Source organism: Pseudophryne corroboree, chromosome 1, assembly GCF_028390025.1.
Source record: "Pseudophryne corroboree isolate aPseCor3 chromosome 1, aPseCor3.hap2, whole genome shotgun sequence".
Taxonomy (NCBI): domain Eukaryota; kingdom Metazoa; phylum Chordata; class Amphibia; order Anura; family Myobatrachidae; genus Pseudophryne; species Pseudophryne corroboree.
In genome coordinates, this window is record NC_086444.1 from 161,723,187 (window position 1) to 162,011,544 (window position 288,358).

Sequence of the window (288,358 nt, forward strand, 5' to 3'; positions counted from 1 at the left end):
TAGGAAGGCTCCCAGACTCTCCCCTGCACTGCACTACAGAAATAGGGTACAACAGAGAGGGGGGGCACTTATTTGGCTAAAAATATATATAAGCAGCTATAAGGGATAGACACTTATTATAAGGTTGTCCCTATACAGTTTATAGCGCTTTGGTGTGTGCTGGCAAACTCTCCCTCTGTCTCCCCAAAGGGCTAGTGGGGTCCTGTCCTCTATCAGAGCATTCCCTGTGTGTGTGCTGTGTGTCGGTACGTTTGTGTCGACATGTATGAGGAGAAAAATGATGTGGAGACGGAGCAGATTGTCTGTAATAGTGATGTCACCCCCTAGGGGGTCGACACCTGAGTGGATGTACTGTTGAAAATTACGTGACAGTGTCAGCTCTGTATAAAGACAGTGGTTGACATGAGACAGCCGGCTACTCAGCTTGTGCCTGTCCAAACGTCTCATAGGCCGTCAGGGGCTCTAAAGCGCCCGTTACCTCAGATGGCAGATACAGACGCCGACACGGATACTGACTCCTGTCGACGGTGAAGAGACAACCGTGATTTCCAATAGGGCCACATGTTACATGATTGAGGCAAGGGAAAATGTTTACACATTTCTGATAATATGAGTACCACCAAAAAAAGGGGTATTATGTTTGGTGAGGAAAAACTACCTGTAGTTTTCCTGAATCTGAGAAATAAAATGAGGTGTGTGATGATGCGTGGGTTTCCCCCCGATAACAATTGATAATTTCTAAAAAGTTATTGGCAGTATACCTTTTCCCGCCAGAGGTTAGGGTGCGTTGGGAAACACCCCCTAGGGGGGATAAGGCGCTCACACGCTTGTAAGAACAAGGGCTCTACCCTCTCCTGAGATGGCCGCCCTTAAGGATCCTGCTGATAGAAAGCAGGAGGGTATCCTAAAATGTATTTACACACATACTGGTGTTATACTGCGACCAGCAATCGCCTCAGCCTGGATGTGCAGTGCTGGGTTGGCGTGGTCGGATTCCCTGACTGGAAATATTGATATCCTAGATAAGGACAGTATATTATTGCCTATAGAGCATTTAAAATATATGCGAGATGCACAGCGGAATATTGCCGACTGGCATCAAGTATAAGTGCGTTGTCCAATTCTACCAGTAAAGTGGTCAGGTGAGGCGGATTCCAAACGGCATTTGGAAGTATTGCCTTAAAAAAGGCATTTGGGGTCGGTCTTTCAGACCTGGTGGCCACGGCAACAGCTGGGATATCCACGTTTGTACCCCAGGTCGCCTCTCAAAATAAGACGCAGTATTATCAGGCGCAGTCCTTTGTTGGCAAGCGGACAAAAGGTTCCTCTTTTCTGCTCGTGACAGAGGGAGAGGAAAAAGGCTATAGAGATGAGCCAGTTCCCAGGAACAGAAACCCTTTCCCGCCTCTGCCAAGCCCTCAGTATGATGCTAGGGCTTTACAAGCTCAGGCACGGTGGGGGCCCGTTCTCAATGAATTTCAGTGCGCAGTGGGCTCACTCGTAAGTAGACCCCTGGATCCTTCAGGTAATATTTCAGGGGTACAAATTGGAATTCGAGACGTCTCCCCCTCGCCGTTTCCAAAAGTCGGTTTTACCGACGTCTCCCTCTGACAGGGAGGCAGTTTTGGAAGCCATTCACAAGCTGTATTCCCAGCAGGTGATAATCAAGGTACCCCTCCTGCAAAAGGAAACGGGGTATTATTCCACACTATTGTGGTACCGAAGCCAGACGGCTCGGTGAGACCGATTCTAAAACTAAAATCTTTGAATACAGAGGTTCAAATTCAAGATTGAGTCACTCAGAGCAGTGATTGCGAACCTGGAAGAAGGGGACTACATGATGTCTCGGGACATCAAGGATGCTTACCTTCATGTCAAAAAATTTACCCTTCTCACCAAGGGTACCTCAGGTTATGGTACAGAACTGTCACTATCCGTTCAGACGCTGCCGTAGGGATGGTCCACGGCACCCCGGGTCTTTACTAAAGTAAGGACCGAAATGATGATATTCCTTCGAAGGAAGGGAATTTTAGTTATTCTTTACATGGACGATTCCCTGATAAGGGTAAGATCCAGGGAACAGTTGGAGGTCAGTGTAGCACTATCTCAGGTAGTGTTGCGGCAGCACGATTGGATTCTCAATATTCCAAAATCGCAGCTGGTTCCGACGACTTTTCTTCTGTTCCTAGGGATGATCCTGGACACAGTCCAGAAAGAAGGTGTTTCTCCCGGAGGAGAAAGCCAGGGAGTTATCCGAGCTAGTCAGGAACCTCCTAAAACCGAGCCAAGTCTCAGTGCATCAATGCACAAGGATTCTGTGTAAAAATGGTGGCTTCCTACGAAGCAATCCCATTTGGCAGATTCCACGCAAGGACTTTCCAGTGGGACCTACTGGAAAAATGGTCCGGGTCGCATCTTCAGATGCATCAGCGGATAACCCTGTCACCAAGGACAGGGGTATCCCTCCTGTGGTGGTTGCAGAGTGCTCATCTTCTAGAGGGCCGCAGATTCGGCATTCAGGACTGGGTCCTGGTGACCACGGATGCCAGCCTGCGAGGCTGGGGAGCAGTCACACAGGGAAGGAATATCCAGGGCTTATGGTCAAGCCTGGAGACATCACTTCACATAAATATCTGAAGCTAAGGGCCATTTACAATGCTCTAAGCTTAGCAAGACCTCTGCTTCAAGGTCAGCCGGTGTTGATCCAGTCGGACAACATTACGGCAGTCACCCACGTAAACTGACAGGGTGCCACAAGAAGCAGGAGGGCAATGGCAGAAGCTGCAAGGATTCTTCGCTGGGCGGAAAACCATGTGATAGCACTGTCAACAGTATTCATTCCGGGAGTGGACAACTGGGAAGCAGATTTCCTCAGCACGACCTCCACCCGGGAGAGTGGGAACTTCACCCAGAAGTCCTCCACATGATTATAAACCGTTGGGAAAAACTCGACAGGTATTGCGCCAGGTCAAGGGACCCTCAGTCAATAGCTGTAAAGGCTCTGGTAACACCGTGGGTGTACCAATCAGTGTATGGGTTCCCTCCTCTGCCTCTCATACCCAAGGTACTGAGATTGATAAGATGGAGAGGAGTAAGCACTATATTCGTGGCTCTGGATTGGCCAATAAGGACTTGGTAACCGGAACTTCAAGAGATGCTCACGGAGGATCCGTAGCCTCTACCTCTAAGAAGGGACCTGCTCCAGCAAGGACCCTGTCTGTTCCAAGACTTACCGCGGCTGCGTTTGACGGCATGGCGGTTGAACGCCGGATCCTGAAGGAAAAAGGCATTCCGGATGAAGTCATCCCTATCCTGATCAAAGCCAGGAAGGATGTAACCGCAAAACATTATCACCGCATTTGGCGAAAATATGTTGCGTGGTGCGAGGCCAGTAAGGCCCGACGGAGGAAATTCGACGATTCCTACATTTCCTGCAAACAGGAGTGTCTATGGGCCTGAAATTGGGGTCCATTAAGGTTCAAATTTCGGCTCTGTCAATTTTCTTCCAAAAAGAACTAGCTTCAGTCCCTGAAGTTCAGACGTTTGTAAAAGGGGTACTGCATATACAGTCTCCTTTGGTGCCTTCAGTGGCACCTTGGGATCTCAATGTAGTTTTTGGGTCCCAAAAGTCACATTGGTTTGACCCACTTAAATCTATGGAGTTAAAATATCTCACAGGAAAAGTGGTCATGCTGTTGGCTCTGGCCTGGGCCAGGCGCGTGTCAGAATTGGCGGCTTTATCCTGTAAAAGCCCTTATCTGATTTTCCATTCGGACAGGGCGGAATTGAGGACTCGTCCTCAGTTTCTCCCTAAGGTGGTTTCAGCGTCCACCTGAGCCAACCTATTGTGGTGCCTGCGGCTACTAGGGACTTGGAGGACTCCAAGTTGCTAGACGTTGTCAAGGCCGGAAAATATGTTTCCAGGACGGCTGGAGTCAGAAAATCTGACTTGCTGTTCATCCTGTATGCACCCAACAAGCTGGGTGCTCCTTCTTCTAAGCAGACGATTGCTCGTTGGATTTGTAGTACAATTCAGCTTGCACACTCTGTGGCAGGCCTGCCACAGCCAAAATCTGTTAAAGCCCATTCCACAAGGAAAGTGGGCTCATCTTGGGCGGCTGCCGAGGGGTCTCGGCTTTACAACTTTGCCGAGCAGCTACTTGGTCAGGGGCAAACACGTTTGCTAAATTCTACAAATTTGATACCCTGGCTGAGGAGGACCTGGAGTTCTCTCATTCGGTGCTGCAGAGTCATCCGCACTCTCCCGCCCGTTTGGGAGCTTTGGTATAATCCCCATGGTCCTTACGGAGTCCCAGCATCCACTTAGGACGTCAGAGAAAATAAGAATTTACTTACCGATAATTCTATTTCTCGTAGTCCGTAGTGGATGCTGGGCGCCCATCCCAAGTGCGGATTGTCTGCCATACTTGTATATAGTTATTGTTACAATAACATCGGGTTGTTTATTGTTGTGAGCCATCTTTCAGAGGCTCCTACGTTTTATCATACTGTTAACGGAGTTCAGATCACAAGTTGTATGGTGTGATTGGTGTGGCTGGTATGAGTCTTACCCGGGATTCAAAATCCTTCCTTATTATGTACGCTCGTCCGGGCACAGTATCCTAACTGAGGCTTATAGGGGGAGGAGCCAGTGCACACCACCTGATCCTAAAGCTTTACTTTTGTGCCCTGTCTCCTGCGGAGCCGCTATTCCCCATGGTCCTTACGGAGTCCCAGCATCCACTACGGACTACGAGAAATAGAATTATCGGTAAGTAAATTCTTATTTTATTTATATATATATATAAATAAAAAATTTCCTGTGTGAAAGGGGTATAATTAAGAAACAGTGTACATGTGCCTAATGGTGCAGAGAGAACTGGTCCAGACCTTCTGCACTGCCCTCTGCTGGGGATAGGAGGTAGTAATATATTGTGTTAACCTGAGACATGGTCAACAGTCTCTATGGGGACACTTAAATGCTGGCACCATTATTGCGCCATTTGTATCAAACTCTCCTCAAACATAATTGGAGTCGACAAAGGCGTCAGAAACCAAAATTACTTCCCAAATACCCTCCAAATTGCACCTTCAGAAGAGCACAAATACAGTTTTTGGTATGTCATTTTAGAAAGCCTAATCAGACCTAAGATGCCAACACTTACTGATTGGAGATCAAGGGTTATAAAACTGCAGTGACTGCAAAATATCCAACAAACATGGATGTTCGAGAAAGTATCCTAAGGGATATTGGGGGAAACTAGTATGATGGGGGGGGATAGACTGGGTCCAAAGGAGCCAGTGCACTTTAAATTTTCGTCACTGGGTGTGAAGACTCCTCCCCTTTATGCCCCCTCCCAAAGGCAGTTTAGAAAAAAAGTGTCCTCAGGAGACGATACACACTCTGGAGCTCCAGAGAGTATTCTTCCATTTCATTTCAATCTTTTATTTATTTCGGTCTGCTGTCTGGGGGGAAGGGGGGGCATCACCGGCCTTCCGAGGTGCAGAGCCGCTTCCCCGCTGCAGGATCACTGTCCAGAGGGGCAGTTTGTTCAGCGGGGCACTGCGCCTTGGCTGCCACAGCACGCCACACACCCGTAACGCTGCTTGAAGGCGACTTTGGTGGTGAGTACACACCGGGGTCCCCGGTTCAAAGTGCTGCTGATTACAGGCGCGATGTACAGGACCCTCCCCGGGGTCACGCTAGGATCCCCGTGACTACACTGGCACACACATGCCTAACCAAGCACTTGTGAGATTCTAAGCTTAGGGGAGTTTGCAGTATAAATAGTGTATAGCTCCAGCGCCATTGGAGGGGGTGGAGCTTCCTCAGAGCAGGACCAGCAGCGATTGGCGCCTTCCTCTGCTTACAGAAGCCATCAGCAGCACACACTCAGCGCTTCCTGCCTCACAGACACGTTGGAAACTTGTACAGAGGGGTAATTCTGAGTTGATCGCAGCAGGAACTTTGTTAGCAGTTGGGCAAAACCATGTGCACTGCAGGGGAGGCAGATATAACATGTGCAGAGAGAGTTAGATTTGGGTGTGGTGTGTTCAATCTGCAATCTAAATTGCAGTGTAAAAATAAAGCAGCCAGTATTTACCTGCACAGAAACAATATAACCCACCCAAATCGAACTCTCTCTGCACATGGTACATCTGCCCCACCTGCAGTGCACATGGTTTTTCCCAACTGTTAACAAAGTTCCTGCTGCGATCAACTCTGAATTACCCCCAGAGTGTAGCTAAAGGGGGAGAGCCGCCGTTGTACACTATTCTGAGCCTATTCAGGACTGCATTTATTTAGTGGGCTGGTATTTCTCCCTCACAGTAGGAAAAGCAAGCTTGCATTATAACTGTGTGTGTGTAAGTGTATGTGTTTGTTCTTACTGTGAATATGGGTAAACATAAGCTGTGCAGTATCTGTCAAACCAGATTCTCTCCATTACCTAATGACTGTTTCCTGTGAGCAATGTAGTCAATCTTCACAAATTCGTGAAGAGGTTGGGGGAGAGGGTACAGAGCCCCACTGGTTAGGGTCTCTTAAAACTATGATGTCAGATATGTCATCCCAGCTCACTGCTAATGTGCAGAAAACTCAGCTACTGCAACAAGCTGTTGCAGATTTAGCTGCTAGGGCTGATGCACGCCACCCCCCCCCCTCCCCCCTCCCTCCCATGCAGGTCCCCAGAAGCATGGTTTACCTGATCTGCTTTTTGATGATGATGATGTCCAGGATGATGGGGCTGACCCGGAACCGGTTATTTCTCTGACGTCCTAGTGGATGCTGGGGACTCCGTAAGGACCATGGGGAATAGCGAGCTCCACAGGAGACTGGGCACTCTAAAGAAAGATTTAGTACTATCTGGTGTGCACTGGCTCCTCCCTCTATGCCCCTCCTCCAGACCTCAGTTAGAATCTGTGCCCGGACAGAGCTGGGTGCTTTTAGTGAGCTCTCCTTAGCTTGCTAATAAGAAAGTATTTTGGTTAGGTTTTTTATTTTCAGAGAGCTTCTGCTGGCAACAGACTCTCTGCTACGAGGGACTGAGGGGAGAGAAGCAAACCTACTAACTGCGGCTAGGTTGCGCTTCTTAGGCTACTGGACACCATTAGCTCCAGAAGGATCGAACACAGGACCTGACCTTGTCGTCTGTTCCCAGAGCCGCGCCGCCGTCCCCCTCGCAGAGCCAGAAGACAGAAGCGGAGAAGACATCGAAATCGGCGGCAGAAGACTCCTGTCTTCACATGAGGTAGCGCACAGCACTGCAGCTGTGCGCCATTGCACCTACACACTCCGGTCACTGTAGGGTGCAGGGCGCAGGGGGGGGCACCCTGGCCAGCAATTAGATACATCCTGGCGAATGCTGCATATAAACAGTGGCACACTGTTATATGTATGAGCCCCCGCCATTTATTTTACTAAAAATCGCGGGACAGAAGCCCGCCGCTGAGGGGGCGGGGCCTTCTTCCTCAGCACTCACCAGCGCCATTTTCCTTCCACAGCTCCGCTGAGAGGAAGCTCCCCAGGCTCTCCCCTGCAGAATCACGGTAGAAGGGTAAAAAAAGAGAGGGGGGGCACATAAATTTAGGCGCATAAATCATAATACAGCAGCTACTGGGTAAACACTAAGTTACTGTGTAATCCCTGGGTTATATAGCGCTGGGGTGTGCGCTGGCAGACTCTCTCTAAAAGGCCTTGTGGGGGTCCTGTCCTCATTTAGAGCTTCCCCTGTGTGTTTTACGAAGAGGGCTATGTGGAGGCAGAGCAAGTGCAGTTGACTGACGTGTCGCCGCCGACGGTGCCAACACCTGATTGGATGGATATGTGGAAGGTGTTAAATGATAATGTAAACTCCTTACATAAAAGGTTGGATAAAGCCGATACCTCAGGCCAGTCAGGGTCTCAACCCATGCCTGATCCTACAGCGCAGAGGCCCTCAGGGTCTCAAAAGCGCCCACTATCCAAAATGGTTGACACAGATGTCGACACGGATTCTGACTCCAGTGTCGACGACGATGGTGCAAAATTGCAACCAAAAATGACAAAAGCTATACGTTACATGATTATAGCGATGAAGGATATTTTACACATATCAGAGGTAAACCCTGTCCCTGACAAGAGGGTTTATATGTATGGGGAGAAAAAGCAAGAGGTGACTTTTCCCCCTTCACATGAGTTAAATGAGTTATGTGAAAGAGCGTGGGATTCCCCAGATAAGAAAGTCCTGATTTCCAAAAGGTTACTTATGGCGTACCCTTTCCCGCCAGAGGACAGGGTGCGCTGGGAATCCTCCCCTAGGGTAGATAAAGCTCTGACACACTTATCTAAGAAGGTGGCCCTGCCGTCGCAGGATATGGCCACCCTAAAGGATCCTGCAGATAGAAAGCAGGAAAGTATCCTGAAATCTGTTTATACACATTCAGGGACTCTACCGAGGCCGGCAATTGCGTCGGCGTGGATGTGTAGTGCTGTAGCAGCGTGGACAGATAATCTGTCTGAGGAAATGGATACCTTAGACAGGGATACCATTATGCTGACCCTGGGGCATATAAAAAAGACACTGTCCTATATATGAGGGATGCCCAGAGGGACATTTGCCTACTGGGTTCTAGAATTAATGCAATGTCAATTTCTGCCAGGAGGGTCCTGTGGACTCGGCAGTGGACAGGTGATGCAGACTCTAAAAAAAACACATGGAGGTGTTACCTTACAAGGGTGAGGAATTGTTTGGGGACGGTCTCTCGGACCTAGTTTCCACAGCTACTGCTGGGAAGTCAAACTTTTTGCCATATATTCCCTCACAACCGAAGAAAGCACCGTATTACCAAATGCAGTCCTTTCGCGCACAAAGAAGCAAGAAGGTCAGAGATGCTTCCTTTCTTGCTAGAGGCAGAGGAAAAAAGCTGCACCTTACAGCTAGTTCCCAGGAACAGAAGTCCTCCCCGGCTTCCACTAAATCCACCGCATGACGCTGGGGCTCCACGGGTGGAGCCAGGAGCGGTGGTGGCACGTCTCCGACATTTCAGCCACCAGTGGGTTCGCTCACAGGTGGATCCCTGGGCTATACAGATTGTGTCTCAGGGATACAAGCTGGAATTAGGGATGATGCCCCCTCAACGTTACCTAAAATCGGCCCTGCCAGCTTCCCCCATAGAAAGAGAAGTAGTGGTAGCGGCAATTCACAAGCTATTTCTCCAGCAGGTGGTGGTAAAGGTTCCCCTTCCTCAACAGGGGAAGGGATACTATTCCACAATGTTTGTGGTACCGAAACCAGACGGTTCGGTCCGACCTATATTAAATTTAAAGTCCCTGAACATTTATCTGAAAAGATTCAAGTTCAAAATGGAATCGCTCAGAGCGGTCATTGCAAGCCTGGAAGAGGGGGATTTTATGGTGTCTCTGGACATCAAGGATGCTTACTTGCATGTCCCCATTTATCCACCTCATCAGGAGTACCTCAGATTTGTGGTACAGGACTGTCATTACCAATTCCAGACGTGGCCGTTTGGTCTGTCCACGGCACCGAGAATATTTACCAAGGTAATGGCAGAAATGATGGTGATCCTGAAAAAGCAAGGAGTCACAGTTATCCCATACTTGGACGATCTCCTCATAAAGGCGAGATCGAGGGAGCAGTTGCAGATCAGCGTAGCGCACTCACAGGAAGTGTTGCAACAGCATGGCTGGATTCTGAATATCCCAAAGTCGCAGCTGATTCCTACGACGCGTCTGCCCTTTCTGGGCATGATTCTGGACACAGACCAGAAGAAGGTGTTTCTCCCGACGGAGAAGGCTCAAGAGCTTGTGACTCTAGTCAGAGACCTCTTAAAACCGAAACAGGTGTCGGTGCATCACTGCACGCGAGTCCTGGGAAAGATGGTGGCATCGTACGAAGCCATTCCCTTCGGCAGGTTCCATGCGAGGATCTTTCAATGGGATCTGTTGGACAAATGGTCCGGATCGCATCTTCAGATGCATCGGCTGATCACCCTGTCCCCCAGGGCCAGGGTGACTCTTCTGTGGTGGCTACAGAGTGCTCACCTTCTCGAGGGCCGCAGATTCGGCATTCAGGACTGGGTCCTGGTAACCACGGATGCGAGCCTCCGAGGGTGGGGGGCAGTCACTCAGGGAAGAAACTTCCAAGGGTTGTGGTTAAGTCAGGAAACTTGTCTGCACATAAATATCCTGGAACTAAGGGCCATATTCAACGCCCTGAGTCAAGCGGAGCCCCTGCTTCGCAACCAACCGGTGCTGATTCAGTCAGACAACATCACCGCGGTGGCTCATGTAAACCGCCAGGGCGGCACAAGAAGCAGAGTCGCGATGGCGGAAGCCACCAGGATTCTTCGGTGGGCGGAGAATCACGTACAAGCACTGTCAGCAGTGTTCATTCCGGGAGTGGACAACTGGGAAGCAGACTTCCTCAGCAGACACGACCTCCACCCGGGAGAGAGGGGACTTCATCATCAAGAAGTCTTCATTCAGATTACAAATCGATGGGAACTGCCACAGGTAGACATGATGGCGTCCCATCTCAACAAAAAGCTGCAACAGTATTGCGCCAGGTCAAGAGACCCTCAGGCGATAGCTGTGGACGCCCTGGTAACACCGTGGGTGTTCCAGTCGGTCTATGTGTTCCCTCCTCTTCCTCTCATACCCAAGGTACTGAGAATCGTAAGAAGAAAAGGAGTGAGAACAATACTCATTGTTCCGGATTGGCCAAGAAGACCTTGGTACCCGGAATTGCAAGAAATGCTCACAGAGGACCCATGGCCTCTGCCTCTCAGACAGGACCTGTTGCAACAGGGGCCCTGCCTGTTCCAAGACTTACCGCGGCTGCGTTTGACGGCATGGCGGTTGAACACCGGATCCTAGCGGAAAAAGGCATTCCGGAGGAAGTTATTCCTACGCTGATAAAGGCTAGGAAGGACGTAACAGCAAAGCATTATCACCGCATATGGCGAAAATATGTTGCTTGGTGTGAGGCCAGGAAGGCCCCTTCAGAGGAATTCCAACTGGGCAGACTTTCTACAGTCTGGAGTGACTATGGGCTTGAAGTTGGGATCCATAAAGGTCCAGATTTCAGCCCTATCCATTTTCTTTCAAAAGGAACTGGCGTCTCTTCCTGAAGTTCAGACGTTTGTTAAGGGAGTGCTGCATATTTAGCCCCCTTTTGTGCCACCAGTGGCACCTTGGGATCTCAACGTGGTGTTGGGTTTCCTAAAATCCCACTGGTTTGAACCACTTAAGACCGTGGAGCTAAAGTATCTCACGTGGAAGGTGGTCATGCTCTTGGCATTAGCTTCGGCTAGGCGTGTGTCAGAATTGGCGGCTTTGTCATGTAAAAGCCCCTATCTGGTTTTTCATATGGACAGGGCAGAATTGCGGACTCGTCCCCAATTTCTGCCAAAGGTGGTGTCATCTTTTCATTTGAACCAACCTATTGTGGTGCCTGCGGCTACTCGTGACTTGGAGGATTCCAGGTTACTAGATGTAGTCAGGGCTTTGAAGATTTATGTAGCTTGAACGGCTGGAGTCCGGAAAACTGACTCGCTGTTTATCCTATATGCCCCCAACAAGTTGGGTGCTCCTGCTTCAAAGCAAACCGTTGCCCGCTGGATCTGTAACACGATTCAGCAGGCTCATTCTGCGGCTGGATTGCCGCATCCTAAATCGGTAAAAGCCCATTCCACTAGGAAGGTGGGTTCTTCTTGGGTGGCTGCCCGAGGGGTCTCGGCATTACAGCTTTGCCGAGCTGCTACTTGGTCGGGTTCAAACACATTTGCAAAATTCTACAAGTTTGATACCCTGGCTGAGGAGGACCTTGAGTTTGCCCATTCGGTGCTGCAGTCATCCGCACTCTCCCGCCCGTTTGGGAGCTTTGGTATAATCCCCATGGTCCTTACGGAGTCCCCAGCATCCACTAGGACGTCAGAGAAAATAAGATTTTACTTACCGGTAAATCTATTTCTCGTAGTCCGTAGTGGATGCTGGGCGCCCATCCCAAGTGCGGACTTTCTGCAATACGTGTACATAGTTATTGCTTAATAATGGGTTATGTTATGTTGGCATCCATTGTTGGTGCCCTGTTGTTGTTCATACTGTTGACTGGATAAGTGTATCACAGGTTATACGGTGTGATTGGTGTGGCTGGTATGAGTCTTACCCGAGATTCCAAAATCCTTTCCTTATAATGTCTGCTCTTCCGGGCACAGTTTCCTTAACTGAGGTCTGGAGGAGGGGCATAGAGGGAGGAGCCAGTGCAAACCAGATGGTACTAAATCTTTCTTTAGAGTGCCCAGTCTCCTGTGGAGCTCGCTATTCCCCATGGTCCTTACGGAGTCCCCAGCATCCACTACGGACTACGAGAAATAGATTTACCGGTAAGTAAAATCTTATTTTAAACAGGCCTGGAAGAATCCAGACAAAAAATTCCAAGTGTCCAAAATTTTTTTGCACACTTTCCCATTTGCTCCTCAAGGTACAAAATTTTGGGAGGAACCCCCTGGGGTGGATGTCTCAGTCTCTCGCCTGTCTAAGAAGGCGGTGCTGCCTGCCCTGGGCTCCTTTACTATGAAGGATCCTGGGGATAGAAAGATAGAGGACTACCCTAAAATCTATATACACTGCAGCCGGCCTTTCACAAAGACCGGTCATTGCGGGTTGCTAGATAACCCATGCCATTCATTCTTGGGCCATGCAAATTCAGGGGGGCCTCTTGGGGAATATGCCCTTAGTTACCATGGTTACCCTCCTGAAACACATTCAGGACACTACTCGTGTACTCTGCGATTCCCTCAAGGAGATGGGGAACATCAATGCTCGGACGTCGGCCATGGCGGTGTCGGCGCGCAGGGCCTTGTGGTTGCATCAGTGGATTGCGGACGCAGAATCAAAACGTAATGTGGAGTCCCACCCCTTTTCTGGGGAATGGCTTTTTGGGGTTGAGCTGGATGCCTGGGATTTCCAAGGTTACTGTCGGGAAATCCACATTTCTCCTCTCTGGGGCCCCGCCGGCGAGACGTTCCTATGCGGGACCGTCTGTCCAGTCCTTTCGCCTCGCACATTTTGATCAAAGGCCTGAAGTGCCTCCAAAAGCGGCTAGAAGTACCAGAGGTAAGTCCAGGAAAGCTGCAAGCACCAGTCCTCAGAAACAGTCCACCTGTTCTGCTTCCACTAAAGCCTCAGCATGACTGTACCAACCCACCCCGAGGGGAATCTCGAGGTGGGAGTTCGACTGTGTCACTTCAGCCACGTCTGGGAGTCTTCCTACCAGGATGCCGGGGTCAGGGAGCTACAAGCTGGAGTTCGACAGTACTCTCCTCCTCCTCCCCCCCCAATCGTACTAGTTTCCCTCAATATCCCTTATGGATGCTAGAGAGAATAGGATTTTAATACCTACTGGTAAATCCTTTTCTCGTAGTTCATAAGGGATATTGGGCGCCCACCTCAGTGCGTGGACTTTTCTGCAGGTTCTTGTTCTCTAGTTACCTGTTCAGCTGTTGCTGTTCTTGTTACCAGCCGTTGCTGGTTGTTATATGGTTGTGGTGTGCTGGTGTATAAATCTCACCACCCTTTGTTCTCATATTCCTTCTCTCGAATAAGTCCTCTCTCCTTCGGGCAGGTTTTTTTTTATTTTTTTTACCTATAACTGCCTGTGGGAGGGGGCATAGTGTGGAAGGAGCCAGCACACTCAGTTGAAGAAATGTAAAGTGCACTGGCTCCTTTGGACCCAATCTATACCCCCCCCCCCTCCCCCATCATACTAGTTTCCTCCCAATATCCCTTATGGACTACGAGAAAAGGATTTACCAGTAGGTATTAAAATCTAGTTTTCCCCCCATCAACACTTCTAATGTTGTTAGACCTTTATGTGCGATTATAAATCACACACATTTTTGGTACAGTTGTCTTTACATGTTGTATGGTAATGTGTGGCTGCATGGCATTGGTTTGGTTCCCAAGAGCTGTTTTCCCATCTCCCTGTTGCAGAGTACGGATGGGGAGTCCAAGCCTACAAACTCTCCTGCAGGTTCCCAGCTCTGCTCTGGGCCTGCATTTTACTCCCATTGAAGACTGAAAACACATTAATGTAAAGAATATTTTATAAAGAATTTATTTCATCAAATGGTCATCATGATATTTACACTTCAATCTGCTGCTTTTCAAACAGTAATAAATCCTGGATTTCAACTGTACAGAATACAGTCATAAGTCACGACGCTTAGTGCAATTTTTGGCATCTTTTTCCTTCTCAATTCACAAGACGATTGCCGACTGGACCTAGACATTAAGCTCATGGTCACAGTGTCCCACATACAGGGGCTCTGCTGCAATTCCGCGCCTAGGAGAAATACAGAGGTGGGCAAAATTAGATCATATAAAATGTCCATGTACGCCACAGAGGCAGCCGGTGCTACACAGTAACAGGATTTCCTCTCTTCCCTTATATCTATACACACTCTGTATACAGAGTCATGTTTTTAGACCAGAGTTTCCCAAACTCCACCATTACCGTCCAGCTTTTAAAAAGGAAATCCATGCTTGAGTCCAGGTGGTTAAATCAAATTGACTGCGGTACTAATTCAGCGACCTGTGCTCAAGCATGGATATTCTAAAAACCTGGACTGTAATGGCGGAGTTTAGGAAATGGTTTTAGACTAGTCTTGCAGGTGGAAACGGGAGTGGATATTAAGATGGTGAAAAAACATTAATACTTTCATATGTGTAGTCTAGGAGGGCAGCAAAGTTAGGCGTTAGCAGCGTGTTGCTGGTGCGCGAACTGTAAGTAGAAAGGGTCCAATACTCATCTCTAGCATACCCACACAGAGGGGCATCATGGCAGCACCTCCAGCACAGGGGGCTAAATACTATGGGTACTTCACTGGAACCTCACATCTTGAGGCTTGCTTGTCACTATATGAAAGCCAGAATTATTTTCATTTCTAGGCTTCCATGGAAGAGCTGTCTTACCTGACCATACGACAGCGATGCTTGATCAGCCGACTATAAGCATCTCCCACGGAGGTCACATCTTTGTCACTCCAAAGTCTTTCTGCAACTGCACATGCTCTGGGCCTGTGACACGAGAAAGGTTTCAGGATTATTAACCTATTAAAACCCATAATATGAAAATATTTATTGATTAACGTGATTAGACATTATAAATATGATTATGCCAATAATCTGTGTTGACAACCCAAAGCATTTCATACAGAGTCCTCTGTTACACTCCACACATATTGTGGTAGGTTTGCCCTATGGGCTATACGCACAAAAAAGTGGTTTGCCAGCTTGATTTTTGTTATGTGCCCAATGTTGTCAAACCACAGATCAGTCAGGCACTTTGTTTGTGGCCTAGGGGTAGCACATGTTATTTGCTTTGTGGCGTCTTCAACAATGTGACTGTTGCTGGAAATAAACAGTCAAACCAATATTTTTGTTTTGGGCGAGTTCATAAAAGATCAGAGATACATGTGGAATGATCATCGACATTTTATACAAAGACCACAAAATAAGACACTAAGTGGTGCGCAAATGTAGGTCATTAATAGGACAACGGCTCCTACTGTAATAGGTTAATGTGACGGTTGCTATAAGTCATAGTATAATCAGATTGCAGTTTATTGTAATCAGCCACTCTGTTTCTTGCTGGGTCTAACTCCAATCTTCACATAAACTCAGCAGTTAAACAGTTATCTGTAGTCTAAACGATAAACAGGATGTGTCCTCAGACTGTGGCTTCAGTCACATAAAGCAGCCCCCCTCTGCACGCCAGGCCCCAGGCGAGGCGGCTGTACTGAGAAAACTTCTCGCTCAAGATGTGCGTTTTATTCATATAACACAAACTGGAAGCAAAAAATATATGTATATATTTTCCTAGAGTGCACTGATTGATTTGATGTGTGATATTTGTACATCAGTATGTGCAGGACCAAACCCTTGGTGCACTAACACACTGGGGCATATTCAATTGCTGTCAGTACCTTTCTGACGGAAAGGACCCGACAGCTCTCTATTCAATGCCGGGCCAAACCCAACAGCTTTGGCCCAAGTCGGATTGACATTGTCGGAAACAGAGCTAAAACCTGTCGGGTTTGTCCCAGTTTCCAACAATACCCGCGGCTGAAGCCTCCGATCCGCGTGTATTCCAGAAGCACTCTGACAAGTCGGATTTCCTGATTTATCAGAAAAACTGAGCCCGGATTGAATAGGTCGGAACCCCTTCCGACCTATTCCAGTCGGACACTGCCGACTGTGATTGAATATACCCCACAGTGTACAATGCAAATAGCAGCTCTTCCAGTAGGATCCTCATCAGCACTGGCTCTGGAAAAACACCAATAAAACTAGGCAGGGAGGTGCTCATTGTAATAATCCAACAGTGACATGATAACTCTCATATTCGGAAGACACACTGTGCAAGTGGAAGTTGCTGCATGCAACACACTCACAGATATCGCAGCAAGCTGCCTTTGATTTTACAGTAGCTGTACTCTCATGCACACAGACAGTACAATAGTGCAACACAAGTCCTCACGACTCGGTAAAAAAAAAAAAAAAAAAATCTTGTGCTCTAATGAAATTCTTACTAACACCCCTGGCCCCTTCCAGTGGCCGTGTGTTGTAGGACCGAGTCGACACGAAATTCCTGCATGAACAGGAAGTTATTGTAAAATGGCGTCACCATGTGCTTTAAATATATATACAGTAGACTTATACACTAGGTCTAACACATACTGTATGTATACAGAAATACTGTTGGATATAGCCAAATCCTCCCCTTATAGTGAGGGGAATCAGGGACTGCCATTAAATGTCCCCCACTGCCCTCTGAATGTGAGCCGCTCTGGTGTCGTAAGCCTCCGGCTAGCTTTCCCCTCCACCGAGTCTTCGAGCACGGGCGGCAGCCAACGACAGCAGGGAAAGCTGACCGCAGCCGGAATCAGTGGAGCGGGACAGCGCTGCTGCCGCGGCCGTCTGCAGAGAAGCGGGCAGGCGCAGTGCAATAGAAAGCCAGGAAGCGGTGACTGCGGCGGTCAGCAGAGGAGATCGAGTGGGCGCATGTAATTGAGAGCTGGGGAGCGGTGACGGCACCCAGCGACTGCAGAGAGCTGTCCGCGGCTGGGGACCGCCCCACTACCCCCAGCAATCAAATGGCCCCAGCAGAGCGACGGCAGCAGGAGCTGTCCACCTTGACAGATATTGCAGAACTGGGGAGAGAGTGAGTAGGCGCAGCCTCTTTACCTCCATGCACATATACAGATCTGCCTGTAATTATGCAGGTCTGTCCCACACAGTGTTATAGTGACAACGGTACACACGGAGTGGCAGCAGCGTGCGCTGGCTGCCGCTCTTACCTTCTGCACCGCACTGCCGGGATCTGGAGGCCCCAACAGAGCATCTCTCCAAGCTCTGTCCTGCTTCCTGCAGCTAACGCCGATGAGAGTCTATGGCGGGGATTCTCTGCATAAGCGCGGACAACCTCTCTGCTGCTATAGCAGCATACACAGTTCCGGACCAAAGCTTCTTAGTAAGCTGGGAATGACTGTGATAAAAAAAAATTTAAAGTTGTAAAAACAAAATTCTGGAATAGATCCAGAGTGTGACCTTCCCTGGTAAAGGCACAAAAAAACATTGAGGCATCTTGGGAGTATGGAGGAGGTGGAGGGTTACTAATTTAAATATTTAAATATCCCTATCCATGCTAACGCCCCATCCACATCGAAGAGTACTCCAGTGACCCCTAGTGGATGAAAATTAGACTGGTCCACCAGGAGCCATGGGCACTTTAAGAATTTGATAGTGTGGGCTGGCTCCTCCCTCTATGCCCCTCCTACCAGACTCAGTCTAGGAAACTGTGCCCGAGGAGACTGACCTACTTTGAGAGAAGGATAGATAAGGAAAGTGGCAAGATTACGAACCAGTACACACAAACAAGAGGAAAGCCACGCTAACCAAACTTGAAACCAGGAACAGAAACAGCTGAACCAACCAGAATACTTAACTAAGTAACAGTGCAGGAAAAACAAAGCACTGGGCGGGCGCTCAGTATCCCCTACAGACTACGAGAATGATTTACTGGTAGATAATTAAAATCCTATTTTCTCTTAAATCCTAGGGGATACTGGGAATCCATTTAGTACCATGAGGATGTACCAAAGCTCCCAAACCGGGTGAGAGAGTGCAGAGGTTACAGCAGAACTGATTAACCAAACTAAAGGTCCTCAGAGGCCAAAGTATCGAACTTGTAGAACTTAGCAAACGTGTTCGAACCTGACCAAAGTAGTCGCTCGGCAGCTGCCGAGGAAGAACCCACCAACTTAGTAGAGTGGTCTGTACAGATTTTGGACACCGCAAACCTGCCGTGGAATAAGCATGCTGAATAGAAAGCCTGATCCAGCGTGCAATGGACTGCTTTGATAACATTTATTAGGATCATAAAGAACAAACAGCGAGTCAGATTTTCTGTGATGAGCTGTTCGCTTTACATACACCTTCAAAGACCTCACAACATCTAAAGACTGAAGTAGCAGAGGTGTCAGTGACAACCGGAACCACAATAGGTTGGTTGATGTGAAATGCAGACACCACTTTAGGAAGAAATTGCTGACAAGTTCTGAGTTCAGCTCTGTCCTCATGGAAAATTAAATAGGGACTTTTGTGAGACAAAGCCCCCAGCTTCAAACACACGTCTTGCTGAAGCCAACGCCAACAGTGTGACGGTCTTCCACATAAGATATTTTACGTCCACCTCCTGTAACGGCTCAAACCAGTCTGATTGGAGGAACTGCAGAACCACACAGATCCCAAGGTGCCATGGGAGGCACAAAGGGAGGTTGGATATGCAGAACGCCTTTCAAGAACGTCTGGACCTCAGGGAGAGAAGCTAATTGTTTCTGAAAGAAAATGGACAAGGCCGAAAGCTGGACTTTTATGGAGGCTAGACGCAGGCCCACATCCATGCCTGCCTGCAGAAAAAGCAGGCAATGTCCCAGATGAAATTCTATCGCAGAATAATTTCTGCTCTCACACCAAGAGACGCACTTCTTGTAAATACAATGGTAATGCTTAGACATTACCCCCTTCCTGGCTTGGATCATAGTCGGGATAACCTTGTGAGGGATCCCTCTCCTGGCTAGAATCAGCCGTTCAACTTCCATGCCGTCAAACGTAACCGCAGTAAGTCATGAAAGACAAACGGGCCCTGTTGCAGAAGATCGTCGCGAAGAGGTAGAGGCCACAGATCCTCGAGAAGCATCTCCAGAAAGTCCGCGTACAAGGCCCTTCCTGGCCAGTCCGGAGCAATGAATATTGCTTGAACCCTTTTCCCTTTTTATTCTCTTTAGAATTCTTGGGATCAGAGGAAGTTGAGGAAACGCGTACACCATCTGATAGACCCATGGAGTCGTCAAGGAGTCCACCGCCACTGCCTGTGGGTCTCTCGACCTGGAACAATACCGCAGTAGATGTGGAGATCCATTTGTCTAGTTCATCCCCAAACAAGGCCTCTGTGAATGGTAGGCCTTCCACACCTTACCTGGAGTCCGCATCAGCAGTCCACAGGCATAGTCACAAGCCCCTGCGTGCAGACACTGCCATAGCGGTGGTGCGTGCGTTAAGCAAGCCAGTCTCTTTTATGGCTTCCACCATAAAGTTCGCAGAGTCCCGTATATTCTGCTGGAGTAAAACATCCCCCCCTAGACAAGGAATCTAACCCCTCAATTAGGTTACCTGACCATTTTGCAATGGCTTTTGTGATCCACGACCATGCAAAAGTGGGTCTTTGGGCCACCCCAGCAGCTGTGTACAATGATTTGAGTGTAGTCTCAATTTTACGATCAGCCGTGTCTTTTAGGGAGGCTGCAACAGGTACAGGCAATACAATTTTTCGTGACAGCCTAGAGACTGATGTGTCCACTATCGGTGGATTTTCCCATTTTTTGCTATCCTTGCCGTGGTGGGGCTTGCGAATAGTTCCCTCAGGAGCTCAGTGTCCTGTCAGCAGGGAACGGGACCATTAACCCTTCAAGAGGTTGGGCCGTTCCCCCCCTAAGTACCATGAAGCAGGCAGGCTGGTGCCAACCAGCCCTGCCTGAAAATAAAACATAGAAAATAAATGCAGAAAACTCTTCAGGAGCTTCCTTCAGCGTGACCGGCTCCTCCGGGCACATTTTCTAAACTGAGTCTGGTAGGAGGGGCATAGAGGGAGGAGCCAGCCCACACTATTAAATTCTTAAAAGGCCCATGGCTCCTAGTGGACCCATCTGTAACCCATGGTACTAAATGGACCACCAGTATCCTCTAGGATGTAAGAGAAAAATACGATTTTACTCACCGGTAAATCTATTTCTCGTAGTCCGTAGTGGATGCTGGGAACTCCGTAAGGACCATGGGGAATAGACGGGCTCCGCAGGAGACTGGGCACACTATAAGAAAGATTTGGTACTACCTGGTGTGCACTGGCTCCTCCCTCTATGCCCCTCCTCCAGACCTCAGTTAGGATACTGTGCCCGGAAGAGCTGACACAATAAGGAAGGATTTTGAATCCCGGGTAAGACTCATACCAGCCACACCGTATAACTCGTGATATTAAACCCAGTTAACAGTATGAAATATAACTGAGCATCTCAACAGATGGCTCAACAATAACCCTTTAGTTAGGCAATAACTATATACAAGTATTGCAGACAATCCGCACTTGGGATGGGCGCCCAGTATCCACTACGGACTACGAGAAATAGATTTACCGGTGAGTAAAATCTTATTTTCTCTGACGTCCTAGTGGATGCTGGGAACTCCGTAAGGACCATGGGGATTATACCAAAGCTCCCAAACGGGCGGGAGAGTGCGGATGACTCTGCAGCACCGAATGAGAGAACTCAAGGTCCTCCTCAGCCAGGGTATCAAATTTGTATAATTTAGCAAACGTGTTTGCCCCTGACCAAGTTGCAGCTCGGCAAAGTTGTAAAGCCGAGACCCCTCGGGCAGCCGCCCAAGATGAGCCCACCTTCCTCGTGGAATGGGCTTTCACTGATTTAGGATGCGGCAATCCAGCCGCAGAATGCGCCAGCTGAATTGTGCTACAAATCCAGCGAGCAATAGTCTGCTTAGAAGCAGGAGCACCTATTTTGTTGGGTGCATACAGGATAAAAAGCGAGTCAGTTTTCCTGACTCCAGCCGTCCTGGAAACATAAATTTTCAAGGCCCTGACTACGTCCAGTAACTTGGAATCCTCCAAGTCCCTAGTAGCCGCAGGCACCACAATAGGTTGGTTCAAGTGAAAAGCTGATACCACCTTAGGGAGAAACTGGGGACGAGTCCTCAATTCTGCCCTATCCATATGGAAAATCAGATAAGGGCTTTTACATGATAAAGCCGCCAACTCTGACACACGCCTGGCCGAAGCCAAGGCCAATAACATGACCACTTTCCACGTGAGATATTTCAGATCCACGGTTTTAAGTGGTTCAAACCAATGTGATTTTAGGAAACTCAACACCACATTGAGATCCCAAGATGCCACAGGAGGCACAAAAGGGGGCTGAATATGAAGCACTCCCTTTACAAAAGTCTGAACTTCAGGCAGTGAAGCCAGTTCTTTCTGGAAGAAAATCGACAGAGCCGAAATCTGGACCTTAATGGAACCCAATTTTAGGCCCATAGTCACTCCTGACTGTAGGAAGTGCAGAAAACGACCCAGTTGAAATTCCTCTGTAGGGGCCTTCCTGGCCTCACACCACGCAACATATTTTCGCCAAATGCGGTGATAATGGTTTGCGGTTACTTCTTTCCTGGCTTTTATCAGCGTAGGAATGACTTCCTCCGGAATGCCCTTTTCCTTTAGGATCCGGAATTCAACCGCCATTCCGTCAAACGCAGCCGCGGTAAGTCTTGGAACAGACAGGGCCCCTGCTGTAGCAGATCCTGTCTGAGCGGTAGAGGCCATGGGTCCTCTGATAACATTTCTTGAAGTTCCGGGTACCAAGCTCTTCTTGGCCAATCCGGAACCACGAGCATCGTTCTTACTCCTCGCCTTCTTATTATTCTCAGTACCTTTGGTATGAGAGGCAGAGGAGGGAACACATAAACCGACTGGTACACCCACGGTGTCACTAGAGCGTCCACAGCTATCGCCTGAGGGTCCCTTGACCTGGCGCAATATCTCTTTAGCTTTTTGTTGTGGCCTTTCCAGACAGTAGGAAGACTTCTGGATGAAGTCCCCACTCTCCCGGGTGTAGGTCGTGTCTGCTGAGGAAGTCTGCTTCCCAGTTGTCCACTCCCGGAATGAACACTGCTGACAGTGCTAGTACGTGATTTTCCGCCCATCGGAGAATCCTTGTGGCTTCTGCCATCGCCACCCTGCTTCTTGTGCCGCCCTGACGGTTTACATGGGCGACTGCTGTGATGTTGTCTGATTGGATCAGAACCGGCTGGTTTTGAAGCAGGGGCCTTGCCTGACTTAGGGCATTGTAAATGGCCCTCAGTTCCAGAATGTTTATGTGTAGGGACGACTCCTGACTTGACCAAAGTCCCTGGAAATTTCTTCCCTGTGTGACAGCGCCCCAGCCCCGAAGGCTGGCATCCGTGGTCACCAGGACCCAGTCCTGTATGCCGAATCTGCGGCCCTCTAGAAGATGAGCACTCTGCAGCCACCACAGTAGAGACACCCTGGTCCTTGGAGACAGGGTTATCAGTTGATGCATCTGAAGATGCGATCCCGACCACTTGTCCAAGAGGTCCCACTGGAAGGTCCTTGCATGGAACCTGCCGAATGGAAGTGCTTCGTACGAAGCCACCATTTTTCCCAGGACTCGTGTGCAGTGATGCACCGATACCCGTTTTGGTTTTAGGAGGTCTCTGACTAGAGATGACAGCTCCTTTGCTTTCTCCTGCGGGAGAAACACTTTTTTCTGTTCTGTGTCCAGAATCATCCCCAGGAACAGTAAGCGTGTGGAAGGAACCAGTTGTGACTTTTGAATGTTTAGAATCCAGCCATGCTGTTGTAGCACTTCCCGAGATAGTGCTACTCCGACCAGTAACTGCTCCCTGGACCTCGCCTTTATTAGGAGATCGTCCAAGTACGGGATAATTAAAACTCCCTTTTTTCGAAGGAGTATCATCATTTCTGCCATTACCTTGGTAAACACCCTCGGTGCCGTGGACAGTCCAAACGGTAGTGTCTGGAATTGGTAATGGCAATCCTGTACCACAAATCTGAGGTACTCCTGGTGAGGAAGGTAAATTGGGACATGCAGGTAAGCATCCTTGATGTCCAGGGATACCATGTAATCCCCCTCGTCCAGGCTTGCAATAACCGCCCTGAGCGATTCCATCTTGAACTTGAATTTTTTTATGTACATGTTCAAGGATTTAAAATTTAAAATGGGTCTCACCGAACCGTCCGGTTTCGGTACCACAAACAGTGTGGAATAGTAACCCCGTCCTTGTTGAAGTAGGGGTACTTTGACTATCACCTGCTGGGAATACAGCTTGTGAATTGCCTCTAGTACAGCCTCCCTGCCCGAGGGAGTTGTCGGTAAGGCAGATTTGAGGAAACGGCGGGGGGGAGGCGCCTCGAATTCCAGCTTGTACCCCTGAGATACTACTTGAAGGATCCAGGGATCCACCCGTGAGCAAACCCACTGATCGCTGAAATTTTTGAGGCGGCCCCCCACCGTACCTGGCTCCGCCTGTGGAGCCCCACCGTCATGCGGCGGATTTGGAAGAAGCGGGGGAGGACTTTTGTTCCTGTGAACCTGCTGCGTGGTGCAGCTTTTTTCCCCTTCCTCTGCCTCTAGACAGAAAGGACCCACCTTTTCCCCGCCTGTTTTTCTGGGGTCGAAAGGACTGTACCTGATAATACGGCGCTTTCTTAGGCTGTGAGGGGACATGGGGCAAAAATGCTGACTTCCCAGCTGTTGCTGTGGAAACAAGGTCTGAGAGACCATCCCCGAATAACTCCTCACCCTTATAAGGCAAAACTTCCATGTGCCTTTTAGAATCTGCATCCCCTGTCCACTGCCGAGTCCATAAGCCTCTCCTAGCAGAAATGGACAATGCACTTATTCTAGATGCCAGCCGGCAGATCTCCCTCTGTGCATCTCTCATGTACAAGACTGAGTCTTTTATATGCTCTACGGTTAGCAATATAGTGTCCCTGTCCAGGGTGTCAATATTTTCTGACAGGGAATCTGACCAAGCAGCAGCAGCACTGCACATCCACGCTGAAGCAATAGCTGGTCTCAGTATAACACCAGTGTGTGTATATACATAGACTTTAGGATAGCCTCCTGCTTTCTATCAGCAGGTTCCTTTAGGGCGGCCGTATCCGGAGACGGTAGTGCCACCTTTTTAGACAAACGTGTGAGCGCTTTATCCACCCCTAGGGGTCCAAACGTGACCTATCCTCTGGCGAGAAAGGGAACGCCATTAGTAATTTTTTTGAAATCACCAATTTTTTATCAGGGAAAGCCCACGCTTCTTCACACATCTTAATTCTTAATTCTTCAGATGGGGGAAAAAATACTGGGAGTTTTTTCTCCCCAAACATAATACCCTTTTTTGAGGTACCTGGGTTTATATCAGAAATGTGTAAAACCTCTTTCATTGCCTCAATCATGCAACGAATGGCCCTAGTGGACATTAAATTTGACTCATCGTCGACACTGGTATCAGTATCCGTGTCGACATCTGTGTCTGCCATCTGAGGTAGTGGGCGTTTTAGAGCCCCTGATGGCCTTTGAATTGCCTCGACACTTGCACGTAATTCCTTCCATAAGTCCATCCACTCAGGTGTCTGCCCCGCAGGGGGTGACATCACATTTATCGGCATCTGCTCCGCCTCCACATAAGTCTCCTCATCAAACATGTCGACACAGCCGTACCGACACACCACACACACACACACACACACACACACACACACACACACACACACACACACACAGGGAATGCTCTTAAAGGAGACAGGACCCCACAAAAGCCCTTTGGGGAGACAGAGAGAGAGTATGCCAGCACACACCAGAGCGCTATATAATGCAGGGACTAACTGAATTATGTCCCCTATAGCTGCTATAATATTTACTGCGCCTCAAATTTGTGCCCCCCCTCTCTTTTTTACCCTTTTCTGTAGTGTAGACTGCAGGGGAGAGTCAGGGAGTTTCCTTCCAGCGGAACTGTGAGGGAGAAATGGCGCCAGTGTGCTGAGGGAGATGGCTCCGCCCCTTTTCGGCTGACTTTTCTCCCGCTTTTTTCTGTATTCTGGCAGGGGTAATTACCACATATATAACCTCTGGGGCTATATATTGTGGTTATCTTGCCAGCCAAGGTGATTTTATTGCTGCTCAGGGCGCCCCCCCCCCCCAGCGCCCTGCACCCTCAGTGACCGGAGTGTGAAGTGTGTATGAGGAGCAATGGCGCACAGCTGCAGTGCTGTGCGCTACCTTGGTGAAGACTGAAGTCTTCTGCCGCCGATTTTCCGGACCATCTTCTTGCTTCTGGCTCTGTAAGGGGGATGGCGGCGCAGCTCCGGGAACGAACACCAAGGACGGGTCCTGCGGTCGATCCCTCTGGAGCTAATGGTGTCCAGTAGCCTAAGAAGCCCAAGCTAGCAGCAAGCAGGTAGGTTCGCTTCTTCTCCCCTTAGTCCCTCGTTGCAGTGAGCCTGTTGCCAGCAGGTCTCACTGTAAAATAAAAAACCTAACATATACTTTCTTTCTAGGAGCTCAGGAGAGCCCCTAGTGTGCATCCAGCTCGGCCGGGCACAGAAATCTAACTGAGGTCTGGAGGAGGGGCATAGAGGGAGGAGCCAGTGCACACCAGGTAGTACCAAATCTTTCTTATAGTGTGTCCAGTCTCCTGCGGAGCCCGTCTATTCCCCATGGTCCTTACGGAGTTCCCAGCATCCACTAGGACGTCAGAGAAATAATGATATCACTGTTGGTGAGAATATCCTCTATAATATAAACAAACAGTTACATGAGCACCTTCATCACAAATTATTGGTTAGTAGAAATACAGTGTTGCCCGAGGTCTTTAATAGTAGCAAGGGAACCGCTGTCCAGCACCTGCTCCCTGGAGCCTATTTCACCTTGAAGCTGCCATTAATCCCTGGGAGCAGGGATCCTGAATTTAGCACAAGTGGGAGATTTAATTTTTAAAATCATCCAAACTTAAAATGGCCAGGTGCAGTCGTGGAGGACTCCTCTCTCTCCCTGACAGCAGTGTGTGGACATTTGGGAGTACTCCCCCTATCCAGTGCAACATGAATCCATCTGCCTAATCTATCAGAAGAATCAAATCTGTTGGGACTGATTAAAAGGACAAATTTAAGATGAGCCCCTGCCAGTGTTTCCGCATAAACTGTACATATAGCAGGGGTGAAAAGCTTCAAGTTGCAACTCCTAGTGTCATTTACTCAGAAAATAAGAATTTACTCACCGGTAATTCTATTTCTCGTAGTCCGTAATGGATGCTGGGACTCCGTAAGGACCATGGGGAATAGCGGCTCCGCAGGAGACTGGGCACAACTATAAAGAAAGCTTTAGACTACTGGTGTGCACTGGCTCCTCCCACTATGACCCTCCTCCAGACTTCAGTTAGGATACTGTGCCCAGAAGAGCTGACACAAGAAGGAAGGATTTTGAATCCCGGGTAAGACTCATACCAGCCACACCAATCACACCGTATAACTCGTGATACAATACCCAGTTAAAAGTATGATAACAACTGAGCCTCTCAACAGATGGCTCAACAATAACCCTTTAGTTAGGCAATAACTATATACAAGTATTGCAGACAATCCGCACTTGGGATGGGCGCCCAGCATCCACTACGGACTACGAGAAATAGAATTACCGGTGAGTAAATTCTTATTTTCTCTAACGTCCTAAGTGGATGCTGGGACTCCGTAAGAACCATGGGGATTATACCAAAGCTCCCAAACGGGCGGGAGAGTGCGGATGACTCTGCAGCACCGAATGGGCAAACTCTAGGTCCTCCTCAGCCAGGGTGTCAAACTTGTAGAATTTAGCAAACGTATTTGACCCCGACCAAGTAGCTGCTCGGCAAAGTTGTAGAGCCGAGACCCCTCGGGCAGCCGCCCAAGAAGAGCCCACCTTCCTCGTGGAATGGGCTTTTACTGATTTAGGATGCGGCAGTCCAGCCGCAGAATGTGCAAGCTGAATCGTACTACAGATCCAGCGAGCAATAGTCTGCTTTGAAGCAGGTGCACCCAACTTGTTGGGCGCACACAGGATAAACAGCGAGTCAGTCTTTCTGACTCCCGCCGTCCTGGAAACATAAATTTTCAGGGCCCTGACTACGTCCACCAACTTGGAAGCCTCCAAGTCATTAGTAGCCGCAGGCACCACGATAGGTTGGTTCAGATGAAAGGCTGATACCACCTTAGGGAGAAATTGGGGACGAGTCCTCAATTCTGCCCTATCCATATGGAAAATCAGATAAGGGCTTTTACAAGACAAAGCCGCCAATTCTGATACACGCCTGGCCGAAGCCAACAACATGACCACTTTCCACGTGAGATATTTCAATTCCACGGTTTTCAGTGGCTCAAACCAATGTGATTTTAGGAAATTCAACACCACGTTGAGATCCCAAGGTGCCACTGGAGGCACAAAAGGGGGCTGAATATGCAGCACTCCCTTAACAAAAGTTTGAACTTCAGGTAGAGAAGTCAGTTCTCTCTGGAAGAAAATCGATAGAGCCGAAATCTGGACCTTAATGGAACCCAATTTTAGGCCCATAGTCACCCCTGACTGTAGGAAGTGCAGGAAACGGCCCAGCTGAAATTCCTCCGTTGGGGCCTTCCTGGCCTCACACCACGCAACATATTTTCGCCATATGCGGTGATAATGGTTTGCGGTTACTTCTTTCCTAGCTTTAATCAGCGTAGGAATGACTTCCTCCGGAATGCCCTTTTCCTTCAGGATCCGGTGTTCAACCGACATGCCGTCAAACGCAGCCGCGGTAAGTCTTGGAACAGACAGGGCCCCTGCTGCAGCAGGTCCTGTCTGAGCGGCAGAGGCCATGGGTCCTCTGAGATCATTTCTTGAAGTTCCGGGTACCAAGCTCTTCTTGGCCAATCCGGAACAATGAGTATAGTCCTTACTCCTCTTCTCCTTATTATCCTCAGTACCTTTGGTATGAGAGGAAGAGGAGGGAACACATAAACCGACCGGTACACCCACGGTGTCACTAGAGCGTCCACAGCTATCGCCTGAGGGTCTCTCGACCTGGCGCAATATCTTTCTAGCTTTTTGTTTAGGCGGGACGCCATCATGTCCACCTGTGGCCTTTCCCAACGGTTTACAATCATTTGGAAGACTTCTGGATGAAGTCCCCACTCTCCCGGGTGTAGGTCGTGCCTGCTGAGGAAGTCTGCTTCCCAGTTGTCCACTACCGGAATGAACACTGCTGACAGTGCTAACACGTGATTTTCCGCCCATCGGAGAATCCTTGTGGCTTCTGCCATCGCCGTCCTGCTTCTCGTGCCGCCCTGCCGGTTTACATGGGCGACCGCCGTGATGTTGTCTGACTGGATCAGTACCGGCTGGTTTTGAAGCAGGGGTTTTGCCTGACTTAGGGCATTGTAAATGGCCCTCAGTTCCAGAATATTTATGTGCAGGGAAGTCTCCTGACTTGACCATAGTCCTTGGAAGTTTCTTCCCGGTGTGACTGCCCCCCAGCCTCGAAGGCTGGCATCCGTGGTCACCAGGACCCAGTCCTGTATGCCGAATCTGCGGCCCTCTTGAAGATGAGCACTCTGCAGCCACCACAGTAGAGACACCATGGTCCTTGGAGACAGGGTTATCAGCCGATGCATCTGAAGATGCGATCCGGACCACTTGTCCAATAGGTCCCACTGAAAGGTTCTTGCATGGAACCTGCCGAATGGAATTGCTTCGTAGGAAGCTACCATCTTTCCCAGGATCCGCGTGCAGTGATGCACCGACACCTGTTTTGGTTTTAGGAGGCCTCTGACTAGAGATGACAGCTCCTTGGCCTTCTCCTACGGGAGAAACACTTTTTTCTGTTCTGTGTCCAGAACCATCCCCAGGAACAGTAGACGTGTCGTAGGGATCAGCTGTGACTTTGGAATATTTAGAACCCAGCCGTGCTGTTGTAGCACCTCCCGAGATAGTGCTACCCCGACCAACAACTGCTCCCTGGCCCTCGCCTTTATCAGGAGATCGTCCAAGTACAGGATAATTAAAACTCCCTTCTTTCGAAGGAGTATCATCATTTCGGCCATTACCTTGGTAAAGACCCTCGGAGCCGTGGATAGACTGAACGGCAACGTCTGGAATTGGTAATGACAATCCTGTACAACAAATCTGAGGTACTCCTGGTGAGGATGGTAAATGGGGACATGCAGGTAAGCATCCTTGATGTCCAGTGATACCATGTAATCCCCCTCGCCCAGGCTTGCAATAATCGCCCTGAGCGATTCCATCTTGAACTTGAATTTTTTTATATATATGTGTTCAAGGATTTCAAATTTAAAATGGGTCTCACCGAATCGTCCGGTTTCGGTACCACAAACATTGTGGAATAGTAACCCCGTCCTTGTTGAAGTAGGGGCACCTTTACTATCACCTGTTGTGAATACAGCTTGTGAATTGCCTGTAACACTGCCTCCCTGCCTGAGGGAGTGGTTGGTAAGGCAGATTTGAGGAAACGGCGGGGGGGAGACGTCTCGAATTCCAGCTTGTACCCCTGAGCTACTATTTGAAAGATCCAGGGATCCACCCGTGAGCAAGCCCACTGATTGCTGAAATATTTGAGACGGGCCCCCACCGTACCTGGCTCCGCCTGTGGAGCCCCAGCGTCATGCTGTGGACTTAGAGGAAGCGGGGGAGGACTTTTGCTCCTGGGAACTGGCTGTATGCTGCAGCTTTTTCCCCCTACCTCTGCCTCTGGGCAGAAAGGACGCGCCCTTTACCCGCTTGCCCCTATTGGGCCGAAAGGACTGTACCTGATAATACGGTGCTTTCTTTGGCTGTGAGGGAACATGGGGTAAAAATGTAGACTTCCCAGCTGTTGCTGTGGAAACGAGGTCCGAGAGACCATCCCCGAACAACTCCTCACCCTTATAAGGCAGAACTTCCATGTGCCTTTTGGAATCTGCATCTCCTGTCCACTGCCGAGTCCATAACCCTCTCCTGGCAGAAATGGACATTGCACTAATTTTGGATGCCAGCCGGCAAATATCCCTCTGTGCATCCCTCATGTATAAAAGTGCGTCTTTAATATGCTCTACGGTTAGCAATATAGTGTCCCTGTCTAGGGTATAAATATTTTCCGACAGGGAATCTGACCATGCAGCTGCAGCACTGCACATCCATGCTGACGCAATAGCTGGTCTCAGTATAACACCTGTGTGTGTATATATAGACTTCAGGATAGCCTCCTGCTTTCTATCAGCAGATTCCTTCAGGGCGGCCGTAACCGGAGACGGTAGTGCCACCTTCTTTGACGAGCGTGTGAGCGCTTTATCCACCCTAGGGGATGTTTCCCAGCGTGACCTATCCTCTGGCGTGAAAGGGTACGCCATTAGTAACCTCTTAGAAATTACCAGTTTCTTATCAGGAGAAGCCCACGCTTCTTCACACACGTCATTTAACTCCTCAGATGGAGGAAAAGCTACTGGTAGTTTTTTCTCTCCAAACATAATACCCTTTTTTGTGGTACCGGGGGTAACATCAGAAATGTGCAACACATTTTTCATTGCCTCAATCATGTAACGTGTGGCCCTATTGGAAGTTACATTAGCCTCATCGTCGTCGACACTGGAGTCAGTATCCGTGTCGACATCTGTGTCTGCCATCTGAGGTAGCGGGCGTTTTAGAGCCCCTGATGGCTTTTGAGACGCCTGGGCAGGCACAGGCTGAGAAGCCGGCTGTCCCATAGTAGGTATGTCGTCAAACCTTTTATGCAAGGAGTCGACACTGTCGCGTAATTCCTTCCACAGAACCATCCACTCAGGTGTCGACCCCGCAGGGGGTGACATCAAATTTACAGGCATTTGCTCCGCCTCCACATAAGCCTCCTCATCAAACATGTCGACACAGCCGTACCGACACACCGCATACACACAGGGAATGCTCTGACAGAGGACAGGACCCCACAAAGCCCTTTGGGGAGACAGAGAGAGAGTATGCCAGCACACACCAGAGCGCTATATAATACAGGGACTAACTGAATTATATCCCCTTATAGCTGCTATATATAATATATATATATATATATATATATATATATATATATATATATATATATATATATATATATATATATATATTTATTTATTTATTATACTGCGCCTAAATTTAGTGGCCCCCCCCTCTCTTTTTTACCCTTCTGTAGTTGTAGACTGCAGGGGAGAGCCATAGAGCTTCCTTCCAGCGGAGCTGTGAGGGAAAAATGGCGCCAGTGTGCTGAGGGAGTTAGCCCCGCCCCTTTTTCGGCGGACTTCTCCCGCGTTTTTTAAACTCTGGCAGGGGTATTAATTTACACCTATATAGCCTCTGGGACTATATATGGTGTATATTTGCCAGCCAAGGTGTGTAATATTGCCCTCAGGGCGCCGCCGCCCCCCCCCCCCCCCCCCCCCAGCGCCCTGCACCCATCAGTGACCGGAGTGTGAGGTGTACATGAGGAGCAATGGCGCACAGCTGCAGTGCTGTGCGCTACCTTGGTGAAGACCGAAGTCTTATGCCGCCGATTTTCCGGACCTCTTAATGCTTCTGGCTCTGTAAGGGGGACGGTGGCGCGGCTCCGGGAACGAACATCAAGGTCGGGTCCTGCGGTCGATCCCTCTGGAGCTAATGGTGTCCAGTAGCCTAAGAAGCCCAAACTACCACCTGTTAGGTAGGTTCGCTTCTTCTCCCCTTAGTCCCTCGCTGCAGTGAGTCTGTTGCCAGCAGATCTCACTGTAAAATAAAAAACCTAAATATACTTTCTTTCTAGGAGCTCAGGAGAGCCCCTAGTGTGCATCCAGCTCAGCCGGGCACAAGAATCTAACTGAAGTCTGGAGGAGGGTCATAGTGGGAGGAGCCAGTGCACACCAGTAGTCTAAAGCTCTCTTTATAGTTGTGCCCAGTCTCCTGCGGAGCCGCTATTCCCAATGGTCCTTACGGAGTCCCAGCATCCACTTAGGACGTCAGAGAAATTGCTATTACTCTGGATTGTTTCACATACAAGATCCATGAATCAAGTAAGTGGCCCCGCAGCCCGTGGTTCTGGCAGGTGGCAATTATACCAATGCCATATTGTCTTTAACAATAGGCCACCCGTAATCACAGTAGCCAAGCCTAGAGCTGGTGATGAACATACATCTTACTGACCGTGCCACACTGAGGTATTTTTGGCTAGCATAATGTACTGGAAGCCACAGAAGTGTGCAAGACCTGCTCTGTCTGTAATGAGTCTGGACATCTGCGACATGTCTCCTCCAGTTAAATGGACCAGATCCTAGAATGCTTACTATTATGCCAAAGTTTCTGAAAGGAGGGGACCTGTGTCAGAGTTGTGTGACTTTGCATCACCTACGGAGCATGTGCAGCACAACTGCACACAAGTTACAGCCACAAAAACAGACTTGCGTCAGCCCCATGTCAAACTATGTGCCCTCCAGCCCACAGCCACTGCTGAGTACCATGTATATAGCGCAACCCACAGAGGGGCAGAAGTGATAAAGCAGTGATAAGTGCAAGGGGATAACGCACCAGCCAATCAGCTCCTGACTGTTAATTTACATATTGGAGCTGATTGGCTGGTGCATTATCACCTTGCACTTATCACTGCTTTATCACTTCTCCAAGCTTAATACATCTGCCCCAAAATTAGGTACCAACAATCACCTGCAAGCTATGATGGAAGGCAGACTGAAACCTTCATTATACTGACTACTACCACAAGCAGTATATTATTTACGCACCAGGATTATAATATGTGCTTCATACAGGTTATTTAGTCTACTGTACAAGCATCAATATGTACCCCCCCCCCCTTCCCCCCACCTTTTGTGCTGAATTGAACTGTACGTCCCTAAAACCCCCCAAAGACACATTTTGTCTCAGGCTGGTGCTTCATGTCCCAAACCTATAGATATGCCTATAATTACAGCTAAATAACATCAGTACAGAGAAACAGGTCTCACAATAAAATGGTGTGGGGCCTCTGGTGTAAACAATTAGAAACCGTCATTTCAACCAATGAAACGACTTGTTGCCCTGGGGGGTGGGGGGGAGGAGATGTACCAAGCCTTGGAGAGTGATACATTTCACGGTGATAAAGTAGCAGCCAATTGGCTCCTAACTGCCATGTTACAAGGCTGGGTTTCAAAAATGTCAGTTAGGAGCTGGTTGGCTGGTACTTTATCACCGTGAAATACATCACTTTTCAAGGCTTAGTACATCTGGCCCCTGTCTGTTATTTAGAAGTGCAATCGTTTAGCGTCAGTGTGATACTACAGTTATAGTGAAGGGATTTAGAATGTAAATGGAACTATCACCTATAACAATACTTTATATAATGTATACCTGCTTATACCCCAACACATTTTATATTAGTAAATCCGGATAAGCAATTTGTATATAGACCAGATGTAATGGGAGTAACTTCACTAGAGGGGGCACATCAATATTATCAAGTGTCAACCACAAACAATATAAAACCAATGAAATCACTTTTATTCACACATAATAAAAAAGTATTTCAGAATAAAACTACTGCAATTGCATATAATTAATCCCATATATGACCATTATAGACTCTAAAGACCGTCCTTATATAACTACACTTAGAGTATGTATAAAACACTCACCCTAAGATGCAGTCATGTGTGGAGTGTTAACAGTTGTCTGTAGGACACGTGAGGCCACACCAGGCAGAGTGTCCATTTGTGTGAAAGCTTTTTTTTGTATAAACGTAGAGCCATTATTAACACAAATCTTACCAGAGTCTTGGAGTGAGATTTGTAGCATCCACAAATTCGCCCCACAGACAAGCTTCACCGCCAATCACAAGCTGCTTCTGCTGCTCAGTCCCTGCAGCGACAAAGCAAACAGATTATTCTAAGGTTATATTCTGTTATTGCCAACAAACTCATTACAAAGTGTGTACAAACAGTGACAGGAGGCATACTGGTTGTTAGTAAATGAATACAGATCTAATAGAGGTAGAATAGGACACGGATTTGCAGTGGTAGGAAATTAGATTGGGTATTACTTATAGCTATCCTAAAAAAGAAGCTAAAATCAATGAGCAATGGTGAAAGCATGCATATCTTACTTCTAAGCGTGTTTCACTGCATAACGTCTGGTTATACAGAAAAGCCACCTTGCATTTGGGTCATACCCATAACACAAAGTAAAGGTCTCCGGTGTATTATTAAAAAAAGGCTTTTGCTAGGCAGCTGAACACCCAATTAAAAAGTATGGTGGAACAAAGCCTTCAGACATACCCCAATGACAAATTATTGTTTTACAAGTTTTCTGTCTCGTTTTTAACTTTCAAATTAATTTGGAAACCTCTTCAACCGGTTACCAATCAAAACAGGGTTTTTTTCCTACAGACTAAACTAGAACTGAAAAATATATAAAGGATAAAATCCTCATGTACAACCCAAAGATATTCAAAGACCTGGAGAAGTTCTGTGACCATATACAAAAGGCACACATATTTGTATAGGCGATCTCCAATACCCATTTTTTTTATTGTACCGCAGGATTTTCCCTTTGCTTACTATTCCTGTTTTCTCTCTAAAAAGAAATAACAGTTTCCATGTTAATTCCATAAATACACCCAAAATAATTATCTGGGACCATGTGTAGAAGGCATGATTACAAGAGTAGGAAGTTACTGTAAAAACTGAACTAGTTTGACATCTGACCTCAGATAAGTCAGTTTTTAGACCAACAAAGCCTATAGGAGAGAACAGAACTAAAACTAAAACAAAAACATTCTAACAGAATATAAAAACACCAAAAAAAATAGAGAGTAGCAGTCCCCGAACAAACTCGGGAAAATAGATTTAAAACAAAAAACAAATCCCCTCTCTCTTCATCCACTGCAACAGGGGGGCAAGCACTCAAAGTAAGTTCTCTCATTTTCCAAGAACAAATAGTTCAAACAATAAAGTACAGTACCCAAACCCGTCCATCAGATTTCTGCCAGGCAGCACACACAAATTCAGTCATCTGTGAAGTAGACAATGAACTGCTGAATCCAAGGTTCTACTGGAACCGTAAACTGGAGGAGCTGTAGAACCACTAACAGAACCTGGAAGCACAGTGCTGTCACTAAATAACACCACGTGACAGCCATACTGGTAGCCAGGAGAAGCAAGGGCAGAAACGTCTGAAATAAAGCAAACTAAAAAACATCTTGTATGTTGCTCCAGCAGAAGGTGGCGATTTCTCTTCTGAAGCACAAAACTAAAACCAAGCTATGGAGTGGATAAGGGGCGTAGAGGGGAAGAGGCAATGGCACCTCTTAAACCCTAAGGGAAGCAGTGCCCCGTAAAGTAAATGAGAGAAATATACATTTACAAGAAAAATGCCCAATTTTCTGTTTATTTAATTTATTTCTGACAGAACCCTGAACATGGATAACAGATTTATGGTTTAATAGTCCTCGGTCATTTAAAATAAACTTAAAAAATTATGCTAAACCCCCTTATATTAGCTATTATCCCTAAAGCTGGGCACACACGCTCTTTCATTGCTCAGTGTTTACCCAGGACTGCGTGATCCCACGGTTACATGCAACATGATTGGTTTGATGTGCTGCACATCAAACCAAGTGTCCGTCGCTAGCGTCCTGAGCTAGGTTAACGAAGGACGGAACATGGTCGTACCGTCCTTCATTAAAGTTGCCCCAGTGTATAGGGGCAATTTGAGCTGATGAGGATTCGTTCCTATGTCGGAATGAATCCCTGCCGCGCCTGCTGTACCCGGCTTTAGTTGGATAAGTGATTCTCTAGAACAGCGGTTACTGCTTGAGGGAACACTTGTCTTTAAGCTGCGCGCAGATAGTGTTAAAAAAGAACAGCAATGCTCATGCTGAGTATCCAACTGAAGAATCCATTTCCGACAGTAGTTGTGCGTTTGCTACGGAATTTGGCACAGACTTCATTTGAGTCCAGGTTAATTAATTCCGTCATATCTATACATAAAGGCAATAAAGTTACGGTTACAAATATACTGTACGAAGAGCCTCAAACTGCCTTCTACAGTTAGTATTGCTTCAAACTCATCTAGAAATAGCGGCTAGTGCCAACCATATAAATATGCTACTGGCCTCAAGAAAAATGCAGTTGAACGATTTAGGAAAGGATTAAAGCTGATTTTCACATTGAGAGCTAATTCTAATTAAATGCAGTTTAACAACTTACTAAAATGTTGTAGGAAAGAGTAAAGTGCAGCTAGTCTCTTGGCAAAGAGCAGCCCATCAGATAAGAAAGCGAGCAGCGGTAAAGAGTCATCAGAACACACCATTAAAATTTGTTGGCTCAATGCCGTAGATCTGGATCCAGTCCTGACCAGTGGTAATGCGGTTCAGGTACCACGGAGCAGAAAGAAGGGTCTGAAACCCAGCAGCTGTAACAGCCGCCATCTCCTGTTGATAATTTTTTTCCTTCCAAACTTCAACAACGGTGTCTGGCTTCAACTGGGGGATTTAAACAACTAATTTAATAATGTTATAACACCATCGTCTACAAAGAGAAATATCTAGTTTTATCATTAAGGCCCTGAAATGCTCTATTACAAAAAAAAATAAGAATTTACTTACCGATAATTCTATTTCTCATAGTCCGTAGTGGATGCTGGGGACTCCGTAAGGACCATGGGGAATAGCGGCTCCGCAGGAGACTGGGCACATCTAAAGAAAGATTTAGGACTAACTGGTGTGCACTGGCTCCTCCCCCTATGACCCTCCTCCAAGCCTCAGTTAGGATACTGTGCCCGGACGAGCGTACACACACAATAAGGAAGGATTCTGAATCCCAGGTAAGACTCATACCAGCCACACCAATCACACCGTATAACTTGTGATCTGAACCCAGTTAGCAGTATGATAACAGAGGAGCCTCTGAAAAGATGGCTCCCAACAATAATAACCTGATTTTTGTAACAATAACTATGTACATGTATTGCAGACAATCCGCACTTGGGATGGGCGCCCAGCATCCACTACGGACTATGAGAAATAGAATTATCGGTAAGTAAATTCTTATTTTCTCTAACGTCCTAAGTGGATGCTGGGGACTCCGTAAGGACCATGGGGATTATACCAAAGCTCCCAAACGGGCGGGAGAGTGCGGATGACTCTGCAGCACCGAATGAGAGAACTCCAGGTCCTCCTCAGCCAGGGTATCAAATTTGTAGAATTTAGCAAACGTGTTTGCCCCTGACCAAGTAGCTGCTCGGCAAAGTTGTAAAGCCGAGACCCCTCGGGCAGCCGCCCAAGATGAGCCCACTTTCCTTGTGGAACAGGCTTTTACAGATTTTAGCTGTGGCAGGCCAGCCACAGAATGTGCAAGCTGAATTGTACTACAAATCCAACGAGCAATAGTCTGCTTAAAAGCAGGAGCACCCAGCTTGTTGGGTGCATACAGGATAAACAGCAAGTCAGATTTCCTGACTCCAGCCGTCCTGGAAATATTTTCAGGGCCCTGACAACATCCAGCAACTTGGATTCCTCCAAGTCCCTAGTAGCCGCAGGCACCACAATAGGTTGGTTCAGGTGAAAACGCTGGAACCACCTTAGGGAGAAACTGAGGACGAGTCCTCAATTCCGCCCTGTCCGAATGGAAAATCAGATAAGGGCTTTTACAGGATAAAGCCGCCAATTCTGACACGCGCCTGGCCCAGGCCAGGGCCAACAGCATGACCACTTTCCATGTGAGATATTTTAACTCCACAGATTTAAGTGGTTCAAACCAATGTGACTTTTGGAACCCAAACTACATTGAGATCCCAAATTGCCACTGGAGGCACAAAAGGAGGCTGTATATGCAGTACCCCTTTTACAAACGTCTAAACTTCAGGGACTGAAGCTAGTTCTTTTTTGGAAGAAAATTGACAGGGCCGAAATCTGAACCTTAATGGACCCCAATTTCAGGCCCATAGACACTCCTGTTTGCAGGAAATGTAGGAATCGACCCAGTTGAATTTCCTCCGTCGGGCCTTACTGGCCTCGCACTACGCAACATATTTTCGCCAATTGCGGTGATAATGTTTTTGCGGTTACATCCTTCCTGGCTTTAGATCAGGATATGGATGACTTCATCCGGAATGCCTTTTTTCCTTCAGGATCCGGTGTTCAACCGGCATGCCGTCAAACGCAGCCGCGGTAAGTCTTGGAACAGACAGGGTCCTTGCTGGAGCAGGTCCCTTCTTAGAGGTAGAGGCCACGGATCCTCCGTGAGCATCTCTTGAAGTTCCGGTTACCAAGTCCTTCTTGGCCAATCCGGAGCCACGAATATAGTGCTTTCTCCTCTCCATCTTATCAATCTCAGTACCTTGGGTATGAGAGGCAGAGGAGGGAACACATACACTGACTGGTACACCCACGGTGTTACCAGAGCGTCTACAACTATTGCCTGAGGGTCTCTTGACCTGGCGCAATACCTGTCGAGTTTTTTTTTTTAATCATGTGGACGACTTCTGGGTGAAGTCCCCACTCTCCCGGGTGGAGGTCGTGCTGAGGAAGTCTGCTTCCCAGTTGTCCACTCCCGGAATGAATACTGTTGACAGTGCTATCACATGATTTTCCGCCCAGCGAAGAATCCCTGCAGCTTCTGCCATTGCCCTCCTGCTTCTTGTGCCACCCTGTCTGTTTACGTGGGTGACTGCCATGATGTTGTCCGACTGGATCAACACCGGCTGACCTCGAAGCAGAGGTCTTGCTAAGCTTAGAGCATTGTAAATGGCCCTTAGCTTCAGGATATTTATGTGAAGTGATGTATCCAGGCTTGACCCTAAGCCCTGGATATTCCTTCCCTGTGTGACTGCTCCCCAGCCTCGCAGGCTGGCATCCGTGGTCACCAGGACCCAGTCCTGAATGCCGAATCTGCGGCCCTCTAGAAGATGAGCACTCTGCAACCACCACAGGATGGATACCCTTGTCCTTGGTGACAGGGTTATCCGCTGATGCATCTGAAAATGCGACCCGGACCATTTGTCCAGTAGGTTCCACTGGAAAGTTCTTGCGTGGAATCTAACGAATGGGATTGCTTCGTAGGAAGCCACCATTTTTACCCAGAACCCTTGTGCTTTGATGCACTGAGACTTGGTTCGGTTTTAGGAGGTTCCTGACTAGCTCGGATAACTCCCTGGCTTTCTCTTCCGGGAGAAACACCTTTTTTTTTTTTTTTTTTTTTCTGGACTGTCCAGGAACATCCCTAGGAAACAGAAGACAAGTCGTCGGAACCAGCTGCGATTTTGGAATATTGAGAATCCAATCGTGCTGCCGCAACACTACCCGAGATAGTGCTACACCGACTTCCAACTGTTCCCTGGATCTTACCCTTATCAGGGAATCGTCCAAGTAAGGGATAACTAAAATTCCCTTCCTTCGAAGGGATATCATTTCGGCCATTACCTTGGTAAAGACCCGGGGTGCCGTGGACCATCCCTACGGCAGCGTCTGAACTGATAGTGACAGTTCTGTACCATAACCTGTGGTACCCTTGGTGAGAAGGGTAAATTTTGACATGAAGGTAAGCATCCTTGACGTCCCAAGACATCATGTAGTCCCCTTCTTCCAGGTTCGCAATCACTGCTCTGAGTGACTCAATCTTGAATTTGAACCTCTGTATGTAAGTGTTCAAAGATTTTAGATTTAGAATCGGTCTCACCGAGCCGTCTGGCTTCGGTACCACAATAGTGTGGAATAATACCCCGTTCCCTGTTGCAGGAGGGGTACCTTGATTATCACCTGCTGGGAATACAGCTTGTGAATGGCTTCCAAAACTGCCTCCCTGTCAGAGGGAGACGTCGGTAAAGCCGACTTTTGGAAACGGCGAGGGGGAGACGTCTCGAATTCCAATATGTACCCTTGAGATATTACCTGAAGGATCCAGGGGTCTACTTGCGAGTGAGCCCACTGCGCACTGAAATTCATTGAGAACGGGCCCCCACCGTGCCTGAGCTTGTAAGGCCCTAGCGTCATACTGAGGGCTTGGCAGAGGCGGGAAAGGGTTTCTGTTCCTGGGAACTGGCTAATCTCTTCAGCCTTTTTCCTCTCCCTCTGTCACGAGCAGAAAAGAAGAACCTTTTGTCCGCTTGCCAACAAAGGACTGCGCCTGATAATACGGCGTCTTATTTTGAGAGGCGACCTGGGGTACAAACGTGGATTTCCCAGTTGTTGCCGTGGCCACCAGGTCTAAAAGACCGACCCCAAATGTCCCTTTTCAAAGGCAATACTTCCAAATGCCGTTTGGAATCCGCATCACCTGACCATTTTACTGGTAGAATTGGACAACGCACTTATACTTGATGCCAGTCGGCAAATATTCCGCTGTGCATCATGCATATATAGAAATGCATCTTTTAAATGCTCTATAGGCAATAATATACTATCCTTATCTAGGATATCAATATTTCCAGTCAGGGAATCCGACCATGCCAACCCAGCACTGCACCTCCAGGCTGAGGCGATTGCTGGTCGCAGTATAACACCAGTATGTGTGTGAATACATTTTTGGATACCCTCCTGCTTTCTATCAGCAGGATCCTTAAGGGCGGCCATCTCATGAGAGGGTAGAGCCCTTGTTCTTACAAGCGTGTGAGCGCCTTATCCCCCCTAGGGGGTGTTTCCCAACGCACCCTAACCTCTGGCGGGAAAGGGTATACACCAATACTTTTTAAGAAATTATCAATTGTTATCGGGGGGAAACCCACGCATCATCACACACCTCATTTTATTTCTCAGATTCAGGAAAACTACAGGTAGTTTTTCCCTCACCGAACATAATACCCCTTTTTGGTGGTACTCGTATTATCAGAAATGTATAAAACATTTTCCATTGTCTCAATCATGTAACGTGTGGCCCTACTGGAAATCACGGTTGTCTCTTCACCGTCGACACAGGAGTCAGCATCCGTGTCGGCGTCTGTATCTGCCATCTGAGGTAACGGGCGCTTTAGAGCCCCTGACGGCCTATGAGACGTCTGGACAGGCACAAGCTGAGTAGCCGGCTGTCTCATGTCAACCACTGTCTTTTATACAGAGCTGACACTGTCACGTAATTTTCAACAGTACATCCACTCAGGTGTCGACCCCCTAGGTGGTGACATCACTGTTACAGACACACTGCTCCGTCTCCACATCATTTTTCTCCTCATACATGTCGACACAAACGTACCGACACACAGCACACACACAGGGAATGCTCTGATAGAGGACAGGACCCCACTAGCCCTTTGGGGAGACAGAGGGAGAGTATGCCAGCACACACCAGAGCGCTATATATATATATATATATATATATATATATATATATATATATATACATACATACATACATACACACACATATACACACATATACACACAGGGATAACCTTATATAAGTGTTTTTCCCCTTATGGCTGCTGTATGTTTTAATACTGCGCCTAATTAGTGCCCCCCTCTCTTTTTTTAACCCTTTCTGTAGTGTAGTGACTGCAGGGAAGAGCCAGGGAGCTTCCCTCCAACTGAGCTGTGAGGGAAAATGGCGCCAGTGTGCTGAGGAGATAGGCTCCGCCCCCTTTTCGGCGGCCTTATCTCCCGTTTTTCTGTATATTCTGGCAGGGGTTAAATGCATCCATATAGCCCAGGAGCTATATGTGATGTATTTTTTGCCATGTAAGGTATTTTTATCATGTTTTATTGCGTCTCAGGGCGCCCCCCCCAGCGCCCTGCACCCTCAGTGACCGGAGTATGAAGTGTGCTGAGAGCAATGGCGCACAGCTGCAGTGCTGTGCGCTACCTTATTGAAGACAGGAACGTCTTCTGCCGCCGATTTTTCCGGACCTCTTCGCTCTTCTGGCTCTGTAAGGGGGCCGGCGGCGCGGCTCCGGGACCCATCCAGGCTGGGCCTGTGATCGTCCCTCTGGAGCTAATGTCCAGTAGCCAAGAAGCCCAATCCACTCTGCACGCAGGTGAGTTCGCTTCTTCTCCCCTTAGTCCCTCGATGCAGTGAGCCTGTTGCCAGCAGGTCTCACTGAAAATAACAAACCTAAACTAAAACTTTCACTAAGAAGCTCAGGAGAGCCCCTAGTGTGCACCCTTCTCGTCGGGCACAGAAATCTAACTGAGGCTTGGAGGAGGGTCATAGGGGGAGGAGCCAGTGCACACCAGTTAGTCCTAAAGCTTTCTTTAGATGTGCCCAGTCTCCTGCGGAGCCGCTATTCCCCATGGTCCTTACGGAGTCCCCAGCATCCACTTAGGACGTTAGAGAAATAAAATTTTAGGTTTAGGTAAAAAGTGAAACAAATAGAACAAAGTAAGCAGAGATCATCAAGGGCGGTTTAGGAAAGACATCACAATTAAGAAAATTAAAATATGAAAGCACTCCAGAATTTGCCCTGCCTGTGGCTGCTGAGGACCGGGAACTACAATACAGGAACCACTGAAAAACATGGAAGAGTTCTAGATAGACTTATCAAACCTACAACAGATGTATGCTCCAGCAAGTGACGCAAGTACTTCAACAAAAGGGACCACAGGCTCACAGAATGGGCTACATTATTCAGGCAGCTGGACACTACCTGACAGGTAAGATAGTATTACAGTAGATAGGAAGAGATCATGTTGTCTAATTGATTAATTCATGTGGCATCCCCAGTCAGTCAGGCAAACATTCTGATATGGTCGCTTATGCAAGACCCTTGCTGTTATTATGGCATCTTTTGGGATTCCAGAAACACCCCAGAGGAAAGCATCCGTAAGGCCATCACGAATCAGAGATCCAGATGTTATAAAGCAAAAGGCACTAGAAACAGAGTGGCTCTTATGACAACTGGATTAGAGAAGATTCTTCATTTAATGTAAAGATGGCGAATTCTGCTGCTCAATCTGAGGGTTGAGCAGGATCATCTTAAAACTTGGCCTCGTAGATCGATTATCAGGATTACTCCACCAGTGGCAAGATAACCCTACATACATTCAAGCTGGAATAAGTTTCTGCCTAGCATTGCATGCAAAGCCTCATAGCAGGCCTCTGAATTTAAAGAGGCTCAAGAACAATGATCACAATAATTTTCAGCCCACACTGTTCCATATCAGGTAACTTGTTTAATGGCAGCTGCAATATCACAACATAAGTGGTATTGTATAGGGGAAAAAAAGACCCCGGACTGGATGGTCTCGGGACTGTAAGATAGGAATGTCAGCAAAAAAAATTCTATGGCTAAGTAGGTGGTCACCACAGTTTTGCAGAATGCAGGATTGTATGCACACAGATTAATCCCAAACCTGTAATCCAACATGAACTCTGAATCTAAGAAGAGGAGCTGTTGGCTATAGCAACCAATCAACCCTCCACCTGCTCCTTGGCCTAGGGCCCCGATTCAGACCTGGACACAGCCGCGCGGTCACACTCAGTGACCACATCTAGGTGGTCTGCACACACGCACTGGCCATTGTGCGCGACCTTACACATTGCGGCTGCTTCCCTGAAAGATGCGGCCGCAATGAGATTGACAGGTGCGGGCATTGCGGTAACAGTGTCAGGAAAACGAGGGTGGGTTAGGACCTCTATTTGGGGCGGCAGCATGACGTCACATGCAGCCGCTCCCTGCCAAAAAATAGCCGCTTCACACATCCTGGGCGGCCTTGACCTGTGGTGGGTGGCCCCCAGCATGGGCAGAGATGAACGCAGATCTGGCTGCGTATGCAGCGATCTGCGTTAATCTCTGAATAACCCCCCTAATCTCTTCCAGTCACTTTCGCTCTAATCACTTGTCCCATATTGTGCACATGCTCAACATCTCTGGCAAAGTTCTCCCCCTAATTATCATCTCGTCTCTCTCCTTTTCTACACTTACAAGCTCCTTGTTTGGGTGCTGACAGATTAGCTTCTCACTGTCAAATCCAAAGACCACTTCTCTACTTTACAGTAGCATTCATTATGGTTGACCACCCCCTTCACTCCTTCAGGCTCCATGACACAGCTCTCTCCTGGCTTCACCTCCTACTTTCCCTGCTGATTTTGTTTGGTCTCTACACCTTCTCCACCAATTCCCCCATTCCCTGTATGGGTCCCTCAAGGCTCAGTCCTTGCCCCTCTAAACCTTCTCCCAAGGTGAACTAATCCGCTCTTTCAGCCTTCATTGCCAGAGATACCCAAATTAACATTCTTCTCTGATCTTTCCCCTATGTTCCTCTCCTGTATCACCTCCAGGCTGTCGCCTCTCCGTCCCTAGATGTAACAATGCTTCCTAAAACCCAATATTCCAGAGCCTTTGTCTTTCCACCAGCCAATGTCCCCTCACAGTCCCCGATCTCGAGCTGGGCCCTCTCCCCTTTGTATTCTCCACATAATTATAGGGTTTTACCACCTTTATAGTCTGTAAGGCCTGATGTAAGGCATAATAAACATGTAATATTAGTTAATACAATTCAAAAGTGACCTTTAACCACAGAACGTGTGATGTTATATTGACTAGATTAATAAAGAGGACTGGTAAAACAGATTTATAAAACCCAGTATATGAATATTAAAAAAAGTTAACAAACCCTTGAAACATAGCGGCTCAACTTTGTAGTATTTCAGCCAGTCCTGGCCATAACTAATGTAATCTAGGTACCAGGGGGCTGAGAGGATAGCAGAGAACCCTGCAGCGGTCACATTGGACAATTCTTCCTGATAGTTTTGTGCCTTCCACACTTCCACTATAGTGTCTGGGTTAATCTGTAAAGATTACAATTGATTAGAATTTAATAGGAATGTTAGAGCCAGTCACTTCTACCTAGCTACAGGAAATGGATGGAGGAGAACTCAGACGTACCCTGTTGCGAGCAGGACTACCTCCACACAGGACTATTTCAGAAGGTCACTTTCTTTATATCTTGAAAACTCAATAAGGTTTTCAATACACAACACAAGCCACAAAGAAAGAGCAATCCAGGCCTATCAGCAGCCACAGACTAATGTATTAGCATTCTGGAGATAATGGTGGCACAAGAATAGTTTATATGATATGAAAATAAACTCCCTTATACCTGATAGATAATGGAGGATATGCCACCACCTAAAGAGCACCAAGACAAGCAGAGGAGCACACAGGAAGGCAGAGAAAGAGGTCATGTACAAAAACCATCCCACCGAATACAGGTCGCACTGTGCGCCAAGACAACAGACCCTATAGAAGCTGTGAGTAATAATTCTCTCTTAAATCAAGTATTCTTAGTCACTAATTTAAGGCGGTGGGAGCGGGGGGGGGAACCAAATATAAACAGAAGTGTTATACGGGGATTATTATTGCGGTTAGCTATGACTTCCTGCTAGTTTACGCAGCACAGATAGTGTACTCTTCCCACGCCTGCTAACCGCATTGAACGCCCCTCCATGCCTCTACTACACAGTGGGGCAGAAGCCCATAGCAGTCAACCAGCTTCTACTTCTCTTATTATAGAATGTACTTAATAAATGCTACATTAAAGCTGATTTGTTGTGATGGGCAACTTCTTCACTGTTTTCACTGCTTGATACAACTGCCCCAGTGTCTATTTGCTACATTGGGTGAGGGGGGGTCCATGTAAGATGACAGGAAAGCTACTCCCTTTATAAAAAGAAAATGTGAAGCAGTAAAAGATCCACACGAAATACAATTGAGGAGTGTAACATACCTGGTCATGGTTATCAAATACCTCCTGCCACACCATATATCCCTTATGGAACGACGACACTACGCCCAATATTCTGGAAGGAGAGAAGATCACATTAACATTTGTGCCGACGTGATGGCCCTACATAGCATGTACAGCTAGCTGTCCACCTCGGTCTCTGCCCCACATTTAGAAGTGCTTTCCAACTGTCAATTTTGACTATACTTTTATACTAGATAGTCAGGTTCTTGTTAGCTTGTTCTACCACCACAGAAACACTAAACCACAGGCCGCTTCCCTGCCCAGACTGCGCTTAGTGACTGCCATTATCATTCCGCTCTCCTTATTACTAGGCCATCTTTAAGCAAATCCTGCTACAGGGGACAATTAATTGTAAGCACACCACTTGTAGGCAGGTGTGCAGTAACGGTGCTTCAGGAATGATGGACCAGCCTAGTCTGCATGTACATTATTCTACTGCCATACGTCAGTCACTCATAATTGCCACTCCTAGTATATGGATTCTGACTTCATGGTCTCCGTTCTAGGAAGGAAGAGGCTGCATTTATGAGCAATTACATAACACGTACATCAGCAGCTGTTACAGGAGACATCAGAGCACTGCCCATAGACAACTCCCCTGTACTGAAAATGGAAGAGTCCGCTCATCTTACTAAAGGTGTGTACACACAGATTCGGGCTATGCGATAGGGACTGCGGTCGTATCGCAAGCACAGATGACTGCTTGCGATACTGGCTGTGTGAGATTGTGGCCAACTGTCAATTTTAACTATACTTTTATACTAGATAGACAAAATTTACTTGCCTGCACAGTCTATCTAGGCTTGCGATACCGATCTTGCGGGACCGCGCATCGGTATCGCAAGGTGACTTTCACCTTGCAATCTGCACTTTCTTTGCGATTTTGACTATATAGTCAAATCGCAAGAAAATCTCACCGTGTGTACAAACCTTAAGATCTGAAAATGTAAGACCAGAAGAGACAGAAATTTCTATAAATTATGCTCAGAAGCCATATCATAGCAATAGCATTGTTACAGTTGCTACTAATCAGGCTACCCTAGTCTTATGCAGTGGTATTTTCTGCACCCTAAGCTAACTAGCTGTTGCAATACATTTTTCTATAATAAAACTTCAGTGAGTCGTTCATATTCTCAGAGTGCCGCCATTCTTTATTTATTCCTACATCTGAAATTATCAGGGATACCCAACTACAAAGCCAGTTGCTGCCGCTACACAATACTGTAAACTTTTTGTCTCCTACGTAGTATTGGATAAACAACTTAAAATCAATAAAGATTGTATAGTATTTCTACAAGAAATACATTTTTTTTTTTTTTTTTTTTAGAAAACTTCAACGGTGAGAGAAAGAAAAATAAAATATATATATATATTTTTTTTTAAAACACTTACTCTTGAACGTAGTAAGATTCTAGCTTGCGGTAATCTGTACCAAAGCCGTGCTCATTCATGAACTTGGTAATATCCGGATTGGTTTTCCTTTAAGAAAGGAAAACATCTGTATTTTAGGATCTTTGCAGGACTACCTGGAGGGATGCAGGCAACCTAACTGCATCCTCTGGGAACAGGTCCATGAGGAGCACAGTGACTAAACAGATCTCACACACAATCTATTCATAGTATGCTGTTTAATTAATTTCCTAAGGGACCCGGCTACATCCACATAAAGGCGACATGTTCCCTGTGCAACAGATTTATACAATCTAGAACAGTCCGGTTACCCTCAGTTCCCACTCTGCTCTATGTGCCAGACCTATCTACTAAATGGAGGGACAACTGGAAGAGAAATAATAAGATTTTACTCACCGGTAAATCTATTTCTCGTAGCCCGTAGTGGATGCTGGGAACTCCGAAAGGACCATGGGGAATAGCGGGCTCCGAAGGAGGCTGGGCACTCTAGAAAGATTTATGACTACCTGGTGTGCACTGGCTCCTCCCACTATGACCCTCCTCCAAGCCTCAGTTAGGACACTGTGCCCGGACGAGCTGACACAATAAGGAAGGATTTTGAATCCCGGGTAAGACTCATACCACCTACACCAATCACACCGTACAACTCGTGATACTATATCCAGTTTGACAGTATGAAAACAACTGAGCCTCTCAACAGATGGCTCAACAATAACCCTTTAGTTAGCAATAACTATTTACAAGTATTGCAGACAATCCGCACTTGGGATGGGCGCCCAGCATCCACTACGGACTACGAGAAATAGATTTACCGGTGAGTAAAATCTTATTTTCTCTGACGTCCTAGTGGATGCTGGGAACTCCGAAAGGACCATGGGGATTATACCAAAGCTCCCAAACGGGCGGGAGAGTGCGGATGACTCTGCAGCACCGAATGAGAGAACTCAAGGTCCTCCTCAGCCAGGGTATCAAATTTGTAGAATTTTGCAAACGTGTTTGCCCCTGACCAAGTAACAGCTCGGCAAAGTTGTAAAGCCAAGACCCCTCGGGCAGCCGCCCAAGATGAGCCCACCTTCCCTGTGGAATGGGCTTTCACTGATTTAAGATGCGGCAGTCCAGCCGCAGAATGCGCCTGCTGAATCGTGTCACAGATCCAGCGAGCGATAGTCTGCTTAGAAGCAGGAGCACCCAGCCTGTTGGGTGCATACAGGATAAATAGCGAGTCAATTTTCTTGACTCTAGCCGTCATGGAAACATAATTTTTCAAGGCCCTGACTACGTCCAGTAACTTGGAATCCTCCAAGTCCCTAGTAGCCGCAGGCACCACAATAGGTTGGTTCAAGTGAAAAACTGATAACACCTTAGGGAGAAACTGGGGACGAGTCCTCAATTCTGCCCTATCCATATGGAAAATCAGATAAGGACTTTTATATAACAAAGCCGCCAATTCTAATACACGCCTGGCCGAAGCCAGGGTCAATAACATGACCACTTTCCGCGTGAGATATTTTAGATCCACGGTTTTTAGTGGTTCAAACCAATGTGATTTTAAGAAACTCAACACCAAGTTGAGATCCCAAGGCGCCACTGGAGGCACAACCGGGGGCTGAATATGCAGCACTCCTTTCACAATGTCTGAACTTCAGGTACTGAAGCTAATTCTTTCTGGAAGAAAATCGACAGAGCCGAGATCTGTATCTTAATGGAGCCTAATTTTAGGCCCATAGACACTCCTGCTTGTAGGAAATGCAGAAATCGACCTAGTTGAAATTCCTCTGTTGGGGCCTTTTGTGGCCTCACACCAATCAACATATTTCCGCCATATGCGGTGATAATGTTTTGCAGTTACATCTTTCCTGGCTTGAATCAGCGTAGGAATGACGCCTCCGGAATGCCCTTTTCCTTTAGGATCCGGCGTCCAACCGCCATGCCATCAAAACGTAGCCGCGGTAATTCTTGGAACAGACAGGGCCCCTGCTGCAGCAGGTCCTGTCTGAGCGGTAGAGGCCATGGGTCCTCTGATATAATTTCTTGAAGTTCTGGGTACCAGGCTCTTCTTGGCCAATCCGGAACCACGAGTATCGTTCTTACTCCTCGCCTTCTTATTATTCTCAGTACCTTTGGTATGAGAGGCAGAGGGGGGAACACATAAACCGACTGGTACACCCACGGTGTTACCAGAGCGTCCACAGCTATCGCCTGAAGGTCCCTTGACCTGGCACAATATCTTTTATAGCTTTTTGTTGAGGCGGGACGCCTTCATGTCCACCTGTGGCCTTTCCCAATGGTGTACAATCCTTTGGAAGACTTCTGGATGAAGTCCCCACTCTCTCGGGTGGAAGTCGTGTCTGCTGAGAAGATCTGCTTCCCAGTTGTCCACTCCGGGAATGAACACTGCTGACAGTGCTAATACATGATTTTCCACCCATCGGAGAATCCTTGTGGCTTCTGCCATCGCCATCCTGCTTCTTGTGCCGCCCTGTTGGTTTACATGGGCGACTGCCGTGATGTTGTCTGATTGGATCAGGACCGGCCGGTTTTGAAGCAGAGGCCTTGCCTGACTCAGGGCATTGTAAATGGCCCTCAGTTCCAGAATATTTATGTAGGGAAGTCACCTGACTTGACCAAAGTCCCTGGAAGCTTCTTCCCTGTGTGACTGCCCCCCAGCCTCAAAGGCTGGCATCCATGGTCACTAGGACCTAGTCCTGTATGTCGAACCTGCGGCCCTCTTGAAGATGGGCACTCTGCAGCCACTACAGTAGAGATACCCTGGTCCTTGGAGACAGGGTTATCAGCCGATGCATCTGAAGATGTGATCCGGACCACTTGTCTAACAGGTCCCCCTGAAAAGTTCTTGCATGGAACCTGCCGAATGGGATTGCTTCGTAGGAAGCTATCATTTTTCCCAGGACTCGCGTGCAATGATGCACCGATAACTGTTTTGGCTTCAGGAGGTCTCTGACTAGAGATGACAGCTCCTTGGCTTTCTCCTCCGGGAGAAACACTTATTTCTGGTCTGTGTCCAGAACCATCCCCAGGAACAGTAGACGTGTCGTAGGAAACAGCTGTGTCTTTGGACTGTTTAGAATCCAACCGTGCTGTTGCAGCACTTTCCAAAATAGTGCTACCCCGACTAGCAACTGCTCCTTGGACCTCGCCCTTATAAGGAGATTGTCCAAGTACGGGATCCTTAAAAACTCCCCTTTTTCGAAGGAGTATCATCATTCCGGCCATTACCTTGGTAACACCCTCGGTGCCATGTACAGTCCAAACGGCAGAGTCTGGACTTGGTAATGGTAATCCTGTACCACAAATCTGAGGTACTCCTGGCGAGGATAGTAAATGGGGACATGCAGGTAAGCATCCTTGATGTCCCGGGATACCATGTAATCCCCCTCGTCCAGGCTTGCAATAACCGCCCTGAGCGATTCCATCTTGAACTTGAATTTTTTTATGTATGTGTTCAAGGATTTTAAATATAAAAAAGGGTCACACCGAACCATGCGGTTTCGGTACCCCAAACCGTGTGGAATAGTAACCCCGTCCTTGTTGAAGTAGGGGCACCTTAAGTATTACCTGCTGGGAATACAGCTTATTAATTGCCTCTAACCCAGCCTCCCTGCCTGAGGGAGTTGTCGGCAAGGCATATTTGAGGAAACGGCAGGGGGAAGACATCTCGAATTCCAGCTTGTACCCCTGAAATACTACTTGAATGAAACAGGGATCCACCTGTGAGCGAGCCCACTGATCGCTGACATTTTTGAGACGGCCCCCCACCGTACCTGGCTACACCTGTGGAGCCCCCGCGTCATGCTGTGGACTCAGAGGAAGCGAGAGAAGAATTATGATTCTGGGAACAGGCTGACTGGTGCAGCTTTTTCCCTCTTCCCTTGTCTCTGTACAGAAAGGAAGCGCCTTTGACCCGCTTGCTTTTCTGAAGCCGAAAGGACTGTACCTGATAATACAGTGCTTTCTTAGTCTGTGAGGAAAACGGAGGTAAAAATATTTCTTCCCAGCTGTTGCTGCGGATACGAGGTCCCAGAGACCACCCCCAAATAATTCCTCACCCTTATAAGGCAGAATCTCTATGCGCCTTTTAAAGTCAGCATCACCTGTCCAGTGACAGGTCTCTAATACCCTCCTGACAGAATGGACATTACATTCATTTTGGATGCCAGCCGGCAAAATATCCCTCTGTGCATCCCTCATATATAAGACGACGTCTTTAATATGTTCTCATGTTAGCAAACTAGTATGTTTGACAGGGTCACCGACCACGCTGCAGCAGCACGTTCTGCAGGTTTCAGTCTAGTACCTGAGTGTGTAAATACAGACTTCAGGATAGCCTCCTGCTTTTTATCAACAGGTACCTTCAAAGTGGCCGTTCCTAAAACGGCAGTGCCACCTATTTTGACAACCGTGTGAGCGCCTTATCCACCCTAGGGGATATCTCCCAGCGTAACTTATCCTCTGGCGGGAAAAGGTACGCCATCAGTAACTTTTTAGAAATTACCAGTTTCTTATCAGGGGGAACCCACGCTTTTCACACACTTCATTCATTCATCTGATGGGGGAACAAAACACTGCCTGCTTTTTCTCCCCAAACATAAAAACCCATTTTTAGAGGTTGTCGTCAGAAATGTGTAACACATTTTTTATCGCCGGGATCAAGTCACGGTTGTTCCTAGTGGATTGTGTATATGTCTCAACCTTGTCGACACTGGAGTCAGACTCCGTGTCGACATCTGTGTCTGCCATCTGAATGAGCGGGCGTTTTTGAGCCCCTGATTGCCTTTGAGACGCCTGGGCAGTCGCGGGCTAAGAAGCCGGCTGTCCCACAGCTGTTACGTCATCCACCCTTTTATGTAAGGAGTTGACACTGTCGGTTAATACCTTTCACCTAACCATCCACTCTGGTGTCGGCCCCACAGGGGGCGACATCACATTTATCGGCATCTGCTCCGTCACTATATAAGCCTCCTCCTCAAACATGTCGACACAGCTGTACCGACACACCGCACACACACAGGGAATGCTCTGACTGAGGACAGGACCCCACAAAGCCCTTTGGGGAGACAGAGAGAGAGTATGCCAGCACACACCAGAGCGCTATATAAAGTGGGGATTAACACTATAACTGAGTGAATTTTCCCCCATAGCTGCTTGTATATACAATATTGCGCCTAAATTTAGTGGCCCCCCTCTCTTTTTAACCCTTTGAGCCTGAAAACTACAGGGGAGAGCCTGGGGAGCTTTCTTCCAGCTGCACTGTGAAGAGAAAATGGCGCCAGTGTGTCTGAGGGAGATAGCTCCGCCCCTTTTCCGCGGCCTATTCTCCCGCTTTTTTCTGGATTCTGGCAGGGGTATTTACCACATATATAGCCTCTGGGGCTATATATTGTGGTATTTTTGCCAGCCAAGGTGTTTTTATTGCTGCTCAGGGCGCCCCCCCCAAGCGCCCTGCACCCTCAGTGACCGGAGTGTGAAGTGTGTATGAGGAGCAATGGCGCACAGCTGCAGTGCTGTGCGCTACCTTGGTGAAGACTGATGTCTTCTGCCGCCGATTTTCCGGACCTCTTCTTGCTTCTGGCTCTGTAAGGGGGACGGCGGCGCGGCTCCGGGACCGAACACCAAGGACTGGGCCTGCGGTCGATCCCTCTGGAGCTAATGGTGTCCAGTAGCCTAAGAAGCCCAATCCGGCTGCAAGCAGGCGAGTTCGCTTCTTCTCCCCTTAGTCCCTCGCTGCAGTGAGCCTGTTGCCAGCAGGTCTCACTGAAAATAAAAAACCTAAATCTATACTTTCTTTCTAAGGGCTCAGGAGAGCCCCTAGTGTGCATCCAACCTCGGCCGGGCACAAGAGCTAACTGAGGCTTGGAGGAGGGTCATAGTGGGAGGAGCCAGTGCACACCAGGTAGTCATAAATCTTTCTAGAGTGCCCAGCCTCCTTCGGAGCCCGCTATTCCCCATGGTCCTTTCGGAGTTCCCAGCATCCACTAGGACGTCAGAGAAAATGGCGGTCTTGTGGACCTAAGTGTCTGTGGTGAAACACTAGTGGCTAGCTGTATGGGAGTTGAGGAGACATACTAAATTGTTCCCTGTCTAGACATTATCAGACAGCTCCCTTCTGTGTGCAATCAAAGTGTTGTCAAAAAGAAAAAATCCCACCAGGCAACTGCTTTGAAATGCAGATAAAGCAGGTGGTGTAAATAACATGGCGCTCCTTTTTGGCTACAAAAGCTAAATGATAGGGATTAATACAAAAGAAAATGTGTGACATATACAGCAGTACCAACCTAAAGTATACACATTTGAGTTTTACTTCATTTTGACATTACACATTGTTTTCGTTCCCACACGTTCTGTTATACATGGACTGCCTCTGGAAGAAACACCTAATCACCTGACCTCTTGTAATCATAAGAACGTATGGTTTTATTACATTATCCGCTGTATACATCACACAATTTCTTATTTGAAATCCCCACCATATAACTTGAACCAAAAGGGAGCGCCGTGTTATTTACACTACCTGCCCTTTCTGCATTTTATCCCAGCGGTCACAAGGGGGACAGACCCCAGAGTGTAATCAGGCAGAACCCTTCTTTGACGCACCCACCCAAGCAGTGTACAGAGTTAAGCAGTTTTTAGAACACAGCTAGACAAATTGACAGATCCTTTCTTAATTTGCGTTCCAAAGTTTCACAGCTCTTTCTGTAGCTGGAGATTAGAAAGTAATCTTACTACAGCCACAATGAGTGGCCATGCACTAGACCAACTGTCATCCACTTAGTTGGAGTAAAAACCTGGTAATGTATGGGAGCAAATGGCAGGAAACAGACACAAACAGTCATTCGATAGTTGGATGAAAGTTGGTCTAGTGTATGGCAAGCTTTAAACTGAATTTTAACAGAATTTAGTAAAAACAATTATCTTATTAACATTGCCAGGTTCTGCAATCTCCCCAAAAGCAATCCTTACACCTTCCATAAATGGGAGAAGCTACCAAACACTTCTTAGGGATAAAAATATAAATCATCAAGTCTTTGGTTTACTTACGTTAATGGGAAAATTCTAGAGGCTTAAATTGTGTTTGGTTTTTTTAACATGGAACTTACCAACAGGTGAAGTCCACCTCATCCCCTCCTAAATGGACATATTGGTCAGGAAACACTTTGCTAATTTCGGTAAAGAATTTGTACATGAAGTCGTAAGTATCATTCAGAATGGGATTGACGGGACCGTAAGAACCACTAGGCTCTCCATTTTTGTAGCAGGGTGTCAAGAGATTTTTTTGACCTGAAAAGGCAAATATAACATACAATAATTAAGACTTCTCCGTTAACATGTTTAAGTGGTTGTTGCTTCATTTTGGACAATCACTGCTACAGGAAGACCCAATCAGTATCATACATTCCTTGGATGGGGCTCAACCGATATCAGTATTGTGCTCATATCAAACTGTATGCAGTGGAGCCTTAATGGTGAAGGAAAACTCTCCTGAAAATGTATTAAATGGTGGTTAACTTATTTTAATAGCTTGGTGGGTTCAGTCCTGTGCTCTGTACTGAGACAACTAAGTAACTCGGTCCTCTACATCTAGGGTATGCAATATGCGATCATCCAGCTTCTGTGGAACTACACATCCCAGCATGCCCTGCCATATAGTTTTAGCTTGTAAAACTCTGGCAGGGCATGCTGGGATGTGTAGTTCCACAGCAGCTAGAGGCACATGTCGAGTACCCCTGCTCTACATGGGGTGTGGTTCATTAGCTCGGCTTGAGTTAGGTCGACATACATTGGGTCAACCACATTTGGTCGACATGCATTAGGTTGACATGAGTTTGTTTGTTTGTTTTTTTTTTTAACTTTTGGTGTTTTCTTCAGAAACGGGGAACCCCAATTAGTGCACCGTGGCCCCCTTGCATGGCTCGCTCCGCTCGCCATGCTTCGGGCAAGGTGCCTCGCTCCGCTCGCCATGCTTCGGGTGCTTGGCACAGGTTACCGTTCCCAATTGTAGTCCATGTGGATCGTTAAGTATGAAAAAAAAAAAAAAAGGAGGCTTTTGGTACTTACCGATAAATCCATTTCTCTGAATCCTCTAGGGGACACTGGAGCATACTTCTTCATTAGGGGTGTGAAGCTTGCAACCGGAGGTGTGGCACAATCTTAAATTAGCATTGTCTGCACAGCCGGCTCCTCCCCCTTCACATCCCTCCACCCTCAGTTTGGAAAGTTTGACTGAGAGAATAGGACATGATACTATAGCAAATGGCGAGGAACCGAACCGTACAACATATCAAACAGAATCCAAGAAACTTCTTAACCGAAAAACTAACGCTGTTTGTATGAACTGTTTGAACAAGAACCTTGAACACACTGGAGCATACTTATACATTCGGGGACGTCTCAAAGTTATCCCCCAGGGAGGGGAGTGCCGTCGGTGACCTGCAAAACTTAAACGTCCGAAATTAAAGTCTTCGGACGCGAAGGTGTCAAACTTATAAAATTTCGCGATCGTGTGGGCTGAAGACCACATCGCCGCTCTGCAAAGTTGAGTAGTGGAAGCACCTCTGGCAGCCGCCCATGAGGCACCCACTGATCGGGTGGTACGAACACCCATCTGAACCCAGAACCCGTTTTCTACAGGAAATATAAGCTTGCCGAATGGCAAGTCTAATCCATCTAGACAAAGACATCTTAGATGCTGGCCAACCTTTCTTTGGCCCATCATTAAGAACAAACAAATGGTCCGACATACTGAAGGACGACGTAACTTGTACGTATACCCGTAAAGCTCGGACCACATCCAAAGACACGTCCCCATCTGCGAGACCTCGGAAAGAAGGGACCACAATTGGCTGGTTTATGTGAACCCCGAAACAACCCTAGGAAGGGAATCTGCTCTTGTATGGAGTTCTGACCAACCCTCATGAAAAATGAAAAGGGACTCTTACACGATAAGGCTCCCAACTCAGAAACCCTCCTGGCTGAAGCCAAGGCAAGCAATAACGTGACCTTCCAAGAGAAATATTTCAGGTCTATTCTTGCCAACGGCTCAAAAGTTGGTTATTTCAAAAATTCCAACCCCAAATTTAAGCCCCACTGCGCAGTGGGAGGATGAAAAAGGGGGTTTGTATCCTCAAAACCTCCTGTAAAAAAGGTTTGAACCTCTTGCAAGGATGCCCACCGATGATTAAATAGGATGGAGAGAGCCGAAACCTGAACCTTCAGAGAGCCGAGCCTTAGTCTTACATCTAGACCGGCCTGAAGGAAATTCCCGACACCAGGCCCTGTACATCTTCCAACTCCTGTAGTAGGGCATGGCTGTGACCAGCTTTCTAGCGGCAATCCTCGTAGGAATGGCCGTTCTTGGTGTCCCTCTGTTACTTAAGATTCGGGTTTAAATATCCACGCCGTTAAACGCAACCTGTTCAGGCCTGGGTGTAGGAACGGACCCTGAGACAGCAGGTCCTCTCTCTGAGGTAACCGCTAAGGATCTTCTGCTAGAACCCCCGCAGGTCTGAGTACCAACTCCTGCGGGGCCACACTGGTGCGATCAGAATTGCTCACACTCATCCTCGGTTCACCCTTTTCAGAAGCTGGGTATGAGTGGGAAAGGCGGCAAAATGTAAACCTTCCTGCAACACCAAGGAAGTGTTACTGCGTCTACTCCTGCTGCTGGATCTCTTGTCCTGGACACACATCTGGGCAGCTGAAGATTTTGCAGAGACGCCATTAGGCCCACTTGAGGTAGACCCCCATCTCCTCACTACCATGTCGAAAATCCGTGGACATAGGCACCACTCTCCCGGATGTATGTCCTGGCGACTGATATAATCCGCTTTCCAGGTATCCACACTTCGAATGAACTCTGCCGAGAGGATGATGGTTCGCCTTTCTGCCCACAACAAGATCTTTGTGGCTACCTTTAACGCCATCCTGTTCTGCGTTCCTCCTTGACGGTCTATGTAAGCCGTCGTCATGACATTGTCCGACCGCATCTTCGCGTGGTGACCCATGACTAGGTCTTCAGTTGAGAGAAAGTATCTTGTAACTGCACTCTGCTCGAAACTGTTTATGGGTAGACTGTCGTCTCGTGCCGTCCTCCAGTTCTGAAACAGATGGTCCTTTAGAACCGCACTCCAACTTCTGAGACCAATATTCGTTGTGAGGAACCTCCAATCTCAAATGCCGAAGCTCTTGCCTACAGCGAGATCCCCATGTAACTACCCCCAAATTAGGGAAGTCTGGACCTGTGCAAAAGCCACATTCTGCGATACAGAAACCAGTGCAAACCTGCTCCCTGAGCAATGGGGTCCATCTACAATAGTCGAGAGTCTGTCGTACTGTAGAGCCTCCCACGAAGCCACCCTTTTCGTGAGAAATTGTACACAGAGGTGTATGGAAACCATCTGTGGTTGTAGTACCTGAGCCACCAGTCTCTGAATGTTCTGGATCTCGCTCTCTGGGAGAGCTAGAAATTGAATCCTATGAGCTGGCATTAGCTTGGATTTCAGGAAACCCACACTCCACCCATGACGAGTGAGAAATGGAGGAATCGTCTGAATATCCTTGATCAGCTGTACCGCTACGAAACGAAAGTATTCTTGCCGAGAAGTTCAAATCAGGATACAAAAGGTATGTATCCTTTATGTCCACAGATACCATGAACTTCCCCTGTTTTAGACCTGCAATGACCGATTGGATTGATTCCATCCTGAGACTGTAGGTCGTTAGAACTGGTTAAAAACCTTCAAATTGAGTAACAGTTTGACCATCTGGTATTGTGTAGCAATTTCTGAATTGCCGACAGTGATGCCCTCGCTCCTGAGCGGAATGACAACCTGGGCTTTGTAGAGATCTCTCTTTAATATAGGGAGACAAACCCCCATGGATCCAAATTTCTCTTTTCAAGTCTCGGACTCTGTCTCCGTAGACCTTTCCAACCCCTACCCCCCACAGGGGGTCCAAGGTGAGTTGTGAAGAGACCTGAATACTAGCTACTTGGAAATTTCTCTGTTGTCAGAGACTCTTCCATCCCGAGAGTGAGAACTAAATTAGCCGACTAATGAACCAGAGTCTCCTCTCTGAAGTTCCTTGGACCAAGGAAAAACGTTCCCCTCCCAGGGAATCTCCTGCCAAACCGGTAACTATAAACTCCTATTCAAAACACGAACCCCCTAGGTCCGTTTGAGATGGTCTTGCACTTAGATGTTGGGTTCCCATTGCAAATCCAACTAACCTAAGACCCTTGGTTTTCAGTGGGACAATGATAAGTAAGTATGTCCCGTCGAGAAACTAGGCAGAGGTGAGCCTACCATCGTTATGGGATCCTATCCCCGTGTTGAATTCAAAATTCTGTTAGGTCACAGAAACCCTTGAGCGAGCTGATCAGGATGCCAATCTCATTAGTGGCCTGATAAGTATATGTGGCTAACTCTCGTATACGCTCCTTCAGTCAACCTTGTATTTGGAAATTCTGGAAGCCTTTAGTGGCCGCCTATTGTTACCTCAATCTTTACGCCTGTAACGGTTCGCCTTCCATTACGAGAGCCACAACCTCTTCTCACTCTTACTCTAGGGTAGGAAGGGTCCCCATTTCTGTTTTCGGCCATCTCGTTACACCCGTGCGGATGGAGTAATCCCAACTATGAAGTCCTTCCTGGTTTCGGATGGGCTCGCAGCCCATACGCACTGTTGACATATATGCACGGTTATGTTTCGTAACTTTAACGGACCACGGCTCCATGGTTGTGTGCACATACTAAACTGTTGCACACCCCAGGGCTATTAACCGTAGTGCTCATCGCTTTGAGCAATCAAACTGAGTCTTGTGGTCCCATGTATCTTAGATAAAACATATACATACCACTCCGCTGGACCTTCACCTATGAGAATAGGAGAAAAGCCCTAGAATTATTAGGAGATCTGAAGAGTATTTTCAATTCTTCTTTCTAGTAAAATAATAATAATAATTAAGTAATATAAATACTCATTCAACCATCACCCCCAAACCCCCACTGTTGATACAGGTAGAGATGAATTGGGTGATAATATCGGATGCTCCCTTCTCCGTCGGAACTGTCAGCAGCGTCCGTTGGAGGCATTATGTATGTATAACTAAATAGCTGGATGTCAAAAAACGTAACTGGAGTTACCGTGTTGGTAATAGGTCTTAGCGATCTAGGTCTTTGATGTTGAAAACGCACCCACACAGAATACATTGCAGTGCCTTTCTATCATAGGCAACGGAATACCGTAGCGGATGATGGGAACCATTTTACACTGGATTGACTTGGCTGGATTCATTGAGAGATAAAGGAAAGAAAAATAAACAAATTATATAGCTTTTTTTTTTTTTTCTTCAAACAGCCTTGTTGCATCCCCCGTACACTCAACTGTGGTTCAGTTCTGAGGTCGGGGTTGATATCCAGTTGTTCCCTTCATTTTCACAGGATCTTTGCCTTAGAAATCCATTGAAAATTATTAAGTATAATAAGTCTGTTTGAAAACACATGGAAAATCCTCTGCAGCAGAGTCCTATCCTACAAGCCACCAGCAGAGGAAGCAATTACTCTATTGTGAAACCCTTTCCCCTCTGATCTTACTGGCCAGGAAACCTGGCTACATTGATGAGGGCGTATACTTTTCCTTTCAGCATCTTGGCGCCCTTTAGATATTAAAATATGGCCGCCACTGAAAAGTTATGTACACCTCGACCACGACCACCAGTACTCTAAAAACTCACTACACTTACCACTGCATACCGGACTCAGCTGCACTAATCATCGGTCCGGGTTCCGCCCCCCCAACGGACAAAGCTCAGCCCGTAGTCCTGTCGCGTCTCCCACTCTCCTCCCGCCCAACGCGCGCTGACTGCCTGAATCAGTGGAGGGGGGAGAGCGCGGGAGTTTACCTCAGCATCATCCAAATAGCGGTGCCGGGAGCGGGGATGCTGCCACTGCGAGCCATGTGCAATTCCGTCCCTTTTAGTCATTACAACGCCGGTGGAAGGAGCGCGCGGAAGAACTCTCGTCAGCGTCCTGGCGCCCTCAGTCTGTATGCTGCACGAGCGGCAGTGGGAGCTGGGATGATGCAGCGGACACCGGGGACACTGCAGGGACATTAACCCTAGGTAAAGCGACGGTGGAGGAAGGGTTTTAGCGCTCACAGTATCACTGTGTAAGAGCAGCTTAGGAGCATGGAGGGGGTGAATTTACTGGATCCCAAACAGCATGGATTCACTGGGGGGAGATCATGTCAAACAAATCTTATTGACTTTTTTGATTGTGTGACTAAAGTGATGGATAAAGGTGGAGCCATGGATATAGCTTATCTAGACTTTAGTAAGGCTTTTGACACAGTTCCACATCGCAGATTGCTAAATAAACTTGAAAGTTTGGGATTGGATATTAGGATTATTGAATGGATAAGATCTTGGTTGAAGGATAGAAAACAGAGAGTTGTGGTAAATGGAGTGCATTCGCAGGAGGGAAATGTTACCAGTGGAGTACCCCAGGGATCTGTACTTGGACCAGTGCTTTTTAATATCTTTATTGGTGACATTGCAAATGGCATTAAAGGGAAAGTATGCCTTTTTGCAGATGACACAAAGGTATGCAACAGGGTAGACACACCAGGTGGGGTAAAACAAATGATTGAGGATCTAGGTAGACTAGAGGAATGGTCAAGAGTCTGGCAATTACAGTTTAATGCCAAAAAATGCAAAATCATGCACTTGGGTCTCAAAAATCCTAAAGCTAAATACAGTATTAATGGCACTATACTGGAAACTACTGAGGAGGAAAGGGATCTAGGAGTCACTATTTCAGATGACTTAAAAGCAGGTAAGCAATGTAACAAGGCAATGAGGAAGGCTAGTCAGATGCTTGGCTGTATTGGGAGGGGAATCAGCAGCAGAAAGAAAGAAGTAATAATGCCACTGTATAGGTCATTGGTACGGCCTCATCTAGAATACTGGATTCAGTTCTGGAGGCCATATCTTCAAAAGGATATTAATACATTAGAAACTGTACAAAGGAGGGCAACTAAAATGGTGCATGGCCTACATCACAAAACATACCCAGAAAGACTAAGAAATCTCAATATGTATAGTTTGGAGCAGAGAAGGGAAAGGGGGGACATGATAGAAACTTTCAAATATATGAAGGGTTTTAACAAAGTCCAGGAGGGAAACATTCTCCAAATGAAGAGAAGCAATAGGACACGAGGACATGCACTGAGACTGGAGGGGGGGAGGTTCAGGGGAAATTTGCGGAAAAATTATTTCACAGAAAGGGTAGTGGACAAGTGGAATAGCCTCCCATCAGAGGTGGTAGAGGCTAAGACAGTAGAGCAATTTAAACATGCATGGGTTAGACATAAGGATATCCTTACAAAGAAATAAGGATCAAATAAGGTTAGTGTTAAAAAATAATATAAAAAAAAAAAATAAGGGGCAGACTAGATGGGCCAAGTGGTTCTTATCTGCCGACAAATTCTATGTTTCTATGTTTCTATGAATGCTGCGCTGGTAGATAAGTTTCTCAGAAGGCAGCAGCGTGCAGAGAGACTACATTATAAAGATCTCCTGCACTAAAATCATAAACTTATGTAAACTAGGGCCTTCTAATACCACCAGTACCCGGAGACATTCTGACTCTGTGCTGCGGATTATACTGTAGAGAGATGTAGGTCCCTTTAGCTGGGATCCTTGTCTCTCCATTCTGAAGACCTCTGTCCCCCTTCTATTAGGTTGACGCAGCCTTTCTTGTGGTCAAACCTGCACCCTCCTTTCATTTAGGAGGGATTGGGCAGTCTGTCTTTATTTAAAGCCTGCACCCTCCTTTTAATTAGGAGGGATTGGGCTCAGTACAAAAAAAAATAAGATTTTACTCACCGGTAAATCTATTTCTCGTAGTCCGTAGTGGATGCTGGGAACTCCGTAAGGACCATGGGGAATAGCGGGCTCCGAAGGAGGCTGGGCACTCTAGAAAGATTTATGACTACCTGGTGTGCACTGGCTCCTCCCACTATGACCCTCCTCCAAGCCTCAGTTAGGACACTGTGCCCGGACGAGCTGACATAATAAGGAAGGATTTTGAATCCCGGGTAAGACTCATACCAGCCACACCAATCACACCGTATAACTCGTGATACTATACCCAGTTAACAGTATGAATATAACTGAGCCTCTCAACAGATGGCTCAACAATAACCCTTTAGTTAGGCAATAACTATATACAAGTATTGCAGACAATCCGCACTTGGGATGGGCGCCCAGCATCCACTACGGACTACGAGAAATAGATTTACCGGTGAGTAAAATCTTATTTTCTCTGACGTCCTAGTGGATGCTGGGAACTCTGTAAGGACCATGGGGATTATACCAAAGCTCCCAAACGGGCGGGAGAGTGCGGGTGACTCTGCAGCACCGAATGAGAGAACTCCAGGTCCTCCTCAGCCAGGGTATCAATTTTGTAGAATTTTGCAAACGTGTTTGCCCCTGACCAAGTAACAGCTCGGCAAAGTTGTAAAGCCGAGACCCCTCGGGCAGCCGCCCAAGATGAGCCCATCTTCCCTGTGGAATGGGCTTTCACTGATTTAAGATGCGGCAGTCCAGCCGCAGAATGCGCCTGCTGAATCGTGTCACAGATCCAGCGAGCGATAGTCTGCTTAGAAGCAGGAGCACCCAGCCTGTTGGGTGCATACAGGATAAATAGCGAGTCAATTTTTCTGACTCTAGCCGTCCTGGAAACATAATTTTTCAAGGCCCTGACTACGTCCAGTAACTTGGAATCCTCCAAGTCCCTAGTAGCCGCAGGCACCACAATAGGTTGGTTCAAGTGAAAAGCTGATACCACCTTAGGGAGAAACTGGGGACGAGTCCTCAATTCTGCCCTATCCATATGGAAAATCATATAAGGACTTTTATATGACAAAGCCGCCAATTCTGATACACGCCTGGCCGAAACCAAGGCCAATAACATGACCACTTTCAACGTGAGATATTTTAGATCCACGGTTTTTAGTGGTTCAAACCAATGTGATTTTAAGAAACTCAACACCACGTTGAGATCCCAAGGTGCCACTGGAGGCACAACCGGGGGCTGAATATGCAGCACTCCTTTTACAATGTCTGAACTTCAGGTACTGAAGCTAATGCTTTCTGGAAGAAAAATCGACAGAGCCGAGATCTGTATCTTAATGGAGCCTAATTTTAGGCCCATAGACACTCCTGCTTGTAGGAAATGCAGAAATCGACCTAGTTGAAATTCCTCTGTTGGGGCCTTTTTTGGCCTCACACCAAGCAACATATTTCCGCCATATGCGGTGATAATGTTTTGCAGTTACATCTTTCCTGGCTTGAATCAGCGTAGGAATGACTTCCTCCGGAATGCCCTTTTCCTTTAGGATCCGGCGTTCAACCGCCATGCCATCAAAACGTAGCCGCGGTAAGTCTTGGAACAGACAGGGCCCCTGCTGCAGCAGGTCCTGTCTGAGCGGCAGAGGCCATGGGTCCTCTGATACATTTTCTTGAAGTTCTGGGTACCAGGCTCTTCTTGGCCAATCCGGAACCACGAGTATCGTTCTTACTCCTCGCCTTCTTATTATTCTCAGTACCTTTGGTATGAGAGGCAGAGGGGGGGGGGGGAACACATAAAACGACTGGTACACCCACGGTGTTACCAGAACGTCCACAGCTATCGCCTGAAGGTCCCTTGACCTGGCGCAATATCTTTTATAGCTTTTTGTTGAGGCGGGACGCCTTTATGTCCACCTGTGGCCTTTCCCAATGGTGTACAATTCTTTGGAAGACTTCTGGATGAAGTCCCCACACTCTCGGGTGGAAGTCGTGTCTGCTGAGAAGATCTGCTTCCCAGTTGTCCACTCCGGGAATGAACACTGCGGACAGTGCTAACACATGATTTTCCGCCCATCGGAGAATCCTTGTGGCTTCTTCCATCGCCATCCTGCTTCTTGTGCCGCCCTGTTGGTTTACATGGGCGACTGCCGTGGTGTTGTCTGATTGGATCAGGACCGGCTGGTTTTGAAGCAGAGGCCTTGCCTGACTCAGGGCATTGTAAATGGCCCTCTGTTCCAGAATATTTATGTAGGGAAGTCACCTGACTTGACCAAAGTCCCTGGAAGTTTCTTCCCGGTGTGACTGCCCCCCAGCCTCAAAGGCTGGCATCCATGGTCACTAGGACCTAGTCCTGTATGTCGAACCTGCAGCCCTCTTGAAGATGGGCACTCTGCAGCCACTACAGTAGAGATACCCTGGTCCTTGGAGACAGGGTTATCAGCCTAATGCATCTGAAGATGCGACCCGGACCACTTGTCTAACAGGTCCCCCTGAAAAGTTCTTGCATGGAACCTGCCGAATGGGATTGCTTCGTAGGAAGCTAACATTTTTCCCAGGACTCGCGTGCAATGATGCACCGATAACTGTTTTGGCTTCAGGAGGTCTCTGACTAGAGATGACAGCTCCTTGGCTTTCTCCACCGGGAGAAACACTTATTTCTGGTCTGTGTCCAGAACCATCCCCAGGAACAGTAGACGTGTCGTAGGAACCAGCTGTGACTCTGGACTGTTTAGAATCCAACCGTGCTGTTGTAGCACTTTCCAAAATAGTGCTACCCCGACTAGCAACTGCTCCTTGGACCTCGCCCTTATAAGGAGATTGTCCAAGTATGGGATAATTAAAACTCCCCTTTTTCGAAGGAGTATCATCATTCCGGCCATTACCTTGGTAACACCCTCGGTGCCATGTACAGTCCAAACGGCAGAGTCTGGACTTGGTAATGGTAATCCTGTACCACAAATCTGAGGTACTCTTGACGAGGATAGTAAATAGGGACATGCAGGTAAGCATCCTTGATGTCCCGGGATACCATGTAATCCCCCTCGTCCAGGCTTGCAATAACCGCTCTGAGCGATTCCATCTTGAACTTGAATTTTTTTATGCATGTGTTCAAGGATTTTAAATATAAAGAAGGGTCACACCGAACCATGCGGTTTCGGTACCCCAACCGTGTGGAATAGTAACCCCGTCCTTGTTGAAGTAGGGGCACCTTAAGTATTACCTGCTGGGAATACAGCTTATTAATTGCCTCTAGCACAGCCTCCCTGCCTGAGGGAGTTGTCGGCAAGGCATATTTGAGGAAACGGCGGGGGGGAAGACATCCCGAATTCCAGCTTGTACCCCTGAAATACTACTTGAATGAAACAGGGATCTACCTGTGAGCGAGCCTACTGATCGCTGAAACTTTTGAGACGGCCCCCCACTGTACCTGGCTACACCTGTGGAGCCCCCGCGTCATGCTGTGGACTCAGAGGAAGCGAGAGAAGAATTATGATTCTGGGAACAGGCTGACTGGTGCAGCTTTTTCCCTCTTCCCTTGTCTTTGTACAGAAAGGAAGCGCCTTTGACCCACTTGCTTTTCTGAAGCCGAAAGGACTGTACCTGATAATACAGTGCTTTCTTAGTCTGTGAGGAAAACGGAGGTAAAAATATTTCTTCCCAGCTGTTGCTGCGGATACGAGGTCCCAGAGACCATCCCCAAATAATTCCTCACCCTTATAAGGCAGAATCTCTATGCGCCTTTTAAGGTCAGCATCACCTGTCCAGGGACAGGTCTCTAATACCCTCCTGACAGAATGGACATTACATTCATTTTGGATGCCAGCCGGCAAAATATCCCTCTGTGCATCCCTCATATATAAGACGACGTCTTTAATATGTTCTCATGTTAGCAAACTAGTATGTTTGACAGGGTCACCGACCACGCTGCAGCAGCACGCTCTGCAGGTATCAGTCTAGTACCCGAGTGTGTAAATACAGACTTCAGGATAGCCTCCTGCTTTTTATCAACAGGTACCTTCAAAGTGGCCGTTCCTAAAATGGCAGTGCCACCTATTTTGACAACCGTGTGAGCGCCTTATCCACCCTAGGGGATATCTCCCAGCGTAACTCAACCTCTGGCGGGAAAAGGTACGCCATCAGTAACTTTTTAGAAATTACCAGTTTCTTAACAGGGGGAACCCACGCTTTTCACACACTTCATTCATTCATCTGATGGGGGAACAAAACACTGCCTGCTTTTTCTCCCCAAACATAAAAACCCCCTTTTTAGAGGTTAATGTCAGAAATGTGTAACACATTTTTATTGCCGGGATCAAGTCACGGATGTTCCTAGTGGATTGTGTATATGTCTCAACCTTGTCGACACTGGAGTCAGACTCCGTGTCGACATCTGTGTCTGCCATCTGAATGAGCGGGCGTTTTTGAGCCCCTGATGGCCCTTGAGACGCCTGGGCAGGCACGGGCTGAGAAGCCGGCTGTCCCACAGCTGTTACGTCATCCACCCTTTTATGTAAGGAGTTGACACTGTCGGTTAATACCTGTTACCTAACCATCCACTCTGGTGTCGGCCCCACAGGGGGCGACATCACATTTATCGGCATCTGCTCCGTCACTATATAAGCCTCCTCCTCAAACATGTCGACACAGCTGTACCGACACACCGCGCACACACACAGGGAATGCTCTGACTGAGGACAGGACCCACAAAGCCCTTTGGGGAGACAGAGAGAGAGTATGCCAGCACACACCAGAGCGCTATATAATGAGGGGATTAACACTATAACTGAGTGAATTTTCCCCCATAGTTGCTTGTATATACAATATTGCACCTAAATTTAGTGCCCCCCCTCTCTTTTTTACCCTTTGAGCCTGAAAACTACAGGGGAGAGCCTGGGGAGCTTTCTTCCAGTTGCACTGTGAAGAGAAAATGGCGCCAGTGTGTCTGAGGGAGATAGCTCCGCCCCTTTTCCGCGGCCTATTCTCCCGCTTTTTTCTGGATTCTGGCAGGGGTATTTACCACATATATAGTCTCTGGGGCTATATATTGTGGTATTTTTGCCAGCCAAGGTGTTTTTATTGCTGCTCAGGGCGCCCCCCCCAAGCGCCCTGCACCCTCAGTGACCGGAGTGTGAAGTGTGTATGAGGAGCAATGGCGCACAGCTGCAGTGCTGTGCGCTACCTTGGTGAAGACTGATGTCTTCTGCCGCCGTTTTTCCGGACCTCTTCTTGCTTCTGGCTCTGTAAGGGGGACGGCGGCGCGGCTCCGGGACCGAACACCAAGGACTGGGCCTGCGGTCGATCCCTCTGGAGCTAATGGTGTCCAGTAGCCTAAGAAGCCCAATCCGGCTGCAAGCAGGCGAGTTCGCTTCTTCTCCCCTTAGTCCCTCGCTGCAGTGAGCCTGTTGCCAGCAGGTCTCACTGAAAATAAAAAACCTAAATCTATACTTTCTTTCTAAGGGCTCAGGAGAGCCCCTAGTGTGCATCCAACCTCGGCCGGGCACAAGATCTAACTGAGGCTTGGAGGAGGGTCATAGTGGGAGGAGCCAGTGCACACCAGGTAGTCATAAATCTTTCTAGAGTGCCCAGCCTCCTTCGGAGCCCGCTATTCCCCATGGTCCTTACGGAGTTCCCAGCATCCACTAGGACGTCAGAGAAAATAAGATTTTACTCACCGGTAAATCTATTTCTCGTAGTCCGTAGTGTATGCTGGGGACTCCGTAAGGACCATGGGGAATAGCGGCTCCGCAGGAGACTGGGCACAACTAAGAAAGATTTAGGACTACCTGGTGTGCACTGGCTCCTCCCACTATGACCCTTCTCCAGACCTCAGTTAGGATACTGTGCCCGGAAGAGCTGACACAATAAGGAAGGATTTTGAATCCCGGGTAAGACTCATACCAGCCACACCAATCACACCGTATAACTCGTGATATTATACCCAGTTACCAGTATGAACATAAGAGCCTCTCAACAGATGGCCCAACAATAACCCTTTTAGGTAACAATAACTATATACAAGTATTGCAGACAGTCCGCACTTGGGACGGGCGCCCAGCATCCACTACGGACTACGAGAAATAGATTTACCGGTGAGTAAAATCTTATTTTCTGACGTCCTAGTGGATGCTGGGGACTCCGTAAGGACCATGGGGATTATACCAAAGCTCCCAAACGGGCGGGAGAGTGCGGATGACTCTGCAACACCGAATGAGAGAACTCCAGGTCCTCCTCAGCCAGGGTATCAAATTTGTAGAATTTTGCAAACGTGTTTGCCCCTGACCAAGTAGCAGCTCGGCAAAGTTGTAAAGCCGAGACCCCTCGGGCAGCCGCCCAAGAAGAGCCCCTTTCCTCGTGGAATGGGCTTTTACCGATTTAGGCTGCGGCAGGCCAGCCGCAGAATGCGCAAGCTGAATTGTGCTACAAATCCAGCGAGCAATAGTCTGCTTCGAAGCAGGAGCACCCAGCTTGTTGGGTGCATACAGGATAAATAGCGAGTCAGTCTTCCCGACTCCAGCCGTCCTGGAAACAAATTTTCAAGGCCTGGACTACGTCCAGTAACTTGGAATCCTCCAAGTCCCTAGTAGCCGCAGGCACCACGATAGGTTGGTTCAAGTGAAAAGCTGATGTCCCCAGTTTCTTCCTAAGGTGGTGAGTCCTCAATTCTGCCCTATCCATATGGAAAATCAAATAGGGGCTTTTACATGATAAAGCCGCCAATTCCGACACACGCCTAGCCGAAGCCAAGGCCAAAAGCATGACCACTTTCCACGTGAGATATTTTAAATCCACGGTTTTAAGTGGCTCAAACCAATGTGACTTTAGGAAACCCAACACCACGTTGAGGTCCCACTGGAGGCACAAAAGGAGGCTGAATATGGAGCACTCCCTTGACAAATGTCTGAACTTCAGGTAGTGAAGCCAGTTCTTTTTGGAAGAAAAATCGACAGAGCCGAAATCTGGACCTTAATGGAACCCAGTTTTAGGCCCATAGTCACCCCTGACTGTAGGAAGTGCAGAAATCGACCCAGCTGAAATTCCTCCGTTGGGGCCTTCCTGGCCTCACACCACGCAACATATTTTCGCCATATGCGGTGATAATGGTTTGCGGTTACTTCTTTCCTAGCCTTAATCAGCGTAGGAATGACTTCCTCCGGAATGCCCTTTTCCTTCAGGATCCGGTGTTCAACCGCCATGCCGTCAAACGCAGCCGCGGTAAGTCTTGGAACAGACAGGGCCCCTGCTGCAGCAGGTCTTGTCTGAGCGGTAGAGGCCATGGGTCCTCAGATCATTTCTTGAAGTTCCAGGTACCAAGCTCTTCTTGGCCAATCCGGAACAATGAGTATAGTTCTTACTCCTCTTCTCCGTATTATCCTCAGTACCTTGGGTATGAGAGGAAGAGGAGGGAACACATAAACCGACTGGTACACCCACGGTGTCACTAGAGCGTCCACAGGTATCGCCTGCGGGTCTCTTGACCTGGCGCAATACTTTTGTAGCTTTTTGTTTAGGCGGGACGCCGTCATGTCCACCTGTGGCATTTCCCAACGGTTTACAATCATTTGGAAGAGGGTGGAGGTCGTGCCTGCTGAGAAAGTCTGCTTCCCAGTTGTCCACTCCCGGAATGAACACTGCTGACAGTGCTATCACGTGATTTTCCGCCCATCGGAGAATCCTTGTGGCTTCTGCCATCGCCGTCCTGCTTCTTGTGCCACCCTGTCGGTTTACATGGGCGACTGCCGTGATGTTGTCTGACTGGATCAGAACCGGCTGGTTTTGAAGCAGGGGCTTTGCCTGACTTAGGGCATTGTAAATGGCCCTTAGTTCCAGAACATATATATGTGTAGGGAAGTCTCCTGACTTGACCAAAGTCCTTGGAAGTTTCTTCCCAGTGTGACTGCCCCCCAGCCTCGAAGGCTGGCATCCGTGGTCACCAGGACCCAGTCCTGTATGCCGAATCTGCGGCCCTCTTTGAGATGAGCACTCTGCAGCCACCACAGCAGAGACACCCTGGTCCTTGGAGACAGGGTTATCAACCGATGCATTTGAAGATGCGATCCGGACCACTGGTCCAACAGATCCCACTGAAAAGTTCTGGCATGGAACCTGCCGAATGGAATTGCTTCGTAGGAAGCTACCATTTTTCCCAGGACTCGCGTGCAGTGATGCACCGACCCCTGTTTCGGTTTCAGGAGGCCTCTGACTAGAGATGACAGCTCCTTGGCTTTCTCCTCTGGGAGAAACACTTTTTTCTGGACTGTGTCCAGAATCATCCCCAGGAACAGTAGACGTGTCGCAGGAACCAGCTGTGAATGCTTTGGAATATTCAGAATCCAACCGTGCTGGTGTAGCACCTCCTGAGATAGTGCTACGCCGACCACCAACTGCTCTCTGGACCTCGCCTTTATCAGGAGATCGTCCAAGTATGGGATAATTAAAACTCCCTTTTTTCGAAGGAGTATCATCATTTCGACCATTACCTTGTTAAATACCCTCGGTGCCGTGGACAGGCCGAACGGCAACGTCTGGAATTGGTAATGACAATCCTGTACCACAAATCTGAGGTACTCCTGGTGAGGATGGTAAATGGGGACATGCAGGTAAGCATCCTTGATGTCCAGAGATACCATGTAATCCCCCTCTTCCAGGCTTGCAATAACCGCCCTGAGCGATTCCATCTTGAACTTGAATTTTTTTTTTTATATATGTGTTCAAGGATTTTAAATTTAAAATGGGTCTCACCGAACCGTCCGGTTTCGGTACCACAAACATTGTGGAATAGTAACCCCGTCCTTGTTGAAGTAGGGGCACCTTGACTATCACCTGCTGGGAATACAGCTTGTGAATTGCCTCTATCACAGCCTCCCCGTCTGAGGGAGTCGTTGGCAAGGCAGATTTGAGGAAACGGCGGGGGGGAAATGTCTCGAATTCCAGTCTGTACCCCTGAGATACCACTTGAAGGATCCAGGGATTTACTTGTGAGCGAGCCCACTGATTGCTGAAGTTTTTGAGACGGGCCCCCACCATACCTGGCTCCGCCTGTTGAGCCCCAGCATCATGCGGCGGACTTAGCAGAAGAAGCGGGGGAGGACTTTTGTTCCTGGGAACTGGCTGTATGCTGCAGCTTTTTTCCCCTACCTCTGCCTCTGGGCAGAAAGGACGCGCCTCTACCCCGCTTGTTCTTTTGGGGACGAAAGGACTGTACCTGATAATACGGTGCTTTCTTTGGTTGTGAGGGGACATGTGGTAAAAATGCTGACTTCCCAGCTGTTGCTGTGGAAACTAGGTCCGAAAGACCATCCCCGAACAACTCCTCACCCTTATAAGGCAAAACTTCCATGTGCCTTTTAGAATCTGCATCACCTGTCCACTGCCAAGTCCATAAACCTCTCCTGGCAGAAATGGACAGTGCACTTATTTTAGATGCCAGCCGGCAAATATCCCTCTGTGCATCTCTCATGTATAAGACAGCGTCTTTAATATGCTCTATGTTTAGCAATATAGTGTCCCTGTCTAGGGTGTCAATGTTTTCTGACAGGGAATCCGACCACGCAGCTGCACATCCATGCTGAAGCAATAGCTGGTCTCAGTATAATACCAGTGTGCGAATAAATAGAAAGCAGGAGCATCTCCTGAAGGCTATCAGCAGGTTCCTTTAGGGCGGCCGTATCCGGAGACGGTAGTGCCACCTTTTTTGATAAGCGTGTAAGCGCTTTATCCACCCTAGGGGGTGTTTCCCAGCGTGACCTATCCTCTGGCGGGAAAGGGTACGCCATTAGTAACTTTTTAGAAATTACCAATTTTTTATCGGGGGAAGCCCACGCTACTTCACACACTTCATTTAATTCTTCAGAAGGGGGAAAAACTACTGGTAGTTTTTTCTCACCAAACATAATACCCTTTTTTGTGGTACCTGGGGTCACATCAGAAATGTGTAAAACATTTTTCATTTCCTCAATCATATAACGAGTGGCCCTATTGGACATTACATTAGTCTCTTCGTCGTCGACACTGGTATCAGTATCCGTGTCGACATCTGTGTCTGCCATCTGAGGTAGCGGGCGTTTTAGAGCCCTTGATGGCCTTTGAGACGTCTGGGCAGGCACGAGCTGAGAAGCCGGCTGTCCCGCATTTGGCATGTCGTCAAATTTTTTATGTAAGGAGTCGACACTTTCACGTAATTCCTTCCACAAGTCCATCCACTCAGGTGTCTGCCCCGCAGGGGGTGACAACACATTTATAGGCACCTGCTCCTCCTCCACATAAGCCTCCTCATCAAACATGTCGACACAGCCGTACCGACACCGCACACACAGGGAATGCTCTGACAGAAGACAGGACCCCACAAAGCCCTTTGGGGAGACAGAGAGAGAGTATGCCAGCACACACCAGAGCGCTATATAATACAGGGATTAACTAAATTATATCCCCTTATAGCTGCTATATGTATATTGCGCCTAAATTTAGTGCCCCCCCCCCCTCTTTTTTACCCTTTCTGTAGTGTAGACTGCAGGGGAGAGCCAGGGAGCTTCCTTCCAGCGGAGCTGTGAGGGAGAAATGGCGCCAGTGTGCTGAGGGAGATAGCTCCGCCCCTTTTTCGGCGGACTTTTCTCCTGCTTTTTAATGGATTCTGGCAGGGGTATTTATCACATATATAGCCTCTGGGGCTATATATTGTGATATATTTGCCAGCCAAGGTGTTTTTATTGCTGCTCAGGGCGCCCCCCCCCCCCAGCGCCCTGCACCCTCAGTGACCGGAGTGTGAAGTGTGTATGTGGAGCAATGGCGCACAGCTGCAGTGCTGTGCGCTACCTTGGTGAAGACTGATGTCTTCTGCCGCCGATTTTCCGGACTCTTCTTGCTTCTGGCTCTGTAAGGGGGCCGGCGGCGCGGCTCCGGGACCGAACATCAATGGCCGGTTCCATGCGGTCGATCCCTCTGGAGCTAATGGTGTCCAGTAGCCTAAGAAGCCCAAGCTACCACCAGTTAGGTAGGTTCGCTTCTTCTCCCCTTAGTCCCTCGCTGCAGTGAGTCTGTTGCCAGCAGATCTCACTGTAAAATAAAAAACCTAAATATACTTTCTTCTAGGAGCTCAGGAGAGCCCCTAGTGTGCATCCAGCTCGGCCGGGCACAGAATTCTAACTGAGGTCTGGAGGAGGGTCATAGTGGGAGGAGCCAGTGCACACCAGGTAGTCCTAAATCTTTCTTAGTTGTGCCCAGTCTCCTGCGGAGCCGCTATTCCCCATGGTCCTTACGGAGTCCCCAGCATCCACTAGGACGTCAGAGAAATAAATAAAGAAATAAATACAAATAAAAAAAATGCTATATGGAGCAGGAGCTCCCTTCAGTGCCTGTTACCTCCTAGGCACAATTTTTCAAACTGAGGGAGGAGGAATGTGAAGGGGGAGGAGCCGGCTGTGCAGACAATGCTAATTTAAGATTGTGCTACACCTCCAGTTGCAAGCTTCACACCCCTAATGTATAAGTATGCTCCAGTGTCCCCTAGTGGATGAAAGAGAAAAGGGGAAAAAAAAACAACTCATGTCGACCTAATGACCGCAATCCCTCTACATGGTATACAGAGGACAGCACAGTCTGCCCCAACACAGTTCTAATGCGGATTCAGCTGTTGGACAGCTACATGCAAAAGAGTCACAGCTCAGTGACTTTCACAGGTCATTACATCAACCTGATAGTGCATCTTGAAACCATTCTGAGTTACCATGCAGCAATCTAATCTGCCATATCATTTAGACAGTACAGGGAAGGGGGTCCAGTGGAATGTCTACAGAAGGTCACTCCATTTCACAATCATTTTAGAAAAAAGCAGATGTATCCTTTAAGCATCCACTAAGCAATATCTTAGCGATGCAAATTTCTTAATCCAACAACTGCTGCTAATAATCATAACAATAGTAACAACAATAGATTGCTTTCTAGCCAACTACTGTTGTCTATGTACCTAGCACTTACCTTTTCCCCAGGAATCTACATGTCCTGGTGTATCAAACTCCGGTATGACTCTTATACCTCTCAGTCGAGCATATTCAATCACCAAACGGACATCGACCGGACTGTACACATGTGTATATGGGTTGTAAGCTCCCTGAAACAGTTAGGCATATTTGTAAATAAGGGGTAACCACTAAAAAAAGATTACATTTTCCAGCTCTATATAAAAAGGGAGAATACATCCTTTTAAATCAGTAAGATTTCCTTGTTCCCTAGTGAATGGTCATGATGTACAGATGCGTAACACATCATTGCTGCAGTCATGCAAAAAGACCATCTCGGAACAACTGGTTCAGTCCAAAGCAAATGGCTGCGAGATGTGATCTTAAACCATAAAGAGAAATTAAGAAACTGTACGCTGTACTCAACTGTGTAAAAATTATGTAGGTCACGTATAAAACTCCATTACAGTGTTATGCTCACAAGCAGTGCACTATGGCCTAAGTGCTTACAGCATGATAACAAGCATCTGACCACACTGATGCAACACATGGGTTAGGCCAACTCAAAATTTCAGGGGTGTGGAAAAACACAATTATAGCCTTCAGCAAAACAAACCTGAAATATTCAACACTGGCAATCCTCACAAATCTATGCTCCGTGATCGAATGAAAAATTAACTATTTTGCAACCTATGCTAATAAACAACACCGTTTATCAGAGGTCCTCTATGTTTGTATTACTTAAATTATAAACGTTCCAGTAAAACAGAAACAGTAAATTAAACACATACACCAACAGTGATGCACGTGGAAACTACATGATGCAAAGTTTTCTCTACCAAGAGCATTAAATAGTGCACCAATGGAAGGGATTCCATTCCCCACCCAAGCCAAATTACTTCATGGACTAAATTTCATTAATGCTCCCTGTGCACGGTTTGTCTATTCATGAAGTTGCCCATGGCAACCAATGAGCATTGAAGTAACATTTATCATTTGCATACTGTACAATTGTACAGAACAGCTAATTGGTTGCCATGGGCAACTTCTCCACTCTTTTCACTGCTTCATGAATACACCCCTGAATCTGTTGGCAGTTAAAAAAAAATTGGGAATCCTCACATATAAATGCCACACTCCTCTAGCAGCAATGTCACCTGAAGCTTCATATACAGTGGTGCTTGAAAGCTTGTGAACCCTTCAGAATTTTCTATATTTCTGCTGAAATTAGGCCTAAAACTAGCTCAGACAAGTTCTAAAAGTAAAGAGCCAAATCAAACAAATGAGACAAAAATATTAGACGTGCTCATTCTTTTTTATTGAGGAAAATGATCCAATATCACATATCTGTGAGTGGCAAAAGTATGTGACCCTTTGCTTTCAGTATCTGCTATGACCCCCTTGTGCAGCAATAACCGCATGTAAACATTTCCGCTAATAGTTAATTTGTCCTGAACATCGGCTTAGAGGAAATTTACCCCATTCCCCCATACAAAACAGCTTCAACTCTGTTCTCTTAGTGGGTTTCCTCCCATGAACGACTAGCTTCAGGTCCTTCAACAACATTTCCATTGGATTAAGGTCATAACTGACTTGCTCATTCCAAAACCTTCTTTTGTCAAATGACTTGTGCGCTTTGGGTCGTTGTTCTGCTGTGTGACCTACATTCTCGAGATGCAGCTCATGGACAGATGTCCTGAAATTTTCCTTTAGAATATTCTGGCATAATTAGAATTCCTTGTCCAATCAATGATGGCAAGTCATCCTGGGCCAGATGCAGCAAAACAGGCCCAAATCATGATACCACCACCGTGTTTCACAGATGGTATGAGGGTTTTATGCTGGAATGCAGTGTTCTCCTTTCTCCAAACATAATGCTTATTATTTAAACCAGGCTTTCCCAACCACGGTCCTCAAGGCACACCAACAGTGCAGGTTTTAGTGATATCCAGGCTTCAGCACAGGTGACTTAATTAGTAGCTCAGTTATTTTGATTTAACCATCTGTGCTGCAGCCTGGATATCACTAAAACCTGTACTGTTGGTGTGCCTTGAGGACCGTGGTTGGGAATGCCTGATTTAAACCATAAAGCTCTATTTTGGATTAATGGGTCCACAAAACATTGTTCCAATCGTCTTCTCACTTGACCAGGTGATCTTTAGCAAACTCCAGACGGGCAGCAATACTCTTTTTGGAGAACAGCGGCTTTCTCCAAATCACTGTTGTTCAGTGTCCTCCTGATGGTGGACTGAAGAACATTAACATTAGCTAATGTGAGATACAGTAGGCCTTCAGTTGCTTAGAGGTTGCCTTGGATTCCTTTATGACCTTGCAAACTATTATATACCTTGCTCTTAGCGTGAGCTTTGCTGGTCGACACAATCTGTCCGACTGTTGATTGGTGGAGTCCAAACTCTTTACAGATGGTTTTGTAACCTTTTCCAGCCTGAGGAGCATCAAAAGGTCTTCTTCTGAGGTCCTCAGAAATCTCCTTTGTTTGTGGTATGATTACATTTCCACAAACGTGTTGTGAACATACGACTTTGATAGATCCCTGTTCTTTTAAAAAGACAGGGTTTTCCCACCCCCCACCCACAGCAGACTGTCATCACATAGACTTTCACACAAATCCTAAAAGGAGTCAGGTACTGTATTTTCAATCTGAGGTAGTTTATGCCAAATTTCATTGTGTAATAAATGCAAATTGAAGTGGGACTACCTCAGGCTAGAACACACGGCATATTGAACTGAATGTATGTGCAGGCCCAGTGTACTACATACGCTTCTAGGTATCCGTTCACATGGTCGACCACTATTTGTCGACCATGTTATGGTCGACCACTATTGGTCGACATTGACATGGTCGACACATGAAAAGGTCGACATGAGTTTAACTTTTTTTCTTTTGGGGAACTTTTCCATACTTTACGATCCACGTGGACTACGATTGGAACGGTAATCTGTGCCGAGCGAAGCGGTAGCGGAGCGAAGGCACCATGCCCGAAGCATGGCGAGCCATGCGAGGGGACGCGGTGCACTAATTCGGGTTCCCAGTCACTTTACGCAAAAAACGACAAAAAAAAAGTTTAAAAAACTCATGTCGACCTTTTCATGTGTCGACCATGTGTCCATGTCGACCATGTCAACCAATAGTGGTCGACCTAATGACTGTTGACCATAACATGGTCGACCATTCATACCGGAACCACGCTTCTAACAGGAGCTGTTCCGGCTCAGAGCAATATCTCTGGGGGACTACAACCAAGCAGGCTGAATCTACTATATTAGGCTGAACCTATGTACATAAAATATATTAACCTGAATGTCTATTATTGAATACACTAATGCATAATTAATGCTAATCAAAGTGGGACTACTTCAGGGTAAAACACATGATATATGGGAAGCTAATGCAAACAGTTTCTCTAAGTGCATGAAGACTAGATTATACTATTTTCATTAATTACTAACATCATATAGTTAATAGTAAGATAATCCTCACTTTAGGAGTCTTTATTCAACATTTATTCAACCTGGCAGATATATAATTGATACTTTTTAATGGTTACATTTGTGTCAACTAATCCTAATGTCTATCCAGCCTAGTGAGCATACAAATGATACATTTGAATGGCTACATTTGTGTCAGCTACTACCCCTTCCACACCCCCAATGCCAGATCCCACCCAGGAATTGGAAACGGGTCCTTCCCTGGTGGGATCCAGCATTGGACCCTATCTGCTAGCTTCCCGACCCAGCAATATGCCGGGGCGGTTGCCATAGCGAAGGGGGGGTGGGGGGGGGGGGGACTAGGCGGAGCCAGCACTGGGAGATGAGCTCATCTCCGCACGGCCTCTTCCCCATATAGTGAACAGGTGACCCGGGAACCCGTTCACGCTGCCACTGACCCAGGAACAACAACACTGCTTTAGTCCCAGAGTGAATTACTGGGTCAGACGACCCGGGAATTCGACCATGGCCCTTTCACACCGCAATATTGAAAGAGGTACAGGTTGAGTATCCCTTATCCAAAATGCTTGGGACCAGAGGTATTTTGGATATCGGATTTTTCCGTATTTTGGAATAATTGCATACCATAATGAGATATCATGGTGATGGGACCTAAATCTAAGCACAGAATGCATTTATGTTACATATAAACCTTATACACACAGCCTGAAGGTCATTTTAGCCAATATTTTTTATAACTTTGTGCATTAAACAAAGTGTGTCTACATTCACACAATTCATTTATGTTTCATATACACCTTATATACACAGCCTGAAGGTCATTTAATACAGTATTTTTAATAACTTTGTGTATTAAACAAAGTTTGTGTACATTGAGCCATCAAAAAACAAAGGTTTCACTATCTCACTCTCACTCAAAAAAGTCCGTATTTCGGAATATTTGGATATGGGATACTCAACCTGTATATTGAAAGAGGTATAAAGTTGCAATAATAACAGTTAAGGTGTGTACACACGGTGAGATTCGGGCTATGCCCGATTCTCACTATGCGATATGGACGGAGGTCGGTATCACAAGCATAGATATTTATGAACAAGACAATCCCCAGAATATTGTTATATTTCTTCTGTTCCACAATAGGACATTCGAACAACAATATGAATATAGACTAAAAACTAAGGTCCGCTACCTGTTTTCTATCACTTTATTAACATTTATTCACAATAAGTGTATGTACGTATAATGGTATTGTCTTTATTTCGTGTTGGACGCCTTTTAATCATATTAATAAAGGTAATATTTTAATTATTCCTATGAGCGCCAACAAAGAGACCTTCTTTTTTCTCTCTCTATGTACATTTCAACTTGTCTCTGGTAGCACCCCCATTTATCCGTAAAGGGATTACCTATTGATGGACATTAGTTGGGGCCTTTTCAATCAAATAGAATTAATTTTTAGCTTATGCAGAGCTTTACCCCATTCCCTTATACAGTATGACATCATCATTATGTCCATCATTGCTCAGGCTGCTCCCGGCAAACCGGGATCTCTGTCAGTAGCAGAGGCGGAGACAGAGTATCGGTGCTGGATTATTCTTGCGCAATTGTGCCCCCTATGATCACCCCCGCACCCCAAACGAATAGTAGCACCATCAGTCTCACCTGCCCGTAAACCCCCCGCAACCAATAGTGGGAGGTTTTGTAAAGGGACAGAGGTCACAAAGCACTGCATTACGTTTCTGTGCAGCGTGAACTGAGTAATATGAAACAAAACTGGATAGTCTACTCATATTAGATGGATGTTAGTTGTAAGTACACCTCACATAGGGTAGATGTATTAAACTGGAGAAGGCATAAGGAAGTGATAAATGCAAAGTGATAAACCCTCCAGCCAATCAGCTCCTAACTATTAATTTACATATTGGAAATGATTGGCTGGTGCGTTTATCACTTCCTTATGCCTTCTCCAGGTTAATACATCTGCCCCATAGACTGATAACAGGTGGATGCAACTAAAATAGGATTTTGGTACTTACCAAGTAAATCCTTTTCTTTGAATCCATAGGGGGCACTGGAGTACTCTTGGGATATGGACAGAGCGTAGCCGGGAATGGCACATTTAAATATTTAAATTAGTCACTGGTCACCCCCTCCATACTCCCATAGAGACTTCAATATTTTACTGAGCCGAACAGGAGCGATAGAGAGGATGAACCATAGAGAATTACATAGAACGGTCAACACGAAAGTTGACACATAACGTAACTGACAACTAAGCAGTTGACACCATAATATATATCACCGTAACATCGTATCCATTGGTGATAATGTGTTCCCATAAGATCCACTGAGCTTACCACAAGACAGGTAAAACTGCTCTGGGTGGGCGTCCAGTGTCCCCTATGGATTCAAAGAAAAGGATTTACCTGGTAAGTACCAAAATCCTATTTTCTTTTTCATCCACTAGGGGTCACTGGAGTACTCTTGGAACATACCAAAGTTTCCCCCTTGGGCGGGAGAGCTGTTTGGCACCTGCAACACTGGACGGCCAAAGCTAGATGCTGATGCCGTAAATGTAGCAAATTTGTAAAAGGGCACAAACGTGTGCACTGATGGTCAAGCACAGATGACCCTGTAGCAGCTTGTCTAAGTTGTTTCTTGGAAGGTCCACGACCTGCTGCCTATGACGTTCACAAGGAATGTGTGGAATAGTCTGACACTGATGTAGGCGGTTGTAGCCTGCCCATGACGTTCTCAAGAACGTGTGGAATGGCCTGACACTGATGGCGGTTGTAGCCTATGATGAAGCTAAGCCTGACGTATGACATAACGTCTGCTTGGAAGCTGGCCAAGCCATCTTAACTACATTATAGAGAACAAACAATGTGTCTGTTTTACTTACAATTAATGTTTGGGCTACATAACGCGTAGCGCGCGTACCACATCTAAAGTAACTGTAGTTCCTGAACCTACTGATAACACAGGAACTACGATTGATTAAGTGATGCGTTACATCTTTTGGTGAGAAAAAGGAATTCATGCGAAGTTCCGCTCTATGAGCACAAGATACGGTGGCTTGCATGACAAGGCACCCAAGTATGAACCACGCCTTGCTGAGGCTAAGGGAAACTGTTTTCCATGTGAGAAACTTAAGATCCACTTGATGTAAGGGTTCAAAATATAAGAGACTGTAAAAAAAAAAAAAAAAAAAAAAAAACTAAACCCAGATTCAAGTCCCATGGCGCTGTAGGTGGTTTAAATGGAGGTTGTACTCTGAGGACACCTTGCAGGAAGGTGTGTACAATCAGCAAAAGAGCCAAATGCCTTTGAAGGCAAATTGACAAGGCAAAAACCTGCACTTTGAGTGTAGAAACGTAGTCCTTCACCTAACCCAGTCTGTAAAAATATTAAAAGACGGAATAGATGATGTCGGAAACGTCCGAGCTTCCCACCAACCTATATAGCTAAGTCCTGTGATAATGAGCTGCCGTAACTGGCTTCCGAGCACGTAACATGGGCGGTAGAACAGATTCTGGAACGCACTCTCTTCGTAAGGGGCGGTTTCAACAGCCACCCCGTCAAACGCAGCCGCGCTAAAATCGGGGTAAAGGAACGGACCCTGTTGTAACAGGTCCGGACGTGGCGGCAGTGGTCAAGGATCGGCTGCGAGTAGTTTGCGGAAATCCGAGAACCATGCTCTCCGAGGCCAATAAGGCACCACTAGTATGACCGTTGTGGACTCTCGTTTGGTCCGCTTTAGCAACCGAGAAAGCAGCGGACACGGTGGAAACAGATGCACAAAGCTGTGCGGCCACGCGATTGTGAGAGCATCCACTGCCACTGCCTTTGGAGCTCTTGCTCTGGACACATACTGGAATGTTTGATGATTTTTGCGAGATGCCATTAGATCCCCCTGTGGGTAATTCCACTGCTGGACTAATATCTGGGACGCTTCTGAATTCAATGCCCAGTTTCCTGGATGAAAATCCTGACAGCTGGGATAATCTGCCTCCCAGTTGTCCACTCCAGAACAAACCGTGCCGACAATATCACCTGGTGACGCTCGGCCCAATTGAGGATTCGAGCAACTTCCCGCATGCCATGTGACCTCAAATTCCTCCTTGTTCTGTATGCGACCGCCGTGGCGTTGTCTGACTGCACCTGGACAGTCTGAGACCGGAGCATGTGCACTGCTTGTTGCAGCGCGTTGGAAATTGCCCCGACTTCCAGGTCATTTAATTGACAGCAATCTTCCGTGATCTGACAAGAGACTCTGAAGTTGACAATTTTGGACCACAGCTCCCCAACCTCTGAGAGTCACATTCGTCGTGAGAATTATCCAATTCCAGATGCCGAACTTTCTCCCTGCGGAGAGATTGTGTACTTGGAGCTCCCAGAGTAGTGATACTCTGTCCCTTGGAGACAACCGCACTATCTGATGAATTTGTAGATGCGTGCCATAACATTCAGGTGAAAAAGACATGAGTGAACTCCTGCGAACTGGAGTACGTTGAAAGACGCCACCCTCCTTCCTAGTAGTCGAATGCCCGAATGCACAGAGACAGTCCGTGGATTGCGTACTAACTGTATGCGATGACGAACACTTTGGTGTTGTGTTCAGGCAGGGAAAACCATTTATCCACGGAATCATTCCTAAGCATGAATCCTTTGTGACGGAATGAGGGACGATTTCATGAGGTTGACAATCAAACCGTGGTGAACGACGCCATTGTACGTTAGTAATGCACGTTGCAAGAATAAGCGCTGAGACGGAGTGTTGATGAGCAGATCTCCAAAGTATGGAACTGTTATCCTTCTTAGGAATTTGAGATGAGCTATCATGCCATCTTTTACTTGCGACTACCCGAGGCGCCGATAAGAAGCCAAACGGAAGCGTTTGAAAGTAAGATTGGTTTTTACAGCAAACCATAAGTAGGCCCGATTCGTCAAAATACGAGATCCATCGTAATCCGGTATTACTGCGGATCACACCTGCAGTCACCGACTGCCATTATTAGACGTTGAATCTATAGCAAGCGACGTACTGTCTGCAGGGTCAGTATCGGACTGACAGCGTCATCCAGTTTTGGAACTATCCCAAACCAAAATATAACCCTGACTCGGGTGTTGCCTGCGGTATCAAACTACTGAGACTATGAGAGCCAGTCTGCAGAACCGCCGTCTTGTCCTCTGACGGAGGCAGACCTGTCTTGCAAATGGCAATGATGGGAAACAGTCGACCGTATTTTCATAATCTGTGAATTCAAAGTTGCGGTTCCACCCAACTGTGGATGTCCACAACTGACGATCGGAGATGCTGGAATCCAATTATGGCCCTGGCCTGCTAGTGGGCTTAGGTGTAAAGGCCACAGAACTTGGTTATAGATATCTCAAAGTAGGTGGTAGTACCATAGCCGTAGTCTACCACATGTGTGTATGGCTGCTCCTGTAGCACGGCGCTTAATGGACTGAGGTGTAAAGACAATATCCCGAGTAGTTCCATTCAGGAATTTGCGTAGACAATGTTAGGAAATCAGATTTTCCCCCTCGTGGTCTGCGAAAGGCAGGTGTTCAAGACAGGACCAAACCTCTAGCCAGCGTAAGGTAATGCCTCTATTCTCGTTTGGAATCAGACTCAGCCTGTTAAGAACGTAGCCAAAGTAGACGTAGTGCCGCAACTAGCGAAGCTGAAATGCGAGAACCAACTGGCCAACGTCCACAGAAGCTGTAAGAAGCAAGAAGTGTAAGGTGGTCTTCGTGTAGGGCAAACCTGAACTGGAGTGCCATGTCACTACAGCCTTGTTAACCCAAAACCCCCACCAAAGCAGGGCGAAGCAACAGCCCTACTGCTGTGTAGGGTACACTCCGACGGGTAGTTAGACGTCGTAGACTGAAACTGACAAGGGATAACACCAATAATTGCAATTGTATCTCATTGGAAATTGTTCAGCCTTCGTTGAGAACCTGACGTACTGGCCTGGTGCTAAGAGGGCTGGCGGCGAATCGACCGCAAACAATCTAGCTGAAGCAGTCAATTTATAAGACAAAATAAGATTTTACTCACCGGTAAATCTATTTCTCGTAGTCCGTAGTGGATGCTGGGGACTCCGTAAGGACCATGGGGGATAGACGGGCTCCGCAGGAGACTGGGCACTCTAAAGAAAGATTTAGTACTACCTGGTGTGCACTGGCTCCTCCCTCTATGCCCCTCCTCCAGACCTCAGTTAAGGAAACTGTGCCCGGAAGAGCCGACATTACAAGGAAAGGATTTTAGAATCCAGGGTAAGACTCATACCAGCCACACCAATCACACCGTATAACTCGTGATAACATACCCAGTTAACAGTATGAACAAACAACATAGCATCAACCAAATGATGCCAATATAACATAACCCTTTATTAAGCAATAACTATATACACGTATTGCAGAAAAAGTCCGCACTTGGGACGGGCGCCCAGCATCCACTACGGACTACGAGAAATAGATTTACCGGTGAGTAAAATCTTATTTTCTCTAACGTCCTAGTGGATGCTGTGGACTCCGTAAGGACCATGGGGATTATACCAAAGCCTCCAAACGGGCGGGAGAGTGCGGATGACTCTGCAGTACCGAATGGGCAAACACAAGGTCCTCCTCAGCCAGGGTATCAAACTTGTAGAATTTTGCAAAAGTGTTTGAACCCGACCAAGTAGCAGCTCGGCAAAGCTGTAATGTAGAGACCCCTCGGGCAGCCGCCCAAGAAGAGCCCACCTTCCTTGTGGAATGGGCTTTCACCGATTTCGGATGCGGCAATCCCGACGCAGAATGAGCCAGCTGAATCGTGTTACAGATCCAGCGCGCAATAGTTTGCTTTGAAGCAGGCGCACCCAGCTTGTTGGATGCATACAGGATAAACAGCGAGTCAGTCTTCCTGACTCCAGCCGTTCTGTTAACATAAATCTTCAAAGCCCGGACCACGTCCAGCAACTTGGAATCCTCCAAGTCACAAGTAGCCGCAGGTACCACAATAGGTTGGTTCAAATGAAACGAAGACACAACCTTTGGTAGAAATTGCGGACGAGTCTGCAATTCTGCCCTGTCCATATGAAAGACCAGATAGGGGCTTTTACATGACAAGGCCGCCAATTCTGACACACGACTAGCCGACGCCAAGGCCAACAGCATGACCACTTTCCATGTGAGATACTTTAGCTCCACGGTCTTAAGTGGCTCAAACCAGTGGGATTTCAGGAAACCCAACACCACGTTAAGATCCCAAGGTGCCACAAAAGGGGGCTGAATATGCAGCACTCCCTTAACAAAGGTCTGAACCTCAGGCAGTGAAGCCAGTTCCTTTTGAAAGAAAATGGATAGGGCCGAAATCTGGACCTTTATGGATCCTAACTTTAGGCCCATAGTCCCTCCTGACTGTAGGAAGTGCAGGAATCGACCCAGCTGGAATTCCTCTGTAGGAGCCTTCCTGGCCTCACACCAAGCAACATATTTTCGCCATATACGGTGATAATGTTTTGCTGTCACGTCTTTCCTAAACTTTATCAGCGTAGGAATAACTTCATCCGGAATGCCCTTTTCCGCTAGGATCCGGCGTTCAACCGCCATGCCGTCAAACGCAGCCGCGGTAAGTCTTGGAACAGACAGGGCCCTTGTTGTAACAGATCCTGTCTGAGAGGCAGAGGCCATGGGTCCTCTGAGAGCATTTCTTGCAGTTCCGGGTACCAAGTCCTTCTTGGCCAATCCGGAGCAATGAATATTGTTCTCACTCCTCTTTTTCTTACAATTCTCAGCACCTTTGGTATGAGAGGAAGAGGAGGAAACACATAGACCGACTGGAACACCCATGGTGTTACTAGTGCGTCCACAGCTATCGCCTGAGGGTCCCTTGACCTGGCGCAATACCTGTTTAGCTTTATGTTGAGGCGTGACGCCATTATGACCACCTGTGGGAGTTCCCATCGATTTGCAAGCAGCGTGAAGACTTCTTGATGAAGTCCCCACTCTCCCGGGTGGAGGTCGTGTCTGCTGAGGAAGTCTGCTTCCCAGTTGTCGACCCCCGGAATGAACACTGCTGACAGTGCTTGCACGTGATTCTCCGCCCAACGAAGAATCCTGGTGGCTTCTGCCATCGCTACCCTGCTTCTTGTGCCGCCCTGTCGGTTGACATGGGCCACTGCAGTGATGTTGTCTGACTGAATCAGCACTGGTTGGTCTCGCAGCAGGGGCTCCGCTTGGCTTAGGGCGTTGTATATGGCCCTTAGTTCTAGGATATTTATGTGCAGACAAGTCTCCTGACTTGACCACAGCCCATGGAAGTTTCTTCCCTGAGTGACTGCCCCCCCATCCTCGGAGGCTTGCATCCGTGGTCACCAGGACCCAGTCCTGTATGCCGAACCTGCGGCCCTCGAGGAGGTGAGCACTCTGCAGCCACCACAGAAGAGACACCCTGGCCCTGGGGGACAGGGTGATCAGCCGATGCATCTGAAGATGCGATCCGGACCACTTGTCCAACAGATCCCACTGAAAGATCCTGGCATGGAACCTGCCGAAGGGAATGGCTTCGTATGACGCCACCATCTTTCCCAGGACTCGCGTGCAGTGATGCACCGACACCTGTTTTGGTTTCAGGAGGTCCCTGACCAAAGTCACGAGCTCCTGAGCCTTCTCCTCTGGGAGAAATACCTTCTTCTGGTCTGCATCCAGAATCATGCCCAGGAAGGGCAGACGCTTCGTAGGGATCAGCTGCGACTTTGGAATATTCAGAATCCAGCCGTGCTGCCGCAACACTTCCTGAGAGTGTGCTACGCTGATCAGTAACTGCTCCCTGGACCTCGCCTTTATGAGGAGATCGTCCAAGTATGGGATAATTGTAACTCCTTGCTTCCGAAGGAGCACCATCATCTCCGCCATCACCTTGGTAAATATTCTCGGTGCCGTGGACAGGCCAAACGGCAGCGTCTGGAATTGGTAATGACAGTCCTGTACCACAAACCTGAGGTACTCTTGATGAGGCGGATAAATGGGGTCATGCAAGTAAGCATCCTTGATGTCCAGAGACACCATGAAATCGCCCTCTTCCAGGCTTGCAATGACCGCTCTGAGCGATTCCATTTTGAACTTGAATTTCTTCAGATAAATGTTCAGGGATTTTAAATTCAAGATAGGTCTGACCGAACCGTCCGGTTTCGGTACCACAAACATAGTGGAATAGTAACCCCTTCCCTGTTGAAGGAGGGGAACTTTTACTACCACCTGCTGGAGGTATAGCTTGTGAATTGCCGCCAGCACCACCTCCCTTTCCATGGGGGAAGTTGGCAAGGCCGATTTTAGGTAACGGTGAGGGGGCGTCACCTCGAATTCCAGCTTGTACCCCTGAGACACAATTTGTATAGCCCAAGGATCCACCTGTGAGCGAACCCACTGGTGGCTGAAATTTCGGAGACGCGCCCCCCACCACTCCTGGCTCCGCCTGTGGAGCCCCAGCGTCATGCGGTGGACTTAGTGGAAGCCGGGGAGGACTTTTGTTCCTGGGAACTAGCTGCATGGTGCAGCTTTTTACCTCTACCCCTGCCTCTGGCAAGAAAGGATGCCCCTCTGACTTTCTTGCTCTTTTGCGAACGAAAGGACTGCATCTGGTAATACGGTGCTTTCTTCCGCTGTGGGGGAACATAAGGCAAGAAATTTGACTTCCCTGTCGTAGCAGTGGAAACTAGGTCCGAGAGACCGTCCCCAAATAATTCCTCACCCTTATAAGGCAAAATCTCCATGTGTTTTTTTTAGAGTCGGCATCCCCTGTCCATTGCAGAGTCCATAAGACCCTTCTGGCAGAAATGGACATTGCGTTAATTCTAGAGCCCAGCAGGCAAATGTCCCTCTGGGCATCTCGCATATATAGGACAGCGTCCTTGATATGTGCCAGGGTCAGTAGAACAGTCTCCCTGTCCAGGGTATCTATCTCCTCCGAGAGATTATCAGTCCATGCTGCTACAGCACTATACATCCAGGCCGAAGCAATTGCTGGCCTCAGTAGAGTACCAGAATGTGAATAAATTGACTTCATGATAGCTTCCTGCTTTCTATCCGCAGGATCCTTTAGGGCGGCCGTATCCTGAGACGGCAGGGCCACCCTCTTAGATAAGCGTGTCAACGCCTTGTCTACCCTAGGGGAGGATTCCCAGCGTAACCTGTCCGTTGGCGGGAATGGATACGCCATCACTAATCTCTTGGAAATTACTACCTTCCTATCAGGAGAATCCCACGCTTTTTCACATAATTCATTTAATTCATGTGAAGGGGGAAAAGTCACTTCTTGCTTTCTCCCCCCCATACATATAAACCCTCTTGTCAGGGACAGGGTTTTCCTCTGATATGTGCAATATACCCTTCATTGCTATAATCATGTAGCGGATGGCTTTAGTCATTTTAGGCTGTAATTTTGCATCATCGTCATCGACACTGGAGTCGGACTCCGTGTCGGCATCTGGGTCAACCATCTGGGATAGTGGGCGCTCGAGACCCCGACGGCCTCTGCATTGTAGGATCAGGCATGGGTTGAGACCCTGACTGTCCCAAGGCTACAGCTTTATCCAACCTGTTATGCAAGGAGCTTACATTATCATTTAACACCTTCCACATATCCATCCAATCAGGTGTCGGCACAGTCGTCGGCGACACCTCATTCATCTGCACTTGTTCTGCCTCCACAAATCCTTCCTCAAACATGTCGACACTAACGTACCGACACCGCACACACACAGGGAATGCTCTGACTGAGGACAGGACCCCACTAAGGCTTTTGGGGAGACAGAGAGAGAGTATGCCAGCACACACCCCAGCGCTATATTATATATATATCTATATATCACCCAGGGATTACACTGTAACTTAGTGATTACCCCGTAGCTGCTGATTGTTTTGCGCCTAAATTTATGTGCGCCCCCCTCTCTTTTACCCTTCTTGTACCTGGATACTGCAGGGGAGAATACAATTCTAGTGAAAAAAACTTTATGAGCCCCACTCCTGCGCAACAAGCGGCCTGTGTGATACAATTGATGGAGTGTCACCAAACACTCCTAAAGCAAAACACAATATACAACAATTTCACCAATCTTGTATCCCTCGGCGCTAGAGAACTCTGATGAATGAGATTTCTTATAGAAGTGTTCACTTTATCCTGTATATTTCCTTTAAGGAAGAGAAAAACACTTCATAGGGCAGGACCGTTTGTTCTCAAAGGACCAAATATTCAATATTAAGATGGACTCCTACCATATGTGCTGGTCTACAGTGAAAGTAGACAAATAAGCAGATTTATTGAGAGGGTATTCCCACCATGGATTAGTAGCCGCATATCCTCAAAAACAATACAACAGAAGGGGAGCCTAAGCAAGGAAATCCAGCTGAGCACTTATGGTGGGGAAAACCATCTAAATACAACTGCATATTTGTCTACTAGAATGGTAGACCAATATATAGGGTAAGAGTCCATCACAACATTGTTGATGCCCATATATTGGAAGTTGATTGCCCTATGATGTGTTTTTATTGTTTTTGAGGATATGCGGCTACTAATCCATGGTGGGAATACCCTCTCAATAAATCTGCTTATTTGTCTACTTTCACTGTAGACCAGCACATATGGTAGGAGTCCATCTTAATATTGAATATTTGGTCCTTTGAGAACAAACGGTCCTGCCCTATGAAGTTTTTCTCTTCCTTAAAGGAAATATACAGGATAAAGTGAACACTTCTATAAGAAATCTCATTCATCAGAGTTCTCTAGCGCCGAGGGATACAAGATTGGTGAAATTGTTGTATACTGCAGGGGAGAGCCTGGGGAGCATCTTTGCAGCGGAGCTGTGAAGAGAAAATGGCGCTGGTGTGCGGAGGAAGAAGGCCCCGCCCCCTCAGCGGCGGGCTTCTGTCCCGCTTGTATGTGTAAAAAATGGCGGGGGCTCGAACATATATCCAGTGCCTGACTGGATATATGCAATATTTTGCCAAAAGGTACCTTAATTGCTGCCCAGGGCACCCCCCCCTGCGCCCTACAGTGACCGGAGTGTGTGGGTGTGCTGCGGGAGCAATGGTGCACAGCTGCAGTGCTGTGCGCTACCTTAAGTGAAGACAGGAGTCTTCTGCCGCCGATTTCGATGTCTTCATGCTTCTGTACTTCTGGCTCTGCGAGGGGGATGGCGGCGCGGCTCCGGGAACGGACGATCAAGGTTAGGTACCTGTGTTCGATCCCTCTGGAGCTAATGGTGTCCAGTAGCCTAAGAAGCGCAACCTAGCCGCAGTTAGTAGGTTTGCTTCTCTCCCCTCAGTCCCACGTAGCAGAGAGTCTGTTGCCAGCAGAAGCTCTCTGAAAATAAAAAACCTAAACTAAAATACTTTCTTCTTAGCAAGCTCAGGAGAGCCTACTAAAAAGCACCCAGCTCTGGCCGGGCACAGATTCTAACTGAGGTCTGGAGGAGGGGCATAGAGGGAGGAGCCAGTGCACACCAGGTAGTACTAAATCTTTCTTTAGAGTGCCCAGTCTCCTGCGGAGCCCGTCTATCCCCCATGGTCCTTACGGAGTCCACAGCATCCACTAGGACGTTAGAGAAATAAACACAATTTGTCCCCTCAGGCAGTACCATGTGCCCGCATTCCCTCCAAAGAGGAATGGTCCGTCTGTGCAGTCGTATTTGTCCGACACACTGTGTGACTGACTCTGCAGCGAAGCTGCTTGTTTGACTTGGCATTAGACTTACTGATCATGTACACCGACCAGCAAGTACACCACGGAAGTGTATAAACATGCATTACAGTGTGTGTGTTTAACAGCAATAGTGAATCTTCCTGTAGAGCCATGCTGTACAAAAACAAACTAAAAATTCCTAACACACAGACTCCTCCAGAGGCTGAGTGTTGTAGGGCAGCAACTTCCTGGGAAGAACCAGGAAGTAATGTTAAAATGGTATCCCCATGTGCTTGCTTATTGCAAGAATAGACTGTTAATGTTAGCAGATATATACACATATCAGAGGTAACAGAGGCTCTAATATCGCCCAGCAGTCTGAAACTAACTGTGACCCCCTTCACAGGCTTAAAAGCCTGAGCTGTTTGCTGCCTAACCGCAGCTTAGTTACTGGGGCCTACCTGCGGGCATTCCTCCACCCCTCTCTTTTGCAGCGTCGGACCGCGGCAGCAATAAGAGCTGTCCGCGGTCATCTAAGCGGCAGACTCGCTTCCCCTTTGAGCTCCGTCGGAGCTGCGCTGCCAGGAGCCGGGGCGCTGATCGGCGGGAACAGGGACCGGGGAGCGGCAGGTGCACGGAGCGGCTCGGCGCTGTTCTTACAGTGGCCGGGCTGGGGAGCGTCCTCTCCCCTGCAAGCCGGAGACTGGGGGGCAGAGTAAAGAGCTTGCACGCTCTCCCCTCCAGAGCCGCTTGTTCAGTGAACCGTGGGAGGGAGGAGGACGGCATGCGGCCGCCGGAGAGGCGGGGAACGGCCCTGCCGGGGACTGCTCGCTGGCTCCACCTGCAAGCGCCCAGCGGCAATGAGCGGCTTAGGGAGCAGGCGATTCTCACCCCCTGGGGATGTGGCAGGCAGCATAAATATAGACATACATATTGGTAATAAAAAATAAATAAAAATAAATAAATAAATAAATGTTCACATAATGGGCGGCAGCGTGAGCTGACTGCCCAGAAAATAACAGTAAAGTAAGTGAGTGAGCAGCGGCAGCTGCCTAACCGCTCAGTACCTGCACCACCCGTGGAGGCCATGACGGGGCTTCTCTGCCAAGCTCCGTCCTGCTTCCTTGTGCAGCCTGAGGCTGCAATCAGCACGGCTGATTTTTGACAATGGCGGGGCTCCTCTTATGAGCACCGGCAGACCATCTGCTGCCTTCTGCAGCACCAACAAACCCGGACCCAAAGTTTCTTTATAAACCGGGAAGGGATTGTTTAAAAAAAAATAAAAAAAAATATAGAAATAATAAAAACCTTGAAGTTTCTGTGGAACTCTCATCCACTAGTACCTTCCGACTAGAGGCACAGAAAAATACTGAAGACTCTATGGGAGTATGGAGGGGGTGACCAGTTACTAATTTAAATATTTAAATGTGCCATTCCCGGCTACACCCCGTCCATATCCCAAGAGTACTCCAGTGACCCCTAGTGGATGAAAAAGAAATAACCAGACTAAAAATGCAACTCACCAATTTCTTCAAAAACAGGAAGCTCCCGCTATAATCAAGAGTCCATAGAGATGTAATGTTTTATGTGGGTGTGGCTGGCTTACTGAACATGAAAACATCTGGCATAAACAGACAGAACACACCTCCTAAAGTCAGTAAGATCACTTACCTTATTACTTAACTCAGGAAAGAGTATGCTCTGGTAGGGGAAAGACTGATCATCAACTATATGCCAGTGAAACACATTCATCTTGTTAAAAGCCATTGCATCCTGGAACAGAAAATAAGAGTCCGATCAGTCACACCTTCTTGTTTGTTCTAGGCTGCTGCAAAAATACATTCAAGCATCAATATCACTATTTATATCATTAGCAGCGTTTTTGCTCCTCATACAGTAAATGAGATGTAATAAAAAGGCAGCATTCTTTTTTACATTTCAAAAAAGTGACCCAAAAACAAATGTAAACACACAATAAAAATGTGTGGTTCTTGCTTAGGCATTAATCCACCTTTCCAACAAAGAGATAGCAAACAAAAAATGGGGGATTTTAACATGAAGTTTTTATAACAAAATTTGCACATGCAAATTATAATGCAATTTGCTTTGAAGTGAAGCTTCTTTGGTTTCAGTAACTAGAAACCAGAAGTATTATGAAAAGCCGTAATGGATGTGCAGTTATGCAGAAATGGCCAGTAGGGAGAGTTCTGGGTAATGCTGCAGGGGACTGCACTTTATTTTTATTATTTTTTTGGAATGCCTTGTGCATTAAATGAGGTGACCACTGTTGGCGTACACTGTTTTGGTCTCATCCTCATTGTCACTCGACAACTCTGTGTGGTTGTGGCTACATTAGAATAATTGCAATGGTGGTGTGGTTCAGGTGTTAGGAGTGGGCGTCCCGCCCACTCCTAACACCTAAACCACACCACCATTGCAATTATTCTAATGTAGCCACAACCACACAGAGTTGTCGAGTGACAATGAGACCAAAACAGTGTACGCCAACAGTGGTCCCCTCATTTAATGCACAAGGCATTCCTAAAAAATAATAAAAATAAAGTGGGCTAAACACAACTTTTTCACTCCCAAATATATTGTAGCATCATCCCCTTAGCTCATCACACTTCACAAATATATAGGGCTGTACATAAATTGCATAACAAATATTTTTTTTCTGAAGAGCACAATGACATTGTCTGGTGATCACAGCATTTCACACTGGAAGCTAGGTATCAATATGGCAGTTATGGAATGTCACCGACAAGACAAATGCAGAACTACACCTGCGATGCCCATAAGGGCTCTTCAGTATAAAAGTTTACTTGATGCTCTGCACAGACTGTTGAAAACTTTAGCGGAATATATTGCAGTGGTGGCACAGAGTTGCTACAAGCCAATATGAACTGCGCAATCAACATTAAGCTATGCACAAAAGGCCCCATCAGCTCACCAAGGTTAGGAAAATAGTCTTTAAAGGTAGATAATGCCTGGATGTGTCCAGCAGGACTCCTCTGTGTGCAAACCTCGGAGCGTCCAAAATCTGAGATTTGTTTATAGCGAACTAGTAAGAAAAAAAGAAAAAAAACCAGAGCGTTACAGTATGGCAATACATTTAGACAACGTAGGCCTCACAAGCCAGTGTCCAACTCAAAGTAAATATTAAATGTTCTCCATTGGAATTACACAGCAACCCAACTTAAATACTATACATAGACCTCAGGATGTTCATCTCACATAAAACAATGGCCAATACCATTAAAAGAGGCAATTAATGTATCTAAACATTTAGCTTTAAATTCTAACAGACTTTCCCCATAAAAAGTGAGTGCGAGTAAGAATTATAGTCAGATGCTTTTATGTAAAACTAATACTTACTTCCACAATGCTATCCTCATAGATCAGTTGGCTGAAAGTTTCAAGACCTTTACAACAGACAAAAAAAATAAGTAACAGAATATTAAATCAGCAAACTGCGTAAAGGAATGGTTACTCACATAATATATATTTGTATCAGAGTGGCATACAAAATGTATGGTTTTTTTTTTTTTTTTTCAATCCCCTTTCATATTACATATCACTTTATGGCGTATTTGTCATTCGCATGACTACCTGACCTTTTGGAGCTTACAATCTAAATTAATTGAACAACATGTCTTTAGTATAAGGGAGGAATCTGGAGAACAATAGGGAAACACACACAAACATGGGCGAACATACAAACGCCACACAGATAGAGCCAGGAATCAAACTCTTGACCAGAGTTTTGAGAGGCAGCAATGCTAACCACTGTGCCATCAATATTAAACAGATTCACCTTAACCGTAACCTTCAAAATGCGATGTGAAACTTATGACTTTATCGTGTTTCTCAAATTACCATACTGCACAAGGAACTGCTGCCTGGGTAGGCATAAAGGCGGCCACTAAAACACACAGTTCTGGGACAGGATAACGTTCAGTTTGGCTTCCGGTGGTATGTATTAAGCCTGGAGAAGTGATAAACTGGAAGGTGATAACTCACCAGCCCGTCAGCAACTGTCAGTTTTCAAACCAGGCCTGTAACTTGACAGTTAGGAGCTGATTGGCTGGTGCATTATCACCTTACACTTCTCCAGGCTTAATAATAATAATAATTTTAATTATATAGCGCTCTTTCTCCAATAGGACTCAAGGCGCTTAATACATCTGCCCCCTGTATGTGTAGAACTACACATCCAATAATGAACTATCGATTTCTATAGAATCATCTGGCACTATGTTCACCAGGCACCTGTAATGTAAGACTAAGGGTGGGTACTCTCTTACCTGATGTCAGGACTATTTGCCACATCGGAATGTGAAGAGGATTTTGGTACTTACCGATAAATCCATTTCTCTGAATCCTCTAGGGGACACTGGAGCATTCGGAGACAGTAGGGGTGTGAAGCTTGCAACCGGAGGTGTGGCACAATCTAAAATTAGCATTGTCTGCACAGCCGGCTCCTCCCCCTTCACATCCCTCCTCCCTCAGTTTGGAAAATGTGACTGAGAGAATAGGACATGATACTGGAGCACCAGGCGAGGAACCGAACCGTACAACATAGCAAACAGCATCCCAGAGACTCTTAAATCGAAAAACCAACGCTGTTTGTACGAACTGAACAAGAACTTTAAACACAGCAGGCCAACAGCACCGAGGCGGGCGTCCAGTGTCCCCTAGAGGATTCAGAGAAATGGATTTATCGGTAAGTACCAAAATCCTCTTTTCTCTTTCATCCACTAGGGGACACTGGAGCATTCTGAGACAGTAGGGGACGTCCCAAAGTTATCCCCCAGGGAGGGAGTGCTGTCGGTGGCCTGCAAAACGACACGTCCGAACTTAGAATCTTCGGACGCAAGGATATCAAACTTGTAAAATTTTGCAAACGTGTGGGCGGAGGACCACGTCGCCGCTCTGCAAAGTTGAGTAGTGGAAACACCTCTGGCAGCCGCCCATGAGGCACCCACTGATCGGGTGATATGAGCACCCGTCTGAATCGGAACTTGTTTTCTACAGGCAATATAGGCTTGCCGAATGGAAAGTCTAATCCATCTAGACAGAGACTGCGTAGATGCTGGCCAACCCTTCTGAGGCCCATCATAAATAAAAAAACAAATGGTCCGACTTTCTGAAGGACGACGTAACTTGTACGTATACCCTTAAAGCTCGGACAACATCCACGGACACGTCCCCATATGCGAGACCCTGGAAAGATGGGACCACAATGGGCTGGTTGACGTGAAACCCCAAAACAAACTCAGGCAGGGATTCAGCTCTTGTACGGAGTTCTGCCCTATTCTCATGAAAAGACAAAAAGAGGCTCTTACGCGATAAGGCACCCAACTCAGGATCTGTCTGGCCGAAGCCAAGGCAAGTAATAACGTGACCTTCCAAGAAAGATATTTCAGGTCTGATCTTGCTAGCGGTTCAAAAGTAGGCGATTTCAAAAATTCCAACACCAAATTGAAGTCCCATGGTGCAGTAGGATGACGAAAATGGGGCTGCATCCGCCAACCGCTGTTGAAATAGGATGGAGAGACGAAATCTGACCCTTCAGAGAGCCCAGCCTCAGTCTTACATCGAGACCGGCCTTAAGTAATAGTATAAGTCTGGATAAGTGGAAGCTCGTCGAATTCCACCCACGTTCTTGACACCAGTCTATGTACCACTTCCAAATCCTGTAGGAGAGCCTGGCCGTGACCGGCTTCCTAGCGGCAATCATCGTAGGAATGGCCATTCGCGGTATTCCTCTATCCCTTAAGATCCTGGTTTCACTGGCCACGCCGTCAAACGCAGCCTGTTCAGGTCTAGGTGGTGGAACGGTCCCTGACACAGCAGGTCTTCTCTCTGAGGTAACCACCAAGTATCTTTTCCAAACCCTGGGAATGAGGGGAAAGGGTGGAAAAATGTAAACTGTCTTGTAACACCAAGTAAGTGTTAATGCGTCACCTCCTTCTGCTGCCGGATCTCTTGTCCTGGACCCATATCTGAGCAGCTGATGGTTTTGTCGAGATGCCATTAGGTCCCCTTGAGGTAGACCTCATCTCCTCACCACCATGCCGAAAACCTGTGGATGTAGGTACCATTCTCCCGGATGCATGTCCTGGCGACTGAGATAATCAGCTTCCCAGTTCTCCACACCTGGAATGAACACTGCAGAGGATGATGTTTCGCCTTTCTGCCCACAACAAAATCTTTGTGGCTTCCTTTAACGCCATCCTGCTCTTTGTTCCTCCCTGACGGTTTATGTAAGCCGCCGTCGTGACATTGTCCGACTGTATCTTTAAGTGTTGACCCATGACTAGGTCTTCGGCTAAGAGAAGTGCATTGTAAACAGCCCTCAGTTCTAGAATGTTTCTGGGTAGCCTGCTCTCCTGTAGCGTCCATCTGCCCTGAAACTGATGTTCCTCTAGGACGGCACCCCAACCTCTGAGACTGGCGTCCGTCGTCAGGATTCTCCAATCCGAAATGCCGAATCACTTGCCTGCTGTGAGATTCTTGTGCAATGACCACCAAATCAAGGAGGTTCGTATGCGCGGCGGAAGTCGGATCATTCGATGTAGAAGCCAGTGCAAACCTGCTCCCTGAGCAATGAAGGTTCATCTGGAATGGTCGGGAATGAAGCCTGCCGTATTGGAGAGCTTCGAACGACGCCACCATCTTCCCGAGAAGTTGCACACAGAGGTGTAGAGAAACCGTCCGTGCCCTCAGAACCTGAGCCACTAACCTCTGTGGGTCTTAGATCTTGTTCTCTGGTAGAAAGACTTTCAATTGTACCGGGTCTAAAATGAGACCGAGGAATTTAACCCATTGAGTTGGCATGAGATTGGATTTCTGGAAGTTCACAATCCACCCATGTCGAATGAGAAATTGATGAGATATCCGAGCATCCTTTATCAGCTGTTCCTGAGAGGAGGCCTTGATCAGTAGATCGTCTAGATATGGTATTATCGTGACCCCCAACAGTCTCAATCCTGCTTACCATTACTGCCACGATCTTCTTAAAGATTCTCGGGGCTGACGATAGACCGAATGGTAGGGCTCTGAACTGGTAGTGATCCTTCACCAGTGCAAACCTTAAGCACGCTTGGTGCGGAGTCCAAATAGGGATATGCAGGTATGCATTCTTTATGTCCATGGATACCATGAACTCGTCTTGCTCCAAACCTGCAATGACCGACTGAATTGATCCAATCTTGAATTTGTAAACCCATAGAACCTGGTTTAAAGCTTTTAAATTGAGTATCGGTCTGACCGTCCCTTCTGGCCTTGGCGCAACAAAAAGATTGGAATAGAACCCCATTCCCCTTTGGGAGGCGGAAACTGGAATAATAACTTCCGACTGTAGCAACTTTTGGATCGCTATCAGTAGGGCTCTTGCTGTCTGTACCCCTAGGAGATTAATGTTCTTTATCCAAAGTTCTGGTGAGGTTTTGGCCCAGATGTCCCAAAACCCCTCCAGACGTGCGCCCCCCAAGGGGGACCTCATGTGAGCTGGGAAACAGTCATGCCACGGTCTTGTCAGCAGGTCTATCCTGCCTTCTGGCCGTTGTCTGTGCACGGCCTCTACCCCTAGCTCCACGTGCTTGTGTACTGAAACCTCTTCCTCGGGCACGAAAGGACTGCAATCTAAATTAATGAAACGCTGGTCCTGAATAACCTCTCCTAACCTGTGGAATGGCCCCCGTATAAGGAGAAGGTAGAAAGGTGAATTTCTCTGCTGTAGCCTGCAAATTCCGCTTGTCTAATTCTGAACCGAAGAACATCTCACCCCCAAAGGGTATGGATTCTACCACCTTCTTAGGGTCAGAATCTCCTTGCCATTCTCGGAGCCACAAAATCCGTCTAGTCGATATGGCTAATGCGGAGATGCGTGATGCTATTCTGCTAATATCCTTTGAGGCCTGACACAAGTACGAAACAGATTCTCGAATGTGTTCCGCCAGTTGGGTAAAATTCTTCCAAGCTATTTTCCTCCTCAATAGCCTGTACAATACGTCCAGACCATGCTCCCATGGCCTTGTTGACCCAAGCACAGACGATCGCAGTTCTCTATGCTGCACTGCTGCTACGAAAATAGACTTTAAAGCAGTGTCAACCCTACGATCTGACGCGTCCTTTAAAGTTGTTACATTAGGTATTGTTAAGATTGTCTTCTGCGACAATCTACCTAGGGAAGCATCCACTACTGGTGGATTCTCCCACTTATCCATTACACCCTTAGACAAGGGAGAAGTTACTTGAAAACTTTTTGGAAATTGAAAACGTTTGTCAGGTTGTTTCCAAGCCTCCTCCATTTGAGATTGGAGGGATTTAGGAATGGGAAACACTGCCGAACGCGGCCTTTGGGATTCGAACAAGTCCTCCTTTCAACTAAAGACTCAAACCCTGAGATTGCCGTGTCCTCTTCTGGAATCTCGGCGTCTAGGTTAGATTTAAGTAACTCGCGCCTTCTCTGCATCACTGAGAAGACCCTCTACCTCCTCTGATTTCTGTATAATAGGAAGAGGTCTTTTAACTGCCTTGCGCACATTCGTTTCTGTATGTGCGGGTGGCGTCAACTGAGAAATTACTCCATCATCTTGGAGATCCTGCAGCCCATTCCGAGAGCTGCTTGTGGAGATTGACCTAGACGGAGCACTGCTCCCAGGTGAGGCGTCCTTGTCTAAGCAGGAGTCGCACACCCCGGAGCTGCCGACCTGTGTGCTCTTCTTGTTACATTTCGTATAAACATAACAGGTCCTGGAAGTCTTGGTTGGCTTTAGACCTGTTGTTGGAACCTCCTACCAGGGTACTTCTCGGCGCTTTCACCCTTTAAAGTAGGAAGAGAAAGGCTGCGAGAGAAGACGGAACCAAGGGTATCGGATCCGGCTGGAATGACTGTTCCTTTCCTTATATAGAAAAAATAAAATAAAAAATTAAATAAATAAAAATAAATTATATATAAAATAAAACACCAGCCAACATTCTCAACTGTGGCTCGGCTACAATGGTAGAGTCGGTATCCGTCTGCTTTCTTGTATTTTCGTCAGGATCTTTATAATAGAATTCCCTTGAAAATATAAATAGTAAGGTAGAATTATTTTCAGGAGATCCTCACATTTCCAATTTTTTTATATAAGCGACTTGAGGACCCGCCGGGCAGGCCCATCATTTCTGCCCGGGGGTCTCTATTACAACCACTTGCAATGTATATCGATCAGTTTTTGCAACCTCTAGTAATGAAGACCACCAGTTATATTAGAGATACCACAGATTTTTTGGATAAAATTAAGAACTTTAGCTTCCCTCATGGTGAAGTTTGGCTTGTGACACTTGACATACAATCTTTGTATACGGTAATCCCTCATAAGGAAGGCATCGATGCTATCCGGCAACATCTGATTGAGGCTGGTCATACACAGCCTCCAGTTGAATTTTTGACTACCTTGGTTGAGTTGGTACTAAAACAGAATTACTTCATGTATGGCTCTGGGTATTTTGCCCAGATCAACGGTACTGCTATGGGCTCTAACCTGGCACCGGCATATGCCAATTTATATATGGCCATTTATGAACGTAATTTTATTTATCAACAGTTTGGTCATAAATGTTTATTATATGTTAGATTTATTGACGACATTTTTCTGTTATGGTCTGGCACTAGGGACGAAGTGACTAGTATGATAGATTTCCTTAATACATTAGATGAACCCATAAGGTTTACGTGCAATATGGATTTACAGACAGTCAACTTTCTTGATGTAACTGTTTGGAGAGATGGTTGTCAACTAAGTACAACACTGTTTCGTAAACAGACGGACCGGAATACTCTGCTGCAGGCCACTAGCCAACATCCTTCCACATTGAAAGAAAGTCTTCCAATTTCTCAATTTTTGAGAGTACCGAGGATAAATTCTTCGAGTGAACTTGCCCGTGATCAGATTAATGAAATGAAAACCAGGTTTTTACAACGAGGGTACTCACCCGATACACTGGACAGATGTATTAATAAAGCATATCATCGACATAAGTATCCGAGACATACTATGCCTAATAAGGCTTCTGAGAAGAGAATGATACAAGTGAGCACTTACGATCACACCTCTCAGACCACGAAGAGGATTCAGGAACGACATTGGCCACTGCTAGCTACAGACCCTGGCTTGAAATTACGTGGAATTAAACCCCGATGTGTGCATATAGGAGAGGTCCCAATCTGCGCCAACTACTGATGCGTCCCACCATGCAACCTATTGTAGGGTCTGCATGTTGGTTACGCTCAGGAAGGACTGGTTGCTTCAAATGCAAGGGGTGTACTACCTGTAACTCGATGCTCAGTGGTAAAGATTTTCGCCACCCACATAATGGTACAAGAATACCCATTAAGCACAATTTGACATGCACTAGTGCTTTTGTGGTGTATATAATCATCTGTCCGTGTGGTCTCTACTATACGGGAATGACCAAGAGATCATTTAGGGAGCGGATGGCCAACCACTGATATTCTATTCGACAAGCCATAGAAACTGGTGCTTCTGACAAACCTGTGGCAATACATTTTCTACATGCTAATCACCAAGTTGCTTCACTACGGTGTATGGTGATTGATCATATTCCTGAACCCCTGAGGGGCGGCGCCCGGGTACTTTCTTTAAAGAAATGTGAAGCTCGTTGGATCTACAGGCTTGACACCATTGCCCCACGTGGCCTTAATGAACACAATCCTTTAAATATTTTCATTCATTAGTTGGTGAACGAGAATCATAGTTTGATTCTCCTTTTTATGAGAGGCACAACAAGTGTTATGTGTTATGTGTATATCTTATATGTTTAGTGTTAAGTGTTGATAGTGTAGGCTATCTTTATATTGTTCTAGATTTTTTTCATTGGATAGTCCAGTTTCCTGCCGGGTCCTCTTCTATAGCAGTCTTAGAATATTTTTATAAATATATTTAATATACGTCTATGTAACATGTAGAGGGATCCACCTGCTGTATATACACTTGTCTGGTACCTTTTGTGTTGAGCGCTCCATATAGTCGCTGTATTGGAGTGGAGTGCCTTACATTCTCTCATCTATCTCCACCTATATGGTTAATATTGAGCTTTAAATAGATTCTATTTGTTTAAAATACTAGATAACTATGATATATAGGTGTTTTGTCTACATGCAGCAATGACACTGGCTAGGCTGAGATTTATGGCATTGATGGTTTATTATAACGATATAGTGGAACGCAGCCCGCTGTACGTGTGGAGCGCATGTGATGCACTTCCGGGTTTGCGTTCCACGAGGATGACAGGATGTGTCTCATTAGCTGGTGAAGTGTAATAGAAGCACTTCCGGGTGCATATACTGCGCTTTTGAGTCTTCAACATTAGGTGAAATATACTGCAGCATTATTTGTAGATGCACTGTATAGTGCATCTGGTGAGTTGGTGGGTATGTATTACAGGTTGAGTATCCCTTATCCAAAATGCTTGGGACCAGAGGTATTTTGGATATCGGATTTTTCCGTATTTTGGAATAATTGCATACCATAATGAGATATCATGGCAATGGGACCTAAATCTAAGCACAGAATGCATGTATGTTTTATATGCACCTTATACACACAGCCTGAAGGTAATTTTAGCCAATGTTTTATAACTTTGTGCATTAAACAAAGTGTGTCTACATTCACACAATTCATTTATGTTTCATATGCACCTTATATACACAGTCTGAAGGTCATTTAATACAATATTTTTAATAACTGTGTGTATTAAACAAAGCTTGTGTACATTGAGCCATTAGAAAACAAAAGTTTCACTATCTCACTCTCGCTCAAAAAAGTCCGTATTTCGGAATATTCCGTATTTCGGATATTTGGATATGGGATACTCAACCTGTATATGCATCTGTGAACGTTTAGATTTTATGTCCTACGTTGTTGTTATTTGTAGTGAGCCGGTGGAACGCATATGATGCACTCCCGGTATTTCCGGGTGTGCACTGTGCGTCCCCGGCTGATGGTGGTTAGGAACAGGTGTGTATAATTGAACCTGCTGATATGTATGGTGTAACAGACCTTTGTGTTAGTGTTATCTTGCGATATACTTTATGCAGTGTTGGGGCGCCAGCATTGTCAGGTGTGGTCATTGATTACTGATGATTGTCCAATTTATGTTTGCTGTGTTGCTATATAAGGGGACCCGGTAGGCATAGTCAGTATGCTGTTAGCTGGCATGCTGACTGGATGTCTGCGGTGACTGTCTTGAAAAAGACCTTATAGGTCGAAACATCGACTATTTATTGATGACTGCGATGAACTAATAAAAGCCTTTTAATTTATTGGACTGGTGAGTGCCCTCTGTTGAGATCTCTTTGGTCTTGGATAGAGAGTGAGTGTGTGTGTGTGTGTGTGTGTGTGTGTGTGTGTGTGTGTGTGTGTGTGTGTGTGTGTGTGTGTGTGTGTGTGTGTGTGTGTGTGTGTGTGTGTGTGTGTGTGTGTGTATATATATATATATATATATATATATATATATATATATATATATTTTTTTTTTTTTTAGTTTTTATTTTACCAGCAGAGGGAGCTATTGTAACACTAAACCTCTCTCTCTGTCATCTATACGAGGGGGAGGCTATCCCTTCCCCTTAGAATGGCGCCAATTAGTGAAAGGGAAAATGGCCGACACTGAAATTTTTCTGTCACTTCATTTATCTACTAGCCAGCGCTTTTGTCTCTTAAAGACTTTGCTCCTGAAGGAGATTTCTTATTGATGAGCAGAGCGGCTTCTTTCTGCTTGAGGTATATTTATTGTGGGGAGGTGCGCTGATTACACCCGTATAGTGGCTTCAGCTGTGCGGAAACTACTGCAGCAACTGTCCCGCGCGCTCCGGGTCCTCCAGCCGAGTCTCCTTCTCACCTGCCACCCGGTGTGCGCGCTACGGGACCTTATCACTAAGTCCCGTAGCCGCGCCCAGCAGAGACCCCGTCATGCGGCTCCCCTTCACTTGGCGTGCGCGCTACGGGACCGCTCTCCCGCATCGGCGCCAAGCAGCATATCTCTGCGTCTCTGATCTGGTGGAGGGAGGGGGAAAGCAGGGGATGATTACGCCATGCTGCTGCCGCTGCCCTGTGTCCTAACAGTGCCGCGTCTCTGCATAAGCTAGGAGCCCTATCTCCGTAGCGCAGCTCTCTGGGACTCTCCCTGCTCCGCACTGATCTCCCCACTGCTGTCAACAGGGGAGATCAGTGTGGAGCGGTCAAAACTGTTATAACTCAGCTTTCTCACTGAAGAGGTTATTAACTGACTAGTACTGTTTATATCTATCTGGGTCCTTAAGTACAACCAGTACTTACTGCAGACTTGCTGTGAGGATCTCCTGTAGAGAGATGCAGGTCCCCTTTAGAAGGGATCTTTGTCTCTCATATATCTTACAGCTTTGTCCCCCTTTTGTTAGGTTGACGCAGCCATGAAAAGATTCCATGTTCTATTTTGTCTAGGAGCAGTAGCTCCCACGTACTGTACCTCCAGCACAATTTTTCAAACTGAGGGAGGAGGGATGTGAAGGGGGAGGAGCCGGCTGTGCAGACAATGCTAATTTTAGATTGTGCCACACCTCCGGTTGCAAGCTTCACACCCCTACTGTCTCAGAATGCTCCAGTGTCCCCTAGTGGATGAAAGAGAAATGGTCTACATCGTACAGTGTGTACGCAAGATTGTGCGCTCCCGTGGGTCGCATGCGTCATCTTCTGGTTTGCCCAGCTGCACGGCCATCTGGAGGATATTGCATGGGACCCGGTGCAGTTTAATGAAGGACGGGATGAGAGATCCCGGCAGTGGCCACGTGCGCAATGCCTACCAGGACATGTTAGTGATGGAGTTACTGTATATAAATACTAGCTGTTGCCTTACCCATGATGAAATCGCTCCTGCCAACATTTTATTTTTTTACTGAGGTGTTCTAGTTGTATTTACTGCATAGTGGTCCTACTGCGGGAGTGGTCCACATGACCAGCAGCAGTATACTGACCGCAGCGCTTTCACCTCCTACCACTCGCACCAATGAAACAAAGTGCAGGTTATATCTAGGAGTTTCCATTACAAAATGATGCAGCTTCCGTGAAAATCAGTTCAGAAGAGTTTGTGCCAATTTAGAACAAACAGACACATAGTTCTTATAATATTAGCATAGGTCCTGCAGTCACAGGAACCCGGATAAGTGACGGCCAGAGCTGCCTGACTGCACCCGACTGAGAAACTGGGTGTGGAAAACACAAAAGAATGAAGTACAGCTATCTGTACTCCCTGGGCTCATGTGACCAGGGAAGGAAAGAGGAAGTTTGTGAGTACTTGCTGGCTGGGATCCAGTTCTGAGAGAACAAGTCATTCCGCTCAAAGCAATGGCAAAGCCTCATTATGTTTATAGTACATGGAGGGTAATTCCAAGTTGATCGCAGTAGGAATTTTGTTAGCAGTTGGGCAAAACCATGTGCACTGCAGGGGAGGCAGATTTAACATGTGCAGAGAGAGTTAGATTTGGGTGGGGTGTGTTCAATCTGCAATCTAATTTGCAGTGTAAAAATAAAGCAGCCAGTATTTACCCTGCACAGAAACAAAATAACCCACCCAAATCTAACTCTTTCTGCACATGTTATATCTGCCTCCCCTGCAGTGCACATGGTTTTGCCCAACTGCTAACAAAGTTCCTGCTGCAATCAACTTAAAATTACCCCCATTACGAGCAAAAATAATCATGGTCGGAAATCAACAAAATGACTCTGGAAAGCACAGGATTCTGGGTGGCTGGTATGACCAATTGTTTTCTGCATTACAAGCTTTTTCTAATTGCAGGTTGTTAAGCATTTTTTATTATTATTATTATTATTATTTTTTTAATTATTATTATCGTTAACAGTTTCTTATATAGCACAGTACATAAAGTTTACATTCATCCAGTTTTGGTGCTGACGTTTGAAAAGATACAATTTTATTTGCATATCAACTTATGTTAATGATTTATCTTTAGTGTTCGTACTTGTTAGGACTTTACACAGGGCTGACTCAAACTCAACTCAACAGTCATAAACCCAATTAACATATCACCTGAAAAGACCCTCCCTTACACCCCCACCAAAAATAAAATAAAAAAAAATTGATAAATAAGCCCCCTTATCTGGATTTTAAGATGGTACTTTCACAGCCCAATTTTGGACTTTGGGGGGGGGGGGGGTGGGGGGGGGGGTGTATGGGGTCATTAGGTCGACCACTACTGGTCGGCATGCAGTAGGTCGACATGAGTTATTGTCTTGTTTTTGGTGTCGTTTTCTTTGTAAAGTGACAGGGAACCCCATTTAGTGCACCGTGTCCCCTCGCTTCGCTCGCCGTTTCCAGTTGTAGTCCACGTGGATCGTAAAAGTATGAAAAAGTTCAAAAAAAGTGAAAGGAAAAAAAATAAAAAACCTTTTTCCGTGTCGACCTAATGACCGTGAACCCTTTTGGGGGGGTGGGTCAATACAGTTGTTGAGCAGTGATAATCAGACTGAAGGAATAAGTAGTACAGTATTACACTGCCAACACTTCCTTCTCAACACCAGCGACTCCCAAGTGCAAAGCATGCAAGTAGAAATCAGTCACATGCTACTTATACAAATAAGTAGCTTACCTCTCAAAGCGCCCCACACTTGACTGGCTTGTAGAACAGCTACATCTTCATCAACTGTCAGTTTGTCTAGAACAGACAAAAGAAAAACACATTTTCGCCAACCCGGTTTAGACACAAAGGGGGAAATGTAATAGACTGACTTGAAGGCACAGGCGAGATCCTGGCCAGTCTGGCCAGTGTTTTAAACTGGCAATCATTTTAAATGGTTGCCACTTTAAAACAATGGCCAGACTTGGCAGAATCTCACTGCTGCCTGCATCGTGCACACCATTTCATTTCCCCTGGATGTGCTGTTACAATAACACATTCTTACACTGAATAGTGTAACATTTTTATTAGGAAATGATAATACTTAATTGTTTGTGAAAATATTGAGCAATGTTTATCAAAGAATTAGTTTCTTTCCCAAAAATATTTTCAAAAGATAGATTTCTACATAATGTAAGTTATGTCACAAAAAAAAAAAAAAGAAGTTTCTTTACGCATTTAAACATGCACTACCACCTAAAACACACTGAGCCCGATTCAGGTGTACGGGGAAAGCGATATTCATGCAAACCTCCAATCTCCAATTTTTTTTGTGGCTCTGTGCGTGCGCAGGAGCCACACTGAACGTGTGCAGATCTTTGCCTGCAATGCCAGCTGAAGACGGCAGGTGAGTGATGGTCTGCAGCCATTTGGAGGCGTAGAGGTGGACCGCTCGAGAACATGGGGGGGGGGGGGGGGGGGAGAAAGCCTCTTTCTGGGTGTGTGCATCTACAGTCTACTACTAACACGGCAGTGTGGTTTTGCCAGACATGAGTAAAGCTGCCCATGCACCTAAAGATTTATTGTCCGATCTGGCTGGTTGAAATTAAAACCTGGTAATGGATGAGGGCAAATGACAATTGACCATTTGCTCAGAAATGCCAGAAAACTGACAAAAATGGTCTTTCAGACAAATTGGTTAAATCAAATGGATTAAACCAATTTGTCTGATTGACCATTTTTGTCTGTTTTTCAGTGTTTGGGAGTAAATGGTCAATTGTCTCATCCATTACCAGATTTTTGTTCCAACCACCCAGATCTGACAATAAATCTGTAGGTGTATGGCCAGCTTAAGCTGAATACACACTGGAGCAATATCAGGCTGATTAGGGCGTATGGCCAATCTCTGCGCTCCCATGCAATATCGTCCGGTTAGCCATGCTGCATGGGATTGTTCAGTCCTTCATTACATTGTTCTGATGTGTACAGCGGTAATGATATGTCAGTTACCATATCGCCCGGGTAAACATCGCTCCAGTGTGTACCCACCTTGAGCGCTACTCAGAATGTCCAATGTCCACGCAGGGGATCAGATGCTGCCATCGGCTCACAGAAGCCTGCAGTGGGCATATTAACACAAGAAGCCTCCTGCGGCTTCCCATAGCCGCTGCGCACACGGACACAGCGGAGGAGGATATAGTGCCCATCTCTAACTAAGGACCGTTATTCCTAAAGAAGCCCCCACTAAGGGATATATTCAATTAAAGTCGAAAGCTGCAGTCTGTCGAAAAGACGGCAGTTTTCTACTTTTTAAGGTCGAATCGTGATTCGACCTATTCAATATAACCCAAAATTTTTCGACAAGTCGATGAATTCGACTTCTCGAAAAGCACCAGGATCGGCGGAATAGCTGCCGATCCACGTGCTTGTGTCGAAAACGGGGCTCCCTTTTCAGCCATCTCAGTCTGACATTAAAAAAAATGTCAGACAGATTTGGGACCCAGAGGAGGAGAGGGGGGAGAGCCACAGGGAGACGGGGGATATCCGCAGGCATATAGGGGAGATTAGCGCTACAGCACAGCGCTGCAGCAGGATGTCACACAGCCGCGCCGCTCACGGCAGCTTCCACCCGGCTCCAGCAAGTGAGGTCACGCTTGCTGGAGTCGGGTGGACACAGCCATGAGGTCGGGCAGCTGTGCGACATCCTCCTGCAGCGCTACAGTAGCGCTGATCTACTCCGTCTGCCGGCGGCTGTCCCCGCTGGTCTCCCCGCGCCCCCCTCCTCCTCTGGGTCCCTCATCTCAATTAGACTTGAAAAAGTTGAATTGAGATAAGATTGAATAGGGGTTGTCGGATCCATTCAGACAAATGCATGTCGAATGGATCCGACGCTAATTGACTATACCCCTAAAACTTCCTATATCCTGGTTTTCAGCTCACGCTGTAAGATGATCGGATGAGCCTGGGGTCTTTGCGTAATGGGGCGGGGGGGGGGGACCAGTCACCCGGACAAAAACGTTTCTTAGGTGGTAGAGCAACATTTGGTAGAGCACTGGTAGAGTCTTAAGCAAAAATGATAATGACATACTAAATGAGTTCTTTTCAACAGTATTTACTAGAGAGAGGACCCAATTCAGGGACTACCATATCTCAATAATGAGAATATCCCACTGATAAGTACTTATTTAAGCGAGGAAGTAGTCTGTGACCGATTAAAACATTTAAAGATTAATAAGTCACCAGGTCCCGATGGTATTCACCCAAGGGTTCTAATGGAGCTTCATTCTGAACTTGCAAAACCGCTATTTTTGATCTTTAAGGATTCAGTAATATCAGGTATGGTTCCCAAAGACTGGCGTATAGCGGAAGTAGTGCCTATATATATATTCAAAAAGGGAAGTAAAGCTGAACCAGGTAATTATAGACCAGTTAGTCTTACATCTATAGTGGGGAAAGTATTGGAAGGTATTCTAAGAGATAGTATTCAGAAGTTCCTTGAAGTCAATAAGGTCATTAAAAGGAATCAACATGGGTTTATGAAGGACAGATCCTGTCAAACCAACTTACTTGGCTTTTATGAAACAGTAAGCGCAAACCTAGATCAGGGTAAAGAGGTGGATGTAATCTTTTTAGATTTTGCCAAAGCGTTCGATACTGTACCACACATGAGACTTATCTACAGGCTACAAGAATCAGGGCTAGGAAGCACAATATGCACTTGGGTCAAAAACTGGTTAGATAATAGGGAGCAGCGCGTTGTGGTTAATAGATCTTTTTCAACTTGGACTGAAGTGCTAAGTGGTGTGCCGCAAGGCTCAGTATTAGGACCGCTATTGTTCAATATTTTCATTAACGACCTAACAGAAGGACTAGAGAGCATGGTGTCAATTTTTGCAGATGATACCAAATTGTGTAAAGTTATAAATGCGGAGGGGGATGCTGAGTCGCTTCAGAATGACTTAGTTAAATTAGAAGCTTGGGCAGCGAAATGGATAATGCGCTTCAATACAGACAAGTGTAAGGTAATGCACTGTGGTAAGAAGAACAAAAATAACACCTACCTACTAAATGGGGTAAAATTAGGGGATTCTGTACTGGAAAAGGACTTAGGTGTCCTCATAGATAGCAAACTAAGCAGTAGTACCCAAAGTAGGACTGCAGCAAAGAAGGCTAATAAGATATTAGCATGCATAAAACGGGGAATTGATGCTAGGGACGAGAGTATTATACTCCCGTTATATAAATCACTTGTGAGGCCACACCTTGAACCTTACTACAAAAAGGATATCCTGGAGTTAGAAAAGGTTCAAAGGCGGGCGACTAAACTAATTAAGGGTATGGAGACGCTGGAATACGAGGAAAGGCTTGCAAGACTAGGCATGTTTACACTGGAAAAGAGGAGATTAAGAGGGGGCATGATCAACATTTACAAGTATATAAGGGGACAATATACAGATCTTGCGCAGGACCTGTTTTTGGTTAGATCAACACAGAGAACTCGTGGACACTCGCTCAGGTTAGAGGAGAGGAGATTCCACACAATACGGCGTAAAGGCTTTTTTACGGTAAGGACGATACGTGTTTGGAATTCCCTGCCTGAGGGAGTTGTAATGGCCAACTCAGTCAACACCTTTAAGAATGGGTTTGATAAATTCCTAATGGATAAGGATATCCAGGGTTACAGGGCATAGTCACGCACTATGGTTATTATAAAAAAAAAAAAAAAAAAAAAAAGGAGGGGTTAATCGGAACGGCAGTCAGCAACTTCAGTCAAAATTTTATACAAAACAATCGTGCATAGGAGACCACAAATAGGTTGAACCCGATGGACAATTGTATTTTTTCAACCTTAGATACTATGTTACTATGTTTATTTATCACCTCCTTTACTGAAAATCGGTTTCATTTTATAAGTACTCCAAGCCAAGAGACCTCAGGCACAGAATAGACTGTGCGTCTGCAGAATTACAGAGAGTTATGAATACGTTACCACCATTAAGGCAAATAGCGCACTAGCCTTTCACTAACATATTCTGTGCTACCTGCATTAAATGCCATGGAAATCCGGAATACAAATGCACACACACAGTTGTTTGTTCATCTGTATTAACCAAAGGAGGAAATCCATAAATTCACAGAACTGTCCCAAATACATAAACACTTACACGACTCGTCTGATTTGATGCTGGGAAACACGCCGCATTCATTGTCTTCAGAAGTGAGGATAACCTGCAGCTGGACCAGACGCCCTCCAGAAAACGTTTCACTATTGGGAGCCTTTTTCTTTGGAGAGTATCCAAATATATAGTCGTAGTATCTGTAAAGAAAAACTAAACATTTACTGGGTCTCTGGGGAGATTTATCAGGGAAAGAGATAAAAAGTACTGTACCAACCAACATTTTACAGGCTGTGGGGCTCATTTGTCAACGAGTGATAAAACTCTTCATTGATAAATGGTGCTCTAGCCAATCAGCTCCCAACTGTCATATGTTAGAAAAAGGACAGTTGGGAGCTGATTGGCTGGGCGACCATTTATCATTACGCAACAAGTTTTATCACTCGTTGATAAACGGGCCCGTGTTAGAAAAATGACAGAAGCTGGTTGGCTGGTAATTTTTCTCTCTCCAAGGTTTGATACATTTCTCCCACTTTCTTTACAACGTTTCATAGAATATAATAAATATGTTGTATAATATGTATTGAATCCATCAATAACCTTGGAGCAGTGTGGCATGTGGTAGAACTGCTGAAATGGAAAGCAATAAATGCAAGACAATACAGGTACAATAACATAAAGTTGCAGAACTATTCTAAGTGGGATCCGGTCTGAAGATCGACACGGTCTAGGTAGACAATGCTTAGGTCGACCACTATAGGTCGATAGTCACTAGGTAGACAGGGTTGGAAGGTCGACGTGAGTTTTTCAAATTTTTTCTTTTTTTTTTTTAACCTTTTTCATACTTAACGATCCACGTGGACTACAATTGAAATGGTAATCTGTGCCGAGCGAAGCGGTAGCAGAGTGAGGCACCTTGCCCGAAGCATGGCGAGCCATGAGAGGGGACACAGTGCACTAATTGGGGTTCCCGATCACTCTACGAATAAAACGACACATAAAAAAAAAACAACAACACATGTCGACCTAGAAACCTTGTCAACCGAGTGACTGTCGACCTATAGTGGTTGACCTAAACATTGTCGATCTAATGATCCACACCAAAGTATCCTTTGATCCTGCACTATATAAACGCTATTAAAAGGAAGCTCCTGTGATCAAGGTTATAACGCACTCTCCTTACGTACACACTTGAAATCTAGTCAAACTTTAGTCCAAGCAAATAAAATGACAATGGTAATATTTTGATACATGAACCCTGGCCAGGGAGTGTTCCAGTGAGGTTCCATACAAGGGTTGTTTGCGCTAAACAGTATGAAAAAAAATTCTGCTTTCATAAGTTAATTTTGTTGCAAGGTTTATAACAGACACATATTAACAATAATCATAAAGAGATAATGACGCAGCCTTTTCTTATCAAACCCGAATTTGGCAAACATGGAATATGCACAAAGAACAGGTTGCTGAGGACTTTTAATTTATAAGGGCAGCAGATAACTGGACTCAGCGCACATTACAAACTTATATACGGGCAGCAGAGCTGGAATGAGAGTGGTAGGGTGATATCTCAAGGGCCATCTGGCATACAGTGTACCAGGGCACAATGCAGGCAATGTAAAGTGGACATAAATGACAGAGTGATTGATACATAGGGCAACTTAGGCTCAGGGCAGGTGATGGGGGCAAGATACCTGGGGCATGACTGGGATAGAACTGTGTGAGATGAAGGGCACAGTAATGACAGAATTGCTGGTATACAGTGCAGGTGCAATATATTGGGCACAGTAATGACAGAATTGCTGGTATACAGTGCAGGAGATATATGGGGCACAGTAATGACAGAATTGCTGGCATACAGGGCAGGTGATATATATTGGGCGCAGTAGTGACAATATAGGAGGTACACAGGGGATGCAGTAAATTTACCTAGAATCAAAATTCCGACTGTCAAAATACCGACAACAATTGACCGATGGTCAAAATACCGACATAATTTTTTCATTGAAACCAACTTGTTCATACTTTACCATCCCAGTGGACCTGGAGGGGGAAAATGGAGGGGGGAATAGAATAGTGTGCCCCGAGCGCAGTGAGGCACCATGCCTGAAGCCGCGAGCCATGCGGTACACCTATACGGTGTCCTTTTTGACCTATGTCAACATACACACCCAAAAAATAAGAATTTACTTACCGATAATTCTATTTCTCGGAGTCCGTAGTGGATGCTGGGGTTCCTGAAAGGACCATGGGGAATAGCGGCTCCGCAGGAGACAGGGCACAAAAAAGTAAAGCTTTTACCAGATCAGGTGGTGTGCACTGGCTCCTCCCCCCATGACCCTCCTCCAGACTCCAGTTAGGTACTGTGCCCGGACGAGCGTACACAATAAGGGAGGCAATTTGAATCCCGGGTAAGACTCATACCAGCCACACCAATCACACCGTACAACTTGTGATCTAAACCCAGTTAACAGTATGATAACAGAAAGAGCCTCTTAAAGATGGCTCCTTAACAATATAACCCGAATTTGTTAACAATAACTATGTACAGTATTGCAGATAATCCGCACTTGGGATGGGCGCCCAGCATCCACTACGGACTCCGAGAAATAGAATTATCGGTAAGTAAATTCTTATTTTCTCTATCGTCCTAAGTGGATGCTGGGGTTCCTGAAAGGACCATGGGGATTATACCAAAGCTCCCAAACGGGCGGGAGAGTGCGGATGACTCTGCAGCACCGAATGAGAGAATTCCAAGTCCTCTTTTGCCAGGGTATCAAATTTGTAGAATTTTACAAACGTGTTTTCCCCCGACCACGTAGCTGCTCGACAGAATTGTAATGCCGAGACCCCTCGGGCAGCCGCCCAAGATGAGCCCACCTTCCTTGTGGAATGGGCCTTAACAGATTTAGGCTGTGGCAGGCCTGCCACAGAATGAGCAAGTTGAATTGTGTTACAAATCCAACGAGCAATCGTCTGCTTAGAAGCAAGGGCACCCAACTTGTTGGGTGCATATAGTATCAACAGCGAGTCAGATTTTCTGACTTCAGCCGTCCTTGAAATGTATATTTTTAAGGCTCTGACAACGTCCAACAACTTGGAGTCCTCCAAGTCGCCAGTGGCCGCAGGCACCACAATAGGTTGGTTCAGGTGAAACGCTGATACCACCTTAGGGAGAAAATGCGGACGAGTCCTCAGTTCTGCCCTATCCGAATGGAAGATTAGATAAGGGCTTTTATAAGATAAAGCCGCCAATTTAGATACTCTCCTGGCGGAAGCCAGGGCCAGTAACATAGTCACTTTCCATGTGAGATATTTAAAATCCACCTTTTTCAATGGTTCAAACCAATGGGATTTGAGGAAATCTAAAACTACATTTAGATCCCACGGTGCCACCGGAGGCACCACAGGAGGCTGTATATGCAGTACTCCTTTAACAAAAGTCTGTACCTCAGGAACTGAGGCCAATTCTTTTTTGGAAGAATATTGACAGGGCCGAAATTTGAACCTTAATAGATCTCAATTTGAGACCCATAGACAATCCTGATTGTAGGAAATGTAGGAAACGACCCAGTTGAAATTCCTCCGTCGGAACACTCCGATCCTCGCACCACGCGACATATTTTCGCCAAATGCGGTGATAATGTTTCGCGGTGACTTCCTTCCTTGCCTTAATCAAGGTAGGAATGACTTCTTCTGGAATGCCTTTTTAGGATCAGGCGTTCAACCGCCATGCCGTCAAACGCAGCCGCGGTAAGTCTTGAAAGAGACAGGGACCCTGTTGTAGCAGGTCCCTTCTCAGAAGTAGAGGGCACGGGTCGTCCGTGACCAACTCTTGAAGTTCCGGGTACCAAGTCCTTCTTGGCCAATCCGGAGCCACTAGTATTGTTCTTACTCCTCCTCACCGTATAATCTTCAATACCTTTGGTATGAGAGGCAGAGGAGGAAACACATATACTGATTTGTACACCCAAGGTGTTACCAGTGCGTCCACAGCTATTGCCTGTGGATCTCTTGACCTGGCGCAATACTTGTCCAGTTTCTTGTTGAGGCGAGACGCCATCATGTCTACCATTGGTCTTTCCCAACAGTTTATTAGCATGTGGAAGACTTCTGGATGAAGACCCCCCTCTCTCCCGGGTGAATATCGTGTCTGCTGAGGAAGTCTGCTTCCCAGTTGTCCACGCCCGGGAAGAACACTGCTGACAGTGCTATTACGTGATTCTCCGCCCAGCGAAGAATCTTGGCAGCTTCTGCCATTGCACTCCTGCTTCTTGTGCCGCCCTGTCTGTTTACATGGGCGACCGCCGTGATGTTGTCCGACTGAATCAACACCGGTTTTCCTTGCAGGAGTGGTTCCGCCTGGCTTAGAGCATTTTAGATTGCTCTTAGTACCAGAATGTTTATGTGAAGAGACTTTTCCAGGTTCGTCCATACCCCCTGGAAGTTTCTTCCTTGTGTGACTGCTCCCCAACCTCTCAGGCTGGCGTCCGTGGTCACCAGGATCAAATCCTGTATGCCGAATCTGCGGCCCTCCAATAGATGAGCCTTTTGCAACCACCACAGAAGATATACCCTTGTCCTTGGCGACAGGGTTATTCGCAGGTGCATCTGAGGATGCGACCCTGACCATTTGTCCAACAGATCCCTTTGGAAAATTCTTGCATGGAATCTGCCGAATGGAATTGCTTCGTAAAAAGCCACCATTTTTCCCAGGACTCTTGTGCATTGATGTACAGACACCTTTCCTGGTTTTAGGAGGTTCCTGACAGGTCGGATAACTCCTTGGCTTTTTCCTCGGGAAGAAAAACCTTTTTCTGAACCGTGTCCAGAATCATCCCTAGGAACAGCAGACGTATCGTCGGAAAACAGCTGCGATTCTTGGAATATTTAGAATCCAGTCGTGCCGTCGAAGAACTACTTTAGATAGTGCTCTTCCGACCTCCAACTGTTCTCTGGAACTTGCCCTTTTTAGGTCGTGCAAGTAAGGGATAATTTAGATGCCTTTTTTCTTTGAAGAAACATCTTTTCGGCCATTACCTTGGTAAAAAGGCCCGGGGTGCCGTGGATAATTCAAACGGCATCGTCTGAAACTGATATTGACAGTTCTGTACCACGAACCAGAGGTACCCTTGATGAGAAGGACAAAATTTGGACATGGAGGTAATCCTTGATGTCCAGGGACACCATATAGTCCCCTTTTTTCCGGTTCGCTATCACTGCTCTGAGTGACTTTATCTCGATTTGAACCTTTTATGTAAGTGTTCAAAACATTTTAGATTTAGACTATGTGTCACCAAGCCGTCTGGCTTCAGTACCACAATATAGTGTGGAAAAATAATACCCTTTTCCTTGTCGTAGGAGGGGTACTTTGATTATCACCTGCTGGATATACCGCTTGTGAATTGTTTCCAATGCTGCCTCCCTGTCGGAGGGAGCCGTTGGTAAAGCAGACTTCAGGAACCTGCGAGGAGAAGATGTCTCGACTCTCCAATCTTTACCCCTGGGATAATACTCGTACGATCTAGGGGTCAACTTGCGAGTGATCCCACTGCGCCCTGAGACTCTTGAGACTACCCCCCCACCTTGAGTCCGCTTGCACGGCCCCAGCGTCATGCTGAGGACTTGGCAGACGCGGTGGAGGGCTTCTTTTCCTGGGAAAGGGCTGCCTGCTGCAGTCTACTTCCCTTACCTCTATGTCTGGGCAGATATGACTGGCCTTTTGCCTGCATGCCCTCATGGGAAAGGAAAGATTGAGGCTGAAAAGACGGTGTCTTTTTTAGCTGAGATGTAACTTGGGGTAAAAAAGGTTGGATTTCCCAGCTGTTGCTGTGGTCCCCAGGTCCGATGGACCGACCCCCAAATAACTCCTTCCCTTTATACAGCAATACTTCCATCTGCCGTATGGGATCTGTATCACCTGACCACTGTCGTGTCCCTGACATCTTCTGGGAGATATGGACAACGCACTTATCTTGATGCCAGAGAGCAAATATCCCTCTGTGCATCTCACATACATATATATAGAATGCATCCTATTAAATGCTCTACATGAATAAAATATTTTCAGTCAGGGAATCCGACCAAGCCAACCCAGCACTGCATCTCCAGGCTGATGGCGATCGCTGGTCGCAGTATAACCACCGTATGTGTGTATATACTTTTTAGGATATTTTTCCAGCTTCCTATCAGCTGGCTCCTTGAGGGCGGCCGTATCTGGAGACGGTAACGCCACTTGATAAGCGTGTGAGCGCCTTATCACCCTAAGGGGTGTTTCCCAACGTACCCTAATTTCTGGCGGGAAAGGGTATAACGCCAATATTTGCTATCGGGGTAACCCTACGCATCATCACACACTTCATTTTATTTTATCTGATTCAGGAAAAACTACAGGTAGTTTTTTCCACTCCCACATAATACCCTTTCTTGTGGTACTTGTAGTATCAGAAACACGTAACACCTCCTTCATTGCCCTTAACGTGTGGCCCTAATGAGAAATACGTTTGTTTATTCACCGTCGACACTGTATTCAGTGTCCGTGTCTGTGTCTGTGTCGACCGACTGAGGTAAATGGGCGTTTTTAAAACCCCTGACGGTGTTTCTGAGCCGCCTGGACCGGTCCTAATAGATTGTCGGCCGTCTCATGTCGTCAACCGACCTTGCAGCGTGTTGACATTCTCACGTAATTCTCTAAATAAGCCATCCATTCCGGTGTCGACTCCCTAGAGAGTGACATCACCATTACAGGCAATTTCTCCGCCTCCTCACCAACATCGTCCTCATACATGTCGACACACACGTGCCGACACACAGCACACACACCGGGAATGCTCTGACAGAGGACAGGACCCACTAGCCCTTTGGGGAGACAGAGGGAGAGTCTGCCAGCACACACCAAAAACGCTATAATTATATAGGGACAACCTTATATAAGTGTTTCTCCCTTATAGCATCTTTTATATATATACAATATCGCCAAAATCAGTGCCCCCCCTCTCTGTTTTAACCCTGTTTCTGTAGTGCAGTGCAGGGGAGAGCCTGGGAGCCTTCTCTCCAGCTTTTCTGTGAGAGAAAATGGCGCTGTGTGCTGAGGAGATAGGCCCCGCCCCTTTTACGGCGGGCTCGTCTCCCGCTATTTTTGAAGTTAGGCAGGGGTTAAATATCTCCATATAGCCTCTGTGGGCTATATGTGAGGTATTTTTTGCCTCTAATAAGGTTTTTATTTGCCTCTCAGAGCGCCCCCCCCAGCGCTCTGCACCCTCAGTGACTGTTGTGTGAAGTGTGCTGAGAGGAAAATGGCGCACAGCTGCAGTGCTGTGCGCTACCTTTATGAAGACTCAGGAGTCTTCAGCCGCCGATTTTGGACCTCTTCTCTCTTCAGCGTCTGCAAGGGGGCCGGCGGCGCGGCTCCGGTGACCATCCAGGCTGTACCTGTGATCGTCCCTCTGGAGCTAGTGTCCAGTAGCCAAGCAGCAAATCCACTCTGCACGCAGGTGAGTTCACTACTTCTCCCCTAAGTCCCTCGTTGCAGTGATCCTGTTGCCAGCAGGACTCACTGTAAAGTAAAAAACCTAAGCTAAACTTTCTCTAAGCAGCTCTTTAGGAGAGCCACCTAGATTGCACCCTTCTCGTTCGGGCACAAAATCTAACTGGAGTCTGGAGGAGGGTCATGGGGGGAGGAGCCAGTGCACACCACCTGATCTGGTAAAAGCTTTACTTTTTTGTGCCCTGTCTCCTGCGGAGCCGCTATTCCCCATGGTCCTTTCAGGAACCCCAGCATCCACTTAGGACGATAGAGAAAAGAAAATTTTTAAAACCCTGTCGACTTTTTGACTTGTCAACATTTTAAATTACGTTACTTTGACCATATCAGTATTTTCACCATAGGTCAATTGTTGTTGGCATTTTAACCGTCATGATTTTGATTGTAGGTAAATCATACTGATCCCGTACACAGGGCACGGTGCAGGTAATGACAGTGTGCCTGGTACACAGGGTGGAGGATATAAGGGGCACACTAAGGACAGAGGGCGGGTAATACAGTATAAGGGGAAGAGTAAGGACAAAGGGCTGGTACACAGGGTGGAGGATATAAGGGGCGCAGTAATGACAGTATAGCATTACAGAGGGCACGGTGCAGGTAATGACAGCGTGGCTGGTACACAGGGTGGAGGATATAAGGGGCACAGTAATGACAGTATAGCATTACAGAGGGCACGGTGCAGGTAATGACAGCGTGGCTGGTACACAGGGTGGAGGATATAAGGGGCGCAGTAATGACAGTATAGCATTACAGAGGGCACGGTGCAGGTAATGACAGCGTGGCTGGTACACAGGGTGGAGGATATAAGGGGCGCAGTAATGACAGTATAGCATTACAGAGGGCACGGTGCAGGTAATGACAGCGTGGCTGGTACACAGGGTGGAGGATATAAGGGGCGCAGTAATGACAGTATAGCATTACAGAGGGCACGGTGCAGGTAATGACAGCGTGGCTGGTACACAGGGTGGAGGATATAAGGGGCGCAGTAATGACAGTATAGCATTACAGAGGGCACGGTGCAGGTAATGACAGCGTGGCTGGTACACAGGGTGGAGGATATAAGGGGCGCAGTAATGACAGTATAGCATTACAGAGGGCACGGTGCAGGTAATGACAGCGTGGCTGGTACACAGGGTGGAGGATATAAGGGGCGCAGTAATGACAGTATAGCATTACAGAGGGCACGGTGCAGGTAATGACAGCGTGGCTGGTACACAGGGTGGAGGATATAAGGGGCGCAGTAATAACAGTATAGCATTACAGAGGGCACGGTGCAGGTAATGACAGCGTGGCTGGTACACAAGGCGGGTGATATAATAGGCACAGGAAGAGTTTCGGTTATACAGGGCACGGTTCGGGTGACGGGGTGAGATACCCGGCACATGCTGCGGGTGATAAAGGGTACCAGCGGCGAAGTCACCTCACAAAGCGCTTACCTCTGGAAGGCGTGCTGCAGGACCACGCACGACGGCCCCGCTGTGGAGCCCGGACCGTGGACGATGCTGAACTCTCCAGGCGGGATGTACAGGACATCGGGGTACAGCTGCAGATGCTGGGGCAGCGGCCACAGGGAACCATAGGGAGACTGCTCAGTATCGGACAGAGATAGCAGCACATCTTCCTCCGCTTCCTGGAACAGCCGGTACCCCCGGCACAGAGCGGGCGAGAGGAGACAGAGAGTGGGCAGGAGCAGCAGCAGAGCGGACACGGAGCGCGGCATCATAGCATGCAGCTGCCTGTCCTCCTATCACTGCGTTATACTGTCTGCCTGCACGTCTCCGGCCTGATACCGGTCACATCACGGGACAGAGCGGTCATGTGACTCTCCGCTTCAGGCTGCGCCCCTCACGTGACTGGCTCCTCCTTCCCGCTGCTTACAAAGCCGCAGTTGTCAGCCTGAGCATTGCTTCTGGGGCGGAAAATGGGCGTGGTGTTTCTTGTGCGGGCGTGGTATGCCCCATGTGTGCGTGATAAGCTGTATGTGGGCGCGGATTTATACTGTTTTTCAATCACAACTTGTTTATCCCAAAGGCCGAGAAGCGATGAAGAAACGGTGGTTGTTATAGATTTCCTGCTTTTTTTTTTTATTACTTGAAGCCCGAGGTGCGTGTCTGTGACCAAAGGTGCTGGGGGCATAGGTTCTTGGACCCTCTCCAAAAGGAGAAGGCATACCTCCCAACATGACCCTCTCCAGGAGGGACACAATGCTCTGCTTCTGGACTTTCTCTTTCTCTATGATTGCCGGCACCTGTGTTGAACAGGTAAATGGATAAGAAACGTGTTTCACCACAGGTGCTGGAAATCATTCTGTCCCTCCTGGAGAGGGTCATGTTGGGAGGTATGGAGAAGGGCTCGTTACTCCCCTACCCCTCAGAGCCAAAAGGCCTACTGAGGGGAAAAAGGGACTGTGGGTCCCCCTCAGAGCCGGCCTTGGCTATAGGCAGGCTAGGCATTTGCCTAGGGCATCCAAGCATGTCTAGGGGCATCCAAGCATGTCCCTGCAGTATCTCATGCTGGGAGGGACAGTCCGCAAACTAACTGTTACTTTCCAAATGTATTCAATCAGTACTTGTATACACTGCTGTTTACATTTGTAAAAAAAAATGCACACTGTGCCTTAAACTTCCTCTGACATGCTTGAATGCCCCTGACTTGTGAGACCTCAGACAGACAGCAGAAGCCAAGTAAATGCAATTCCTGGACCTGTGACATTTTCACTGACTATATAAGGTTATTACTGGATGGCTTCTATAACACATGTGTATTTTGGAAGACTGCTTCACAGAAACCTGACATCACCTATACTGCTTGTGCACATAGGGGAGGGGGACCCTGTTATCCTGTGTCCCTTATCCCTGTGCAATTCCCAGGTGTCTGCAGGGACATAACATGGGCAATGTTTTCCCCACACTTTATTTCCTAGTCAGTCCATGCCGTAAAATTCCCCTGCCACCCAGCACTGTAACGTGGTCAGTAAGTTGCGTTGTGCTTTTCTATATGAAACATCAGTGCAGCATGACTTTCGGACACATCAGACTGGAGGGCATATCACTCCCACAGTATAAAGTAAAGGGCATGCAGTAACAGACACCAGCAAACACACTGAATAGTGAAGAGAATGGACAGTTTCTACATGTTTGATACTGGTCTTTTTGTATAACCAGCAAGTGTGGCAGTATCTGTGGCAGTATATGTGTATTATGGGCATTACTAATGTGGGGCATATGTGTAAGGTGCATTACTGTGTGGCATTATGTGTATTATGGGCATTACTAATGTGGGGCATATGTGTAAGGTTCCTTTACTGTGTGGAATTATATGTATTATGGTCATTACTGTGTGGCACTGTGCAGAGTTGAACTGGCCCACAGGGTAACCCCCCGGTGGGCCCCACTACCTGAGCGTTGCAGGTACAGATGCAGAACTAGCGGCGGAGCTAGGGGGCACCAGACAAAATTTTGCCTAGGGCATCAAATTGGCTAGGGCCGGCTCTGGTCCCCCTTTGCCGAAGCGCAGAGGGACCCTCGTGTATCCCCAAGGTTGGCCGAAGCTTCCCCCTGGGGATAGAAAACAGCCTGTGGCACTCCCCAAAAGGAGAGGGCCTCGGCAACTAGGGGAGAGGGTTGCCGCTGCGGAGCCATGCTGTGCGCAGTACTCACTGGGGATTGGGAACCAGCAGGGCCTTATTAACAGACCCTCCAACATGACCCGCCCCCACTAGGTACAAAATACTCTGTTCCTGGACTTCCCTTTTAATTTATGATTTCCATCACCTTTGTTGAACTAGTTAAATGATAAGAAAGCTGTTTCTTCACAGGTGATGGCAATAATAAATTAAGAGGGAAGTCCAGAAACAGAGCATTTTGTACCTAGTGGGGCAGGTCATGTGTGGAGGGTATGGATTAAGGCATACTTACCGACATACTGGCTGCTCTCTGCGGGAGAGAGCAGCCAGGTCGGCTCAACAGGCGGGCCGGGAGCACTTTGACGAAAGGAGGGGGTGGGCCGGAGGCAGTACGGTGGTGGAGCAAGGGCGGGACGGGGGCGTGGTTACAGTGATGCTGTCTCTAAGCCACCCCCCCCCCCCCCCGCTCTGTAATGCCGCGATCACCGGCATTACAATGCAGGGGGCGTGGCTACGATGACGCGATTCAGCAAGAATCGCGTCATCGTTTTCCTCGAACCGCCCACTTTACACACAAAGTGGGCGGACGGGCAGGGGGAACCCCGTCAAATCGGGAGACTTGCCTGCTCTTCCGTGGGGCCGGGAGGGTCACCCGATTTTCGGGAGCCTCCCGGCCATTCCGGGAGAGTAGGCAAGTATGGATTAAGGGTTCCAGCCGCCCTAGGCTAATACAGAAGTGCCCGCCCTAATCACCAATGTTTTCGCTCATGTTCAGACGAGGCTGAAGTTAGCTTCTTATTCGGCCAGCTTCTTATTCACTTCTTATTCGGCTCCAGCTTCTTATTCACTTCTTATTCGGCTCCAGCTTCTTATTCAGAAATTATTATATTAAAATAAATTAAATAAGGATAGATCACTAAGTTAACATTGCATAAACTTCAAATAGTGTCCCTTACACCAATTTACATGACATTTTGCATTAAACAATAATGATTTAAGCATGAAAATGGTGGTAAAGCGGGCACAGACACCAGATTTCATCATTTTGAATAAGAAGCTGTAGTTCTGCAAGGGTTAAACAGCGTTGGTCAACAGATTTGATACTTGAAACTCACACAGGGTGGTCACTTACATATCACCCACTTGCAATTTGCCTTGACCAACAAGCATTTGGGCATGAAAATGGTGGTAAAGCGGGCACAGACACCAGAAATCATCATTTTGAATAAGAAGCTGTAGCTGTGCAAGGGTTAAACAGCGTTGGTCAACAGATTTGACACTTGAAACCCACACAGGGTGGTCACTTGCATATCACCCACATGCAATTTGTCTTGACCAACAGGCATTTGGGCATGAAAATGGTGGTAAAGCGGGCACAGACACCAGATTTCATAATTTTGAATAAGAAGCTGTAGCTGTGCAAGGGTTAAACAGCGTTGGTCAACAGATTTGACACTTGAAACTTACACAGGGTGGTCACTTACATATCACCCACTTGCAAGTTGCCTTGACCAACAAGCATTTGGGCATGAAAATGGTGGTAAAGCGGGCACAGACACCAGATTTCATCATTTTGAATAAGAAGCTGTAGTTGTGCAAGGGTTAAACAGCGTTGGTCAACAGATTTGACACTTGAAACTTACACAGGGTGGTCACTTACATATCACCCACTTGCAATTTGCCTTGACCAACAGACATTTGGGCATGAAAATGGTGGTAAAGCGGGCACAGACACCAGATTTCATCATTTTGAATAAGAAGCTGTAGTTCTGCAAGGGTTAAACAGCATTGGTCAAAAGATTTGATACTTGAAACTCACACAGGGTGGTCACTTACATATCACCCACTTGCAATTTGCCTTGACCAACAAGCATTTGGGCATGAAAATGGTGGCAAGGCGGGCACAGACACCAGATTTCATCATTTTGAATAAGAAGCTGTAGCTGTGCAAGGGTTAAACAGCGTTGGTCAACAGATTTGACACTTGAAACTCACACAGGGTGGTCACTTACATATCACCCACTTGCAGTTTGCCTTGACCAACAAGCATTTGGGCATGAAAATGGTGGTAAAGCGGGCACAGACACCAGAAATCATCATTTTGAATAAGAAGCTGTAGCTGTGCAAGGGTTAAACAGCGTTGGTCAACAGATTTGACACTTGAAACTTACACAGGGTGGTCACTTACATATCACCCACTTGCAATTTGCCTTGACCAACAGGCATTTGGGCATGAAAATGGTGGTAAAGCGGGCACAGACACAAGATTTCATCACTTTGAATAAGAAGCTATAGTTGTGCAAGGGTTAAACAGCGTTGGTCAACAGATTTGACACTTGAAACTTACACAGGGTGGTCACTTACATATCACCCACTTGCAATTTGCCTTGACCAACAAGCATTTTGGCGTGAAAATGGTGGTAAAGCGGGCACAGACACCAGATTTCATCATTTTGAATAAGAAGCTGTAGTTCTGCATAGTGATGAGCGGGTTCGGTTCCTCGGAATCCGAAGCCCCCCGAACTTCACCCATTTTACACGGTTCTGAGGCAAACTCGGATCCTCCCGCCTTGCTCGGTTAACCCGAGCGTGCCCGTACGTCATCATCATTCTCGCGAGATTCGTATTCTATATAAGGAGCCGCCCGTCGCCGCCATTTTCACTCATGCATTGGAGATGATAGGAGAGGACGTGTCTGGCGTTCTCTCAGTTTGTTCAGTGTGCTGCAAATATCTGTACTCAGTGAGCTGCAAATATCTGTGCTTAGTGAGCTGCAAATATCTGTGCTCAGTGTGCTGCAAATATCTACGTTCTCTGCCTGAAAAACGCTCCATATCTGTGCTGCATTGTAGTATATAGGAGTACAGTGAATAATTTTGCTGACCACCAGTATATAATAGCAGTACGGTACAGTAGGCCACTGCTCTACCTACCTCTGTGCCGTCAAGTATACTATCCATTCATACCTGTGGTGCATTTAAGTTTTTGTGCGCAGTATATATATATATATAGTAGTAGGACAGTGCATAATTTTGCTGACCACCAGTATATAATATATAGCAGTACAGTACAGTAGGCCACTGCTCTACCTACCTCTGTGTCGTCAAGTATACTAGCCATCCATACCTGTGGTGCATTTAAGTTTTTGTGCGCAGTATATATATAGCAGTAGGACAGTGCATAATTTTGCTGACCACCAGTATATAATATAAAGCAGTACGGTACAGTAGGCCACTGCTCTACCTACCTCTGTGTCGTCAAGTATACTATATATATATATATATATATATATATATATAGTAGTAGGCCATTGCTATTGATATATTACTGGCATATAATTCCACAAATTAAAAAATGGAGAACAAAAATGTGGAGGGTAAAATAGGGAAAGATCAAGATCCACTTCCACCTCGTGCTGAAGCTGCTGCCACTAGTCATAGCCGAGACGATGAAATGCCATCAACGTCGTCTGCCAAGGACGATGACCAATGTCATAGTAGAGAGCATGTAAAATCCAAAAAAATAAAGTTCAGTAAAATGACCCAAAAATATAAATCAAAATCGTCTGAGGAGAAGCGTAAACTTGCCAATATGCCATTTACGACACGGAGAGGCAAGGAACGGCTGAGAGCCTGGCCTATGTTTATGGCCAGTGGTTCAGCTTCACATGAGGATGGAAGCACTCATCCTCTCGCTAGAAAACTGCAGTGCCACTCCTAGATGGGCCAGGTGTTTGTGTCGGCCACTTGGGTCGCTTAGCTTAGCCATCCAGCGACCTTGGTGCACCTCTTTTTTTCTTTGCATCATGTGCTGTTTGGGGACAATTTTTTTAAGTGCCATCCTGTCTGACACTGCAGTGCCACTCCTAGATGGGCCAGGTGTTTGTGTCAGCCACTCGGGTCGCTTAGCTTAGTCACACAGCTACCTCATTGCGCCTCTTTTTTTCTTTGCATCATGTGCTGTTTGGGGACAATTGTTTTAATCTGCCATCCTGTCTGACACTGCAGTGCCACTCCTTGATGGGCCAGGTGTTTGTGTCGGCCACATGGGTCGCTTAGCTTAGTCATCAGCGACCTCGGTGCAAATTTTAGGACTAAAAATAATATTGTGAGGTGTTCAGAATAGACTGGAAATGAGTGGAAATTATGGTTATTGAGGTTAATAATACTATGGGATCAAAATTACCCCCAAATTCTATGATTTAAGCTGTTTTTGAGGGTTTTTTTGTAAAAAAAACACCCGAATCCAAAACACACCCGAATCCGACAAAAAATATTCAGGGAGGTTTTGCCAAAACGCGTCCTAATCCAAAACACGGCCGTGGAACCGAATCCAAAACCAAAACACAAAACCCGAAAAATGTCTGGTGCACATCACTATGCACAACTACAGCTTCTTATTCAAAATGATGAAATCTGGTGTCTGTGCCCGCTTTACCACCATTTTCATGCCCAAATGCTTGTTGGTCAAGGCAAATAGCAAGTGTGTGATATGTAAGTGACCACTCTGTGTGAGTTTCAAGTGTGAAATCTGTTGACCAACGCTGTTTAACCCTTGCACAGCTACAGCTTCTTAGTCAAAATTATGATTTCTGGTGTCTGTGCCCGCTTTACCACCATTTTCATGCCCAAATGCTTGTTGGTCAAGGCAAATTGCAAGTGGGTGATATGTAAGTGACCAGACTGTGTAAGTTTCAAGTGTCAAATCTGTTGACCAACGCTGTTTAACCCTTGCACAACTACAGCTTCTTATTCAAAGTGATGAAATCTGGTGTCTGTGCCCGCTTTACCACCATTTTCATGCCCAAATGCTTGTTGGTCAAGGCAACTTGCAAGTGGGTGATATGTAAGTGACCACCCTGTGTGAGTTTCAAGTGTCAAATCTGTTGACCAACGCTGTTTAACCCTTGCACAGCTACAGCTTCTTATTCAAAATGATGAAATCTGGTGTCTGTGCCCGCCTTGCCACCATTTTCATGCCCAAATGCTTGTTGGTCAAGGCAAATTGCAAGTGGGTGATATGTAAGTGACCACCCTGTGTGAGTTTCAAGTATCAAATCTGTTGACCAACGCTGATTAACCCTTGCAGAACTACAGCTTCTTATTCAAAATGATGAAATCTGGTGTCTGTGCCCGCTTTACCACCATTTTCATGCCCAAATATCTGTTGGTCAAGGCAAATTGCAAGTGGGTGATATGTAAGTGACCACCCTGTGTGAGGTTCAAGTGTCAAATCTTTTGACCAACGCTGTTTAACCTTTGCACAGCTACAGCTTCTTATTCAAAATGATGATTTCTGGTGTCTGTGCCCGCTTTACCACCATTTTCATGCCCAAATGCTTGTTCGTCAAGACAACCTGCAAGTGGGTGATATGTAAGTGACCACCCTGTGTGAGTTTCAAGTATCAAATCTGTTGACCAACGCTGATTAACCCTTGCAGAACTACAGCTTCTTATTCAAAATTATTAAATCTGGTGTCTGTGCCCGCTTTACCACCATTTTTATGCCCAAATGCTTGTTGGTCAAGGCAAGTTGCAAGTGGGTGATATGTAAGTGACCACCCTGTGTGAGTTTCAAGTGTCAAATGTTTTGACCAACGCTGTTTAACCCTTGCACAACTACAGCTTCTTATTCAAAATGATGAAATCTGGTGTCTGTGCCCGCTTTACCACCATTTTCATGCCCAAATGCTTGTTGGTCAAGGCAACTTGCAAGTGGGTGATATGTAAGTGACCACCCTGTGTGAGTTTCAAGTGTCAAATGTTTTGACCAACGCTGTTTAACCCTTGCACAGCTACAGCTTCTTATTCAAAATGATGAAATCTGGTGTCTGTGCCCGCTTTACCACCATTTTCATGCCCAAATGCTTGTTGGTCAAGGCAAACTGCATGTGGGTGATATGTAAGTGACCACCCTGTGTGAGTTTCAAGTGTCAAATCTTTTGACCAACGCTGTTTAACCCTTGCACAGCTACAGCTTCTTATTCAAAATTATGATTTCTGGTGTCTGTGCCCGCTTTACCACCATTTTCATGCCCAAATGCTTGTTGGTCAAGGCAAACTGCAAGTGGGTGATATGTAAGTGACCACCCTGTGTGAGTTTCAAGTATCAAATCTTTTGACCAACGCTGTTTAACCCTTGCAGAACTACAGCTTCTTATTCAAAATGATGAAATCTGGTGTCTGTGCCCGCTTTACCACCATTTTCATGCCCAAATGTCTGTTGGTCAAGGCAAATTGCAAGTGGGTGATATGTAAGTGACCACCCTGTGTAAGTTTCAAGTGTCAAATCTGTTGACCAACGCTGTTTAACCCTTGCACAACTACAGCTTCTTATTCAAAATGATGAAATCTGGTGTCTGTGCCCGCTTTACCACCATTTTCATGCCCAAATGCCTGTTGGTCAAGGCAAATTGCAAGTGGGTGATATGTAAGTGACCACCCTGTGTGAGTTTCAAGTGTCAAATCTGTTGACCAACGCTGTTTAATCCTTGCACAGCTACAGCTTCTTATTCAAAATTATGATTTCTGGTGTCTGTGCCCGCTTTACCACCAGTTTCATGCCCAAATGCTTGTTGGTCAAGACAAACTGCAAGTGGGTGATATGTAAGTGACCACCCTGTGTGAGTTTCAAGTGTCAAATCTTTTGACCAATGCTGTTTAACCCTTGCACAGCTACAGCTTCTTATTCAAAATGATGAAATCTGGTGTCTGTGCCCGCCTTGCCACCATTTTCATGCCCAAATGCTTGTTGGTCAAGGCAAATTGCAAGTGGGTGATATGTAAGTGACCACCCTGTGTGAGTTTCAAGTATCAAATCTTTTGACCAACGCTGTTTAACCTTTGCAGAACTACAGCTTCTTATTCAAAATGATGAAATCTGGTGTCTGTGCCCGCTTTACCACCATTTTCATGCCTAAATCATTATTGTTTAATGCAAAATGTCATGTAAATTGGTGTAAGGGACACTATTTGAAGTTTATGCAATGTTAACTTAGTGATCTATCCTTATTTAATTTATTTTAATATAATAATTTCTGAATAAGAAGCTGGAGCCGAATAAGAAGTGAATAAGAAGCTGGAGCCGAATAAGAAGTGAATAAGAAGCTGGCCGAATAAGAAGCTAACTTCAGCCTCGTCATGTTCAGCTAAAATCTGTAATTGCATACCTCCCAATATGACCCTCTCCAGGAGAGACAGAATGCTCTGCTCCTGGACTTCCCCCTTAATGTATGATTAACATCACCTGTGCTGACACACCTTTCTTATCCATTAACCTGTTCAAAACAGGTGCCAGCAATAATATATTAAGAGAAAAGTCAGGGAAGCAGAGCATTGTGTCCCTCCTGGAGAAGGTCATGTTGAGAGTTATGTAATTGTGTTTCAAAATTTACCACAGATTCAATTTTCTTTTTCATCCACTAGGGGTCACTGGAGTACTCTTGGGATATGGACGGTGTTAGCAGGACAGGCACTGAATATTTAAATTTAGTAACTCTCCTTCCCTCCATACTCCCATAATACCTCAGTGTTTTTTCGGTGCTCACAGGAGTGACAGCACGAGTGGTTCTTCCACATATACTTCGATTTTTATTTTATTTTTATAATTCATATATTTGTTACACATCCCTTCCCAGCTTAACAAGAAGCGTGGGTCCGGGATAGTGCACGCTGCACGAAGCAGCTACTGGCGTGTCTGTCCTCACTCAAGGAGCACCCTCACAGCCAACAGCAGCTCAGGCTGACCTGCAGGAAAGGCTGGATGAAGCTTACAGAAGAAGCCCCGTCATAGCCCCTCACTACAGGAGATCAGGTATGCTGGGGGGACAGGGTGGTCAGCTCATGCTGCCGCCCCGCTGTGTGGGGTACGTGCTGCCTTATATTCGCCACCCGCACCCGCCGCTGCTTACAGTAAGGTACTCAGCCGGCCGCCAGAGCCGCTCCGTGCCGCCGCACGCCACTCGGAGCCACCAGCCGCACTTCCGGACCGCCGCTCCCCGGCTCTGTACAACGCGCTCCCCGGCTCTCTACAACCGCTCCCTGCACCCGCTCCCCGGCTCCCTACACCCACTCCCGTCCGTTGAAGAGACAGCGGTACATGGAGCTCAAGGGGGGGAAGAAGTCTGTCCTCACAGGCAGCGCAGCTGCAGGGGGGGGGGGGGGGGGGAGTGTATTGCCCTTAGCAGCAGCAGCAATATAGACAAGGCTGCATGGGGTTACAAGAAATATTGCATAGGCTATTACGTCTATATTAACAGGGTTAGTTACAGGTTATAAATGTCTTTAGGCACGTATTTTGTAACCTGAACTGTGATTATGACTGTAAGCATGGCATGGGGGCCATTTTAACCATGCTTCCTGTTTCTTCCTGTTTATGATTCCAGAACGTTCCTGTCCTACAACACTACTCCATCGGATGGCGCAGGGGTGTTAGTGGGAATATTGGATCCGGTTTCATATAGTCTGGCCATGTGCACTGCACTTCGGCCGTAGACACACCTTAGTAATTCGTGCAAGCTCTCGGTCTTTGTCTATTTGTGTTGTCTGTCTGCATAATGAGTAAGGCACCAGCAAAAACAAAAAAGCAGTTTAACTGCAATGTCTGTAAGAGTGTGTTACCGGATGGTTCTACCACATGCACAGTATGTTTTGTAAATTCAGCTACAAATACGATTTCTACTCCGGTTTCATCCCCGGATCCTCATTGGGCAATATTAGCGGATGTAATGGCTGGGTTGCAATCAGAATTGGCCGCCGCTCGCCATGAGTGGGAGGCGGCAAGATCAGAGTCTCGAGTGAGACCGCCAGAGATACCAGAAGGGTCTCAGCCTTTGCCAAGGTCCAAGTCCACTTCGGGTAGAAAGGATAATTTTCATTTGTCTTATAATTTACCAGTTTCTGCTATGTTGTTTTCTGACGATTCTATGCCAGACCTCACTGCACAAAATGAACATGAGGAAGGCGAATTGGACCAGCAGTCAGATATTGAGGATATTGACAGCCCGGGTATTGATAATCTCATCAGGGCGGTGCGTCAGTCTCTGAAGTATAGAGACTGAAGAACCTCTAACAAATGATGAGGTGGTATTTACTAAATGACACAGATCTCCAGTGTGTTTTCCTTTTACGGAATCTCTTAATAAGATGTTAATAGAGGCTCGGAAGAATCTGGATAAACGGTTTTCTATACCTCGCCGATTTAAGTCTAGTTACCCGTTTCCGGAGTCGGTGACATCTACATGGGAGAATCCGCCAATGGTGGATTCGTCTGTGTCAAAACTTACAAAAAAATTAACCATTCCAGTACCAACTGCTACTACACTTCAAGACCCGCCAGAGCGTAAACTAGAAGCTATGCTAAAGTCGATGTATACAGCAGCAGGAGTGTTGCTTCGACCTAGTTTGGTTGGAATTTGGGTAACTAAGGCGCTAATTGTATGGATAACAGAACTCAGGTCCGCCCTACAAGATGACCACCTTATACTTCTCGCTGATCAAATCTGTGAAGCTGCTGATTATCTATGTACAGCTTCTACGGACGTCTGTCAGGTCAGTTCTCGCCTTTCAGCGTCACTAGTTACAGCACGACGAGCACGCTGGCTGCGTTCTTGGCAGGTGGAGGCAGAGGTCAAGAGAGGAATAGAAGCATTACCTTACGGTGGCGTGAAGTTGTTTGGTCCTGAATTGGACAAATGGATTTCTGAGGCCACGGGGGGCAAGTCTGTTTTCCTACCATTGCCTCCAACGGTACCTAGACGGAAATACTCTGGACCAGCGTTCAAATTCTTTAGACCCCTTTTGAGGCCGTGGTAGAGGAACAACCAGAACTGGTAGACGAGGTAGAGGATGTGGTTTTCAACAAACCACCACCCGTCGTCAGGACGCTAAGGTCACTGACAAGCCAGTGGCATGACGGGCTCGCAGCCCATCTCGGATCTCCAGTTGTGGGGGCACGCCTTTAGACGTTCCATTTGGTGTGGTTCCAGACATCCACAGATGGGTGGATCCGCAATTTAGTGTTAAAAGGTTACAAAATAGAATTCGACTGTCTCCCACCAGTGCGGTTTTTCAAGACAGGACTGCCTGTGTCAGAAGACAAGAAGCCGGTTCTGCAAATTGCCATTCAGTCTCTGCTAGATTCAGCAGTTTTGATTCCGGTCCTTGTTCACCAACAAGGTCAGGGTTATTATTCCAGTCTTTTTGTAGTACCAAAGCCGGATGGCTCGGTCAGACCAATATTGAACCTAAAGGGTCTCAATCAGTACGTCACTTACTACAGATTCAAGATGTAATCCCTGCGGTCAGTAATTTCAGGTTTATAGCCACAGGAATTCATGATAGCGCTGGATCTCAAGGATGCGTACTTACACATTCCAATTCGGCCACCGCATCAGAGGTACTTAAGGTTTGCGGTACGGCAAAACCATTACCAGTTTCAGGCTCTACCATTTGGCCTCTCGTCAGCGCCTCAGGTATTCACCAAAGTGATGTCTGGATAGCTCATCTCTGATCCCTGGGAGTGATGATAGTTCCGTACTTGGACGATCTACTCATCAAAGCTCTGTCTCAACAGATGCTCCTCCAACATGCTTTGCTAACATACAATGTGCTAGTTCAGCACGGTTGGATTGTCAACTTCAAGAAATCAAATCTGATTCCGTCTCAACGACGTCAATTCCTGGGAATGATTCTCGATACGGTGAATCAAAGAATTTACCTGCCAGAACAGAAGGTGCAGAGTATTCGTCATCTGGTACAGTTAGTGCTCAAGCCACGCACAGTCTCTGTGCATTTGTGCATTCGACTGTTAGCCGCCCCATTTCCCTATCGAAGCACTCCAGTTCGGAAGATTTCACTCACGTCCTTTTCAACTGGATGTGCTCGCACAGTGGTCAGGCTCGCATCTGCAGATTCACCAGATGGTGCTGTTGTCTCCACGGGCCAGAGTATCTCTACTCTGGTGGCTCAAAGTACACAATCTAACCGTAGGGAAACGGTTCGGCATCTGGAATTGGACAATTCTAATGACGGACGCGAGTCTCAGAGGTTGGGGAGCTGTGATCCAAAATTGTCAGATCCAGGGTCTCTGGGCGGATCACGAAAGATTGTTGTCTATAAATGTCCTGGAACTCCGGGCAATTTACAACGCGCTGCGACAAGCAGTGCACATTCTCCTGTCTCAGACTGTCCAGGTGCAGTCAGACAACGCGACGGCAGTCGCGTTCATCAACAAACAAGGAGGAACGAGAAGCTGCAGGGCCATGCGGGAAGTAGCTTGAATCCTCAATTGGGCCGTGATATTGTCGGCAGTGTTCATTCCGGGAGTGGACAACTGGGAGGCGGATTATCTCAGCCGTCGGGATTTTCATCCAGGAGAATGGGCATTAAATCCAGAAGTGTTTCACATGTTGGTCCAGAGGTGGGGTTACCTACAAGTGGATCTGATGGCATCTCGCCACAATCACCAAACACCCCAGTATGTGTCCAGAACGCAAGATCCAAAGGCAGTGTCAGTGGATGCTCTCACAATCGCGTGGCCGTACAGCCTCGTGTATCTGTTTCCACTGCTCCCTCTGTTGCTAAAACGGATCAAACGAGAGTCCGCCACAGTCATACTAGTGGCGCCTCATTGGCCTCGAAGAGCATGGTTCTCGGATCTCCGCGGACTACTCGCAGACGATCCTTGGCCGCTGCCGCTACGTCCGGACCTGTTACAACAGGGTCCGTTCCTTTATCCCGATTTAGCGCAGCTGCGTTTGACGGGGTGGCTGTTGAGACCGCCCTCTTAAGAAGAGAGGGCATTCCGGAATCTTATACCAACCATGTTACGTACTAGGAAGCCAGTTACGGCAGCTCATTATCACAGAATTTGGCGTGCCTATATAGGTTGGTGTGAAGCTCGGAAATTTCCGACATCATCTTTCAAGTTATCCCGTCTTTTGTTATTTCTACAGACGGGGTTGGATGGAGGACTACGTTTGTCTACACTAAAGGTGCAGGTCTCTGCCTTGTCAATTTACTTTCAAAGGCGTTTGGCTCTTTTGCCGATTGTACACACATTCCTGCAAGGTGTCCTCAGAGTCATGCCTCCATTTATACCACCTACAGCGTCATGGGACTTGAATCTGGTTTTATATTTTTTACAGTCTTCATATTTTGAACCCTTACAACAAGTGGATGTTAAGTTTCTCACTTGGAAAACAATTTTTCTCCTAGCCTTAGTTTCGGCAAGGCGTGTTTCAGATTTGGGTGCCTTGTCATGCAAGCCACCGTATTTGGTGTTTCATGATGACAGAGCAAAACTTCGGACGAATCCCACTTTCCTGCCAAACTCACCATACGTCAGGCTTACCTTCATGCTAGGCTACAGCCGCCTACATCAGTAACAGCTCATTCCGCACGTTTTGTTGGAACTTCATGGTCAGCAGGTCATGGGGCTTCTACGACGCAGCTTTGCCGTGCGGCTACCTGGTCATCAATGCACACGTTTGTGCGCTTTTACAAGTTTGATACGTTTGCGGCATCAGCATCTAGCTTTGGCCGCCTAGTGTTACAAGTGCCAAACAGCTCTCCCGCCCACGGGGGAAACTTTGGTACGTCCAAAGAGTACTCCAGTGACCCCTAGTGGATGAAAAAGAAAATAGGATTTTGGTAGTTACCAGATAAATCCTTTTCTTTGAATCCATAGGGTGCACTGGATGCCCACCCAGAGCAGTTTTACCTGTCTTGTGGTAAGTTCAGGGGATCTTATGGTAACACATTCTCACCGACTTGTTCAAAGGTTCAAGTTATATCGGTTATGGTGTCAACTGTTTAGTTGTCAGTTACGTTATGTGTCAACTTTATTGTTGTCCGTTATGTTATAATGTTATATGTAATTCTCCATTGTCATCCTCTCTATCGCTCCTGTTCGGCTCAGGAAAAACCACAGGTATTATGGGAGTATGGAGGGGAGGAGAGTTATTAAATTTAAATATTCAGTGCCTGTCCTGCTAACACCGTCCATATCCCAAGAGTACTCCAGTGCCCCCTATGGATTCAAAGAAAAGGATTTATCTGGTAAGTACCAAAATCCTATTATTGTTTGCTGATACAATTTTTTTTTTATTCTATAGAAACATAGATTAATGACAATAATACGAAATCATACATTGAATATAGTTGTCATACTCACCGTTTATATCAAGCTCATTTTTCTTGCTTTAGAAGCTGCAAGTTTTTTGATTATATCATCAAACTTCAAGTTCTGCACCAGACAGCCTCCACTTCCCCAATAATAATATTTTCCAGCCCCCGTTCCCCTCCCCCAATAATATTCACCAGACCAGAGGGGTGTAGTATGGTATGCCGGTGGCCGGGCTCCCAGCGGCCAGTATACCGGCGCTGGAATCCCGACTGCTGGCATACTGACAGCTGGGCGAGCACAAATCAGCCCCTAGCAGGCTCGCTGCGCCCACCATGCTACGGGCACAGTGGCGCGCTCCCTCCAGGGGGGGCGTGGACCCCCAAGAGGGAGAAAAGGTGTCAGTATGCCGGGTGTCAGGATTCCGGCGCCGGTATACTGTGCGCCGGGATCCCAACAGCCGGCAAACTGAAGACCACCTGACCACAGTGCTACCTAAAGGACTGGAGTCAGGACTGTGACACAGTCGCCGTCAGGTAGTCTCGGGATATACACACCAGGTCCGACAGGCAATCTTGACCAGTCCCTGTGAGGCACCGCACTCTGCTGCAGAAAATGGCACCCTGATGGCCCTCTCAGCATCCTGGAATGCCTACTGCGCATGTCAGATTCTCTGTCATCGCGCAGCAGCATAAGCAGGACGGAGTGAGAATGGGGAAGATGCTACAGCTCAGGCTGTGCTCAGCTGAGTCGTAGCTGTACTGCAGACTGTTTGTAGCAGTGAGTGGATGAATGGAACAGACAACTCCGGTGTCGGCGTTAGGCACAGCCGCACTGCCGCAAGATTGCACAGTAAAAAAACAAAACAAAAACCCAGAAACATAATTAAGCTATTGTGCCGGCGCAACTAAGAAGAGAGCATCCTAGTGAGCTATAGACAAGACAGAGCAGACATCCCAGTGGGACCAGTCCTGGGAACAGTCTAGTGACAATATACAATACAGGGCTGTTTCTAGAAAATTTGGCTCCCAGTGTGAGCATTAAAAAAATGCCCACCCCATAGACATTCAAAAATAGCCCCCCATAGAGAGAAAAAAAAAGTGAGAGGGCGTGACCTTGCTAAAATGGGAGTGGCATCAATAAAATAGGCATGGCCTCGCAGGAAAAGACTACCATACACCCCAGTTTTTGACCCTGCAAAAACAGACTTCGGCCACCACTGGAAAAAATAAACATTCCACCATATTAAGCCCCACACAGTAATGCCGCTTGCACCATATTATTCCCTCTGCACCATATTATGCCATACACCGCAACCCCTTGATACATTAAGCCCTACAGTAAAGCTTCTAATTGCTTTTAAATTACCTGCTTGTTGCCAGGGGTTTCATGCGCTGGTTGTCATGCTCGTTACCAGGTGTTTCATGTGCTGGGTGTCATGCTTGTTGCCAGGGGTTTCATGTGCTGGGTGTTATGCTCGTTGCCAGGGGTTACATGCGCTGGGTGTCATGCTTGTTTCCAGGGGTTTTATACTCTGGGATCCATGCTCATTGCCAAGAGGAATGCTCATTGCCAAGGGGGTGTAAGTACACTCGCCCAAAGCACAGATTTCCCGCTCCCACTCCGCCCTCTTCCCTGGTATTCTGCTGGGGGGTGGGTGGAGTTTTGTGGAATGACGCTGTTGCATCGTGGTATCATGACCCAACCGCATCTTTCTGCGAAACTCCCCCCCCCCCTGAGCAGAGTACTAGGGAGGAGGGGGAGCACAAAGTACTGCGAGCCACAAAGTACTGCGGCGGGCGTCCGTGCGATCGCACAGCTCGCCCGCCACAAGAAATGGCACTGATACAATGCAAAGTATTCTAGCGATTGATATACAATAGAGACCGTACTAGTTGCCTACTGTATATGTACAGTGCTTTGCTAAAGTATTCACTCCCCCCTTTGCATTTTTCATGTTTTGTTTCCTCACAACCTGGAATTAAAATGGATTGTTTGAAGGTTTGCATCATTTAATTCACAGAATATGACTACAACTTTGAAGATTTTTTTATTTATTGTGAAGCAAACAACAAATAGGACAAAATAGAAAACTTCAGTGTGCATAACTATTCCCCTAAAGTCAGTACTTTGTAAAGACACTTTTTGTGGCAATTACAGCTGCAAGTCACTTTGGATAAGTCTCTATGAGCTTGCCACATCTTGCCACTGGGATTTTTGCCCATTCCTCAAGGTGAAACTGCTCCAGCTCCTTCATGTTGGATGGTTTACGCTTGTGAACAGCAGTCTTCAAGTCTGACCGCAGATTCTCCATAGGATTGAGATCTGGGCTTTGACTAGGCCATTCCAACACATTTAAATGTTTCCCCTTAAACCACTCGAGTGTTGCTTTAGCAGTATGCTTCGGGTCACTGTCCTGCTGGAAGGTGAACCTCCGTCCCAGTCTCAACTCACAGGCAGACTGAAACAGGTTTTCCTCAAGAATATCCCTGTATTTAGCACCATCCATTTTTCCCTCGACTCGAAACAGTTTCACAGTCCCTGCTGCTGAAAAACATCCCCAGAGCATGGTGCTGCCACCACCATGTTTCACAGTGGGGGTGGTGTTCTTGGGGTGATAGGATGTGTTGGGTTTGCGCCAGACATAGCATTTTCCTTGGTGTCCGAAAAGTTAAATTTTAGTCTCATCTGACCAGAGCACCTTCCTCCATACATTTGGGGAGTCATTCACATGCCTTTTGGCAAACTCATACCAGTTCCAGGCCCTGCCATTTGGTCTCTCCATGGCACCGAGGGTGTTCACAAAAGTGATGACAGAGATGATGTTTCTACTCCGCAAACGGGGAGTGAACATAATTCCGCACCTGAACGATCTTCTGATAAAGGTACCGTCCAGGGAGTGGTTGTCGCACAGCATTAGCCTCTCAACCAGACTACTCCTGGATCACGGGTGGATTTTGAACTTACCAAAATCTTACCTGGAACTGACGCAGAGTCTTCCTTTTCTGGGAAACTTTTCGACACAGAGTCTCAGAGAGTGTCATTCCGTTGGAAAAGGCTATGGTAATCCAGTCGATGGTTCGGGCTGTCCTGAAGCCAACCCGTATCTCGGTGCATCTGTGCATTCGCCTTCTGGGGAAAATAGTGGCCTCTTATGAGGCGCTTCAGTGCGGTAGGTTCCATGCGAGGCCCTTCCAGCTGGATCTCTTGGACAAATGGTCCGGATCGCATCTTCACATGCACCAGAGGATCCGTCTGTCGCCAAGAGCCAGGATCTCCCTTCTATGGTGGTTACAGACTTCTCACCTCATTGAGGGTCGGAGGTTCGGGATTCAGAATTGGATTCTGCTAACCACAGACGCAAGCCTCAGAGGTTGGGGCGCAGTCTCCCAGGGGGTGCGGATTCAGGGAAGATGGTCAAGCCGGGAAGTTGTCCTTCCAATAAACATCCTGGAACTCAGGGCAATCTAAAACGCCCTTCGTTAGGCCTCACCTCTACTTCGGAATCAGGCCATTCAAGTCCAGTTGGACAATGTGACGGCGGTAACGTACATAAACCGACAGAGCGGAATGAAAAGCAGAGCAGCAATGTCAGAGGTGTCAAGAATTCTCCTCTGGGCGGAAAAACACGCCATGTTGTTTTCAGCCGTCTTCATTCCGGTAGTAGACAACTGGGAAGCAGACTTCCTCAGTAGATACGACCTGCACCCGGGAGATTGGGGCCTCTATCCGGAGGTGTTCCGGTGGTTGACTTGTCGGTGGGGATATCCACAGATCGATATGATGGCCTCTTGACACAACAAGAAGCTCAAGCAGTATTGTTTCATGTCGAGTGACCCACAAGCAGTGGCAGTAGACGCTCTGACAACACCGTGGGTCTACCAGCTGGTGTACATGCTTCCTCCACTTCCTCTGATCCCAAGAATTCTAAAAAGAATAAAAAGGGAAAAGGTTCAAGCAATACTCATTGCTCCGGACTGGCCGCAAAGGGCCTGGTACGCGGATCTTCTCGAGATGCTGATCAACGATCCGTGGCTTCTACCTCTTCACGAGGATCTTCTGCAACAGGGCCCGTTCGTCTATCAAGACTTACCGTGGCTATGTTTACCGGCATGGAAGTTGAGCGGCTGATTCTAGCCAGGAGAGGGATTCCTGACAAGGTCATCCCGACTATGATCCAAGCAAGGAAGGGGGTAACATCTAAACTAGAGATGTGCACCGGACATTTTACGGGTTTTGTGTTTTGGATTCGTTCCGCGGCCGTGTTTTGGATTCGGGCGCGTTTTGGCAAAACCTCCCTGAAAATATTTTGTCGGATTCGGGTGTGTTTTGGATTTGGGTGTTTTGTTTTTTTCAAAAAACCCTCAAAAACAGCTTAAATCATAGAATTTGGGGGTAATTTTGATTCCATAGTATTATTAACCTCAATAACCATAATTTCCACTCATTTCTGAACACCTCACACCTCACAATATTATTTTTAGTCCTAACATTTGCACCGAGGTCGCTGGATGACTAAGCTAAGCGACCCGAGTGGCCGGCACAAACACCTGGCTCATCTAGGAGTGGCACTGCAGTTTCAGACAGGATGGCACTTGATAAAATTGGCCCCAAACATCACATGATGCATAGATAAATTAAAGAAAAAAGAGGTGCAAGATGGAATTGTCCTTGGGCCCTCCCACCCACCCTTATGTTGTATAAACAGGACATGCACACTTTAACAAACCCATCATTTCAGTTACAGGGTCTGCCACATGACTGTGGCTGAAATGACTGGTTGGTTTGGGCCCCCACCAAAAAAGAAGCAATCAATCTTTCCTTGCACAAACTGGCTCTACAGAGGCAAGATGTCCACCTACTCCTCATTGTCCGATTCCTCACCCCTTTCACTGTGTACATCCCCCTCCTCACAGATTATTAATTCGTCCCCACTGGAATCCACCATCTCAGGTCCCTGTGTACTTTCTGGAGGCAATTGCTGGAGAATGTCACCACGGAGGAATTGATTATAATTAATTTTGATTAAGTCTCCATATTTTCTGGAAGTAACCTCGTACGCCGATTGCTGACAAGGTGACCGGCTGCACTAAACACTCTTTCGGAGTACACACTGGAGGGGGGGCAACTTAGTTAAAATAAAGCCAGTTTGTGCAAGGGCCTCCAAATTGCCTCTTTTTCCTGCCAGTATACGTACGGACTGTCTGACGTGCCTACTTGAATGCGGTCACTCATATAATCCTCCACCATTCTTTCAATGGTGACAGAATCATATGCAGTGACAGTAGACGACATGTCCGTAATCGTTGGCAGGTCCTTCAGTCCGGACCAGATGTCAGCACTCGCTCCAGACTGCCCTGTATCACCGCCAGCGGGTGGGCTCGGAATTCTTAGCCTTTTCCTCGCTCCCCCAGTTGCGGGAGAATGTGAAGGAGGAGCTGTTGACGGGTCACGTTCCGCTTGACTTGACAAGTGTCTCACCAGCAGGTTTTTGAACATCTGCAGACTTGTGACTGCCAGAAAGAGAGATACAACGTAGGCTTTAAACCTAGGATCGAGCACGGTGGCCAAAATGTAGTGCTCTGATTTCAACAGATTGACCACCCGTGAATCCTGGTTAAGCGAATTAAGGGCTCCATCCACAAGTCCCACATGCCTAGCGGAATCGCTCCGTTTTAGCTCCTCCTTCAATCTCTCCAGCTTCTTCTGCAAAAGCCTGATGAGGGGAATGACCTGACTCAGGCTGACAGTGTCTGAACTGACTTCACGTGTGGCAAGTTCAAAGGGTTGCAGAACCTTGCACAACGTTGAAATCATTCTCCACTGCGCTTGAGTCAGGTGCATTCCCCCTCCTTTGCCTATATCATAGGTAGATGTATAGGCTTGAATGGCCTTTTGCTGCTCCTCCATCCTCTGAAGCACATAGAGGGTTGAATTCCACCTCGTTACCACCTCTTGCTTCAGCTGATGGCGGGGCAGGTTCAGGAGTGTTTGCTGGTGCTCCAGTCTTCGGCACGCGGTGGCTAAATGCCGAAAGTGGCCCGCAATTCTTCGGGCCACCGACAGCATCTCTTGCACGCCCCTGTCATTTTAAAAAAAATTCTGCACCACCAAATTCAATGTATGTGCAAAACATGGGACGTGCTGGAATTTGCCCACATGTAATGCACGCACAATATTGGTGGCATTGTCCGATGTCACAAATCCCCAGGAGAGTCCAATTGGGTAAGCCATTCTGCGATGATGTTCCTCAGTTTCCGTAAGAGGTTGTCAGCTGTGTGCCTCTTATGAAAAGCGGTGATACAAAGCGTAGCCTGCCTAGGAACGATTTGGCGTTTGCGAGATGCTGCTACTGGTGCCGCCGCTGCTGTTCTTGCTGCGGGAGGCAATACATCTACCCAGTGGGCTGTCACAGTCATATAGTCCTGAGTCTGCCAAGATCTGAGTAATCCGGTTTGCAGCAGGATGACTGCTGTGATATTTCATCTTCCTCGCAAAGGACTGTTGGACAGTCAATTGCTTACTGGAAGTAGTACAAGTGGTCTTCCGACTTCCCCTCTGGGATGACAATCGACTCCCAGCAGCAACAACAGCAGCGCCAGCAGCAGTAGGCGTTACACTCAAGGATTCATCGGAGGAATCCCAGCTAGGAGAGGACTCGTCAGACTTGCCAGTGACATGGCCTGCAGGACTATTGGCGTTCCTGTCTAAGGAGGAAATTGACACTGAGGGAGTTGGTGGTGTGGTTTGCAGGAGCTTGGGTACAAGAGGAAGGAATTTAGTTGTCAGTGGACTGCTTCCGCTGTCACCCAAAGTATTTGAACTTGTCAATGACTTCTGATGAATGCGCTCCAGGTGACGTATAAGGGAGGATGTTCCTAGGTGGTTAACGTCCTTACCCCTACTTATTACAGATTGACAGAGGCAACACATGGCTTGACACCTGTTGTCCGGATTTGTGGAGAAATAATTCCACACCGAAGAGGTGGCTTTTTTGGTATTTTGCCCAGGCATCACAATGGGCTTATTCTTCCCATGGACAACAGGTGTCTCCCCCGGTGCCTGATTTAAACAAACCACATCACCATCAGAATCCTCATCTTCAACTTCCTCCTCAGCGCCAGCAGCACCCATATCCTCATCCTGGTGTACTTCAACAGTGACATCTTCAATTTGACTATCAGGAACTGGACTGCGGGTGCTCCTTCCAGCACTTGCAGGGGGCGTGCAAATGGTGGAAGGCGCCACCTCTTCCCATCCAGTGTTGGGAAGGTCAGGCATCGCAACCGACACAATTGGACTCTCCTTGGGGATTTGTGATTTCGAAGAACGCACAGTTCTTTTCTGTGCTTTTGCCAGCTTAAGTCTTTTCATTTTTCTAGTGGGAGGATGAGTGCTTCCATCCTCATGTGAAGCTGAACCACTAGCAATGAACATAGGCCAGGGCCTCAGCCGTTCCTTGCCACTCCGTGTCGTAAATGGCATATTGGCAAGTTTACGCTTCTCCTCAGACGCTTTTCATTTAGATTTTTGGGTCATTTTACTGAACTTTTGTTTTTTGGATTTTACATGCTCTCTACTATGACATTGGGCATCAGCCTTGGCAGACGACGTTGATGGCATTTCATTGCCTCGGCCATGACTAGTGGCAGCAGCTTCAGCACGAGGTGGAAGTGGATCTTGATCTTTCCCTATTTTACCCTCCACATTTTTGTTCTCCATTTGTTAATGTGTGGGATTATATGCCAGTAATATATCAATAGCAATGGCCTACTGTACTGTCCTATATATGTTTACTGTTGGTCACCAAAATGCTGCACTGTAATACTATATATACTGCTCACAAAAATGCCGCACAGATATGGAATGGATACGTGCAGTGACACAGAGCTGCAAGATACAGCAATGGCCTACTGTACAACTACCGTATATACTCGAGTATAAGCCGACTTTTTCAGCACATTTTTCTATGCTGAAAAAGACCCCCTCGGCTTATACTCGAGTGAGGGAGTTTGAGTGACAAGTTTGGCCTGGCAGCCTGGATGACAGATAGATTTGCCAGCCAATCTTACGGAGGTGAGGGTGGAGCCTCTGGTGAGTGGCGAGCGGCTTTATGTATATGTGTGTGACTGAGGGAGGGTGGGTACGCCCCTGGACAGCGTCCTCCTGCAACTCCCTCCATCAGGAAGGAAGACATTGCCGCCATGCCCAATGCCGCTGTCTTGGTAAGTGTGAGCTGCTCCGCAAGCTGTCAGTCAGTGCAGGGTGAGCTGAAACGCGTGTCGCAGGCCGCAGCCCGTCCCGCGGGTCCCGCCGCCTGGGAAGACATCGCCTCCGCTGCCGCCTGCTGCTCTTGGTCTTTCACTCACCAAGCAGGCTGTCAGGGCAGGGTGAGCTGAGCTGTGGTGGAGCTGTCCGCAACTCCCGCCGCCCGGCCCGGGAATACATTACCGCCGGTCCCGGGCCCGTCGCTGCCCGCAGTCGGTGTGTTAGAGATGGTGCAGAGTCTGTCAGGGGGGGCACTGGCTGCTAAACACAGACTGACTCTCACTCTTAGTCAGTCTGTGTGTAATATGCAGTCGCCGTCCGCGCGGAGCAGGAGCTCCATACTGTTTGTGTGTGCACTGCAGCACTGTGTTACATCATGTGAGACTGTCAGTCACAGCCCCTAATGCAGTAGAATTAAATGTACTGTTCATGTTTTTTAATATCTATGTGGCCTTTATCTTGATTAAATGACACTGGGGGCATATGTGTTTCTGGCACTATGGGGGCATGTTTTTATCTGGCACTCTGGGGGTATAGCTGTCACTGGGGGTATATGTGGCACTGGGGGCACAGCCCTAGCAACAAGCATTACCCCCTGGCAACAAGCATAACACCTACCGCATGAAAACCCTGGCAATGAGCATGACACCCTGAGCATGAAAACCCCTGGCACCGTGCATTTCCCACCCTAGGCTTATACTCGAGTCAATCATTTTTCCCATTTTTTTGTGGTAAAATTAGGTGCCTCGGCTTATATTCGGGTCGACTTATACTCGAGTATATACGGTATATACTGTTGGTCACCAAAATGCTGCACTGTAATACTATATATACTGCTCACAAAAATGCCGCACAGATATGGAATGGATACGTGCAGTGACACAGAGCTGCAAGATACAGCAATGGTCTACTGTACACAACTATATATTATTGGGTCACCAAAATGCTGCACTGTAATACTATATATACTGCTCACAAAAATGCAGCACAGATATGGAATGGATACTTGCAGTGACACAGAGCTGCAAGATACAGCAATGGCCTACTGTACTGTACTACTATAATTATTATATACTGGTGGTCCCCAGTCCCCACAATGCAGCACACTGATCAGACATTTGAAGCACACTGAGCACAGATATGGAGAGTTATCAGGCAGAGAACGTAGATATTTTCAGCACACTGAGCACAGATTATTTGCAGCACACTGAGCACAGATTACGGAGCTTTTCAGGGAGAGAACACAGCCACGTCCTCTCCGTTCAATCTCCAAAGCACGAGTGAAAATGGCGACGACGCGTGGCACCTTATATAGAATACGAATCTCGCGAGAATCCGACAGCGGGATGATGACGTTCGGGCGCGTTCTGGTTAACCGAGCAAGGCGGGAGGATCCGAGGCTGCCTCGGACCCGTGTAAAATAGGTGAAGTTCGGGGGGGGGGGGGTCGGATCCCGAGGAACCGAACCCGCTCATCTCTAATCTAAACATTACCACCGTATATAGAAGTGTTCTTGGTGTGAAAGCAGACAATATTCTGCGGTGGCGTTTCATCTGGGACGTCTCCTGTTCTTTCTGCAGTCGGGAGTGGATGTGGGCCTACATCTAGACTCCATTAAAGTCCAAATTTCGGACTTGTCAATTTTCTTTCAGAAACAATTGGCTTCTCTCCCTGAGGTACAGACATTCTTGAAGGGTGTTTTGCACATCCAACCTCCCTTTGTGCCTCCCACGGCACCTTGGGATCTCAATTTGGTTCTGCACTTCTTACAATCAGACTGGTTTGAACTGTTACAGGAGGTGGATGTAAAGTACCTTACGTGGAAGACCGTCACACTGCTGGCCTCGGCTTCAGCAAGACGTGTGTCGGAGCTAGGGGCATTGTCTTACAAGAGCCCCTACTTAATTTTCCATGAGGACAGAGCTGAACTCAGGACTCGTTAGCAATTTCTTCCTAAGGTGGTGTCTGCATTTCACATCAACCAACCTATTGTAGTTCCGGTTGTTATGGACACCTCTGCTACTTCAAAGTGTTTGGATGTTGTGAGGGCTTTGAAGGTGTACGTAAATAGGACAGCTCGGCATAGGAAATTGGACTTGCTGATCGTTCTTTATGATCCCAATAAAATTGGGTGTCCTGCGTCAAAGCAGTCCATTGCACGCTGGATCAGGCTCACTATCCAGCATGCTTATTCCGCGGCAGGCTTGCTGGTTCCAAAATCTGTACAAGCCCACTCTACTAGGTCGGTGGGTTCTTCTTGGGCGGCTGCCCAGGGTGTCTCGGCAGTACAGCTCTGCCGAGCAGCTACTTGGTCAGGTTCGAACAGGTTTGCTAAGTTTTACAAGTTCGATACTTTGGCCTCTGAGGACCTTTAGTTTGGTCAATCAGCACTCTCCCACCCGGTTTGAGAGCTTTGGTACTTCCCCATGGTACTAAATGGATTCCCAGTATCCTCTAGGACGTAAGAGAAAATAGGATTTTAATTATCTACCGGTAAATTCTGTTCTTGTAGTCCGTAGAGGATGTTGGGTGCCCGCCTGGTGCTTCGTTCTTCCTGCACTGTTACTTAGTTAAGTATTCTGGTTGGTTCAGCTGTTGCTGTTCCTGGTTTCAAGTTTGGTTAGCATGGCTTTCCTCTTGTTTGTGTGTGCTGGTTCGTAATCTCACCATTTTCCTTATCTATCCTTCTCTCAAAGTATGTCCGTCTCCTCAGGCACAGTTTCCTAGACTGAGTCTGGTAGGAGGGACATAGAGGGAGGAGCAGCCCACACTACTACAGTGGATCCGTCTATACTCCATGGTACTAAATGGATTCCCAGTATCCCCTATGGACTACGAGAAAAGGTTTTACTGGTAGGTAATTAAAATCCTATTATTTCAGTTAAATAAGATATTAAGGGGGAGGTTTAACAAAGCTTGGAGATAAATAAAGTATAAAGAGATAAAGCACCTAGAAATCAGCTCATTTTACAGGCTGTGTTTATGAGCTAACTGCTAACACATTGGATATGGGACTTATGGATTTGTTTCTATAATATTTTGTCAATAACAAAACAGCAATCAACAACAGGAAGCAATATTAGGCATAAAGAGACTACTGTTTCCTATGAAAAGTAATACTTAAAGGTCAAGGAGGAATAATGGTTTTGACATGACTCAATGTAATACGATCTCATCATATTCAGTATTATTATAATCTGTTTAGAACAATATAATACCTTGACATTGACTTGTGGATTTACTTTCCAATAAGAGAACATTTAACTAATACTTTCCGGTGATGTGGAATGAACTGATGTTATCTCACAGAGTATTTTGTTTTATAATCTAACCATAGCAAGTTTCACAGACAATGTGACCTGACTTTGCAGATAACATCACATTGCAACCAGTGGTGAGAGAATGCTTCTGTCTCTGTAATGAGGAAGTGCAGCTTAGAGAAATACTGTATTATAAACTTTGCACCTTTGTCTGGAATTAACAGCATGGGAAAAACAGTTACTAGTCACTCAGGTTTATTATGTAACAACACTGGGGGTGATTAAGCGATACAGTGCACATTGCTGCTACGTCTTTGGACTTTGGACGCAGCAGCCATGTGAAAATATGCTAATGCAGCAGGAGGCGTCTAAGGGAAAAAGACACCTCCATCTCAAATCTTAGCGCTGCGTCCTAAGACATGGCATTGAATTATCTGCAAGACCATTGGCCATATGAGTAAATCTGAGGTTACCTGGATTGTCCCTCGCAGCTTCGTAGCCAATGCTAGGAAATCTACGTTGGAAGACACCAAACCTGGGCCCTCATTCCGAGTTGTTCGCTCGCAAGCTGGTTTGCACACGCTAAGCCGCCGCCTACTGGTAGTGAATCTTAGCTTATCAAAATTGCGAACGAATGATTAGCAAAATTGCGAATAGACACTTCTTAGCAGTTTCTGAGTAGCTCCACACTTACTCGGCATCTGCGATCAGTTCAGTGCTTGTCGTTCCTGGTTTGACGTCACAAACACACCTAGCGTTCGCCCAGACACTCCTCCGTTTCTTCAGCCACTCCCGCGTTTTTCCCAGAAACGGTAGCGTTTTTTCGCACACACCCATAAAACGGCCAGTTTCCGCCCAGAAACACCCACTTCCTGTCAATCACATTACGATCACCAGAACGAAGAAAAAAACTCGTAATGCCGTGAGTAAAATACCTAACTGCATCGCAAATTTACTTGGCGCAGTCGCACCGCGGACATTGCGCATGCGCATTAGCGACTAATCGCTCTGTTGCGAGAAAAAAATACAGAGCGAACAACTCGGAATGACCACCCTGGCCTTGGCACTCCCAAAATATGTGAGCAATGCACCACTGTTTTTGGGATAGTTACCCAGCTACACCCACCCCCAAGCAGCCACAGCCTGTCAATCAGACCGCGGCTTAAGGGGCACTGCATGTGACAAGGCAGGTTTGGTTCTGTGCATGTGCAGACACCCCACCATTGGAAATATCGTAAACCTTTTTTAATTCAAGTTCCACTACTTTGTATTATTACTCATAAATCTGCACAATGTATTTCCACCAATCCACGTTATTGTTTTTATATTTCACTTTTATGTTTTCCTTATTAATTTTGAAACAAAGACCTGGTCGTAGCAGCAAAGTTGTTAGCAGTTGGGCATAACCATGGCCCTCATTCCGACCCGATCGCACGCAGCACTTCTTTGCAGCGGTGCGATCAGGTCTGGAATGCGCTTGCGCAGCGGGCAACTACGCTGACAGTGAAGAAAGCGGTCGCAGCTGTGAATACTGGGATGCGATTCCCTCATCCCAGCCTTCTCAGCGCCGGGCAGCCAATGCGGAAGGAGAGGGGATTTCTGCAGCGGCGCCGCTACCAATGACATAGCGCTGCTGCGGCTCAAGTCCCCCTCCCTCCTCCTCCTTCTCCCCTGCGGCTGCCCGGGATCTCTACCAGCACGAGGAGCCTGACTGCCAGTGGTGGAGATGGTAAGTATATCTCTCTCTTTCTGTCTCTCTCTCTCTCTTGTGTCTGTCTGCCGTAATGTGTAATAAGGGGCACTGTCTGCCGTAATGTGTAAAACGGGGGTCAAAGTTTGCTGTAATGTGTAATAAGGGGGACGCTGTCTGCCGTAATGTGTAATAAGGGGAACGCTGTCTGCCGTAATGTGTAAAAATGGGGACTGTCTGCCGTAATGTGTACAAAAAGGGGACGCTGTCTACCGTAATGTGTACAAAAAGGGGACGCTGTCTGCCGTAATGTGTAATAAGGGGGATGCTGTCTGCTGTAATGTGTAATAAGGGGATGCTGTCTGCCATAATGTGTAATAAGGTGGACTGTCTGCCGTAATGTGTAAAACGGGGGTCAAAGTTTGCTGTAATGTGTAATAAGGGGGACGCTGTCTGCCGTAATGTGTAATAAGGGGGACGCTGTCTGCCGTAATGTGTAAAAATGGGGACTGTCTGCTGTAATGTGTAAAAAAAGGGGACGCTGTCTACCGTAATGTGTACAAAAAGGGGACGCTGTCTGCCGTAATGTGTAATAAGGGGGATGCTGTCTGCTGTAATGTGTAATAAGGGGGATGCTGTCTGTCGTAATGTGTAATAAGGTGGACTGTCTGCCGTAATGTGTAAAACGGGGGACGCTGTCTGCTATAATGTGTAATAAGGAGGAAGCTGTCTACTGTAATGTGTAAAAAGGGGACGCTGTCTGCCGTAGTGTGTAAAAAGGGGGACGCTGTCTGCCATAATGTGTAAAAAAAGACACGCCGTCTGCCGTAATGTGTAAGAAGGGTCTCTACCTGGTGTAGTGGCGCTACTGTGCAGTGTAATTTGAATAATAGAGACTACTATGCACCGTAGTATGAATTGGCATTATTTTGTGGCCACACCCCTTCCCCATGAAGCCACGCCCCTATATATTTTCCGAGTGCCTGTGGCGCGCACTGCTCCTGTCTTTCGTTGGGGGGGCGCCAATGCCGTTTCTTGCACACAGCGCTAAAATACCTAGTTACGGCACTGACCCCCAATTACACTTTCCTATTTATTCTTGTCAATAATATAACAAAGTTCAACTCGTCGTTTAAGGCGGCATTATAGGTTTCCCTTTTTAATATGTTTTCAGTAACAATGAGTAGGAAGTTAGCTTTCCGTGTGAGTTATTTAGTAAGAAAACACTTGGTTAAGAGAAGATACAGAGCTCTTCAATGTATGCTTTAAGATTATGCAGTGCTTTTTTCTATGAAAACAGACACCAATACTCAGTACAAGTGATACAAGAGTTATAGTAGATTTGGATTACATACAGTATGTTTTGTCGACATTGATGCGGTCAACAGTCAAGATGTTGACAGCATATTTTGCGATGGGGTAATACCAACGTGGTAGTAATGTTATTTAAAGCATTTTAACTATGTCAGTATTATAGCTTTAAACATGATAGTAAAGCATTGTTTAAAGTTAGAATGCCGACACGATTAACATGCTTAACATAACATTACCACCCTGTATGCATTATCCCGTCGGCATTAAGCTATCGACATTTTGACTGTCAAACAGCATCAATGATGACAATATTACTACATCCTGCAGTTTCTGCACTGTGTGCAGGTGGGTGATTCTCCAGAAAGTGAACATAAAGTCCTGTGCATCACACGCTTTTAATTGTTTTTCCTTTTAAACTGGTCTTTTAAGAAATATTGTTATATAAAAACTTAATTGCTTAGTAGCAATGCCTTACCCTATAACTTAAGACCCACTACAATCTTGGTATTTTGGAGAAGTATGTTGTTTGAATTTGTGTAGCTGTCCCGTGCATCACGGAGAATCGCCCAGATGCTTATTTTATTTAATTCTGAAACTGATTTCTTCCTGTTTCTGGAACTAGCCATAAGAATTAAAAATCAGATTTGAAATGAGCTACTGGTACTGCTTACTGCTGAGTACTCTACCACACCAAGAAGCTGCTGGTACTGCTTACTGCTTAGTACTGTACCACACCAATAAGCTGCTGTATTGCTTACTGCTGAGTACTGTACCACACCAAAAGCTGCTGTATTGCTTACTGCTGAGTACTGTACCACACAAAGATGCCGCTGTATTGCTTACTGCTGAGTACTGTACCACATCAAAAACTGCTAATACTGCTTACTGCTGAGTACTGTACCACACCAAACAGCTGCTGGTACTGCTTACTGCTGAGTATTGTACCACACCAAGAAGCTGCTGTATTGCTTACTGCTGAGTACTGCACCACACTAATAAGCTGCGGTATTGCTTACTGCTGAGTACTGTACCACACCAAGAAGCTGCTGTATTGCTTACTGCTGAGTACTGCACCACACTAATAAGCTGCTGTATTGCTTACTGCTGAGTACTGTACCACACCAAAAGCTGCTGTATTGCTTACTGCTGAGTACTGTACCACACCAAGATGCCGCTGTATTGCTTACTGCTGAGTACTGTACCACATCAAAAACTGCTAATACTGCTTACTGCTGAGTACTGTACCACACCAAACAGCTGCTGGTACTGCTTACTGCTGAGTATTGTACCACACCAAAAACTGCTAATACAGCTTACTGCTGAGTACTGTACCACACTAAATACTGCTAATAACGCTTACTGCTGAATACTGCACCACACCAAAAGCTGCTGGTACTGCTTACTACTGAATACTGTACCACACCAAGAAGCTGCTAGTTAGTGATGAGCGCCTGAAATTTTTCGGGTTTTGTGTTTTGGTTTTGGGTTCGGTTCCGCGGCCGTGTTTTGGGTTCGACCGCGTTTTGGCAAAACCTCACCGAATTTTTTTTGTCGGATTCGGGTGTGTTTTGGATTCGGGTGTTTTTTTCAAAAAAACCTAAAAAACAGCTTAAATCATAGAATTTGGGGGTCATTTTGATCCCATATTATTATTAACCTCAAAAACCATAATTTCCACTCATTTTCAGTCTATTCTGAATACCTCACACCTCACAATATTATTTTTAGTCCTAAAATTTGCACCGAGGTCGCTGGATGACTAAGCTAAGCGACCCTAGTGGCCGACACAAACACCTGGCCCATCTAGGAGTGGCACTGCAGTGTCACGCAGGATGTCCCTTCCAAAAAACCCTCCCCAAACAGCACATGACGCAAAGAAAAAAAGAGGCGCAATGAGGTAGCTGTGTGAGTAAGATTAGCGACCCTAGTGGCCGACACAAACACCGGGCCCATTTAGGAGTGGCACTGCAGTGTCACGCAGGATGTCCCTTCCAAAAAACCCTCCCCAAACAGCACATGACGCAAAGAAAAAAAGAGGCGCAATGAGGTAGCTGTGTGAGTAAGATAAGCGACCCTAGTGGCCGACACAAACACCGGGCCCATCTAGGAGTGGCACTGCAGTGTCACGTAGGATGTCCCTTCCAAAAAACCCTCCCCAAACAGCACATGACGCAAAGAAAAAAAGAGGCGCAATGAGGTAGCTGTGTGAGTAAGATTAGCGACCGTAGTGGCCGACACAAACACCGGGCCCATTTAGGAGTGGCACTGCAGTGTCACGCAGGATGTCCCTTCCAAAAAACCCTCCCCAAACAGCACATGACGCAAAGAAAAAAAGAGGCGCAATGAGGTAGCTGTGTGAGTAAGATTAGCGACCCTAGTGGCCGACACAAACACCGGGCCCATTTAGGAGTGGCACTGCAGTGTCACGCAGGATGTCCCTTCCAAAAAACCCTCCCCAAACAGCACATGACGCAAAGAAAAATAAAAGAAAAAAGAGGTGCAAGATGGAATTGTCCTTGGGCCCTCCCACCCACCCTTATGTTGTATAAACAAAACAGGACATGCACACTTTAACCAACCCATCATTTCAGTGACAGGGTCTGCCACACGACTGTGACTGATATGACGGGTTGGTTTGGACCCCCCCAAAAAAGAAGCAATTAATCTCTCCTTGCACAAACTGGCTCTACAGAGGCAAGATGTCCACCTCATCATCATCCTCCGATATATCACCGTGTACATCCCCCTCCTCACAGATTATCAATTCGTCCCCACTGGTATCCACCATCTCAGCTCCCTGTGTACTTTGTGGAGGCAATTGCTGCTGGTCAATGTCTCCGCGGAGGAATTGATTATAATTCATTTTAATGAACATCATCTTCTCCACATTTTCTGGATGTAACCTCGTACGCCGATTGCTGACAAGGTGAGCGGCGGCACTAAACACTCTTTCGGAGTACACACTTGTGGGAGGGCAACTTAGGTAGAATAAAGCCAGTTTGTGCAAGGGCCTCCAAATTGCCTCTTTTTCCTGCCAGTATAAGTATGGACTGTGTGACGTGCCTACTTGGATGCGGTCACTCATATAATCCTCCACCATTCTTTCAATGGGGAGAGAATCATATGCAGTGACAGTAGACGACATGTCCGTAATCGTTGTCAGGTCCTTCAGTCCGGACCAGATGTCAGCATCAGCAGTCGCTCCAGACTGCCCTGCATCACCGCCAGCGGGTGGGCTCGGAATTCTGAGCCTTTTCCTCGCACCCCCAGTTGCGGGAGAATGTGAAGGAGGAGATGTTGACAGGTCGCGTTCCGCTTGACTTGACAATTTTCTCACCAGCAGGTCTTTCAACCCCAGCAGACTTGTGTCTGCCGGAAAGAGAGATCCAAGGTAGGCTTTAAATCTAGGATCGAGCATGGTGGCCAAAATGTAGTGCTCTGATTTCAACAGATTGACCACCCGTGAATCCTTGTTAAGCGAATTAAGGGCTCCATCCACAAGTCCCACATGCCTAGCGGAATCGCTCCGTGTTAGCTCCTCCTTCAATGTCTCCAGCTTCTTCTGCAAAAGCCTGATGAGGGGAATGACCTGACTCAGGCTGGCAGTGTCTGAACTGACTTCACGTGTGGCAAGTTCAAAGGGCAGCAGAACCTTGCACAACGTTGAAATCATTCTCCACTGCGCTTGAGACAGGTGCATTCCACCTCCTATATCGTGCTCAATTGTATAGGCTTGAATGGCCTTTTGCTGCTCCTCCAACCTCTGAAGCATATAGAGGGTTGAATTCCACCTCGTTACCACTTCTTGCTTCAGATGATGGCAGGGCAGGTTCAGTAGTTTTTGGTGGTGCTCCAGTCTTCTGTACGTGGTGCCTGTACGCCGAAAGTGTCCCGCAATTCTTCTGGCCACCGACAGCATCTCTTGCACGCCCCTGTCGTTTTTTAAATAATTCTGCAGCACCAAATTCAAGGTATGTGCAAAACATGGGACGTGCTGGAATTTGCCCATATTTAATGCACACACAATATTGCTGGCGTTGTCCGATGCCACAAATCCACAGGAGAGTCCAATTGGGGTAAGCCATTCCGCGATGATCTTCCTCAGTTGCCGTAAGAGGTTTTCAGCTGTGTGCGTATTCTGGAAAGCGGTGATACAAAGCGTAGCCTGCCTAGGAAAGAGTTGGCGTTTGCGAGATGCTGCTACTGGTGCCGCCGCTGCTGTTCTTGCGGCGGGAGTCCATACATCTACCCAGTGGGCTGTCACAGTCATATAGTCCTGACCCTGCCCTGCTCCACTTGTCCACATGTCCGTGGTTAAGTGGACATTGGGTACAGCTGCATTTTTTAGGACACTGGTGACTCTTTTTCTGAGGTCTGTGTACATTTTCGGTATCGCCTGCCTAGAGAAATGGAACCTAGATGGTATTTGGTACCGGGGACACAGTACCTCCAACAAGTCTCTAGTTGGCTCTGCAGTAATGATGGATACCGGAACCACGTTTCTCACCACCCAGGATGCCAAGGCCTCAGTTATCCGCTTTGCAGTAGGATGACTGCTGTGATATTTCATCTTCCTCGCAAAGGACTGTTGGACAGTCAATTGCTTGGTGGAAGTAGTAAAAGTGGTCTTACGACTTCCCCTCTGGGATGACCATCGACTCCCAGCAGCAACAACAGCAGCGCCAGCAGCAGTAGGCGTTACACGCAAGGATGCATCGGAGGAATCCCAGGCAGGAGAGGAATCATCAGAATTGCCAGTGACATGGCCTGCAGGACTATTGGCATTCCTGGGGAAGGAGGAAATTGACACTGAGGGAGTTGGTGGGGTGGTTTGCGTGAGCTTGGTTACAAGAGGAAGGGATTTACTGGTCAGTGGACTGCTTCCGCTGTCACCCAAAGTTTTTGAACTTGTCACTGACTTATTATGAATGCGCTGCAGGTGACGTATAAGGGAGGATGTTCCGAGGTGGTTAACGTCCTTACCCCTACTTATTACAGCTTGACAAAGGGAACACACGGCTTGACACCTGTTGTCCGCATTTCTGTTGAAATACCTCCACACCGAAGAGCTGATTTTTTTGGTATTTTCACCAGGCATGTCAATGGCCATATTCCTCCCACGGACAACAGGTGTCTCCCCGGGTGCCTGACTTAAACAAACCACCTCACCATCAGAATCCTCCTGGTCAATTTCCTCCCCAGCGCCAGCAACATCCATATCCTCCTCATCCTGGTGTACTTCAACACTGACATCTTCAATCTGACTATCAGGAACTGGACTGCGGGTGCTCCTTCCAGCACTTGCAGGGGGCGTGCAAATGGTGGAAGGCGCATGCTCTTCACGTCCAGTGTTGGGAAGGTCAGGCATCGCAACCGACACAATTGGACTCTCCTTGTGGATTTGGGATTTCGAAGAACGCACAGTTCTTTGCGGTGCTACTGCTTTTGCCAGCTTGAGTCTTTTCATTTTTCTAGCGAGAGGCTGAGTGCCTCCATCCTCATGTGAAGCTGAACCACTAGCCATGAACATAGGCCAGGGCCTCAGCCGTTCCTTGCCACTCCGTGTGGTAAATGGCATATTGGCAAGTTTACGCTTCTCCTCCGACAATTTTATTTTAGGTTTTGGAGTCCTTTTTTTTCTGATATTTGGTGTTTTGGATTTGACATGCTCTGTACTATGACATTGGGCATCGGCCTTGGCAGACGACGTTGCTGGCATTTCATCGTCTCGGCCATGACTAGTGGCAGCAGCTTCAGCACGAGGTGGAAGTGGATCTTGATCTTTCCCTAATTTTGGAACCTCAACATTTTTGTTCTCCATATTTTAATAGGCACAACTAAAAGGCACCTCAGGTAAACAATGGAGATGGATGGATACTAGTATACAATTATGGACGGACTGCCGAGTGCCGACACAGAGGTAGCTACAGCCGTGGACTACCGTACTGTACTGTGTCTGCTGCTAATATAGACTGGTTGATAAAGAGATGTAGTAGTATGTATGTATAAAGAAGAAAGAAAAAAAAAACACGGGTAGGTGGTATACAATTATGGACGGACTGCCGAGTGCCGACACAGAGGTAGCTACAGCCGTGAACTACCGTACTGTACTGTGTCTGCTGCTAATATAGACTGGTTGATAAAGAGATGTAGTAGTATGTATGTATAAAGAAGAAAGAAAAAAAAACCACGGGTAGGTGGTATACAATTATGGACGGACTGCCGAGTGCCGACACAGAGGTAGCTACAGCCAAGAACTACCGTACTGTACTGTGTCTGCTGCTAATATAGACTGGTTGATAAAGAGATGTAGTAGTATGTATGTATAAAGAAGAAAGAAAAAAAAAACCACGGGTAGGTGGTATACAATTATGGACGGACTGCCGAGTGCCGACACAGAGGTAGCTACAGCCGTGAACTACCGTACTGTACTGTGTCTGCTGCTAATATAGACTGGTTGATAAAGAGATGTAGTAGTATGTATGTATAAAGAAGAAAGAAAAAAAAAACACGGGTAGGTGGTATACAATTATGGACGGACTGCCGAGTGCAGACACAGAGGTAGCTACAGCCGTGGACTACCGTACTGTACTGTATCTGCTGCTAATATAGACTGGTTGATAAAGAGATGTAGTAGTATGTATGTATAAAGAAGAAAGAAAAAAAAGCACGGGTAGGTGGTATACAATTATGGATGGACTGCCAAGTGCCGACACAGAGGTAGCTACAGCCGTGAACTACCGTACTGTGTCTGCTGCGACTGGATGATAAATAATGATATAAAAAATATATATATATCACTACTGCAGCCGGACAGGTATATATTATATAATGACGGACCTGCTGGACACTGTCTGTCAGCAGAATGAGTTTTTTATAGAATAAAAAAAAAACACCACACAAGTGAAGTCACACGACGAGTGTTTAACTTTTTCAGGCAATCACAATATAGTATACTACTAACTATACTGGTGGTCAGTGTGGTCAGGTCACTGGTCAGTCACACTGGCAGTGGCACTCCTGCAGCAAAAGTGTGCACTGTTTAATTTTAATATAATATGTACTCCTGGCTCCTGCTATAACCTATAACTGGCACTGCAGTGCTCCCCAGTCTCCCCCACAATTATAAGCTGTGTGAGCTGAGCACAGTCAGATATATATACATAGATGATGCAGCACACGGGGCTGAGCAGTGCACACAGATATGGTATGTGACTGAGTCACTGTGTGTATCGTTTTTTTCAGGCAGAGAACGGATATATTAAATAAAACAAAACTGCACTGTCTGGTGGTCACTGTGGTCAGTCACTAGTAAACTCTGCACTCTCTACACTTCTACAGTACTCCTAAGCTCCAGTAAATCAGGTCAATCTCTCTCTCTCTCTTCTAATCTAAATGGAGAGGACGCCAGCCACGTCCTCTCCCTATCAATCTCAATGCACGTGTGAAAATGGCGGCGACGCGCGGCTCCTTATATAGAATCCGAGTCTCGCGAGAATCCGACAGCGTCATGATGACGTTCGGGCGCGCTCGGGTTAACCGAGCAAGGCGGGAGGATCCGAGTCTGCTCGGACCCGTGAAAAAAACCATGAAGTTCGGGCGGGTTCGGATTCAGAGAAACCGAACCCGCTCATCTCTACTGCTAGTACTGCTTACTGCTGAGTACTGTACCATATCAAAAGCTGCTAGTACTGCTTACTGCTGAGTACTATACCACACCAAGAAGCTGCTGTATTGCTTACTGCTGAGTACTCTACCACATAAAAAACTGCTAATACTGCTTACTGCTGAGTACTGTACCACACCAAACAGCTGCTGGTACTGCTTACTGCTGAGTATTGTACCACACCAAAAACTGCTAATAAAGCTTACTGCTGAGTATCACTGACCTGGTCGAAGGGTGTTGTGGACTCGGGGCTTCTTCCGGTGACCGGGAAGAGGAACCGCTACTGGGTCGCAATAGAGATGGCCGGATGTAGGTCTTCTTCATACAGGATGAAAACAGTAAGCAGGAATCACGGAGGAATGCTTGAAGGTCTCCTGAAAAACAAGACTGGCAAAAGTGCTGAGTGCTGAAGTACAGAGGTGCTGGTGATATTGAGGTGCTGAAGGCACAGAGACGCTGAGGTACTGAGGTGCTGAGGCACTGAGGTGCTGAGGCACCGAGGTACTAAGGTGCTGAGGTGCTGAGGCACTGAGGTGCTGAAGGCACAGAGGTGCTGAGGTGCTGAGGTGCTGAGGCACTGAGGCGCTGAGGTGCTGAGGTACTGAGGCACTGAGGTGCGTGATGGCGCTCGGGCGCTTGGAGGCACGGAGGTGCTTGATGGCGCTCGGGCGCTTTGATGGCACGGAGGTGCGTGATGGCGCTCGGGCGCTTGGAGGCACGGAGGTGCGTGATGGCGCTCGGGCGCTTGGAGGCACGGAGGTGCTTGATGGCGCTCGGGCGCTTTGATGGTACGGAGGTGCGTGATGACGCTCGGGCGCTTGGAGGCACGGAGGTGCGTGATGGCGCTCGGGCGCTTGGATGGCATGGAGATGCGTGATGGCGCTCGGGCGCTTGGAGGCACGGAGGTGCGTGATGGCGCTCGGGCGCTTGGAGGCACGGAGGTGCTTGGAAACGCTGAGATGCTGGAATCACATATTTGCTTGGAAGCACAGTGGAAACAGGAACAAAGGAGCTCTGGAGATCACGGTTTCTGACAGGCAGAATGATGATACACAGGCGCCGGCTCCCTGCTCGGCGTCTGACTTTAAACCTCCTGCCTTTGCCTGATTGGCGGAGTGGGCAGATGACGTCAGCCCCGCTCCGCCTACCTAATCCCAATCAGCATGGCGGCGCCCTCGCTCCGGGAGCCGCCGGAGAGACCCGCCGACCCGACGCCGGACCCCCGAGACCGCCGGAGGAGAGAGACGCCAGGCCATCCAGGACACCCGCAGATGCAAGCGCGGCCGCCGCTGCCCGCGAGGTGTGACAGTACCCCCTCCTCCAGGAGTGGCCCCTGGACACTTTCCGGGCTTAGTTGGATGTCTGGAATGGAAGATCCGAACCAGTCGGGGAGCCATTACCTCAGTAGCATTGATCCAACTTCTCTCTTCAGGACCATAACCTTTCCACTCTACCAAGTACTGTAGTTTTTTATGAAGATAACGAGAGTCAAGAATAGCTTTGATTTCAAATTCTGTCCCAGCTTCAGACACTGTAGTAGTTGGCCTAGGAGATGCTGAGTGGAACCGATTTAGAATGAGGGGGCGGAGGAGAGAGACGTGGAAGGAGTTTGGAATTCGAAGGTGGGAAGGCAACTCCAATTTGCAAACGACCGGGTTCAAGACTTGCAGCACTGAGAAAGGACCAATGAACCTTGGGGCAAATTTCATAGTGGGTACTTTCAAATGAAGATTGCGGGTAGAGAACCATACCTTGTCACCAACCTTATATTGAGGAGCTGCTCGTCATTTCCTATCCGCAAAGAATTTATAGCGACCGGAAACTCTCTTAAGATTGGCATGAACTCTGCTCCAGATTTGGGTGAAATGTCGGAGAGTTGAAGCTGCAGCAGGAACTTCTTCTGGAGGACAAATGGGCAACTCCGGAACTTGGGGATGAAATCCATAATTAATAAAGAAGGGAGACTCACCAGTTGAAGAATGATATAGATGGTTGTGGGCAAACTTAGCCCACGGCAACAACTCCACCCAGTTATCTTGAGAAGGGGAAAGGTAAACACGGAGAAAAGTCTCTAGATCCTGATTGACGCATTCAGTTTGCCCATTAGTCTGTGGATGGTAAGCAGAAGAGAATTTGAGTTTAATTTGTAGAGTTGAACAGAGGGCTCTCCAGAATCTTGCTGTAAACTGTACTCCCCGATCTGAGACTATTTCCAGAGGTAACCCGTGCAGGCGGAAATGCTCCTGAATAAATAACAGGGCCAACTTGGAAGCGGATGGTAATCCGGTCAACGGAACAAAATGTGCCATCTTAGAGAATCGGTCAATGATCACCCAAATGGTGTTATGACCCTTAGAGAGAGGTAATTCAGTAACAAAGTCCATCGAGATATGAGTCCAAGGCCTTTTAGGAATGGACAAAGGATGCAACAAACCCGCAGGCGGCAGACGTGGAGTTTTGTGCTGAGCACATGGAGGACACGAATTGACATACTCTTGAACATCTTTTTTCATAGTGTCCCACCAGTATGATCTTCGCAGAAACTCCCACATTTTCTGAACTCCCGGATGACCAGAAAACTTAGAAGTGTGAGCCCACTGCAACAGTTTCGGTCGAAATTTAACTGGTACCGACATTCTTCCAGGAGGAGGGCCCAACCTAGTGGGAGCTGCAGAAATAGAGATGGGACTAAGGATTAATGCCTTCTCCATTGTATTCTCCTCATCCGAAGCCATCACTGAACGGGATAGGGCATCCGCCTTGGTATTTAGAGTTCCAGCCCGATACTTGATGATAAAGGAAAATCTGGTAAAGAAGAGCGCCCATCTTGCCTGACGGGGATTCAAACATTGGGCCGTCTTTAGATACAGTAAATTCTTGTGATCCGTAAAAATTGTAATTAAGTGTTTAGCACCCTCCAGAAGATACCTCCATTCTTCTAACACAGATTTAATTGCCAGTAGCTCTTTGTCTCCAATGGTGTAATTTAGTTCAGCAGGGGAGAACTTGCGAGAATGAAACCCACACGGATGCAACTTCCCATCTGAGGCGTACTGCGAGAGTACAGCACCTATGCCTACCGTGGAAGCATCAACCTCCAGAAAGAATGGTTTTAGGAAATCTGGCTGCTGAATTTATTATTTATTTATTTATTAGCAGTTTCTTATATAGCGCAGCATATTCCGTTGCGCTTTACAATTAGAACAACAATTATAGAACAAAACTGGGCAAAGACAGACAGACAGACAGAGGTAGGAAGGCCCTGCTCGCAAGCTTACAATCTATAGGGAAATAGGCATTGATACACAAGGATAGATGCTACTTGTCACATAATGGTTACCCAGGTTGCTAGGTTCTTAATGGGTTGTATATGATATGATCACCCAGCAATATTGGAAGACAAAATGTGAGTTTATGTGGACTGTACAGAGGGGATGTAACTTGATAGGGAAGCCTTGAAGGTTATGTGTGAGGGTCTGAAATTTGGTAGGCTTGTCTGAAGAGATGAGTTTTCAGAGAACGTTTAAAGGTTTGGAGACTAGAGGAGAGTCTTATTGTGCGTGGGAGTGCATTCCACAGAGTGGGTGAAGCCCGGGTAAAGTCCTGTAATTTTGAGTGGGAACAGGTAATACATGTGGATGAGAGACGCAGATCTTGTGCAGAGCAGAGAGGTCTGGTAGGGAGATATTTTGAGATGAGTGAGGAGATGTATGATGGTGCAGTTTGGTTTATAGCCTTGTATGTAAGTAAAAGTATTTTATATTTGACACGGTAGAATACCGGTAACCAATGGAGGGACTGACAGAGCGGATCAGCAGATGAAGAACGTCTGGCGAGGAAGATTAGCCTCGCAGCTGCATTTAAAATGGATTGAAGTGGTGATAGCCTATGTTTGGGAAGACCAGTAAGGAGACTATTACAATAATCAATGCGGGAGATGATGAGTGCATGGATTAGAGTTTTTGCAGTGTCTTGTGTAAGATAAGGGCGTATTTTGGATATGTTTTTAAGGTGCATGTAACATGATTTAGAGACAGATTGAATGTGTGGAACAAAGGACAGTTCAGAGTCAAGGGTGACACCTAGGCAACGAGCTTGTGGGGTGGGGTGGATAGTTGCATTGTCAACAGTTATAGAGATATCAGGTTGGTAACTACTCTTAGCTGGTGGGAAAATAATTAATTCGGTTTTGGAAATGTTGAGTTTGAGGTGGCGAGATGACATCCAAGATGAAATGGCAGACAGGCATCCAGTGACACGAGCCAATACTGGTGGTGACAAATCTGGGGAGGATAGGTAGATTTGAGTATCATCAGCATACAAATGATACTGAAATCCAAAGGAGCTGATTAGTTTACCAAGAGAGGAGGTATAGATTGAGAAAAGCAGAGGACCTAAGACTGAGCCTTGCGGTACTCCAACTGATAGAGGTAGAGAAGAGGAGGTAGAATCAGAGAAGTGAACACTGAAAGAGCGATTAGATAGGTAGGATGAGAACCAAGAAAGGGCTGTATCCTGAAGACCTAGGGATTGTAGTGTTTGTATGAGAAGAGAGTGGTCAACAGTGTCAAAAGCAGCAGAGAGATCTAGAGTTGCTGAAGTACGGGAGCGGATATAAAGGCGGTCTTCAGCTATTTGAACGCTGCTACTGCTTCAGAAGGCCAATTGCTTGGGTCAGCCCCTTTCTTAGTCAGAGCCGTAATAGGTGCCACGATAGTAGAGAAACCTCTTATAAATTTCCGATAATAATTTGCGAATCCTAGAAATCGTTGCACTGCTTTCAAGGAAAGAGGTTGAGTCCAATCCCGGATGGCCGAGAGTTTCTCCGGATCCATATGCAATTCAGTTCCAGAAATAATGTAGCCCAAAAAGGAAATAGAAGGAACCTCAAAGGTGCACTTGGAGATTTTGCCATAAAGATGATTCTCGCGCAACCGAAGGAGTACTTCCTTAACCTGTAGTCGGTGCTCAGAAAGATTCTTTGAAAAAATCAAAATGTCATCCAAATAGACTACTACATTCAGATACAACATATCCCGAAAGACTTCATTAATGAATCCTTGAAAGACGGCGGGGGCGTTGCTGAGGCCAAATGGCATTACCAGGTACTCATAATGCCCATCTCTAGTATTGAAAGCCATCTTCCACTCATCTCCTTGTCGAATACGTATCAAGTTGTATGCTCCCCTTAGGTCAAACTTAGTAAATACTCGAGCTCCACGCACTCTATCGAAAAGCTCTGTGATGAGCGGCAGAGGATACTTGTTTTTAATGGTGACTTCATTTAAACCACGATAGTCAATGCATGGTCTCAGCCCTCCATATTTTTTCTTTACAAAGAAGAAGCCAGCTCCCGCTGGGGAAGTGGAGGGACGGATGAACCCCTTCTGCAAACTCGACTTAATGTACTCTGACATAGCTTGTGTCTCTGGAACCGACAAAGGATAAGTGCGACCTCGGGGTGGCATTTTCCCAGGAATGAGCTCAATAGTACAGTCCCAGGCCCTATGCGGAGGTAATTTATCAGCCGCCTGTTCCGAGAAGACATCTAAAAATTCTCGACAAGCCTCAGGAACTAACTCCACGTCCAACTTGGCCGATGCACGGAGTGGAACGACAGGAGTAAGACAATTCAATCGGCAGAAAGGACTCCAAGAAATTATTTGTGTCGACCCCCAGTCGACATGAGGGTTGTGAACTCTGAGCCAGGGAAGACCCAAAACGAGATCATGAGACATATCCTGAATAACTAGAAACTTCAGTTGTTCACGATGCAAAGCTCCCACTTGTAGCTGAATTGACTCAGACTGACTCGTAATCAAGGCGTTAGGAATTTGAACACCGTTAATAGCTGTTATCGTAATAGGTCGCTCGACCAACTGTAATTTCAAGCCCAAACTCTGGGCGCAGGGGAGAGAAATAAAATTCCCCGCAGCTCCTGAATCCAAAAGAGCCATAACAGTTTTGACTTCTGTTTTAGTAGACAAAGACACTGAGAGTAAACAGTCCACTTCTGGAGAAGATTGAGAAACCACACCCAGCTTGACTTCCCCGGAACAGGCTAGGATTGCCCGTTTCCCGGGCGAGCTTTGCAAGACTTGAGAAAGTGACCCGCGGCTCCACATTAGAGGCAAAGTCTATTCTCACGCCAACACTGTCGCTCCTCTGGAGACAGTCAAGACCGATTAATCTGCATGGGTTCATCTGGAGCTGTCGTAACCGATTGTTTAGACGGAGGAGCCCGGAATCTGCATCGATCAGACCGAGAACGTTCGCCAACTCGTTCCTGCATGCGGAGATCCACTTTCACACAGAGCGAGATCAACTGTTCCAAAGAATCTGGCAAATCTCTTGTAATCAATTCGTCTTTAAGACGGTCGGACAGCCCGTTCCAGAAAGCGGCCCGTAAGGCATCATTATCCCAGCGCAATTCAGAGGCTATGGTCTGAAAATGAATCACACTGAACGAGAGCCTTGTCGAACTCGGAGAAGATCTGAAGAGGCAGCGGCCGTTCTGCCAGGCTCATCAAAGATCCTGCGGAAAGATGAGATGAAATTGGTGTAGCTGGAAACCAAAGGATCAGATCGCTCCCATAAAGGAGACACCCATTCCAGCGCTGAGCCCTCAAGCAAGGAAATAATGTATGCTACTTTGGATCGATCCGTGGGAAAGTTGTGTGTGAGGAGTTCAAACTGTACCTCGCACTGGTTAAGAAAACCACGGCAATTCTTCGGGTTGCCGTTGTAGCGAGAGGGAAGCTGAAGGCGTGACCTGGTACCGGACCCTGCGTGAGCATTATCGGTGACGACTACTGGAGTGGGCACCGGAGCTGGAACCGGGACTACTGAAGCCAGGGAAACCTGAATTTGATCCAGCCTGCCGGATAGTTCTTGGAGATACCGCATCACCTGGTTTTGCGCTGCTACCTGACTCTGAACACGGGAAACCAGATCTTGGATGGCACTCGCTTCTGGGTTCCGATTCCCCGAGTCCATGTGGCCTGTGTATACTATCACTGACCTGGTCGAAGGGTGTTGTGGACTCGGGGCTTCTTCCGGTGACCGGGAAGAGGAACCGCTACTGGGTCGCAATAGAGATGGCCGGATGTAGGTCTTCTTCATACTGGATGAAAACCGTAAGCAGGAATCACGGAGGAATGCTTGAAGGTCTCCTGAAAAACAAGACTGGCAAAAGTGCTGAGTGCTGAAGTACAGAGGTGCTGGTGATATTGAGGTGCTGAAGGCACAGAGACGCTGAGGTGCTGAGGTGCTGAAGGCACAGAGACGCTGAGGTGCTGAGGCACTGAAGGCACAGAGGTGCTGAGGCACCGAGGTGCTGAGGTGCTGAGGCACCGAGGTGCTGAGGTACTGAGGCACTGAGGTGCTGAGGTACTGAGACGCTGAGGTACTGAGGTACTGAGGTGCTGAGGTACTGAGGCACTGAGGTGCATGATGGCGCTCGGGCGCTTGGAGGCACGGAGGTGCTTGATGGCGCTCGGGCGCTTTGATGGCACGGAGGTGCGTGATGGCGCTCGGGCGCTTGGAGGCACGGAGGTGCGTGATGGCGCTCGGGCGCTTGGAGGCACGGAGGTGCTTGATGGCGCTCGGGTGCTTTGATGGCACGGAGGTGCGTGATGGCGCTCGGGCGCTTGGAGGCACGGAGGTGCGTTATGGCGCTCGGGCGCTTGGAGGCACGGAGGTGCTTGGAAACGCTGAGATGCTGGAAACACAGATTTGCTTGGAAGCACAGCGGAAACAGGAACAAGGGAGCTCTGGAGATCACGGTTTCTGACAGGCAGAAAGATGATACACAGGCACCGGCTCCCTGCTCGGCGTCTGATTTTAAACCTCCCGCCTTTGCCTGATTGGCGGAGCAGGCAGATGACGTCAGTCCCGCTCCGCCTACCTAATCCCAATCAACATGGCGGCGCCCTCGCTCCGGGAGCCGCCGGAGAGACCCGCCGACCCGACGCCGGACCCCCGAGACCGCCGGAGGAGAGAGACGCCAGGCCATCCAGGACACCCGCAGAGGCAAGCGCGGCCGCCGCTGCCCGCGAGGTGTGACACTGAGTACTGTACCACACCAAACAGCTCCTGGTACTGCTTACTGCTGAGTATTGTACCACACCAAAAACTGCTAATACAGCTTACTGCTGAGTACTGTACCACACTAAAAACTGCTAAGTACGCTTACTGCTGAGTACTGCACCACACCAAACAGCTGCTGGTACTGCTTACTACTGAGTACTGTACCACACCAAGAAGCTGCTAGTACTGCTTACTGCTGAGGACTGTACCACATCAAAACACTGCTAGTACTGCTTACTGCAGAGTACTATACCACACCAAGAAGCTGCTGTATTGCTTACTGCTGAGTACAGTACCACACCAAACAGCTGCTTGTACTGCTTTCTGCTGAGTATTGTACCACACCAAAAACTGGTAATACGGCTTACTGCTGAGTACTGTACCACACCAAATGCTGCTGGTACTGCTTACTGCTGAGTATTGTACCACACCAAAAACTGCTAATACTGCTTACTGCTGAGTACTGCACCACACCAAACAGCTGCTGGTACTGCTTACTGCTGAGTACTGCACCACACCAAACAGCTGCTGGTACTGCTTACTGCTGAGTACTGTACTACACTAAAAAGCTACAGGTACCGTTTACTGCTGAGTACTGTACCACACCAAAAGTTGCTGGTACTGTTTACTGCTGAGTACTGTACCACACCAAAAGTTGCTGGTACTGTTTACTGCTGAGTACTGTACCACACCAAATGCTGCTGGTACTGCTTACTGCTGAGTACTGTACCACACCAGCAAAGCAATCGTTTCTCATCCTACATTTAACTACAAATACAATAACAATGTCAAAGAGTTTGCACTTTCTTTCCCCCCCAGGATAATTGTCTTTTTTATTTTATTCCCCCATAAGGTGTTTGGTTATTGTAATCATTCTCTAATTGTTGCCTTCTTTGCGCTCTATTTCTTCTAATTCTGTATTCACTTACCCTATAGTTTACTTTGCTGTGCTCCAGTGTCCATTTCTCTTTACTTGGTCTTCTCCAGCATCACTCTTCCATAATCTTCCATCTTTTTCTCCTAACCTCTCATTTCTTTCAGAAGTTTACAAGCACTATTTGTCTCTCACCTATATGGCTTCTACTTGCAATTCTGTTACCCATGTCCCAGACAGAATGTGCAGATTAGGATATATAGACTGTAAAACCCACTGGAGTAAGCACTGATTTGATTGACTGAAATATTGTTTGTAAAGTGCTGCACAATATGTGTGCATTATATAAATAACCACTAGTATATAATATTGTTACGAAAGACTGGATACTTGGACTTGCAAGGTTCCGTAGAGAGCTTCTAAACTAATTGAGAATGTAGCTGCTTTGGACTAGTCGAGGTAAACTCCATTTTTGTTAGGGTATGACTGCCAGAGCCCTCAAGAGGCATTTCACCATTAGCAACACTCCGCTGTTCTCTTAGTCCTTGTTGCGCACACCGATACTTAGGGGGCCCCTGGACTTAATTCCTCCAGCAGTAGAAGCTCACCCAGTAGACCAGAGATTCCAGATTAGACAGGCTAAAAGACTGAGGAGAGAAGATATGGCAGTGTCTTGATGACTAGAACACAATCCTGATGGGACTCCGGTAACAATGAGTCCAATGTAATTTTCCCATACCAGAGGTTGCCGAGAGGTGGAGAAGGATGTTGGCAAATGCTGACAGATAGTAGTCAGGAACGGCCATGGCTCAGTTGCACAGGACAACAGTAGTCTGCCAGATATATCAGAGCAGAATTTGCTTCCCATCATTACTCCCTTTCAGTAAACCAGTCCCCTGGATTTATAGCCCAAACCATGGGGATTACCCCTAACAACAACCAAAGGATAAGCATCTTCATTCTTCTGGTTGGAGAGTCACTGTCAACTTCTTCGAGTGGGAGGCGTGTACCCAAGTATTGTGACCTTTCACCTTAATCGAGGTAGGCGTGGTTTGCAGCACTTGACATGGACCATCATATCTTGGTTCAAAGGTCTTTCTCACATGTCTTTTTAAATAGACCCAATCTCCTGGATTTAGCTTATGCGTAGCTTATCCTTCTGGGTCTGGAATGGAAGAAAACACTTGGCAATGGAGGTTAGTCAACATTTTACAGACCTCCTGTACATAACCTGTTAAATCACCATGATTATGTTGTAACTGTTGTGGATAATAACAACCTGTTCTTGGAGCTCATAGGTGTGGTCCTAATATTGATCAAGACTATAGGTAGGCATTCTGGCCAAGTTCTTTTGGTTTCTGTCATCATTTTCTGTAGTTTTAGCGTAAGGTCAAAGTTCAGATGTTCCACCCTCCCACTGGCCTGAGGCCTGTAAGGCACGTGGAAGGCCTGCTGTACCCCCAAATCTTTCATTATATGCTGCATGACTTCTCCTGTGAAATGTGTACCTCTATCTGATTCTATAACCTCAGGTACCCCAAACCTACATACTACTCCTGCTATCAGTTTCTTTGCAGTAGTTTTTGCTGTGGCTTTGCTCACTGGCCAGGCTTTGGCCCAGTGACTAAACATGTCCGTTGCTACTAGTACAAATTCATACGGACCGCTTTGTGGCAACTGTATATAGTCAATTTGTAGTCTCTGAAATGGGTAAGGGGCTTTGGGTATAGTTCCTAGAGGTGTCTTGGTTCTTTGTCCTGGATTGCTGATTCCACAGATCCAGCATCCTGCTACAAAGTTTGTTGCAGCATTATTGAAGCTTGGGGCTATCCAATGCTCTTGTACTCTATTCACCATGGCTTCCTTTGAATTATGTACTTGTCCATGAGCTACTTGTAACATAGGTGGAAATAGAGCTGCTGGTAGACAGTACTTCAATTCTCTTGACTTCCAAAGTCCATGTTCATTTTCTTCTGCTCCCAATCGTGTCCATTTCTTCTTTTCTCCTTGTGATGCTTGTTGTTGAATTTTGATCAACTCCTCTTCACTGGGCATTTGCTTCACATCTTGAGCTACTAAGACTTGCTCAGGTTCTTTTGATTGTAAGGCAATTCTCTTGGCTTCTGCATCTGCAAATGCATTTCCTTTAGCTTCCATAGTTTGGCTCTTAGTATGTGCTTGTACCTTGATTATTCCAATCCTTTTAGGTAGTTCCAGTGCTCTAAAGAGTTCCATAATCAAACTGGCATGTTTGATGGGTTTTCCATTTGCACCTTTGAAGACCCTACTTTTCCAAATAGCGCTGTAATCCTGGGACACTCCCCAAGCATAGCATGAATCCATGTAGATGTTAGCGGTCATGTTTTCAGAATGTATGCAGGCTTTAGTCATTGCTATGAGTTCTGCTTCTTGTGCTGACATGCTTGGTGGCAATGGTCCAGAATCTATGACTTCAGTTTCAGTTGTTACTGTATATCCTGTCCTTAGGGATCCATTATCATAATATCTTGATCCATCGACGAACAGGTTCTTGTCTGGATTGTCCAGTGGTGTATCTTGGACATTAGGAAGAGGTAAAGTCTCTAATTCCATGAGGGCTAGGCAATCATGTGGGAATTTTTGTGGATTATTTTCTGCGTCTGTAGCAGCATTTTTCTCATCTGACGATTCACCATCATCACCATTTCCCCCTCTCCTCCCCTCTTTTGAATCATTGATGGGAAGGAGTGTGGCTGGGTTTAGTACAGTGCATATTGTGATGGTGACATGGGAGGCGCTTAATAGTGCTACTTCATATTTGGTAAGTCAGGCTGCAGAAAGATGCTTGGTTCTTGCTTGACTTAGTATTTCTGTTACAGCGTGAGGTACTTGTATACACAGTGGATGATCAAGCACAATGTCTGCTACCTTCTCCTTGAGTATTGCTGCTGCTGCCACTGCTCAGACACAAGATGGTGCTCCTCTGATAATGGGATCCAGCTGGGCTAAATAGTATGCATCTGGTCTTTGTTTTGTTCCGTGTCTTTGGGTGAGCACACCTTAAGAATGCCCTTTGTCTTCATTGCAGAATAGGTTAAAAGGCTTTTTGTAATCAGGCAATCCCAATGCTGGGGCTGTTATTATGGCTTGCTTTAGTTTTCTTACTGCTTCTTCAATGGTGTCCCTGTTTTCTGCTGACGCCTCCTTATTTGTTAACTCATATAGAGGTTGCATCAGTAATGAGGCTGAGGGTATCCATTCTCTGCAGTATTCAATAAGGCCCAGGAAAGCTCTGATTTCTTTTAATGTTCTTGGAGTCTTTGCCTGAGTTATTGCTCTTGTCCTTTCATCAGTAAGGTGCCTAAAAAGACAACTTTTTTCTGTACTAGCTGTAGTTTGTCTTTTGACACTGCAATCTTCTTCTGCCAAAAAGATGAGCAGTGATACTGTTTCCTTTTTGCACTTCTCTTCTGTCTGTGCAGCAATAAGCAGATCATCAACATATTGAACCAGCTGGGTGTCTGTAAAGTGCGGTCTCCATTTCTGCTGGATTAATGCCATTGTTTCTAAGAAGTCTGATGGACTTGTTGCTCCCCCCTGGGGTAATTGTGTCCAACAGTATTGTTTACCTTCATGAGTGAATGTTAGGAACTTCTGGCTTTCTTCTGTAAATGGGACAGAAAAAAATGCGTTTGCTAGATCGATTACTGAGAACCATGCGGCTTCAGTTGGAATCTGATTGAGTAAAGTGTGAGGATTAGGTACTATTGGAGTATTGATAATCAGTCTTTTATTGATTTCTCTTAAATCATGCACAAGCCTGTATTGAACTTCATTTGTACTGGTTCGGTTTTTTTCACGGGAAACAGAGGAAAGTTAAAAGGGGTTCTGCATTCTTTGCATTCTTTAATGACCCCCACCTTCTTGTATTGTTCCACTTGCTGGGTTATGGCCTTTGATTGTGCTTCTGTGAGAGGATATTGTCTGATTGATACTGGTTGCGTTCCTGGTTTCAGCTGTAACTGTACTGGCTGAACCCGCATGTGTCCAACATCAGTCTTTCCTTTGGACCAGAGTTTTTCTGGTACTGCCTTTAACCAGTCAGGTACATCAGCCAGATTTTGTTTTGGTGCTGGGTTGGAATCTTGTCTCATGTAATATATCTGTATGGCTGCTTCCATCTGTTGATGAACCTTCTCTGGTAACTTACTGGAAAATGTAATTCCTTTTGGTGTGTACTATATGCAGGCTTGAATCAACTTCAGAACATCTGCTCCTAATAAGTTTACTGGGCAAGTACTAGACGTAAGGAATTGGACCGGAATGGGAGTTTCAATGTTTTTAATGGTTAATACCATAGGTTTACTTTCCTTTAATTCCACTGTAGTTCCTTCTAAACCAGTTGCTAGAAGTGTCTCAGTGGTCATTAATTCAGTTGGTACCTCCTGTTGCTGTAAAATTATTCGGCTTGCTCCAGAGTCTATAATGCATTGATATTGGTGACCTGTTGGCAGTACAAGGGTCACTTGATCATTTTCTTGTTCAGATGGTGTTTTGACAGGGAGGTTTTCACACCATTCCTTGTATTTCCTGCAATTCTTTTTGAAATGTCCTTCTTGCTTGCAGAAATAACATTTTCTGTCATCTTGCTTGGTTTCTTCTTTTGAGTTTCTTCCAGTGGCCCCTTGTGTTGGGCTTCTGATTTTCCACTTGTTTTGTTCCTATAAAATGTGTACTGTTACCTTCGGTATTGCATTCTTTTCTTTGGCTTTTCTTATTTTTTCATTCTCCCTTTCCTCCATTCCTTCTAGCACCTGAACTATTGCATCAAGTTCCATATAAGAGGTTTCTAGCCTGACCTGGAACAACTGAGTTCTGTAGGCTTCTGACAACCCATTTAGGAATTTAGTCTTTAACAGTCTTTATGTTGAGGGTTATCCGTTGCATAACCTTCATCAGTGTGTCGTATAGTGACTTTATCATAGTAAGTTCTGATGGACTCAGTCTTTTCCTGTTTCAAATCTGGGGCTGCTGGTGCTCTGAGCTTCTGTTCATAACACCATCTCTTAAGTCTTGTCATATACATCTGTCCACTCTCAAACGTTGTTCTATTTTCCTCTGTCAGGGCGTCCACTATGGCTGGGCAATCATCTGCTGCATCTGCTTTTAACATGGTGCTCACTGTTTGAGCAGTTCCTGGTCCTAGTATAGCCTCACACAACTGGTGGTAGTAAACCCATGCTGGTGTCCATATGGCTTGAATTCTTTCCATATAGTCATAAAATGCTGCTGGATTTTTCCTAGGATCTGGGGACTTGGCAACTATACTTGCAATATCGTTGCCATACCATGGTTTGTGGTGTTGGCTTTGAATGATATATGACTCGTTCACCCTGGTTGCATCATTTGGGTTGCGTATTCTCTGCACTTGTACTGGATACAGAGAAATAGGCAGTGATGACCGTCTTTCAGCATTTTTAGTTGCATAGATATCTTGGCATGTTGGTTCATGGGGTGATATCCAGTTTCCACAATTTGGGCAGTGTTCATATCCTTCTGGAACACAAAACTGACATACCGGACACAATCTTTCCGGAAAATGTGTCATTTTATTCTGTACATTATGTACCTGGGCATGAAAAGCTGTAGAGGCTGTGTCTTGACTCCTTGTTTCTCCTCTCCGCCTGAATTGCACCCTTTCACTTATAGTTCCTGATTGTGGACTATTGTTTCCTGGACTCATAGCTTGATTCCAGGTGTCCACCACTCGGTTAAACATAAGGGGAGCTTTAGGTGGCCAGTTTCTTTGGTTTGATCTTGTTGGGGTTTCCTGTGATAAAGTATCAGGACACTGAGGCATGCTCTGTACACATAGCTCAGGTAAACCATTCGGGTTTTCAACCACAGATCCTTTCAAGATAGGGCTGACTATTCACCACTCCTTTCCTGGCTCATCTCTTCTTAATTTCACTGTTAGTGAGCCTGTAGACGATTCCATTCTGTTCATACTAGGGGTACCTGGGTGTGCATGCATGTCTGAGTATAGGGGTGGGGCATAGAGTGGAGGTGCTGTTGCTGATGTTACAGGCAGTGAGTTTAACACTGGTTGTGGTGCTATTGGGTACTCTGGTACATTGGGGAAATCATTTTCCTCATCTCTTCTTCTATTTTCTGCTTCTAATTCTTTTGCTACAGTGATCCAGATGGATACTTGATCTCTACAATTATGTTTAATTATTCAACTCTTGTTACAGAAGGCAAATTTTTCCCATTTCTCTAGGTCTAGTGTCCCCTCTGACGGAAAGCCTGCTCTTTTGAAAATTTTACTTATTCCTTTCAGAGCTTTCCTCCCCTCCCTGTTACTAACAACATCCACGGGTTTGTCGGGCCCTGACATTTTTACAAGCCGCGCTCCCATGCCTGGGTGTGCGTGCGCGGAACCCCTCCTGATGTAGTATTTTAGTAACCCTGTATAAGGGACTCAAAATCTCCTTGTGAGATGCTGACTCTGAAGAATTTCTTCTATCCTTGCACCTAAAGAGCTCCTTAAATCCATCTGTGGACAAATGACTGGGGTTGTAGTGTTGCCCCTTCCTCCCTGTAATGGTGGAAAATCTATTAGTACTGCTACCCTAGTGAGACCTGCATAATAGATTATTTCTTCTGGATCACTGAGGTGCGTCCCTAAAATTATAGTTAAGTTACTCCAAGGGTCTATCCCCCTGCCTATAAAGACTCCTGCTTGTCCCTTGTGTTCTTGGTAAACTCCCCACTATTCTTGGAATACGTTCCCCTTGTGTTTGGAAAATTATGCATCCTGTGCACCTTGGGCAATCATACCTGAGTCTCCTTGCTATTGGGTCTACCATTAATTTTATCCCTTGTTTCCTTTCAGACAGCAACTGTTCTTTGTCACTGACCCAATTCTACCCCTCAACTGTCTTGCATAGGGACATACAATAGGAGAATGCGAATTACCTTGCCTCCCTTGTCCAACTGGGGTACCAACATGTGTTCCCACTATAAGTGTAAGGTTTTCCCAAGGGTGGGTTTTTTATTTAAAATATGCACCGGGAACTGATTGGATTGGTAGAATTCCTACCACCTTAGGTGCTATTGATCTTACAGTCTGAATTACAATATATGCAGTACAATGTGTGCAGGAGAATCTAGTTACTGGCACTGGTTCCATTGTCTAGCAGACACCCGACTCCCCCCACCTTTTCAAAAGCATATCGACCGAGTACATACAACAGTGCAAGGATCCCAAGACAAAGAATGACAATAAGTACTATATCTGACAGACTCTCGACCATCTCTTATATCTGGTTTTCCTGTCTTCTGGATACCCCCTCACTGCTATGTCTGTTATCTGTGTACACGGCAGTACGGGCTGTATGGGCAAATGGGTCTTAAACCTTGGATTATGTGGTTCCTAGGCCAATAGGTTATTATGTTAGACCAATCATTCTCAATGTAATGTTCCAACAATTCCCTTTTTAAATGGCAACCTATTGTACAGTAAAATTCATCATCATTTTCCACATAACCAAATGTGACTTCAGTGCTTGTAACTGCCACCAATCTCGGTGCTACGGACCCTTTGTATTTTCCTAACACAACAACCCAGGTACAAGATTTGCATACACCTCTTTGGTTATTTATCAATTCAAACTGTTTATCAGCATTAGAGTATACCTTGGCCATACGCCACCTTGTTTTTTTTAAACAGTTTTGTTTTCTTAATAAACCTGTATTACTATTATCAAAATTTAAAAGTTTCCTGGATATTTGATTAATTCCCCCTGTGCACTTGTGACAAATTAGCTGAAGATATTTACCCACAATTCAACAATATGACGTACATGTATGGTACCTTAAAAAAAATTACTTCTGACTGACACTGGGTTCTTTAAGATATTCTCTGATCTTCCCAACTGGACTTCCACAGATACATACAAGAAACACTGAGTCAAGTTAGCAGGTAGAAATCTACACATTAAATCTCACTTACCATTTTTTTTATATCAGCGGTTCCTGAGAGATCAGAGGATTTGTTGCCAGTGGAGGAGATACTGGAAGATCCCCGAATGATGCCCCCAGAAATGTTAGGGTACTTTGACCACCCTAGGTCTGGTCTATCAACTCTCTTCAATCATCAGTCAGAACTCTGTTCTTTTAGCAACCGGTTGGAGGTCAGTAAATGAAAAGATCACACACAGGATTATGTGTAACCTGGAGAGATCATGGCTGACCCGCCCAGGGCCTATTACGGGTTTATTTTTATAGTCTGAGAACAAAGGAATAATGCGTGCCAATAAATTTAGCCAATCAGTCTTTGAACAATTCATGCTTTGAATATAATATTCTGAGTATACAGTTTTCTGAATATCTGTGCAGTATTTAAGGATATATCAACACATCTGTGATTAACAGTAAATATCTCAATCAATGCGAAAAAGCTTGAATCAATATATATTTGCTATACTGCGGAAGCTCTTACACCATCAGAAGGGCTATCATTTTAATCTGTTCTATTCATAGACAGAAAATCCCCTCACTCATCTAGCACTGGATGCAGAGAAAACTTTTGACCATATTTTGTGGCCCCTTGCATTCGGGGTATCTTGGTACTGTACCACTCCCAAACAGAAAGGGTCTCTGATACTGTTTCTCAACTTATTTGGGCCCATAAACGCCCTTGGTTCAAATTTAAGCTTTTGTAGCATCCCTCTTGGGATGGAGGTTTGGGTATCCCAAACTTCAAGAGATATTACTATGCGTCACAGCTTTCCCACTGTGTACAATTGTGTACTAATGGTGCACGGAGAGTCTGGGTTGATATTGAGGCTGACAAGTTTGGACTGTCGACTGTCTCTTCCCTCCTGTAGCTTCTGAGGATTCACAAGACCATGAATGTTATATCCCACCCAGTAGTCTTTCGTTCGGGCCCTATTCAGCTTGCATCACAGATGCAATGCGATCTCATTGGGCTAATCATGTGCATGCCCAGGTCCCGTTCTGCACGTGCATGGGCAGGCCAATGTGGTCACATTGCATTGTTACGAACGCCTCTGCCTGGCCTCTGTGCTGCAACGTGGCATAGTGGGGGTGATGTGGCGAAAACAGGGGTGGGACATTTCTGGGGCAGCCGTGTGACTTCACACACACCGGCTGCAATGGGAAAAAGGGCAGCTTCTTGATTGCCTTCACAGCCAGGCTGCACGGGCAGTGGGCTACCCTAAATCAGCGATGTGATAGCAATTGTATTCCCAGCATGCAACTGATAGCAGCAAAACTCCAACTGAAGCTGAATAAGGCAAACAGGAAGTTTAAGCTGATTTCATACAGGGTATGAGTAGGTCATCCTTCATCTTATGAAAAGAGAAAAACATATCAGTGATATCAGTGATATCACCAGTGACTCTTATTTCCCCCACTTTTCCCAGATACAAGAGCAAACGGCACTCCTATCTAAGGATTTTTCAGTTTCCAACAGATTAGGTATTTCAACTCCAAAATCAAATCTACCCTTGTCAGTAGGCCTCTCACAACTTTTGAGACCAGATGTTGGAGACGCTCCTCAGACAAAGGTTTCATTTCTGATTTATATACGCTACTAGCCTGGGAAACAGATCTGGTAATTAATCTGGATAATAAAAAATGGACAGAAATCTGGGACAACAATGCTTCTAGCTCCATACAGTATATGTTATAATGAAATAAATACACCGTACTGTGCAAAAGTTTTAGGCATCAATAAAGTGCTGCAAAGTAAGAACGTTTTCAAAAATAGAAGTGTAAATTGTTTTTTTTTATCAATTAACAAAATGCAAAGTGAATGAACAGAAGAGAAATCTAAATCAAATCAATATTTTGTGTGGCCACCCTTTTTCTTCAAAACAGCATTATTTCTTCTAGGTACACTTGCACACCGTTTTTTTATTTTTTATTTTAAACGTATACCATTTTTATTATAACATTGCTTCATTGTTACAAATTCGGTTGCATTGACAATGAATAAGTACATTTGAATAGCGTCACAACACGATGATAAGAGAACATTGAGCGTTCATTAGTGGATCTTCTATATTTTACACAATCTCACAAACATCATGTAAAAAAAAAATTGCAAATCAAGAGTTTGTACTAAAGACCTGGCAGTCGAATCATAGCAGAGATATGAGGAGGCCGAGGCCCCGCGACACCCCCCACCCCTAATCCATCAGCAGTATGGGAGGATCTCCAATCGCCATTCTTGTTTCGAAAGATTCAGTGTGTTTTAGTGAATTTTGGATTCTAGTTTGGAAATCTACCGGAAGAGTAGCCACATAGCTTTCCCAGGACTCAAAAAATTGCTCTACTAGCTTGTCTTTTTGCAAAGATGTTTCTATCCAATGCATCTGAAATATATGATGCAGCTTCCCTTTGAATAATGACATAGTAGGAGGATTCTTGTCTATCCAAGATTGTAGGATCGCTTTACGTCCTGCTGCACTAATTGCCAGCAGCAATCGTCTACCCCCTTTCGTTACTCTCTGCCCAGTTGGAATTATTCCAAACAATGCCCACTCTGCTGTAAAAGGGATAAAATTTACCAAATGCTCCATAGCATATTGGCGTATCAGAAGCCAAAAGCGACGGAGCAGTGGGCACGACCAGAAACAATGCAACAGGTCCGCTTTGGGAGCGTGACATTTCAGACAATTGTCCGAATCCGTCATACCCGCCTTATGTTGTTTATATGGGCAGAAATAAGCTCTGTGAGTTATATTGTAAAACATCTCCTGGTATTGTGCTGAAGGCAAGAGTTTGCAGGATTTTAGTAAATTTTGTAGAAGTATATCACATGTTAGGTTAGGGAAGTCTGACATCCATTTGTGCATTCCCGAGTCCGAATGAGAGTGATCTAACTGAGTGCTTAAACGTTTATAGTGCAGTGAAAGGGCCCTTTTCGTTGCCGGAGGCGTGCGTAGTAGGGCGTCTAGTGTGTTATTCAAGTCCTCTTTTGACAATGTACTAAGAACCGAGCAGGTATAATGTTGCAACTGGAGAAAGGCCAACGGATAATCTCGTATGAATGGGAACTTTTCCTGCGCTTGAGTAAATGTGAGAGGCTTCCCTGTGTCTGTGTTGACTAATTGTCCTATGTCTTGTAGACCCTCATCATGGAACATCTTAAAGGGGGACCTCGCCTCCCCATGCTGGAAGTCAGGATTACCCAGAAACCGTAGAAACAAGGATTTATGTCTCCCTAAGTTTCCGGATCGTCTCAAGGAGTGCCAAAGGCTATACACCGACCACAGAAGGGGATTATCCTGTAAATCTCGATCGCAGTCTGCCTCCATACAGTGGAGGAAGTTTGTCAAGTTTTTAGATTTTATGAATTGTTCCTCAAGATGTGTGTTTGCATAAGTGTCTGTGTCGTTTAACCAGTCCCTTAAGAACCTCAACAAAGATGCATGGTTATAAAGCAAAATGTTAGGGAAGTTAATTCCGCCATTAGATTTTGGTTGTTGTAATTTATGCATGGCAATACGAGCTCTCTTGCCTTTCCAGATAAACTGTCGGAATAGTTTGGTTATGTGGGACAGATCTGATCTACTAAGCAATATCGGGAGGGATTGGGGAGGGATTGTAAAGTGTATAGTAACCTTGGAAATGTACACATTTTTATTAAGGCTGCTCTCCCTAAATATGAAAGCTTTAAATGATTCCATCCTTCAAGATCCTTCGTAATGTGAGTTATTGTCGTCTTAACATTCAGCCTATATAGTTCCGAGGGATATTTCGGAAGGTTAATGCCTAGATATGTTATGTAAGTGTTAGCCCAGTTTATAGGTATCTGTTTCCCCCATCCCGGGCACCTTACCCCATGTTTCAAATTTAGCCCTATGGATTTTGAAAGGTTAACTTGGAAACCCGAAATTTGTCCAAAGTTATCCAATAGATCTAAGATATCCCGTAAGGAATCCCTAGGGTTCCCAATATAAACCAGCACATCATCCGCGAATGCTGACAGTTTTATTTCTTTATCCCCAATTGGAATACCTTGATAGGTCATTGAGTTCTGAAGTACCCGGAAGAGGGGGTCTATGGATAAGTTAAATAGAAGGGGTGACAGGGGACATCCCTGTCTTGTACCTCTTTGCATCGAGATCCGTGGACCCCGTTTGCCATTGACCAATAAAGAGGTTGTCGGAGCGGTATAAAGATATTTAATAACATTTATAAAAGTCTCTGTAAACCCTCTGTAATGTAACACAGTAAATAGATGCTGCCATGATACAGTGTCAAAGGCCTTGTGTGTGTCTAGGCTTAAGAGCATGTAGTTCGAAGTAGGGGCATTTCTAGACGCCACCGTCGCCGCAATGGCCGTACGAATTGCCTTGACTGATTGGCGTCCTAGAACAAAACCATATTGATGCTCCGTCAGTAAATCAGGGAGAATAAGTTGTAGTCTATTTGCTATGATCTTTGTGAAAATTTTAAAATCGGAGTTCAAAAGAGAAATGGGTCTATAAGAATCCGCTAATAGTGGATCTTTGTCTGGTTTAAGAATAAGAGTAGTGTATGCCTGAGAGAATGTCGTATATATGGGGTGATCCCTATAGATTTTATTATAAAGTTCCAATAACGTCGGCATGAGTTCTTGCTGTAGTAGTTTATAATAAGACCCAGTAAACCCATCAGGTCCCGGTGATTTGTTTGGCTGTAATGACTTTATAACCGTTTCAATTTCGTCCTCCCGAATGTCCCCCTCTAATGCTTCTTTCTGTTCTGAGCTAAGTGTCGGTAAATTTGCCTGAGTCAGAAAAGCCCTCTGTAATTCTTCCTGTGGGGCGATAGGATTATATAATTCAGTGTAAAAGTCACTGAGATGTGTCAAGATATCAGAAGTCTTAGTGTGGGTTACATTCTGAGTGTCATCTTTTAGAGCCGTAATAAAGGAACGCTTCCTTCTAGCTTTGGACATAGTGGCAAGCAACTTCCCAGTTTTATTTCCCCATTTGTAATAGTGAAATTTAGTAAAGTCTTGACGCTGTTGTGCCTGGGCCGTTAAGAAGGCATCCAGTAATTTTTTATCACGTAGATATATTTCTAAGAGAGTCTCAGAAGGGTTAGTTTTGTAGGCGGTAAAGCTATGGGACATGGCTGCATATAACTCATGATATTGTTTGGAACTTTCTTTTCTCTTTTTCGCCACGTAGCCAATTATATGACCTCGTAGTACCGCCTTTGACGTTTCCCAGAACAGCACAGAGTTATCCCAATGCTCTATATTATCATCCACGAAATTATTCCATGAGTGCAATAGAAATTTCCTGAATTCATCTGAAGTGGACAAATAGTCAGGGAAACGCCAAAGGCAGTCCACATCCGCACAGGAGCCAGCATATACCTCTAACCTCACCGGCGCATGGTCTAAGATGAGTATGTCATCCAAAGCAGCTCCTTTGATCTGATTTAGAAAATGGTCAGCCAGGAGAATATAATCTATCCTTGACAACGAACCGTACACTCTAGATAAATGGCTATAGGATCTGTCTGTCTGATGTAATAGGCGCCACGGATCACTCAAATGTAGAACCTCTCTCATTTCCCGTATATATTGCCAGCATGGGGAGGATGGCCTCGAGATGTGAGATGATTTATCCAATGTAGGGTCATCTACTGTATTGAAATCCCCACCCACCACTAGGGTGAAGTTAACCCTGCTAGCCAAAATCTGCGTAAGATGACGTAAAAATTCTCCAGTTGCAACATTGGGTGCGTACAGGTTTACTAGTGTAAATTTGTTGCCCTCAATCAGTGTGTCAAGTATTAAGTAGCGACCCTCAGGGTCCGCAATGGATTGTAGGATTTCATATCTCAAATGTTTGTGAAATACAATCGCCACCCCTCTGGATTTAGAAGAGTAAGAGGCCTGTACACACTCCGCTATCCAGGGGGCACGTAGTGTAGACTCATCCCCCAGTCTCCAATGTGTCTCCTGTAAGAAGGCTATAGAGGGGCGTTTTCTACGGAGGTGTGTAAGGATCTTTTTTCTTTTAATTGGGGTATTAAGTCCTCCCACGTTCCAGGACATTATGGAACAATGGGAGCTATCCCTAACATTAGGGATGTCTGATGAATCATCCGCCATCAGTATCTAACGATGGAGAGAAATAGCCACAATCCAACCATCCTCTCGCAGTTACAAGAAGTGCCAGGGGGCACTGGCCCCAGCCCCCTCCCTCCACCTCATATCCTCGAGTCTCTAGCGTAGAAAAAAGGCAGGTCAGTACAATTCGGCAATGAAATTGAATCAATGTATCAACTTTTTTTGTATAAACATTTGTATCTGGGTCAACCAACAGACCCAGATTAAAGTAATAATGAAAAATGAAATCGAATCGTATAACAGAAACATTCAGGGTCATATATTATGATTTAGATGTATAATAAGATTCAAGAATAGGGGTCTGAGGATTCACACGGAAATCCTTCAGGGGCCTCTTTGGAGGGTCTGATAGATCAGAGCTAGTCATAGTAACAAGGGTATTTTCCCCCCCGAGTAGTAGGCCTTATTACCCCCAGCCCCTCGTCCATTATTAACATTCCCATATATTTAGAGAAAACCCATGTAATCAGTCATCAGCACTAACGTCAGAATGAGCCGGTGAAGGCGGGCCGTCCCTTAAGAAGTGCGATTTCGCTTGCTGGGGGTCAGTGAACAACTGAGTACGGCCATTCTCAACAACCCTTAGTTTGGCTGGGTATAGCAGTGCGAATTTAATCTTTTTATTCACCAAGAACTTGCACACCTCCGAGAAGGCCTTGCGTTTTTGAGAAACCAGAACTGAAAAGTCTTGGAACACTAAGATTTTTTTGCCGTCCACCCTAAGTTCAGAGGTCGCGCGATATGCCTGCAATAATCGCTCTTTATCCCTATAGTCAAGGAATTTGGCAATAGTTGGTCTGGGTTGTGCGCCTCTGTCCCTGCGTTGCGCTCCCAATCTATGTGCTCTCTCCACTGGCACCGGAGGGTCCGTATCTGGAAACCCCAGCGCCACCGGGACAAGAGTGCCTATGTAAGCCTGCAACTGTGTATCTGACACCGACTCAGGGATGCCTATAAAACGTAAATTACATCTTCTATTTCTATTTTCTAAATCATCAAGCTTTTCCGTCAGAACGTGAATAGCCTGAGACCTAGTGGCAAGTTCCTGCTGTAGAGCATGCATCGTATCCTCCGTGTCACTGGTTCTCTGTTCCAGAGTGTCAAGTCTAGCTGTGTTTGCTTCTATTTTAGCCAAAGAAGTGTCCAATCTAGCATGCAAGTCCTCAAATTTTTTATCTATAAGGGGCATTAGCATGTTAATAACCTCCTTAGCATTCTCCGCCGGCGATGGGAAGGAAATGTTGTGAGGATATGACTGAGAAGTACAGTCCTCCCCTCCGGATACCGGAGAGGGAGGGGTAGGCAAATGAGGTGCATTTCCCTTTTGGGCGGTTTGGCGCTTATAAGTTGATTTCGCATTAGACGCAGGCATGTCTGCTGAATTTTGATGTTTTTCTAGACATGGACTCAAACAAAGAAAAATCGTAGGGCAGGCCCACACGTTCAATTATGTGGAAAAGCCCTAGGGAATGTGTTATAGTCTTATCACAATGTGCAGAATAGACCCTGTTGTTTCACTCTAAAATCTACATTTCACATAGAGAGATAAATTAACAGTGAGCGGTATCCCTCAGCGTAGCATAACAGAAGAGAAACCACTCACTGCCCTCCAGAATCTCAGAAAAAATCCCGGACAGTTCAACCCGATATCAATTGTAACTCAGTAATGCAAGAATCATGTAAATACTGGATTAAAATATAGGCAGGTAAAAGAATAAATGAGAGGCAATATAGAAAATGTACAACTTAACCACCAGGTGGCAACGTAATCCTCAATATAGAAAGCTTTTGATTCTAAACATAGAGTGCATATATCCAGAGACAGGGGAAAAGAAATCACTGGTTTCTTAACAAAAAAAAAAAATACCCCCTGGACCTACAGATTTAAAATCAAATAAAGTTACCCTGGGTAAGGTGTGAGTTGCTGTGTGCAGTCGAGAGAGCAAGGTACTCCTATAAACTGTTAGTAAATAATCCACGGACAGCCACAGCACAGTTCACTAAAAGCAAAGTGGAGATAGTTCAGGGGCAAGTCCTGTATCCTGGTTGGAATCAGCCACCTCACCACCTCACCTCTTTCAGTGTGACACACAGGGGAATATGTGTCGACTTCCCATATTATTGAAGCACAATTTCCCAGAGAAGTGTCAGGAGAGAAGCAATAGTAGGACAGAGAGGATTAAAATAGGATGGGTATAGGGGAAAGGCAGTGAGGGAATAGGAGACACACTAGGAGGGGGTGGATATGAGAAAAATGAGTGAATGGGTATCAGAGATTGTTAGTAAAGGTAGAAAAAAGAGAGGGGTGACATTTAGTGTTAGTACCTGGGGGAGAAAATGCACTCTGTCCTGTGCAGGCAGGTAAACAGCAGCCTTGTTGATGTTATAGCAGAGGCTGCAGGACTTCTTAAACAAGGTCACCGGATGGTCTCTGTCTCAACCGCACAGCTGAAGGTATGGGGGGCAGCATATATTTCGTGATCCTCTGGGCGCACCTATGGGCTTTGTAAAACCGGGTTTGGCAGTCCCAGGGGTGATGTTCCCTTCGGGGTCCCCCACTCCACAACCCGGCAGACTGATGTCTAGGCAGTGCAGTGGCAGTGTAGTGGCCGGAAAGATGTATCTTCGTCTCGTACGGGTCACGGCAATTACTCACAGCCCGGGATAGAGTGTCTTCCTTTGCTGCAGCCGCAGCGTGTAGAATAGAGCGAGCTCCGAGGCTAGGGACAGCTCGTACCCCGTCACAGCAACGAGGGTCGCAGGTAAGGGCCGGCTAGGTTCTGTCCTCATGGGTCTCGGCTGTCATACATCGCCCAGGATAGAGTGTCCTCCTGTGTAGTAGCCGCGCGCGGCAGGGCGGTAGCAGGTCCCCGCCGCTGTGTGTAGAGCAGAGCGGGCACCAGACTGAGAAGCAGCCGATCACCGGTGGCTGGGGGCAGCTCATGTCTCGTCGCCGCAATCCACAATCAGGGTCGTAGGTGGGGGCTGGCGTGGTCTCGTCCCGAACGGGTCTTGTCCGTCCCTCACCGCCCGGGATAGAGCGATCTCCTCCGCTGTAGCCGCGTGTGTCGGGGCGCCAGCAAATCCTCACCGCAGCCTGTATAGTAGAGCGGGCACCCAACTGAGGAGCGGTAGACCGCAGGAGATTGGAGGCAACTTGCGCCTCGTCGCAGCAACCCGCACCGAGGGTCGCGGACAAGTGCGTGTATGTTCCAGCAGTCATACGTCCCGCAATCCCCCTCACAACAGGCACAGAGTCCGGGAGCGGCAGACTGTAGATGAAAGATAGCAGCCTCCCTCCATCGTCAGCGACTCATAGCGGGGTTTCGCGCCAACGCCATGCTGGCGGTCATGCTGGCCATCCAAACCGATGGCCTGGCTCCGGGGTAAATCACCACTCTCCTCTACAATATAGGTATCCCTGCAGTCAGGGAAGTCCCAGCAGCAAGGGGATGCTGTTTTTGTGGATGTTAGATCCACCAAAAAGGGAGATTCAGAGGGATGCTTACTGAAGTGTAGAGGAGCTATGTTAAAAAGCGGCCATATTAGCTGGCCACGCCCCCGGAATCGTCTGCACACCGTTTTTTAAGGAACTCGGCAGGGAGGTTTTTTCAAACATCTTGGAGAACTAAACACAGATCTTCTGTGGATGTAGACTTGCTTAAATCCTTCAGTAATCCCAGACAGACTCGATGATCTTGAGATCAGGGCTCTGTGGGGGCCATAACATCACGTCCAGGACTCCTCTTTACGCTTAATATAGTTCTTAATGACATTGGCTGTATGTTTGGTGTTGTTGTCCTGCTGTCATTAAGATCCGTATTGAAATTAAGAAATGCTAGCAGCACACGTCAAACAGATGTTGTACCACAAGATCATATTAATAAAAACCTGCCTGGAAAAGGATCTAGCACAGTTGCCTTAAAAAAAGACCCCAGCAAAGGTCAAAATGCATTGGCATGACACAGGAGGTACGCACTCTGCCACTGAGGCTGAAGTACCGTTTGCCTAGAAGGAGGTCCAGGACGCTTTTCCAGGAGGCTATCTCGCACCCCCTCATTAACATATTTTTTAGAACTGTCCATTGCCAGTTCTCAAGCGAGCTGGTAGCCACCAACTTTGGGTTCTTGTGGGACAACACCTGTTTGATGTGTGCTGCTAGCATATCTTAACTACAATACGGATCTTAATGCCAAAGATCCTTTGCTTTTTTCCCCCTTTGGGATATATATTTTTTTTAATGTGAATTTTTGTATGTGATTTTTAATGTGAATGTTATATGTCATTTTTATATGATGTCATGCAACTGCACCATTGCAGAGCATTATGTGTCATTTTAATAAATGTATTGCACTATATATTTTCTATTTATATTTTACATATATGCCTTGGGAGAACAATCTACACCGGAGGGGATTTAAGAGGAGGTGTACAGTTGACATCTAGATGTGGATCACATTCAGTGGACATCATTCAATACAGGGACGTATGATACCCTTTTATTGGCGCTCTTGAGTTTTTTTATAAATAGCCGTCCAGCAGAGGTGGGCGCCATTTGCACTTAAGGCCCGTATTCACGGGCCGATTTGGGGAGAGATGTGTGCTGAGCGGTTTGCTCAGCACACATCTCTCCCACCGCTCAGCACAGCGCGAAGTGTGCTGAGCGTGCGGGGGGAAATGGGGGGCCGCTCATTTCACCCAGTGGGTGAAGTGAGCGACCTGCTAGATTGGCCTGCATGCAGGCCAATCTAACACCAGCGATAGCGATGCACGGGGCTGCGCATCATTATCGCTGTGAGGGGTACACACGGAGTGATCGCTGTTTAAAATCTAAGCAATCTGGTCAGATTGCTTAGATTTTAAGCAGCGATCACTCCGTGAGTACCCCCCTTTAGTGACGAATTTTTTAAATATTAGTAATCCAGTTTCAACAGTCTATGTCTTTCAACCACATTTTCTAAGTATCCGGTTTTTCACAGACTGAGTCTTTCAGCCACATTTCCCAAGTATCCAGTTTACACATACCGACTCTTTCAGCCTCGGATTCCAAGTATCTAGATTTCACAGTCTGAATCTTCAAGCTACAGTTGTCAAGGTCCCAGTCTTCACAGTTTGATTTAAAATATGCACCGGGAACTGCTTGGATTGGTAGAATTCCTACCACCTTAGGTGCTATTGATCTTACAGTCTGAATTACAATATATGCAGTACAATGTGTGCAGGAGAATCTAGTTACTGGCACTGGTTCCATTGTCTAGCAGACACTCGACTCCCCCCACCTTTTCAAAAGCATATCGACCGAGTACATACAACAGTGCAAGGATCCCAAGACAAAGAGTGACAATAAGTACTATATCTGACAGACTCTCGACCATCTCTTATATCTGGTTTTCCTGTCTTCTGGATACCCCCTCACTGCTATGTCTGTTATCTGTGTACACGGCAGTACGAGCTGTATGGGCAAATGGGTCTTAAACCTGGGATTATGTGGTTCCTAGGCCAATAGGTTATTATGTTAGACCAATCATTTTCAATGTAATGTTCCAATAATTCCCTTTTTAAATGGTAACCTATTGTACAGTAAAATTCATCATCATTTTCCACATAACCAAATGTGACTTCAGTGCTTGTAACTGCCACCAATCTCGGTGCTACGGACCTTTTGTATTTTCTTAACACAACAACACAGGTACAAGATTTGCATACACCTCTTTGGTTATTTATCAATTCAAACTGTTTATCAGCATTAGAATATACCTTGGCCATACGCCACCTTGTTTTTTTTAAACAGTTTTGTTTTCTTAATAAACCTGTATTACTATTATCAAAATTTAAAAGTTTCCTGGATATTTGATTAATTCCCCCTGTGCACTTGTGACAAATTAGCTGAAGATATTTACCCACAATTCAACAATATGACATACATGTATGGTACCTTAAAAAAAATTACTTCTGACTGACACTAGGTTCTTTAAGATATTCTCTGATCTTCCCAACTGGACTTCCACAGATACATACAAGAAACGCGGAGTCAAGTGAGCAGGTAGAAATCTATACATTAAATCTCACATACCGTTTTTTTTATCAGCGGTTCCTGAGAGATCAGAGGATTTGTTGCCAGTGGAGGAGATACTGGAAGATCCCCGGACGATGCCCCCAGAAATGTTAGGGTACTTTGACCACTCTAGGTCTGGTCTATCAACTCTCTTCAATCATCAGTCAGAACTCTGTTCTTTTAGCAACCAGTTGGAGGTCAGTAAATGAAAAGATCACACACAGGATTATGTGTAACCTGGACAGATCATGGCTGACCCGCCCAGGGCCTATTACGGGTTTATTTTTATAGTCTGAGAACAAAGGAATAATGCGTGCCAATAAATTTAGCAAATCAGTCTTTGAACAATTCATGCTTTGAATATAATATTCTGAGTATACAGTTTTCTGAATATCTGTGCAGTATTTAAGGATATATCAACACATTTGTGATTAACAGTAAATATCTCAATCAATGCGAAAAAGCTTGAATCAATATATATTTGCTATACTGCGGAAGCTCTTACACCATCAGAAGGGCTATCATTTTAATCTGTTCTATTCATAGACAGAAAATCCCCTCACTCATCTAGCACTGGATGCAGAGAAAACTTTTGACCATATTTTGTGGCCCCTTGCATTCGGGGTATCTTGGCACTGTACCACTCCCAAACAGAAAGGGTCTCTGATACTGTTTCTCAACTTATTTGGGCCCATAAACGCCCTTGGTTCAAATTTAAGCTTTTGTAGCATCCCTCTCAGGATGGAGGTTTGGGTATCCCAAACTTCAAGAGATATTACTATGCGTCACAGCTTTCCCACTGTGTACAATTGTGTAGTAATGGTGCACGGAGAGTCTGGGTTGATATTGAGGCTGACAAGTTTGGACTGTCGACTGTCTCTTCCCTCCTGTGGCTTCTGAGAATTCACAAGACCATGAATGTTATATCCCACCCAGTAGTCTTTCGTTCGCTATTTATATGGGACTCTGGGCCCTATTCAGCTTGCATCACAGATGCAATGCGATCTCATTGGGCTAATCATGTGCATGCCCAGGTCCCGTTCTGCACGTGCATGGGCAGGCCAATGTGGTCACATTGCATTGTTACGAATGCCTCTGCCTGGCCTCTGTGCTGCAACGTGGCATAGTGGGGGTGATGTGGCGAAAACAGGGGTGGGACATTTCTGGGGCAGCCGTGTGACTTCACACACACCGGCTGCAATGGGAAAAAGGGCAGCTTCTTGATTGCCTTCACAGCCAGGCTGCACGGGCAGTGGGCTACCCTAAATCAACGATGTGATAGCAATTGTATTCCCAGCATGCAACTGATAGCAGCAAAACTCCAACTGAAGCTGAATAAGGCAAACAGGAAGTTTAAGCTGATTTCCCACAGGGTATGAGTAGGTCATCCTTCATCTTATGAAAAGAGAAAAACATACCATACCTCAGTGATATCACCAGTGACTCTTATTTCCCCCACTTTTCCCAGATTCAAGAGCAAACGGCACTCCTATCTAAGGATTTTTCAGTTTCCTACAGATTAGGTATTTCAACTCCAAAATCAAATCTACCCTTGTCAGTAGGCCTCTCACAACTTTTGAGACCAGATGTTGGAGACGCTCCTCAGACAAAGGTTTCATTTCTGATTTAAATACAACAACAATAAGGCTGCGCTAAGAGAGATGAATTGTCTGGATGACAGAATAAAATTTATTCACCATAAAATCTGTCCATTGGACAATTAAAATACGTATACACTGTGATAAATGGCCTCTAATCACCTTTTAAACAACACATAAGCTTGTTCCAAATAAACCATAGGACCCTATATGCTTCGAACCAATTAAATCCTGGGCTATAGCATAGTCCCTGGGCTGGAGAAATATGTCCCAACGCTGGAGGATTAGCAGTTCCAATATTGAATCATGAATTAAGGAAAGTCCTCACCAGTTGTGCGTTTTAGTGAACAAAAGTCCAGTCCTTATTAGTGGATGTGGATCAAGTCGAGCAATTTGTGGGGTCCAGGCTGGTCCAAGCTTGAGATGATAGGTTGTGATGGGATGATAAAGAGGCTCACACCTGACGCGTTTCACAGCTTCTGCTGCTTTATCACCTTTGATAAAGCAGCAGAAGCTGTGAAACGCATCAGGCGTGAGCCTCTTTATATTCCCATCACAACCTATCATCTCAAGCTTGGACCAGCCTGGACCCCACAAATTGCTCGACTTGAACCACATCCACTACTAAGGACTGGACTTTTGTTCACTAAAATGCACAACTGGTGAGGACTTTCCTTAATTCATGATTCAATATTGGAACTGCTAATCCTCCAGCGTTGGGACATATTTCTCCAGCCCAGGGACTATGCTATAGCCCCAGGATTTAATTGGTTCGAAGCATATAGGGACCTATGGTTTATTTGGAACAAGCTTATATGTTGTTTAAAAGGTGATTAGAGGCCATTTATCACAGTGTATACATATTTTAATTGTCCAATGGACAGATTTTATGCTGAATAAATTTTATTCTGTCATCCAGACAATTCATCTCTCTTAGTGCAGCCTTATTGTTGCTGTATTTCAGTTTGTTTTTTTCACATAGGTGTAACTAACCTATACAGGCAGCTGCTGCACTTTCAAATTGGAATCACACTCACAGCGCCCTTTCCAACCTAGGTTGGCTTGTTCTACCATTTTTGCACTTAATTTCTGATTTATATACGCTACTAGCCTGGGAAACAGATCTGGTAATTAATCTGGATAATAAAAAATGGACAGAAATCTGGGACAACAATGCTTCTAGCTCCATACAGTATATGTTATAATTAAATAAATACACCGTACTGTGCAAAAGTTTTAGGCAGGCAATAAAGTGCTGTAAAGTAAGAACGTTTTCAAAAATAGAAGTGTAAATTGTTTTTTTTTATCAATTAACAAAATGCAAAGTGAATGAACAGAAGAGAAATTTAAATCAAATCAATATTTTGTGTGGCCACCCTTTTTCTTCAAAACAGCATCATTTCTTCTAGGTACACTTGCACACCGTTTTTTAAGGAACTCGGCAGGGAGGTTTTTTCAAACATCTTGGAGAACTAAACACAGATCTTCTGTGGATGTAGACTTGCTTAAATCCTTCAGTAATCCCAGACAGACTCGATGATCTTGAGATCAGGGCTCTGTGGGGGCCATAACATCACGTCCAGGACTCCTCTTTACGCTTAATATAGTTCTTAATGACATTGGCTGTATGTTTGGTGTTGTTGTCCTGCTGGCATTAAGATCCGTATTGAAATTAAGAAATGCTAGCAGCACACGTCAAACAGATGTTGTACCACAAGATCATATTAATAAAAACCTGCCTGGAAAAGGATCTAGCACAGTTGCCTTAAAAAAAGACCCCAGCAAAGGTCAAAATGCATTGGCATGACACAGGAGGTACGCACTCTGCCACTGAGGCTGAAGTACCGTTTGCCTACAAGGAGGTCCAGGACGCTTTTCCAGGAGGCTATCTCGCACCCCCTCATTAACATATTTTTTAGAACTGTCCATTGCCAGTTCTCAAGCGAGCTGGTAGCCACCAACTTTGGGTACTTGTGGGACAACACCTGTTTGATGTGTGCTGCTAGCATATCTTAACTACAATACGGATCTTAATGCCAAAGATCCTTTGCTTTTTTCCCCCTTTGGGATATATATTTTTTTTAATGTGAATTTTTGTATGTGATTTTTAATGTGAATGTTATATGTCATTTTTATATGATGTCATGCAACTGCACCATTGCAGAGCATTATGTGTCATTTTAATAAATGTATTGCACTATATATTTTCTATTTATATTTTACATATATGCCTTGGGAGAACAATCTACACCGGAGGGGATTTAAGAGGAGGTGTACACAGTTGACATCTAGATGTGGATCACATACAGTGGACATCATTCAATACAGGGACGTATGATACCCTTTTATTGGCGCTCTTGAGTTTTTTTATAAATAGCCATCCAGCAGAGGTGGGCGCCATTTGCACTTAAGGCCCGTATTCACGGGCCGATTTGGGGAGAGATGTGTGCTGAGCGGTTTGCTCAGCACACATCTCTCCCACCGCTCAGCACAGCGCGAAGTGTGCTGAGTGTGCGGGGGGAAATGGGGGGCCGCTCATTTCACCCAGTGGGTGAAGTGAGCGACCTGCTAGATTGGCCTGCATGCAGGCCAATCTAACACCAGCGATAGCGATGCGCGGGGCTGCGCATCATTATCGCTGTGAGGGGTACACACGGAGTGATCGCTGTTTAAATTCTAAGCAATCTGGTCAGATTACTAAGATTTTAAGCAGCGATCACTCCGTGAGTACCCCCCTTTAGTGACGAATTTTTTAAATATTAGTAATCCAGTTTCAACAGTCTATGTCTTTCAATCACATTTTCTAAGTATCCGTTTTTTCACAGACTGAGTCTTTCAGCCACATTTCCCAAGCATCCAGTTTACACATTCCGAGTCTTTCAGCCTCAGATTCCAAGTATCTAGATTTCACAGTCTGAATCTTCAAGCTACAGTTGTCAAGGTCCCAGTCTTCACAGTTATTGTATTCAGTTGACAGTTACTAAGTTCCAAGTCTTCGCAGCCAGTATCTAGTTGTCACAGTTCGTTATTCTTTCTGCTCTGGGAGTCCATGAGAAGAAACTAAGGGGGTCATTCCGACCTGTTCGCACGCAGCGGTTTGTTGCTGCTGTGTGAACGGGTTCGGAATGCGCATGCGTGGTGGCCGCACTGCGCATGCGCGATGTTGCCTGGCTACAGGGGTCGCCAGGTTACGTCCAGGACAGCGAAGAAAGCGATTGCAGGGCCGACCGCAAGAAGATTGACAGAAAGAAGGCGTGCCTGGGAGTCTGTTGACAGATGTTTTCGGGGAGTGGAGATGAAAACGCAGGCGTGTCCAGGCGAATGGAGGGCGGATGTTTGACGTCAAAGCCGGCTCCACCATCGCAGAGATTGTCGCACAGGGTAAGTATGTCCAGGGCTAGTCTTGTTTTACTTGAATTTTTTTAGCTTAGCAGGGCTGCACAAGCGATCGCAGCCCTGCTAAGCTAAAATACACTCCCCCATAGGCGTGTACTAGTTGATCGCAGCAGCAGCAAAAAGTTGCTAGCTGCGATCAACTCGGAATGACCACCCATATCTGCCTCCACGTCTTCTCCCTTCAGTGGTCTCTGCCACTTTTGCTCAAGTCCACTCATCAGATACCTAAATACAGCCTGACCTGATAACCTGAAAATATGCAAAGGGGTAGGGAGCCAGAAACTCACTGTCCACAGCCTGATTGAATGTGATGGGCTATTAATTACGGGATCAGTATGTCATACCGACTGTCAGGATGCCGGCCATCAGTATACAGACAGTGGCATCTCAGCCGCTACGCTTACCATAGGTTCTATTCCCACTCTATGGGTGTCATGGACACCCACTAGTGGGAATAGCCCCTGTTAGCCGGGATTCCGGCTGGTGGCATTGTCAGCAGTCGGGATTCCGGCGTCGGTATCCTGACCACTGGGATCCCGACTGCCGGCAATGTAACTGCATCCCATTTATTAGGTTTATCAATCAGACAACCAATAGAGATAATTCCCTTCTGTGACCACAATAAGAAGGGATTAGAGGCCAAGCCTCACTGGAAGTCCAGATTGCCTAAGAGATGGAGATAAAGCCTTTTCTAAACATTGACACCAGTTTTGTTTTTCACAATATTTGCCACACGCTATGCCAGTGGTCGAAGTGGAAATTTTGAAGTGGGGGCATGGAAAACTGAATAGGCCCTCTTCTCTTCTCCCTGTCTCACTCCCTCCTTCCACTTCTCACTCCTGTACCTCTCACTCTCTCCTTCCCTCCCCCTCTCTCTCACCCTATGTACCTCTCATTCCCTCCTTCCATCTCTCACCCCTGTACCTCTCACTACCCCTTCCGTCTATCAGCCATATACCTATCCATCCTTCCCTCACACTACATCCTTCCATCTCTCACCCCTGTACCTCTCACTACCCCTTCCGTCTATCAGCCATATACCTATCCATCCTTCCCTCACACTACATCCTTCCATCTCTCACCCCTGTACCTCTCACTACCCCTTCCGTCTATCAGCCATATACCTATCCATCCTTCCCTCACACTACATCCTTCCATCTCTCACCCCTGTACCTCTCACTACCCCTTCCGTCTATCAGCCATATACCTATCCATCCTTCCCTCACACTACATCCTTCCATCTCTCAACCCTGCACCTTTAACTACCTATAGTCTGTACCAGACTCCCTGGAGCATACTGTACCTGGAAGAAGTGGGGTCTCCTGGGCTGTACAGAGGCCATCATCACATGCAGAGTCAGTCAGCAGTGTTATATTGCATAACACAGGCCGGGCCAACAGTGCCACTGTGACGGTACTTATATGGGTCACACGACAGCTTAAACTTCCAATAGTAATAAAGGGGTTCATTCCGAGTTGATCGCTCGCTAGCTATTTTCTGCAGTGCTGCGATCAGATAGTCGCCGCCTATGGGGGAGTGTAGTTTTGCTTTGCAAGTGTGCAATCGCATGTGCAGCCGAGCGCTACAAAAAAGTTTTGTGCAGTTTCTAAGTAGGTTTGAACTTACTCAGCCGCTGCGATCACTTCAGCCTGTTCGTGGCCGGAATTGACGTCATACACCCGCCCTGCAAACGCTTGTACACGTCTGCGATTTTCCAACCACTCCCTGAAAATGGTCAGTTGCCACCCATAAATGCCCTCTTCCTGTCAATCTCCTTGCGATCGGCTGTGCGAATGGATTCTTCGTAAAACCCATCACTCAGCAACAATCCACTTTAAACCCATATGACGTGCCTGTGCATTGCGGTGCATCAGTTGGGAGGCACAGCATCTATTCACAGGGTCATTAGGGGACCCACCAGCAAATCAGGGACAGCCACGTTGTTACGCTCTCCTGCTTGGCTATGCGCTCCTGGCCTGTCATTATAGCATATGCTATAATGGAGGATTGCAATCCCCAGTATAGTCTATGGTGGGAACTCTGTGGTAGGCCACAGGGTTAATTGAGGTCACCCACAAGAGTTGTCATGTGCAAGTTTTTAGTGAGGTCAGAAATGTGTGAGTTTACTCACATTCACAACTCATTACATTGGTTGAGTTTGCAAAACATGAGAGTTTAGCGCTAAACTCGCACATTTGTGCAAAATCTCACTTCATTACATTTGGCTCTGGGAGTGAGTTTGAGCGTCAAGCATGGTTTGAAGTGAATGGATGGTATTTTCAGCATCACTCACTGTTCTAGGCCAGAAATACGGGAAGCATTAGAGTCAACTTTACTCATGGCCGCATCAAGCGGAGCCTGCATGGCCTCAAACATTTTGGCAATCTGAGGCATGAAGGATCTGGACACCGCTTCCACGATCCACCATATCTGCAATAGATACATATATTTATTGCAATATTTTGTGGTAAAAATTTATGAAACTGTATAGCTTAATGATGCTTATAAGGCTGTAAAGGGTAACAAATTAAAGACTAAAAATGTCTCCAGTCAATGGTTCTTTACACTTGTTACTCTTCCTTGTATTAATAGTGTAGTTAAATCACTGAAGCCCTCCTGCCCCTCTTTCACTAGCAATCCCGCAGGAATGGATGTCCCAGCACCCACACACAATACAAGCCCCCCACTGTAATAGTATACCTGTAGGCAAGGCCGGCGCTACTATTAGGCAGCTGCCTAGGGACTGTCTCTTGGTGGGGGCGGGGGTCACTGAGGCTGCTAGGACAGTAATAAGGATGTCTCTGAAAGAGACATCCTTGTTTAACTTTACACTTTTCAGCTGCTGCATGACAGGGCAACCGGGCGGATTGCCCCAGGGCTTCTCACGTATTGCTACATCACCAATGTAGGAGCACTGTGGCATTTGTGAACTGGGGTTTCTGTGTGGCATAATGTGAACTCGGACAGTACATTTTACTTTTTAATCACATCATCAGCATATCTTGATATTTAGTGGGGTCACCCACCAGTTTGTTACCCTAGTGCCCCTAGAAACCTTAAGCTCAGTGACAGTTTGATGAAAAGCTAAGTGGGAAATAATGATCTAGACGAGACTCTAGACAAATGTTTGAGGACAGAGGAGGAACATACTGCCAGTCATGTTGTTTAGGGGGTAATTCAGACCTGAGCGTTAGCAGGCGGTTTTTGCACTGCTGCGATCAGATAGTCGCCGCCTACAGGGGGAGTGTGTTTAGCTGTGCAAGTGTGCGATCACGTGTAGCAGAGCTGTACAAACAGATTTTGTGCAGTCTCTGCACAGCTCCGGACTTACTCAGCCACTGTGATCACATCCAGAGGCGTATCTAGGGTAGGGCGAGTGGGGCACGTGCCCTGGGTGCCTTAGCAGGCCCAGGAGAGGGGGGCGCCGCCGGTGTCCAGGGCATCATGCCCCACTCGCCCCCGTCAACCCTAAATGTGAGGGGAGGAGAGCGCAGCGTCTCTCCCTCCCCTCACCGCCGCTGCCAGCACTAGCAGCGCTGCCAGCAGCGCTGCTGTGTCCGGTCTCCGGCGTTCGCCAATCAGAGCTTGCGGACCGGCTCCTGATTGGCTGCCGGTCCACGAGCTCTGATTGGCTAGCGAACCGGCGCCAGACAGCTGCCGGAGACCTGGAGCGGCGAGGGGAAGGAGAGGCGCTGCGCTCTCCTCCCCTCACATAGCAACAAGAAGCCACCGGCCGGTAAGTGATGGGGGTGGGGGGAAGCCACCGGCCAGTAAGTGATGGGGGTGGGGCCAGCATGTGAATTAATGCAAATGAGATACATATCTATTAGGCAACTGGGCACATCACAGCCATTTCTGTGAATTATTACACTAGTATATATGGCTGACTGCACACATATCCCAGATTAGACGCAGGTCTAGCGGTCTGTGTGTCTCCTGTAACATATGGTATTTAGTACCCCGCCATTATTGTAATTGGGGATTCAGGGTAGATACCATTATATTGGTCAAATTGCCCCATAAAATATATTTGAAAATAGTGAGCAGTTTGTATCATGCATTACAATTTAAGCCTCCAAAATATCCTACATCTGTAGACAACGGTCACAGGTGGTAGTAGTAGAATTCACGGAGGTTATTATTATTATTTTTTGCCTCATATAATACAGTGAATCCAAATCCATAGTGGGTTATCAAATGATGGGTACTTTGAAATTCAATTTGTTTTGTTTTTTTCTCTATTAGGGGCGTATAATACTTATTAAGTATATCAAATTTATATTTAAACATACCCCATTAGAGAGTCAGTGCAATCAAAGGAGCAGACACATCTTTTAATTCTCATCACTTTTCTATCTTAGAGCACATTTTTGGATCTCTTATCCAATTTTAACCCTATCTTTCGCACACTGTCCGAAATATCGGTCTCTTAATACAATGTATTAATAAAAGTAACATTTTATTTTAGTTTTGTGCACCTAGCAGTACAACCCCGTTTTCTTCTTGTTTATTAACTGTAAGGCATGTAACTGGCACTGTGGGGCAATGTATCTGGCACTGTGGGGAATGTAACTGGCACTGTGGGGCATGTATCCGGCACTGTGGGGCAATGTATCCGGCACTGTGGGGCAATGTACCTGGCACTGTGGGGCAATGTAACTGGCACTGTGGGGCATATATCTGGCACTGTGGGGCAATGTATCTGGCACTGTGGGGCATGTATCCGGCACTGTGGGGCAATGTATACGGCACTGTGGGGCAATGTAAATGGCACTGTGGGGCATGTATCTGGCACTGTGGGGCATGTATCTGGCAATGTAACTGGCACTGTGGGGCATGTATCTGGCACTGTGGGGCAATGTATCTGGCACTGTGGGGCAATGTATCTGGCACTGTGGGGCAATGTATCCCGACACTGTGGGGCAATGTATCTGGCACTGTGGAGCAATGTAACTGGCACTGTGGGGCAATGTAACTGGCACTGTGGGCCATTTTCAGTGGCCACACCCCTTCTGGAGCGTGGCCACGCCCGTTTTTTTTGCGCGCACGCCTTCTTTACGCCTCTGATCACATCAGCCTGTCCGGGATAGGAATTGACGTCAGGAACCCTCCCTGCAAACGCATGGACATGCCTGAGTTTTTCCAAACACTCCCTTAAAACGGTCAGTTGACACCCTTAAACGCCTTCTTCCTGTCTATCTCATTGCAATCGCCCGTGCGAACGGATCCCTCGCACAAACCCATTGCTAAGCGGCGATTCGCTTTGTACCGTGTGCGCACCTGCACATTGCGGTGCATACGCATGTGCAGTTTGGACCTGATCGCCCGCTGTGCAAAAACGCACAGCAGCGATCAGGTCGGAATTGCCCCCTTTATTTAGTGTTGTGTTGTGTGCTCACTGCATGGCAATCATTTGTGTTTTAGTGTGCTCCACCCAAAAGGTGTGTCTAGCTCCACATATGGGTGTATCTATACTTAAATGCTTGTCGCGAGATATTTCTATATAACATTAGTACAATACATTAGTATTGATACTAACATTGCTGCCTGCAATAATATATTCCATATTATTACAGACACCAAGGGGTAAATTTAATAAGATGGGAGTTCTATTTAAGATGGGATATTACCCATAGCAACCCATCAGATTCTACTTCTCATTTATCTAGCACCTTCTAGAAGATAATACCTGGACAGTGATTGGTTGCTATGGGCAAAATCCCATCTTAAATAGAACTCCCATCTTAGTAAATTTACCCCCAAATGTATTTAACTAAAGATTACTAATAAAAATTATTTCCCTTAGTCACAGCACACTAACATTCTATGGCTAACTGCACAAACACAGTTGAGACATTAAGTGGTCATGTGCACCCATGCTCTGCTGCTGTCTCCCCTGCCAGGGGACCAACAAGAGGCTAATGAGAGCCATCAGCAGGGACTCCTGAGCAACTATAGCAGTCACTTTGACTGCAGCAAAACACTGTCCTTGCCCAGAAACTGCTTGGTGCTCTGAGTTGAGCTGTAGTGAAGAATTCAAAGAATCTGGGGTGTTTGATTTACAATTCAGGGCAGCAGGATTGTAACACTGAATTGAAATTCTTTCCCAGGATACAGAAATTACCCTATAGAAACTTTACTGAAGAAGGAGAGTGAAGACATTTTTTGTTATTTCTGAGGCTTGATCTATCTTGTTTGTGCACTTAGTGATCCCTCCTTATTGTATATTGGATTAGTTTCAAGCACAGTAAAGGAGGTAATGTTAATAGCATAAAAATACAAGCCTCCAGGACAGATTGTTATGCTTAATGCATTTAGTTTTAAGAATTTTAACCTCACAAGAAGGGCAGTTTTGGGATAGTGAAGAAATCCAAAGTAGATTGAAGTGGGTGAATGAGTGAGTGGGTGGTGAGGAAGGAGATGAGTTAGGGGTTTATACAACTTATTCCATGGATTCATTACAAATGTGACCATTGTAGAAAGCTCTTAGGAACATGGGCCCTCATTCCGAGTTGATCGCTTGCTGCCGTTTTTCGCAGCATAGCGATCAAGCTAAAAACTGGCTGTTCTGCGCATGCGCATGGGCCGCAGGGCGCACGCGCCAAGTACTTTCACACAAAACTAAGCAATTTTACACAGGGGCGAGCAACGCTTTTCAGTCACTCTGCTGATCGGTGTGTGATTGACAGGAAGTGGGTGTTTCTGGACGGAAACAGACAGTTTTCCGGGAGTGTGCTAAAAAATGCAGGCGTGTCAAGCTAAAACGAAAGGAGTGGCTGGGGAAACAGGGGAGTGGCTAGCCGAACGCAGGGCGTGTTTGTGACGTCAAACCAAGAACCAAACAGTCTGCAGTGATCGCAATCTAGGAGTAGGTCTGGAGCTACTCAGAAACTGCAGGAAAAGCTTTTCGAGCAATTCTGCTAATCTTTCATTCGCACTTCTGCTAAGCTAACATACACTCCCAGAGGGCGGCGGCCTAGCGTTTGCACTGCTGCTAAAAGCAGCTAGCGAGCGATCAACTCTGAATGAAGGCCATGGTTATTTGGGATTATACTTGTGTATTTCTGAGGGTGGCTTATCGTGGTGACAATTTTTTTCTCAGCAAGGGTTGGTAAATATTTTTAGTCACTTATCCATTTTCTATAAAGTGCCAGGATCTGCTTTGACTACACTATAATATATTAGATAACAAACATCCCCACACAGTGAAACGTATTATGTTTATACATAAGAAAACAGGTTTATGTGCCAAACTTTGTACAATATAACAATGGCAAAAAGATAAACATATTGACATTAGTGAATGCTAATTCTCCTTCATATTATGTTTGCATGTTTGTATGTATGCAGGAGACTTGGTGACTGTAAAATGGCATTGTTCCCCTCCTCCCGGATACCTATTGTTTGGAAAACAAAAGAGAAATTAGTTGAAGCAGGAAAATGTAGGAAAGTTATTGGGAAATTTGGAGGTTGGCAAGAAAAATTGGGCAGTTACAATGGGGGTCATTCCGAGTTGTTCGCTCGCAAGGCGATTTTAGCAGCATTGCACACGCTAAGCCGCCGCCTACTGGGAGTGAATCTTAGCTTATCAAAATTGCGAACGAAAGATTCGCAACATTGCGATAAGACATCTCTGTGCAGTTTCTGAGTAGCTCGAGACTTACTCTGCCAGAGCGATCAGTTCAGTGCTTGTCGTTCCTGGTTTGACGTCACAAACACACCCAGCGTTCGCCCAGACACTACCCCGTTTCTCCAGCCACTCCCGCGTTTTTCCCAGAAACGGTAGCGTTTTTCCCCACACGCCCATAAAACGGCCTGTTTCCGCCCAGTAACACCCACTTCCTGTCAATCTCACTCCGATCGCCTGAGCGATGAAAAAGCCGTGAGTAAAATACCTAACTTCATAGCAAATTTACTTGGCGCAGTCGCAGTGCGAACATTGCGCATGCGCACTAAGTGGGAAATCGCTGCGATGCGAAGAAATTTTCAGAGCGAACAACTCGGAATGACCCCCAATATCTTAAATATAGGGAGGTGTTGGGATGTACAAAATTTTTTTAGAGGGAAGGTGACTCAAATTACCTGTGTCCTATCGCTGCATGTCATGAATCTGCATCCCCCTCTCCGGCAATAGTGGATGTTCCTGGCTGGGCCGCCAGCAAAAAGGCCCTTGTACTGTAGAGCCCAACAGATACATGAATGGCTTGAGACAAGAAAATTGTTTAAAATGAAGGTGTCTACCGTACTAAGCCTTGGAGAGATATTGGCCCTCATTCCGAGTTGTTCGCTCGGTATTTTTCATCGCATCGCAGTGAAAATCCGCTTAGTACGCATGCGCAATGTTCGCACTGCGACTGCGCCAAGTATCTTTACTATGAAGAAAGTATTTTTACTCACGGCTTTTTCTTCGCTCCGGCGATCGTAATGTGATTGACAGGAAATGGGTGTTACTGGGCGGAAACACGGCGTTTCAGGGGCGTGTGGCTGAAAACGCTACCGTTTCCGGAAAAGACGCAGGAGTGGCCGGAGAAACGGTGGGAGTGCCTGGGCGAACGCTGGGTGTGTTTGTGACGTCAACCAGGAACGACAAGCACTGAACTGATCGCACAGGCAGAGTAAGTCTGGAGCTACTCTGAAACTGCTAAGTAGTTAGTAATCGCAATATTGCGAATACATCGGTCGCAATTTTAAGAAGCTAAGATTCACTCCCAGTAGGCGGCGGCTTAGCGTGTGTAACTCTGCTAAATTCGCCTTGCGACCGATCAACTCGGAATGAGGGCCATAAAGTGCACGAAGATAAAGTGCCAGCCAATCAGCTCCTAACTGCCATGTTACATGCTGTGTTTCAAAAATGTCAGGAGCTGATTAGCTGGTACTTTATCTCCACCCAAGGCTTAGTAAACAGACCCCTTAGCCCCTTCATTTCACTACAGTTGCATACCAAGGGGTAAATTTACTAAGGTGGGAGATTTTTAGAACTGGTGATGTTGCCCATGGCAACCAATCAGATTCTACTTACCATTTATCTAGCTGCTTCTAGCAGATAATAGATATAATCTGATTGGTTGCTATGGGCAACATCACCAGTTCTAAAAATCTCCCACCTTAGTAAATTTACCCCCAAGTCTCAGAAAAAATATGCCAGAAAACAGTGTATTTAAGTGCATATGTTATACAGTCAGACTTCAAGATAAATCAAGCTCTTAGGGGTCTTATTCATAATCCCTTAATTTCTACAAAAGTAGGTGAAAAGCAGGTGAAATTAACATTGGTGGTCATTCCGAGTTGTTCGCTCGCTAGCTGTTTTTAGCAGCCGTGCAAACGCTATGCCGCCTCCCACTGGGAGTGTATTTTAGCTTAGCAGAAGTGCGAACTAAAGGATCACAGAGGGGTGGCAAAGTTTTTTTGTGCAGTTTTAGAGTAGCTCAATACCTGCTCAGCGCTTGCGATCACTTCAAACTGTTCAGTTCCTGTTTTGACATCACAAACACGCCCTGCGTTCGCCCAGCCACACCTGCGCTTTTCCAGCCACGCCTGCATTTTTTCGAACACTCCCTGAAAACGGTCAGTTGACACCCAGAAACGCCCACTTCATGTCAATCACTCTGCGGCCAGCAGTGCGACTGAAAAGCTTCGCTAGAACCTGTGTGAAACTACATTGGCAGCTGTAAAAGTACGTTGCGCGTGCGCATTGCGCCGCATTCGCATGCGCAGAAGTGCCTTTTTTTGCCTCATCGCTGCATAGCAAACGAATGCAGCTAGCGATCAACTCGGAATGACCACCTTTGTCATGTACTGTGGTAGAAATTAAGTCATGGGGTCATTCTTTATAAAGGTAACGCAGGAGATATTACAGATATGGTAAAGAGGTCCTGGGTTCTGAAGAGGTATCAAAAGGATTCCTCCGCCCCTACTTGGCTTATACTACTGACACCGGGTTCTTTGTGTGAATGCATGAACCCAAGTTCATGCATGTGCACTAACTCTGGAGAGTCAGGTTCGCAGTGCTAAATTTCACCGCTACTTTAGGAATACGGGGACAGCTGATCCGAAGATCAGCTGTGTCAGCATCAAAGAAACGTTGAATTGCCCTGCTGATTTGGTATCCACTGCTGCTACTTGCAGCAAGTTGGATACTTAGTTATCGGGGTCCACCCAATAGTTAACATGATGTACAGGCCTCTAAATGTGTGCATACATATGTCCCATGATAGCATGGTAATTGCGTATATATTTGGTTTTATACTGTTAGTAGCAAATGCTAAGTAGTAGCCCCTTTGTGCCTGACTTCTTCTTCCTGTTCATGTAGCTTTCTCTGCATGCTGCTGCTCATGGCTAAAGCTCAATTGTTGGATGTTGGAATGTTGGGGTCCTGTTGGAAAATAGGATAGTCAGATAAAATATGAGGAAAGCTTAGTAATTAGTGAACTCTAGCCCGTCATCCACCCTGACATTAAATTAATAACAATCATATTTAGTAAATTGACCTCTTATTCCCAACTAGCTGCGGGGAAGAGAATGGTGGTAACACACAGAAGATATATGAAGCCTGGAGAAGTGATAAAGCAGTGATAAGTGCAAGGTGATAATGCACCAGCCAATCGGCTCCTGTCATTTTTCAAACTTGTAATGATTGGCTGGTGCATTATCACCTTCCACTTATCACTTCTCCAGACTTCTGCCCCAAAGGAGAGGAGGAAAAAATATATACAACTGAGTCAGGAAGCTGGTCCCAGGAGAGGAACCAGCCTTTCAATCAATCAATCAATCAATCAATCAATCAATCAAGCATTTTGTCTGACAGCCTAAGACCCTACTTCCCCTGGGGAAGAGGCATTTTCTCATTCCTTCCATGTGAAGTAACAGGGAAAATGTCTGAGAACACGGCATACAGTGCCCTATGCAGCCAACTTTCAACTGAGAAAATATTATATCAGATGGACATGCTAGAGAAACCAGCATGACCGACCAATCAATAATTGTAGCGTGTGTTCCTAGCAGGGGTGCTTTAAGAGAGGAGGAGGCCCAGGTGCAGCCTCCTCCGTTCAGGCCCCCTCCTCTCTGCCGGCAGCGCTGAGAGTCTGAGCACTAGTGCGCTCAGACTCTACTACGCATGCGGCCATTTTCCCAGTGATTTTTGTACTGTGCATTTACAGAACTCCGTGAAAATGGGCGCTGCTACTTTTTTACTGAGTTTTAACACCGTCGCAGATATCGTCGTGGGACTCCAGAGGGGTGAGTATTTAGAAAATGGGTGCAGCGTGTGCAGTGGGGGCCCCCTCTGGGCTCAGGGGCCCATGTGCGCCACACATACTGCTCCCATTATAGATACGCAAGTGGTTCCTAGCTTTAGAAGGTGCCTTTGAATTAATTTTGATGGTTTAAAATGCACAATATAAGCGTTAAACTGCAGGTTTATACTGTCATTATTTAAGCTCAGTGTGACAGGAGTTATTTACAGTACTTATCTCTGGACACATCTCAATAACTGTCATTTACTTTCTGCGGAGTTGCTGGAACCAGGGTCGGTTTGAGCCCTCACTGCGGCCCGGTCAGGGAATGGGGGTGTGGCTTAATACAGGGGGTGTGGTCAGTTACGCCCCCTATACAGTAGTAGCGCCGCTTAAATGCTGAGCGGTGCGCGGCACAGCAAAAGGTCCTCTCCACGAAGGGAAACTAGACGCGTAGAGGACCTTTGCTGTGCGGTGCGCGATGACGTCATCGCGCACCGCACAGCAAAGGTCCTCTCCATGAAGGGAAACTAGACGCGTAGCGTCTAGTTCCCAATACAGAGGACACAGCTGGGGGACACAGCGGGCAACGGAGGACACAGCAGTGGCAGATCTTGCCATGGTGCGGCACCCTCCGGATGGCGCCAGCGCCCTCCGGAAGGCGGCGCCCCGGGCAAAAGTCTTGCTTGCCCGTGGCAAGATCCGCTACTGGCTGGAACTAGCTGTAAACATGCGGAAATGCTGACATCAAAAGCTGCACAATCCAGAAATCGCTGCACACCACGTGAATGTTAGATCATCCTCGTAATTAGTGATGGTCAAAATTGTTTCTCTCATTCTACATTTTGCTGTGAAATGGCTGCTCTTGTTCGGCTTTAGGTATTCTTAAGGTGGGTACACAATTACTGATCAGCCTCTCGACATGTCGGTCAGGACGCCCAGCTGGGCCAGCATTTGAAATTGCCCACCCAGCGGTGATGTCAGCCAACAGCAACAAATGTACGGATGGTCAGCGGACCACTGGTGTACACAGCCAGATGTGCCGTTATATGTTTAGATATACAGCTGCATAGCCAACACAATATGTTTGTGAATAACATCAGTCACAGACATACCAGGAGGGAAACAAACACAGTCAGGCTCGCAATATATATTGGACATTTGCTTGAACGGGTGATATATCGTCTAGTACAGGGGTTCTCAAACTGGGTCCTCAGGACCCCACACAGTTCTGTTTTGCAGGTAACCCAGCAGGTGCACAGGTGTATTAATTGCTCACTGACTTTTTAAAAGGTCCACAGGTGGAGCTAATTACTTCACTTGTGATTTTGTGAGATGACCTGCAAAACATGCACTGTGTGGGGTCCTGAGGACCGAGTTTGAGAACCTGTGGTCTAGTAAGTCTTGTTCCAACTATGCAGCAGGATGCAATGACTATTGCCGGCCCAGCTCTACGCATAACTAATAGAGATGTGCACCGGAAATTTTTCGGGTTTTGTGTTTTGGTTTTGGGTTCGGTTCCGTGGCCGTGTTTTGGGTTCGAACGCGTTTTGGCAAAACCTCACCAAATTTTTTTTGTCGGATTCGGGTGTGTTTTGGATACGGGTGTTTTTTTCAAAAAACCCTAAAAAACAGCTTAAATCATAGAATTTGGGGGTCATTTTGATCCCAAAGTATTATTAACCTCAATAACCATAATTTCCACTCATTTTCAGTCTATTCTGAACACCTCACACCTCACAATATTATTTTTAGTCCTAAAATTTGCACCGAGGTCGCTGGATGACTAAGCTCAGCGACCCAAGTGGCCGACACAAACACCTGGCCCATCTAGGAGTGGCACTGCAGTGTCACGCAGGATGGCCCTTCCAAAAAACACTCCCCAAACAGCACATGACGCAAAGAAAAAAAGGCGCAATGAGGTAGCTGTGTGAGTAAGCTAAGCGACCCTAGTGGCCGACACAAACACCTGGCCCATCTAGGAGTGGCACTGCAGTGTCACGCAGAATGGCCCTTCCAAAAAACACTCCCCAAACAGCACATGACGCAAAGAAAAATGAAAGAAAAAAGAGGTGCAAGATGGAATTGTCCTTGGGCCCTCCCACCCACCCTTATGTTGTATAAACAGGACATGCACACTTTAACCAACACATCATTTCAGTGACAGGGTCTGCCACATGACTGTGACTGAAATGACGGGTTGGTTTGGACCCCCACCAAAAAAGAAGCAATTAATCTCTCCTTGCACAAACTGGCTCTACAGAGGCAAGATGTACACCTCATCGTCATCCTCCGATTCATCACCGTGTACATCCCCCTCCTCACAGATTATCAATTCGTCCCCACTGGAATCCACCATCACAGCTCCCTGTGTACTTTGTGGAGGCAATTGCTGCTGGTGAATGTCTCCATGGAGGAATTGATTATAATTAATTTTAATGAACATCATCTTCTCCACATTTTCTGGAAGTAACCTCGTACGCCGATTGCTGACAAGGTGAGCGGCGGCACTAAACACTCTTTCGGAGTACACACTTGTGGGAGGGCAACTTAGGTAGAATAAAGCCAGTTTGTGCAAGGGCCTCCAAATTGCCTCTTTTTCCTGCCAGTATACGTACGGACTGTCTGACGTGCCTACTTGGATGCGGTCACTCATATAATCCTCCACCATTCTTTCAATGGGGAGAGAATCATATGCAGTGACAGTAGACGACATGTCCGTAATCGTTGGCAGGTCCTTCAGTCCGGACCAGATGTCAGCATCAGCAGTCGCTCCAGACTGCCCTGCATCACCGCCAGCGGGTGGGCTCGGAATTCGTAGCCTTTTCCTCGCACCCCCAGTTGCGGGAGAATGTGAAGGAGGAGATGTTGACAGGTCGCGTTCCGCTTGACTTGACAATTTTCTCACCAGCAGTTCTTTGAACCCCTGCAGACTTGTGTCTGCCGGAAAGAGAGATCCAGGGTAGGTTTTAAATCTAGGATCGAGCACGGTGGCCAAAATGTAGTGCTCTGATTTCAACAGATTGACCACCCGTGAATCCTTGTTAAGCGAATTAAGGGCTCCATCCACAAGTCCCACATGCCTAGCGGAATCGCTCTGTGTTAGCTCCTCCTTCAATGTCTCCAGCTTCTTCTGCAAAAGCCTGATGAGGGGAATGACCTGACTCAGGCTGGCAGTGTCTGAACTGACTTCACGTGTGGCAAGTTCAAAAGGTTGCAGAACCTTGCACAACGTTGAAATCATTCTCCACTGCGCTTGAGACAGGTGCATTCCACCTCCTATATCGTGCTCAGTTGTATAGGCTTGAATGGCCTTTTGCTGCTCCTCCAACCTCTGAAGCATATAGAGGGTTGAATTCCACCTCGTTACCACTTCTTGCTTCAGATGATGGCAGGGCAGGTTCAGGCGTTTTTGGTGTTGCTCCAGTCTTCTGTACGTGGTGCCTGTACGCCGAAAGTGTCCCGCAATTCTTCTGGCCACCGACAGCATCTCTTGCACGCCCCTCTCATTTTTTAAATAATTCTGCACCACCAAATTCAAGGTATGTGCAAAACATGGGACGTGCTGGAATTTGCCCATATTTAATGCACACACAATATTGCTGGCGTTGTCCGATGCCACAAATCCACAGGAGAGTCCAATTGGGGTAAGCCATTCTTTGATGATCTTCCTCAGTTGCCGTAAGAGGTTTTTAGCTGTGTGTGTATTCTGGAAAGCGGTGATACAAAGCGTAGCCTGCCTAGAAAAGAGTTGGCATTTGCGAGATGCTGCTACTGGTGCCGCCGCTGCTGTTCTTGCGGCGGGAGTCAATACATCTACCCAGTGGGCTGTCACAGTCATATAGTCCTGAGTCTGCCCTGCTCCACTTGTCCACATGTCCGTGGTTAAGTGGACATTGGGTACAACTGCATTTTTTAGGACACTGGTGAGTCTTTTTCTGAGGTCTGTGTACATTTTCGGTATCGCCTGCCTAGAGAAATGGAACCTAGATGGTATTTGGTACCGGGGACACAGTACCTCAATCAAGTCTATAGTTGGCTCTGCAGTAATGATGGATACCGGAACCACGTTTCTCACCGCCCAGGATGCCAAGGCCTCAGTTATCCGCTTTGCAGCAGGATGACTGCTGTGATATTTCATCTTCCTCGCAAAGGACTGTTGGACAGTCAATTGCTTGGTGGAAGTAGTAAAAGTCGTCTTACGACTTCCCCTCTGGGATGACCATCGACTCCCAGCAGCTACAACAGCAGCGCCAGCAGCAGTAGGCGTTACACGCAAGGATGCATCGGAGGAATCCCAGGCAGGAGAGGACTCGTCAGAATTGCCAGTGACATGGCCTGCAGGACTATTGGCATTCCTGGGGAAGGAGGAAATTGACACTGAGGGAGTTGGTGGGGTGGTTTGCGTGAGCTTGGTTACAAGAGGAAGGGATTTACTGGTCAGTGGACTGCTTCCGCTGTCGCCCAAAGTTTTTGAACTTGTCACTGACTTATGATGAATGCGCTGCAGGTGACGTATAAGGGAGGATGTTCCGAGGTGGTTAACGTCCTTACCCCTACTTATTACAGCTTGACAAAGGCAACACACGGCTTGACAAATGTTGTCCGCATTTCTGTTGAAATACCTCCACACCGAAGAGCTGATTTTTTTGGTATTTTCACCAGGCATGTCAATGGCCATATTCCTCCCACGGACAACAGGTGTCTCCCCGGGTGCCTGACTTAAATAAACCACCTCACCATCAGAATCCTCCTTGTCAATTTCCTCCCCAGCGCCAGCAACACCCATATCCTCCTCATCCTGGTGTACTTCAACACTGACATCTTCAATCTGACTATCAGGAACTGGACTGCGGGTGCTCCTTCCAGCACTTGCAGGGGGCGTGCAAATGGTGGAAGGCGCATGCTCTTCACGTCCAGTGTTGGGAAGGTCAGGCATCGCAACCGACACAATTGGACTCTCCTTGTGGATTTGTGATTTCGAAGAACGCACAGTTCTTTGCTGTGCTTTTGCCAGCTTAAGTCTTTTCATTTTTCTAGCGAGAGGCTGAGTGCTTCCATCCTCATGTGAAGCTGAACCACTAGCCATGAACATAGGCCAGGGCCTCAGCCGTTCCTTGCCACTCCGTGTGGTAAATGGCATATTGGCAAGTTTACGCTTCTCCGACGACGATTTTATTTTAGATTTTTGAGTCCTTTTTTTACTGATATTTTGTGTTTTGGATTTTACATGCTCTGTACTATGACATTGGGCATCGGCCTTGGCCGACGACGTTGATGGAATTTCATCGTCTCGGCCATGACTAGTGGCAGCAGCTTCAGCACGAGGTGGAAGTGGATCTTGATCTTTCCCTATTTTTGGAACCTCAACATTTTTGTTCTCCATATTTTAATAGGCACAACTAAAAGGCACCTCAGGTAAACAATGGAGATGGATGGATACTAGTATACTTATGGATGACGAGTGACTGACGACACAGAGGTAGCTACAGCCGTGGACTACCGTACTGCGTCTGCTAGTATAGAGATGATAATGATATAAAAAATATATATATATCACTACTGCAGGTATATATAATATAATGACGGACCTGCTGGACACTGTCAGCAGACTCCTAAACTACTAGTATGAAGAAGATAGAAAAAAAAACCCCACCACAGGTAGGTATACAATTATGGACGAGCACTGACGACACAGAGGTAGCTACAGCCGTGGACTACTGTACTGCATCTGCTAGTATAGAGATGATAATGATATAAAAAATATATATATATCACTACTGCAGGTATATATAATATAATGACGGACCTGCTGGACACTGTCAGCAGACTCCTAAACTACTAGTATGAAGAAGATAGAAAAAAAAACCTCACCACAGGTAGGTATACAATTATGGACGAGCACTGACGACACAGAGGTAGCTACAGCCGTGGACTACCGTACTGCGTCTGCTAGTATAGAGATGATAATGATATAAAAAATATATATATATCACTACTGCAGGTATATATAATATAATGACGGACCTGCTGGACACTGTCAGCAGACTCCTAAACTACTAGTATGAAGAAGATAGAAAAAAAAACCCCACCACAGGTAGGTATACAATTATGGACGAGCACTGACGACACAGAGGTAGCTACAGCCGTGGACTACCGTACTGCGTCTGCTAGTATAGAGATGATAAAGATGATAGAGATGAACAAAAAAAATATAACACTACTGCAGGTAAATATTTATATAATATAATGAATGACGGACCTGCTGGACACTGTCAGCAGAATGCGTTTATAGAATTAAAAAAAAAACACCACAGGAGTGTTTAACTTTTTCAGGCAGACAATATACTGGTGGTCACTGGTCAGTCACACTGGCAGCAAAAGTGTGCACTGTACTCCTGCTATAACTGCACCCCAGTCTCCCCCACAATTCAGCTGTGTGAGCAGTGAGCACTCAGCACAGTCAGATATACATAGATTAGATATATCATGCAGCACACTGAGGCTGAGCACAGATATGGTATGGAGCGTTTTTTTCAGGCAGAGAACGGATTAAAAAAAACTAGCAAAACTCTGCACTGACTGTACTCCTCCTAACAGCTCTCCCCAATCCTCCCCACAATAAGCTAAGCAGCAATCAGATCAACTAACTAACTACTAACAGTAACTATAAACGGAGAGGACGCCAGCCACGTCCTCTCCCTATCAATCTCAATGCACGTGTGAAAATGGCGGCGACGCCCGGCTCCTTATATAGAATCCGAGTCTCGCGATAGAATACGAGCCTCGCGAGAATCCGACAGCGGGATGATGACGTTCGGGCGCGCTCGGGTTAGCCGAGCAAGGCGGGAAGATCTGAGTCTGCCTCGGACCCGTGTAAAAAGGCTGAAGTTCGGGGGGGTTCGGATTCCGAGGAACCGAACCCGCTCATCTCTAATAACTAATAGATTCTGCAAAATGTGAATTTACAAATATAAACGCAAAAATGCCACAGAATAGCAATTAGCAATGCAAGAGAATATTTAATTGCTGGAAATTTCCACTTCTACAAAACGGCCTGTTACCAAGTGAAGCTTGGCATGCGTGAACATTTGCAGCAAATGTTACTCATCTGCACGTGTAACGTAGAAGTTTCCCATACTGAAGAAAGTCTCAGGCATGATGCACCCTCTAATGCTGCATAAATGAGTAATATTTTCAAATGTACTGTATCTAAATCAGGGGTTCTCAAACTCGGTCCTCAAGGGCACCCACAGTGCATGTTTTGCAGGTAACCCAGCAGGTGCACAGGTGTATTAATTACTCACTGACACATTGTAAAGGTCCACAGGTGGAGCTAATTATTTCACTTGTGATTCTGTGAGGAGACCTGCAAAACATGCACTGTGTGTTGCCTTGAGGACCGAGTTTGAGAACCCCTGATCTAAATGATAGCTTTCAGTGAGGAACACAGGTAGAGTAACACTGTCCAGCAGAGGGCAGCCTTAGCTAACACTGCAAGGAGTGACTGTGGTGGATATTGAGGTAAGAGAGCACTGTTCACCAGTTTACAATCTATAGGGAAATAGGCATTGATACACAAGGACAGGTGCTGCCTATTGTACAATGGTCAGCCATATTGCAGATGTTCTTAGTGTGCTGTATGATATGGTCACACAGGTATGTTGGCCAAAGGTCAAGAGGATGTGAAAGCAAAGAAAGAGAAAACATGTGATTATGTGTGGACTGTACAGAAGAGATGTGATTGGTTAGGATAGCTTATGGAGGTTATGTGGTACTGGAAACATGAACTGTGGGTAAAATGAACTGGAAAGCACTGTAATGATGCATAATATTAATTGGATGCCCTGTAATGTTGCACAATATGACCTGTGGGCACTACGGTGGCACTCCAATGTGGTATAATATGAACTGGGGACATTACAATGTAACATAATATTAACTGGGGGCACATCAGTGTGGCATAATATGTACTTGGAACACTGAGTAGCATCATGTGAAATGAGGGCACTGTGTGGTATTGTGTGTACTGTAATGTGAACTAGGGCACTACTATCTACTATATAAAAGTGGAAATTTGTCATTCTGTCTGTCTTTCTATGCAAATCCACAGTTTACAAGCAAAGATCGTGAAATTTGGCATACGAGCGTATTAAAACACGCCGGAGGCAACTAAAAAATTTAGAAATCCCTAGCACCCCTAGGGGGCGGGACAGCAGCACAGAGTATATCAGGAGACAGCATAACTCCGGAATTTACAAAATATTAAATATGCAAGTGCGCAGCCAACAGCAGCAGGTAAGAGGAAGGTCAGTTCCTCAGAAAAAAACCAAACAGGATAAAGAAGAGTGTATACCAGCGCTGGCTGAACAAAATAATAAAAAGATGGTTTGCTTTATGTATAAAAAATAACAATTTATTGACAAATCTCATATAAAAACAATTTAAAAGGAAAGGAATTCCTGTTGCCACTAGGTGGCGATGTAGATTGAAAAAGTCTTATCTGGATAAGTTGATTGAATGAGTTTATCACTCTCCTATATTGTCAATGGCCCTCATTCCGAGTTGCTCGCTCGCAAGCTGCTTTTAGCAGCTTTGCACACGCTAAGCCGCCGCCTACTGGGAGTGAATCTTAGCTTATCAAAATTACAAACGAAAGATTAGCAAAATTGCGAATAGACACTTAGCAGATTCTGAGTAGCTCCAGACTTACTCGGCATCTGCAATCAGTTCAGTGCTTATCGTTCCTGGTTTGACGTCACAAACACACCCAGCGTTCGCCCAGACAATCCTCCGTTTCTCCAGCCACTCCCGCGTTTTTCCCAGAAACTGTAGCGTTTTTTCGCACACACCCATAAAACGGCCAGTTTCCGCCCAGAAACACCCACTTCCTGTCAATCACATTACGATCACCAGAACGAAGAAAAAACCTTGTAATGCCGTGAGTAAAATACCTAACTGCATAGCAAATTTACTTGGCGCAGTCGCACTGCGGACATTGCGCATGCGCATTAGCGACTAATCGCTCCGTTGCGAGAAAAAAATACAGAGCGAACAACTCGGAATGACCACCAATGTCCATTCCTAAAGGCTAGGACAACCTCCCCATGTGCATTCACTGTATTAGGTAAATAATTACCAGATCCACAAGGTGATAGGCATCAGCATTAGGATGAGTCCATTTAAAGCTGTAGAAGTGGATCAGACCGGTTTGATGAATATGTCCAGTGATGGGAGAGAAGTCCAAAATGTGCCGAAGGATGTCAGGAACCTTGCAGGCCGGTTTGGAGAGTGAGGTCCAGATAAATGGAATAAACTCAACGCGTTTCACTGGTATAATCCAGCTTCCTCAGGAGCATAACAGCATAACTCTGGAATTCCTGGAGCAATTTACACCAAACTTGCTACACATATGACTTATGCTGGGTACACACTGGCAGATATATTGGCCAATCAGTTGGTTGTCCAATATATCTTTTGCTGATCTGCAGGTGTGTACAAGCAATATGTCTGTGAAAGACGTCTTTCACAGATATATTGCATCTGCTGTGCAACACAGCAGATGACCAATATATCTGCAGATATATTAGTGCATCTTTCAGTGTGTATGAACAATCTCCATCTGCATATATAGCTGCAGATAGATTGAACAGCAGATATATCTTTAAGATATATTGGTGCATCTTTCTGTGTGTATGAACAACCACCATCTGCAGATATATCTGCAGATCGATTGAACTGTAGATATATCTGCCAGTGTGTACCCAGCTTTACACTTTTACTGTGGGGGTAAAGGCCCGTACACACTGGTCGATGTATCGGCCGTTCTTCTGAACGGCCGATACATCGCGGGACCGTCGGCCAGTGTGTACGGGCGATACGTCTGTGAACTCCGTCGTTCACAGACGTATCGCGTCGGCTGCGCAGCACAGCCGACGGCCAATATATCTAACGATATATAGGCGCGTCGCTGTGTGTGTACGGGGCGGTCGTCCGACTGCCCGTACACATGCTGCGGCGGCCGGCGGTGATTGACAGGTGAACCGGCGCCCGCCCAGTTCATGACGTCAGTCCCCCGACGGATCGGGCAGTGTGTATGCACAGCACACTGCCCGATCCGTACATAGATATATCGGCAGATCAATTGATCTGCAGATATATCTACTAGTGTGTACCCACCTTAAGACACCCCTAGCACCCCTAGGGGTGGGCCAGCAGCACAGACTTTAGCAGGCCATGCATGATATGTCAGTGATGACAGGGCTGCATGTGACAGGGCCAGTGACATGATGTGAGCAGGGGAATGCAGGTAGCACAAACCCACACACAGTTATATAGTGGAGGTAGCACGGTCCCCTAGCAGCACAGAGTATATCAGGAGATACATAATGTGCTGCGCTATTTAAAAAACTGTAAAAAGATCGATAGGGGCACTGGCATGATGTGAGGAGGGGAATGGACGCAGCAGGAAGCCACAGACAGAGTTGTATAGTGGGAAAAGCAGGGTCCCTTGGGGGACCAAAAAGGGGTACGGCCACTACACAAAGTGCGTTAGGGAAGCAATATATGCCTATATACTAGATCTCCAACCAATGTAAATTAACGGACAACTATCATTTTAATTTACCATCCTCATCCCGTAGCAAAGCACGGGTATTCAGCTATCTACAATGTTTTTTATACTGTGTTTTTAATATTTATTTTTGTAAAAAGACATTCTTAAAATACAGGGCAATGCCGGGTACTCCAGCTAGTGGGGCATAAAATGAACTAGGGCACTACTTATAGCAATATTCCTACATTGAAATATATTTTAAGCATACATCATATTTCCTACCTGCCCTCCTACAAATCATTAAAAATAATGCCTACCAGAGGGGCGTGGCCTGACGAGTAATGGAGTAGGACGTGTTATCCTAGCTCCCCAGCCGACAACATCCTAAAAATATCCTGACACCCCCTGTGTGACTGCATAAGCGGCCCTGTGTGGCTTCCTGAAAATCTGCTGCCCGATCTGGGCCCCATTCCAAGTGGATCCTGTGTTCAATGTACCTGCTGGAAACGTTAGAGGGGCTGAGCTGATCCTGTCCTGCACGAGGCCGGCGCCATCTTGGATCGTGCTGCAGGGGAGCTGTGTCACTCATCTCCCGCCCGGCTTTCCTAGCGTGTCCTGCGGCCGGCGAGTGGATACCGCGGGGGCCCCGCCACCCGCACAACACACCGCTCTGCTCCACTTCTCCGCCGGACGACCAGGGCGCTTGTCGCGGCCCTGCAGAGTACGGGTGACCGCCGGGCGCCATCTTGCGGTTGGCGGGCCGCGCACACGGAGCCCCGCCACCCGCCCCTGACAGCCCTGTACTAAAACCGGAGCGGCCTATGAGCCGAGCAGAAGATACCCCCTCTGCCTGCTACAGAAGCCTTTGTCCCCTGAGGGCTATAACACAAGTTGGGCTGACTGTGGGCTTTTCCGGGCGCCATCTTGTGGTTGGCAACAGGCTCAGCTCTACTCCAGCCCACACATCTCCTGCTGGAAGTGTTTATTATATGCAGCCTGGGCAGCCAGACCTGACTGGAGGCTGGTGAAAAATACTAAAGTAGACCTGCATTGCTCTGCCTCGGGAGGGTGCCGTTTATGCAGGTGGGAAGTTGCTTGATCCCCTGATCCTGACCATAGCTTCCAAATCTATAGTGCCACACTGTCAGGAACACTGGTCCTTTTATATATATATATTCGTCCTGCGTCTCTTGGCCCTCACATAGTGAGTTGCTGCCTGCGCCCCCTCTCTTTGCCTGCACTGCTTTGATTTATAATCGGTCGAATACGGTGGCATTGTATTATCCAAAATGGTGAAAGGCCGTCAACAAAACGCGGCGGCAGGCGCAATGGAAAAGTTTGTCCGCAACCCCGGTCCCCAACAACAGCGGAGGGAAACTACACAAGATGGGTCTTCGCCCCCTTCTCCTGCATACAGCTCTGCCTCATCAGAACCACCCGATGCTGCGTTACAAAGAGTGTTGGATGCCGTGACAGCAAGCGAGGCCCGCTTGGCTGACAAAATTGGGCAAGTGCAGTCTGATCTCTCCATTATACATCAGGACCTACAACGGGTGAGAGAGAGGGTGGGTGAGGCCGAAACCCGTATCTCCAATGTCGAGGATACTGTCACCCCGCTGGGGCGGCGTACTGACACTTTGGAGTCTCAAATGACTGATGTGCGCAAAAAACTAACGGATATGGAGGGACGCCTACGTCGCAACAATGTCCGTTTCATCGGTCTGCCCGAGAAGGAGGAGGGCTCATCTCCTGAGGAATTTCTAGAGGCGTGGCTTCGGAAGGCATTTGGACCCGATGAATTCTCGCCTCATTTCACCATAGAACGAGCTCATAGAGTTCCGATGCGCCCGTTGCCTCCGGGGGCCCCGCCTCGTACCTTCATCGCCAAGTTCCTTCACTTCCGCGACCGGGACACTGTTCTGAAACTTGCTCGCACGAAAGGCCCCCTAAAATGGAACGGGTCGCCAATATCGGTCTTCCCAGACTTTGCGGTGGAGGTGCAGAAAGATAGAGCTCAGTTTCTGCCTGTTAAGCGGAGACTCCGGGAACTTGAATTGCCATACGCCATGCTCTTTCCATCACGATTACGAGTGGTAGCTGATGGTGAGACCAAGTTTTTTGAGGCTCCTCGAGAGGCGATGATGTGGCTGGATAGACGCTTCCCGGCGAGACGGGCCCTTGCTGATTAGTGATTAATTCCTGTGACTGTGTGGCAAAAGATTTTATGTACAGGATAAGATTATCTGCATATCTACTGGAGTGATGCAGGATGTGGGGAAAATGTTTAATTACCTATGCTGTTCCCTGAGGATGTGAGGGTGGTAGGGGGGATAATTACTTACCTGATTTTCTGTCTTGTTATCCTTCTCATACAGGCAATTACTATATTAATAATGCTGGGATATATCGGGTGGGGGGCCGGGGGAGAGGAGGGATATATCTGTGGCCCGAATATACCTGATTATATTTTGCTTTTAAGTCCCGGGGGGTGACTTTGTATATCTCGCCCCTTTTTCTATCCTATGGGGGCGAATTAGTCTACAGGCTGGGGAAGTTTTGTTTCGTTTGTGTTTTGTTTTCTCTTTCTTAGGGCCATTATATTTCTGGCTCCACCCAGGGTATAACAAGTTGTGTGCTCTGGGCTTGAGCCGGTGTTAGGTTCAGGGATCCAAGTATGCTGCAGGTTGGGAGTAGTGTACAGGGTGGGGGGAGGGGGGAAGTTGCAGGCTACGGTTGTTTCTGGTATGGATGGTCGAAATTTGAGTGTGTGTGGCTTACGAATCTACTCATTGAGCGGTGGTGCCTTGTTCTTGTATGCAGAGAAGATGGATCTGGCTGGCTGCGGGCTGTAGCCTCTCTTATTATCAAAACGACCCCTCATGGTTGGACTTAGGTTGGTGTCATGGAATGTAAGGGGACTCAATGACAAGATCAAGAGATCCCTTGTGCTTAGACAAATTAAGCAGTATGCCGCTGATGTGATATGTCTTATGGAGACCCACCTGGTGGGCAGCAAGACCCTAGCCCTTAAGAGACCTTGGGTAGGGTGGGCATTCCATTCCACACACACTTCTGCCTCTCGGGGGGTCTCTATCCTTGTAAAGAAGACAGTTCCCTTTGTGCTGGAGTCAGTACAAACGGACCCATGGGGAAGATATGTGTTTTTAAAGTGTAAAATCCACTGTACCCCTCTGCTTTTGCTATCCGTATATGTGCCTCCCCCGTACTCCTCCGATGTCCTAAAAAGAGTTGCAGGGTTTATGGCCTTGTCACCGGGTATACCCGTGGTTTGTGTGGGGGATTTCAACAATGTTTTGGATAAAGCGATGGATAGATTCTCCACCAATCCCTCTGGTCCACACTCTGGTAGAAATGATTTTGCTGAGGTTGTGTCGGGACTGGGCCTGGTTGATCCCTGGAGACTGAGACATCCATCTGTTAAACAATATTCATGCTTCTCACACTCTCACTCCTCGTTCTCTAGGATTGACCTGGCCCTTCTCTCGAACAATCTGATTCCTAGGGTCCGGGATAGCAAATATGAGACTAGGGGTATATCGGACCACTCCCCTTTAACATTGACCCTGGACTTTGGTTGCTCTAGAGGCCAGGCAGTGTGGAAGTTTAACCCGTTTTGGCTAGTACATATGGGAGATGGCTCCGATTTGGTGACTGCGTGGCGAGAATTTTTCGAGATAAACAAGGCTGGGCAACCTATCTCTAATTTATGGGATGCGTTCAAGGCCTTTTTGCGGGGAACCCTAATTAAACGAGTGGCTAATTTAAAAACCTTTTTCAGGCACCGGGAGTCCGAGTTAGAGACCCTAAGTGTCGCTGCAGAGGCACACTATTTACAGGATTGCTTGGATAGTTCCAAATCTGCATGGTTGACAGCTCAGGGGGAATGGAAGGAATGTCTAATGGAAAAGACTCAGCATAGACTCCTCTTCTCCTCTCACACCTTCTACGCCTCCGGGGATAGGCCGGGATCATATTTAGCCTCCCTGGCACGAGGTGAGAGATCCGCTAATACCGTGGTTGAAATAGAGGCCTCAGACGGTACCACTGTAGTGCAGACCCCACAGATTGCGTCGGAATTCGTGTCGTACTATAGGCATTTATATAGCTCTAAACTGGACTGTACCCCGATGCAATTAGACGAATATTTACAGACTATACAGCTTCCCTTGCTGACTGGTGAGGCGCATGACTTCCTCGAGGCACCTATTTCACCGGAGGAGATTGTGGATGCGATCAGTGCTGCCCCCAATGGGAAGGCTTCAGGGCCCGATGGCATACCGCCTGAGCTATATAAACGTCATTTAGATTTTTTTGTCCCCCAATTGCTTGAGCTATATAATCAAATATTCACACAGGAATCCCTCCCATTATCTATGGCGGAGGCATTGATTATTGTCCTTCCGAAGCCCGATAAGGACCATAGGAAGGTTGATTCTTATAGACCTATCTCCCTTCTACCGACCGATGTCAAAATTCTGGCCAAAATCCTGGCATGTAGATTAAATAAGGTAATTACGCAGATCATACACCCAGATCAGACGGGATTTATGCCCAATAAATCAACATCCATTAATCTCAGACGATTATTTACCCATCTCCAGGTCCCCCGTGAGGCACCCTCATCCATAGTAGTATCATTGGACGCCGCTAAGGCTTTTGACTCCGTGGAGTGGGAGTACTTGTGGAGGGTCATGCGCAAGTTTGGTATAGGCCCTAGCTTTATCAAATTTGTCCGCCTGATGTATTCCTCTCCCCTGGCTAGAGTGGCGGTGAATGGCTTTGTGTCACATTCCTTTCCGTTGTCCAGAGGCACTCGTCAGGGATGCCCACTGTCCCCTACCCTATTTGCTATAGCCATTGAACCCCTTGCATGTCTTCTGCGAGCGAACCCTGAGATTATTGGATACACCGTGGGCACCAGGGAGGAGAAAATAGCTCTTTATGCCGATGACATCCTGCTATTTGTGGATCGCTATGCTGAGTCTATGCCTAAGATTTTAGATATTATTAATAAGTTCGGATGTTACTCCGGGCTCCTGATCAATTGGGAGAAATCCTCCATTATCCCGCTTCAGGGTGAGGTCCCTGCCTCCCCATTGATTGTTCTCCCGCTAAGGTGGGTGAATTCCTTTAAGTATCTGGGCATTTGGGTATCCAACGACCCTCATAAATTTACTTCCCTTAATATTACACCGCAAATATCTTATCTTCGCAATAAAGTGAAGGTCTGGGGGAAATTGCCCCTGACAGTTACAGGGAGGGTTAACCTGGTGAAAATGGTTTTTCAACCCAAACTCCTGTACATACTTCAACAATCCCCAATATACATCCCCCAGAAAACTTTCAAACAGATAGATGGCTTGATGTCCTCTCTGGTTTGGGCTAGTAAACGGGCACGGTTGAAACTTAATACTCTGACTAGGCCCAAAACCTCAGGGGGGTTGGCTCTTCCCAACTTTCGTCTTTATTATTTTGCAGCACAATTAGCACATCTATGGGAATGGGTTAATGAATCTGACACTTCAAGTTTGCATTCACAGCTGGTATTGCAGGAATATCCAGGTGGTTCACCACTGAGACTGCTTCTCTGTGGAAGCGTCAAAATGTCAGCACTACCACTCATTAAACAATATATTACTGTTTGGAGACTGGCGCATCGGATATTGCAAGGACAGGGCATTGACCCTGACACTCCGCTGGACAATAAATATGGATTGCCAGAGTTGTGTCAGCTTCAAGTCAGGGAGGTGTGGGAACCATGGGGAGTAATTTCACTGGGACACTTATACATTGATGGGTTTTTTAGATCCTTCCAGCAGATTCAACAGGAATTTAACGTCCCCTCTGCGTATTTTTATCGCTTCCTTCAATTGAGACATGCGGCGTCTGCCCAATTCCCCGATGGCCCGCCGGCGTTTACTGATTCCCCGGTCAAATTGCTGTTGCAGACGGTGGGATCCGGTCACTTAGTATCCAAAATATATGGCCGGTTACTTCAAATGCACCATATAGACCCCCTTAGCTCCCTCAAGACCAAGTGGGAATCTGACCTGGGTCCAGTGTCGGATGAGATATGGGAGGGTGCCCTGGGATCGTGCCGGCTTTCAACATCATCTGTCCGATATCAACAAATTCAGTTGTTCGTACAGCACAGGGTATATATGTCACCTCTGCGATTGTCACATATAGGGGGATCCCACAGCTCAAAATGTCCCAAATGCGGCACTATGGGAGCAGACTTTTGGCATATGATATGGACATGCCCTCTGGTGTCGAATTTTTGGGAGGAGGTTATACGTGCCATAGTTGTTACGGGTATCCCCTCTACCGTACTTACACCTATCTCTTGCATATTGGCAACTATAGATGAGGAAACTCTAGACCCGCCCAGTCGACGTTATGTTATAAACCTCAGTGCTCTGGCCAAGGTTTGCATAGCCAGATTATGGATGGCTAATGAAGCCCCAGCGCCACAATCCTGGATTGCTCTGGTTAATACTACTGTTGCACATGAAAAATTCGTATATCTGGCCAGGAATGCGGAAAAAAAGTTTATTGCTATATGGGGAAGGTGGATGAGCTCTCGCTATTTCACTTCAAGGATGAATACTGCTGAACCCTAGATTTATTTAACTGCCCGATATGAGTGGTCTCTGTGTGGGTTCTCTGGGGTGAATGGCCCGTGGCCGGCCGGATCCAAAGGCACGATAATATCGTGACAAAGGATAATACAATGTGGGTTTAATATATAGGAAATCTGGGTCACCACTGCTTTATTGCTATTTATGACTCTGTATGGGATATTTAATACCACATCACACTATGCTCTCTATGCAATACCGTGAGCATGTTGTTGTTACTTGTCTAAGTGTTATAGTCTAGTTGATGTAAGTATGTCATGTTTGTCCTAGGCAATGTTTAAATGTTAAAACATTGTAAAAACCAATAAAAAACTATTGAATTTAAAAAATAATGCCTACCAGACTCATAGCTTTCACCATGTCATGTGATGGCAGTGACAGGGAGGATGTCACAGTGTGAACAGAGCACAGAGGGACATATCAAAATGTCTGTGCTCACTAAGTGCCTAATTCATGTTTGTTCGCCATTGCCAAATGTTCATCATGTATGCAGAGAAACATGGAGCCAGCGTCACTACTGTCGTGTCCAGTCTGTATCGCCATAGCTCAACCCTAAAGGGGGGTACTCATGGAGCGATATTCTAAGCAATCTGACTAGATTGCTTAGAATTTAAGCATTATCGCTCCGTGTGTACCCCTCACAGCGATAGCAATGCGCAGCCCATCGCATTGCTGTCGCTGGTGCTAGATTGGCCTGGTCAGGTCGCTCACTTCACCCGCTGGGTGAAACGAGCCCCCCCCCCCCCCCCCCGGTCTCCCCCCACATGCTCAGCACACATCGCGCTGTGCTGAGCGGGGGGGAGAGATGTGTGCTGAGCGGTTCACTCAGCACACATCTCTCCCACATCGGCCCATCTATATGGGCCTTAATAGTCGATGTTATTGTGTATAGGCTGTGAATGTGTACACAAATGCAAATGAGTTTGTGATGGCTTTTCATTGGATTGCTGCTTTAAGGCATGTTGGGAAAATGTTGTAATCATTGGCTGGAACCTAGGCACATATCAGCTGTTTTGAGCTTAGTAAACAAGGAACTGTGCAAAGATCGATAGAATGTAATGTGAATGATCGATAGAGTTGATTGAATCCACAGTATAAATACAAGCTTCTGTTTACAGATCTGTGATAAGTCACTGGTGTTGCCTGATGGTACATATCTGCTGAATGAGGGGCTGCATACGAAAACTAAGAAACTCTTACTGATTTCCCATCACTCGAAACTGGGTACAGGAATGCGGCATCTCATTTTTTATTTTTTAATGATTTTGAACAGCAAAACAACTTAAGGTCCATACACATTGGGCGTTTTTGCCCAGCGTGTATGAACAGCGATGATCGCTGACATCGCTGGGCTGAAAAGGGCTCAGTGCATACACACTGAGCGCTTTTCCCCGCTGCCCATCAATATCAGCGGGGGTGAGATGCTATTGAAAGCCGCTCACCCCGCCGTTCATCTACTGGTAATACCAGTAGATGAACGGCGGCTGCCAGTGATGAAGCGGGAGCGCGCATCAGCGGTCACCGCTCATCGTTTGGGCATACACACTGGGCGGCTTTGAGCTGAAAGCAGCTCAACACACCAAAAGTGACCTGCTTTCAGCTCAAAATCGCCCAGTGTGTATGGGCCTTTAGTCCATACAATGCAAGTTACCAGAGGCGTCACTTACTTTTAAAAGACCCAGTGCGGTCGCGGGTGAAAATGGGGCATGGCTTCACGGAAGGGGCGTGGCTTCGCGTCCCGACCCTGTTTTCGGCACTTTGTGGGTCCGGGGAATGCGGGCTTCACCTGGAGACTGCTGAATCTGCAGTGCTGGCTTCTGCACTGTGACAGGAGCCGGGTTGCAGCATCTAGCTCCTGCCACTGAGCAGGAGCCGGCACTTTGGTGTCACCCCTCAGAGGGGAACACCCGGGTGTGGCCCGCACCCTCCGCACCCACTTTGTGACGCCACTGCAAGTTACTGTATACAAAACCTAGTGGTATTCCCAAATGTATAAAAATGTTTCAAGAGCTAATCATAAATAAAAGAAGGATGTGGTCTTATAGGCCCTACACACTGGCCGATTTTCTGAAAGATATGAACGATCTCGTTCATAAATGAACGAGAACTCGTTCATATCTTTCAGTGTGGAGACTCCAGCGATGAACGATGCGCGGCCCGGCGCTCGTTCATCGCTGGTCTCCCGTCAGCTGTGCATGCAGGCCAATATGGACGATCTCGTCCATATTTGCCTGCACTTCAATGCAGCCGCGTGACGGGGGGAGTGAAGAAACTTCACTCCCCCCGTCACTGCCCCCCCCCCCCCCCCCGCCGCCGGGTCGCTCGTCGGCCGTATCGGCCGCCGGGCACCTCGGCGGCGCATCGTAAAATGTGTAGGGCCCCTTAGGGTCAATTAGAAACCAGTGATGCAAACCTTGTGTCACATGATGTCAGGTAGTGAATGCTGGTTGTGCCACTAGCACTGCTGGGTTACTACATGCCATTTCTCTCACTGCTGTACATGGGATGCAGTCAATCTACCTCCAATCAAAATCCCGACAGCAATTGACCGACAGTCAAAATTCCGTCAAGGTCAAAATCCCGACATGTAAAAAATGCAGACAGGTCAAAATGCCGACATGAGTTTTTCATGATTTTTTCATTGAAACTGACTTGTCAATACATTACCATCCCAGTGGACCCAGAGGGGGAATATAATAGTGTGCCGAGCGCAGCGAGGCACCGTGCCCAAAGCATGGTGAGCGCAGCGAGCCATGCGAGGGGACGCGGTACACTTATGTGGTGTCCATCTTGACATATGTCGACATACACACACAAAACAATGAAAAATGCATGTCGGTATTTTGACCTTGTCGGTATTTTAAATGTCGGTATTTTGTCCATGGCAGGATTTTGACCTTGTAGGGATTTTGACCGTCGATCAATTGCTGTCGGGATTTTGATTGGAGGTATTTCATACCGATCCCCTGTACATATTAAAGGCCATTACTACAAAGGATGTACTATTGGGGATTGCTGCTGCTATAATATTCCATAATACTAGCCAATACTATTATTGGTGGCATATTACTGGGCACTGGGGGGTTTATTTACTAATATTCGTGTTTGTGCCGTTTTGCAGGGAGCGGTAATTTACTAAACTGCTGAGTTTTCGAGTTTCGTATTTTCCGATGTCGATGTAATTCGTATTGTCGGGCAGTGTTTTACGGGAGTGATTAGTAAAACACTGCCTGACATAACACTATGGGGTAAATTTACTAAGGTGGGAGATTTTTAGAACTGGTGATGTTGCCCATAGCAACCAATCAGATTATATCTATTATCTGCTAGAAGCAGCTAGATAAATGGTACGTAGAATCTGATTGGTTGCCATGGGCAACATCACCAGTTCTAAAAATCTCCCACCTTAGTAAATTTACCCCTATGAATCCCAGCCGGATCTGTGAGATCTGTGTAGGGCTTCATTGTGTGCATTATGAGAAGTGATGAAAGGGTTTAAAAAAATTGCTTGGGGTCCCTCCTCCTATGCGTAACCAGCCTCGGGCTCTTTGAGCCGGTCCTGGTTGTAAAAATACAGGGGAAAAACTGTGTAGGGTTCCCCTATATTTAAACAACCAGCACCGGGGCTCTGCGTCCGGCCCTGGTTGGGGTCACTCTTGTGGGTGACCCCAGTTAACTTTGCGGTTAACCACAGACCACAAAGTTCCCATCATTGGTTATAATGGAGTGCCGCTACGCTACATTGTAAGCAGTGCGCTCCTCCTGATTGACAGTGCAGGAGCGCACAGCCAATCAGGAGAGTGCCATGATGTGGCGCTCCCTGATTAGCTGTCGGGACCTTCACTGACAGGAGTCATGGGGGGTCCCGCCAGTCGGGGAAAGGGGTTCCATGTGTAAACATGGGACCCCTTTCAGTTCGTGGTTCGGGTTGTTCGTTTTATTATTTTAACAAGTCCCTGGATTACAAATTTAAAGAAGAGGACCGATCTACACAGGATTGTTTGTAAGTATATTTTTTATTTACAGGTACCCCGTGGATTCTACTGGATAAGAGGACTGAGGGGCTCAGTGTCAACATAGGTAAGTATGTATGTGTGTAAAGGTGGGTACACACTAACAGATATATCTGCAGATCAATTGATCTGCAGATATATCTATGGACGGATCGAGCAGTGTGTTCAGCATACACACTGCTCGATCCGTCGGGGACTGACGTCATGAACTGGGCGGGCGTGTACACCCGCCCGCCCAGTTCAGCTGTCAATCACCGCCAGCTGCCGCTGCATGTGTATGGGTGGTCGGCCGACCGCCCCATACACACACAGCGACGCGCCAATATATCGGTAGATATATTGGCCGCCGGCTGTGCTGCACGGCCAACGCGATACGTCTGTGACCGACGGAGTTCACAGACGTATCGGCCGTACACACTGGCCGACGGTCCCGCAATATATCGTCCATTCACGAGAACGACCGATATATCCACGAGTGTGTACGGGCCTTAAGTGTGCATGTATGTAAATAAAGTTGTACTATCACGTGGGTGTCTTGTGTTTTTTGGGGGGTATTTTTTTGTAATAGAACTCCAGGTACCAGTGGGCCTGTTATTTTCCCGCATGCTGGTACTTGTGGTTCTCCAAGTACCAGCTTGCGGGGCAGGCTTGCTGGGACTTGTAGTTCTTCTACAAAAAACAATATTCTTTAATTTTATACGATGGCTATCAGCCTCCCATCCACCACCCACGGATGGGGGGACAGCCTCGGGCTTCACCCCTGGCCCTTGGGTGGTTGGAGGGGGGGACCCCTTGATTTAAGGGGTCCCCACTCCTCCAGGGTACCCCGGCCAGGGCTGACTAGTTGGGGGGGGTAATGCCACGGCCGCAGGTACCTATATAAAAGTGTCCCCGGCTGTGCCATTATCTCTCTGGCTAGTGGAGCCCGGTGCTGGTTGTTTAAATATGGGGGAATCCTGCACATTTTTCCCCCTGTATTTTTACAACCAGGACTGGCTCAAAGAGCCCGAGGCTGGTTATGCTTAGGAGGGGGGACCCCACGCAATTTTTTAAAAACATTTTTCACCTAAATAGAACCTTTCCCACAGATAACCATGCACGGATCTCACTGATCCGTGCATGACTATCCAAACACGAATGAATAGTAAATTTCCATGTTGTATGAACAAACAGACGTCTTTGACCGATGGTCTATTCATTCGTATTTCTGATCTGTGCCATGAAAACCATTACGAATCGCCCCAACACTGCCGAGATTTGTGCTTAGTAAATTCTCGTGTTGCCACTTAGAAAAAAAAAAATCGGACAAAATTGGTACTTTAGTAAATAAACCCCTAGGTCTGTAGCTAGGGTGGTGTGGACAGTGCTCAGAACACAACGTATATGCCCTGTAGGTGGAGAACCGTCCACATCCACCCATGATGTACTATGTGCTGCCACAACCAGCACAGTGCTGCCAGCTGTAATGTATGGAACGGTGCGCCCCAGCTCCTACTCTACATTACAGCGGGCTTCTCCCCGTCCTAGCTTCACTGGCCCCGCGATGTGTCTTGGGACCCGCGCACAGCGTGTTGCCCCTCTCTCCCAACATCCTCTGTTCTTGTTCTCCCGTCATTGCCCTGGAACAAGATATACACACCAAAAGATGCAAGGCATGTGCTTCAGTTACACAACTTAGGGGGTCATTCCGAGTTGTTCGCTCGTTGCCGATCTTCGCAACGGAGCATTTAAGGTGAAAATGCGCATGCGCATGGTACGCAGTGCGCATCCGCTAAGTATTTTTGCTCAAAACGTAGAAGATTTACTCGCGTCCGAACGAAGAATTCTCATCGTTCAAGTGATCGGAGTGTGATTGACAGGAAGTGGGTGTTTCTGGGCGGAAACTGACCATTTTCAAGGAGTGTGCGGAAAAAATAAGATTTTACTTACCGATAAATCTATTTCTCATAGTCCGTAGTGGATGCTGGGGACTCCGTCAGGACCATGGGGGAATAGCGGCTCCGCAGGAGACAGGGCACAAAAGCAAGCTTTTAGGATCACATGGTGTGTACTGGCTCCTCCCCCTATGACCCTCCTCCAAGCCTCAGTTAGGTACTGTGCCCGGACGAGCGTACACAATAAGGAAGGATCTTGAATCCCGGGTAAGACTCATACCAGCCACACCAATCACACCGTACAACTTGTGATTTGAACCCAGTTAACAGTATGATAACAATGAAGTAGCCTCTAAAAAAGATGGCTCACAACAATAATAACCCGATTTTTTTGTAACAATAACTATGTACAAGTAATGCAGACAATCCGCACTTGGGATGGGCGCCCAGCATCCACTACGGACTATGAGAAATAGATTTATCGGTAAGTAAAATCTTATTTTCTCTAACGTCCTAGTGGATGCTGGGGACTCCGTCAGGACCATGGGGATTATACCAAAGCTCCCAAACGGGCGGGAGAGTGCGGATGACTCTGCAGCACCGAATGAGAGAACTCCAGGTCCTCCTCAGCCAGGGTATCAAATTTGTAGAATTTAGCAAACGTGTTTGCCCCTGACCAAGTAGCTGCTCGGCAAAGTTGTAAAGCCGAGACCCCTCGGGCAGCCGCCCAAGATGAGCCCACCTTCCTTGTGGAATGGGCATTTACAGATTTTGGCTGTGGCAGGCCTGCCACAGAATGTGCAAGCTGAATTGTACTACAAATCCAACGAGCAATAGTCTGCTTAGAAGCAGGAGCACCCAGCTTTTTGGGTGCCTACAATATAAACAGCAAGTCAGACTTTCTGACTCCAGCCGTCCTGGAATTATATATATATATATTTTCAGGGCCCTGACAACGTCTAGCAACTTGGAGTCTTCCAAGTCCCTAGTAGCCGCAGGCACCACAATAGGTTGTTTCAGGTGAAACGCTGACACCACCTTAGGAAGAAACTGGGGACGAGTCCGCAGTTCTGCCCTGTCAGAATGGAAAATCAAATATGGGCTTTTGTAAGACAAAGCCGCCAATTTTGACAATCGCCTGGCCGAGGCCAGGGCCAACAGCATGGTCACTTTCCATGTGAGATATTTCAAATCCACAGATTTGAGTGGTTCAAACCAATATGATTTGAGGAATCCCAACACTACGTTGAGATCCCACGGTGCCACTGGAGGCACACAAGGGCTGTATATGCAATACTCCCTTGACAAACGTCTGGACTTCAGGAACTGAAGCCAATTCTTTCTGGAAGAAAATCTATAGGGCCGAAACTTGAACCTTAATGGACCCCAATTTGAGGCTCCTAGACACTCCTGTTTGCAGGAAGTGCAGAAATCGACCTAGTTGAAATTTTTTCGTGGGGCCTTCCTGGCCTCACCCACGCAACATATTTTTACCACATGTGGTGATAACGTTGTGCGGTCACTTCCTTCCTGGCTTTGACCAGGGTAGGTATGACCTCTTCCGGAATGCCTTTTTCCTTAGGATCCGGCGTTCAACCGCCATGCCGTCAAACGCAGTCGCGGTAAGTCTTGTAACAGACAAGGTCCCTGCTGGAGCAGGTCCTTTCTTAAAGGCCGATGCCACGGTTCCTCTTGGAACAGACATGGTACTTGCTGAAAGCAAATCCCTTCTTAGCTCCCGAGGCCATTAGTCCTCTGTGAGCATCTCTTGAAGTTCCGGTTACCAAGTCCCTCTTGGCCAATCCGGAGCCACGAGTATAGTTCTTACTCCTCTATGTCTTATAATTCTCAATACCTTGGTTATGAGAAGCAGAGGAGGGAATACATACACCGACTGTTACACCCACGGTGTTACCAGGACGTCCACAGCTATCGCCTGAAGGTCTCGTGACCTGGCGCAATACCTGTCCCATTTTTTGTTCGGGCGGGACGCCATCATGTCCACCTTTGGTCTTTCCCAACGGTTCACAATCATGCGGAAAACTTCCCGATGAAGTTCCCACTCTCCCGGGTGGAGGTCGTGCCTGCTGCGGAAGTCTGCTTCCCAGTCGTCCACTCCCGGAATGAACACTGCTGACAGTGCTATCACATGATTTTCCGCCTAGCGAAAAATCCTTGCAGTTTTGCCACTGCCCTCCTGCTTCTTGTGCCGCCCTTTCTGTTTACGTGGGCGACTGCCGTGATGTTATCCCACTGGATCAATACCGGCTGACCTTGAAGCAGAGGTCTTGCTAAGCTTAGAGCATTATAAATTTGCTCTTAGCTCCAGTATATTTATGTGGAGAGAATTCTCCAGACTTGATCACACTCCTTGTGTGACTGCTCCCCAGCCTCTCAGGCTGGCCTCCGTGGTCACGAGCATCCAATCCTGAATGCCGAATCTGCGGCCCTCTAGAAGATGAGCACTCTGTAATCACCACAGGAGAGACACCCTTGTCCTTGGATATAGGGTTATCCGCTGATGCATCTGAAGATGCGATCCGGACCATTTGTCCAGCAGATCCCACTGAAGAGTTCTTGCGTGAAATCTGACGAATGGAAGCGCTTCGTAATAAGCCACCATTTTTACCAGGACTCTTGTGCAATGATGCACTGACACTTTTCCTGGTTTTAGGAGGATCCCGATTAGCTCGGATAACTCCCTGGCTTTCTCCTCTGGGAGAAACACCTTTTCCTGGACTGTGTCCAGAATCATCCCTAGGACCAGCAGACGTGTCGTCGGAACAACTGCGGTTTTGGAATATTTAGAATCCACCCGTGCTGTCGTAGAACTACTTGAGATAGTGCTACTCCGACCTCCAACTGTTCTCTGGACCTTGTTCTTATCAGGAGGTCGTCCATTTTCTTTGAAGACGAATCCTCCTTTCGGTCATTACCTTGGTAAGGACCCGGGTTGCCTTGGACAATCCAACGGCATCGTCTTGAAACTGATAGTGACAGTTCTGTACCACGAACCTGAGGTACCCTTGGTGAGAAAAGGCAAATTTTGGGACATGGAGGTAAGCATTCCTGATGTCCCGGGACACCATATAGTCCCCTTGTTCTTTGCTATCACTGCTCTGAGTGACTCCATCTGGATTTGAACCCTTGTAAGTGTTCAAATTTTTCAGATTTAGAATAGGTCTCACCTAGCCTTCAGTACCACCATATAGTGTGGAGTAATACCCCTTTCCTTGTTGTCGGAGGGGTAATTTTATTATCACCTGCTGGGAATACAGCTTGTGAATTGTTTTCAATACTGCCTCCCTGTCGGAGGGAGACATTGGTACAGCAGACTACAGGAACCTGCGAGGGGGGAAACCTCTCGACATTCCAATCTGTACCCCTTGGATACTACTTGTAGGATCCAGGGGTCCTGTACGGTCCCAGCGTCATGCTGAGAACTTGGTAGAAGCGGTGGAGGGCTTCTGTTCCTGGGAATGGGCTGCCTGCTGCAGTCTTCTTCCCTTTCCTCTATCCCTGGGCAGATATGACTCTTATAGGGACGAAAGGACTGAGGCTGAAAAGACGGTGTCTTTTTCTGCAGAGATGTGACTTAGGGTAAAAAACGGTGGATTTTCCAGCAGTTGCCCTGGCCACCAGGTCCCATGGACCGACCCCAAATAACTCCTCCCCTTTATACGGCAATACATCTTTGTGCCGTTTGGAATCTGCATCACCTGACCACTGTCGTGTCCATAAACATCTTCTTGCAGATATGGACATCGCATTTACTCTTGATGCCAGAGTGCAAATATCCCTCTGCGCATCTCGCATATATAGAAATGCATCCTTTAAATGCTCTATAGTCAATAAAATACTGTCCCTGTCAAAGGTATCAATATTTTTAGTCAGGGAATCCGACCAAGCCACCTCAGCTCTGCACATCCAGGCTGAGGCGATCGCTGGTCGCAGTATAACACCAGCATGTGTGTGTATACTTTTTAGGATATTTTTCAGCCTCCTATCAGCTGGCTTCTTAAGTACGGCCCTATCCGTAGATGGTACCGCCACTTGTTCTGATAAGCGTGTGAGCGCCTTATCCACCCTGAGGGGTGTTTCCCACCGCGCCTTAACTTCTGGCGGGAAAGGGTATACCGCCAATAATTTTCTATCGGGGGAAACCCACGCATCATCACACACTTCATTTAACTTATCTGATTCAGGAAAAACTACAGGTAGTTTTTTCACCTCACACATAATACCCTTTTTTGTGGTACTTGGAGTATCAGAAATATGTAACACCTCCTTCATTGCCCTTAACGTGTGGCCCTAAAAGAAAATACGTTTGTTTCTTCACCGTCGACACTGAAATCAGTGTCCGTGTCTGGGTCTGTGTCGACCGACTGAGGTAAATGGGCATTTTACAGCCCCTGACGGTGTTTGAGACGCCTGGACAGATACTAATTTGTTCGCCGGCCCGCTCATGTCGTCAACCGGCTTGCAGCGTGTTGACATTGTCACGTAATTTCCATAAATAAGCCATCCATTCCGGTGTCGACTCCCTAGAGAGTGACATCACCATTACAGGCAATTTGCTCCGCCTCCTCACCAATATTTTCCTCATACATGTCGACACACACGTACCGACATACAGCACACACATAGGGAATGCTCTGATAGAGGACAGGACCCACTAGCCCTTTGGAGAGACAGAGGGAGAGTTTGCCAGCACACACCAAAACGCTATAATTATCCAGGGACAACCTTTATATAAGTGTTCCTCCCTTATAGCATTTCAATATATATACACATATCGCCAAATCAGTGCCCCCCCCTCTCTGTTTTAACCCTGTTTCTGTAGTGCAGTGCAGGGGAGAGCATGGGAGCCTTCCCACCAGCCTTTCTGTGAGGGAAAATGGCGCTGTGTGCTGAGGAGAATAGGCCCCGCCCCCTTTTCGGCGGGCTTCTTCTCCGGAGTTTTAGATATCTGGCAGGGGTTAAATACATCCATATAGCCTCAAGGGCTATATGTGATGTATTTTTCGCCATACAGGTATTATACATTGCTGCCCAGGGCGCCCCCCCCCAGCGCCCTGCACCCTCCGTGACCGCTGTGTGAAGTGTGCTGACAACAATGGCGCACAGCTGCAGTGCTGTGCGCTACCTGATGAAGACTGAGAGTCTTCTGCCGCCTGGTTCCGGACCTCTTCATCTTCAGCGTCTGCAAGGGGGGTCGGCGGCGCGGCTCCGGGACGAACCCCAGGGCGAGCCCTGTGTTCCGACTCCCTCTGGAGCTATGTCCAGTAGCCTAAGAATCCAATCCATCCTGCACGCAGGTGAGTTGAAAATCTCTCCCCTAAGTCCCTCGATGCAGTGAGCCTGTTGCCAGCAGGACTCACTGAAAATAAAGAACCTAAAAACTTTTTCTAAGTAACTCTTTAAGAGAGCCACCTAGATTGCACCCTTCTCGGCCGGGCACAAAAACCTAACTGAGGCTTGGAGGAGGGTCATAGGGGGAGGAGCCAGTACACACCATGTGATCCTAAAAGCTTGCTTTTGTGCCCTGTCTCCTGCGGAGCCGCTATTCCCCCATGGTCCTGACGGAGTCCCCAGCATCCACTAGGACGTTAGAGAAATGCAGGCGTGCCAGGATAAAACGCGGGAGTGTCTAGAGAAACGGGGGAGTGGCTGACCGAACGCAGGGCGTGTTTGTGACGTCAAACCAGGAACGAAATGGGCTGAGCTGATCGCAGTGTAGGAGTAAGTCTCGAGCTACTCAGAAACTGCTAAGAATTTTCTATTCGCAATTCTGCTAATCTTTTGTTCGTAATTCTGCTATGCTAAAATACACTCCCAGAGGGCGGCGGCCTAGCGTGTGCAATGCTGCTAAAATCTGCTAGTGAGCGAACAACTCGGAATGACCCCCTTAGTGAGGTAGGGACATAGAGCACACATAGAACAATTTTACAGCTGCATAAAGTGGACAAAAGTACAATAGATGCTGACAAGAGACATAGGGGCAGACAAAGTGAGCCGCAGAGGCATGAACTAGAAATGAGGCAAGGGATCGTGAAGGTGTTATGTGTGTTTTATAACCATTTTGTGCACCTTTAGTGGTGATGGTTGCAGGCAACACTGGATGGTGGCAAATTAGTTATGCTTCTGACCTAATTACTGCTTTGCGATGCAATCGCAATACAACTGCATTCACATTGCAGAATCAGTAATTAGAGGTAGACCCCCTGCATACACAGAATGGCTGCATATGCAGGCACACTGGTGCCATATTTACCTCACAGCGGCCGCATGTGACGTCACATGGCCGCACCTAAAACAGTCCAGACCACTCCCCCTAACGCTGCGTCCCTGCTGCCCGCCGCTGTCAATCAAATTGTGATCGCATCCTACTAGGATGAGATTGCAAAGTGAAAGTCCGTACATGTGCTGTGCAGCCGCAGCTCATGCACAGAGTCCAAAAATCGCCCAGTTGCGATTTTCAGACGTCTGCGATTGATACTGAAGCAGGGCCTTAGGCTGGCCACACACGGAGTGATGTGTGCGGCCGATGCGATGGACTGTCCGAGGGCCGACATATCTGGCAGTCCCCACACACAAATGATCTGGTGCACGACCACCCACTATGCTGTCCCTCCCCCGCATAGAGCTGCATGGGATTGTCCGCCCACATCACTGATCATTTGAACATGCAGAAAGATCAGCGATGCGGGTGGACGACCCTATTATTGCTAAATTTCCTTGGAAAAAGCACAACATGAGGATTGTTTTCAAGATACAGATGTCTATAAGGTTTTTGCTAATTACTGTAGTCACAACAATTGGTGGTATAATGAAGGGCAACATAATCACCCATTTACCAGGTGTATCACGTCCACCTCCCTCACATTCAGATAATAGACGTATGTGATGCAAAACGTCATCCCGTCTCAAGGATACCTCATGTAAGCCACATAAACATACCAAGACAAATACATACTGTGTATAAGGGGTGTACTACTGTGTAGCATGCTGTGTATAAGGGACGTACTGCTGTGTGGCATGCAGTGTATAAGGGGTGTACTATTGTGTGGCATGCTGTGTAAAAGATATGTACTGCTGTGTGGCATGCGGTGTATAAGGGGTGTACTATTGTATGGTATGCTGTGTATAAGGGGTGTACTATTGTGTGGCATGCTGTGTATAAGGGGTGTACTATTGTGTGGCATGCTGTGTATAAGGTGTGTACTATTGTGGGGCATGCTGTGTATAAGGGGTGTACTACTGAATGACATTCTGTGTAAAAGGGGTGTACTACCATGTGGCATGCTGTGTATAAGGGGTGTACTACCGTATGGTATGCTGTGTATAAGGGGTGTACTACTGTGTGGCATGCTGTGTATAAGGGGTATTCTACCATATGACATGCTGTGTATAAGGGGTGTACTACTATATGGCATGCTGTGTATAAGGGGTGTACTACTGTGTGGCATGCTGTGTATAATGGGTGTACTACTGTGTGGCAGGCTGTGTATAAGGGGTATTCTACCATATGACATGCTGTGTATAAGGGGTGTACTACTATATGGCATGCTGTGTATAAGGGGTGTACTACTGTGTGGCATGCTGTGTATAAGGGGTGTACTACTGAATGACATTCTGTGTAAAAGGGGTGTACTACCATGTGGCATGCTGTGTATAAGGGGTGTACTACCGTATGGTATGCTGTGTATAAGGGGTGTACTACTGTGTGGCATGCTGTGTATAAGGGGTATTCTACCATATGACATGCTGTGTATAAGGGGTGTACTACTATATGGCATGCTGTGTATAAGGGGTGTACTACTGTGTGGCATGCTGTGTATAAGGGGTATTCTACCATATGACATGCTGTGTATAAGGGGTGTACTACTATATGGCATGCTATACGGGGTGTACTACTGTGTGGCATGCTGTGTATAAGGTGTACTACTGTGTGGCGTACCCTTTTCCTATGAGACCATGCCCCTCTTTTTTTTGGGGTGGGGGGGGGGGCAGTGTACCAAAATGTCTAGTTAAGGCCCTGCTGTGTGCTACTGCGACAGGTATTATTATTGTGCACTACTACTTATGGTATAATACTGGGAACTATTATTACTAGAGGCATATTACTGTCCACTACTACTATAGCTAATATTACTGTGCGCTCTACTGCTTATGGTATGTTACTAGACACTATTACTATTGCTGACATATTTGGGAATAAATGGTGATAATAAGGACATTATGGTTACTACTCACATATTACTGGGTATTACTATTACTATAATGGGAATTTCCAGCAATTTTCACTTGCATTAATCTTTTCTCTTACGTCCTAGAGGATTCAGCTGGGGTCCCTTTTAGTACCATGGGGTATAGACGGTTCCGCAGGAGCCTCCGGCACTTTAAGACTTATCAACAGTGTGAACTGGCTTCTCCCTCTATGCCCCTTCTCCAGACCTCAGTTTAGAAAATGTGCCCAGGAGACTGGATGCACACTAGTGGAGCTCTACAGAGCTTTGCTGGAAAAGACTTTGGGGGTAATTCCGAGTTGATCGCAGCATCAAGTGTGTTAGCAGTTGGGCAAAACCATTTGCACTGCAGGTGTGGCAGATACAACATTTGCAGAGAGAGTTAGATTTGGGTGGGGTGTGTTCAAACTGAAATCTAAATTGCAGTGTAAAAATAAAGCAGCCAGTATTACCCTGTACAGAAACAAAAGAACCCACCCAAATCTAACTCTCTCTGCAAATGTTATATCTGCCTCCCCCTGCAGTTCACATGGTTTTACCCAACTGCTAACAAATTTGATGCTGCGATCCACTCAGAATTACCCCATTTGTTAGGTTTTTTTATTTTACAGGGATGCTGCTGGCAACAGCTTCCATGCTTCATGGGACTTAAGGGGGGAAGTAGGAACCAACTTCTCAATTAGTTAATGGTTCTGCTTCCGCTGACAGGACACCATTAGCATACCTCCCAACTGTCCCGATTTTCGCGGGACAGTCCCGTTTTTTGGGGACTGTCCCGCTGTCCCATCCGCAGGCCACAGTGTCCCGCGGTGGGGGGGTCAGTTGGGAGGCTCTGTCAATCGCTGCTCTGCTTAGCATGCGCACAGCGTCTATTCAGTGGAGTCAGAGGGAGAGGGAGCATGCCAGTGGCTCACAGAGCGCTGGGCATGCCCCCTCAGTGACGAAAATGGGGCGTGGCTCGTGAGCGCGGGTCCCCCGCGAAGCCACGCCCCCTTGATAGGTTACACCCCTTTTCGGGAGAGGGCGCGGCTTCGCTGCGCGAGTGTCCCACTTCACTAAAGAACAATGTTGGGAGGTATGCATTAGCAAGAAAAAAAGCCATTTGTTTCCCCCAGCACCCTGAATCATAACCGTAACCAGATATAAATTCCACATGATAACAGAATTCAGAGATCTTCGTTACACATATTTGCGCAAATGTGTGAATAAGCCCCAAAGCCGATTTGGGGCTTATTCACACATTTGCGCAAATATGTGTATTGAAGATCTCTGAATTCTGTTATCATGTGGAATTTATATCTGGTTTCGGTTATGATTCAGGGTGCTGGGGGAAACAAATGGCTTTTTTTCTTGCTTAGAAATACCCCTCCCTTTCGAGCACCTGAATGATATCACTAAGCTAATTGAGCATTTACCAATATATATGTAAGGTTTGCATTAGCTCCTGAAGGGTACTGAACACAGCCCAAGCCTGGCCAGCGTTCACTCCCACAGCACTGCCGCCACCCCCTAACAGAGCCAGAAGTCAGAAGGCTGGTGAGTATATTACCGGAGTCCTGCAGAGAGGGGATCCTCCGATCATCGTTGGCGACATACAGGTACACGTGCGAGAGCGCGCGCGCACGCTGGGGGGGGGGGCGCTCTGAGAGCATGTTTTAAAACCTTACTCTCACTGGCAAAAAGGGTACATACATGTACAGCCGCTAATGTGCCATCCCCAGCCAGTATGAATATTACATTGCTGAGGCTGAAGGGCGAGGCTTCTCCTCAGACTTGCCAGAACACTCACTGGGTGCCATTTTCTCCTGCAGAAACCCCAGTGTGAAGTTCCTGAACGCTGTTTCTCCTCATGACAATGCTGATACAAGTACAGGGTGTTATAGAAGGGGCAGAGAGAGTTCATTATAATTAGGTCTGTGGGCCTATTATTGGTATATGCGCTGTAAGTGGGTAATATTTCCACAATTCACAATCAGGCGCAGTGTTTGGACTGGCAAATCCCTATGTGTCTCTCTGACACGCTTTAGTGTGGGTCTGTCCCCAATAGCTCCTCTGTGTGATAGGAGTGTGTGTGTGTGTGTGTGTGTGTGTGTGTGTGTGTGTGTGTAACATGTCAGACATTGGGGAGGGTTCTTCTCAGGAAGAATCCACTTTAGATGCACAAGAGGGTACAAAAGATGCACAAGAGGGTAATGTGGTGGCCCTTCCCTCTCAGAAGGAGCGGGTGAGAATGTTGCAAAAGAATATGTCGATGCTTGCAAAGAAATTCTCTGAGTCTGAACAACAGACTAAATATTGGAGGCAGTCTGTGGAGTATGTACTGTTTACTGACCCCTCCATATCATCCACTTGGGTCCCATCCAGTTCCCAGAAAAGGTCTCTGGTCCAGATAATGCAATGGGACACAGACACAGAGTGCGACTCTGACATTGACACTGGGGATTTGAGAGGGGTAGACCCAAATTAGCCAAAAGCATACAATGTATGATAGTTGCTATAAAGGAAGTGTTCGAGTTTCCTGAAACAACACTGGTCCCAGAGGAAAAGGATTATTTTAAATTAAATAAAAAGCAGGTTGTGACTTTTCCTCCTTCAAAGGATTTGAATGCGTTCTTTGAAGAATCCCATTGGAAAAATGGTCTGACAAATTGCTTGTTAACATAGACACAGTTGACAGGGATGAAATAGTCCTAACTCTCGGCCATATCAAAGATGCTGCAGGTTACTTAGTGGAAGCTATGAAGGATATTGGGTTGCTGAGTTCAAGATCCTCCACTATGGCGATTTAAGCCTGCAGGGCGCTGTGGATCCGCAAATGGAATGCTGATGCGGAATCAAAAAAGAATATTGAGGCGCTTCCTTACAATGGAGAAGCCCTCTTTGGAGACAAGCTGGATGCCATGATTTCAACAACTACATCAGGCAAGTCAGTATTTCTGCCTTCCGCAGCTGCTCCACCTAGGAAAGGATTTAATTCTCATACGATGCAATCCTTTCGGCCCAACAAGTCCAAAAAGGCAAAGGGTACCCCCTTCTTCGCAGGAAAAGGGCGAGGAAAAGGTAAAACAATCTACAACACCATCAGGCTCGCAGGAGCAGAAGTCAACAGCTACTTCTGCTAAAACCTCAGCATGACGCTGGGGCTCCCCTGCGGGAGTACGATCGGGTGGGGGCATGTCTACTGTCTTTCAGCCAAGTCTGGGTTCACTCAGATCTGGATTCTTGGGTATTGCAGATAGTATCCCAAGGGTACAAATTGGAATTTCAGGACCTTCCCCCATGCAGATTTTTCAAATCAGCCTTATCAGCTTCTGTTCAGGACAGAGCAAAAGTGATGAACGCAATACAGAAATGATGTCAAGACAACGTAACTTCCTGTGTCACAACAGGAAAAAGGGTTTTATTCAAGCCTGTTTGTAGTGCCGAAACCGGATGGCTCGGTCAGAACGATTTTAAACGTAAAGACTCTGAACCTTTATTTGAAAAGGTTCAAATTCAAGATGGAATCCCTGAGAGCGGTGATCTCCAGCTTGGAGGAAAAGGAATTTCTGCTATCGATGGACATCAAAGATGCTTATTTACATGTTCCCATCTACCCGCCGCATCAGGCATACCTGAGGTTTGCGGTGCTGGACTGCCACTACCAGTTCCAAACATTGCCTTTCGGACTCTCCACGGCTCCGAGAATATTCACCAAGGAGATGGCGGAGATGATGGTTCTTCTTCGCAAGAAAGGAGTCAAAGTCATCCCATACTTGGACGATCTCCTCATAAAAGTTAGATCCAGGGAGAAACTAGTGCAGAACATTGCACTTTCCCTGACGGTGCTTCAACAGCACGGTTGGATCATAAACCTTCCAAAATCACAATTGGAACCCACAATGAGGTCATCATTTCTGTGAATGATATTGGACACAGAAGCACAGAAAGTATTCCTACCGGTGGAAAAGGGTCTGGAGATCCAGAGGCTGGTCAAACAAGTTTTAAAATCAGCATGCGTATTGATTCATCAGTGCATCCACCTGCTGGGGAAGATGGTAGCGGCCTACGAGGCTCTACAATTTGGCCGATTCCACACCAGGGTGTTCCAATGGAACATACTGGACAAGTGGTCCGGATCACACATACACATGCACCGGAGGATAATCCTGTCAACAAAAGCCAGTATTTCACTCTTGTGGTGGCTTCAAAATTCTCACCTCCTGGAGGGACACAGGTTCGGGATTCAGACTTGGATCCTGGTGACCACAGATACAAGCCTCCGAGGTTGGGGAGCAGTCACGCAAGGGGAAAGCTTCCAAGGATGATGGTGAAGTAAAGAAGTACTCCTTCACATAAACATTCTGGAATTGAGAGCTGTGTACAACAGCCTTCATCAAGCGGCACACGTTCTTCAAGGTCATCCCATACAGATCTAGTCACTGTAACGGCAGTAGCTTACATAAACCGCCAGGGCGGAACAAAAAGCGGAGCGGCAATGGAAGAGGTGACAAAGATACTCCTCTGGGCAGAAAGACATGCAAAAGCTTTGTTGGCAATTTTCATTCCGGGAGTGGACAACTGGGAAGCAGACTTCCTCAGCAGACACGATCTCCATCCAGGAGAATGGGGCCTCCACCCAGAAGTCTTTGCAGAGGTAGCAGATCGTTGGGGCGTTTCTCAAGTATATATGATGGCATCACGTCTCAACAAGAAGCTTCAGAAATATTGTTCCAGGTCGAGAGACCCACAAGCAATAGCAGTGGATGCACTGGTGACCCAGTGGGTGTTTCAGTCGGTGTATCTGTTCCCTCCACTTCCACTAATACCAAAAGTTCTCAAGATCATCAGAAGAACAAGGGTTCAAGCAATTCTACAACACCATCAGGCTCGCAGACTGGCCAAGGAAGGCTTGGTATCCAGATATTCAGGCGTTATCACTGGAAGATCCTCAGCCTCTTTCTCTTCCCGAGGACCTGCTTCAGCAGGGGCCGTTTGTTTATCAAGACTTACCAGGTCGCTCACTTCACCCGCTGGGTGAAACGAGCCCCCCCCCCCCCCCCCGGTCTCCCCCCACATGCTCAGCACACATCGCGCTGTGCTGAGCGGGGGGGAGAGATGTGTGCTGAGCGGTTCACTCAGCACACATCTCTCCCACATCGGCCCATCTATATGGGCCTTAATAGTCGATGTTATTGTGTATAGGCTGTGAATGTGTACACAAATGCAAATGAGTTTGTGATGGCTTTTCATTGGATTGCTGCTTTAAGGCATGTTGGGAAAATGTTGTAATCATTGGCTGGAACCTAGGCACATATCAGCTGTTTTGAGCTTAGTAAACAAGGAACTGTGCAAAGATCGATAGAATGTAATGTGAATGATCGATAGAGTTGATTGAATCCACAGTATAAATACAAGCTTCTGTTTACAGATCTGTGATAAGTCACTGGTGTTGCCTGATGGTACATATCTGCTGAATGAGGGGCTGCATACGAAAACTAAGAAACTCTTACTGATTTCCCATCACTCGAAACTGGGTACAGGAATGCGGCATCTCATTTTTAATTTTTTAATGATTTTGAACAGCAAAACAACTTAAGGTCCATACACATTGGGCGTTTTTGCCCAGCGTGTATGAACAGCGATGATCGCTGACATCGCTGGGCTGAAAAGGGCTCAGTGCATACACACTGAGCGCTTTTCCCCGCTGCCCATCAATATCAGCGGGGGTGAGATGCTATTGAAAGCCGCTCACCCCGCCGTTCATCTACTGGTAATACCAGTAGATGAACGGCGGCTGCCAGTGATGAAGCGGGAGCGCGCATCAGCGATCACCGCTCATCGTTTGGGCATACACACTGGGCGGCTTTGAGCTGAAAGCAGCTCAATACACCAAAAGTGACCTGCTTTCAACTCAAAATCGCCCAGTGTGTATGGGCCTTTAGTCCATACAATGCAAGTTACCAGAGGCGTCACTTACTTTTAAAAGACCCAGTGCGGTCGCGGGTGAAAATGGGGCATGGCTTCACGGAAGGGGCGTGGCTTCGCGTCCCGACCCTGTTTTCGGCACTTTGTGGGTCCGGGGAATGCGGGCTTCACCTGGAGACTGCTGAATCTGCAGTGCTGGCTTCTGCACTGTGACAGGAGCCGGGTTGCAGCATCTAGCTCCTGCCACTGAGCAGGAGCCGGCACTTTGGTGTCACCCCTCAGAGGGGAACACCCGGGTGTGGCCCGCACCCTCCGCACCCACTTTGTGACGCCACTGCAAGTTACTGTATACAAAACCTAGTGGTATTCCCAAATGTATAAAAATGTTTCAAGAGCTAATCATAAATAAAAGAAGGATGTGGTCTTATAGGCCCTACACACTGGCCGGCCGATTTTCTGAAAGATATGAACGATCTCGTTCATAAATGAACGAGAACTCGTTCATATCTTTCAGTGTGGAGACTCCAGCGATGAACGATGCGCGGCCCGGCGCTCGTTCATCGCTGGTCTCCCGTCAGCTGTGCATGCAGGCCAATATGGACGATCTCGTCCATATTTGCCTGCACTTCAATGCAGCCGCGTGACGGGGGGAGTGAAGAAACTTCACTCCCCCCGTCACTGCCCCCCCCCCCCCCCCCCCGCCGCCGGGTCGCTCGTCGGCCGTATCGGCCGCCGGGCACCTCGGCGGCGCATCGTAAAATGTGTAGGGCCCCTTAGGGTCAATTAGAAACCAGTGATGCAAACCTTGTGTCACATGATGTCAGGTAGTGAATGCTGGTTGTGCCACTAGCACTGCTGGGTTACTAGTACTACATGCCATTTCTCTCACTGCTGTACATGGGATGCAGTCAATCTACCTCCAATCAAAATCCCGACAGCAATTGACCGACAGTCAAAATTCCGTCAAGGTCAAAATCCCGACATGTAAAAATTGCAGACAGGTCAAAATGCCGACATGAGTTTTTCATGATTTTTTCATTGAAACTGACTTGTCAATACATTACCATCCCAGTGGACCCAGAGGGGGAATATAATAGTGTGCCGAGCGCAGCGAGGCACCGTGCCCAAAGCATGGTGAGCGCAGCGAGCCATGCGAGGGGACGCGGTACACTTATGTGGTGTCCATCTTGACATATGTCGACATACACACACAAAACAATGAAAAATGCATGTCGGTATTTTGACCTTGTCGGTATTTTAAATGTCGGTATTTTGTCCATGGCAGGATTTTGACCTTGTAGGGATTTTGACCGTCGATCAATTGCTGTCGGGATTTTGATTGGAGGTATTTCATACCGATCCCCTGTACATATTAAAGGCCATTACTACAAAGGATGTACTATTGGGGATTGCTGCTGCTATAATATTCCATAATACTAGCCAATACTATTATTGGTGGCATATTACTGGGCACTGGGGGGTTTATTTACTAATATTCGTGTTTGTGCCGTTTTGCAGGGAGCGGTAATTTACTAAGCTGCTGAGTTTTCTAGTTTCGTATTTTCCGATGTCGATGTAATTCGTATTGTCGGGCAGTGTTTTACGGGAGTGATTAGTAAAACACTGCCTGACATAACACTATGGGGTAAATTTACTAAGGTGGGAGATTTTTAGAACTGGTGATGTTGCCCATAGCAACCAATCAGATTATATCTATTATCTGCTAGAAGCAGCTAGATAAATGGTACGTAGAATCTGATTGGTTGCCATGGGCAACATCACCAGTTCTAAAAATCTCCCACCTTAGTAAATTTACCCCTATGAATCCCAGCCGGATCTGTGAGATCTGTGTAGGGCTTCATTGTGTGCATTATGAGAAGTGATGAAAGGGTTTAAAAAAATTGCTTGGGGTCCCTCCTCCTATGCGTAACCAGCCTCGGGCTCTTTGAGCCGGTCCTGGTTGTAAAAATACAGGGGAAAAACTGTGTAGGGTTCCCCTATATTTAAACAACCAGCACCGGGGCTCTGCGTCCGGCCCTGGTTGGGGTCACTCTTGTGGGTGACCCCAGTTAACTTTGCGGTTAACCACAGACCACAAAGTTCCCATCATTGGTTATAATGGAGTGCCGCTACGCTACATTGTAAGCAGTGCGCTCCTCCTGATTGACAGTGCAGGAGCGCACAGCCAATCAGGAGAGTGCCATGATGTGGCGCTCCCTGATTAGCTGTCGGGACCTTCACTGACAGGAGTCATGGGGGGTCCCGCCAGTCGGGGAAAGGGGTTCCATGTGTAAACATGGGACCCCTTTCAGTTCGTGGTTCGGGTTGTTCGTTTTATTATTTTAACAAGTCCCTGGATTACAAATTTAAAGAAGAGGACCGATCTACACAGGATTGTTTGTAAGTATATTTTTTATTTACAGGTACCCCGTGGATTCTACTGGATAAGAGGACTGAGGGGCTCAGTGTCAACATAGGTAAGTATGTATGTGTGTAAAGGTGGGTACACACTAACAGATATATCTGCAGATCAATTGATCTGCAGATATATCTATGGACGGATCGAGCAGTGTGTTCAGCATACACACTGCTCGATCCGTCGGGGACTGACGTCATGAACTGGGCGGGCGTGTACACCCGCCCGCCCAGTTCAGCTGTCAATCACCGCCAGCTGCCGCAGCATGTGTATGGGTGGTCGGCCGACCGCCCCATACACACACAGCGACGCGCCAATATATCGGTAGATATATTGGCCGCCGGCTGTGCTGCACGGCCAACGCGATACGTCTGTGACCGACGGAGTTCACAGACGTATCGGCCGTACACACTGGCCAACGGTCCCGCAATATATCGTCCATTCACGAGAACGACCGATATATCCACGAGTGTGTACGGGCCTTAAGTGTGCATGTATGTAAATAAAGTTGTACTATCACGTGGGTGTCTTGTGTTTTTTGGGGGGTATTTTTTTGTAATAGAACTCCAGGTACCAGTGGGCCTGTTATTTTCCCGCATGCTGGTACTTGTGGTTCTCCAAGTACCAGCTTGCGGGGCAGGCTTGCTGGGACTTGTAGTTCTTCTACAAAAACCAATATTCTTTAATTTTATACGATGGCTATTAGCCTCCCATCCACCACCCACGGATGGGGGGACAGCCTCGGGCTTCACCCCTGGCCCTTGGGTGGTTGGAGGGGGGGACCCCTTGATTTAAGGGGTCCCCACTCCTCCAGGGTACCCCGGCCAGGGCTGACTAGTTGGGTGGGGTGGGGTAATGCCACGGCCGCAGGTACCTATATAAAAGTGTCCCCGGCTGTGCCATTATCTCTCTGGCTAGTGGAGCCCGGTGCTGGTTGTTTAAATATGGGGGAATCCTGCACATTTTTCCCCCTGTATTTTTACAACCAGGACTGGCTCAAAGAGCCCGAGGCTGGTTATGCTTAGGAGGGGGGACCCCACGCAATTTTTTAAAAACATTTTTCACCTAAATAGAACCTTTCCCACAGATAACCATGCACGGATCTCACTGATCCGTGCATGACTATCCAAACACGAATGAATAGTAAATTCCCATGTTGTATGAACAAACAGACGTCTTTGACCGATGGTCTATTCATTCGTATTTCTGATCTGTGCCATGAAAACCATTACGAATCGCCCCAACACTGCCGAGATTTGTGCTTAGTAAATTCTCGTGTTGCCACTTAGAAAAAAAAAAAATCGGACAAAATTGGGACTTTAGTAAATAAACCCCTAGGTCTGTAGCTAGGGTGGTGTGGACAGTGCTCAGAACACAACGTATATGCCCTGTAGGTGGAGAACCGTCCACATCCACCCATGATGTACTATGTGCTGCCACAACCAGCACAGTGCTGCCAGCTGTAATGTATGGAACGGTGCGCCCCAGCTCCTACTCTACATTACAGCGGGCTTCTCCCCGTCCAAGCTTCACTGGCCCCGCGATGTGTCTTGGGACCCGCGCACAGCGTGTTGCCCCTCTCTCCCAACATCCTCTGTTCTTGTTCTCCCGTCATTGCCCTGGAACAAGATATACACACCAAAAGATGCAAGGCATGTGCTTCAGTTACACAACTTAGGGGGTCATTCCGAGTTGTTCGCTCGTTGCCGATCTTCGCAACGGAGCATTTAAGGTGAAAATGCGCATGCGCATGGTACGCAGTGCGCATCCGCTAAGTATTTTTGCTCAAAACGTAGAAGATTTACTCGCGTCCGAACGAAGAATTCTCATCGTTCAAGTGATCGGAGTGTGATTGACAGGAAGTGGGTGTTTCTGGGCGGAAACTGACCATTTTCAAGGAGTGTGCGGAAAAATGCAGGCGTGCCAGGATAAAACGCGGGAGTGTCTAGAGAAACGGGGGAGTGGCTGACCGAACGCAGGGCGTGTTTGTGACGTCAAACCAGGAACGAAATGGGGTGAGCTGATCGCAGTGTAGGAGTAAGTCTCGAGCTACTCAGAAACTGCTAAGAATTTTCTATTCGCAATTCTGCTAATCTTTTGTTCGTAATTCTGCTATGCTAAAATACACTCCCAGAGGGCGGCGGCCTAGCGTGTGCAATGCTGCTAAAATCTGCTAGTGAGCGAACAACTCGGAATGACCCCCTTAGTGAGGTAGGGACATAGAGCACACATAGAACAATTTTACAGCTGCATAAAGTGGACAAAAGTACAATAGATGCTGACAAGAGACATAGGGGCAGACAAAGTGAGCCGCAGAGGCATGAACTAGAAATGAGGCAAGGTATACACACCAAAAGATGCAAGGCATGTGCTTCAGTTACACAACTTAGGGGGTCATTCCGAGTTGTTCGCTCGTTGCCGATCTTCGCAACGGAGCATTTAAGGTGAAAATGCGCATGCGCATGGTACGCAGTGCGCATCCGCTAAGTATTTTTGCTCAAAACTTAGAAGATTTACTCGCGTCCGAACGAAGAATTCTCATCGTTCAAGTGATCGGAGTGTGATTGACAGGAAGTGGGTGTTTCTGGGCGGAAACTGACCATTTTCAAGGAGTGTGCGGAAAAATGCAGGCGTGCCAGGATAAAACGCGGTAGTGTCTAGAGAAACGGGGGAGTGGCTGACCGAACGCAGGGCGTGTTTGTGACGTCAAACCAGGAACGAAATGGGGTGAGCTGATCGCAGTGTAGGAGTAAGTCTCGAGCTACTCAGAAACTGCTAAGAATTTTCTATTCGCAATTCTGCTAATCTTTTGTTCGTAATTCTGCTATGCTAAAATACACTCCCAGAGGGCGGCGGCCTAGCGTGTGCAATGCTGCTAAAATCTGCTAGTGAGCGAACAACTCGGAATGACCCCCTTAGTGAGGTAGGGACATAGAGCACACATAGAACAATTTTACAGCTGCATAAAGTGGACAAAAGTACAATAGATGCTGACAAGAGACATAGGGGCAGACAAAGTGAGCCGCAGAGGCATGAACTAGAAATGAGGCAAGGGATCGTGAAGGTGTTATGTGTGTTTTATAACCATTTTGTGCACCTTTAGTGGTGATGGTTGCAGGCAACACTGGATGGTGGCAAATTAGTTATGCTTCTGACCTAATTACTGCTTTGCGATGCAATCGCAATACAACTGCATTCACATTGCAGAATCAGTAATTAGAGGTAGACCCCCTGCATACACAGAATGGCTGCATATGCAGGCACACTGGTGCCATATTTACCTCACAGCGGCCGCATGTGACGTCACATGGCCGCACCTAAAACAGTCCAGACCACTCCCCCTAACGCTGCGTCCCTGCTGCCCGCCGCTGTCAATCAAATTGTGATCGCATCCTACTAGGATGAGATTGCAAAGTGAAAGTCCGTACATGTGCTGTGCAGCCGCAGCTCATGCACAGAGTCCAAAAATCGCCCAGTTGCGATTTTCAGACGTCTGCGATTGATACTGAAGCAGGGCCTTAGGCTGGCCACACACGGAGTGATGTGTGCGGCCGATGCGATGGACTGTCCGAGGGCCGACATATCTGGCAGTCCCCACACACAAATGATCTGGTGCACGACCACCCACTATGCTGTCCCTCCCCCGCATAGAGCTGCATGGGATTGTCCGCCCACATCACTGATCATTTGAACATGCAGAAAGATCAGCGATGCGGGTGGACGACCCTATTATTGCTAAATTTCCTTGGAAAAAGCACAACATGAGGATTGTTTTCAAGATACAGATGTCTATAAGGTTTTTGCTAATTACTGTAGTCACAACAATTGGTGGTATAATGAAGGGCAACATAATCACCCATTTACCAGGTGTATCACGTCCACCTCCCTCACATTCAGATAATAGACGTATGTGATGCAAAACGTCATCCCGTCTCAAGGATACCTCATGTAAGCCACAAACATACCAAGACAAATACATACTGTGTATAAGGGGTGTACTACTGTGTAGCATGCTGTGTATAAGGGACGTACTGCTGTGTGGCATGCAGTGTATAAGGGGTGTACTATTGTGTGGCATGCTGTGTAAAAGATATGTACTGCTGTGTGGCATGCGGTGTATAAGGGGTGTACTATTGTATGGTATGCTGTGTATAAGGGGTGTACTATTGTGTGGCATGCTGTGTATAAGGGGTGTACTATTGTGTGGCATGCTGTGTATAAGGTGTGTACTATTGTGGGGCATGCTGTGTATAAGGGGTGTACTACTGAATGACATTCTGTGTAAAAGGGGTGTACTACCATGTGGCATGCTGTGTATAAGGGGTGTACTACCGTATGGTATGCTGTGTATAAGGGGTGTACTACTGTGTGGCATGCTGTGTATAAGGGGTATTCTACCATATGACATGCTGTGTATAAGGGGTGTACTACTATATGGCATGCTGTGTATAAGGGGTGTACTACTGTGTGGCATGCTGTGTATAATGGGTGTACTACTGTGTGGCAGGCTGTGTATAAGGGGTATTCTACCATATGACATGCTGTGTATAAGGGGTGTACTACTATATGGCATGCTGTGTATAAGGGGTGCACTACTGTGTGGCATGCTGTGTATAAGGGGTGTACTACTGAATGACATTCTGTGTAAAAGGGGTGTACTACCATGTGGCATGCTGTGTATAAGGGGTGTACTACCGTATGGTATGCTGTGTATAAGGGGTGTACTACTGTGTGGCATGCTGTGTATAAGGGGTATTCTACCATATGACATGCTGTGTATAAGGGGTGTACTACTATATGGCATGCTGTGTATAAGGGGTGTACTACTGTGTGGCATGCTGTGTATAAGGGGTATTCTACCATATGACATGCTGTGTATAAGGGGTGTACTACTATATGGCATGCTATACGGGGTGTACTACTGTGTGGCATGCTGTGTATAAGGTGTACTACTGTGTGGCGTACCCTTTTCCTATGAGACCATGCCCCTCTTTTTTTTGGGGTGGGGTGGGGGGGCAGTGTACCAAAATGTCTAGTTAAGGCCCTGCTGTGTGCTACTGCGACAGGTATTATTATTGTGCACTACTACTTATGGTATAATACTGGGAACTATTATTACTAGAGGCATATTACTGTCCACTACTACTATAGCTAATATTACTGTGCGCTCTACTGCTTATGGTATGTTACTAGACACTATTACTATTGCTGACATATTTGGGAATAAATGGTGATAATAAGGACATTATGGTTACTACTCACATATTACTGGGTATTACTATTACTATAATGGGAATTTCCAGCAATTTTCACTTGCATTAATCTTTTCTCTTACGTCCTAGAGGATGCAGCTGGGGTCCCTTTTAGTACCATGGGGTATAGACGGTTCCGCAGGAGCCTCCGGCACTTTAAGACTTATCAACAGTGTGAACTGGCTTCTCCCTCTATGCCCCTTCTCCAGACCTCAGTTTAGAAAATGTGCCCAGGAGACTGGATGCACACTAGTGGAGCTCTACAGAGCTTTGCTGGAAAAGACTTTGGGGGTAATTCCGAGTTGATCGCAGCATCAAGTGTGTTAGCAGTTGGGCAAAACCATTTGCACTGCAGGTGTGGCAGATACAACATTTGCAGAGAGAGTTAGATTTGGGTGGGGTGTGTTCAAACTGAAATCTAAATTGCAGTGTAAAAATAAAGCAGCCAGTATTACCCTGTACAGAAACAAAAGAACCCACCCAAATCTAACTCTCTCTGCAAATGTTATATCTGCCTCCCCCTGCAGTTCACATGGTTTTACCCAACTGCTAACAAATTTGATGCTGCGATCCACTCAGAATTACCCCATTTGTTAGGTTTTTTTATTTTACAGGGATGCTGCTGGCAACAGCTTCCATGCTTCATGGGACTTAAGGGGGGAAGTAGGAACCAACTTCTCAATTAGTTAATGGTTCTGCTTCCGCTGACAGGACACCATTAGCATACCTCCCAACTGTCCCGATTTTCGCGGGACAGTCCCGTTTTTTGGGGACTGTCCCGCTGTCCCATCCGCGGGCCACAGTGTCCCGCGGTGGGGGGGTCAGTTGGGAGGCTCTGTCAATCGCTGCTCTGCTTAGCATGCGCACAGCGTCTATTCAGTGGAGTCAGAGGGAGAGGGAGCATGCCAGTGGCTCACAGAGCGCTGGGCATGCCCCCTCAGTGACGAAAATGGGGCGTGGCTCGTGAGCGCGGGTCCTCCGCGAAGCCACGCCCCCTTGATAGGTTACACCCCTTTTCGGGAGTGGGCGCGGCTTCGCTGCGCGAGTGTCCCACTTCACTAAAGAACAATGTTGGGAGGTATGCATTAGCAAGAAAAAAAGCCATTTGTTTCCCCCAGCACCCTGAATCATAACCGTAACCAGATATAAATTCCACATGATAACAGAATTCAGAGATCTTCGTTACACATATTTGCGCAAATGTGTGAATAAGCCCCAAAGCCGATTTGGGGCTTATTCACACATTTGCGCAAATATGTGTATTGAAGATCTCTGAATTCTGTTATCATGTGGAATTTATATCTGGTTTCGGTTATGATTCAGGGTGCTGGGGGAAACAAATGGCTTTTTTTCTTGCTTAGAAATACCCCTCCCTTTCGAGCACCTGAATGATATCACTAAGCTAATTGAGCATTTACCAATATATATGTAAGGTTTGCATTAGCTCCTGAAGGGTACTGAACACAGCCCAAGCCTGGCCAGCGTTCACTCCCACAGCACTGCCGCCACCCCCTAACAGAGCCAGAAGTCAGAAGGCTGGTGAGTATATTACCGGAGTCCTGCAGAGAGGGGATCCTCCGGTCATCGTTGGCGACATACAGGTACACGTGCGAGAGCGCGCGCGCACGCTGGGGGGGGGGGGCGCTCTGAGAGCATGTTTTAAAACCTTACTCTCACTGGCAAAAAGGGTACATACATGTACAGCCGCTAATGTGCCATCCCCAGCCAGTATGAATATTACATTGCTGAGGCTGAAGGGCGGGGCTTCTCCTCAGACTTGCCAGAACACTCACTGGGTGCCATTTTCTCCTGCAGAAACCCCAGTGTGAAGTTCCTGAACGCTGTTTCTCCTCATGACAATGCTGATACAAGTACAGGGTGTTATAGAAGGGGCAGAGAGAGTTCATTATAATTAGGTCTGTGGGCCTATTATTGGTATATGCGCTGTAAGTGGGTAATATTTCCACAATTCACAATCAGGCGCAGTGTTTGGACTGGCAAATCCCTATGTGTCTCTCTGACACGCTTTAGTGTGGGTCTGTCCCCAATAGCTCCTCTGTGTGATAGGAGTGTGTGTGTGTGTGTGTGTGTGTGTGTGTGTGTGTGTGTGTGTGTGTGTGTGTGTGTAACATGTCAGACATTGGGGAGGGTTCTTCTCAGGAAGAATCCACTTTAGATGCACAAGAGGGTACAAAAGATGCACAAGAGGGTAATGTGGTGGCCCTTCCCTCTCAGAAGGAGCGGGTGAGAATGTTGCAAAAGAATATGTCGATGCTTGCAAAGAAATTCTCTGAGTCTGAACAACAGACTAAATATTGGAGGCAGTCTGTGGAGTATGTACTGTTTACTGACCCCTCCATATCATCCACTTGGGTCCCATCCAGTTCCCAGAAAAGGTCTCTGGTCCAGATAATGCAATGGGACACAGACACAGAGTGCGACTCTGACATTGACACTGGGGATTTGAGAGGGGTAGACCCAAATTAGCCAAAAGCATACAATGTATGATAGTTGCTATAAAGGAAGTGTTCGAGTTTCCTGAAACAACACTGGTCCCAGAGGAAAAGGATTATTTTAAATTAAATAAAAAGCAGGTTGTGACTTTTCCTCCTTCAAAGGATTTGAATGCGTTCTTTGAAGAATCCCATTGGAAAAATGGTCTGACAAATTGCTTGTTAACATAGACACAGTTGACAGGGATGAAATAGTCCTAACTCTCGGCCATATCAAAGATGCTGCAGGTTACTTAGTGGAAGCTATGAAGGATATTGGGTTGCTGAGTTCAAGATCCTCCACTATGGCGATTTAAGCCCGCAGGGCGCTGTGGATCCGCAAATGGAATGCTGATGCGGAATCAAAAAAGAATATTGAGGCGCTTCCTTACAATGGAGAAGCCCTCTTTGGAGACAAGCTGGATGCCATGATTTCAACAACTACATCAGGCAAGTCAGTATTTCTGCCTTCCGCAGCTGCTCCACCTAGGAAAGGATTTAATTCTCATACGATGCAATCCTTTCGGCCCAACAAGTCCAAAAAGGCAAAGGGTACCCCCTTCTTCGCAGGAAAAGGGCGAGGAAAAGGTAAAACAATCTACAACACCATCAGGCTCGCAGGAGCAGAAGTCAACAGCTACTTCTGCTAAAACCTCAGCATGACGCTGGGGCTCCCCTGCGGGAGTACGATCGGGTGGGGGCATGTCTACTGTCTTTCAGCCAAGTCTGGGTTCACTCAGATCTGGATTCTTGGGTATTGCAGATAGTATCCCAAGGGTACAAATTGGAATTTCAGGACCTTCCCCCATGCAGATTTTTCAAATCAGCCTTATCAGCTTCTGTTCAGGACAGAGCAAAAGTGATGAACGCAATACAGAAATGATGTCAAGACAACGTAACTTCCTGTGCCACAACAGGAAAAAGGGTTTTATTCAAGCCTGTTTGTAGTGCCGAAACCGGATGGCTCGGTCAGAACGATTTTAAACGTAAAGACTCTGAACCTTTATTTGAAAAGGTTCAAATTCAAGATGGAATCCCTGAGAGCGGTGATCTCCAGCTTGGAGGAAAAGGAATTTCTGGTATCGATGGACATCAAAGATGCTTATTTACATGTTCCCATCTACCCGCCGCATCAGGCATACCTGAGGTTTGCGGTGCTGGACTGCCACTACCAGTTCCAAACATTGCCTTTCGGACTCTCCACGGCTCCGAGAATATTCACCAAGGAGATGGCGGAGATGATGGTTCTTCTTCGCAAGAAAGGAGTCAAAGTCATCCCATACTTGGACGATCTCCTCATAAAAGTTAGATCCAGGGAGAAACTAGTGCAGAACATTGCACTTTCCCTGACGGTGCTTCAACAGCACGGTTGGATCATAAACCTTCCAAAATCACAATTGGAACCGACAATGAGGTCATCATTTATGTGAATGATATTGGACACAGAAGCACAGAAAGTATTCCTACCGGTGGAAAAGGGTCTGGAGATCCAGAGGCTGGTCAAACAAGTTTTAAAATCAGCATGCGTATTGATTCATCAGTGCATCCACCTGCTGGGGAAGATGGTAGCGGCCTACGAGGCTCTACAATTTGGCCGATTCCACACCAGGGTGTTCCAATGGAACATACTGGACAAGTGGTCCGGATCACACATACACATGCACCGGAGGATAATCCTGTCAACAAAAGCCAGTATTTCACTCTTGTGGTGGCTTCAAAATTCTCACCTCCTGGAGGGACACAGGTTCGGGATTCAGACTTGGATCCTGGTGACCACAGATACAAGCCTCCGAGGTTGGGGAGCAGTCACGCAAGGGGAAAGCTTCCAAGGATGATGGTGAAGTAAAGAAGTACTCCTTCACATAAACATTCTGGAATTGAGAGCTGTGTACAACAGCCTTCATCAAGCGGCACACCTTCTTCAAGGTCATCCCATACAGATCTAGTCACTGTAACGGCAGTAGCTTACATAAACCGCCAGGGCGGAACAAAAAGCGGAGCGGCAATGGAAGAGGTGACAAAGATACTCCTCTGGGCAGAAAGACATGCAAAAGCTCTGTTGGCAATTTTCATTCCGGGAGTGGACAACTGGGAAGCAGACTTCCTCAGCAGACACGATCTCCATCCAGGAGAATGGGGCCTCCACCCAGAAGTCTTTGCAGAGGTAGCAGATCGTTGGGGCGTTTCTCAAGTATATATGATGGCATCACGTCTCAACAAGAAGCTTCAGAAATATTGTTCCAGGTCGAGAGACCCACAAGCAATAGCAGTGGATGCACTGGTGACCCAGTGGGTGTTTCAGTCGGTGTATCTGTTCCCTCCACTTCCACTAATACCAAAAGTTCTCAAGATCATCAGAAGAACAAGGGTTCAAGCAATTCTACAACACCATCAGGCTTGCAGACTGGCCAAGGAAGGCTTGGTATCCAGATATTCAGGCGTTATTACTGGAAGATCCTCAGCCTCTTTCTCTTCCCGAGGACCTGCTTCAGCAGGGGCCGTTTGTTTATCAAGACTTACCACGGCTGCATTTGACAACATGGCTGTTGAGCGCCAGATCCTAGCCTGTAAGGGTATTCCCAATGAAGTCATTCCCACACATTCTGGCCAGGAAAGGGGTAATGTCCAAACATTACTATCGTATTTGGAGAAAATATGTATCTTGGTGTGAATCCAAGAAATCTCCTGCGGTGGAGTTTAAATTAGGACGTCTTCTCCTATTTCTACAGGCGGGTGTGGATGCTGGCTTGAGATTAGGGTCTATCAAGGTCCAAATTTCGGACTCGTCCATTTTCTTTCAGAAAAAGTTGGCTTCCCTTCCGGAGGTCCAGACGTTCGTGAAGGGGGTTCTGCGCATCCAACCTCCCTTTGTGCCTCCTGCAGCGCCATGGGATCTTAATGTGGTGCTGCAGTTCCTTAAATCGGACTGGTTTGAGCCTCCACAAGAGGTAGAGTTGAAGTTTCTCCCTTGGAAAGTGGTCATGCTGTTGGCCTTGGCCTCAGGCAGACGAGTATCTGAATTAGGGGCTCTGTCTCACAAGAGTCCTTATTTGATTTTTCATGAAGATAGTGCTGAACTGCAGACGCGTCAGAATTTTCTTCCAAAGGTTGTGTTTTATTTCCATATCAACCAACCTGTGGTGGTGCCAGTGGCTTCTGACACCTCAGCCGTTTCAAAGTCCTTGGATGTCGTCAGAGCGTTGAGGACTTATGTTGTAAGAACGGCCCGGAAACAGAATCTTTGTTTGTCCTGTATGACCCCAACAAGATTGGGGGTCCTGCTTCTAAGCAGACTATTGTGCGCTGGATCAGAGGTACCATTCAGCACGCTTATTCCACGGCAGGATTGCCGTTACCAAGTTCGGTAAAGGCCCACTCTACAAGGAAAGTGAGTTCTTCCTGAGCGGCTACCCGGGGTGTCTCGGCGTTGCAAATTTGCAGAGCAGCTACTTGGTCAGGGGCAAACACGTTTGCTAAGTTTTACAGATTTGACACCTTAGCTGCTGATGACCTTCAGGTGGGTCAGTCAGTTCTGCATGAACATTAGCACTTTCCCGCCCGTACTGGGAGCTTTGGTACAATGCCAATGGCACTAAAAGGGACCCCAGCATCCTCTAGGACGTAAGAGAAAATAGGATTTTAATTATCTACCAGTAAATCCTTTTTTTAGACGATAAGAGTAATAAAAGTTATGTCTTATGCTGGCCATACATCAGGAAGATATCGTTCCAACCAGCCAACTAGTTGGCTGGTTGGAACGATAATCTGGCAGTGTGTGGGAGCAAACGATTATCAGCCGTTTGCTCCCACACGCTGAAAAACGGCCAGAAACGGTCTGTCCAACTAGTTGGGAAAATCAAACCTGTTTGATTTTCCCAACTAATCGTTCAGGTGTAGGGGAAACTTTCCCCCCAACTGAACGATAAGCAGGCGGACACTGACCAGCAGTGTCCGCCTACTTCTTCCCGATCACTGCCTACTGGGCAGCACGAGCCGGGAGGTTCAGGGGCAGCTGCGGCAGGTCATCACTGCTGCCGGGCTGCCCCTGTCACAGCGGGACCCCGTGGAGCGGCGGCAGAGCGGGAGGAGGTGCAGGGGCAGCTGCGGCAGTTCATCACTGCTGCCGGGCTGCCCCTGTCACAGCGGGTCCCCGTGGAGCGGCGGCGGAGCGGGAGGAGGTGCAGGGGCAGCTGCGGCAGTTCATCACTGCTGCCGGGCTGCCCCTGTCACAGCGGGTCCCCGTGGAGCGGCGGCGGAGCGGGAGGAGGACCAGGGGCAGCTGCGGCAGTTCATCACTGCTGCCGGGCTGCCCCTGTCACAGCGGGTCCCCGTGGAGCGGCGGCGGCGGCGGAGCGGGAGGAGGACCAGGGACAGCCTGCGGCAGTTCATCACTGCTGCCAGGCTGCCCTGGTCACAGCGGACCCTGTGGAGCGGCGGCGGCGGCGGAGCGGGAGGAGGTGCAGGGGCAGCTACGGTAGCACATCACTGCTGCCGGGCTGCCGCTGTCACAGGACACCCAGCAGTGGCACCCCTTCCGCGATACCCCACGATCGCGGCACCCCCCGCACCCCACCCATGATTGCTGCACCCACGCACGCCACCCCCGATCACTGGCACCCCACCTGTGGTTGCGGCACCCCCGCACCCCACCCGCGATCGCGGCACCCCCCCGCACCCCACCCGTGATCACGGCACCCCCCGCAGCTTACCCGCAATCGCGGCACCCCCCGCAACTTACCCGCAATCATGGCACCCCCCGCAGTTTACCCACAATCGCGGCACCCCTCCGCAGCTTACCCGCAATCGCGGCACCCCCCGCAACTTACCCGCAATCGCGGCAACCCCCGCACCCCACCCACGATCGCGGCACCCCCCGCACCCCACCCGCAATCGCGGCACCCCCCGCAACTTACCCGCAATCATGGCACCCCCCGCAGTTTACCCACAATTGCGGCACCCCCCGCAACTTACCCGCAATCGCGGCACCCCCCGCACCCCACCCGCGATCGCGGCACCCCCCGCATATCACCCACGATCGCGGCACCCCCGCATATCACCCATGATCGCGGCACCCCCCGCACCCCACCCGCAATCGCGGCACCCCCCGCACCCCACCCGCGATCGCGGCACCCCCCGCATATCACCCACGATCGCGGCACCCCCGCATATCACCCATGATCGCGGCACCCCCCGCAGCTTACCCGCAATTGCGGCACCCCCCGCAACTTACCCGCAATCATGGCACCCCCCGCAGTTTACCCACAATCGCGGCACCCCCCGCAACTTACCCGCAATCATGGCACCCCCCGCAGTTTACCCACAATCGCGGCACCCCCCGCAACTTACCCGCAATCATGGCACCCCCCGCAGTTTACCCACAATTGCGGCACCCCCCGCAACTTACCCGCAATCGCGGCACCCCCCGCACCCCACCCGCGATCGCGGCACCCCCCGCATATCACCCACGATCGCAACACCCCCGCATATCACCCACGATCGCGGCACCCCCCGCACCCCACCCGCGATCGCGGCACCCCCCGCACCCCACCCGCGATCGCGGCACCCCCCGCAGCTTACCCGCAATCGCGGCACCCCCCGCAACTTACCCGCAATCATGGCACCCCCCGCAGTTTACCCACAATCGCGGCACCCCCCGCAACTTACCCGCAATCGCGGCACCCCCCGCACCCCACCCGCGATCGCGGCACCCCCCGCATATCACCAGCGATCGCGGGACCTCTGCTCCCCTCCTGCAGTCACTGCCCCCCAAGATCGCGGCACCCCTTCCCCCTCACCACCACCAGGGCCAGCTACAGCCCGCACCGGCTCCCGCACCGGTAATTCACACCCCCCCCCCCCGCCTCCCTCCGACCGCACCGGCTCCCGCACCGCTAATTCACCCCCCCCCCCCCCGCGGCCCCCCTCCGCAAGCCTTATGTCACTTCAGACGCGCACGGAGACAATCAGGTGAGTGCCACGGAGTGGCGCTTCCTGATTGGCTGAAGAGACACTTCTGTGACAGCTGTGACCGGGGTGTCTCTGCATTCGTGGAAAGGGTTCCCATGTGTAAACATGGGACCCCTTTCAGTCCGTTTGGTCCGGGTGTTCGGTTTGTTGTTTTGCCAAGTACGTGGATTATAATCTGGACCCTGGATCAGGTGAGTATAATTATCTTTTATCTTCAGGTACCCGTGGATTCTACTTGGAGAAGAGGACCGACTGCTTCGTGTCAACATAGGTAAGTATGTGTGTGTCGACATGTGTTAAATAAAGTTTTACTGTCACGGTGTGTGTCTCCTGTTTTTATTTGGGTATTTTTTTTCCATTAGAACTACAGGTACCAGCGGGCCCGTTTTTCTCCCGCATACTGGTACTTGTGGTTCTCCAAGTACCAGCTTGCGGGGGAGGTTTGCTGGGACTTGTAGTACTACTGAAAAAAACAATATTCTTTTAATTTTCTCAAGGCTATCAGCCCCCCATCCGCAGCCTTTGGATGGGGGGGGGACAGCCTCGGGCTTCACCCCTGGCCCTTGGGTGGCTGGGGAGGGGGACCCCTTGATTGAAGGGGTCCCCACTCCCCCAGGGTACCCCGGCCAGGGGTGACTAGTTGGATATTTAATGCCACAGCCGCAAGGCACTAAATAAAAGTGACCCCCGGCTGTGGCATTATCTGTCCAGCTAGTGGAGCCCGATGCTGGTGTAAAAAATACGGGGGACCCCTACTCTTTTTGTCCCCCGTATTTTTTGCACCAGCACCAGGCGCAGAGCCCGGTGCTGGTTTTAAAAATACGGGGGATCCCCTGTCCGTTTTCCCCCCGGATTTTTAGAACCAGGACCGGCTCGAAGAGCCCGAGGCTGGTTATGCTTTGGAGGGGGGACCCCACGCAATTATTTTTCAGGTTTTTCCCATTCCATTAAAAAAAAAAAAAAATAATAATAATAATAATAATAATAATAATCTTTTAAAAAATATATAAATAATACTTGTGCCTCCAAAAAAGACAAACCAAGTACCTAATCCCTTCTAATATAAATAGATATGCTATTACCCACCCAAAAAAACACCAAAAAAAACATGTTTTTAAATTTTTTTATTAGATTCCGCCAGCAAAGTGTGGCGGATTGCAAATGACCGAAACCGAAACGTTAAGCTGTCAGAACAGGGTCACGTATGTTCTTGATTTTTGAAAAGTCCTAGAGTGCCGCCTATCGTTTGTGATATGTTTGCTTTTTGAAGCTCAGGAGGGCACCAGGCAAGCTGTACATTTTACTACATTGGGAGTGCCGAATATCTACATCTGGTATATATATTATATATATATATATATATATATAATTTGCCTTGGCAGCCCAACCATGCTGGTATCCATAGTTCAGTATAAAAACAAGTAAATCTAATAAATGTATGGTGGTGAAAGAAAAGCCCAGTTTCACTGAAAAAAAGACAATTCTGCATGTTTTGAAATGAAAAAAACAAAACAAAACTGAAGAACTGTAGGAAGGCACTGTCCGCCTACTTCGGTGACATCACAAGTTGGACAGAAGTTGGAAGGTTGGTTGGTCTGATGAAAAGTTGGTTAGATGTGTGGAGCACTGGTAAAAAGTTGGTGAGATGTATGGGGCACTGTTTTAGTTGAACAGACAAGTTGGATGGTTGGAAGTTTGGAGTGTTGGAGAAAAGTTGGTCTGATGTATGGCTAGCTTTAACTATCGCAGTTATCACTGTTAGCTGATTAACTGTTAACGGATTAACAAAAGAGTGCTCCATGAAGGAATCACTCGCTGGGACTATCTTTTATAGCCCATTTTTTGGTTATCGAATACTTGTTTATTCGATTCCCTGGAGCACCTCCAGCTATATAGATACGGGTGCTACATTGATGTGATTCAGTACTACAATAAGCTGGTTATTTTCATATCTTTGGATACGATTCAGTCGTGTGCGGGATAATACCATTAGTTCCTACTACTATTACTGATTGTTGTGGAAGGAAAATGGTGTTCTATGTTGGAACTGGATAAAGGAATATATCACTTTAAAACAGTGGCATAGCTAGAAATTTTTCTCCCCTAAGGCAAAAAATTCTCTGGCGCCGACCCCCCCCCAGCTCCCGCATAATTGGCACTAGTGCTGAATTTGTGCGCCCTGCCCCGAAAAAGGAGCGTGGTCTTGTTAAAATGGGTGTGGATTCACAAAAAGGGGCGTGGTATTGCAAGAAAAGACTCTAACCCTGACAGGAGGTTACAGTGAGCTGTGGGCAGGACCGTCTTTTCGTATGGGCTCAATGGGCTCTTGCCCAAGGGCCCCAAGAGAATAAGGCCCATAGGCTGATAGCTGAGGGTCCCCTCTTTCCAGGGGTACCATATTTTTGAAAATCGGCCCTGGGGTACCAGAGATATCCGACTTGAAATCAGTGGTCCCCATCCAAGCCTGTTAATTGCTCTTCCCAACCAGATATTTCGGGTTCTTTCTGACTTATAGTGTCAAAGTCAGAAAAATGTCCCAATGCACGTTGCCATATTTGCACCACACACTGGTCCGCGCTGCGCGTGCGTACGCTCTCCCGTGGAGGCGCATACCCGCAATAGCGTGCACTCGCAGGCGCGGTATGCGTATTTACGGTAGAGTTTATATAGTCGTAGCGTGCGACTCATTCGTTACATATTTTCACAATTAATGTAGTTTATAGATCATGGTCCCTTTGATAGATTCTGAAAGTTTGGTTAAAATACAATGTCCCAGAGCTGAGGAATCCCTCTTTATATCGTACGAAGGGTCTAACAGGAATCATACAGCAGTGTTTGGTACCCATCGGAAGAGTATTTAATTAGCAATATTCCGGTGTTGGTTTGGAGCGTATTAATCGCTCGTGCGAATAGTTATGGACATAAGAAGTTTATGTCCATTTCTATTAATTACACATACTCAGGTATGCGGCGGGAAACCCAGTTTCCCACCCACCTGAGCTGTTGGAAATCGTCACAGCCCACCTGTATGAATCACCCTATGACCTTTTGTTATGATGCAGGGCCGAATTCCTTCGGCCAATGGACAATGGGATTGTAGGACCAGGAGATTGCATTGTGTGTGGGGCATAAATAGGCAGGCCGACCACATCCAGCTCTCACTCTCTCATCAACGGTTATCTGCTGATAACCGGGAGCTGGATATCGAGGCGCAGGCGATCATACCCTTTGTGCGTAAGTTTCTCTCCGTAATCATTGTCTTTCTGTGAGCCAATATCTCTCTCTCTCTCTCGCTCTCTCTCTCTCTCTGTCCTGTTCTCTCATATCTCCCCTAGACTAGGCTAGTATTGTATTGTATTAGATAGTATTGTATTGTATTGCATTTAGGTCAGTGTAGTATTGTTTTTTTTGTATTTATTGTTTAGTTCTGTGGTTAGGAAGTCTCTGTTATATTGTAGTGTATCATTTGTACTGTTATCCCCTTTTACAAGTATATTAGATATAATACAGTTAATAGGCTTTGGAACCTAAACCAGCATCTGTGTATTTCCTATAGTGTTAAGTGTTCACTTGAGTGTCGGTGACGCTCAAGCAGCTTTGTAGTTAGTCAGGTTACACAAGGTTGCACTTACACCCTGTACTCACATTAAGGTATTCAGTGTATTTCATTGGTATAAGGTTTTATCATAAAGGTATAGTGTTGTGAGCGTCTGCATCGCTGGTGACCTCCTCGTGGTCTCGAGCGTAAGCTACGCCATAGCGAATCATTACCCTAGACATAACAAATAACGTGTCCTGTGATCGCTGGGCCGCGAGCGAACGTGACGCTTGAGCGTCTCGCCTACGGCTGAGCGATCGTTACGCAACTAGCGTACCATTACGGTACTTCTTAAGTAAACAGCGTACAGTGTTCTTAGCTTCATAAAGGGTTGTTATACGACAAAGGAATTTAGCATTGTCAATTGGGGACTCGTCCTATCCTTCTCATATCTGCACTAGGTAGATCAGCAGACATTATCCCTCCAGCAAAGGGTGGGAGGTTGTCTCACAGTGCTGACGGGATAAGCGTCTGCTTCGCTTAGATAAAGAGTGCTGAAGGAATCCGGGAACCGGAAGTAAGAACAAAACGCTTGTGTCTTTTTAAAACTGTTTATTTTTCTTTTTGTCTTGCGTACGCACGCATATATCTGCATTTCTGTTTCATTTTCGTATATCACTATTCCTGTTTGCCAATTTTATAGTTGATAGAAAGTGCTAAAAAGAGATTTGCTGTTATTTAATAGTTAAAGTATAGAACAACACACGGTTTGTCTGAGATACAAGGCAGTCAGTGTGGATTGCGGTAGATGATCAGGGATCATTTACATTGATAAAAATAGAAATTGTGTTACGGTGGATCTTTATATTGCGTACACGTGTCGCTAACAAAGACTAGCGTACGCAATCCAAAGGCAGACGCACGCAGCGTTCATTACGCAACGTAGCGTCCGGTTACGCCCACGTAGCTCAAGCTGTGATAAAGTGAAGTAACGCAAAGGCGATAAGTAACGCACAGCGGTAGATAACGCGACGCGGTAAATAACGCAAATCTATTTTTGGAAAAATCTGAAATTTAGTTTAATAGATCCTGCTCCTAATTGGTAACACTTTTGGCCTAAAGACAATTTCTGCGCAGAAATAGATATAGAAACAAAAGTGTACATGTGTTGAGTGAGTGTGTTTTGTATACAAAAGTTTATATAACTTTAAGGTGGAACCAAAAGGAAAGCCGGGTACTCGTCAAGGGACACACGTGTAAGTGACATATACGGTGGCTAGGGAGGCATCCCTGGTTAAATAATATTTGAGCATTAGAGTATAGCGGACCATAAGGTAACAAGACCAGGAGGTCATAAGGTAACAAGACCAGGAGGTCGTAAGGTAAAAGGTCCGCTATAAAAGTCCAGTGGCACAACGCCTGGGGTGTTGGTGCAGAACCCATATAGGCCATAAGCTCTTGCTGAAGGAATCGCGGCCGGAAACATCGATTCCATTGATCTTCCAGTACATGACAAGTAGTGCTCGTGTACTGAACGATTGGACCACACGTAATTGTGTGCAGTAGTTAGTAATCTGACCTAATACCATTAGAGTAAAGTGGTCACAAACGCTATCTGTACATTCTGACGTGATTTGTGTAATTTTTTATTTTTGGAAGGGTAGTTCGCTGGTCACTCAGGAACTATCTAACAACCCCAACTTTACTGGAAAGAGTAAGTGTCCTGCGGGTAACCCTCATATGTTCCAGTAAACTGAAGGTTCCATAGGGGCCCTGTATCGAGTACGCCAGCACCATATCGGTGTGATCAGGTCGTATTGGTCGAGGTGGGCGAGTGAGTGGGGTACTCGGTAAACCGCCACCGCCGGCCTACTGTGGAGTAATTTGGTTGTCTGTAAAGGCTTGCTGAAAACCTTGATACAGAGATCCAAGGAGGACTAAGCAACACCTGCAGACTATGGGGGCCAGTTGCTCAGGTAGGGGGCGATCAACCCTGGTTCAGGTTGATTCTGTGAACCGACCAATTGGGTCGGCACGATATGTAATGTGTGAAAAATATGGAATTCACACCGAATCTTTATGTGATGAATGGGAGAGAATGACTGTACAAGACAGGGACAAATTCCCAAGAATAGGTAGCTTCAGTCCAGAAGTGTTACAAAATTTAAGGAGGAGGATATGTCTCGTAAAATCAACAAAGAGACGAATTCAACATCATGATTGTTTACAGTTATGGCACCAGGAAGGTGAGATACAGAGAGGTTTGGCTCTGGCGGCAGGATCTGGGGCAGTCAGGAAGTTGATTGCCACAGCTCCTCCTCCACCATACATTGCAGGAGAGAAGTTGATTGCGGAGAGAAACGCACTGGGTTGTAAAACACAAACTCTTAGTAACCCTGTAAATGTTAATGATGTTAACCAAATAACTCATGCAAGTATTAACCCGTGCAAGATGTACCCTGTTTTGAACCTTCCTCAGGAGTGTGATCAAGAAGACGATTCAGCAACAATTTCAGCTCTCTCTCTTGCAGCCACCATAGCAGAGACCACAGTAGGCACAGCGACACCCACGAGATTAGTGAAAGCCCCTAGCGGAGGGATAGGTGAGGTCGTGTCAACGGGTAAGTACGGCACCATGCACTACACTGAAACAATTGTACCACAACAATCTGTAGAATCTACACAGGAAGAGGCTGTTAGAATTGCTCCTGTAAGGGTAATAGCAGTTCCCAATGGAAAAACAGATGTGTCTGGAGCCACTCCCATAAGGAACATTGCCATGTACACTCCATTTTCCAGAATGGAATTAAGAACAATAGTGTCCGAATTTCCTGACCCCAGGAAGGATTTAGTTGCTAGCCAAAAATACATCAGGGATCTAGGTAACACTGTAGAACCCAACAACAAGGATTGGCAGATACTGCTAAGAGCTTGTTTACCTTCCAATGTTGATGCAACTCAGTTTTTAGCTGATTGTGCATTGGATAAAGATGTACCGCTTACAGACGTGTACAACAAGGATAATGTAAAAAGGATAAATTTACAGCTAAAGGAGTATTTCCCAGCCGTTGTTAAATGGAACAAGATATTTTCCATTAAGCAAAAGGAGTCCGAAACGGCAACAGAGTATTTTCACCGGGCACTATTAGAAATGGCAAAGTACACTGGTATAGAAGACATTAAGACCAACCCAAACCATCGAGAAGTAGCAGTATCTGTACTGATGGATGGTTTGAAAGAAACATTAAAAGCTAGGGTACAGACCACACAACCATGTTGGCGAGGTCTGTCAGTGTCCACATTGAGAGAGGCTGCTATTGATCACGACAGAAACATCACTAGGCACAGGGAATCGCAAAGTGATAAGTTGATGTCCGTAAGTATACAGGCGCTGACCACAAGGCAGCCTGCGTATGTACCACCGAATCCTGTGGGTAAGGCAAGTGTAATAACATGTTTTTCTTGTAACAGACCGGGACACTTTGCACGAGAATGTAGAACAAAGAATGTACAAAGATCTTTTCAACCCCCTAGACAACAACACAACACACGACATTGGGAGCAGGGTCCACAGAGGCGGAGTTTTGAGCCACATACAGGGGAAACAAAAAGATATCCCCCGAACAGAGATTGGCATGCCTCTGGTAGTTCCCAGCTAACTCCCTCACAAGTAGTTGCTGCCAGCGGGATTCAGGGAGGTCAGCATACCCAATAGGGGTGTGGCCATACCTGTAATCTGCAGCCAGTTAAGTTGATTGCCAGTCTTGGAAGCGAACCAGAGATTGCAATCAATGTGGCTGGTAAAACTTTAAACTTTCTTGTAGACACAGGGGCGGCCAAGTCAGTGATAAATTCGACAGTGGGCATGAGAACCACTGGTAGGACAATTCCAGCCATGGGAGTAACAGGAGTAGTCCAGCACTACCCTGTTAGCAAACCAGCCGAGATTACAATAGGGCCTTTGCATACCAAGCATTCCTTTTTGCTGGCTGCATCTGCACCAACTAATCTCCTGGGAAGAGACTTACTATGTAAAATGGGTTGCGTCATTTATTGTACTCCTGAGGGTGTATTCTTGGACATCCCTGAGAATCACGCTCAGGAAGTACGAGACATGCTAGACTCCCCATCAAAATTAATGTCACATTCCATTATGACAAATAGGAATCCATCCCAAGTAGAAGAGATGATATCTCAGATACCAGAGTCACTTTGGACAAAAGATGGACAGGACACTGGATTAATGGCAAACGTAGCTCCAGTAGTTGTACAAGTAAAAGATGGTAGGATAGCTCCAAAAATCCCACAGTATCCTCTGAAGCCAGAGGTGGAGTTAGGAGTTTTTCCCGTAATAGAGCGCTTGCTACAACAGGGCATTCTAGTAAGAACGTCCAGCACAGCAAATAGTCCCATCTTCCCTGTTAAAAAGAGTGGGGGGAGGGGTTACAGGCTAGTGCAGGATCTAAGGGGGATTAACAAAATAGTTGAGAGTCAGTTCCCCGTAGTGCCAAATCCAGCTGTCATCCTAATGCAAATTCCTCCCACTGCCAAATTTTTCACTGTTATTGACCTCTGCTCCGCTTTCTTTTCGGTACCTCTGCACCCTGACAGCCAATATTTGTTTGCATTCACATACAGAGGAGTCCAATACACGTGGACTCGGTTACCCCAAGGTTTCATAGATAGTCCAAGTATATTTTCTCAGGCTTTGCATGATTGTTTACAGTCTTTCCAACCAGACAGTGGATCAGTATTGATACAATATGTGGACGATTTATTACTGTGTTCAGATTCACTGGAAGCATCTCTGAAGGATACGAAACAGCTCCTGTTTCATCTTTCAGACACAGGTCACAAGGTTTCCAAAGACAAGTTGCAATTATGCCAAGCTAAGGTTGTCTTATTGATAGATGGGAAGGACCATACCAGGTCTTATTGACTAGCACCACAGCATTGAAGGTTGCTGAGAGAGAGACTTGGGTCCATTCATCCCACTGCAAAAAGGTGGCCGATCCAGAGAAGTCCCGTGATAAGGAACAGACGGTAGAGGTTGTATCACTAGAGTGTCTGTTCCAGGAGGACTGAGGTGGCACCTGAGCCTTGAAGACCGAAAGCAGTTGTCGACTCCCTTCTCCCTTTTATTGTTTTTCTCCACTTCCCAGCCCCTCTCCCTTAAAATTTCTTTTTCCCCCTTCTCATTCTTCTCTATTTCCTCCTCAAAGATGGACTTGCCCCAAGAGACTGTGATCCGGATTTTGATGTTAACCATGATGTTGACCAGAGCAGTCTGTTCCGGCGAGAGTACCATAGAGGTCGAAAGAGGTTCTGGAATGGGTTCCGATTATGATGATGGAGGTGTAGTTTTCCAAGATCAACCAAACCAACAAGCAAAGGCGAGTATCAGAAAACGATCCGATAGAAGAAAATGTGATGGATTGTTAGCTGAAGAAAATTGTATCTGTAGGCTCTGTGATAATCTGGTTGAAGATGGATGCATAAAGAAATGCCAATCTAGTTTTAATATCCATATAGACCGGCATCCATTGAGTGACTATCACTCCTTAGTGGGTAACGTGTTAAACCAAACAGATTGTTGGGTATGCTCTCAAGTACCTCAGGGTCATAGCAAATCAGGGCTAGTACCATTTCCTTTAACGTTAGGGGAGGTACTTGAGCTAAGTGGTGGGAGACCGGTGGACCGGAGGTTTAACATCTCCAGCCCTCCTAGTTTGAAGCTCCACCAATACCATGTGGATAGGTCCCTCTTATGTTTTAACATCTCCAATCCCAGAAAACCGGGAAATTGGGAAGTGTCATGGAGCAACCTTACCATGACCTTTTCACACAGAGCAGATAGAATGCCTACAGATACAGAGCTCGTACGCCACATAGCCAGTAGAGGAAAATCTTTCCGGTATCGATATACCTTAGGAAATAGGATTACTAGAGTTGGAGAGGTATCACCAGGATACTGTGCACATATCGTACAAACCGATACGTGCATTAAGCAAATGGAAGAATTAGGGTCAGGAGATTTCACCTGGAAGGTTTGTAACATGATCATGTCCTTCTCCGTCCCATATGTTCTCCCCGATTATGCATATTTCATATGCGGGAGAAAGGCGTACAAGTGGCTTGCCCCAAACTCTGAAGGATTGTGTTATATTGGAAAAGTATTGCCTGAAGTGATGACTGTTACACATGACAAAATGAAGGACATACACCGTGGTGCCCAAGCTCCTTATACTCACACTCATTACGAGCACCGAGTTAAAAGACAACTGTCAGAAAGGTTAGAGCATCCGGCCTCTGATCTTATCCATGAATCCACCGGGATTCAGGTTCTGGTAGCGTTAGATTTCACTCGCACCGCTCGAGGTGTGATGAATTATAAATACATTTCCGCACTCGCCAATTTGTTAGATAATATCACTGAAATGTATGATGACACGTTTAGATACACTGGAAGAGAACTTCAAGCTTATAAAACAGAACTAGTTCAGCATAGGATGGTTCTTAATTATCTTACAGCAGTAACAGGCGGATATTGTGTTACATTGGCAACACAGTACGGCATAAAGTGTTGCACGTATATCACAAATAGCACCGAGGATCCGGTAGAGGTCATAGACCAAAAGATGGACGATATTCTCCAATTGAAGTGGGAATTTCGTCGAAAACACAATCTCACCCTTGCTGCTGTAGGTAATGAGCTGACTGGTTGGGTGTCATGGTTGAACCCGCGAAATTGGTTCTCCGGTTTAGGAGACTGGGCTCAAGGAGTCATAATGGATGTTGGAAAGTTTCTACTATGTATCTTGGGTGTCGTTATATCGATTGGATTGATATTTAGATGCGGGCAGGCTTTAATGAGGTGCAAACAAAGTACAAAAGTGATGAGCTTGAGGAGTGAGGAAACCGTAATTAACCTGGATTTGATTTATGACCCAATGATAGAAACCAGGATGTGATGAAAATGCGATTATACGGTCCGTTTCTTTCACCTGTTTTTCTGCTTTTCTCCAAGATACAAAGACCCCCTTGGACGAGGAAGCTGACGAGACGAGATGTATACAGACAACGGATTGACCAAAGAAGAAGATTTGACAACTTTAAATATGGACACTTGATGAACTTTGCCATGGATCCCCAGTTTCCCTAGTATTTTTAAACTCACGCTAGCCCAACATTTTTGTAAATCTAATGGCACTGACAAAGCTTGTTGCTCATGCCTAAGGAGCAAAACAGCGCAAAGAAGACGACTCTCAACAGATACCGAACACAACTTCAACAACAGATGTACATTTCCCTGACATAGAATATCATTGCATTTTTCGTAAGTGTTCTTTATCTTCATCTCTACAACCCTCAGGTAACGACACACATAGACGATAGGGAATACAGGCACAGATATCAGCAACCACATACCTCCCCCATTCATGTATCATCAACTAAAATGTGCTCCCCATTTTGTTACAACCACAGCCGAAATGAGCTCGGTAAAGTTTGACAGCCCATCCACAGACCTGTACCACAGGATAAGAAGGAATTCAAATGTATACTTCGCAATACCTCGAAGCTTGATTTACAACACGTACGGCACGATGATACATGACCCCCCAAACATGGATTCATACACACATGCTTCTGCTATCTCACTAGGTCATACCCTCTTCACACCTTCTCCTCTCTCCTCCCCTACCCAACCATGGAAATCAATTAACCCCTGACTTACATTTTTCTCCTTAAATGTTTTGTGGCAGTTATTATTGACTGCCAAAGGGTGGACTGTCAAAGTCAGAAAAATGTCCCAATGCACGTTGCCATATTTGCACCACACACTGGTCCGCGCTGCGCGTGCGTACGCTCTCCCGTGGAGGCGCATACCCGCAATAGCGTGCACTCGCAGGCGCGGTATGCGTATTTACGGTAGAGTTTATATAGTCGTAGCGTGCGACTCATTCGTTACATATTTTCACAATTAATGTAGTTTATAGATCATGGTCCCTTTGATAGATTCTGAAAGTTTGGTTAAAATACAATGTCCCAGAGCTGAGGAATCCCTCTTTATATCGTACGAAGGGTCTAACAGGAATCATACAGCAGTGTTTGGTACCCATCGGAAGAGTATTTAATTAGCAATATTCCGGTGTTGGTTTGGAGCGTATTAATCGCTCGTGCGAATAGTTATGGACATAAGAAGTTTATGTCCATTTCTATTAATTACACATACTCAGGTATGCGGCGGGAAACCCAGTTTCCCACCCACCTGAGCTGTTGGAAATCGTCACAGCCCACCTGTATGAATCACCCTATGACCTTTTGTTATGATGCAGGGCCGAATTCCTTCGGCCAATGGACAATGGGATTGTAGGACCAGGAGATTGCATTGTGTGTGGGGCATAAATAGGCAGGCCGACCACATCCAGCTCTCACTCTCTCATCAACGGTTATCTGCTGATAACCGGGAGCTGGATATCGAGGCGCAGGCGATCATACCCTTTGTGCGTAAGTTTCTCTCCGTAATCATTGTCTTTCTGTGAGCCAATATCTCTCTCTCTCTCTCGCTCTCTCTCTCTCTCTGTCCTGTTCTCTCATATCTCCCCTAGACTAGGCTAGTATTGTATTGTATTAGATAGTATTGTATTGTATTGCATTTAGGTCAGTGTAGTATTGTTTTTTTTGTATTTATTGTTTAGTTCTGTGGTTAGGAAGTCTCTGTTATATTGTAGTGTATCATTTGTACTGTTATCCCCTTTTACAAGTATATTAGATATAATACAGTTAATAGGCTTTGGAACCTAAACCAGCATCTGTGTATTTCCTATAGTGTTAAGTGTTCACTTGAGTGTCGGTGACGCTCAAGCAGCTTTGTAGTTAGTCAGGTTACACAAGGTTGCACTTACACCCTGTACTCACATTAAGGTATTCAGTGTATTTCATTGGTATAAGGTTTTATCATAAAGGTATAGTGTTGTGAGCGTCTGCATCGCTGGTGACCTCCTCGTGGTCTCGAGCGTAAGCTACGCCATAGCGAATCATTACCCTAGACATAACAAATAACGTGTCCTGTGATCGCTGGGCCGCGAGCGAACGTGACGCTTGAGCGTCTCGCCTACGGCTGAGCGATCGTTACGCAACTAGCGTACCATTACGGTACTTCTTAAGTAAACAGCGTACAGTGTTCTTAGCTTCATAAAGGGTTGTTATACGACAAAGGAATTTAGCATTGTCAATAGTATTTCTAAGGTTATTATAAGCCAAAAGCTGGGACTCTCCCCTTTTAGTGGACACTGGCAGCTTGTTTCAACTATGCCCAGAACCAGAGATATCAGCCTTCAAGCAGCTGAACCCTGCTCCAGCTCCATACGCCTAATATGCAGTTTTAGATTTTCTTTGGTGAATTGCTCTGGCTCTTGAACTCTGATCCCCAAGTCCCCAGAACCTTCTGAAAGGTAGGACTCTCTAGTTTTTTATCCCATTCAAAGCTAAGAAATATATTTTCAGGAACTTGAGATATCTGCAGTCAAGCAAGCTGCCCTCCCACCGTAAAATGATAAATATTAAGCCCACTTCACTAGCCACCCCTCCCCTATATATTAAACACCCCCTACCACCCTGGAAGTCATGTACCAGGGCTTCTTCATTCAGCCCAATGCCCCCTTCTACAGTTTAGCTCCATCTGTGCAGTAAAGGAGTAATTAGCAGAAATTACTGCTTCAGGTCCTACATGCTGAGCAGAAGATAGAACACCCCCTACTGCCCGCGGGACATCAAAGCTTCTGCCTGATAGCTCCTTCCACCCCTACCACTGTAGCATGGGTAGGGGACCCAGTGAATTGCTGTGCCCAGGGGCCTACACCGCTGTTAAGACAGCTCTGGCTGTGGGCAATGCTGCCCTATCCCCCCTTCTCGCTACTGCTGGTGTTTAAAGTGAGCAGCGGGCAATGCTGCCCGCCCTTCCCCCTGCTGTTTAGTGAGCTGCGGGCAATGCTGCCCAATCCCTCTTCATGCTGCAGGTTATAGTGAGCCGCAGGCACCCCTGCCCGATTCCCCCATTGCTGCTGCCGCCACCGCGCCAGGATGGCAAGGTGGCAGGGTTTCAGGGTGCCGCAGCCAGCGCTAAATGCTTCCGCGGGTCCCGGCACTTCCTAGACGCTAGAGGTCAAGTATGACCTCTATCATTTCTCCTCCATGGCGGTAGCCATTTTGGAAGGGACATTTAGCAGACTGACATGCGGACGGCTAGTCCGCATGTCAATCTGCTCTGAATCAGTGGCGGCGCCCCTGCAGCCCTGCGCCTACCAGCTTCCGCAGTGGCTGTGGGGGTGGTAGTTATGCCACTGCTTTAAAAGGTATCATTGACTAATAGTCAGTTAAAGATTCAACTGGTCAGTGCATTTGCAGCATAAGCGGATTAAAGAAACTGCTGAGACTGACACTTTCTTTTTAGTGTTTCACAATGTACTGTACGCTGAGCATCAGCTTCCAGCCACAGACTGTACCACAGCAACTCCCAGTCCGCCATTTTTTTGTTTACATATAAAATTCAAGTAAAACTGTAAAGCAAGTACCTGGTATAAAGCCACGAAGAACCTTGAAATACTGATGTACTAAAATGATGTGGTATAAAAATGAGGAAATATACTCATGTGATTCATCTATATAATTGGAACTATAAAAGCTATGGCTGCCATTTTTGAAGAAGTAGTTCTGTGTTGAAGTGCCCCAGAACATAAATGCAAATGTTTTCAACTAAATACGCAAAAATAATTTGCTTTGCACTGAAATATCAGAGTGAACATTTTAATATCTGGATCAATGGATTTCCATGTCATGCATGCTGTATAATTGTCTATTACTACCACATACCTCCCAACTTCTCAGTAGCTGGAGTGGGGATGGTGACCTGAAAAAGGGGCGTGGCCTCAGGTAAAGTGGGCATGGCATCGCCAGAGTGGGCGTGGCCTTGCACAACTAACCCGTAGTCTGGCATTTAGGGGGTGTGCCCAGCTCTCCCCAAGCTGCTGGGCAGCCCCCTGCTCTTCCCCCAGCACTGAATAGATGCGGGGTGCGTGCGCACCGCATCTATTCAGAGATCACTCGCTGCTTTGCGGAGCAGAGCAGCAGGTGATCAAAGCCTCCCCAACTGCCCCCCAGGACACTGTTGCCCGCGGGAGGGATGGCGGGACAGTGTCCGAATAGCGGGACTGTCCCGCTGGATTTGGAACAGTTGGAAGGTATGCTACCACTGTTATCTTAATAATGGGTATTAGTGTTACTGTTAACATATTACTAGTATTACTGCTGCTGGTGGCATATTACTGGCATTACTGCTTCTGGTGGCATATTACTGCGCATAGGCATGCGCAGCTACTTTTATTAGGGGGTACACCAACAGAAGGGCGTGTCTAGCACCGTCTTTTGGACGTATCTAGCACCACCCGGGGACATGTCTAGAGCTATATTATATTCTCTCAGTAAAATCACATAGCTTAACCTAATTTCTCCCTAGTTCCTAATAATAAAGTAGATATAATACGCCGCAGAGAAATAAAATGAAACATAATGGTGCGACCACCGGCCGGTACTGACGGTCCGCTACAGTATAACCCTGGGCCCTAGCTGCCGCTGCACCCTATCACTGCTTGCACTTCCCCAATCTATCCCCGACCAGTGGCGGAACTAAAGAGTGATGGTCCTAGGTGCATATGCATTCCCCTCCCCACACACACCCCTTGCACCCCCCAGAACTACACCCTGATTTTGAGTGGGCCACTCTGAAAAGTACGGGAGATTTATTGGGCTGAACGGGAGGCGATCACGAGACCGCCTGTCGAAATACCGTCCCCACAGGCTTTTCTCTCCCTGTGGGTGCCCCAGTTGTCAAGCATTATTTATTATCTTTTTATTAACAGTTTCTTATATAGCGCAGCATATTCCATTGCGTTTTACAATTGGAAACAATGGTGACCAAAACAAAACAGGGTAATAACAGACAGTCATAGAGGTAGGAAGGCCCTGCTGACAAGCTTACAATCTTGCACATGAAGGGTTGAACTGACAATCTGCTGTTCAGTGCAACCCAAATAATGGACTTTTCCTAATTGCAGATTCTAACACTGTCATTTTCAAAGGACATAACGTATACCCAATTTACACCAAAATACCTGGATCCAACTGGGTCCAACTGTTATTGAACACAGCTTCAAGCCGTGTCACAGCAGCTTGAAAAACCATTCACACCGCAGGCTGGACTTGGGTTATTGCCAGGGATTCCCTTTGCAGGCGCTTGGAGATGCATCATCTCTAAGCACTGGGGATCTGGCTTTCAATGGCGCACGCAGGGGGGGTTTCCGAGTACCTGGAAACCCCCCTGATGAGCCAAACTTTTTATTTTTGAGACGGAGACAGCAGTGTCTCCGTCTCAGTAAAAGCCGCGATCACGTGGTATGTACTTATGTAAGTAAGTATGTGTGTTTGTTTGTGTACTTGTGTATTTCTGTATGTTTAGTTTATGTATGTGTGTATGTATTAGAGATGAGCGCCGGAAATTTTTCGGGTTTTGTGTTTTGGTTTTGGGTTCGGTTCCGCGCCCGTGTTTTGGGTTCGACCGCGTTTTGGCAAAACCTCACCGAATTTTTTTTGTCGGATTCGGGTGTGTTTTGGATTCGGGTGTTTTTTTCAAAAAACACTAAAAAACAGCTTAAATCATAGAATTTGGGGGTCATTTTGATCCCAAAGTATTATTAACCTCAAAAACCATAATTTACACTCATTTTCAGTCTATTCTGAATACCTCACACCTCACAATATTATTTTTAGACCTAAAATTTGCACCTAGGTCGCTGGATGACTAAGCTAAGCGACCCTAGTGGCCGACACAAACACCGGGCCCATCTAGGAGTGGCACTGCAGTGTCACGCAGGATGTCCCTTCCAAAAAACCCTCCCCAAACAGCACATGACGCAAAGAAAAAAAGAGGCGCAATGAGGTAGCTGTGTGAGTAAGATAAGCGACCCTAGTGGCCGACACAAACACCGGGCCCATCTAGGAGTGGCACTGCAGTGTCACGCAGGATGTCCCTTCCAAAAAACCCTCCCCAAACAGCACATGACGCAAAGAAAAAAAGAGGCGCAATGAGGTAGCTGTGTGAGTAAGATAAGCGACCCTAGTGGCCGACACAAACACCGGGCCCATCTAGGAGTGTCACTGCAGTGTCACGCAGGATGTCCCTTCCAAAAAACCCTCCCCAAACAGCACATGACGCAAAGAAAAAAAGAGGCGCAATGAGGTAGCTGTGTGAGTAAGATAAGCGACCCTAGTGGCCGACACAAACACCGGGCCCATCTAGGAGTGGCACTGCAGTGTCACGCAGGATGTCCCTTCCAAAAAACCCTCCCCAAACAGCACATGACGCAAAGAAAAAAAGAGGCGCAATGAGGTAGCTGTGTGAGTAAGATAAGCGACCCTAGTGGCCGACACAAACACCGGGCCCATCTAGGAGTGGCACTGCAGTGTCACGCAGGATGTCCCTTCCAAAAAACCCTCCCCAAACAGCACATGACGCAAAGAAAAAAAGAGGCGCAATGAGGTAGCTGTGTGAGTAAGATAAGCGACCCTAGTGGCCGACACAAACACCGGGCCCATCTAGGAGTGTCACTGCAGTGTCACGCAGGATGTCCCTTCCAAAAAACCCTCCCCAAACAGCACATGACGCAAAGAAAAAAAGAGGCGCAATGAGGTAGCTGTGTGAGTAAGATAAGCGACCCTAGTGGCCGACACAAACACCGGGCCCATCTAGGAGTGTCACTGCAGTGTCACGCAGGATGTCCCTTCCAAAAAACCCTCCCCAAACAGCACATGACGCAAAGAAAAAAAGAGGCGCAATGAGGTAGCTGTGTGAGTAAGATAAGCGACCCTAGTGGCCGACACAAACACCGGGCCCATCTAGGAGTGGCACTGCAGTGTCACGCAGGATGTCCCTTCCAAAAAACCCTCCCCAAACAGCACATGACGCAAAGAAAAAAAGAGGCGCAATGAGGTAGCTGTGTGAGTAAGATAAGCGACCCTAGTGGCCGACACAAACACCGGGCCCATCTAGGAGTGGCACTGCAGTGTCACGCAGGATGTCCCTTCCAAAAAACCCTCCCCAAACAGCACATGACGCAAAGAAAAAAAGAGGCGCAATGAGGTAGCTGTGTGAGTAAGATAAGCGACCCTAGTGGCCGACACAAACACCGGGCCCATCTAGGAGTGGCACTGCAGTGTCACGCAGGATGTCCCTTCCAAAAAACCCTCCCCAAACAGCACATGACGCAAAGAAAAAAAGAGGCGCAATGAGGTAGCTGTGTGAGTAAGATAAGCGACCCTAGTGGCCGACACAAACACCGGGCCCATCTAGGAGTGTCACTGCAGTGTCACGCAGGATGTCCCTTCCAAAAAACCCTCCCCAAACAGCACATGACGCAAAGAAAAAAAGAGGTGCAATGAGGTAGCTGTGTGAGTAAGATAAGCGACCCTAGTGGCCGACACAAACACCGGGCCCATCTAGGAGTGGCACTGCAGTGTCACGCAGGATGTCCCTTCCAAAAAACCCTCCCCAAACAGCACATGACGCAAAGAAAAAAAGAGGCGCAATGAGGTAGCTGTGTGAGTAAGATAAGCGACCCTAGTGGCCGACACAAACACCGGGCCCATCTAGGAGTGGCACTGCAGTGTCACGCAGGATGTCCCTTCCAAAAAACCCTCCCCAAACAGCACATGACGCAAAGAAAAAAAGAGGCGCAATGAGGTAGCTGTGTGAGTAAGATAAGCGACCCTAGTGGCCGACACAAACACCGGGCCCATCTAGGAGTGTCACTGCAGTGTCACGCAGGATGTCCCTTCCAAAAAACCCTCCCCAAACAGCACATGACGCAAAGAAAAAAAGAGGCGCAATGAGGTAGCTGTGTGAGTAAGATAAGCGACCCTAGTGGCCGACACAAACACAGGGCCCATCTAGGAGTGGCACTGCAGTGTCACGCAGGATGTCCCTTCCAAAAAACCCTCCCCAAACAGCACATGACGCAAAGAAAAAAAGAGGCGCAATGAGGTAGCTGTGTGAGTAAGATAAGCGACCCTAGTGGCCGACACAAACACCGGGCCCATCTAGGAGTGTCACTGCAGTGTCACGCAGGATGTCCCTTCCAAAAAACCCTCCCCAAACAGCACATGACGCAAAGAAAAAAAGAGGCGCAATGAGGTAGCTGTGTGAGTAAGATAAGCGACCCTAGTGGCCGACACAAACACCGGGCCCATCTAGGAGTGTCACTGCAGTGTCACGCAGGATGTCCCTTCCAAAAAACCCTCCCCAAACAGCACATGACGCAAAGAAAAAAAGAGGCGCAATGAGGTAGCTGTGTGAGTAAGATAAGCGACCCTAGTGGCCGACACAAACACCGGGCCCATCTAGGAGTGGCACTGCAGTGTCACGCAGGATGTCCCTTCCAAAAAACCCTCCCCAAACAGCACATGACGCAAAGAAAAAAAGAGGCGCAATGAGGTAGCTGTGTGAGTAAGATAAGCGACCCTAGTGGCCGACACAAACACCGGGCCCATCTAGGAGTGGCACTGCAGTGTCACGCAGGATGTCCCTTCCAAAAAACCCTCCCCAAACAGCACATGACGCAAAGAAAAAAAGAGGCGCAATGAGGTAGCTGTGTGAGTAAGATAAGCGACCCTAGTGGCCGACACAAACACCGGGCCCATCTAGGAGTGGCACTGCAGTGTCACGCAGGATGTCCCTTCCAAAAAACCCTCCCCAAACAGCACATGACGCAAAGAAAAAAAGAGGTGCAATGAGGTAGCTGTGTGAGTAAGATAAGCGACCCTAGTGGCCGACACAAACACCGGGCCCATCTAGGAGTGGCACTGCAGTGTCACGCAGGATGTCCCTTCCAAAAAACCCTCCCCAAACAGCACATGACGCAAAGAAAAAAAGAGGCGCAATGAGGTAGCTGTGTGAGTAAGATAAGCGACCCTAGTGGCCGACACAAACACCGGGCCCATCTAGGAGTGTCACTGCAGTGTCACGCAGGATGTCCCTTCCAAAAAACCATCCCCAAACAGCACATGACGCAAAGAAAAAAAGAGGCGCAATGAGGTAGCTGTGTGAGTAAGATAAGCGACCCTAGTGGCCGACACAAACACCGGGCCCATCTAGGAGTGGCACTGCAGTGTCACGCAGGATGTCCCTTCCAAAAAACCCTCCCCAAACAGCACATGACGCAAAGAAAAAAAGAGGCGCAATGAGGTAGCTGTGTGAGTAAGATAAGCGACCCTAGTGGCCGACACAAACACCGGGCCCATCTAGGAGTGGCACTGCAGTGTCACGCAGGATGTCCCTTCCAAAAAACCCTCCCCAAACAGCACATGACGCAAAGAAAAAAAGAGGCGCAATGAGGTAGCTGTGTGAGTAAGATAAGCGACCCTAGTGGCCGACACAAACACCGGGCCCATCTAGGAGTGGCACTGCAGTGTCACGCAGGATGTCCCTTCCAAAAAACCCTCCCCAAACAGCACATGACGCAAAGAAAAAAAGAGGCGCAATGAGGTAGCTGTGTGAGTAAGATAAGCGACCCTAGTGGCCGACACAAACACCGGGCCCATCTAGGAGTGGCACTGCAGTGTCACGCAGGATGTCCCTTCCAAAAAACCCTCCCCAAACAGCACATGACGCAAAGAAAAAAAGAGGCGCAATGAGGAAGCTGTGTGAGTAAGATAAGCGACCCTAGTGGCCGACACAAACACCGGGCCCATCTAGGAGTGGCACTGCAGTGTCACGCAGGATGTCCCTTCCAAAAAACCCTCCCCAAACAGCACATGACGCAAAGAAAAAAAGAGGCGCAATGAGGTAGCTGTGTGAGTAAGATAAGCGACCCTAGTGGCCGACACAAACACTGGGCCCATCTAGGAGTGGCACTGCAGTGTCACGCAGGATGTCCCTTCCAAAAAACCCTCCCCAAACAGCACATGACGCAAAGAAAAATTAAAGAAAAAAGAGGTGCAAGATGGAATTGTCCTTGGGCCCTCCCACCCACCCTTATGTTGTATAAACAGGACATGCACACTTTAACCAACCCATCATTTCAGTGACAGGGTCTGCCACACGACTGTGACTGAAATGACGGGTTGGTTTGGACCCCCACCAAAAAAGAAGCAATTAATCTCTCCTTGCACAAACTGGCTCTACAGAGGCAAGATGTCCACCTCATCATCATCCTCCGATATATCACCGTGTACATCCCCATCCTCACAGATTATCAATTCGTCCCCACTGGAATCCACCATCTCAGCTCCCTGTGTACTTTGTGGAGGCAATTGCTGCTGGTCAATGTCTCCACGGAGGAATTGATTATAATTCATTTTAATGAACATCATCTTCTCCACATTTTCTGGATGTAACCTCGTACGCCGATTGCTGACAAGGTGAGCGACGGCACTAAACACTCTTTCGGAGTACACACTTGTGGGAGGGCAACTTAGGTAGAATAAAGCCAGTTTGTGCAAGGGCCTCCAAATTGCCTCTTTTTCCTGCCAGTATAAGTACGGACTGTGTGACGTGCCTACTTGGATGCGGTCACTCATATAATCCTCCACCATTCTTTCAATGGTGAGAGAATCATATGCAGTGACAGTAGACGACATGTCCGTAATCGTTGTCAGGTCCTTCAGTCCGGACCAGATGTCAGCATCAGCAGTCGCTCCAGACTGCCCTGCATCACCGCCAGCGGGTGGGCTCGGAATTCTGAGCCTTTTCCTCGCACCCCCAGTTGCGGGAGAATGTGAAGGAGATGTTGACAGGTCGCGTTCCGCTTGACTTGACAATTTTCTCACCAGCAGGTCTTTCAACCCCAGCAGACTTGTGTCTGCCGGAAAGAGAGATCCAAGGTAGGCTTTAAATCTAGGATCGAGCACGGTGGCCAAAATGTAGTGCTCTGATTCAACAGATTGACCACCCGTGAATCCTTGTTAAGCGAATTAAGGGCTCCATCCACAAGTCCCACATGCCTAGCGGAATCGCTCCGTGTTAGCTCCTCCTTCAATGTCTCCAGCTTCTTCTGCAAAAGCCTGATGAGGGGAATGACCTGACTCAGGCTGGCAGTGTCTGAACTGACTTCACGTGTGGCAAGTTCAAAGGGCATCAGAACCTTGCACAACGTTGAAATCATTCTCCACTGCACTTGAGACAGGTGCATTCCACCTCCTATATCGTGCTCAATTGTATAGGCTTGAATGGCCTTTTGCTGCTCCTCCAACCTCTGAAGCATATAGAGGGTTGAATTCCACCTCGTTACCACTTCTTGCTTCAGATGATGGCAGGGCAGGTTCAGTAGTTTTTGGTGGTGCTCCAGTCTTCTGTACGTGGTGCCTGTACGCCGAAAGTGTCCCGCAATTCTTCTGGCCACCGACAGCATCTCTTGCACGCCCCTGTCGTTTTTTAAAAAATTCTGCACCACCAAATTCAAGGTATGTGCAAAACATGGGACGTGCTGGAATTTGCCCAGATTTAATGCACACACAGTATTGCTGGCGTTGTCCGATGCCACAAATCCACAGGAGAGTCCAATTGGGGTAAGCCATTCCGCGATGATCTTCCTCAGTTGCCGTAAGAGGTTTTCAGCTGTGTGCGTATTCTGGAAACCGGTGATACAAAGCGTAGCCTGCCTAGGAAAGAGTTGTCGTTTGCGAGATGCTGCTACTGGTGCCGCCGCTGCTGTTCTTGCGGCGGGAGTCCATACATCTACCCAGTGGGCTGTCACAGTCATATAGTCCTGACCCTGCCCTGCTCCACTTGTCCACATGTCCGTGGTTAAGTGGACATTGGGTACAGCTGCATTTTTTAGGACACTGGTGACTCTTTTTCTGAGGTCTGTGTACATTTTCGGTATCGCCTGCCTAGAGAAATGGAACCTAGATGGTATTTGGTACCGGGGACACAGTACCTCCAACAAGTCTCTAGTTGGCTCTGCAGTAATGATGGATACTGGAACCACGTTTCTCACCACCCAGGATGCCAAGGCCTCAGTTATCCGCTTTGCAGCAGGATGACTGCTGTGATATTTCATCTTCCTCGCAAAGGACTGTTGGACAGTCAATTGCTTACTGGAAGTAGTACAAGTGGTCTTCCGACTTCCCCTCTGGGATGACCATCGACTCCCAGCAGCAACAACAGCAGCGCCAGCAGCAGTAGGCGTTACACGCAAGGATGCATCGGAGGAATCCCAGGCAGGAGAGGACTCGTCAGAATTGCCAGTGACATGGCCTGCAGGACTATTGGCATTCCTGGGGAAGGAGGAAATTGACACTGAGGGAGTTGGTGGTGGGGTGGTTTGCGTGAGCTTGGTTACAAGAGGAAGGGATTTACTGGTCAGTGGACTGCTTCCGCTGTCACCCAAAGTTTTTGAACTTGTCACTGACTTATTATGAATGCGCTGCAGGTGACGTATAAGGGAGGATGTTCCGAGGTGGTTAACGTCCTTACCCCTACTTATTACAGCTTGACAAAGGCAACACACGGCTTGACAAATGTTGTCCGCATTTCTGTTGAAATACTTCCACACCGAAGAGCTGATTTTTTTGGTATTTTCACCAGGCATGTCAACGGCCCTATTCCTCCCACGGACAACAGGTGTCTCCCCGGGTGCCTGACTTAAACAAACCACCTCACCATCAGAATCCTCCTTGTCAATTTCCTCCCCAGCGCCAGCAACACCCATATCCTCCTCATCCTGGTGTACTTCAACACTGACATTTTCAATCTGACTATCAGGAACTGGACTGCGGGTGCTCCTTCCAGCACTTGCAGGGGGCGTGCAAATGGTGGAAGGCGCATGCTCTTCACGTCCAGTGTTGGGAAGGTCAGGCATCGCAACCGACACAATTGGACTCTCCTTGTGGATTTGGGATTTCGAAGAACGCACAGTTCTTTGCGGTGCTTTTGCCAGCTTGAGTCTTTTCAGTTTTCTAGCGAGAGGCTGAGTGCTTCCATCCTCCTGTGAAGCTGAACCACTAGCCATGAACATAGGCCAGGGCCTCAGCCGTTCCTTGCCACTCCGTGTGGTAAATGGCATATTGGCAAGTTTACGCTTCTCCTCCGACAATTTTATTTTTGGTTTTGGAGTCCTTTTTTTACTGATATTTGGTGTTTTGGATTTGACATGCTCTGTACTATGCCATTGGGCATCGGCCTTGGCAGACGACGTTGCTGGCATTTCATCGTCTCGGCCATGACTAGTGGCAGCAGCTTCAGCACGAGGTGGAAGTGGATCTTGATCTTTCCCTAATTTTGGAACCTCAACATTTTTGTTCTCCATATTTTAATAGGCACAACTAAAAGGCACCTCAGGTAAACAATGGAGATGGATGGATACTAGTATACTTATGGATGGACTGCCGAGTGCCGACACAGAGGTAGCTACAGCCGTGGACTACCGTACTGTGTCTGCAGCTAATATAGACTGGATGATAATGAGATGAAATCAATATATATATATGTATGTATATATAATATCACTAGTACTGCAGCCGGACAGGTAGATAATATATTTATTAGGTAATGATGACTGATGACGGACCTGCTGGACACTGTCAGCTCAGCAGCACCGCAGACTGCTACAGTAAGCTACTATACTATAGTAGTATGTACAAAGAAGAAAGAAAAAAAAAAACCACGGGTAGGTGGTATACAATTATGGATGGACTGCCGAGTGCCGACACAGAGGTAGCTACAGCCGTGGACTAACGTACTGTGTCTGCTGCTAATATAGACTGGATGATTGATAATGAGATGAAATCAATATATATATGTATGTATATATAATATCACTAGTACTGCAGCCGGACAGGTAGATAATATATTTATTAGGTAATGATGACTGATGACGGACCTGCTGGACACTGTCAGCTCAGCAGCACCGCAGACTGCTACAGTAAGCTACTATACTATAGTAGTATGTACAAAGAAGAAAGAAAAAAAAAACCATGGGTAGGTGGTATACAATTATGGATGGACTGCTGAGTGCCGACACAGAGGTAGCTACAGCCGTGGACTAACGTACTGTGTCTGCTGCTAATATAGACTGGATGATTGATAATGAGATGAAATCAATATATATATGTATGTATATATAATATCACTAGTACTGCAGCCGGACAGGTAGATAATATATTTATTAGGTAATGATGACTGATGACGGACCTGCTGGACACTGTCAGCTCAGCAGCACCGCAGACTGCTACAGTAAGCTACTATACTATAGTAGTATGTACAAAGAAGAAAGAAAAAAAAAAACCACGGGTAGGTGGTATACAATTATGGATGGACTGCTGAGTGCCGACACAGAGGTAGCTACAGCCGTGGACTAACGTACTGTGTCTGCTGCTAATATAGACTGGATGATTGATAATGAGATGAAATCAATATATATATGTATGTATATATAATATCACTAGTACTGCAGCCGGACAGGTAGATAATATATTTATTAGGTAATGATGACTGATGACGGACCTGCTGGACCCTGTCAGCTCAGCAGCACCGCAGACTGCTACAGTAAGCTACTATACTATAGTAGTATGTACAAAGAAGAAAAAAAAAAACCACGGGTAGGTGGTATACAATTATGGATGGACTGCCGAGTGCCGACACAGAGGTAGCTACAGCCGTGGACTAACGTACTGTGTCTGCTGCTAATATAGACTGGATGATTGATAATGAGATGAAATCAATATATATATGTATGTATATATAATATCACTAGTACTGCAGCCGGACAGGTAGATAATATATTTATTAGGTAATGATGACTGATGACGGACCTGCTGGACACTGTCAGCTCAGCAGCACCGCAGACTGCTACAGTAAGCTACTATACTATAGTAGTATGTACAAAGAAGAAAGAAAAAAAAAAAACCACGGGTAGGTGGTATACAATTATGGATGGACTGCTGAGTGCCGACACAGAGGTAGCTACAGCCGTGGACTAACGTACTGTGTCTGCTGCTAATATAGACTGGATGATTGATAATGAGATGAAATCAATATATATATGTATGTATATATAATATCACTAGTGCTGCAGCCGGACAGGTAGATAATATATTTATTAGGTAATGATGACTGATGACGGACCTGCTGGACACTGTCAGCTCAGCAGCACCGCAGACTGCTACAGTAAGCTACTATACTCAGTCTATAGTAGTATGTACAAAGAAGAAAGAAAAAAAAAAAAACCACGGGTAGGTGGTAAACAATTATGGATGGACTGCCGAGTGCCGACACAGAGGTAGCTACAGCCGTGGACTAACGTACTGTGTCTGCTGCTAATATAGAGTCTAGACTGGATGATAAATTATTGATAATGAGATGAAATCAATATAATATCACTAGTACTGCAGCCGGACAGGTACTATATATATTTATTATGTAATGACTGATGACGGACCTGCTGGACACTGTCAGGTCAGCACAGCACCGCAGACTGCTACAGTAAGCTACTATAGTAGTATGTATAAAGAAGAATGAAAAAAAAAAAAAACCACGGGTAGGTGGTATACAATATTATATATATATATATATATATATATTATATACAATTATATATATATATATATATATATATATATTAAACTGGTGGTGATTGATTATTAAACTGGTGGTCACTTCAGGACAGGTCACGTTGCAACTTGCAACTAGTACTCCGAGGCCTAAGCAGACAATCACAAAATATATTATTATACTGGTGGTCAGTGTGGTCACAACAATGGCAGTGTGGCACTGACTCTGGCAGCAAAAGTGTGCACTGTACGTTATATGTACTCCTGAGTCCTGCTCTCAGACTCTAACTGCTCCCCACTGTCAGTGTCTCCCCCACAAGTCAGATAATACACTTACAGTCACACTATCTAATCTATAAATAAAATATCACTTCAGCAAGTAGTATTATAGTAGTATACAGTAGTACTCCTCCTAATAATGCTCCCCGAAAATACTGTGTCTCTCTCTTCTCTAAACGGAGAGGACGCCAGCCACGTCCTCTCCCTATGACTCTCGATGCACGTGTGAAAATGGCGGCGACGCGCGGCTCCTTATATAGAATCCGAGTCTCGCGATAGAATCCGAGCCTCGCGAGAATCCGACAGCGTGATGATGACGTTCGGGCGCGCTCGGGTTAGCCGAGCAAGGCGGGAAGATCCGAGCCTGCTCGGACCCGTGTAAAAAACCTGAAGTTCGGGCGGGTTCGGATTCAGAGGAACCGAACCCGCTCATCTCTAGTATGTATGTATGAATTTGTGTGCTGTATGTATGTATATATATATATATATATATATATATACACACACTGCTCAAAAAAATAAAGGGAACACTAAAATAACACATCCTAGATCTGAATGAATGAAATATTCTTATTAAATACTTTGTTCTTTACATAGTTGAGTGTGCTGACAACAAAATCACACAAAAATGATCAATGGAAATCAAATTTATTAACCCATGGAGGTCTGGATTTGGAGTCACACTCAAAATTAAAGTGGAAAAACACACTATAGGCTGATCCAACTTTGATGCAATGTCCTTAAAACAAGTCAAAATGAGGCTCAGTAGTGTGTGTGGCCTCCACGTGCCTGTATGACCTCCAAACAATGCCTGGGCATGCTCCTAATGAGGTGGCGGATGGTCTCCTGAGGGATCTCCTCCCAGACCTGGACTAAAATATCCGCCAACTCCTGGACAGTCTGGTGCAACGTGGCGTTGGTGGATGGAGCGAGACATGATGTCCCAGATGTGCCCAATTGGATTCAGTTCTGGGGAACGGGCGGGCCAGTCCATAGCATCAATGCCTTCGTCTTGCAAGAACTGCTGACACACTCCAGCCACATGAGGTCTAGCATTGTCTTGCATTAGGAGGAACCCAGGGCCAACCGCACCAGCATATGGTCTCACAAGGGGTCTGAAGATCTCATCTCGGTACCTAATGGCAGTCAGGCTACCTCTGGCAAGCACATGGAGGGCTGTGCGGCCCCCCAAAGAAATGCCACCCCACACCATTACTGACCCACTGCCAAACCGGTCATGCTGGAGGGTGTTGCAGGCAGCAGAACGTTCTCCTTGGTGTCTCCAGACTCTTACGTCTGTCACGTGCTCAGTGAGAACCTGCTTTCATCTGTGAAGAGCACAGGGGCAAATTTGCCAATCTTGGTGTTCTCTGGCAAATGCCAAACGTCCTGCATGGTGTTGGGCTGTAAGCACAACCCCCACCTGTGGACGTCAGGCCCTCATACACCCTCATGGAGTCTGTTTCTGATCATTTTTGAGTAGACACATGCACATTTGTGGCTTGCTGGAGGTCATTTTGCAGGGCTCTGGCAGTGCTCCTCCTGTTCCTCCTTGCACAAAGGCGGAGGTAGCGGTCCTGCTGCTGGGTTGTTGCCCTCCTATGGCCTCCTCCATGTCTCCTGATGTACTGGCCTGTCTCCTGGTAGCGACTCCATGCTCTGGACACTACGCTGACAGACACAGCAAACCTTCTTGCCACAGCTAGCATGGATGTGCCATTCTGGATGAGCTGCACTACCTGAGCCACTTGTGTGGGTTGTAGACTCCGTCTCATGCTACCACTAGAGTGAAAGCACCACCAGCTTTCAAAAGTGACCAAAACATTATCCAGAAAGCATAGGAGCTGAGAAGTGGTCTGTGGTCACCACCTGCAGAACAACTCCTTTATTGGGGGTGCCTATAATTCCCACCTTTTGTCTATTCCATTTGCACAACAGCATGTGAAATTGATTGTCAATTAGTGTTGCTTCCTAAGTGGACAGTTTGATTTCACAGAAGTGTGATTGACTTGGAGTTACATTGTGTTGTTTAAGTGTTCCCTTTATTTTTTTGAGCAGTGTGTATTTAGAGATGTGCACCGGAAATTTTTCGGGTTTTGTGTTTTGGTTTTGGGTTCGGTTCCGTGGCCGTGTTTTGGGTTCGAACGCGTTTTGGCAAAACCTCACCGAATTTTTTTTGTCAGATTCGGGTGTGTTTTGGATTCGGGTGTTTTTTTCAAAAAACCCTAAAAAACAGCTTAAATCATAGAATTTGGGGGTCATTTTGATCCCAAAGTATTATTAACCTCAATAACCATAATTTCCACTCATTTTCAGTCTATTCTGAACACCTCACACCTCACAATATTATTTTTAGTCCTAAAATTTGCACCGAGGTCGCTGGATGACTAAGCTCAGCGACCCAAGTGGCCGACACAAACACCTGGCCCATCTAGGAGTGGCACTGCAGTGTCACGCAGGATGGCCCTTCCAAAAAACACTCCCCAAACAGCACATGACGCAAAGAAAAATGAAAGAAAAAGAGGTGCAAGATGGAATTGTCCTTGGGCCCTCCCACCCACCCTTATGTTGTATAAACAGGACATGCACACTTTAACCAACCCATCATTTCAGTGACAGGGTCTGCCACACGACTGTGACTGAAATGACGGGTTGGTTTGGACCCCCACCAAAAAAGAAGCAATTAATCTCTCCTTGCACAAACTGGCTCTACAGAGGCAAGATGTCCACCTCATCATCATCCTCCGATTCATCACCGTGTACATCCCCCTCCTCACAGATTATCAATTCGTCCCCACTGGAATCCACCATCACAGCTCCCTGTGTACTTTGTGGAGGCAATTGCTGCTGGTGAATGTCTCCATGGAGGAATTGATTATAATTCATTTTAATGAACATCATCTTCTCCACATTTTCTGGAAGTAACCTCGTACGCCGATTGCTGACAAGGTGAGCGGCGGCACTAAACACTCTTTCGGAGTACACACTTGTGGGAGGGCAATTTAGGTAGAATAAAGACAGTTTGTGCAAGCGCCTCCAAATTGCCTCTTTTTCCTGCCAGTATACGTACGGACTGTCTGACGTGCCTACTTGGATGCGGTCACTCATATAATCCTCCACCATTCTTTCAATGGTGAGAGAATCATATGCAGTGACAGTAGACGACATGTCCGTAATCGTTGTCAGGTCCTTCAGTCCGGACCAGATGTCAGCATCAGCAGTCGCTCCAGACTGCCCTGCATCACCGCCAGCGGGTGGGCTCGGAATTCTGAGCCTTTTCCTCGCACCCCCAGTTGCGGGAGAATGTGAAGGAGGAGATGTTGACAGGTCGCGTTCCGCTTGACTTGACAATTTTCTCACCAGCAGTTCTTTGAACCCCTGCAGACTTGTGTCTGCCGGAAAGAGAGATACAACGTAGGTTTTAAATCTAGGATCGAGCACGGTGGCCAAAATGTAGTGCTCTGATTTCAACAGATTGACCACCCGTGAATCCTTGTTAAGCGAATTAAGGGCTCCATCCACAAGTCCCACATGCTTAGCGGAATCGGTCAGTGTTAGCTCCTCCTTCAATGTCTCCAGCTTCTTCTGCAAAAGCCTGATGAGGGGAATGACCTGACTCAGGCTGGCAGTGTCTGAACTGACTTCACATGTGGCAAGTTCAAAAGGTTGCAGAACCTTGCACAACGTTGAAATCATTCTCCACTGCGCTTGAGACAGGTGCATTCCACCTCCTATATCGTGGTCAGTTGTATAGGCTTGAATGGCCTTTTGCTGCTCCTCCAACCTCTGAAGCATATAGAGCAGGGGTGTCAAACTCAAATTCATCGGGGGCCGCATCAGCAGTTTGGTCCCCATCAAAGGGCCGGTTGTATCTGTAGGTCAGTATATCCAAAATTTACCGCTCCACCTGCCTTATATGTGCCCAGCCATCTGCCCCCTTTTAAAGTGCCCAGCCATGTGCCCCCTTTTATAGTGCCCAGCCATGTGCCCCCTTTTAAAGTGCCCAGCCATGTGCCCCCTTTTATAGTGCCCAGCCATGTGCCCCCTTTTATAGTGCCCAGCCATGTGCCCCCTTTTATAGTGCCCAGCCATCTGCCCCCTTTTATAGTGCCCAGCCATCTGCCCCCTTTTATAGTGCCCAGCCATGTGCCCCCTTTTATAGTGCCCAGCCATGTGCCCCCTTTTATAGTGCCCAGCCATGTGCCCCCTTTTATAGTGCCCAGCCATCTGCCCCCTTTTATAGTGCCCAGCCTTACCTTTTACTTCTTTCTTTCTTTTACTTCTTTCTTCTTGCTCCTCTCCGCGGCGTCCGCGCGCTCCTCTGATCCCTGGAGATGTCGGGCGGACGTCACGTGATGACGTCATGTCCGACACCCAGGGAGCAGTGCGGGGCAGGAAGAAGTCGGGCCAGGTCCCGGAAGGTAAGTAAATTTTTTTTTTTTTTTTTTAACTTGAGCCATTTTTAAAATGAATTTACTCCGTGCAGGCACGGAGTAAATTCATTGAAAAAAAAAAGGGGAGGCTGCAAGGCTGGCGGCGGCACCGCGGGCCATCAGACGAGGTCTGGCGGGCCGGATTTGGCCCGCGGGCCTTGTGTTTGACACCCCTGATATAGAGGGTTGAATTCCACCTCGTTACCACTTCTTGCTTCAGATGATGGCAGGGCAGGTACAGGCGTTTTTGGTGTTGCTCCAGTCTTCTGTACGTGGTGCCTGTACGCCGAAAGTGTCCCGCAATTCTTCTGGCCACGACAGCATCTCTTGCACGCCCCTCTCGTTTTTTAAATAATTCTGCACCACCAAATTCAAGGTATGTGCAAAACATGGGACGTGCTGGAATTTGCCCATATTTAATGCACACACAATATTGCTGGCGTTGTCCGATGCCACAAATCCACAGGAGAGTCCAATTGGGGTAAGCCATTCTGCGATGATCTTCCTCAGTTGCCGTAAGAGGTTTTCAGCTGTGTGCCTATTCTGGAAAGCGGTGATACAAAGCGTAGCCTGCCTAGGAAAGAGTTGGCGTTTGCGAGATGCTGCTACTGGTGCCGCTGCTGCTGTTCTTGCGGCGGGAGTCAATACATCTACCCAGTGTCACAGTCATATAGTCCTGAGTCTGCCCTGCTCCACTTGTCCACATGTCCGTGGTTAAGTGGACATTGGGTACAACTGCATTTTTTAGGACACTGGTGAGTCTTTTTCTGAGGTCTGTGTACATTTTCGGTATCGCCTGCCTAGAGAAATGTAACCTAGATGGTATTTGGTACCGGGGACACAGTACCTCAATCAAGTCTATAGTTGGCTCTGCAGTAATGATGGATACTGGAACCACGTTTCTCACCGCCCAGGATGCCAAGGCCTCAGTTATCCGCTTTGCAGCAGGATGACTGCTGTGATATTTCATCTTCCTCGCAAAGGACTGTTGGACAGTCAATTGCTTGGTGGAAGTAGTAAAAGTCGTCTTACGACTTCCCCTCTGGGATGACCATCGACTCCCAGCAGCTACAACAGCAGCGCCAGCAGCAGTAGGCGTTACACGCAAGGATGCATTGGAGGAATCCCAGGCAGGAGAGGACTCGTCAGAATTGCCAGTGACATGGCCTGCAGGACTATTGGCATTCCTGGGGAAGGAGGAAATTGACACTGAGGGAGTTGGTGGGGTGGTTTGCGTGAGCTTGGTTACAAGAGGAAGGGATTTACTGGTCAGTGGACTGCTTCCGCTGTCGCCCAAAGTTTTTGAACTTGTCACTGACTTATGATGAATGCGCTGCAGGTGACGTATAAGGGAGGATGTTCCAAGGTGGTTAACGTCCTTACCCCTACTTATTACAGCTTGACAAAGGCAACACACGGCTTGACAAATGTTGTCCGCATTTCTGTTGAAATACTTCCACACCGAAGAGCTGATTTTTTTGGTATTTTCACCAGGCATGTCAATGGCCATATTCCTCCCACGGACAACAGGTGTCTCCCCGGGTGCCTGACTTAAACAAACCACCTCACCATCAGAATCCTCCTTGTCAATTTCCTCCCCAGCGCCAGCAACACCCATATCCTCCTCATCCTGGTGTACTTCAACACTGACATCTTCAATCTGACTATCAGGAACTGGACTGCGGGTGCTCCTTCCAGCACTTGCAGGGGGCGTGCAAATGGTGGAAGGCGCATGCTCTTCACGTCCAGTGTTGGGAAGGTCAGGCATCGCAACCGACACAATTGGACTCTCCTTGTGGATTTGTGATTTCGAAGAACGCACAGTTCTTTGCTGTGCTTTTGCCAGCTTAAGTCTTTTCATTTTTCTAGCGAGAGGCTGAGTGCTTCCATCCTCATGTGAAGCTGAACCACTAGCCATGAACATAGGCCAGGGCCTCAGCCGTTCCTTGCCACTCCGTGTGGTAAATGG

General features: G+C 46.9%; 1 protein-coding gene and 1 long non-coding RNA gene across 3 annotated transcripts; one reads left to right on the forward strand and one right to left on the reverse strand.

The window, feature by feature from the left end:
- Window positions 1-14,101: 14,101 nt before the first annotated feature.
- Window positions 14,102-119,666, reverse strand: HEXB (hexosaminidase subunit beta). 2 transcript variants are annotated; one of them, XM_063963860.1, is made up of 14 exons: window positions 119,260-119,666; window positions 110,332-110,483; window positions 105,920-105,985; window positions 93,640-93,686; window positions 93,215-93,325; window positions 91,933-92,034; window positions 74,136-74,268; window positions 54,415-54,595; window positions 47,282-47,368; window positions 45,869-45,941; window positions 36,523-36,697; window positions 33,984-34,074; window positions 14,975-15,079; window positions 14,102-14,345 (listed from the first exon to the last, which is right to left on the reverse strand). In XM_063963860.1, exons 1-14 carry the CDS (start codon window positions 119,544-119,546, stop codon window positions 14,285-14,287), a joined length of 1,671 nt encoding a protein of 556 aa, XP_063819930.1. In that variant the 5' UTR covers window positions 119,547-119,666; the 3' UTR covers window positions 14,102-14,284. The 2 variants fall into 2 exon arrangements, with proteins under 2 accessions (XP_063819930.1, XP_063819929.1); XM_063963859.1 differs by lacking the exon at window positions 36,523-36,697 and adding an exon at window positions 44,756-44,930.
- A 19-nt stretch (window positions 119,667-119,685) lies between these two features.
- LOC135058723 (uncharacterized) lies at window positions 119,686-177,995 on the forward strand. Its single transcript, XR_010245152.1, has 2 exons — window positions 119,686-119,926; window positions 176,869-177,995. It is a non-coding gene; the product is annotated as an uncharacterized LOC135058723 (long non-coding RNA).
- The last annotated feature ends 110,363 nt before the right edge of the window (window positions 177,996-288,358 follow it).

Excerpts from the sequence above, each read along its gene's own strand:
- HEXB (XM_063963860.1), bottom strand. The coding sequence starts at position 119,546 with ATGATGCCGCGCTCCGTGTCCGCTCTGCTGCTGCTCCTGCCCACTCTC. Across the intron at positions 74,269-91,932 it reads TTCCTGAGTTAAGTAATAAG|GGAGCTTACAACCCATATAC; the intron begins GTAAGTGATCTT and ends TAACTGTTTCAG. Across the intron at positions 34,075-36,522 it reads TGAGCCAACAAATTTTAATG|GGACTGAGCAGCAGAAGCAG; the intron begins GTGTGTTCTGAT and ends TTGTCGCTGCAG.